General features: G+C 41.3%; 6 protein-coding genes across 9 annotated transcripts; 2 read left to right on the top strand and 4 right to left on the bottom strand.

The window, feature by feature from the left end:
• Nucleotides 1–24635: 24635 nt before the first annotated feature.
• LOC308086173 (uncharacterized protein) lies at nt 24636–122795 on the top strand. Of its 4 annotated transcripts, none has more exons than XR_013933227.1 (10): nt 24636–24849; nt 26206–26239; nt 26595–26998; nt 27336–27462; nt 28004–28051; nt 28197–28293; nt 28424–28552; nt 28857–28952; nt 29158–29565; nt 122689–122795. XR_013933227.1 is itself a non-coding variant. In XM_080429603.1 (10 exons), exons 6-10 carry the CDS (start codon nt 28215–28217, stop codon nt 32783–32785), a joined length of 531 nt encoding a protein of 176 aa, XP_080285729.1. In that variant the 5' UTR covers nt 24637–24849; nt 26206–26239; nt 26595–26998; nt 27336–27462; nt 28004–28051; nt 28197–28214; the 3' UTR covers nt 32786–33511. The 4 variants fall into 4 exon arrangements, 1 of the variants encoding a protein (XP_080285729.1); XM_080429603.1 differs by lacking the exon at nt 122689–122795 and adding an exon at nt 32756–33511 and having other exon boundaries at nt 24637–24849; nt 29158–29354; XR_013933226.1 differs by lacking the exon at nt 26206–26239.
• On the bottom strand, nt 52376–53446 carry LOC308085814 (tRNA N(3)-cytidine methyltransferase METTL2-like; the record flags this gene model as incomplete). The annotated part of the gene is made up of 1 exon (XM_080429124.1): nt 52376–53446. One exon carries the CDS (start codon nt 53444–53446, stop codon nt 52376–52378), a length of 1071 nt encoding a protein of 356 aa, XP_080285250.1.
• On the bottom strand, nt 102445–143276 carry LOC308085813 (high affinity choline transporter 1-like; the record flags this gene model as incomplete). The annotated part of the gene is made up of 8 exons (XM_080429123.1): nt 102445–103005; nt 124788–125005; nt 130536–130689; nt 136308–136442; nt 139247–139395; nt 140080–140235; nt 142177–142290; nt 143189–143276. 8 exons carry the CDS (start codon nt 143274–143276, stop codon nt 102445–102447), a joined length of 1575 nt encoding a protein of 524 aa, XP_080285249.1.
• Nucleotides 143277–190231: 46955 nt separating this feature from the next.
• On the bottom strand, nt 190232–192238 carry LOC308085812 (carnitine O-palmitoyltransferase 2, mitochondrial-like; the record flags this gene model as incomplete). The annotated part of the gene is made up of 1 exon (XM_080429122.1): nt 190232–192238. The coding sequence occupies one exon, from the start codon at nt 192236–192238 to the stop codon at nt 190232–190234; it is 2007 nt and encodes a 668-aa protein (XP_080285248.1).
• Nucleotides 192239–207119: 14881 nt separating this feature from the next.
• Nucleotides 207120–207888, bottom strand: LOC308085811 (arrestin domain-containing protein 3-like; the record flags this gene model as incomplete). The annotated part of the gene is made up of 2 exons (XM_080429121.1): nt 207120–207708; nt 207740–207888. The coding sequence occupies 2 exons, from the start codon at nt 207886–207888 to the stop codon at nt 207120–207122; spliced, it is 738 nt and encodes a 245-aa protein (XP_080285247.1).
• Nucleotides 207889–213796: 5908 nt separating this feature from the next.
• LOC308084837 (uncharacterized protein) lies at nt 213797–234792 on the top strand. Its single transcript, XM_080427764.1, has 3 exons — nt 213797–213883; nt 223304–223402; nt 232705–234792. The coding sequence occupies exons 2-3, from the start codon at nt 223336–223338 to the stop codon at nt 233547–233549; spliced, it is 912 nt and encodes a 303-aa protein (XP_080283890.1). The 5' UTR covers nt 213797–213883; nt 223304–223335; the 3' UTR covers nt 233550–234792.
• The last annotated feature ends 17883 nt before the right edge of the window (nt 234793–252675 follow it).

Below are 252675 nucleotides of genomic sequence, written 5' to 3'. Positions count from 1 at the left end.
TCAATACCATCAGGTAAACATGGGCATAAACATTGATATTACCCAACATAGGTTTTTAAATTGAGTTTACTCAGTAAATCACAACCCAATATGGACACCGGAAGGTTGGATTGCACAGCAAATGAATGGTAATATGTCATTCCATTTAAATCAATTGTCATTTCAGCAGATGTTGCCGTTTCTGCACAAGAACATGTTAAATCTTGCTGCCTGCAACTGCAAACTCTTCTTATACCAGAGAGCCTGAGGGGAACCATTAACTGCTTTGAATGATTGGCCAAAGAGAAGAACAATAGTACCATCCCTCCACCAATCACAACCTTATACGTGTCCCTATGTGCTCTACCCCTCCCTTCTCCCCCCATATTTGTTATTGCCACCAAAAGGGCATTTCATGTGATTGACTGAAATAACCATGAATTCAAAAGCAAATAAAATGAAAGGAAAAAAATTGTATTGAAGTGAACATCCCATCAAATACATACACAAGCATGCTTTTTTCATAGCATTTTGTGTCCCATAATGCTGTAACCAATTTACTCTCATTGGCGGAAATAACAAGTTGAAGATATTAAACAAGAAATATGTAAATGTATACCAACAAAAAACATTAAGCCAAATAAAGTCCTATATATTTTGAAATGTAAACCTGGTATCTCTCCGTCTTTAGGCCTACTAGATTGGGAAAATGTTCAAAATAAAAATTCACATTGGAGAGAAAACCAAATCAGTGTGGATGTTACTTAACTTACACAGCCACTCTTAAAACACAGTTAATAGTCTGTATATGTATTCATGAATATATCATTTTTGATAGTCTATATTCATTGTTGATAGATTGTTAGTTTTATACTCGTTGATAGACTTTCACAGTGTTTTCATTTAAGTAGCTGTGTTTATAATGCCATACTTTTCAGACTTCCTATTGTATTCACCTTTGACAACTAATTACTTTATATGATATACTTTTATTTTAATTACTTTGTGTACTTTTGTTTGAATTACTTTGTATACTTTTGTTTGAATTACTTTGTATACTTTTGTTTGAAATAAGCATGGAATGCAATTCAAGACCACACACTTTATGGATAAATGAAGATGCTGTGATGTACATTTTCAACACTGTATAGAGAGCAGTTGTTTCTTCACCATGTCTGGTTTTATCTGGGTCTATCGTTCTGAAGGAATGTGCAGCAATCATTGGCAGATTAGGATTCTATACAGACTTGATTGGCCCATCAATGACTCAATGACTTTACTTGAATAACAAGCAGGGGGGTAGATAGACTGATTCACACACTGAGACATGAATAGAGCAGTAGAGAGTTGTTTGTTTTACATGTAAAACAGAATGCATAGAATTGATATGTACAGAGAATGGATAGAATGTAGTTTACATTATACTTATAAAAGCTGAATGTAATTTGCATTATACTTTAAAAGCCACATTCTCAAGTAGCCCCCCACCACCAGGGTTTAGAACACAAACGGAAAACAGAAAGTGTTTGAGTATGATTTGAGTTGTGCTTATTATTATTATTTTTAATTATCAGCCTTTTACTTCAAATAAAGTCCTATGTGTCTTGAAGTGTTAAAGTGGAAGCTTACATCTCCGTCTCTACTAGTGTGTTAAAACAATAACATGTTCAAGGTCGAACAGTTTAAAGAAAGTGTCTTCCACACTGAACACATCCATAGGGTTTCTCTCCAGTGTGAAATTTCTGTTTAACCTTGAAAAACAACAGAATATTCACCCTGGAGTGACACCCAAGTCAGTGTGGGTGCTACTTAACTTGCATGTCCAGCCCTAAAACTCAGTTGATAGCCTGTACATATGACTTGATTAATACACGTATTGTTGATATATATAGTCATATTATATGGTCATTGTTAATAAACAGTGTTGATCAACAGATAGCTGTGTGCCAACCTTTTAGACTTTCATTATATTAACTTTTTATATAACAGTTTTTGTGTATATTTCTTTGTAATAAACGTTAAATGCTAATAGGTGGATTACGATGTGTGGTTTAAAGGAGTATATTGTTATAGTGGTCCAACGGATATTAATCACCATGAGCACAAACATTTAACGTTAGACCACACATATCTTTACTGATAAACTAAGATGCTGTGATGTAAAATCACATATTTTCAACACAGCAGTTGTTTCTTCACTATATCTGGTTCTATCTAGTTCTATTGTTGCCGGGGGAAATTGCAGCATTCTTGATTTTGCAAGGCTGTCCCATGAGCATTGCACCCATGGACCAAACAGTCCGACCTCTCCCTCACTATTTTGGGGGTCACTTTGGTTTTGACCCTGAAACTAGTGCTCACTATATTGTGTTGAAAATATGTGATTGTGCATCACAGCATCTTTCAAGGAATGTTGCAGTGCAGGTGGGAAGGGGGTGAGATTTTGAAAGACATTGTAATTCTAGAGAACATAAGATGTTTGCCAAATAAATTGAGATGCTCTTGTGTACAATACAGACTAGGAACAGAATATAGCACACAGTTGTTCCTTCACCACACCTGGTTGTACTGTTATGAAGGAATTTGGAGCAATCGTGTACAATAGGAACTTGAATGGCCTATCTATCTTAACGGCTCTGCTTAAATAACAAGATGGAGATGAGAGAGACTCATTCACACAAGGACATGACTAGAGTTTCTTTTTGTTGTTATTGTAAATGAAAGCAGGACATGCTAAACTGATAGCTGTAATGACCTTTTCAGAAATTGTGTATATTTTACTTTTCAAATCAGAGATAAGTTGAGGTGAACTATTTATGTAATGTGTTTATAACTTAAATCATCACAATACATTCACAAGGCAGCCCACCACAACCACCAAGGTTTAGAACATAGAAAAAACTTAAAAATACTTTAATGAAAACAACTTCACACAAATGTGAACCTTAACAATTACTTAACACGTCTTATTTGCACCTTATTTGTTGCACCTTGACCTAGTCTCTTCACCGTGACACAAGGGTTGATAAGCAGAACATTGTACATCCCATCTTAAGAACTGACTCTGATGTAAGACTTATTTCATATTCACTTGTATTCATTAATGAGTGAATACAACATTGTTGAAGTCTGAAGATACTAATTGTCTGTTTACTGTACACGCATTCATTATATATGTTCATACAGGGTGTCCATGTTCATTGTGTAAAGACATATTCATATATATAAGTCTGACAGACTACTACTACTTTAATGAAAACAATGTGAAACTGCAGTCCATCAACAATGAGTAGGCCTACATGCATGATCTATCAACACTGCATATTAATGAATACATGTTTCATTTGATTGAATTTGAGGTAAACATGGGCATAAACATTGAAATTACCCATAGGTTTTTAAATTGAGTTTACTCAGTAAATCACGACCCAATATGGACACCGGAAGGTTGGATTGAACAGCAAATGAATGGTAATATGTCATTCCATTTAAATCAATTGTCATTTCAGCAGATGTTGCCGTTTCTGCACAAGAACATGTTAAATCTTGCTGCCTTAAAAAAAACGGTTGTTCCCGTGTCTATCAAAAATAAAAATAAAACCATTTTTGCTGACACACATAAGCTCAATAGAGGAATTTGTGGGGTACCTTTATCAGTAGCATCATCTCCCTGGTGTTTTTCGTTTGATTTTGTCCTACAGTTATTGCCACACTGGTCACGGTTGCAGGGTGTTTCTCCATTATACATTCTCTGGTGTCTAGTAAGTCTCAACATGTTAGGGAATTGTTTTCCACACTGGCCACAGAGGTATGGTCTTTCTCCAATGTGACTTCTCTGGTGTCTTCTAAGTCTGTACATTTTAGAGAAGTGTTGTCCACACTGGTCACAGCAATGGTGTTTTGGCTTAACCAAGCCATTTTCTGCTGGTAGCACAGAGAAGCCAGACTGATGATTCAACACTGGATTGAAAACAAATGGAATATAGTTGAGATGTAGAAAGACACTAGACATTTAAAATTACATTATGCATCCTTAAAAAACTAGCTAAATGAGCATGAAAAAAAAAATCAATCAGAACCAACGTGTCATACTACAATATATTAATGATATAACACAAACTAATTAAATTTGAATTGATTAATACCAATATCACTTGGATTCTAGTTAAGTTAAGTTAAAGAAAGCATCAGTTTTGTAAACATTAAATGAGACAAAAAATAATCTAAAAGCTCAAAACAATCTAAAAGCTCAAATTAAAACCAAACTGAAAGTGTAGGACTGAGAATAGAAGGAATATTGAACCTTGCTTATTTTCACAAACTGGAACAGGGGAAAAAGAGAAAGGAGGGAGATAAAGTAACTTACTGAGGTCTTGATGGTCTTTGGGATCCTCGTGTTCAGCAATATAGTCCCTGGTGGGGTTAAGAGAGTTCATCTTCACCTGAAGTCTGGAGTCCACAGTCAGATCTGATCAGAAATGATTGATATCCTGAAGGAGTTCTGGAAAACTTGCAACTGCAAACTCTTCTTATACCAGAGAGCCTGAGGGGAACCATTAACTGCTTTGAATGATTGGCCAAAGAGAAGAACAATAGTACCATCCCTCCACCAATCACAACCTTATACGTGTCCCTATGTGCTCTACCCCTCCCTTCTCCCCCCATATTTGTTATTGCCACCAAAAGGGCATTTCATGTGATTGACTGAAATAACCATGAATTCAAAAGCAAATAAAATGAAAGGAAAACAATTGTATTGAAGTGAACATCCCATCAAATACATACACAAGCATGCTTTTTTCATAGCATTTTGTGTCCCATAATGCTGTAACCAATTTACTCTCAATTGGCGGAAATAACAAGTTGAAGATATTAAACAAGAAATATGTAAATGTATACCAACAAAAAACATTAAGCCAAATAAAGTCCTATATATTTTGAAATGTAAACCTGGTATCTCTCCGTCTTTAGGCCTACTAGATTGGGAAAATGTTCAAAATAAAAATTCACATTGGAGAGAAAACCAAATCAGTGTGGATGTTACTTAACTTACACAGCCACTCTTAAAACACAGTTAATAGTCTGTATATGTATTCATGAATATATCATTTTTGATAGTCTATATTCATTGTTGATAGATTGTTAGTTTTATACTCGTTGATAGACTTTCACAGTGTTTTCATTTAAGTAGCTGTGTTTATAATGCCATACTTTTCAGACTTCCTATTGTATTCACCTTTGACAACTAATTACTTTATATGATATACTTTTATTTTAATTACTTTGTGTACTTTTGTTTGAATTACTTTGTATACTTTTGTTTGAATTACTTTGTATACTTTTGTTTGAAATAAGCATGGAATGCAATTCAAGACCACACACTTTATGGATAAATGAAGATGCTGTGATGTACATTTTCAACACTGTATAGAGAGCAGTTGTTTCTTCACCATGTCTGGTTTTATCTGGGTCTATCGTTCTGAAGGAATGTGCAGCAAGCATTGGCAGATTAGGATTCTATACAGACTTGATTGGCCCATCAATGACTCAATGACTTTACTTGAATAACAAGCAGGGGGGTAGATAGACTGATTCACACACTGAGACATGAATAGAGCAGTAGAGAGTTGTTTGTTTTACATGTAAAACAGAATGCATAGAATTGATATGTACAGAGAATGGATAGAATGTAGTTTACATTATACTTATAAAAGCTGAATGTAATTTGCATTATACTTTAAAAGCCACATTCTCAAGTAGCCCCCCACCACCAGGGTTTAGAACACAAACGGAAAACAGAAAGTGTTTGAGTATGATTTGAGTTGTGCTTATTATTATTATTTTTAATTATCAGCCTTTTACTTCAAATAAAGTCCTATGTGTCTTGAAGTGTTAAAGTGGAAGCTTACATCTCCGTCTCTACTAGTGTGTTAAAACAATAACATGTTCAAGGTCGAACAGTTTAAAGAAAGTGTCTTCCACACTGAACACATCCATAGGGTTTCTCTCCAGTGTGAAATTTCTGTTTAACCTTGAAAAACAACAGAATATTCACCCTGGAGTGACACCCAAGTCAGTGTGGGTGCTACTTAACTTGCATGTCCAGCCCTAAAACTCAGTTGATAGCCTGTACATATGACTTGATTAATACACGTATTGTTGATATATATAGTCATATTATATGGTCATTGTTAATAAACAGTGTTGATCAACAGATAGCTGTGTGCCAACCTTTTAGACTTTCATTATATTAACTTTTTATATAACAGTTTTTGTGTATATTTCTTTGTAATAAACGTTAAATGCTAATAGGTGGATTACGATGTGTGGTTTAAAGGAGTATATTGTTATAGTGGTCCAACGGATATTAATCACCATGAGCACAAACATTTAACGTTAGACCACACATATCTTTACTGATAAACTAAGATGCTGTGATGTAAAATCACATATTTTCAACACAGCAGTTGTTTCTTCACTATATCTGGTTCTATCTAGTTCTATTGTTGCCGGGGGAAATTGCAGCATTCTTGATTTTGCAAGGCTGTCCCATGAGCATTGCACCCATGGACCAAACAGTCCGACCTCTCCCTCACTATTTTGGGGGTCACTTTGGTTTTGACCCTGAAACTAGTGCTCACTATATTGTGTTGAAAATATGTGATTGTGCATCACAGCATCTTTCAAGGAATGTTGCAGTGCAGGTGGGAAGGGGGTGAGATTTTGAAAGACATTGTAATTCTAGAGAACATAAGATGTTTGCCAAATAAATTGAGATGCTCTTGTGTACAATACAGACTAGGAACAGAATATAGCACACAGTTGTTCCTTCACCACACCTGGTTGTACTGTTATGAAGGAATTTGGAGCAATCGTGTACAATAGGAACTTGAATGGCCTATCTATCTTAACGGCTCTGCTTAAATAACAAGATGGAGATGAGAGAGACTCATTCACACAAGGACATGACTAGAGTTTCTTTTTGTTGTTATTGTAAATGAAAGCAGGACATGCTAAACTGATAGCTGTAATGACCTTTTCAGAAATTGTGTATATTTTACTTTTCAAATCAGAGATAAGTTGAGGTGAACTATTTATGTAATGTGTTTATAACTTAAATCATCACAATACATTCACAAGGCAGCCCACCACAACCACCAAGGTTTAGAACATAGAAAAAACTTAAAAATACTTTAATGAAAACAACTTCACACAAATGTGAACCTTAACAATTACTTAACACGTCTTATTTGCACCTTATTTGTTGCACCTTGACCTAGTCTCTTCACCGTGACACAAGGGTTGATAAGCAGAACATTGTACATCCCATCTTAAGAACTGACTCTGATGTAAGACTTATTTCATATTCACTTGTATTCATTAATGAGTGAATACAACATTGTTGAAGTCTGAAGATACTAATTGTCTGTTTACTGTACACGCATTCATTATATATGTTCATACAGGGTGTCCATGTTCATTGTGTAAAGACATATTCATATATATAAGTCTGACAGACTACTACTACTTTAATGAAAACAATGTGAAACTGCAGTCCATCAACAATGAGTAGGCCTACATGCATGATCTATCAACACTGCATATTAATGAATACATGTTTCATTTGATTGAATTTGAGGTAAACATGGGCATAAACATTGAAATTACCCATAGGTTTTTAAATTGAGTTTACTCAGTAAATCACGACCCAATATGGACACCGGAAGGTTGGATTGAACAGCAAATGAATGGTAATATGTCATTCCATTTAAATCAATTGTCATTTCAGCAGATGTTGCCGTTTCTGCACAAGAACATGTTAAATCTTGCTGCCTTAAAAAAAACGGTTGTTCCCGTGTCTATCAAAAATAAAAATAAAACCATTTTTGCTGACACACATAAGCTCAATAGAGGAATTTGTGGGGTACCTTTATCAGTAGCATCATCTCCCTGGTGTTTTTCGTTTGATTTTGTCCTACAGTTATTGCCACACTGGTCACGGTTGCAGGGTGTTTCTCCATTATACATTCTCTGGTGTCTAGTAAGTCTCAACATGTTAGGGAATTGTTTTCCACACTGGCCACAGAGGTATGGTCTTTCTCCAATGTGACTTCTCTGGTGTCTTCTAAGTCTGTACATTTTAGAGAAGTGTTGTCCACACTGGTCACAGCAATGGTGTTTTGGCTTAACCAAGCCATTTTCTGCTGGTAGCACAGAGAAGCCAGACTGATGATTCAACACTGGATTGAAAACAAATGGAATATAGTTGAGATGTAGAAAGACACTAGACATTTAAAATTACATTATGCATCCTTAAAAAACTAGCTAAATGAGCATGAAAAAAAAAATCAATCAGAACCAACGTGTCATACTACAATATATTAATGATATAACACAAACTAATTAAATTTGAATTGATTAATACCAATATCACTTGGATTCTAGTTAAGTTAAGTTAAAGAAAGCATCAGTTTTGTAAACATTAAATGAGACAAAAAATAATCTAAAAGCTCAAAACAATCTAAAAGCTCAAATTAAAACCAAACTGAAAGTGTAGGACTGAGAATAGAAGGAATATTGAACCTTGCTTATTTTCACAAACTGGAACAGGGGAAAAAGAGAAAGGAGGGAGATAAAGTAACTTACTGAGGTCTTGATGGTCTTTGGGATCCTCGTGTTCAGCAATATAGTCCCTGGTGGGGTTAAGAGAGTTCATCTTCACCTGAAGTCTGGAGTCCACAGTCAGATCTGATCAGAAATGATTGATATCCTGAAGGAGTTCTGGAAAACTTGCAACTGCAAACTCTTCTTATACCAGAGAGCCTGAGGGGAACCATTAACTGCTTTGAATGATTGGCCAAAGAGAAGAACAATAGTACCATCCCTCCACCAATCACAACCTTCTACGTGTCCCTATGTGCTCTACCCCTCCCTTCTCCCCCCAGATTTGTTATTTGCCACCAAAAGGGCATTTCATGTGATTGACTGAAATAACCATGAATTCAAAAGCAAATAAAATGAAAGGAAAACAATTGTATTGAAGTGAACATCCCATCAAATACATACACAAGCATGCTTTTTTCATAGCATTTTGTGTCCCATAATGCTGTAACTAATTTACTCTCAATTGGCGGAAATAACAAGTTGAAGATATTAAACAAGAAATATGTAAATGTATACCAACAAAAAACATTAAGCCAAATAAAGTCCTATATATTTTGAAATGTAAACCTGGTATCTCTCCGTCTTTAGGCCTACTAGATTGGGAAAATGTTCAAAATAAAAATTCACATTGGAGAGAAAACCAAATCAGTGTGGATGTTACTTAACTTACACAGCCACTCTTAAAACACAGTTAATAGTCTGTATATGTATTCATGAATATATCATTTTTGATAGTCTATATTAATTGTTGATAGATTGTTAGTTTTATACTCGTTGATAGACTTTCACAGTGTTTTCATTTAAGTAGTTGTGTTTATAATGCCATACTTTTCAGACTTCCTATTGTATTCACTTTTGACAACTAATTACTTTATATGATATACTTTTATTTGAATTACTTTGTGTACTTTTGTTTGAATTACTTTGTATACTTTTGTTTGGATTACTTTGTATTCTTTTGTTTTAATTACTTTGTATACTTTTGTTTGAAATAAACATTAAAAGTCAAGAGGTGCCTTGTGTGGCAACACAATTTTCAGTAATTACATGATATATCCTTTGGAATGCAATTCAAGACCACACACTTTATGGATAAATGAAGATGCACATATAGTGCACTATATATCAGGTGTTTCTTCACCATATCTGGTTCTATCTGGGTCTATTGTTCTGGAATTTGCAGCAATCATTTGCAAATTAGGATTCTATACAGACTGGCCCATCCATCTCAATGGCCTTGCTTGAATAACAAGATGGAAGATAGATACTGATTCACACATTTGAACATGAATAGTTGTTTGTTTTACATGCAAATGTGGGCAGGTCATACAGAATGCATAGAATTGACATTTACAGAGAATAGAGAGAATGTAGTTTACATTATACTTTTACAATTCATAATATATGTAGTTTAACAATGTATGTACAGTGTTTTCTCAAGTATCCCCCCACCACCAGGGTTTAGCACACAAACAGAAAGTGTTGGAGTATGAATTGCGTTGTTATCGTTAGATTATCAGTCATTTACTTCAAATAAAGCCCTGTGTCTCGAAATGTTAAAGTAGAAGCTTAAATCTCAGTCTGTTCTAGTGTGTTGAAACATTTCTCTAAAATGTTCAACCTTGAGTGAGAGAGACTTGTCCTCAATTAGCATTTGCTATCAGGAGTAAAATAAAGTTTGAGTTTATGAAAAATAAATGACTTTTTACCTTCTATGGTATACAGGTCAAAAATGACCCTAACACCACTAGTGTCACTATTTTTAATAATATTAACATTTTTGCTGACACACATAAGCTCAATAGAGGAATTTGTGGGGTACCTTTATCAGTAGCATCATCTCCCTGGTGTTTTTCGTTTGATTTTGTCCTACAGTTATTGCCACACTGGTCACGGTTGCAGGGTGTTTCTCCATTATACATTCTCTGGTGTCTAGTAAGTCTCAACATGTTAGGGAATTGTTTTCCACACTGGCCACAGAGGTATGGTCTTTCTCCAATGTGACTTCTCTGGTGTCTTCTAAGTCTGTACATTTTAGAGAAGTGTTGTCCACACTGGTCACAGCAATGGTGTTTTGGCTTAACCAAGCCATTTTCTGCTGGTAGCACAGAGAAGCCAGACTGATGATTCAACACTGGATTGAAAACAAATGGAATATAGTTGAGATGTAGAAAGACACTAGACATTTAAAATTACATTATGCATCCTTAAAAAACTAGCTAAATGAGCATGAAAAAAAAAATCAATCAGAACCAACGTGTCATACTACAATATATTAATGATATAACACAAACTAATTAAATTTGAATTGATTAATACCAATATCACTTGGATTCTAGTTAAGTTAAGTTAAAGAAAGCATCAGTTTTGTAAACATTAAATGAGACAAAAAATAATCTAAAAGCTCAAAACAATCTAAAAGCTCAAATTAAAACCAAACTGAAAGTGTAGGACTGAGAATAGAAGGAATATTGAACCTTGCTTATTTTCACAAACTGGAACAGGGGAAAAAGAGAAAGGAGGGAGATAAAGTAACTTACTGAGGTCTTGATGGTCTTTGGGATCCTCGTGTTCAGCAATATAGTCCCTGGTGGGGTTAAGAGAGTTCATCTTCACCTGAAGTCTGGAGTCCACAGTCAGATCTGATCAGAAATGATTGATATCCTGAAGGAGTTCTGGAAAACTTGCAACTGCAAACTCTTCTTATACCAGAGAGCCTGAGGGGAACCATTAACTGCTTTGAATGATTGGCCAAAGAGAAGAACAATAGTACCATCCCTCCACCAATCACAACCTTCTACGTGTCCCTATGTGCTCTACCCCTCCCTTCTCCCCCCAGATTTGTTATTTGCCACCAAAAGGGCATTTCATGTGATTGACTGAAATAACCATGAATTCAAAAGCAAATAAAATGAAAGGAAAACAATTGTATTGAAGTGAACATCCCATCAAATACATACACAAGCATGCTTTTTTCATAGCATTTTGTGTCCCATAATGCTGTAACTAATTTACTCTCAATTGGCGGAAATAACAAGTTGAAGATATTAAACAAGAAATATGTAAATGTATACCAACAAAAAACATTAAGCCAAATAAAGTCCTATATATTTTGAAATGTAAACCTGGTATCTCTCCGTCTTTAGGCCTACTAGATTGGGAAAATGTTCAAAATAAAAATTCACATTGGAGAGAAAACCAAATCAGTGTGGATGTTACTTAACTTACACAGCCACTCTTAAAACACAGTTAATAGTCTGTATATGTATTCATGAATATATCATTTTTGATAGTCTATATTAATTGTTGATAGATTGTTAGTTTTATACTCGTTGATAGACTTTCACAGTGTTTTCATTTAAGTAGTTGTGTTTATAATGCCATACTTTTCAGACTTCCTATTGTATTCACTTTTGACAACTAATTACTTTATATGATATACTTTTATTTGAATTACTTTGTGTACTTTTGTTTGAATTACTTTGTATACTTTTGTTTGGATTACTTTGTATTCTTTTGTTTTAATTACTTTGTATACTTTTGTTTGAAATAAACATTAAAAGTCAAGAGGTGCCTTGTGTGGCAACACAATTTTCAGTAATTACATGATATATCCTTTGGAATGCAATTCAAGACCACACACTTTATGGATAAATGAAGATGCACATATAGTGCACTATATATCAGGTGTTTCTTCACCATATCTGGTTCTATCTGGGTCTATTGTTCTGGAATTTGCAGCAATCATTTGCAAATTAGGATTCTATACAGACTGGCCCATCCATCTCAATGGCCTTGCTTGAATAACAAGATGGAAGATAGATACTGATTCACACATTTGAACATGAATAGTTGTTTGTTTTACATGCAAATGTGGGCAGGTCATACAGAATGCATAGAATTGACATTTACAGAGAATAGAGAGAATGTAGTTTACATTATACTTTTACAATTCATAATATATGTAGTTTAACAATGTATGTACAGTGTTTTCTCAAGTATCCCCCCACCACCAGGGTTTAGCACACAAACAGAAAGTGTTGGAGTATGAATTGCGTTGTTATCGTTAGATTATCAGTCATTTACTTCAAATAAAGCCCTGTGTCTCGAAATGTTAAAGTAGAAGCTTAAATCTCAGTCTGTTCTAGTGTGTTGAAACATTTCTCTAAAATGTTCAACCTTGAGTGAGAGAGACTTGTCCTCAATTAGCATTTGCTATCAGGAGTAAAATAAAGTTTGAGTTTATGAAAAATAAATGACTTTTTACCTTCTATGGTATACAGGTCAAAAATGACCCTAACACCACTAGTGTCACTATTTTTAATAATATTAACATTTTTTAAAGTTAAAAAACGAAAACAAGTATTTTTTAAATTATTTTCTTTGGAAGTGTGTTCTAATTATTCTATCATAGCTAGATAACATAATTATCCATTGCCTTCATTAAAGGAAATTTAATGAGTGAATTTTAACATTTGTATAATAGAAAACGAGATATATTGAAAGATGAAACCCTAGCCCTAACCCAACATAATATTTTAAAAAGTGTTTACATGGATATGAATGCATTACAAGTCAGCTATGAGGTGGGAGAAAAAAATTAATGAAAACAAATATTTTTTGAGTATTTGGGCTGATTTAAATCACGGGTCAAATTTGACCCGCTAACACCACAAGTGGATGCAGTTTTCTAACACAATGCAAGGGTTAAAGTTCCAAACTCATTAATATATGTTGTATATTGCATACAGAATGCATAGAATTTATATTTACTTTATTAGCAGGAAATTCACACTGGAACCAAATCAGTGTGGATGCTACTTAACGTGCATGTCCAGCCCTAAAACTCAGTTGATAGCCTGTACATATGCCTTGATTAATACATATTGTTGATATATATAGTCATATTATATGGTCATTGTTAATAGACAGTGTTGATCAACAGATAGATGTGTGCCAACCTTTTAGACTTTCATTATATTTACTTTTTATATAACAGTTGTTGTGTATATTTCTTTGTAATAAACGTTAAACGCTAATAGGTGGATTTGGATTACGATGTGTGGTTTAAAGGAGTACATCGTTATTGTGGTCCAACGGATATTAATCACCATGAGCACAAACATTTTAACGTTGACCACACATATCTTTACAGATAAACTAAGATGATGTGATGTAAAATCACATATTTTCAACACAACAGTTGTTTCTTCATTATATCTGGTTCTATTGCTGCCGGGGGAAATTGCAGCATTCTTGATTGGCCCATCAGTCTCAATGACTCTGAATGACATGAATAGAGTTGAATTGAATAGAGCAGGTCCCACAGAACGGATGGCAGTGACATTTACAGAGACAAGACAGACTGTGGTTTACATTTTACTTTAAATATTGTGTTCATGGTAACTTCAGTCAACTTACATTCTCAAGTACACAGATGAGAAAATCTGAAAGTCTGTTTTAATGAAAAAATCACACCCTGTGTGAAGTGGGCGGTGTCTTCCTAGCTAACCACAATACTGAATGGAGTCAACCAATGATATATGATATATGCTTTGATCTTAAAGAGCCACTTCTAGGAAGACTTTCTATTTTCTTCTCAATATCGGTTTTCCCTTTTCTCATTTCAGCCATAGTGATCTTTGACTTCTACTTTACTGTTCTCACGAAATGGACAGTATCATACTAGTGTTACATCACAGTGGTTTTAGATTAGTTTCGTCATATGTATCACTAGCCAATCACAGCATGTGTCTTGCTAGCTAATCACAATACTGAATGGAGTCGATCAATCATGTACAAAAGATAAATACATTTATTGAAACACTCTTTATGATGGACAAAACCATAACTTGAAAAAAACCAATATTTGGTTTTTTTCAAGTTATGGTTGCTTATATAGGGCTATGCACATGTGTCATGTGACACTGGCCAATCACAGTCCTGAATAGATTGTGATTGGCCAATCACAGCGCAGGATAATTGTACAAATTTCCTGGGCCCAGATCACAGCGCAGGAAAATGTACATTTTTCCAAATCTCACTTATAGGGGCGGTTTCACCGCCCAAAAAACAGCACACTCAACTAAGATGGTAGCTCATGGACTGAGGGGCGGGCACATTGTGGGACATACAGAAGTATGTTAGGTTGTGATTGGCCGAGGAGGAGAACAATACAACCATCTCTCCACAAATCATTCAACGCAGTTAGTGGTTCCACCTCAGGCTCTCTAGTATAAGAAGAGTTTGTATTTGTCCTGTTTCCACACCTCCTCCATTTCTGATCAGATCTGACTGTGGACTCCAGACTTCAGGTGAAGATGAACTCTTCTGCTGGAACATATGAACCCACAGTCATACACCATCGAGACCAAAGTAAGTTACTTGCTCTCCTTCCTTTGACTTTTTTTCCCGGTTCTATCCATAGCCTACTTGTATTTCCTCATGTTTTACTGCTGTAGTTTTCAAGGTGAAAGAAATAAGTCCCATTATTCCTTCTATTCTCAATTCACTTTCTGTTTGGTTATAATTTGACCTGTAACTCTGCTGTGTGTTTGAGTTGTGTCTTGTTTAATGTTGAACTGTTTGAATGCTTTATTTCCATGTAGAATCCCTCCAAGTATCTTAACCATTACTTAAGTCAACTTTTACTAATATAATTATATAATAAATACATTGCTATACTGTATGTCAAATGGATTGTTGTGGATTATGTTTTTCACATTCATTCAGCTAGCTCAAAAAGGCCAATGAAGAAGTTAAATTACCCTTTGGATTAACTCACAGACAAACTGTTAATGTAATCATAAGTAGCAAATTAAGGATGCATAACATGCTTGTAAATGTCTAAAGTAATGTATTTCTACCTATTATATTTCAATCCAGCGTTGAATCTTGAACTAAGAAGCTTGGATAAGCCGAACTACCATCGCAACGGTACAACAAAATGTAACTTGGAAGAGCAACAGGGAATTCGTACAATTACATCAATTGCTAAAGAATACCCACAGGGGATTCATACTATTACATCAATTTCTAGAGAATACCCACATTTACCACTGTTTAGTTTATATCTGTCAGGAAAAATGGTTACCTTTATGGCAGACATCGGAAAAACCACTTCTAGTATAAGGCCGCAAGATTTATCATGTTCTTGTAAAGCATGCACAGAAACGGTAGAGTCTGTTGGCATCCCAATTGATTTGAATGGAATGATAGTTCAGCAGTCATTCACTGTGAGTTCTGAATGGCCTCTGTCCATATTGGGTCAAGATTTGTTGAGTAAACTCAATTTGAAAATCTTTGTTGGGTAATGTCAATGTTGATGTCCATTTTGATGTTTTACTGATGGAAGTTGATATCCCATCAAATGCATACACATGAATGCCTTTGTCATAGCATTTTGTGTCGCCATAATGCCAATTTTGTAACCAATTTACTCTCAATTGGCGGAAATAACAAGTTGAAGATATTAAACAAGAGATAGGTAAATGTATACAAAAACATCTTTAGTCAAATAGGGAAAATGTTCAAAATTAAAACCAAAAGAAAGAAGGAAAGAAAACCAAATCATTGTGGATGTTGCTTAACTTGCATGCCCCTTGCATGCCTAGGTTGTGATTGGCCGAGGAGGAGAACAATACAACCATCTCTCCACAAATCATTCAACGCAGTTAGTGGTTCCACCTCAGGCTCTCTAGTATAAGAAGAGTTTGTATTTGTCCTGTTTCCACACCTCCTCCATTTCTGATCAGATCTGACTGTGGACTCCAGACTTCAGGTGAAGATGAACTCTTCTGCTGGAACATATGAACCCACAGTCATACACCATCGAGACCAAAGTAAGTTACTTGCTCTCCTTCCTTTGACTTTTTTTCCCGGTTCTATCCATAGCCTACTTGTATTTCCTCATGTTTTACTGCTGTAGTTTTCAAGGTGAAAGAAATAAGTCCCATTATTCCTTCTATTCTCAATTCACTTTCTGTTTGATTATAATTTGACCTGTAACTCTGCTGTGTGTTTGAGTTGTGTCTTGTTTAATGTTGAACTGTTTGAATGCTTTATTTCCATGTAGAATCCCTCCAAGTATCTTAACCATTACTTAAGTCAACTTTTACTAATATAATTATATAATAAATACATTGCTATACTGTATGTCAAATGGATTGTTGTGGATTATGTTTTTCACATTCATTCAGCTAGCTCAAAAAGGCCAATGAAGAAGTTAAATTACCCTTTGGATTAACTCACAGACAAACTGTTAATGTAATCATAAGTAGCAAATTAAGGATGCATAACATGCTTGTAAATGTCTAAAGTAATGTATTTCTACCTATTATATTTCAATCCAGCGTTGAATCTTGAACTAAGAAGCTTGGATAAGCCGAACTACCATCGCAACGGTACAACAAAATGTAACTTGGAAGAGCAACAGGGAATTCGTACAATTACATCAATTGCTAAAGAATACCCACAGGGGATTCATACTATTACATCAATTTCTAGAGAATACCCACATTTACCACTGTTTAGTTTATATCTGTCAGGAAAAATGGTTACCTTTATGGCAGACATCGGAAAAACCACTTCTAGTATAAGGCCGCAAGATTTATCATGTTCTTGTAAAGCATGCACAGAAACGGTAGAGTCTGTTGGCATCCCAATTGATTTGAATGGAATGATAGTTCAGCAGTCATTCACTGTGAGTTCTGAATGGCCTCTGTCCATATTGGGTCAAGATTTGTTGAGTAAACTCAATTTGAAAATCTTTGTTGGGTAATGTCAATGTTGATGTCCATTTTGATGTTTTACTGATGGAAGTTGATATCCCATCAAATGCATACACATGAATGCCTTTGTCATAGCATTTTGTGTCGCCATAATGCCAATTTTGTAACCAATTTACTCTCAATTGGCGGAAATAACAAGTTGAAGATATTAAACAAGAGATAGGTAAATGTATACAAAAACATCTTTAGTCAAATAGGGAAAATGTTCAAAATTAAAACCAAAAGAAAGAAGGAAAGAAAACCAAATCATTGTGGATGTTGCTTAACTTGCATGCCCAGCCTTAAAACAGTTGATAGTCTGTATATGTATTCATGAATATATACATTTTTGATAGTCTATATTCATTGTTAATTTTATACTCGTTGATAGACTTTCACTGTGTTTTCATTTAAGTATATTTGAATTACTTTGTATACTTTTGTTTGAATTACTTTGTATACTTTTGTTTGAATTACTATGTATACCTTTGTTTGAATTACTATGTATACCTTTGTTTGAATTACTTTTGTTTGGCTTACTTTGTACACTTTTGTTTTAATTACTTTGTATACTTTTGTTTTAATTACTTTTATACTTTTGTTTTAATTACTTTTATACTTTTGTTTTAATTACTTTGTATACTTTTGTTTGAAATAAACATTAAAAGTCAAGAGGTGTCTTGTGTGGCAACACAATTTTCAGTAATTACATGGCATATTCTTTGGAATGCAATTCAAGACCACAAACTTTATGGATAAATGAAGATGCACATAGTGCACTATATAGCAGGTGTTTCTTCACCATGTCTGGTTCTATCTGGGCCTATTGTTCTGGAATTTGCAGCAATCATTTGCAAATTAGGATTCTATACAGACTGGCCCATCTATCTCAATGGCTGTGCTTGAATAACAAGACGAATAGTTGTTTGTTTTACATGCAAATGTAGGCAGGTCATACAGAATGCATAGAATTGACATTTACAGAGAATAGAGAGAATGTAGTTTACATTATACTTTTAAAATAATATATATATATATATCATAATATATGTAGTTTAACAATGTATGTACAGTGTTCTCAAGTAGCCCCCCACCACCAGGGTTTAGCAGTCTAGTGCGTTGAAACATTTCTCTAAAATGTTCAACCTTGAACACTTTAGAGAAGGTGTCTTCCACACTGAAAACCTCCATAGGGTTTTCTCTCCGGTATGAAATCTCTTTATTCACCCTGAGTGGCATCCAAATCAGTGTGGATGCTACTTAACTTGCACGTACAACCCTACAACTTAGTTGATAGTCAGTCATCATATTACATTTTCAAGTAGCACAACACCAGATTAGGTTAGATTTTACACATGTCTACTTGTTGCAATTTTAAGTTTGTGACTGAGTGATGTAGTATCTGTGTTAGCTTTTATGCATGTGTATCAGGGTATACATAATGTAACGCCTCACAGAGTTTGTATTTCGTTTAAAATATAAAAGCAGAAACGTGGATTAGGTAGCCTACCAAAAATACATAGAAAATACAATTTATGGAGCACATACGTTGCCTAATAACCAGCTCAGTGGCCTGTTGGTTAGAATGTCCGCCATGAGACTGGGAGGTCGATCGCGTTTCGATCCCTGGCCGGGTCATACCAATGACTCTAATAATGGGACCCAGTGCCTCCTGCTTGGCATTCAGCATTCATTCGGGTCGGATTGGGGTAAGTCCCTGTGACGCTATATATGGTAGTGCACGGTGGGTGTAGAGGGCGTCCCCTTTTGGGCGGGCGCCCGTGCGGGGACTTCTTTCTTCTACATTAGAAGAGTTAGGACGTCATATTCTAACACAGCCCGAATACCCAATCTCATCACCGGTCACAGTGGCGTACCTCGCTAATCATTAGACTCCCAGTCCACTACCAGCCCCGTCCGAGTTATGTACCGATAGGCACAGAATAGTAAATGATGTTGTGGGGACTGCGTTTGCCCCAACTGACACTCAAAGTGACCAATCACAGCGTGTCTTTCCCGGGACTTATACAGCTCTCAACTTCCGCTACAAATCCGCAGTGCATTCCCAAAGCTTGCCCCTGTGACATACTAGCGCCATTTCCAGGGGGACTTGCCTCACGGTAAGGAAACAGGAGTGAAGATAGGCTCCTGCCCTATGGGCCTCGGCATGGCTTACTTATACGTTGAAGGCATATATACTGTAGGGCAGTGTTTATCAACCTTTTTGGTGCCAAGGCACACCTGGCATAGCCAAAAAATCCCAGGGCACACCTAGATATACGGTGTGTGTGTGTGTGTGTGTGTGTGTATATATATATATATATATATAGCTGGAGCTCTCATCATCTTGTAGTAATAATATTGAGTGCCAAATCATGTACCCTGTGCCCCCTATACAGTACCAGGTAGGACAACATATTTGCATTCCTATGGGTGATGGTCGCTACACTGAATGGATTCGGGCGTGGCTGTGTGTGAAACGGATGATGGCCGTATCGATTGACGGACGATCGCCGCTATTGTTCTCGAGGGCTGGGTTCACACTTTCTTCAAACGGCGCGGCACACCTCAGCAGTACTCGCGGACCAAAATTGGGCCGTTTGCCAGGGTTGATAAACACTGCTGTAGGGGACTGGGGGTTTCACACAACATAGCAGGCTAAATAAATAAATTTTGCCTGCTATCTAAACAACAGCGTGAAGCACTACTGGAAGCACTACTGGAACTTAAAGATGACTCATCTATTGTGGTACAATCTGCACAAAGGGGGCGCCATTGTACTTTTAGACAGGGACGCTTATGTTGGTGAAATACTCGCTCAGCTTACCAATGAGGTTTTTTATAAGAAACTGAGTGTCAATCCGACTCCAGGGTTTAAAAACCACATTCATGGCACTCTCAAACAGTTTTTTGATACAGGGGATATCAGCAAGAGTGAATATGAATATATGAGAGTTGACTGTCCAGTTACACCTGTCATTTATACTTTGCCCAAAATTCACAAAAAATTCACTACTGTTCCTCCTGGTAGACCCATTGTTTCAGGAATTGGCTTTCTCACAGAAAATATATCATCTTTTGTAGACTATTTTTTAAAGCCACATGTTCTCTCACTTCCCTCTTATGTGAGAGACTCGAGTGATTTTATTCAGGTTCTACAAACTATAGAAACTGTAGAAAACGACTCACTATTAGTTACACTCGATGTAGAGAGCCTATATACAAACATTCCTCACCAAGGTGGCTTAGAGGCTATTGAATTATTTCTTAACCAGAGGACGGAGTGCATACCGAGTACCACATGCATCAAAGAGCTCACTGAAGTAGTACTCACAAAAAACTTTTTCTTGCTTGAGAATGAGTTTTATTTACAAAAATGTGGCACAGCCATGGGAGATGGCCCCAAATTATGCCAACCTCTATGTTAGGCTACTTGAAGCCAATCTCATTTTGAATCCGAATTGCAATCCGTTCCTGTCACATACACAGTTATGGAAGCGCTACATTGATGATGTTTTTCTGATTTGGACTGGGTCCCCTGCTGAGCTGACAGCTTTTCATGTTTTCCTTAATCACAGCAGTCAGTTTTTGAAATTTACCATAGCCTCTGATCAGAACAGTATGAATGTCCTTGATATCCTGGTCATCAAAGAAAACAATACTTTAAATATGAATTTGTACACAAAGCCCACTGATCGTAATGCCCTACTACATGGTGACAGTTACCATCCCACACCCCTAAAAAAAGGCATCCCCATGGGCCAATTCAAAAGAATCCGCAGGATTTGTAGTCAAGATGACTCTTTCCAGGTACATGCTAAAGACCTAGAGTGTCGTTTTAAACAGCATGGCTATCCAGTACAATGGATTCAACCTGCTGCAACTGGAATGTTTAAAACCCAAAGAGAGAACAGACAGAATTGAAAAACGCATCAAGTGTTTTGTTCAATATTCTCCTCTGGGTCACCATTTTGAAAAATTGATAGGAGGCATTGGTACATTTTAAACTCTGACCCTATTCTTGGCAAGTCTTTTGCAGTCCCTCCCCGCATTGTGTATAAAAGACCACCAAATTTGAGGAACCTACTGGTTAGGTCACACATACGTCAGGCAACTCCCACACATTTTCTTAGTAACATTCCAGATGGCAATTACAAATGCGCTCAATGCAGTTTTACTTATAAATGTCACACTTTTAATCACCCTGTTACAGGTAAATGTTTTAAGATCAGAGGCGTCATCAGTTGCACTACACCCAATATCATCTACATGATCAAATGTGTATGTGGGCTTCCTTATATTGGCAAAACATTAAGACCCCTGAAAACGAGGATCTCAGAACACAGGAGTGACATTAGAACTAAGGATTTTAGAAATCCTGTGGCAGTACATTTTCATAAAGCCCAACACTGCATCTCTTCATTGAAATATATAGGCATTGAGCGTGTCACATTGCCACCCAGAGGGGGAGACATTGATTGTTTACTCCTCAAAAGGGAAGCTTTTTGGATTTCTACTTTGGACACAGTGAAAAGAGGTCTAAATGAATCTTTTCATATCAGGCCATTTCTGTAAACCCCCCTATTAGGCCTATTTATATATTTTAGGTTCCCCTCTTCTGATTTTACCTGGGTATTTACCTCTTATTACTTTTTAATATTCTTAATGTTGAATTATCTGCCATTGCCTAGAAGGCCTTATAATATTTGTATGTGTTTGTGGTGCAGTGACTTCCCAGATAGCAAAATATGGTTATTCAACGTTGAATTATAGTCGTTAGGGTTGATTTTTGGTTACGATTGAAGACTGATGGTTTTTCAACATTGAATCACTGTTGTATTGCAGTGCAAAATTCAATGATTGAAATGCCAACATTGAATCAGCGTTGAATCTATGGTGCAAATTCAATGATTGAAATGCCAACATTGAATCAGCATTGAATCTATGCTGTTTGCCTTTTTCTTTTCTTTTTTCTTGATGGGGGGAGGGGGGGAGGCACACCCCTCCTCACACCCCCCTTCCCCCCATTTAATGATTGAAATGACAACATTGATTCAACGTTTTATCCATGCAGTTTGCCGTTTTCTTTTCTTTTTTTCTTGTTGGGGGGAGGGGGGGCAACCCCCTCCTCCCCCTCCCCCCTCCTCCCATTTAATTATTGAAATACCAACATTGATTCAATGTTGAATCTATGACATTTGCCTTATTCTTTTTTTGACGGGTGAGGGAGGGGGGATGCCTTCGCCTCCCCTCCCCTCCTCCCCCTACCTTCGCTAACCCTAACCTTAGCTGCCCTTGGGTTAGGGTTAGCCTTCTGGAGCCCATGGAGTGAATCCGAAATCAGATTCTCGATCAGTGCGTGTCCGATTCGCCCAATATAAGTTTCCTTCCACACAGACCTACGGTTTACAACCTAGGCTCTTAATTGCCTAGTGCAGCGATTCTCAAACTATGGGTCGCAACCCAAAGTGGAAGGAAAAAAAGACGATGTCCTTCACTCGGATTTTACACCAGGCAGTCGTTTGTGTATTTGTCCTGTCTCGCGCATCAACTGAGGCCGATAGGCTGTGCTTCAATACACATCATGCATGTATAATTTGGGGGGGCTGCGTCCACGACCAACGTGAAACCTCTCTCTCTCTCTCTCTCTCACACACCCCGACACCACACACACACACCCCGACACGACACTGACACTGCACACAATGCACACAGCGTAGCAACAACACAGGAGGACACAGATGATTTAGCTGAGCTCTTCAAAACGATTTACTTAGTCCGTAAGCGAGAGGGTACAAAATACAAGAACCGCGGATCCATGTGGTTTCATCTGTAGCCCTCGCACGGAGTTTAACTTAGACTGCGTCGTAACGTTACCGTCAGACAACAATTACAGACAACCAGAGACCACCAGTAGCCTACTACCAACAGCTGCACCGCTATGTCGGATAAAGAAATGATGTGGTTCTAGCGAGATATTTTGGGGGCGGTTTGCTGGGGTCGCCAAAAGATTTCCCTTATTATATGGGGTCGTGGTATGAAAAAGTTTGAGAACCCCTGGCCTAGTGTTACCGCTTCACTTCAACGTGCTTTAACTTGATAATGTATTACGGGCCCATCTTTTGATATGTTGTAGAGCTTGTCCATGCGAACACGTGGATATGTGTCTAATTTCTTTGACACTTTTATGGCGAAGATCTCCACTTTCACTATGGTCCTAAGAATCTAAAACCCTAAGACCATTTTGAGTGGTCTTAGGGTTGAATGGTCTTGTAGTGTCTTACATGGACGTGTTTCCCAGAGGAAAGCATAAGAATGCGATTCAACTTCCCTAGGCTCTAGGCCTACTAGGCCTAGGGAACCATCTTAAAGTTGGGGTGCCTGCGACCTTATACAGGGATTTTAATTCAGACCTCAATAGCTTCGACTACATACCTGGACAAGGAAAGTGGTGCTGTGAGGATATTATTTTTTGATTTTCGAAGCGCCTTTAACACCATACAGCCCCCCCCCCCCCCCTCCTTCCCCTTCTGAAAGACAAACTGAACAGCATGCATGTTGGCCCACACCTTGTGTCCTGGATCATGGACTACCTCACTGACAGACCACCATACGTCAGGTTGAGGGACTTTACATCTGACACTGTGACCTGCAGCACAAGAGTCCCCCAGGGGACTGTGCTGGCCTCCCTTCTCTTCACCCTTTACACGGCAGAGCTCAGACACTGCACAGAGATGTGCCACCTGCAGACATTCTCAGTAATGTAAAGTATACATAATAATAGTAATAATAATATTAATAATAATAATAAAAAAAAAATAATAATACATTTTATTTATAGCACACTTTACATTTTTGGAAATCAGGTTAAAAAACAACAGGTTAAAAAACAAAAGGCACAAAAATGTTAAATGTTTTTACATGATGTGAACATCATCATTAATATCAGTTAGGCTATTATTATCATTATTAATTTTATCCTTCAACTTCAGCCGATCTACAAGCTCACAACTTGCAGATCGGCTGTTTGCCTCTTTCTTATATTATTTGAGAATTTGGCCAATGTTTGACAAATTTTTTTTTGTATAGTTTGTTGATTACTCTTGATGCAGCAATGGTCTTTTTATTTGCTATATTTTTACTTTTTCATTTATTAAAAAGGTTACTTAAATTGTCCCTTCACTGTCATCTGGGGACCCCCCCCCCCCCCCAGAAAAAAAAATCATGTGGGGACCCCTGGCTGGTCCCGATCCACAGGTTGAGTACCACTGACCCAAAATTGCGTCAACATTACAAAGGGGTTAGGCGGAGGCGGAGCTTATCCGTTTTGAACACACACTCAGACGGACCGGGGAGCTGCAGGAAGTCGAACTAACGGCTCAGGAGGAGCGAACCTTACAGACATGGATGTTTCCATGCTTCTAATCTACTATAACAGGTAAATTGAATTAGTTTATGGAATTAAAATGTTGTCCAACTTGTTAGTTCATGACCGTGGCGTGTATTTGCCCGAGTATAGCCCTGAAACATGACTGTCATATATGATATGATAGTCATGACGAAACTTCAACCTGGTGTTTGCACTTTCAACTTTACGGTCCTTACATCTAAATAAACGTTCATATTTCAAATATAAAGTGCTTAACCCATGGCCACGGATGTTACAATTATATATGGTATCTCAGAAGTACCCGTATTTTCCGTATTGTTTAATAAAAAGCATTTTCATCCGATCGATGGCCATTTCCTCATAGAGTTATAACGTATGTAGAGTGCAATACACTTCCCAACCGATAGGGTCACAGTTAGCATATGGCGAAAAACCTAAGAAAATGGCCACCGATCGGATTAAAATGCTTTTTATTGAACAATACGGAAGATACGTGTACATCTGAGGGTCCGTACATACTTGTAACATTCGTGGCCATGAGGTCAGCACTTTATATTTGGAATCTGAACGTTTATGTGGATGTACGGGCTATAAATGGAGAAAGTGCAAACACTAGTTTGCAGTTTATCCATGACGCTCGTGATCCATGGCTAGGCCTGACTCGCAAATTTTGAAACTAGTCGTTGGTAGAAACATATTTAAACACGATTAAAATATAATTGTATCCAAGTGATGTTTATAATTAGTAAATCAATAAGTCTGATTAAGTACTTTAGCCCTATTTTATACTTTTGTCGTACAACAGCGTTGCTTAAAAAAATCGCCAATCTACAAGCTCACAACCTGTTGATTTTACTATTTTTATTAAGAAGAAAACCCCGACTGGATCTGTGGATCCGGATCTTCAAATAGTAAAATCAGCAGGAAGTTGACATTTTTATTCAAAAAATAAACAGTACTGGGTTTGGTGATGTTCTATATAGTCTGAATTAGCTTTGATTGTGTTTGTTTATGTGCTAAAATAGTGACTTTGAGAGCTGTTTCAGCGTACAATGTAAGTCAATGAGGAGCATATTTTGAATGATCAATTTCTAATCAATGGAGCAATTATTTTTGATTTCTTGTCCTCCTTTGGAGTTACATCATGGCAAGGTAAATACACAACACAAACCTCTACCAAAGTGGTCTTGCCCTTTTAAGCACTATCGCTTTAAACATGGAAGCCATGCCAGAACCACGCAATTTAAAAAACATAATTTACCATTATAAATCCTAACCAAACAGTAAAGAAATACCACATCACACTGGGCAGAAAAAAGTGTTACACTGGCATTCACCTCATTAGAGCTATTTGGATGCAGTAACCTATGTTAAACCTATGTTAAATCTGTGCTCCTTCTCCAGGTGTTTTTGGGTCTTCCTCTGCTCCGTTTGCCTGGTGCGTTCCATGTTAATGTTTAATTATTGCTGTTTTGTTTCTCCTGAATGTGTGACTAATCCTGCTCCACTTTCTCCTTATCAGCTGTACCTCCACTGTTAAGTTTCTAAGATACAAAGTCATCCCTCCATAGACTGCCCTATTCATGATAATTAAAACTTGTATCTGATTGCATTTAATGGCATTCTCCCACTATGCTTTCAAAAACTAAATGATAAAACAAATGTCATTTATCTATAGACACAGGTATCTGTACACCTTCACTTGTCTTTATGAGGGGATCTACTAATATTTCCTATAACTAATTAATTAAAGTCTAACACATCAATCTTCTTCTTCTTGCGTATGTCATCAGATCCTCAGCTCCGTTGCAGCAAGCCAGTCCAGCGTCTCGTCATCCAGGTTCATCAGGCCTAGGTCGCCATGTGGTGGGCGGTGTTTCGGGCAGCTGGTCATGATGTGTTCCACAGTCTTTAGGGGGTCTCCAGGTTCACAGTGGGCACTGTCCGAGAGGCCCCACTGTTGCATTGCTTCACCGAAGCGTCCCACGCTTGTCCTCAGGCGGTTGAGGGTTGTCCACTGCTTACGGGGCAGGTGCTGGCCAGGGACATCTGTGGGATCCTCGATGTAGTTGTGAAGCCTAGATGGTTCTGCTGCTTTCCACTGTTCCCTCCACCTTGCCTTGCTAGTCTGCAGTCTAACACATCAATGTTAGACTGTTTCTCTTCAAACAACATCAACACTTCACTGATACTCTTGGTAAATAAGTTTGCTATACTATTTGAAAATGGTGCCAACATGACAACTGTTTAGTTCAGGACATGGCTATGTTTAACAACGTGATACACTATCTGGTCATAATAGATCTTGGGATAACAACTCTACTTTCAAGCAGACAGAATGTTTACAGCTGTCTAGATGTACTTAAATCATTAATTGATCTGTTAATTATTTATGCGTGTACAGTATTTACAGTCTGTTCTTTCTATTGAATATAGTCATTCCAGAATTTTACTTCCCCTTAGTGGGTGTGTATTGTGTTTTCTACCATATAAAAAGGCGACATTTGACATGTAATTGTGGTTGTGGTTGTTAGGACACCGATGACCTTCCAGACATGTCCCACCTCTCCATTGGGATCCTGACCGTGGTTCCTGAAGACAGCCCGGCTTCTCCTCACTCACTGCACTTGGACTCTTCACTATCATGCATCGTCTTGGAAGGTACAACAGTGATGACCTTCAAAGTCTCCCACATGCCATCTGCCTACTGTTTGGACTGATTTACGCACTGAATTTGGAGTACCCCAAATCAATGAAGAACACCTTTGATTTTATTCAAAGAGTTCTTCTCTCACTTGGACATAAATCCCTAAAACCCAAAATACAATCTCTCAAAAACTGATGGAGTTAGTGATTGTTAAGATTAGAATAACCACTGGATTAATGCAGGCACTTTGATTGTTTAGCTTTGAATAACCATCAATTTAATGCAGACACTTTAATTTTGATTGTTACGGTTATAATAACCATTGATTTATTGCACTCATTTTGATTTTTGTATTGCTAAGGTTATAATTGAATATAAATTGAATTTATTTGTGACTTGTATTACATTCCACATTACTTTTGATTGGTCTATCTAAAATCCACAATGCATTGCATAAAGGCATAGCTATTTTTTAAAGATCTTTGACAGACTACAAACTAAGGTTACTTTTCTATGTCTCTGCAACCTTGTGATACCTTCTACCCCGATTTACAGCCATACCCTCCAGCCTCTTCTACACAGGCCTGCCGACCTGTTGATGAGGTATGTTTTCTTTAGATTTAACCCATGTAGACATACAAGCTCTTAGCACAGCACTCGGTGCTGCGCTATGAGCTTGTATAGTAGCCTATAGTTTTGATGATTTTTGACCAAGTACAATTAAGGGCCTTTTGTCTTTTCTGCACAGCCGTATGCAGCTACATATATGGACTTGGATCAGTGGAACCAAGAAACACCCAGTGTACTGCAACCTCCATCTCCGTCCAGTGATGCTCCAGTAGAAGGTGTGGTTCCTCAGCTAAGTGTCAGCAGACTTGGCACTGTTGTCCTTCAAATTCAGGATTCATAGATGAGTTTTGCTTTTTTTTTAAAAACTTTTCTTTACAGTTTTTGACGTGCTTTCAATCTTTCTAGGTCAACCAAATCCATCTGACCAGAGCATACCAGAGGGTCAAGGGTGGCAGCCTTGCGACTCTTGTCGGTCTGAGGTGGAGAAGCTCCAGCTCCAGTTGAGGAGGATAACCACTGTGCTCTCCAGTATCAGTACGTTTTATTGCCTGTAATGTTGCAGTTTTCAGTTGTCTGCTAATTTCTTTGTCTCACTTGAAACTTTACTTTATCCTGTACCTCTTTTGTGAGTTCTCTGACATGACTGGAAAACATTGGTATCCCAAAATAAAACTGTTTTCTGTTTACTGAAGAGCTGGGGAGATCGACCCCTGCTACTGAACAAATACTCATCAATGACTGCTATCAGAATATACTGTAGAGCTTTGTAGAACAGTACTCAATCTTATTGTTTTACAAATACACTCAGTAGACTCAGATTTTTTTGTCTTTGTTCTAGGCTCTGAGAAACTAGACGCACTGAAGGGCTTTATCACCCTGGTCGGTGACCTAGAGTCTGGAGTGTCCAGTCTCGGGCAGCAGGAGCTATATCCAGGTATGGATGTATACGTTTGCCATACATTTCACACTGAACCTGACGTTCTTGGTAGCGAGTGATCCGTGTTGTGAGCTGCAACTAGATAGTGAAGTTTTCAGAAGGTCACAGTTGTCTGTTTTCATGGTGCACTGAGCGCAGAAAGGGGTCAATGTAGCTGATGTCTTAAAATGCAGTTTGTTAATTGCTCGCTCTCTATTCACAGGCTGTGGACAGATGATTTCATCTGTGCAGCTGGCAGCCATACACCAGCGTGCCAGGAAGGACTGCAAGAGGCTATTCCACGCCTTGTTCGAGGTGTTCTTCACCCATGAGGAGTGCCGCAATGCCGTCGTATACGGAAAGCATGGTGTCATCCCAGAGGGGAAGAACAAACTGGATGAGGCGAAGAGGCACTGTTCAGTAAGTATTTGTCACACCACTAGTTCCTCAGAGTAGTGTTATAGATGGCCAGTCAGTGGAGTTGGTAACCACTTATAGACAGACATGCAAAAGTGTCACTTTTCAGCTACAGTCACCTTTTTGAACTCAAATAGGGCAATTGTGTGACACCTGACCCGAAAGAAAACAACATGTTGTCACCTTTTTCACCTCGGGCTGTTTGCATGCCTGTGTATACCACCTGTATACCACCCATAGACCACCTATAGACCACCTGTATACCACCTGTATACCACCTATAGTCCACCTGTATACCACCTATAGACCACCCGTATACCACCCATAGACCACCTAGAGACCACCTATAGTCCACCCGTATACCACCTAGAGACCACCTGTATACCACCCGTATACCACCTGTATACCACCTATAGACCACCCGTATACCACCCATAGACCACCTAGAGACCACCTATAGTCCACCCGTATACCACCTAGAGACCACCTAGAGACCACCTAGAGACCACCTGTATACCACCTGTATACCACCCATAGACTCACCTCTTCAGACTCCACCTCAGCCCGTAGCACTTGCCCTCCTAGCCTTGATGACCTTGCAGGATTATGCAAAGGACAGATACCAGGTCATTGTTGACCTGGCATCCTATAAATGCTGAGTCCACCTAGAGTCCACCTAGAGTCCACCTAGAGTCCACCTAGAGACCACCTGTATACCACCCGTATACCACCTGTATACCACCTAGAGACCACCTAGAGACCACCTGTATACCACCCATAGACCACCCGTATACCACCTAGAGACCACCTAGAGACCACCTGTATACCACCTGTATACCACCTGTATACCACCTGTAGACCACCTGTATACCACCCATAGACCACCTATAGACCACCTGTATACCACCCGTATACCACCCGTATACCACCCGTAGACCACCTATAGACCACCTGTATACCACCCGTAGACCACCCATAGACCACCTATAGACCACCTATAGTCCACCTGTATACCACCTCTAGACCACCTGTATACCACCACCTGTATACCACCCGTATACCACCTGTATACCACCCGTATACCACCTAGAGACCACCTAGAGACCACCTGTAGACCACCTGTATACCACCTGTATACCACCTAGAGACCACCTATAGTCCACCTGTATACCACCTGTATACCACCTGTAGACCACCCATAGACCACCTATAGACCACCTGTATACCACCTAGAGACCACCTATAGTCCACCTGTATACCACCTGTATACCACCCGTATACCACCCATAGACCACCTATAGACCACCTGTATACCACCTGTATACCACCCGTATACCACCTATAGTCCACCTGTATACCACCTATAGACCACCTGTATACCACCCGTATACCACCCATAGACCACCTAGAGACCACCTATAGTCCACCCGTATACCACCTAGAGACCACCTATAGTCCACCCGTATACCACCTAGAGACCACCTGTATACCACCTAGAGACCACCTATAGTCCACCCGTATACCACCTAGAGACCACCTATAGTCCACCCGTATACCACCTAGAGACCACCTGTATACCACCTAGAGACCACCTATAGTCCACCCGTATACCACCTAGAGACCACCTGTATACCACCTAGAGACCACCTAGAGACCACCTATAGTCCACCTGTATACCACCCGTATACCACCCATAGACCACCTATAGACCACCTATAGACCACCTGTATACCACCTGTATACCACCTATAGACCACCCGTATACCACCTATAGTCCACCTGTGTACCACCTATAGACCACCTGTATACCACCCGTATACCACCCATAGACCACCTAGAGACCACCTATAGTCCACCCGTATACCACCTAGAGACCACCTATAGTCCACCCGTATACCACCTAGAGACCACCTGTATACCACCTAGAGACCACCTATAGACCACCTATAGACCACCTGTATACCACCTGTATACCACCTATAGACCACCCGTATACCACCCATAGACCACCTATAGACCACCTGTATACCACCTGTATACCACCTATAGACCACCTGTATACCACCCATAGACCACCTAGAGACCACCTAGAGACCACCTAGAGACCACCTATAGACCACCTGTATACCACCCGTAGACCACCTGTAGACCACCTGTAGACCACCTAGAGACCACCTAGAGACCACCTAGAGTCCACCTATAGACCACCTGTATACCACCCGTATACCACCTGTATACCACCCATAGACCACCCGTATACCACCCATAGACCACCTAGAGACCACCTGTATACCACCTAGAGACCACCTGTATACCACCTGTATACCACCTGTATACCACCTATAGACCACCTGTAGACCACCTATAGACCACCTGTATACCACCTATAGACCACCCGTATACCACCTAGAGACCACCTAGAGACCACCTGTAGACCACCTATAGACCACCTGTATACCACCTAGAGACCACCTAGAGACCACCTATAGTCCACCTGTATGCCACCCGTATACCACCCATAGACCACCTATAGACCACCTGTATACCACCTAGAGACCACCTATAGACCACCTGTATACCACCTGTATACCACCTGTATACCACCCGTATACCACCCATAGACCACCTATAGTCCACCTGTATACAGACATGCAAAAGTGTCACTTTTCAGCTACAGTCACCTTTTTGAACTCAAATAGGGCAATTGTGTGACACCTGACCCGAAAGAAAACAACATGTTGTCACCTTTTTCACCTCGGGCTGTTTGCATGCCTGTATAGATATATATCTTGGGGTATCTTGTGACAATGTATACACATGTCTGTCTTACTGTGTTGTGTTTTTAGGGCTTTTATTTCGGGGGACGGGCGTGCTATAACAATTAAACTTAAAAATATGATACATTCGGAATAAATAGCCTCCAAGTAAAATTTGCAGAGAGCAAGGAGGCTGCCAAGGGCCCCTCCCCTCCCCTCATAACCAGTTGATCAGCTGTAAACTCTGTCTACACAGACTGTGGCAGGCACAGGGCTCCAGAGTGCGACCTGCCTATTGTGCTGTATGTGCGAGTTAAATCTGATTTCGAACCACCTCTGGAGGTGGTTTCAAATCAGATTTCAACTCAGATTTCAACTCGGATGTGTGCATTTAGACTGATTTTTTTAACCAGAATCTCCTGTTGACTAGTTGAGCACAATTTCCTAAATTAATATTTAAAAAAAGTTTAGGTTGGAGTCAGGTGCTGGTGAAAGTGTATGCAATGCTTTAGATGCTCATTTCAAATTCCAGTCCAGTCTTTTAGCCAACCCGCACTGGCTGCTGCAGATTAAGTGTCTTTGTGTTTTATATGTATACAAAATTGAGTGTTTAAATCCCATGTGCTTTCTTGTTATCTTATCTTTCAGCTGCTGCTCAACGATCGGACCGAAAATTAACCCAGTTGAACTATGAAAAGACGGTCAAGTCTTGGCTGCAGTTTGCGCCTGGCCGTCAGGGAGGCATCCCGAGGAATGCTCTGGAGCAGCAGGGACCGGATCTGGATGCAGGTGGCACCTCTGCAGGTTCCCTCCCTCCCTGAAGGGATTAACCCATTACAACCGGGACAGCGTTTTGCGTTTGAACTTCAACCATTTTTTCTTTTCTTTAACCCATCTAGACCGGGACAGCGTTTTGCGTTTGAACTTGGACCTTTTTTTCTTTTCTTTTTATAAAAAACAACTCAAAAAAAATCGTGAAAATGAATATTTTGTCCCCGATTCTGTCTTCTAAATACTTCTTCCAAATCTGTGGTTCTCAAATTTTTCCATGTCAAGGACCCCCAAAATCACATGTATTTGGACGCAGACCCCCACCTAGAAAAATATCTTTCCAGGGACCCCCAGAAACAGATTTCAGTTACAAAAGTTTCCTTTGAAAAATATATATTCAAAGATTTGAACAAATGTTTACGATTTTTCAAAAATAGCAGATCTATCATTTAGAAGACATTCACAGAATCGGGTCAAAATATCCAAATGCTTGCAGACATTTTCACGATTTCTTTCATAAATAGCAGATCTACAATCTTGTATATGTTCTATATTTCATCTGTTAAAGCATAAAAACAATGGTTAAAGCAGTTCAACGCAGGTCTAAATGCCTTGGTTCAATAAATGTGAAGATTCAAATCATATTGTCTGTCTTTATTTTTATATTTTCACATTTTGGGAAATGTAAGGTAATTTTGAACAAGATGTAGCCTTACAGTATATCAGCATACATAATTTAAAATGTACATGCAGATTACCATTAGGTTGTTGGATGATCAGGATCAATATTGATTCCTAATATGATTCAGTATAATCCAATTAATAAATTAAATCAGTGTTCGATTCCTGATGTTGATTCAACATAAAATCAACTAAAATGTGCATGCAGATTACCATTTAGATGATGGTTGAATCAATGTTGATTCCTAATGTTGATTCAACATTAAATCAACTAAAATGTGCATGCAGATTACCATTTAGATGATGGTTGAATCAATATTGAGTCATAACGTTGATTCAACATAAAATCAACTAAAATCAGCATGCAGAATACCATTTAGATGATGGTTGAATCAACGTTGATATAGTGTTAGTTAGTGGTTGAAACCCAACGTTGAATCAAATAATAATGGCGTTGTGATTTCAGTACAGTTTCAACGTTGAGATTGAACGTTGAGTCAACCGTTATGGCCGACTATTTTTCAACGTTGATTCACCCATATTTTGCTATCTGGGTTACTTTCTCCTTTCTCTTTTTGTGATCTTCAGGGTGCCGGTGACAGGATTTCCTTCCTCCTGGTGCAGCAGTATAGGACATGTTTTTTATGGATAATTTCAGGGATCTTGAGCCTTGGCCTGCATTAGTTGTTCTCTTTGTTCCGTTATACAATCGTTTAGCCTTTTACTTGTCTTCTGTCTATTAGTGTTTTCACACACCTTCAGAACACCTGTAATAGAGTACGCTCTTAGAGCTGAAGTTGTTTTGTTATCTGCCTGAGATTATTATGATACTTATGTTGAGGGATTTAGTGGCGATCCCCCCTATTATTTAGACCTTGTTTAAACCATTACTATCTCATGTCCTATGCTGCAGCATGTCACTGTGTCCCCCTTTGTTCTTTGTTTTTTGAGTACCTATTCTATATATTTATAACTAAATGTATTAATCTTGGGAAACTTTAAATGTATTTTTGTTTATTGCTATTCTTGGATCTTGGGATGGGTACACACTGTTTATCTCCAGATATTCTTGACTTTATGTATTAGCCAACCTCCTGATTGAGTTGGCTGCATGTGACCTCACTTGCCCTATTGGGGTGAGCCTATCATTGCATAGTAGTACCTATATAAACCTCTGTGTATGCCCTTTTCCACTATATATGTCCTGATGAAGGCCTGAACAGGCCGAAACGTTGACGAGCAATACATTCTGGAGCTTTTTGCAACTACCAGTGTGCAGACTTTATTGTCTCCGCCAGAGGTGGAGAGTATGTTTTCGTTCTGTCCCGCTGTGTGTCCACCCCCCCTAGCCAAGCTAACATTGGTCAAGCTTCACACGTGACAAATAGGTGTGTCACTTCTTTGAAGTGAGGTAAGACAGGATCAATCAGTCTTGATTGGAACAGTACCTTCCAGTACAAATCACCCGTCCGTGCGTGTGTGTGTCCCTCTGAGAACACCTAACATTATATCACAATATGTAATATAAATAAATAGCTTAGACAGGAACAGTACTATCCAGTACAAACAGAGATCACAGCTGAGATCACACAATGAAACTAACTCCCATTACGCAAACTGAAGAAGCAGCAAATCAGCAAATTCCGAAAAGAAGAACATTCCCAGAAAACTATGGTTAAAGATAGGGTAAGTGATTTCATTTGATTAAAATAGCACGGGTCTGCTGGCGGAGACTTGTGCTCCGAGGAGCACATTTTCTAGTTCTTTTTCATTATACTCTGTTTGTCTAAGCACCTGGACTAACGGATGTGCGTGCACTATCTTCTTCATAAATAAATAAATAACTCTAAATAATATAGACAAACTTGGGAAATCGAGTAAACGGATGGCCCACATGAGAACAAAACCAGCAACGGGGGAGGAGTTAGTAGGATCCACTACCAGCTATTCCCACCGTGGCACAAACTAAATCCCAGCGAGGGAGTGTGGTCGCTTTCATATACAGCAAAGCAGCAGTGTGGTGTCACCAAGCCCTGAATATACAGGCCGTGTTAGCCTACTATTTAATAACACTGAAATCAAGGAGACAAGAACAGAGAGACAGGCTAGAACTACATGACACAAACGGTCAAGTTCATGACCACAGCATAATATGCAGGCAATTGCTAAAGCAGCAAGATGGAGAGACTGCACTGATGCATACAGGAACCAACTGAAGCACAACGGGCCAGCTTTGTTTGGAGGACATGAGTTCAAAGAGGACACGCACACACGCTGAGACCAAGCGTGGCAATATGCACACACACAAACGAGAGGAGGCGCGTAACGCGGGCAAAAATGTGCACTGCCTTAATTCTGCAGGTAAGAATCAGCCCACCTTTGAGTGGGAGGAGGATGGGCAGTGGGCAGAGTGGGAGACAACTCATATCCAGCTACACATACTAATTTGAGTATGTCTGCCTTATGGCAATTAGGCTGTGGTTTTATATTGTATTTTAATTGCATGATTGAAAAGGGTTGAAGTAAAGGTCCTTGAACTGTAAATAAAAACAACAACACAAAACACTGCTGAATAGACTGTGTAACGTGGGGGATTTCCAGAGCCTGTCTGGGCGGAAGCTGCTATGGTGATCAATTTGCCTTCCTTGATTGGCCAACACAACACATCGTCTTCACAGATTGGACCGATCTTCCATGACGTTTGAGCCGCTGAACCAATATGAAATTAGTGCACAATAACGCTGCATTCTTTTACATGGAAAGGAGTTCAAGTCTGCTTTCACACATAGTGTTGCTGGTGTAAGAAATGTTCTCCTGGGTAGGGAAATTGAACGGAACACAACAACGAAACAGTGATGCTGCTGTTGCGGTGGAGCACAATGTGTACTCCTTTGGAGGGTTCTACATCAACGACATCAACAATAATAATAATAATAATATTATGATTGTTTCCGACGTCTTCAACACAGTGTCTTTACGCTGGAAAAACTTGCCCCCAGTCACAACTGAAAGAGGATACTGTCACCTTCATGTTCCCACCAAGCGCTTTGACCACACAGCTGTGCTGACAGAAGATGTCATCTACATCTTTGGGGGGTTCAAGTACACAAATCAGTACCGTGCAGAAGTCTGCAACGAGCTATATGCATTTGATGTCGACACCCACAGGTGGCTAAAGCCCATGGTTTATGGAACTGTTCCAGAGGCGAGCAGGGGCCACTCAGCCTGTGTCTTGGGGAAGGCCATGTATGTCTACGGAGGATCCGTCAGGACTAATGACATGTACAAGTTGGACACCACCATAATGTTCTGGTTATTCATTAACAGCAGAAACACTCCAGAACCTGCTTCATTGTATAACTCTGCCACCATTATCAGGACAAAGATGTTTGTATTTGGGGGCCGAGGGGTCCAGGACAACAACATCAGAGTGTTTGACACAGAGACCAACTGCTGGCTGACCACGCCTTCTGCACAGCTTCTTCCAGAAGGACGCTGGGGTCATTCAGCTTTTGCCTACAATGAAGAGCTGTACATATTTGGTGGAAGAAACTGGACTCTGGACAGGAACTTCAATGATCTGTGGAAATTCAATCCAGAGACCTTCTCCTGCAAGAAGGTTGAGCCCAAGGGGAAAGGCCCATGTCCGATGTTTGGGATATGCTGTTGCGTGGTGGGAGATCGTATCATTATCTTTGGGGGGAGGAGCACGCCCGCTGACCTTTACATCTTAGACTTAAGTCCTAGTCTGAAGATATTATGCAGGCTAGCAGTTATTCACTACAATCTGGAGCAGTCAGTACTGCCACACAACATCAGATGGGAACTGGCAGCAATGAACAACAGCAACAAACAAACAAGTAGCAGCCCATGAATAATAAGTTGGAAGGTAACAAACTCTGTGTTCTCTCCATCAGTGGCAATAAATTGGGTCAAAGCATCGAAGATTATTGAGATTTTATTTATTTATTTATATATACGTTTTTTTGAATTATATTGTATAATCTTTTTTTTCAGCTTCACCCAGCTGATGACTGACACATAGGCCGGTGACGGGAGGTGAACTGCTGTTCACTGGATGGCCTCTCCACGCACTAAGCTACGGCCGCCCAACAATGATTAAGAGGAGGATTATGATGAATCTGTCTGGAGATAATCTCATGAACCGCTGAGACCATCTCATGAACCACGGCGCCAAATGTCTTGTGCACTTGTCCAAACTTTGGCACTTGTCCAAACTTGCTCTGTCCGCAGACTATTCCACTCTGATCCATAATTTTGACTGGCCACAACTAGCAGAAAGTGCTATAGAGATGGCAGATCTTTTTTTGGTCAAGTGTCTAAAAAACAGACTTGGAGCCATTTGATGACCTACATTTCGACGCATTTGCTTGCAGTGCCCTCAAGATGGACTTTGAGAGAACCTCTCGCACCTTAGAGTGGAGCGGCTAAATGCTTTTTTCTGGCAGAATCTTTCAGTTGATGATACAAGCGTGAAAATTGGCATGAGCAGTCTCCATGGGTCACTTGACAAGAAAATTGTCTGAGCCATTTGTAATTTCAAGATGGCGGCCATTTTTTAAGATGGCCGATACCTTAGTGGGCAGTTAAGTGATATGATGGTTTATTTGGTGATACAAGCATGAAAATTGGCATGAGCAGTCTCTGTGGGTCACTTGACAATAGGCCACCCACAGCTACTTGAAATTTCAAGATGGTGGCCATTTTTCAAGATGGCCGACACTTTAGTGGAGCATTTAAGTTATATAATGGTTCATTTGGTATGAAAATTGGCATGAGCAGTCTCTGTGGGTCACTTAACAATAAGCCACCCACAGCTACTTGAAATTTCAAGATGGCAGACATTTTTCAAGATGGCCATCACCTTAGTGGAGTAGTTAAGCTTAAGAAATCATTTAGTTGGTGATACAAGCATGAAAATTGCCATGAGCCGTCTCAAAAGGTCATTTGACAAGAAACCGCCCACAGCCACTTGAAATTTCAAGATGACTGCCGTACGTCATGTCAATCTTTAAATGATACCTTTTCTCATAGAAATGTATTGGGTTCCTCAAAAAGCTCTGTCAAGAGAGGTTGTTTGACTGTGTTTTGTCTGACTCCTCGCCCACGACCTGTCCAGTTTGGTAAGACCTGTCAGGAGTTGCCTCCCACCGGCATAGCTCTCAGGGTTCACTGAGGTAGGCCTACACAAGCTCCCTTACCACGACAAGGTAACAGTCACAAGGGAGGATATATATATATATATATATATATATATATATATATATATATATATATATATATATATATTTTTTTTTTTAACAAACAGCTATTACATGTGTCAAATAAATACTAAGGGGTGGGGAAACAAAAAATAAGATGAATAAATTAGCACAGTTGTGGTGCTGATAAGCACAGTTGTGGTGCTGAACGGACAGTGCTCCAAAATTATGAGTAATGGCTAATACTGAATGGCAATAGCCACGGAACCATGACAAACGATACTAAGGAACTAAACTGAAAATGTGCTTCACTGTTAGATATGGCAGTGGAAGGCAGTGGAAGCAATGTTACAAAGTAACAACTGAAAATTACACAGTAATAGACTAGATAAAAAGTAAAACATGATGCGTCGATGTGGCGAGGGGAAGCCGAGCCATAGGCCTCCACTTGAAAACACAGAGGAAAACAGGGAATAACTCTGGCAAAATAAACATGCAAATAGGTTCTAGCAGGGGCAACTACATAGGCATGTGAAACTGAGTCCATATCTGAAGCAGTTACACCTTCCAGTACATGCCTAGGTGCACCCACATTTGGTCAACTCCCAACAACTCTCCGCAATAGGTGGAAGTGGAGTCCAGAAGACTTTCCACTTCTCGTCCTGTTCCACCCATCCCCAGTCAGATGGGCTCTGCATTTGTGGATGTCGCTTCAATGCCTGTCCCCACACGTATCCAGCCTCATAAGAAGCACGTTTGGCATGCTCTTTGAGTGCTGCTTGAGTTGGTGGGATCAAGTCATATTGTCTTTGCTTTCTGGCAAAGAGATCAAGCCTGGCCTCGTTCACAGTTATGACATCGCTGGACCGGTCATACATTAGATCTTCTTGGCCTCTTGACATGGATATCTTTGGTATCTTCAGTGTCTTCAGCAGATGTAGATGCTCTCTTTTGGGCCCTTTCCAGCTCTGTGTTGTTGAACCTAAGTTTACAGCTTGAATTATATTTTGCTCTGTTTCTTGTCAATGTGCTTTCTATGCCATCACCTTCATCTAGTCGGGTTGGACTAAGTAAGATAGGCAGAGCATTGATCTTATGAAATAATGGAACATTTCTTGCAATGGTATCATAACCAGTACGATCGTGCTCTCTGTTGAATAAACTCGGCTGAATGAGTTTTTCCTTGGTGACCTGCTGACAAATGAAACATCTGTCCCAGTTAGTTTTCACAACTGTTATGATGGCTTCTGCCATGTCTGCAGCATAGGCAGAGGCCAAGGGTTTATCCTTTTACCACCTTTTACCAAGCACTTTGATGTATGGGATACAACTAAGTTCGTGCCTTAACCCTACACTTAGTTCGATCGTTCATCCAATGCCATTTAAATCCTGTGCGATCTGTACACCATCCGGTTAACTAAAACCCCATTAACCTTGGCTCGGCTCTCCCGTGCTGGCACAACCTGTCAATTCAGGTGCGGCTATCTAACTGTTTTGGGGTAAATTAGACAGCATTTGGGATACCAACTTTCAATTAGCTGACATTGAACCCCACTCTGAGTTTAACAGCAGTGATATATCACCAGTGTGCCCTGGTAGTGCAGATATTCACTCTTATCTAATCTATCTATGATCAACAAATCAACACAACACAGCATAATAATAATAATCGTATAATCGTCCTTAATGAAAAACAAATCTTTTGAGGATCCAGGGGGCGGCCATCTTGAAAATAGAAATTTAAAGTGGCTGGGAGTGTTTTCTTGTCAAGCAACCCTTAGAGACTGCTCATGCTAAATTTAATGCTTGTATCACCAAATAAACCATTATATAACTTAATTGCTCAACTAAAGTGTTGGCCATCTTGAAAAATGGCCGCCATCTTGAAATTTCAAGTAGCTGTGGGTGGCCTATTGTCAAGTGACCCACAGAGACTGCTCATGCCAATGTTCATGCTTGTATCACCAAATAAACCATTATATAACTTAATTGCTCCACTAAAGTGTTGGCCATCTTGAAAAATGGCCACCATCTTGAAATTTCAAGTAGCTGTGGGTGGCCTATTGTCAAGTGACCCACAGTGACTGCTCATGCCAATTTTCATGCTTGTATCACCAAATAAACCATCATATCACTTAACTGCCCACTAAGGTGTCGGCCATCTTGAAAAATGGCCGCCACAATTTCTTGTCAAGTGACCCATGGAGACTGCTCATGCCAATTTTCACGCTTGTATCATAAATTGAAAGATCGTAGCACTTATCTGCTCCGCTTTACCTCAACTAATGCAAGGAAACATATCCAACGAGCATATTACCAGCAACAGCTGTGGGTCCAAGTCCCATTTAGAGATGCCACCATTATTCCGAATGCACAGTCTTATGGTTTTGTAAGAAGGGACAGTGTCCACACTGAGATAGGGACCTCAAACCTTAAGGCCTGCCAGATCCCTGCACATCTGGCAAGTGTGCAGAATGGGTGTCCGTGTCGGGTAGCTGGGATGCCTTGTTGTATTGTAAGTGCAAAGGAGGTGATTGTTGTAAAAACCCTATCAATCATTAAACACTTATAAATGTTTTTATGTTTTATTACTTTGTTCTCAGTCTGGAAAGTTTAAATAAATACATTTATGGCAGTTGCTTTATAGTAGATAGTTTTATGAAATAAGTGGAGTGGTTTTTAGCAATTATATAGCAATTTTCTCACAATATAAAATTAGAAATTTTACACCTTTCTATGTCCCTCTAGGCATGAGTATTCTGAACATTGTGAGCACGTCAGGTAATATGTAGCTCAAACGATTTAGAAGATACTGCTATGTTGGAAGTAGCACACAGGGTGTGGTCATTTTTAAAAGGACTTGGTCATTTTCAGGTATTTCATCCCGTGTACAGAATTACTCACAGTTCCTAAGTTGTTCCTTAGGGTCATATTAACCAATAGTAGGGGGCACTAAGTGAAAAATCGTTACGAGGCGGAAAAAAGCATGACATTTGATACAGTTGTCCCTTGGGTCATCCTAAAACATCCTAGAAGGGGTGCCCAAAAAAATCTTAAACAGGAAGTGAGTTATGGACAAAATCCAAAATGGCCACCTAAACTGTTGACCGTTGACTCAAAAGACACCAAAATAATCTCCGAAAAGCATAAAATGTGGCACACATGTCCCTTGGGTCATCCTAAGACATCCTAGAAGGGGTGCCCAAAAAAATATGAAACAGGAAGTGAGTTATTGACCAAATTGAAAATGGCCGCCTAGTGTTGTCGATTGACTCAAAAGACAACTAAAGAATCTCCAAAAAGTATAAAATGTGTCGCACATGTCCCTTGGGTCATCCTAAGACATCCTAGAAGGGGTGCCCAAAAAGGTCTTCAACAAGAAGTGAGTTATTGACTAAATTGAAAATGGCCGCCTACAGTGTTGGCGATTGACTCAAAAAGCCTATAGAATCTCCAAAAAGCATACAATTTGGCACGTCCCTTGGGTCATCCTAACACATCCTAGAAGGGGTGCCCAAAATAATCTGAAACAGGAAGTGAGTTATTGACTAAATTGAAAATGGCCGCCTACAGTGTTGAAAGATGATGCAAGATACCTAAAGAATCTCATAAAAGCATGAAATGTGGTACAAATGTCCCTTGGGTGATCTGAACGCATCCTACAAGGGGTGCCCAAAAAGGTTTTAAACAGGAAGTGACCGCCTAAAGCAGTTGACACAAAAGAAAACATTAAGGGACGTCATAAAAGTGTATAATTTGGTACGTACATTGAGTGCTTCTTAATATATCCTAGAAGGGGTTATTTATTTGTTTGTTTGCTTGTTTATTAAACTTTTTAGGAAGGGACCATGTTGAAGAAATTCTAAATGGCTGTTTAAACAGTTGACCATGGCAGTCTGCATATTATGCAGACTCAATACCATATTTTGTAGTCTACCTTCTGTTTTCATTTCTACATCACTTATTTATTTTACTTTCTGCATAATTTTGTTATTGTACTCTTTGAATCCTCTTTATTTATCTAACTCTCTGCATATTCTTATTTATTTTACTCTGCATCTTATCTTACTCTGCATATTCTTATTTTACTCTCTGCATCATATTTATTTTGCACTCTACATCTTCTTGCTTGTTTTACACTCTATCTTCTCATGTATTTTCTTCTTGATTATTACTGTTTTTTTGTGATTAGTGTTTAGTAACTACATGTATTCATGTGTGCAGAGAGTAAAATAAGAAGACACATGTACATACCTCGACGTGCCTTTTGCAGTCATTGAGCAATTTAGAAGTCACTGTTACATACAGTGCAACGGGCCAAAGTGTCATTCTTTTTCACAGGGATTAGACAAGGGTAACTCTTTGAATACTCTGATGTAAAATGGGTTTTATATTTTTTCTTCTGCGATGCCAGATCATCAGACTTAAACACAAAGCAACGCACCTCTCTGTATTCAGGATGAGCGAAGCACCAAATCACCAGTTCTGTACCACTCATCAGAAGTAGCAGCTGCTTGAGTTGTGTTCTGAACTGGAGTTCCACATCAAGTCTCACAGAGAGTGCGAAGTGCTGCCGAGCAGTGATGCACTTGCAGCACCCAGGACCACTGTCATACCTGTGCAACCTTGCGTTCGGGAGGTAGGGGCACTTGTGGGTTGTACCATTGAACACCCCTCAGAGAGTGTGTGGGCGAAGTTTCAAGGCAATCCTACAAACCAAAAGTTTCCCTCCTAGCCAAGCTAACATTGGTCAAGCTCCACGTGACACGTGTCAATATGTTGACACCAATGCCTTTGATTGGCTAGAGGGACGCATGACGAAATACAATCCTATAAATAGGTGTGTCACTTCAAAAACCCATTTATGTTTTTTAAAGTGAGGTAAGACAGGATCAATCAGTCTTGATTGGAACAGTACCTTCCAGTACAAATCACCCGTCCGTGCGTGTGTGTGTCCCTCTGAGAACACCTAACATTGGTAAAGCAAAGGCGCAGAAGGCCAAAGCTAAGAAAGCATACTCATCTACAACAGTAACACAGAAGAGGACTATAGAGTTGAATTGATCCCACAACAAGGCCGAAGTCTTAATACTGTAACAATTGGCCACCTTGATCAAATACATTATGTAGCACTAGAGAAAACTGACATAGATCAAACACACCAATCAACTGCTGAAACTGTTCAAGACAATGAAGATGAAGAAGACAGACAAGCATTTGAACAAACCAGTCAATTACGACGACTCCCATATGACACATTGCTTCAGGAAGAACATTTTTTAGATGCAGACACTACATATTCAGTCGCCCCTGCAGAACACCAAAAAACACGCGCATTCTACCAAGACGACCCGTTCTACCAAGACGACCTGTGCTATTAAAATAGCACGGGTCTGCTGGCGGAGACTTGTGCTCCGAGGAGCACATTTTCTAGTTTTTTTATAAAATTGGAAGTCTGTGGGACCACCCACCAAGTTTGGAACCTGTAGCATTCCAAACTTGGTGTAGCGTTTTAGAAGAGATGCTATTCTATACAAACATTATGCAATTGTCATTATGAACCCATCAGAACAAAGATGCATACCAGATGAGTGGATCAACCAATTTTAGAAAATTTTCCCAGGCATCTGCAGAAGACACAGATGTGTGAAAGCAAGGTTTGTGGCAGTGGTGGGGTTTGAACCCACGCAAGACTGGAGCCTTAATACAGTGCCATAATCCACTCGGCCACACTACCTATGAACCTTGTATTTCGCTTATGCCTACTCGTTGCTCTTAACTTAAAGCAGGCATACAGATTGAAGTGGGTAAGGAGGAAATGTGATTTCCCCCAGAGTCAAAAAAACACTAAAGATCGATGATGTGGTCTGAAGGAAACAGCTGTTGCAGGAGGAGTGGAATCTGCAACCGACCGGCGACCCGTCGGCGGAAGGTCAGCAGCCGGTCGGCGGCAGATCGGTGGTTGGCGGCCAGTAGGTGGCCGGTTGGCGGCAGGTCAGCCGCCAGGTCAGTTTGGCGTCAGGAGGTCGGCGGCAAAAAAATAAATAAAAAGACTGATCATGAGGGCATTCAATCATTGGAGAAATGGTTGCGCTTTACTTGCAGGGGGAAAAAAAGAGAACTCAAGAGTCAAGATAAAGCTGATTTCCCGAAAACGCTAAACAGGAAGTGGATGGGGGGGGGGGGTATTTAGATCACGTGATCTCCTGAATCTGTTTGACTTGAGGATGAAAATGTCACAGATGATAGAGAATAGCGCCATCTGGTGGAAAACCACTGAAAATGTAAAAGACGTAAAACACGTCCTTGGCAGTCTGAGGCCTTTGAAAAAAAACACGTCAAACACGTCCTTGGCAGTGAATGAGTTTTAATACTGAAGAATACATTTGAAAAAGAATAAGAAAAGACTGATTTATAGGGGATTCAATCACAGGAGGACAGGCTTATGAGGCTTGCGCTTTCCTCGACACTCCACCAAGCTGGTTAGAGATCAAATCGTTTTGAGTATTATATAAAGATCTTAAACAGAAATAACTACATCACAGCATATGTTTTTTTCAGGTAGAAACTAATTGTTATTATTCTTCTTATTAATGTTGGTTCCTTCCTTTCCTTATGTAAAGCGACTTTGGGTACTTAGAAAAGCGCTATTTAAATCTGAGCTATTATATAGCTTATTATCTAGATTTATATAGCGCTTTTCTAAGTACCCAAAGTGACTTTACATAAGGAAAGGGAGGAACCATGCACCAAGCACACTGCAGATGTGCTTCTTTGCATCACAAATGGGATTTGAACCCACAATGCTTGGCTTAGGAGGCCAGTGCCCCCTCCATTAGGCCACAGAGGCTATGTATGTAGTAATAAAAGCCACAGGCACAGAATATGCGCCTAGTTTAAATTTATAGAAGTGAAGTGAAGGCAGTGGTGGGATTTGAACCAACACCACAGTCACGGAATACGCACCTAGGTTGAATATTTAGAAAAAAAATTACATGCACTATTGGTAGTGATGGGACTTGAGGCCACAACTCCATAAATACTCTCTAGCGCCTTAGACTACTCAGCCACACTAACCCACAAACCCACGTTTTGTGTTATTTGATCTGCATGTCTGTTTGACAAAGAAGTGTTTTTTTTTAATGACTACAGAAATCACATATAAACTACATTGTGTGAGATTTGACATCAATGGGGCCGCATCATGAAATTGGTACAATGCCAAGACAGCAGGTTGGCTCCCGCTGTGCCGCCCTGCTCTTTGTTGTGCAAGATGGGAACCAACTCGGTTATGACTTTATCACAATGCATACAATTCATGTACAGAAAGAATGCACGGTATAGTCAAGTAGAACCTTAGCTAGACCTCCCTAACATTCTGATATTACAGTGATTGAATATCCAGTGATTGGTGGGATTTGAACCGACTTCTCCTCAGAGACTGGCGCCTTGATCCAGCACCTTAGACCACCCAGCCTTTACATTTGCTGATGCCTACTTGTTACTCTTAACTTAAAGCAGAAATAAGGCTCAATGTGAACATGGCCACAAGTGAAGAAATGTGATTTCCCGCAGATTCAATGTGGTGTCTTGGAGTGTACAGCAGCAGTTTTTTCTCAAAAACACTAAAGATGGATGATGTGATCAGAATGAAAATGCTGTTGGACAACATGCTTAGGAGGGGAGGATTTTGATTGCAGAGTTCAACTCTATTCAGAAGGAATGGTAGGAGGACTACAAGCTTAGCAGATGATGGATTTGCTACATCTATATGTGGACTATGGGACTAGCACTTTTCAGTGGTGCTTCTCTGCTGAAAACGGTATTTGATCCCTCAATCCCTGGTTTAGGAGGCCAGTGACTTTTCCAATAGGCCACTGGAACCATGTAATATAGAAAGCTACAGGCACAGAATATTCGACTAGTTTTAATGTATAGAGGTGAATTAACAGTAGGATTTGAACCCATGCCTCCATAGAGACTGGAACCTCAATCAGTGCTTTAGACCACACTACCCCCCATTGAAGTGTTGTTGTTGTTGTTTTCTGAATACTTACAGCAGGAAACGCATGGACATAAAGTGGACAATAGTGGACAAAATTACAGATAAGTACTTGTAAGCACGGTTCTCTTCAGAAACGTCATTGTGTGGAATTTGCCAGCAATTGGGCCACATGGTGAAATTGGCACGAAGCAAGGACAGCAAGTTGATGTTGTGATGACGAAGTGTTAAAATGAGGAGCAGTTATTGGACAACATGCGTAGCAGAGGAGGGTTTTGATCCATCGACCTCTGGGCTATGGGCCCAGCACACTTCCACCGTGCCACTCTGCTTCACAGCTCCATGGAAGGGATTTGAACATCTATCCATTAGGCCACTGGGACTATTCAACATATATACCACAATATATACCAATATGCACCTAGGTTGAATATTTAGAAATAATTTAACATGCATTGTTGGCAGTGATGGGACTTGAGGCCACAACTCCATAAATACTCTCTACTTTAGCGCCTTAGACTACTCAGCCACATTAACCCACAAACCCACTTTTTGTGTCATTTGATCGGAATGTCTGTTTGACAAAGAAGTGTTTTCTTTCAAACTGACTTCTAACAACAGACATCAGATAGAAACTACATTGTGTGAGATTTGCCATCAATCGGGCTGCATCATGAAATTGGTACGATGGTTTTGTGATGAAATAAGAAAACAATTTATGGACAACATGCTTAACAGAGGATGGTTTCAACCCATCAACTTCTGGGTTATGGGCCCAGCAGGCTTCCGCTGTGCCACTCTGCTCTTAAGTGTGCAAGCTGGGAATTGAACCAACTAGTCTACACTTTATGCACAATGTATACAATTAATGAACAGAAAAAATAGATAGGGCAGAGTTGTAGTCGTGGCCGAGTGGTTAAGGCGATGGACTAGTTATCCATTGGGGTCTCCCTGTGCAGTTTCGAGTCCTGACGATTACGGAAGCCTGATTGTGCTGAAGGTTGGGTTGAAGCTTTATAGATTGTGTAGCAGCTACAGATGTGGGGCGTCTCTTTGTCGCCATGTCACTGGCTTCCATTGAAAAGGAATAGTAGACTGTAGCTTTGCATCTGTCAGTGTGAACACAGTCTGTCTGTGGTGCATAATTGACAATGACTGCTAGTCGTTGCTGAGGTTGTGCATGTTCTTCTTCCACTCCACATTTAAAGGCAAAAGTTATGGATGTAGCAACTGGAATAGTTAATTAGCTATGTGGAGGTTTTTACAAAGATTGCTGAGAGATGAACCCTTAGCGAGAATCATACCCCTAGACCAACTAGCCCTGTCTTCGCTGTCATCTTTAGTCTGCAAAGCTGTTTGATACACTCATGGCTTTCGTGAAGATGTCAGAGATGCTGCAGGCAATGGAGATAGGAGGGTCAATTTAACCCATCAGTCACATTCTGAAGATTGCAATGTTGCTTGGGTTGTGGGTTCAAGTCCCTCTTTGCCCTCACCAAAGACTGCTGATCCGGTGTGCCTATAGGCAAAGCGGTAGTTGTGGCTGAGTGGTTGGTGATGGACTAGAAATCCATTGGGGTCTCCCCGCGCAGGTTCGAGTCCTGCCGACTACGGAAGCCTGCTTGTGCTGAAGGTTGGGTTGAAGTTTTACAGATTGTGTAGCAGCTACAGATGTGGGTTGTCACTTTGTATCGCCATGTCACCGGCTTCCATTGAAAAGGAATGGTAGACTGCAGCTTTGTATCTTTGTATCTGTCTGTGGTGCTTAATTGACAATGACTGCTAGTCGTTGCTGAGGTTGTAGGCAAAAGTTTGCTGAGAGATGAACATGGCATTTTCATGTACTTCTTTCAATGTCGACATGAAAGCGAATGTTCTGCCCTCCAGGCAGTTATTTTGATGCTTAGCACCGCCTACTGTTTTTAATGTGGTATTGCAGCAGCAGTAGGACTGGGGGATGGGTAATTGAGGTGGTCACACCTGACATGAGTGTATTTAATTTAAAGACTAGCACCTGTTGTGTATTCAAGTAATCAAGGCACAGGCAAAAGCCCAGTCATTTCAGAAGCACACTTTGTAGAGAGCACATGAGTGTTTGTTGCAGCATATGTTGCTATTCCTTGTTTCACCAATGCAAGCATTATCTGTAAGTAAATGTGTTTACTTATTTGCATTATACGAAATGTTATTTTCTCGTCTGATGAATGTTTGTTGATGGAATATTTTGCGTTTCTTGTTTATGTATTTCAGTTTACTTCCTTGTTCGTGCACAAATCAAGTGTCATTAAAACTGGAGCTAGAACGCTACATCCTGACTCTCCTCGTGTTGTTTTAAGGGAGTTTGGCTGGCTGTCAATTAATGGTTAAACACACCATTAGGAGGACAGCACAGCGAAAATCTTTTCCTAGACCAACGAGCCCTGTCTTAGATTACGTTCAGGACTGTGTGAACGGAGCATTTTCCAACAGTCTTTAAACTGCTCACAAGTTTGACCATCACCAAGTGAGAATCATACACCTAAACCAACGAGCCCTGTCTTCACTGTCATCCTTACTCTGATAAAGCTGTTTGATGCACTCGTGGCTTTCTTGAAGATGTCAGAGATGCTGCAGGCAATGGAGATAGGAGGGTCAATTTAACCTTTAAGACTGCAGAATGTGTGAGCAGAGAATTTTCCAACCGTCTTTAATCCAAACTGATGACAAGCTTGACCATTCAGAAGCCCGGGTGTAAAGTTGGGTGACTCGGGAGGTCTCATCCAGGATATGAACCCGGGACCTCCCGCACCATAAGCGAGAATGATACCCCTAGACCAACGAGCCCTTAAAGCTGTTTGATACACTCATGCATGACTTTCTTGAAGATGTCAGAGATGCTGCAAGCAATGGAGATAGGAGGGTCAATTTAACCTGCAAGACTGCAGAATGTGCGAGCAGAGCATTTTCCAACCGTATTTAAAGGGCAAGACCACTTTGGTAGAGGTTTGGGTTGTGTAGTTACCTTGCCATGATGTAACTCCAAAGGTGGGCAAGAAATAAAAAATGATTGCTCCATTGATTAGAAATTGATAATTCAAAATATGCTCCTCATTGACTTACATTGTACGGTAAAACAGCTCTCAAAGTCACTCTTTTAGCACATAAACGAACGCAAACAAAGTTGATTCAGACAATATAGAACATCACCAAACCCAGTACTGTTTTTTTTTTTTATAAAAATGTCAACTTCCTACTGATTTTGCCATTTTTAATAAGTAGAAAACCTGGACTGGATCCGCGGATCCGGATCCAGATCTTCAAATAGTAAAATCAACAGGAAGTTGACATTTGTATTAAAAAAACAAACAGTACTGGGTTTGGTGATGCTCTATATTGTCTGAATCAGCTTTGTTTGGGTTCATTTATGGGCTAAAAGAGTGACTTTGAGAGCTGTTTTACCGTACAATGTAAGTCAATGAGGAGCATATTTTCAATTATCAATTTCTAGTCGATGGAGCAATTTTTTTTTTCTTGCCCACCTTTGGAGTTACATCATGGCAAGGTAAATACACAACCCAAACCTCTACCAAAGTGGTCTTACCCTTTAAGTCAAACTAATGACAAGTTTGACCATTCAGAAGACCAGGTGTAAAGTTGGGTGACCCGGGAGGGCTCGTCCGGGATCTCTCGCACCCTAAGCGAGAATCATACCCCTAGACCAACGAGCCCTGTCCTTGCAATCATCTTTAGTCTGACAAAGCTGTTTGATACACTCATGGCTTTCTTGAATATGTCAGAGATGCCAAGCTTGACCATTCAGAAACCTGTGTGTAGAGGTGGGGTGACCTTGGAGGGCTGGTCCGGGATTTGAACCCGGGACCTCTCGCACCCGAAGGGAGAATCATACCCCTAGACCAACAAGCCCTGTTTTCACTGGCATCTTTACTCTGATAAAGCTGTTTGATGCACTCATGGCTTTCTTGAAAACGTCAGAGATGCTGCAGGCAATGGAGATAGGATGGTCAATTTAACCTTCAAGACTGCAGAATGTGTGAGCAGAGCATTTTCCAACCGTCTTTAATCCAAACTGCTCACAAGCTTGACCAATTAGTTGTACGTGCTTATTGGTTCTTGTTTATTCGATACTTATTTGTTTTAGCTCTTGCTCATTTGATTTTCCTACTTGTCTCATCTGTTTAAGAAAGTAGGTAGCTGATATATTGCACTTTTACCTTAGAGCTATTTGAACCCGGGACCTCTCGCACCCTAAGTGAGAATCATAGCCTTAGACCAACAAGCCCTGTCTTCACTGTCATCTTTACTCTGATAAAGCTGTTTGATGCACTCATGGCTTTCTTGAAGATGTCAGAGATGCTGAAGGCAATGGAGATAGGAGGGTCAATTTAACCTTCAAGACTACAGAATGTGCGAGCAGAGCATTTTCCAACCGTATTTAATCCAAACTGATGACAAGCTTGACCATTCAGAAGACCGGGTGTAAAGGTGGGTGACCCGGGAGAGCTCGTCCGGGATTTGAACCCGGAACCTCACATACCCAAAGCGTCAATCATTCCCTAGACCAACGAGCCGTGTCTTAGATTAAGTTCAGGACTGTATGAGCAGAGCAATTTCCAACAGTCTTTAATGCAAACTGCTCACAAGTTTGACCATTTAGAAACCTGTGCGTAGAGATGGGTAGACCTGGGAGGGCTCATCCAGGATTTGAAGCCGGGACCTCTCGCACCCAAAGCGAGAATTATACCCCTAGACCAACGAGCCTTGTCTTTACTGTCATCTTTACTCTGATAAAGCTGTTTGATGCAGTCATGGCTTTCTTGAAGATGTCAGAGATGCTGCAGGTAATGGAGATAGGAGGGTCAATTTAACCCATCAGTCACATTCTGAAGATTGCAATGTTGCTTTGGTTGTGGGTTCAAGTCCCTCTTTGCCCTCACCAAAAACTGCTGATCCGGTGTGCATAACAGTCAAGTAAGACCTTAGCATAGACCTCCCTAACATTCTGATATTAAGAGTGATTGGGCCTGATTCACTACACTGTTCGTAAATAGTGCCTAAATAAAGTGACTAAAGGGTTGCATATTTTCGATAAGCACAGTCTCACGTGCAATTCACCAAACGCTGTGTACAACCTTTATTTGTATGTAGCGCGAGTGAAACAAATGTTTGCCCGACAGTCACGAGCGCGCTCCCGTATAGATCATTCACACCCCATTTAACACCATAAAAGGCAACCGGGAACTCTAATGTCAGACCATAAACGTCGTCATGCCTCAAAATGGACAGATCTACAAGCTAACAACGCGTCGGTATGCACCCACTTGACAACTTGTAGATTAGCGCAAGAAAGTCCCTCGCGCTGAGCGTTAAGAAATTAAATACTAAATAGCCTACTCACATTTGAAGAGGTAAAAAGCCCAGGTGTTTATGCATAGAAGCAATAGATCGTTGACATATTGTTTCTTTCTTTTTTATGTGTTGACAAATATTGGGCACATAAATATTTTATTTGAGGTTTGGCACTATTGTAATTGATTTTGTATGAAGAATAAGGCATACTAATGACGTACCTCTTCAGGTGGCTTGGCTCCGTGTTTAAAGTTGCTCAGTGTGAGCCTTGTGGTACTTGCATTGGATCCAAATCCTGTACATGGTCAGCTGTTTGCCTCGGTTCACCTGTAGCCTCCTGTCTACAACATTCTGCACTTTCTCAAGCTCTGCCTCAGTGAACATGTCATGGAGCTCATCTTGAGTAAAGAAATAGACTTGTGTTCCATCACCCCGAACATAAAAATTGTCTGACAAACATCTCCCTTTCTTGAAGCGCAGCTGTGCCATGTCATAGCGTCCATAGTCCCTGAGCATCAACACTCCCCCTGGCTTCAGCAGCCGAGCTAATCTGATAATTGATGCCTGCATTTTGTCAGGATGCAAGGCTGACAGAACAAAGATTAGAAGCACAACATCCAGGCTTCCATCAGGGACAGGGTAATAGGCTTCCACATCACTCAAGTCATGAACAAAGACAATGCAGCGCCCAGGGTCATACTCAGTATTACTCTTGACTAGCTCCACAGCAGCGCTGGAAAAATCACAGCAGTAAACAAAGAGTCCAGGATCATTGTTGGTCTTCAAAATAGGAAAAACAGTGTTGCCCACGCCACAGCCAACCTCCAGAATGCGGTATGTCGCAGAAGAGCCTGGGTAGTCACCAGCATTCGGAGACAGAGAAGTGACCTCCTCGCCTTTTCTTTGGTTCTGGTGATTGTCATAAGAGACTTCAGGATGGGCTTCATAGTTGAGACAACACTGTGGGGCCAGCTCTGGGAACTCAGTGAAGAGCCAGTTACGATCTTTGAAAAAGCGATTTTCATGGACTGTATAAAAGTCATTCCAGTACTCATTTGCCCGGGAGTCATATTCTTCTTGTTTCTCTGCAGGAAGTGGCTGGCTGTTCTCTAGAACCTTCTTCACAGCAGCTGCCTCTTGTTCCTCTGTCCATTCCACATTATCCCATGTGTTGTGTTGGAAGACTTGACTTGGGTCTGTCAAGAAACGTGTGCCGAACTGAGGGCGTTTCACATCTGCACTCGAAGATTCTAGTACAATTGGCCCAGCTTCCATGCTTTCCTTCTCCACTGCTCTCACAGCATCGGGCGCTGCCATGTTGGCGGTAATAGCTGAATAATGGTAATGTTGACAAGTAAAATAACATGCATTTCTTACTTACTTACTTACTTATTTCATACAGCACACACAATTTTGTCAGATACTGTAAATCAATTGATCTTTTTAGCAGATCTAATGGTGGTGATGATGATATTACAAAGTTATTACATTCATGTCCACATAAGGCTTTAGGGACTTACAAGGACAAACAAGCCAAAGGAAGTCTTAACTTAAATTTGCCTGAATAAAAGACACTAGACATGACTGTTAACTGATGTCATTTTCAGAGGACGCAATACTAAAGAGTCGAACTGTCTCCAGATTGTCAGTCATATACATATTTGGAGCCCCGATGTAGGTCATGCCCAAAGATAGGGTGTGTGATGTCAGGCTTGGATATCTTGGTTAGCTCCATATATGGGGCTCCAGGAGGGGGTCTCTGATGTCAGAGCTGGATGTCAGTTATCTCCATATTCTTTGAGACACATATACGGGTATTTCGGGGCATGGCCGAATCCGCCATTCTTTCATCGGGTGAAACAACACAGCTTTCACCATTGGAATTACGGAACGCACACATTGTTACATTTATATGGTGAAGTTGTTCTTTGCAAAAATCAAAGAAAAATGAAAACGGGACCGCAACATATTCTAAACTTTCCACGATTCTGCTAATAATCACATGCTTTGAGACACACATCCAGGTTTTTGCCGGGCCAAACAAAGAATCACGTGACGTTGATCCCCTTCCCCTATTTGCTCATACTAGGACATGACGTATGTGTACGCATAAGAATATAGACTAGGTCAGTTTTCCAAAAATCTTAACCCCGAAGCCAAATCGTGTTAATTTATGACATCACATGATAAAATGGCCGCTAAGCCCTCAAAATGGACCATTTAAAGCTGGCGCCCACCACTATGCTGAAACATAATAAAACACATCTATGTTTGACTAAACCAGATAGAAAACAGACTGAAATGTCCTTTTTTATGTTTTCATGTATGGGGAATAAAATGAAATATTCTGATTTAAGATCAATTGTGAAAGAACCACTTTTATATCTACTTGCACATTTGGGAAAGAGATCTCCCAGCTTTGTCTGTTGGGAGGCAGACAAGCAAACAGCTCAGTGTTGCCAGAGTTTGCGCCAGAAACAAGCAACCAGGTTCATGAGAAAACAAAAGCCAGCCGAAGGGGTCTGCGATGTTTCGCGAGGGTCCAAAGGCGTACGCGATGTTTCGCGGGGGTCCCAAGACTCCCAGGGGATCCGTGGACCCCCAGGGGTTTTATTTTTTATTTATTCCACAATTTTGTAACCCCAAAATAAGCCAGCCCTCACTAGAGCACCTCTAATAGGGGTGGCCATAGCTGATAGCTGGCCATAGCTGAGTGGTTAGTGAGCCCGCCTAGGGAGCCAGAGGCCCTGGTTGCCCCAGGTACGATTCCAGGCCAGGCCAGCAAATGTGTCGATGAAATGAAATTTGTCCCTGAGCAAGACTCTCAACCCCTAATTGCTCACAGGCCCTCATTGGAATCAAGACCGCAAGGACTTTCATGAACGGACCTGTTAAAGGAATTATCCTTAATAATTTATATTGTGAAAATTTGGTAATGAATAATATTAGTTTTTTTTGTTGGTTGGTAATGAATAATTGCTAAGATGTATAATTGCCTTAATTTGTGTTTCTGACTTGTATTTGCATGCAGCAGACAGACTTAGTCCCAGTCATCCTCAGCGTTCTGGCAGGTGTTGCCAAGTTTCTTGCAATTGCACGCTTCAATGCACTCCATGCATACTTTCCTGCAGTTGGCTGAGACACCCCTTTGTGCAACTGCATGACGTGATCTCCCTGCATGCTTTTGGCATAGATTGCAGGGAAAGCAGCCATGGCACCAACTGAACATTCAGGTGCATCAATCCCATTTCAATCACTGGAGAAAGATCAGGATTTGGCAAGTGAGCTTGGTTCCAGACAGATGCAGCCAAGTTTCACATCCTGCGTTCACATCGACAAACTGAATAGCAACAGATTTCAGCAGCCCTTGAAAGAGTTTGTTGCAGCTCTTGTTGTTGATGATCCAAATGCTGAGTTCTGGTGGAACTGTATGACTATGGTCAGCATCCTATAGATTATGGGATCTCCACCTATGTGCATTCAAATGTCTGCTGCCATTCTTCTTCAGGTACAGTATGATCATGTTAACTACGCCAGATGGGGTACTGTATACCTGGCTGGGATGTCAGTACTTCCACTAGAGGTCCTCCTTGAGTTCCAGGAAGGCAACTTTGTGATAAAACGCACTGATCGACACTTCAATCAGGTTTCAGCGGACCAAAGTACAGAATGGCTAAATGCTACAGGAAAGAAGAGTGGAGGCTTAGTTTGTATTACCAGAATAGGGTCTGTACTGAGTAGATGGGCATTGTCATGTAATCAGGACAGGTATAGTTTCTCAGACAACAACAGCTAGGAATGACATCAGGCAATGAAGATGAGGAGTACACACACAATGAGTGCACAAAAAGAAGAATGGAGAAAGACGACTTTGATGAAGGCAGAATAGTTGTGCCATTGAAACAGCATGGGGTGTTTCAAGATGGTGGCGACACATCGAAAAACATGATCAACGGATGTAGTCACATCTAAGATTCAGGAATCTCTGCTTAATGCAGAAGAACTTGGACAAGCACAAATGAAAGTCTTTGTCGACAAAGAACCTCCAGATAGTGACCAGCACCTGGCTCTTAAATCGCCTATTCGAAAGAATAAGGCCAAGACATTTACCTCTTTATATGAAGTTGTGCAACTTTCCAAGGCCAAGCTAAACACTATCAAAGTGGATAGGAACATTCTACAAAGGCTCATTACAGCTTACAGAGCAGGGCGCAGGTGAAAACATCCTTACGCTGTTAATAGATTATGTATTATATATGATTTATCTGAATAATATACAAACTGAAGCCAATATGGGTCTGCCTTTAGATGCCTATTAGATGCAGGCTGGTAGAAGGGCAGAGGTCAGACAAGGCAATGGGCATGAAGGCTGTGTGGACACAGTAACTATGTGAAGACTAAAATAGCATCAGGCCTGCATATCAGACCTGCAGCACAGAGAGAGGCCCTGGAAAATCACGCTGCTTAATCAGACATTGCAATCATCTTGTGCTGATTAAGCAAGGGACTAAGAATAACCATGTAAAGGGCAAACACCGTATCTAATGTCTGAAGAACATTAATGAATGATACTTTGACCTTCTAGGTCGTATATAAAACAATGTCAAGAAGCCCAGTTGGGCAGCTAATCACGCAGTGACTGGACGTCCTCTCAATCACTAACATCTCTGCTTGGATATGCGCTCTGTGTGACTACCATCAATAAAGTGTCTTCTGTTACTCCATGGTCCGGGTCTTGTCGAATACTTCAAAGCAAATGATTCACAACGCATTAACTCATGACCATCCCACTATCTTTGGCCACAACTAATGGTTGTCTACATTCCACCAACAAATCTGTGTTAGTAAGCATACTGAAAAGACACTTTCGTATGTCACGTGGGAAATTGTATGAACTGCTTGCCCACACAATAATGTGATGAAATGTCTGTCACCTCTGAAAGCTTGTTTTAAAAAAGATAAAATAAAAAAGTTGGTCACAAAAAAAGTAAGCATACTGACAGAACAAGTCCAAACCCCTGCAAAATTACACTTGATGATGCCAGCTGCCTGCTCATTGATGGCCAAGCACTCGTGATGGCACTAGGAAAGCCACCTGGCATTAGAACATTTGGTGAATATGCCAACATCTTAGCTGGAGCTGTGTTTAAAATGTGTTTGAAAACTGCCAGAGGATTGATGTAGTCTTTGACAGGTATCAAGAGGAAACGATCAAAGCAGGCACACGGATTAAATGCAAGCAGCGCCACTGACCAATATGTCGTAAAATAGAGAACGACTTACGAGTCAGTTCCCCTTCCAACAGACTGGTCTAGCTTCATGGCACTTGAGGAAAATAAAGCAGACCTTGCTCTATTACTTTCAAACCATCTGATTAAACACAACCTGAATAATCTAACGGTCATTGATCAGGGGGGTTTGCCGAAGTGACCACTGTCAAGTCATCTGATCCAGATCTTGAAGTCACTCTAAGTGCTGACCATGAGGAAACTGACACGTGACTGATTTTGCACTGCATCCATGCTTAAATGGAAATGGAAACACTAGTTGTGTCAGCACGTGATACAGATGTGCTTCTACTTCTGGCACACTATGACTTAATGCAATGTAAGCATCTCTACATGAAAGCTGGGACATCAAAGGCTCCAAAGTATCTTCCAGTACATGTATGCTTTCGCATGTTGCTTTCTGCGGATCAAGTTGACACACTACTTGCCTTCCATGTTGTCACTAGCTGTGACAGTGTGTCTCAGTTCAGTGGCCACAGTAAGAAAACAGCCTGGCAGGTGTTCCAACAACATCACACAGATCTCATTGGGCTTGGAAAAGGCCTTCTCACAGAAGACATAGCGAGGTCAACAGAGAAATTCATCTGTAAGATATACGGTGTACCTGAAGTTGATACATGCAATGAGTCAAGTAGTTTTGTATAGTTTGTGCATAAGAGACTCTGCAACCAACCTCAGATGCAGCAAAGTTTCACATCATGCGTTCCCACTATCAAGCTCTTCTCTGGAACCAAGCTCACTTACCACATCCTGATCTTTCTCTAGTGACCAAAATGGGATGGATGCACCTGAATGTTCAGTTGGTGCCATGGCTGCTTTCCCTTAACCTGACACCGTCAAATGGAAGAAGCTTGCGACACACATTTGTTTCACAGCCTACTTCCCATCTGAGACTCCGGTCGCAGAATCGATGACAGACGTTTTTTCTTTTTTTCAAGCTACTAGGCAGGTGATTGGATGATCCCGCCCCTAGCAGCCGCTGATTGGTTCGAACACGCAGTGTTCGGGCAGCTTTACTCCCTGCGCAATCCCAGACCTCCTTCCTGAAATCAAATGCAAATGAGATTTCCGGAGGGAGGGGGGTTTACCAGGCTAGCTTTCCCTGCCACCTATGCCAAAAGCATGCAGGGAGATCACGTCATACAGTTGCACAAATGTGATTTCCCGCAGATTGAATGTGTTGTCTTGGAGTGTACAGCAGCTGTGTCTTTTCTCAAAAACACTAAAGATGGATGATGTGATCAGAAGGAAACAGCTGTTGGACAACATGCGGAGGGGAGGATTTTGATCCCAGAGTTCAACTCTATTCAGAAGGAACGGTAGGAGGAATACAGGCTAAGCAGATGATGGATTTGCTACATCGACATGTCGGTTATTGGCCTGGCCTAGCACTCTTCTCACGCCCTCTCTGCTAAAGAGCACCTCAGATGGGATTTGAACCGACAATCTCTGGCTTACTTTCTGTTCAAACTGAACATGATCAGTGTCCATGTTCTTCATGTCTATTTCACAAAGAAGTGTTGTTTTCTGACTACTTACAGTAATTAGATTCAAAGTTTCTACTTCGTGTTTTCCTCAGTGGGTGTACTGTAAGCCCTGCTTTTACCAACATCAGGGTCATTTGTTATTTAGACCTAAACTCTCCAAAGGCTTGATTTACAAACCTGAAAAGTACAAAGTAGCTCCAAGGAGATGTGGGTATTTCACTGTTCATAACAGTGCCAGAGCCTCTCTCCTCCAGAGAGTTCAGAGTCAAACAACTGAAATTGCACTTTGTCTTCTGAATTAGTGGCGTTTGTGCTTTGAGTCAAGGTTAAGAAAGAGATTAATGTTAAAGACAATGTTAAAAAATAATGTGTTTTCCTGTAAAAAATGTACTTGTTACAGCCAGTACCTAAAGCACTATCTTGCTACAGTGTAATTATAATGAATCAGCCAGTCCCTAAAGCACTACTAAGGGAATTATTTGACTGCTGTGTTGGAGAAAAGTAGGACATGGACGAACGGACACACACACACACACACACACACACACACACACACACACACACACACACACACATTGCCTAATAACACAAGTAAGACGCGCGAACGCTGGAAGCGAACGCAGCTCGAAAATATTGTGTATTTACAGACTTGTAATCCGTGTTATTTCACTGTGATGGGGAGAGAACATTGACAGTGTGAGTGTGTGTGTGTGTGTGTGTGTGTGTGTGGGGGGCAGGCTGGTGTGCATTGTCTAAATTCCTGCACTCTGGCGCACTCGGGTGGCTGCTTACAGGCAGTGCACGCATGTGAGTCACATGGGTGCATGCAGCCAATGAGAGGTGAACACAGACGGACAGACACACACACAACCTGAGCAGGGTTACATAGTAAGCTCCACTTGGTCGGAGGCGCGGCTTCGCCGCGCCTCCTTCCGCGTTCGCAAAAAATAATGTGTATGTGTATGTGCAGCCTGATCTCCAAGAATTTAGTATACATTGCACGGATCCAGTGCACGTCATTCCGTGCATAGTCGCCTAGAAACCCTGAAAATCTGTGCATATGTACGGCGAGTCCCACGGTGGGCGTAACCAGTTGCAACCCGGAAAAACCCGGAAGCAGAGGAGTCCCCACAACAAAATTTTCGATTCTGTGCCTCTCGGTACGTAACTCAAACGGCGCTGAGTAGGCTCAAGGGAACGTCGCAACGTTCGGGACGGCAACTCGCTCGCTTTAGCTCGCTCGGTGGTCCCTTACGTGGTGACAGTTCCCTTGAGACTGCGTGCCTCCGAAATGGTTTAGTCACAATGGGGGAGATGCGAGGGTTTTCGCGTTTTCCAGTTGTCTGCACGGAATTTGAAAAACGTTCAATGACAACGTTTCCTCTGGCGATCGGGTTGGTATGTGTGTATATTGTGGAGTATCGCTAGGAAAGCGCCTGATAGGTAAGCACCACACCATGGAGAGACAGTGGGACAGAGACAGAGGGAGGCTCCACAGACAGCGCAGCAGCCTGGGCTACGTCATAGAGGCGCGTTACCTACCAATCGCCCTCATGAATCAACCCCAACTGAGCGCACCTGCGAGGACTGGCTAGGTGTGGCACCAAACCTCAAAAGCAGCCACTCTGTCTCAGTCTAGCACTGGCTCTCCTGGTGAACAGACGGGTGCTCAGGCGGTAAGCGATCACTCCACTATTTCCCTCACAATGTAAATTGTTGGTGAAATGTATAACTAAAGGACTGTTTCTTTTACCTCATAGGCAACCTGTGGAGAGATGTAAAGAATGCTGATATTATGATGCATGGACGCCCCGAACCCGGGAAGACTGTGTGTTGAACGTTATTATTTACCCTTTATGAAAAACGTATAAACAATGCTCTCTGAGCCTGGCTGCCAATAAATGCCCTTTATTGGGTTTGTACCCTGCCTTCTGTGTCTTGGCCTTGATCAGTATCCCACAATATGTATATGTATGTATATGTGTATGTATATGTATATGTGTATGTATATGTGTATGTATATGTAGCGGTCCCCTCGATCGTCACGTGGTTGAGGGGAGGGCTTTTGAGTTCTTTTAAATAAATTAACTTAACTCTGATTAACTCAGTATTATTTATCTTGGATCTCTTCTATAATAATAAATGCAAAAGCAGTTTTTAAAGTCACAATGTTATCAATTTACCTTTTCATGCAGTTTTTAACCCAGAGTATATAAAATAAGCGTTGCTTAGCTTCAAATATAACTACTTAGGTCTGTAACCAAATGGACCCTCTATCTAAAAGGTACAATGAAAGGAATTCACACAACCAAGTAGTTAGAAAAATATAAATCTCAATTATTTAGTTATTTGTGCAATGATTGTGCAAAATAGAAAATAGAATGGACATATAGGATAAATGTAAACAACAAATGTTCAAGTGCTCTTGTAAACACTGTTCAGGTTCAAAACCTTACAGATAATACCCCTCTTCTTTCAGGAATACAAAGACAATACTGTTTATGCAAAATACCAACAAATAATAAATACCTTCTCAAAGATATTATTCAAAAATGTAAACACCCCTTTCTTTTACTCCAAGTCACTTAGGAACCTATTAAAAGTTGTGGGCCCACACACACACACACTCACACAAAAGACACAGTCCCTTAAAGCCGGCAAAACTATTCTAAGTTAACCTAAAAACCTTAAGTTGCAGGCCTGGTCGTTGCTTGGGTGCGTTGTGGCCTCAAATCACATTGGCCCCTTCACTCCTTGGTGAGCAGAAATAAAAGAGTGATACCTTAAATGTTCCTTGTTACTCCAACAGTCACTCACTGGTGCAGGTTAGTAGCAGACTAGCATGTAGTGCAGTCCAGACACAGTCTTCTCATCCCACGTTGCCAGAGAACTATTTGTGAAGCCCTGGTTGCTGAAACTCTAATTGGATTGTCCTCTTTGTGTCCTCCAGTAGAGAACAACAGACTCTCACATCAACAGCCCAACTGTGGAAGTTAAGCTGGGCCTAGAAACGACTGTTCACGTGCTATGAACTGACTCTAGACTCACTCTGAGCTTGTTAGCATTGGCGTTAGCATTTAGCACAACCTAAAACAACAGTCTCTGAATTTCGTGTAGAAAGTCCTCTTGTTGTCCCAAACGTGCAGCTTGTCCTCTTATACTGACTGTTGTGCAAACACTCATGTAAGACACAAAATACACGCAGGTCTGTGCACTGCAAACTTATAATATCATACAGAATGTCTCTGAATGAAACCACTCGGTTACGTTAGGTTCCCTCTCTTTCTTCATGTCTCCCACTCTCTCTCGTCCGGGCAGCAACACACTCTCCTAGCTACGTTCCCCACAGGAATGTTAACCCCATAAATGCTGGTCGGAATAAACAGGAAAACATTACTTTTAACAAAACAAAACGAAACTCCTAATGAATTAGTCATGAGTTATACATTATGTTTTAAACAAAACACATACCTTTTTAAAGGCTTTTAACACTTTTTAAACAAACCATTCATTAAATGATTCTAATACTATTTAAAGTATAGCTTATTTAATAGCTGGGTTACACCCTCCCCCTTCTAAAAGCTTTGATGCCCTCATCAAACCAAATAAACATAACCTTTCAAAAGTTACGAGTAGTGAGGGTGCATGTACTAACTGAACTTAGCTTTGGCCTATTGTAATGATCACACCTCTATGAACTATTGTGATAGGCTCATCTCTTGCTTTACCAGGCTCATCATAAGTTAACCTAATGACTGGCTTCACGCTTCTCTTTGGGCGGTTTTCAGGTTTGTTTGTCAAATTAGACATGTCTGTCTGATTGTCGTGGTGAGGGTTATTAGACTCAGGATCACTCTCTTCTTCAGGATCACATTCTTCCTCAGGAACGGCATCTTGAGCTATATCCACTTCGCCCACGCTGTGGTTCTCCTCTTCTGAACTCTCATCCTCTGATAAGCCATCTTCAACAGGATTTCCATCTGACTGTTGAGAATCACTGTCATCTTGGACGAGGGTTGACGGTCTGGCAGTATCTTTCTCCCTTTGCAGGATTTCCTTCAGGTAAGTACCGTACGGTTTCTGAGGTAGGTAGTGTTCCTCTTCGGAAGATGAATCTGTCAGCTCCTGTAACTCTTGCAGAGCTTCCCGTGCTTCAGGTAATACTTTCTTTGTTCTCTTTTGCGTTTCAGCTCGTGTTCTTGGTTTGACAGGTGAGTTTTCCTCCTTACTCACAGTCGGCATTCTCACTAGTTCTCCAATCGGCAGGAGATGATCGCGATGAAGGGTTTTTACTCCTCCTCTTCCATCTTCAGGTTCGACTCTGTACACCGGAAGATTGGGCATCTTTCCCAGCACAACGTAAGGGATAGGGCTCCACCGGCTCTCCAGCTTGTGTTTCCCCTTCAGTCCTAAGTTCCTCAGCAACACTCTGTCGCCGATATCCAAGGTCTGGAATCCGACTCTCTTATCGTAGGACCTCTTGTTTCTTTGGTGTGTCTTGTCAGCAGATTCAGAGGCAAGCTTGTAAGCTCTCTGCAAGTCCTCTTTCAACTTGGCTACGTAGCGTGAATGGCAAGCTTCATCTTTCCCGTCCGGAGAAGTTCCAAAACACAAGTCTATTGGAAGTCTTGCTTCTCTTCCGAATATTAAGAAATAGGGTGAGTACCCTGTAGCATCGCATTTGGTACTGTTGTATGCGTGAACTAGGTAGCCGACGTGTTTGCTCCACTGCCGTTTCTTCTCACAGCCAAGAGTTCCCAGCATGGAAAGTAGAGTTCGGTTGAACCTTTCGGGCTGTGGGTCCCCTTGAGGGTGATACGGAGTGGTCCGTGACTTCCTTATTCCCATCATCTTCAAGAGCTCCTTGATTAACTGACTCTCGAAATCTCTTCCTTGATCCGAATGGATCCGAGCTGGTAGGCCATAATGGAGGAAGTACTTGTCCACCAGGATCTTCGCCACTGTCTGCGCTTTCTGGTTTCTGGTGGGGAAAGCCTGAGCATAGCGTGTAAAGTGATCAGTCACCACTAACACGTTGCTGATGCCTTTGGAATCCGGCTCCATGGACAGGAAGTCGATGCATACCAGATCCATTGGTCCACTGCTCACAATTTGGTGTAACGGAGCTGCTCTGGTACAAGGGGTCTTTCGAGTGACACACTGTCCGCAGTTCTTAATGTACTGTTCGACATCACATGCCAGTTTAGGCCAGAAGAATCGGCTCCTCAACAGGTCTGTAGTTCTCTCTACACCAAGGTGTCCCAAGTCATCGTGTGAGGCCTTCAACACAACTTCTCTGAACTCTTTTGGTAGGACGAGTTGAATGACTTCTTCTCCAGAAGGTCTCTTACTTAAGCGATGCAGCAGCTCATCCTTCATCATCAGTCTTCCCATCTCTTTCTTCAGACGAGACAGTTCTGGGCTGGACCCATTTCCTTCAGGCCATTTGCCTTGCTTTACAGCTTGAACAGCAGATCTGATGACTGCATCCTCTTCTTGGGCTTTAATCAGGTCTTGCTTTGACATTTGGCCCAACGACTTCAGCTCCAAGTGCATAGGGAACGCATAGATGTCAGGCACACAATCAGGAGAGGCTCCTAACTGATCCACATATCTTGGTGAATTGATCAAGGATCCAGGGATGCAGACTTTCTTGCAGATGGATCTCACACCAGTCTGTGGTATGATCTCCCATTCCTCTTCACTCTCATCCTTCATCATCCTGGACAACAGGTCAGCATCTATGTTGTGTCTGCCCGGTCTGTACTTGACATCAAAGTCGTAGGTGGACAATGCAGACAGCCATCTGTGCCCAACAGCACTAAGCTTGGCGGTTGAGAGCACGTACGTAAGCGGGTTGTTATCTGTACGCACTGTGAATCTGGCACCGTACAAATAATCATGGAATTTATCCACTATAGCCCACTTCAGAGATAGAAACTCCAACTGGTGAATTGCGTAGTTTCTCTCTGGTGGTTTCAGCTTCCTGCTGGCGAATGCAACTGGTCTCAGACCCTGACTGTGCTCTTGATAGAGGACTGCGCCGAGCCCTTTCAAGCTGGCGTCCACGTGCAGGACGTATGACTTGTTTGGATCTGCGAAAGCCAGGACAGGTGCGTGAGTGAGACAGTGAATAATCTTGTGGAACGCTTCGGTGCAGGACTTGTCCCATCTCTCACCGAAGGGCTCAGACTCCTTAATGTAAGTCTTTATGCTGTCTTTCTCTTGCTTCTTTCCCCACTGCTTTGGGGCATAGCCTTTAGTGAGCTCTGACAGCGGCCTGACGATGGCTGAATAGTTGGCTATGAAACGTCTGTAGTACCCACAGAAGCCTAAGAATGATTGAAGACCCTTTAGTTGCGTAGGCTGTGGCCAATCTGTAACTGCTTCAATCTTGGTTGGGTCAGGCGAGACTCCATCGGCCGACACAATATGTCCTAGGTATTTCACCTTGGGCAGGCAGAACTGACATTTGTCCACTGAGATCTTCAGCCCAACCTCTGCAAGACGATCAAGGACTTTCATAAGTCGCTCTTCATGCTCTTCCAGTGTTCGGCCAAACACTATCAGGTCGTCGAGGTATACTAGGACCTCCAGCAGGTTCATGTCACCCACAGCCTTCTCCATTAATCTTTGGAACGTGGCTGGGGCTCCAGTTATTCCCTGTGGCATCCTTTCGAACTGGAAGAACCCCAGTGGGCAGATGAATGCCGTCTTTTCCTTATCTTCCTCGGCCATGGCCATTTGATAATAGCCACTCCGCAGGTCGAGTACGGAAAACCATTTGCTTCCAGTCATTGAGTCAAGCACATCGTCAATACAGGGCGTTGTATACTGATCTGGGATTGTCCGGCTGTTGAGCAATCTGTAGTCAATACACATCCTTATGGTCCCATTCTTCTTTCGAACAATCACGATTGGGGATGCATAGGGACTCCGAGACTCCTTGATGATCCCTGCACGCAACAGTTCTTGAAGGTGCTTTCTCACGTCTTCAACATCTGCTGGCGGCAGACGCCGAGAGCGCTCCCTGAACGGCCGTGGATCTGACAACCGGATCGTGTGCTCTACGTCCTTTGCCAATCCGACATCCCATTCATGGAGGGAGAACACCTGAGACCTTGTGGATAGCTTTTGACGGAGTCTTCCTTTCCACTCCTCTGAGACAGGTGAGTCTCCAAAGTTGATCAGATTAGCATCAAACTCTGGTGCTGTTGTCTTGGAAGTAGTGAGTGGAGTGACTGCGTCAGTCAGGTACATGTGTCCGATGACAGTTCCCACTGGTATGATGGTCTCTGTCAGAGACTCATTCTGGACCAGGATTCTGAAGTGGTTGACGTTCACTTCTTCGCTGGGCACCACCATAGGCTGCAGTAGCACCCCAGCTGGGAGTGGAGCGGTAGGAGATGAGTCAACCATCAGGATCTCTTTGTTGACTTGGTGTTTGTAGTCAACTTTGCAGATTGCACTGCAGTCACCACCAGGAGGTAGAGTCAGTGGGCCTGGGCCTTGCCATGTCACACAGCCAATATCATCCTCCTCTTCAATGGCTGTTGCAGTGCCACATGGTGCTAGCTCTGTCTCTCTGCGACAAGCTTGTATTCCCAGTGTCTGGGTGATGTCAATGCCCTTCTCCTTACATTGTTGTACTAGGCGTCGGACATGACTGGCATTAGTCCCCACAATGACAGAAGTTTGGTCTGCAGTTCGGGGGCCGGGGCAGATAAGAGCGAGGACTGTCACAATCTTGTCAGCACCGGCTACTTTCGCCGGATATTCAAGGTCTACCACCACATAACCACGGTAGGGGTAGCTGAGGTCAGACTCACTTAGGCCCCAGAGGGCTAGACCAGAAACTGGACGTATTTGGACATCAGACAGGTAGGTTTGATACCAGGATTCGAATATAATGGTCACCTGAGAGCCACTATCAAACAAGGCATCACAAGAATATCCATTCACTTTCAGCGGTACAATGCTGGGTGGGCCAATCAAACCTTCAGGGATGCCAGCAGGCTCTGGTGTGGTAACAGCACCTTGCTTGGCATGACAGTTAACTTCACTGGCTGTAGCATCACCAGACTGCTGTTCGGTCACCTTCAACGTCTGTATTAGCTTCTTTATCACTTTGGCTTGATTCTCAGGGCTCTGACAATTTGTAGCATAATGCCCGTTCTCGCCACACCGGTAGCAGAAATTCCTTTCTGACCTTTTCGGTGTTATTTTGGGGGAGTTGGAGACCTGGTTTGAAACCTCCATAGTCGAAACTGCAACTGTAGCATCTGGCTCAGTTACTTTGTTCTTGACTTTCTGTTTCATTCGTTTCAGTTCTTTCTTCAAGGCAACCAGTTCAGAGTCTTGGTGGCTCTCTGGGACAAGTGGCGTACTCATGTGTGTAGCCTCTGTATAGTCTTCCTTGAAGTGGGCTTGTTTGGTCACTACTGATGCAACCATGGTCTTTAGCTCTTTTAGGTCAGCCTTTAAGCACTGGATCTCAGCTTGCTTCATATCCTCTTCTGGGTTGGCATGTATTCGGCATACTGAGGCACTGAGCTTCTTCCTAGATGCTTCGTATTCCTCTTCAGTGCGAATCTCACTCAAGAGCTGTAGAAAAGTTGGCGGGGCTGTCTTCCTTTCCCGCAAGCGCAGCTGAATCAGCATCAAATCTGAGGCAGTAGCACCCCTCAGCAGTTGCTCCAGTCTGGCTTTATCCATGCAGCTAGAAGGAAGGCCACCTCTCTGTATTACTTTGGTCAGAGACCGTTCTAGGCGCCTGAGGAAATCAGATAGCTTCTCTCCTGATGGCTGTTGCATCAGTCGGAATGCGAAGTAGAGATCATCGCCGGACTCAGCACTTCCAAAAGCGCTTTCGAGAGCTTCCAAGCACTCTTTTGAGTTGGCGTCAGCGTTGACGTGTCGCACTGCCTTTACAATTTCTAGGGCTGGCCCTTTCAAGCTTCCCATGAGTCTTCTTCTTTTCTCTCTGTCAGAGCAGTCCGTCTCCTCCACCATAAGCCATGCTTGCTCTAGCCAATGGTCAAATGGTTCTTCACCTGGTGGGGTTGGTAAGGCTCCAGAGAACATGCGTAGTCGAACATAGTTCCCACCATCAGATGGTTTTGTTGTCTTGTCCAACAAATCACCGACAGCACGTAGTATGGATTCAGTGGAGCTTGTGGGCGGTTGTATACTGGGGAATAGTAATTTAAGGTCCTCCATAGTCTTTCCTTCAGCCTGTAGCAGCCCTTTTAGTTTATCATTAAACTCTTCAGCAGCTGCCTGTGCTTCTCCTATGATGATAATAGGCCACGCCTCTCCACCATCAATAGGCATAACTTCAGGAGGAACACTCGGATCCTTAACTGTCTCTTTGGTCTCACACAAGACCATCCGACGGTTCAGTCTGACACTGAAATTCTTTCCTTTGACACGCACCCGTCCCAAACACTTCACGGTTCCAAGGGTTTCTTCCACTTTGTCTTCAGGGACATCTTCAGGGACGATGGTCATCAAGGCATGAGTCACATCCAAACCCTCACCACGACACCAGCTCTTTAGCTCTGACACTAGCGCAGCGTGGTCCATTTTTACACTGCTAGTAAATTAACTTTGTACTGTAACTTTGTTTTTTCTTTTCTTATTATTAATTACTTAGAAATCCAAAACTATCTCAGTAGTGCCTCCATTTTATGTAGCGGTCCCCTCGATCGTCACGTGGTTGAGGGGAGGGCTTTTGAGTTCTTTTAAATAAATTAACTTAACTCTGATTAACTCAGTATTATTTATCTTGGATCTCTTCTATAATAATAAATGCAAAAGCAGTTTTTAAAGTCACAATGTTATCAATTTACCTTTTCATGCAGTTTTTAACCCAGAGTATATAAAATAAGCGTTGCTTAGCTTCAAATATAACTACTTAGGTCTGTAACCAAATGGACCCTCTATCTAAAAGGTACAATGAAAGGAATTCACACAACCAAGTAGTTAGAAAAATATAAATCTCAATTATTTAGTTATTTGTGCAATGATTGTGCAAAATAGAAAATAGAATGGACATATAGGATAAATGTAAACAACAAATGTTCAAGTGCTCTTGTAAACACTGTTCAGGTTCAAAACCTTACAGATAATACCCCTCTTCTTTCAGGAATACAAAGACAATACTGTTTATGCAAAATACCAACAAATAATAAATACCTTCTCAAAGATATTATTCAAAAATGTAAACACCCCTTTCTTTTACTCCAAGTCACTTAGGAACCTATTAAAAGTTGTGGGCCCACACACACACACACTCACACAAAAGACACAGTCCCTTAAAGCCGGCAAAACTATTCTAAGTTAACCTAAAAACCTTAAGTTGCAGGCCTGGTCGTTGCTTGGGTGCGTTGTGGCCTCAAATCACATTGGCCCCTTCACTCCTTGGTGAGCAGAAATAAAAGAGTGATACCTTAAATGTTCCTTGTTACTCCAACAGTCACTAACTGGTGCAGGTTAGTAGCAGACTAGCATGTAGTGCAGTCCAGACACAGTCTTCTCATCCCACGTTGCCAGAGAACTATTTGTGAAGCCCTGGTTGCTGAAACTCTAATTGGATTGTCCTCTTTGTGTCCTCCAGTAGAGAACAACAGACTCTCACATCAACAGCCCAACTGTGGAAGTTAAGCTGGGCCTAGAAACGACTGTTCACGTGCTATGAACTGACTCTAGACTCACTCTGAGCTTGTTAGCATTGGCGTTAGCATTTAGCACAACCTAAAACAACAGTCTCTGAATTTCGTGTAGAAAGTCCTCTTGTTGTCCCAAACGTGCAGCTTGTCCTCTTATACTGACTGTTGTGCAAACACTCATGTAAGACACAAAATACACGCAGGTCTGTGCACTGCAAACTTATAATATCATACAGAATGTCTCTGAATGAAACCACTCGGTTACGTTAGGTTCCCTCTCTTTCTTCATGTCTCCCACTCTCTCTCGTCCGGGCAGCAACACACTCTCCTAGCTACGTTCCCCACAGGAATGTTAACCCCATAAATGCTGGTCGGAATAAACAGGAAAACATTACTTTTAACAAAACAAAACGAAACTCCTAATGAATTAGTCATGAGTTATACATTATGTTTTAAACAAAACACATACCTTTTTAAAGGCTTTTAACACTTTTTAAACAAACCATTCATTAAATGATTCTAATACTATTTAAAGTATAGCTTATTTAATAGCTGGGTTACATATATATATATATATGTATATATGTATATATATATGTATTTATTATTATTGTATTTATATGTATTTGTTCTTATCTTTCCGTTTTATTTTGCCTCTTGTCCTATTAGCCCTCTCCTGGGCAACATTTGATGAGTGTGATTCTCTCTCTCTCTCTCTCTCTCTCTCTCTCTCTCTCTCTCTCTCTCTCTCTCTCTCTCTCTCTCTCTATCTTTTTTTCATCCTTTGCTAGGGAAATGTGGTCAACATATTATGTGCTCAACATTATATTCATTCATTTCTTTATTTTTTTCCTCGGTCTCTCGGTCTCAACACTCTCTTAGACGACATTTGATGATTGTGGGTTCTCTCTCTCTCTCCCCCTCTCTCTCTCTCATATCTATTTTTTATTATTTTCTTCTCTCATCTTTTGGCTAGGGAAACGTGGTTAACGTTAGGCTACTCTCCCAAATCCTTGGGCCTATGGGTTTAAGCTTAAATGGGGTGGCCTTGGGTTATTTTTGTTCTTAGTTTTTTCTGTCACCTTTTCTTTTTGTCTATGTGTTTGTTTATGTTCTTTGTCTGTTCGTCTTGTCTATACATGTGTGCTCCGTATATGTGAGTAGCACAGTATCATGTGTGATCCATGCTCTACATTGGTTTAGTGACAGTATTCTTTTCATAAACATCAAGTGTCAATCTAGTGTAACAGGACTTAAAATAATACATTTAAATATCAGGAGCCTTAAACACAAAATGGATCTACTTAGGCCATGGGTTGAACAACATAAACCTAATATAATTACATTGTCTGAAACCTGGCTCAAAAACAAGATATCTAATAACGAAATCAAATTAACAAACTATATCCTATTATATAGCGCTGATAGAGGTACGAGGTGTGGTGGTGTAGTCACATATGTTTCATCTAATCTTGCTTCTGAGCTAATTGTGCCTACAGTTGAGCCTGTACATTTTGAAAGTATTCTTGTCAAGGTCATTCTATATGAGAGCAAATACATAACTATTGGAAACATATATAGACCGCAGCTCCTGCTGAATCTTTCAATTGTATCATATCCACCATAAACTCTATTAAGGATAAAAATGAACTTGCATTATTAGGTGACTTTAACAAGGACTGGGCGGAGAAATCTTCTAATAGTGCAAAAAAAATATTAGAAATTTGAACCTAACACAGCTAATCAGTGAGCCCACCCGGGTCACGCCCACATGTCAGTCACTGCTTGATTGAATTCTGGTCTCACGTCCTAACAGATTCATTAAATCAGGGATTATGTCCGATTGCCTCAGCGATCACTGCACTGTATTTTCCATTTGGAAAATTAAGTTACCCAAACTTCCCCCTAAATTAATCCAAATTAGGCAATATAAGAAAATCAATGTTGATTCATTCATTAATGATATAATTTCAGTCAATTGGGACCGGTACCAAATCATTTCAAATGTTCATGATGCATGGACATTTTTACACTCTGAACTCATGACAATTATTGATAAATATGCCCTTTTCAAAACCATTAAAGCTTTCATGACATTCAGTTTTACAACACATTAAAAGTGTTTGTCATGGTCGTTCAAATCTCTAAATCTCTACCTTCCATCTCCCACATCAAGAAGACAGCAGCACTGGCTGCAGTTCATTTTTAAATGTATTCATTTTGATTATCCACAGTATTTGAAACAGCTTATGGAACCGTTCACTTTCTAGACATCAACTAAGACATTGTTCACAGATTTACTTTAAAACTGCATCTACGTCAGTTGCCAAAAATCATTTATGTTTAAAGCTCCTTCTGACTGGAACAACTTACCTGTTCATATTCGTTCAATAACATCTTTTCAATTGTTCAAAACTGCGCTGTCCTCTCACCTTGAGATTACCTGTTCATGTTTCGACTAATCATCATTATAACTGATCTATGACAAAATGATTAATATACGTGCTATGTGTACTGTTGTAGTTGTTGTTGTGTTATCGTTGTATGTTTTTTTGTCTTGTTTCTTGTTTTCTTTGTTGTAAAAAAAATAATATAATATATGAAGTGTATTTTGTAATTTGAGGACCCCCTTGAAAACGAGATGATTCATCTCAAGGGGTTACTCCTAATAAAGAAATTTCAGACACAATTGTGATTGGACTCTCTACCATATTAAATAATGAGACAGAAAATACATGCACTCTTTGATCAATGTTATTGTGTCTTCGTAGCGCTGCTTGAAATATACTTATGACAGGATCCTCTACCACTAGTTTTTAGTCATACATACATGCAGGTTGTACGAAAAAAAACGGGGAAAAAAAACTTTGAACTCATGTAGCATCTTATTTATATTATTTGGTTCATTGTGTGTTTGACTGGTGGGGTGTCAGTAAAGGAATGCCTGCAGTCACAAAACATGTTTAAATACTTTCCATCCAATAAAATAAAAATGGAAATAAGCCGTGAAAAAAAGTAAGAGGAGGTTCGTCTGCGACCACTGCTTACACGGTTTGGTGCTGGTCGGTCCATCAGTTTGGCGAGATTAGCTGTGGACACACAAACACACACAGAGACCCTCTTATAGATGGCTAGCCTCTTGCGGAAAAACACAAAAAAAGTTACTTTATTGTTAACAGATTGGGTGCCAGCATTTTATAATAACAGATTACGTTCGGTGCCAGAAATCTCACTGTTGAGCTGCGCAGCTCTGTTTAAGCTGTAGACTCCACGACGTGCATTCCATGTGAAAAAAAGCATGCCTCCATTTTGCCCGATGGTCCGAACGATAACATCTCTCATGCAGAGATGTCCACGAGTCTCTGAGCTCGAGTCCGAGTCAAGTCTCAAGTCTTTGAGGCACGAGTCGAGTCAAGTCTCAAGTCTTTGAGGGTTGAGTCGAGTCGAGTCCGAGTCAAGTCTCGGGTCTTTGAGGCTCGAGTCGAGTCGAGTCTCAAGTCTTTGAGGCACGAGTCGAGTCGAGTCTCAAGTCTTTGAGGGTTGAGTCGAGTCGAGTCCGAGTCAAGTCTTTGAGGGTCGAGTCCGAGTCAAGTCTCGAGTCTTTTTAAAGTCTTTTTAAAAAAAAAAAAATGGGGGGGGGGGGGGCATAGATGTAAAAGTATAGACAGGTCATAATAAATCACATTAGATTCACAGATTAGAGATTTTATGTATTTTCCCCACAATTTATTTTCATTCAAATGAAATGTGATTGAACTTGCACTAATAATGACTTTAGTTGATTTTTCACTCTTTAAAATATAGTATTTCTTAATTATTAATAATTACAGCTTGTAGATTGGCTATTTTCATGATTTTTAATTGTTTTTAAATAATAATAAAAAAGGAACATACAAGATTTCCACCCGACAGCGATAATATATAGCCAATATGGTTCTGTATCAGTATATGAGTCAGTTTTTGCAGATTTCATTCTAATTGGCTACTATGCCTGCATATGAATTTCATGGGCCTGGGTAGGTCACCCTGGCTTGGCGGAGATATGCCCTGTTGCGCACACTCGACTCCGCACAGCAGTTCAACAGCAGAGCAGGTGAAAGCAATTCACTTAAACGAGGGCTGTGTTGCGCACCAAAAAACTGTCTAAATGTGGATCCCCAGTTCAAATATGATTCTTTTGGGGGGTCACGGCCTGAAAAGGTTTGAGAACCACAGCTTTTATGCAGTGAACATTACATGAGCGTAGCGTTTACCGTGGTGAAGTGTTGAATATTCACCCAGCTGGGTTTAACGAAATGAAAATCCGATGTTTCCTAAACGTGCTGTCACAGATGATCCGACCATCTTATAAAAAATGTAAGCATAATGCCAAGATAACTGAGGTTATATAGCTGATTCTGAGCTAAACATATTTGTTTAATTTCGAAGTTTTTATATTTAAACTTTATGATGAAAGGCCGCGGCGGCCACACACATAGCAGCTGTTGCGCTCGCCTCTCCATGTTTACGTTAATGAGCAGCATGAAACAGCTTGACTGAAGCCGGCTCCGCGCAGCGCGCACTGGAGCGGAGGTTTCTTTGCGGGGGGGGGACAGGGGAGTGGAAGTTTTTTGGGCATTTCATTCATTTATTTGTCCAAAAAATAAACATAAAATAAAGATTGTCCACGAGTCTTTGAGGCTCGAGTCGAGTCAAGTCTCAAGTCTTTGAGGCTCGAGTCGAGTCAAGTCTCAAGTCTTTGAGGGGCGAGTCAGAGTCGAGTCGAGAGTCTCGTTTTTGGCCACTCGAGTGCGACTCGAGTCCGAGTCCCTAACTCGAGTCCCCATCTCTGCTCTCATGCGAGTAACAATGGCGGAGCGATCGTGCATACAAAATGAGTCGTTTCCCCAGCGTAAAAAGTTTCAGAGTTATAGGGGTTTTAGAGAAGGAGATAGAACGGAAGCGGATGGGGGCCATGTTTTTTGACACGGTGATCCATCTGGCCTATCCTTCTCAGAATCACCACGGGTGATTCCAGAGCTGCTCCAGCCCCTCCCGTGTGGAAACAAACAAAAAAAACAAAAAGACACCAAACACGGTTCAGACCGTGTTCGGCACCAAAGCGCTACTCTGTGAAAACACGGTTCAGACCGTGTTTGGCACCCGATGTGTTAATAATAAATATTGTACATCTATGGACGAACTATTTTAAAAGCTGAGTGATCAAGAGCTTGAATTTTCTTTTCATTCTTGAACTCTGACTTCATGATTTTGGATTTGGGACTCCCAGTGGATCTCAGCCATTGTTTCATCCGTTTCACCTCGTTGCTTGGGCCTTGGATCTGTCCTTCAACAGTTCCTGCCTCTGTATTCTGGACCCAGCCAACCAAGCCTAGCTTCTTCGCCTCTGCTCGAGTGTATTTTCGAAAGAATACCCCTTGCACTCTGCCAGAAATCTCATAGTCCACTGAAACGAGGTCTTTACCAAAGGACATTATGAACCATACAGTACTGTAGCGTTTGAAATATTCTGGATTCAAGTCCCTGATGCAGGTATTTAGATCAACAGGTGTCCAGGGACTTTAAAACGGTTATAGGTGTCCGTGTGTGTGACGTTGGGGTGGCCTATCACTGTTTATCTGATATCTACTCAAAGCCCTGGTTCTGAGTGCTCGATCTCTCATCAGATGTTTCACGGTTCCTTTTATACACTCTTGCTGTGACGTATACGTCCATATTTGGACCATAGGAAAACCTATCCCTGGTCCAGAGTGTTAGTGAGTTCTCTCTAACGCCCAGCCAGGCGCTCGGCTCTGCTCATAGACAAGGAATTCCACTGCCCTGCGAGGGCTCCCAACTGTAGTAAAAAGAAACAAAACCACTTCACTACTCACAGAAACAAAGGCTGTTTTATGTTGTTTAAGTCTATTCTCGGAGGTGGGAAGCCTCTCAGCACCCCACCTTCTCTGTAAAATACACTTTTTGGGTTGAAAATAAATGTCAGCGAGACAGAAATTATTAGTTTATAGTTATTCCACTGCGCCCTTTACAGATCTGGTCAATATACATTACCCATATCCATATCCAGGATATATATATATATATATATATATATATATATATATATATATATATATATATATATATATATATATATATATATATATATATATATATATGATGTCATAGACTGGCCCAGACTGGCCCAGACACTGACCCGGAACTGGGAACAGACAGGTACAATGGGTACTCTGATAATGGGTACAACAGGTGTTGCATAACCAGGTGGGGCATGCATTTCCAACTTGCATCGTTCCCGAGTAGTAGGCTACTCCAGTTCTACATAATCTAATACGCCATGAGACATCGTCACGCAATGACGTCACCACATCGTCATCATAACATGCAATTGCCCTTTAAAATGATTATGACATTATTTAGCATATTTTGTAAACACAAATCAATCTGCCTTCTAACACCTTTCTCTGTAAATTTGTTGCACTGATTCACAGTGGTGCTGGTGTGTGTGAAATGTTTCACTGGACAGTGCATCTGAAAGGTGGACAACCAAATTACTTCCATGCTGCGGTGGTAGTCGGACACAAGCTGTACTCCTTTGGAGGAGACGGTAACCTGAACAACAGTGATCAGTTTGAAGTGCACATATTCAACACAGTGTCTTTACGCTGGATGAAGTTGCCCCCAGTGACAACCAGAAGAGGAGAAGGTCCCTCTGATGTTCCCTCCCGGCGCTACGGCCACACGGCTGTGCTCATAGAAGATATCATCTACATCTGGGGAGGTTCTCCTTACTGCAATATTCTTTATGCATTCGATGTCGCCACCCACATATGGTTCAAGCCCAATGTTTCTGGTACCGTTCCAGAGGAGAAATTCTACCACTCAGCCTGTGTCTTGGGGAAGGTCATGTTTATCTATGGAGGATACAACATAATGACTGGATACTATAATGATGTCTACAAGTTGGACACCACCACAATGGTCTGGTTTTTAATTAACACCAGAGGAACTCAACCACCTGTTTCATCGGGTCACTCTGCCACCATCATTGGGGCAGAGATGTTTGTATTTGGGGGCTATGGGGGCGAGGGGGACTACTACAACAACATCACAGTTTTTGACACAGAGATCAACTGCTGGATGAGCACACCTTCTGCACAGCTTCTTCCAGAAGGACGAGCAGGCCACTCAGCCTTCGCCTACAATGAAGAGCTGTACATATTCGGCGGCTGCAACTCGAACCAGTACTTAAATGATCTGTGGATATTGAATCCAGAGACCTTCTCCTGGAGGAAGGCTGTGCCCAAGGGGAAAGGACCAGGTATGATGACTAAGATTTGCTGTTTCATGGGAGATCGTATTATCATCTTTGGAGCATACAACACATCCGATGACCTGTACTTCCTAGATTTAAGTCCTAGTCTGAAGATGTTATGCAAGCTAGCAGTTATTCAGTGCGGACTGGAGAAGTTGGGACTCCCACACGACATCCGGTGGGAACTGGAAGTCATGGCTACCAACAGCAACCGGCATCCCTCCGACGACAAGGTCCAACCTTAGAAGAATGCGATGATTATGAGACGATCATGAAGAGGAAGGTGATCAAAATGAACATGATGGCTTTCATCAGAAGATGCAGATGAAGTGTCTTCATAAAGATAATTTATACACGATAATCAGTCACAGTGAGATTTGAACTCATGAGCCGATCACTGCTGTTGCATTCATCACTAAACTAGTGCGGGATCCGGCATTCACATACGATGATGTCATCAACATGACATCACTCATCTCCATATTTGGGCACAGCCAGACACAACACACTTATGTGAGGACGTTGCAGATTGTGTATGTTGCACTGTGAGGATGTTAACCCACATTGCTGCAAATGTAATGTTATTTAAAACGTTTTTTTTTTTCTTTTAAGTTATTTTGTGCCACAAAGCTGCTGGGATGATCAGTGCCAAATTGCTTGCGGTCACGGCCAGTAGGCCAAATAAGCCCCCCCCCCCCCTTTATACATTTAATTTGATAATGGAAGTTCTTCATGAGGCTTGATATTGTTATACTTTGCTCTATTGTTATTATGTTGACCTGAATGCCCAGTGACACATATATCTGCTATGTTAGAAAAATAGATGATTTTTGTGTGTGTGTGTGTGTGTGTGTGTGTGTGTGTGTGTGTGTGTGTGTGTGTGTGTATGTGTGTGTGTGTGTGTGTGTGTGTGTGTGTGTGTGTGTGTGTGTGTGTGTGTGTGTGTGAGTGCGTGCGTGCGTACGTGCGTGCGTGCGTGAGTGCGTGCGTGTGTGTGCGTGCATGTGTGAGATCTGAAGCTACATCTTCAAAAAACATTGCTTTCCTGAGCATGCTTTTCTCACATTACATCAAGTTTTTACACACTGGATGACAGGTCATATTTGAAGATACATACATCTTATCATATTATATCTTATATTGTAACTTCAAACTCCTTTTTAACCATGTTGGATACATTGGAAACACCCATCCTTGGTTCTGGTGACTGATTTTGTCCTTCTAATGTGTGAGAGGGTGTTTTTTCAATTATTTTTTTCCTTTATTTTTTATAATTTTCTAAAAATAAAATAACATAAATGAAAAGGATAATGAAAAAATAAAAAAACAAAAAAACATCCCCCTTGTGTATTAGAAGGACAATATCAGTTACCACAACCAAGGGCATGTGTTTTCAATGAATCTAACATGGTTAAAATGTAGTTTAATGGAATGTATAGGAAGGGGGGCGTGTCTGATAAAATGTATTTAAAAAATCTAAATACTGAGTCAAGTAACTTAAAAACTGTCTGGGGTGCTCACAAAAGCCAGAGGAAAGGTTAAAATGACCCCAAACATGAAATATCCCACAAAATTAAATGTAAGGTTTGTTAATTTGCATGACAAGTTCTGTTGTAGTGTAACTGTATTTGTCTAGTACTTTTCCAAATATATATATTTTTTACTATTTTTAAAAACATTTTCAAATAGTTCAACTAGCCGATCTACATCGACACGTTGTGAGCTTGTCGATTGAAAATGTTATAAAAAATAGTAAAAAATGGCAAATAAGTTTAGGGATAATAGGTATGGTAGGCGAAAATAGGGCCCTCCATCTTAAAACATAAGTGGTCCAAGGGCCACTTATGTTATAGGGGGTGTGGGGTGTGAATCCTTATCCTTCCCTGGGGGGAAATTGTTGCCCCCCCCCCTCCCTTTTTCTTTTAATTGTTTACTTAAGCTGTGTTCCTCAACATATTCTCTGGCATGCTTCACATTGAGTTTGAAATCCTGAGATCAGTTATGCAATACCTCAATAATTTAACGCAGTTACACATTTTTGTGTACAGTACATAACAAAGATGAACACACAAGATGCACTAGAGTCAGAAAGATTTACCACCAGAGTTGGCAGAGAGGAGCATGTCGAGTCAAGGCCTTCTGGCCTTGCTCCGCAACCTTTGGACTTTGATAAAGTTTGTCAACTTAGACATACATGTACAGTATGTCCCGGTTTGGATTACAATTTACTTATTCCAGAGCGATTTACAGTAAGCAAGGAAAACACAAGGTGATACATCAAATGCATAGAAATAGTAATCTAGGATCATAGATAAACCAAGAACCTATCATCAGTCTAAACAGTAGAATATATATTTTTTTTAAATCAATAATCCATACATTGAAACTACACACTATAGGATACCAGGTCTACAAATGACCTGGCATCTGTCTACATAACATGCTATCTAAATTACATTTAAGCCTTTGCATAAGCCTGCAGGGTCTACTTCTGCAACTCTGTGTTTAGTATGTTCTAGTATGTGTCTAGCTCTGAGTTCTGTTGGTCTGTTAATTCCCCAGGTGTTTCTTGTGCATCTTATTTTGTAGTAATGTTTGTGCCTTCCTGTCTGTGCTTGTATATTGTTACCTGTGTTGTCTCATACCACTCTGATTAATGGTTATCTTGTTCACCTGTGTTCTGTTGGTCTCGTCCAATCCTGTGTTGATTGTGCTTTGAGTTTCACCTGTGTCCTGTTAGGCTGTGGCTTCTTAAACCCCTCTGTGTGGATTAGAAATTGCCAGATTGTCTTTTAGTGTCAATGTGTCTGCCAGGCTCTATGTGCAGCAGCCATAGTATTAAGAAATTGGGCCATTCCCCAGTGTTGATTTTGTCGACTAAAACTATGACGAAAAATGTGTGTCAACCACCTTTTATCACTGACGAAAACTAAATAAAACTATATATACATATATATATAAACATATTGACAGCTTCGTCAACAAATAAAAACTAGACTAAAATCTTAGTGAGGGACTAGTGGAGAAGAGAGCCAGTAGAACTAAACGACAAGTCATTTTATGTTTGGTTGTGCACGGGTGTTGCGCTTTGAAAATAGCAGATTTTCAAGCTCACAAAGCCTTGCGCTGCGACGCGTTGTGAGCTTGTAGATTGGCTATTTTCAGCACGCAACCAAGTGTAAAATCAGCCATTACAACGCCGTCAAGGCACCGCCCTATATACATTTTAGTCGACTAAATCAACTGTAGATTTAGTTGACTATAATTGTATGATATTTAGTCAACTAAAACCAGACCAACAGTAAAACATTTCAGATGACTAAAATATGACTAAAACTAAATGGAATTGTATTCAAAAGACTGACTAAAATGTAATACAAATTTGCTGTCAAAATCAACACTACCACTCCCTTGCATCCTTCACAGGTTCCTTTTACTAATGAAGGCTCTGTTCCTGTAGCCTGGTATCCAGCCTGCTTCGCTACGTTCGGCTGACTTTTTTTTCTCTCTTCGCTTCTCAGTCTGGAAAGCCTCCTATCTCCAAGGGAGGCGGGACATGCCAAAAGCTTCGAAACCTAACGTGGCTTCTGATTGGTCTGTGGTGCGGGGCGGGACCAAAAAAACAGTGTGATCGTTGTGATTCGTCATTCGTTTGAACAACATCCAATCAGCAACGACGTTGCCCAACGTAACATACGACGTTGCCCAACGTAACATATGTAGTTCCAGTGTAGTTCTGCAAAACCTTCCAATGGGAGGCTTTCCAGACTGAGAAGCGAAGAGAGAAAAAAAAGTCAGCCGAACGTAGCGAAGCAGGCTGGATACCAGGCTACTGTTCCTGACTAGCCTGGTAAACCCTCCCTCCGGAAATCTCATTTGTAATTTATTTCAGGATAGTAAGGCGGGAATATGCCGTTTTCAATACACGATAGTGCACTTGGTGATACAAGCGTGCAATTTGGCACAGATGTCCTTCATATGACCCTAATTGATAATCAACCTCTGGCCACGCAAAAATCCTAAGATTTCAAGATGGCCACCACCAGTTTTCAAAATGGCTGCAACTGGGCCAATGTTTTGGACTATATCACTTTGCTGGGGCTTATTTTAATATATGAGAATATGTGAGCAGGCCTGGTGTTTCGGGCATCAACTCGCGAGATGAGAAACGGTAGAAACTAAGCAAAATAACTTTTTTTTTTTTTTGGCTGATTTTCGTTTTTTTCCATATTAACACAGTTCGAATGTCGAGCAAGCTTTCAATCCCAACAGATATCCGTTTTAACGTCATTAAATGGTTAAATTTGTATAGTAAAGTAGGCTCCTATTCTGCTAGTCTGTGTGCCTGTTTGTGTGTCCTGTGGGCGGAGAGTTTGGTAGAGAGTTGCTAACCCGAGAGGTTTCGATTGGTCATATTGCACTCCTGATACGTTATAACTCTATGAGAAAATGGCCGCCGATCGGATTAAAATGCTTTTTATTGAACAATATGGAAGATACGGGTACTTAGACCCACCCGAAGTGAATGGTAACATCCGTTGTCATGAGGTAAGGACTTTATATTTGAAATCTGAACGTTTCTGTAGATGTACGGGTTGTAAATGGAGAGTGCAAACACCAGGTTGGAGTTAATCCAGGACCTAGCTTGTGCGTGTCTTTATCATTAGTAGGTAAACCTCGACTATAGTCGACTACCAGTGGGTCAAATTTAGTGGTGGAAGAAGCACTTGGTGGTAGCAACACCACAATATAGAAAGTAAAAGGCCTGTGCTCAAAATGTTACGTTCAAGCAAAGTAAAAGTACAAAAGTATTGGCATCAAAATATACTTAAAGTACCTAAAGTAAAAGTACTCAAATGTTTGAAAATAGCTGATCTACAAGCTCACAACAGGTTGCAATGCGCATTGTGAGCTTGTAGAGCGGCTATTTTCAAATAGCCTATGTATAAAATACCTAATTTTTTTTACTTAAGTACAGTACTTGAGTAAATGTACTTAGTTGCTTTCCACAGTAAAAATCCGAAAATGGGGGAGTGGTTAGAGGAGTGGCTAGGTTGAATAAATTACCCATTGTTCACGCCCATTACCTGGAGCTGAGAGGTGCTAGAAAGTGGAAATTCTTTACAAGGGATTATCTCAGTTTAGACTATTAAAGATGACAAGATTCAAATGATCACATCTTCTTCAAATGTGTTCCAATTTCAATGAATGATACATCATATGAAAGCTTATATTCTGTACTTCAACAATCTGTAATAAAATGAAAAATGAAAAATGCCCCCTTGCTGCCTAAAGCACTGTACCCGCTCACATATGTTCTGGAGGTATTTCTACCAAGTACGATAAAAAATAACATTAGGTTCCAATATGGCGGCATGTTTTCCAATATGGCTGCCGATAAATTGCAGAAATGTGCATCTGCTTATGGTTTATCCACATGAGCATGTAGTACATGTATTTGTATTAATTACCATACACAGAATCCATTTATGGAACATTTGAAAGTGATTTATTAGCTTGGTAAAGCTTAGTGCTTACTTTTTGTTTTGTTATAAGTCATTATAAACACATTCTCATTTACAATGGTGGCTGGGCAAGTGACAGGGCAGTGTACTAGCAACTGCAACCACAGAGGGGTGTGCAGATAAGTCCAAACTTAAAGCATTTGCAGTGTCCAGAACATGCTTTTTTACGGGAGCGTACTCAAGTTCCCTCAACCCTATGTTCCCTCAGCCCTATGTTCCCTCATCCCAAAACAGACCCTATGTTCCCTCAGACCTATGTTCCCTCATCCCAAAATAGACCCTATGTTCCCTCAGCCCTATGTTCCCTCAGCCCTATGTTCCTTCAGCCTTATGTTCCATCAGCCCTATGTAATATTCTAATGTTTTGTCTTGTCTGTCTGTCTGTCTGTCTGTCTGTTTGTTATACGATATTTCTAGCAAGATATATTTAAAAATCCATGTATTTTTGCCAAGAGGGGGCATGGCAATGGGCATGGCATGTCACAAAAATTACATTTATGATAAGGATGGATTTATGCATAACTTTGTGTGAGTTTGTCATAGGCTAAGGAAGAACTGATTCCTTAGCCTATGACAAACTCACACAAAGTTATGCATAAATCCATCCTCCTCTTTTTGAGATGTCATAAATGTACTTTTTGTGACATGCCATGCCCATTGCCTATATACACGTCAGCATCACGATCAGTATCACGGTCAGCATCACGGTCAGTATCACGGTCATGGTCAGTATCATGTCAGTATCATGTCAGCATCATGGTCAGCATTATGGTCAGAATTATGGTCAGAATCATGGTCAGTATCATGTCAATATCATGACAGTATCATGGTCAGTATCATGTCAGTATCATGTCAGCATCATGGTCAGTATCATGTCAGTATCATGTCAGCATCATGGTCAGAATCAAGGTCAGTATCATGGTCAGTATCATGGTCAGCATGATGGTCAGCATCATGGTCAGCATCATGGTCAGCATGATGGTCAGCATCATGGTCAGAATCATGGTCAGTATCATGGTCAGCATCATGGTCAGTATCATGGTCAGTATCATGGTCAGTATCATGTCAGCATCATGGTCAGTATCATGTCAGCATCATGGTCAGCATCATGGTCAGTATCATGGTCAGTATCATGGTCAGTATTATGTCAGTATCATGGTCAGTATCATGTTCAGCATCATGGTCAGTATCATGGTCAGTATCATGTCAGCATCATGGTCAGTATCATGGTCAGTATCATGTCAGCATCATGGTCAGTATCATGGTCAGTATCATGGTCAGTATCATGGTCAGTATTATGTCAGCATCATGGTCAGTATCATGGTCAGCATCATGGTCAGTATCATGTCAGCATCATGGTCAGCATCATGTCAGCATCATGGTCAGTATCATGGTCAGTATCATGGTCAGCATCATGGTCAGTATCATGTCAGCATCATGGTCAGCATCATGGTCAGTATCATGGTCAGTATCATGGTCAGCATCATGGTCAGTATCATGTCAGCATCATGGTCAGCATCATGGTCAGTATCATGTCAGCATCATGGTCAGCATCATGGTCAGTATCATGTCAGCATCATGGTCAGCATCATGGTCAGTATCATGGTCAGCATCATGGTCAGTATCATGTCAGCATCATGGTCAGTATCATGGTCAGTATCATGTCAGCGTCATGGTCAGTATCATGGTCAGTATCATGGTCAGTATCATGTCAGCATCATGGTCAGCATCATGGTCAGTATCATGTCAGTATTATGTCAATATCAGGAGTGGTTATTTGCTTCAGTCATCAAAAAGATTTCTATAAGTTTAAGTTTGTCTTATAACACATCTACTGTGTTAAAAAGTTTCTGGGGGAGGACCTCCCGCCATATATATCCAATCCGTATTCATTTGACTGTATAATGTTCATGTCTGTATATCAGAACTTTGTTTGTACTCATTTAAATCCCCCTTTAATTGTTTGTTTTACTTAGCTTATTATACCTTTAAAAATGTTTTTTTGCAATATAGTTGTTTTGGATATTTACAAAAGCTCTATATTAGTATAGACATGTATTATTATTATTAATATTTTACTTTATTAGCTGTGATAAAAGTTCAATAGTTCACTGCAATGATCAGTAATTCTTTGCAGCTGTTGTTATAGTAGCTATAGGTTTCACAGCTGTTTGAATTTGAATTGATGAGAAACTAGAAAAAGTGCTCCTCGGAGCGCAAGTCTCCGCCAGGTCAGGTAGGTTATTATGGCCTCCTGGTGGCGCTATAATAGGCCAATGGCCAACTGCATTCATGATTTGAGGCATTTTGTTCCAAAAATGTGGTTTGCTAAATTAGACCTGCTGGTGGCACTATAACAGGCCAATGTGAAAAAGGTGGCATTTCTTCCTCGGCCTAGTGGGAATGTGCGTGCAAAATTTCACAGAAATCGCACACTGCGTTCATGATTTGAGGAATTTTGTTGAAAACTGACCTATCCTGCAAACTTTGGAAGCCAATGTAGCCAAGTAGGATGGAATATGAAATATTGGACACATCCATCTTGATCACATGACTATAGAGATACTGTGTGTACCGATTTGCATGATTTTTGGACAGAATCTGAAGGAGTAAGAGCAAAACATTTGTTTTACAAAACTCAACCTCCTGGTGGCGCTCTAAAAGGCATATGTGAAAAATGCAGGGCAAAGGTTTTTCCTTGGCCTCTAGGGAGTGTGCGTGCAAAGTTTCATGCAGATCGGTGCAGTTATAGCTAAAAACGTGAATCGGTCTGTTATAGCGCCACCATGAGGCTGATTTGAAAGTTTTCAAGTGGCATTTCTTCCTGGGCCAAGTGGTAATCTACGTGAAAAAAAAACACGGAAAGCGCATGCTGCGTTCATGATTCGGGGCATTTTGTTGAAAATGAACCAATCCTGCAAACTTTGGAAGCCAATCTTAGCCAATCAGGATGGAATATGAAAAATCGGACAGATCTGTGTTGATCACATGACTATAGACATATTGTGTACCGATTTGCATGTTGTTTGGACAAAATCTGTAGGAGTAATATAAAAAAAAAATGTTTTGCAAAAGTCGGCCTCATGGTGGCGCTATGACAGGCTGATCTGAAAAATGTGGGGCAGAGGTTCTGCGGTGGCATCCAGGGAGTGTGTGTGCGCAGTTTCACAGCGACCGGGCCAACGGTGGCGTAGATTAGCTGCTCGCAGACAGAAGGACAGAAAAACATACTCTCTCGCCATGCCTATCGGCCTGGCGGAGACAATTATCAATATAATTTAACATCAGTCAGTTTCACAGCTGTTTGAATTTGAATTGATGAGAGAAACTATACATATAGTTTAATGTGTCTTAGCTGACCAGGTCAAAGCAATTAAGTTTGGCCAATCATGTTACTGATGGGTTGAGAGGGACTACAAGCCAATCAAGGCCTGTGTGGTTTATACAGCCATGTGACATTAGCAAGGGAATATGCTGGCTGACTTCGAAGAGTGAAGATGTTATCTGTTGGTATTTTTTTTTACCAATTTTCTGGACTGTGCTTTATTGTTCATATTGTTCACAAATGTTTTCTTCTTACTCCTTCAGATTCTGTCCAAAAAACACGCAAATCGGTACACAGTATCTCTATAGTCATGTGATCAAGATGGATGTGTCCGATATTTCATATTCCATCCTACTTGCCTAACATTGCCTTACAAAGTTTGCAGGATAGGTCTGTTTTGAACAAAATTCCTCAAATCATGAACGCAGTGTGCGATTTCCGTGAAGTTTTGTACGCACATTCCCACTAGGCCGAGGAAGAAATGCCCCCCTTTTCACATTGGCCTGTTGTAGCGCCACCAGCAGGTCTAATTTAGCAAACCACATTTTTGGAACAAAATCATGAATGCAGTGTCCGATTGCTGTGAAAAGCCTAAGAAGAAATGGAACCCTTTTCACATTGGCCTATTATAGCGCCACCAGGAGGCCACAATAACCTACCTGACCTGGCAGAGACTTGTGCTCTGAGCACTTTTTCTAGTTTTGAATCAGTTCTAACCAAAACTTATATTCCCTCAAGTTTTCCTCGTGACATAATGTACACGTATACGTACCCCCAGAACATATGCTTTCAACACGTACAATTTAATGTTGTGGTCACCATCATCATCGGTGTAAAGAAAAATGTGTGTGTGTGCGTGTGCGTGTGCGTGTGCATGCGTGTGTGTGTGTGCGCGTGTGTGTGTGTGTGTGTGTGTGTGTGTGTGTGTGTGTGTGTGTGTGGTGGGGGGAGACAGGTCTCACTGCCCAGAATGCCATACCAGGAAAAAAGGAGGGTAAGACTATATATTAAGGTCGAGTCTATAATGCATTATAATCACATTTATATTGCATACTAATGCACTTATAAGGCCTTATACCACTTTTCATAATCATGCATAACAACTTATAACAAAGTTTATGAAGTCTTATAACTTATAATAACATATCTATATATAGTCTTATACCTTTATACCTTTGGGGATACCTTAGGGAGCCCGAGGGAACATAGGGTCTAATTTGGGATGAGGGAACATAGGGTTCAGGGAACATAGGGCTGAGGGAACATAGGGACTAATTTGGATAAAATAAAATTGTTAGGGATTGAGGGAACATAGGGCTGAGGGAACATAGGGCTGAGGGAACATAGGCATGACCCCACTTGACATACATTATTAGTAGGCTATGATGTAAATAGAAACGAAAATGCCCAAGACTAAATATGCCTATAATGCCTTACATCATGCCTTCTTACTACGCAAAATAAATTACAGAGTGGTTGAGGGAGGGCGAGAGGGAGATCTATAGGGTTGAGGGAGGGGAGGGGGAAGAAACACAAAAAACTGAACATTTTTCTTTTCAATGAGTACCTCTTACAGACCTATGTGTAAATATTCTCAATTTAAATCAGTTTGTTAGGCTCCTGTAAAAAACGGGGAAAAAAGAGAAAAAAGTAGAATATGAAATAGGAAAAACACTCCTGTCAAAGTTCTAAAGCCCAGTATATCTAAATTAATTATAATAAAAAGGTTTGAAAAACAAAACAAAAAAACTCTTTATAATGACTAATTATAGTTAATTAAAAAAAAATTACACTAGGCCTATGTAGTATTTTCAGTTCACAGATCCCATAACAAAATCCTCCGCTAAAAGTCAATCAAGGGGGGTTGCAACCAGGTGTTTACCATCAAAGTCATTATTAATCAAAAAGGTTTGTCCTTTTGATACAGGGTCACGTTAACTGGTCGCAATAATACACAGTCTGATGCGTTGATTTGCAACGGCCTGGTGTTGGTGGTAAAACAAATTCCAAACATTGTTCTTTTTCTGGCCTCTCTTTTTTTTCTCCCCTTCCCACCCACCCACCCACCCACCCCACTGTCCTCCGCTCTTCTCCTCCCTCCCTTTATTCGAACTAAGTAGAAAAGATAATGTCCAGATAGTTTGATGAGTTGATTTGCAGCGGCCTGGTGTTGGTGGTGAAAAGAGTTCCAAACATTGCGTTCTTTTCCTGTCCTTTTTTTTCCTCTCCCTTCTCCACCCACCCCACCGTCCTCCGCTCTTCTCCTCCCTCCCTAAAATCGAACTAAATAAAGAAAATAATGTCCAAATCTGTTTTTTTTTATTATTTCACCTTGGATTTTCACCGTGTCCCTCGTCGTCACGTTGGCGTCCTTTTCATTACGCACTCTTTGTTCAATCTCGGTCATTCTCTTTCCAAGTGCAGTCATTTCGTTCTGAACTTTTTTGACATCTGACCTTTTATTTCTGCAGAAATGTTTTTATTTCCTTGGCGCATTTCAGCCAGCAGCAATGGTAAATCGATATTTTTTACATGATTTTAACTCTAACATTACTTTAACTCTGACATTACTGTAACTCTACCATTACTGAACTCTAACAACACTCTAGCATTACTTTGACTCTAACATAACTTTAACTCTAACATAACTGTAACTGCCGATATTTTAACTCTAACATTACTGACCTCTAATATAACTTGGCCATTATTTTAACTCTAACATAACTTTAACTCTAGCATTACATTAACTCTAACATTACTGAACTCTTAAGAAAAACTATAACATTATTCTAACTCTTACATGACTTAAACTCTAACATTACTGTAACTCTACCATTACTGAACTCTAACAAAAACTCTAACATATCTCTAACATTACTGTAACTCTGACATTACTGTAACTTGGCCATTATTTTAACTATAGCATAACTTCAACTCTAACATTACTTCAACTCTTAAATCACTGACCTCTAACAAAACTCTAACATTACTTCAACTCCAACATAACTTTAACTCTGCCAATATTGTAACTCTAACACTACTGTAACTCTAACATTACTCTAACTCTTACATTACTGTAACTCTGACATTACTATAACTCTACCATTACTGAACTGTAACAAAAACTTTAACATTACTGACCTCTAACATAACTTCAACTTAAGACTTTAACTCTACCATTACTGTAACTCTGACATTACTGTAACTCTACCATTACTGAACTCTGACAACAATTCTAACAATACTGTAACTCTAACATACTGTGTCTCTAACATCACTTTAACTCTAATATTACTGTAACTCTACCATAACTTTAACTCTAACATTACTGTAACTATGCCATAACTTTAACTCTAACATTACTGTAACTCTAACATTACTCTAACTCTTACATGACTTTAACTCTACCATTACTGTAACTCTGACATTACTGTAACTCTGCTATTACTGTAACTTGACCATTATTGTAACTCTAACATTACTGAACTCTGACAAAACTCTAACAAACACTGTAACTCTAACATACTGTGACTCTAACATAACTTTAACTCTAACATTACTGTAACTCTAACATGCTTTATCTAACTACTTTTGTATACATACCTACACATGATCAGGGAGTAACGATACACTCAATGAAAAAGCAATTCAAAAACACAATCTGGGATGCTCTGTAAAACACATGACATATTATAAGACACAAATTATAACAATATAAAACACATCAATATAGGTGTGAAAACCACTTGAGGGGATGAGAACAATGATGGGGAGTACAGTAGGTATGATTTATTGTATCCTATGAGGAGGGATGGGGCTAGCGGGAACCCCCCTCTCATAGTTTTATTACAATCCCTTGTCTCATCTGAGCTTGTAGATCTGCTATTTTCGGATAATTTTTGCAAAAAGTGTGTCTGTACCACATTTTCATTAGAACCCTTATAACTAGGTTTCAAAGGCTATCAGAGCTTGTTAAAGGAATAAATGTGTTACATACATACAGATAATGATCAAACAAATACACTGTGTCCCCCCGAGGAAACACATGCTCTAACACCCACGTGCGAAAAAGCCCTTGTGTAAGGAGCACCAGACACTGTATCCCTATGAAAAACATGAAAAATAGTGTACCCATGTAAAAAAAATAAAAATTAAGACTATAAGACAAATGAAACATTCAAGGTATTTTGTATTTACACCCTTAGTGATTTAAATTCTGATAGGCCTATGTATGTCCGCAATACCACTGATGACCACTAGTCCCCCTCTCCCTTTCACCAATTTGCCCATACTCTGTTGTTACACCACACCCATAAACGAACAAACCGATGGTCGCAGCATACCTGCAGTACCACCGATGACCACTTGAGATGCATCTGACATTTGGTTACTTGGAAGAGACAGGCTATTTTTAGGGTTCCAGGTATGGGTAGCCCCCTCGAGAACCAGTATAACATATAGGTGTGAAGACAGCTGTTCCAGACGAGAACAAAGCACCCCTCCACATTTACAACCCTCACTGTTACGGCCCTATGTGGCCTCATATTTTGTTTTTAACCCTCTGAGTGATTGCAGTGCCTTATTTGGTAATGGAGGGTGGAGTGGAGATTGGAGGAGTGGCTTGGTGTCTGGAAACACACCTGGGCCTCATTCTTCAGCCCAGCCCAGCCAGCATAAAAGCCTGGGAGAAGCTCTTCAACAGCCCTTTTGCCATCCGCCACCATGTGCTGCTGAACCCTTTTCTGTTAGTTAGCTGTGTTTACTTTACTACTGTAGGTCTGTTGGCTGTGTGCCTAACCTTCTCATGCTTAGTGTGTAAAGGTTACTTTATTTACTGAGTGTTTAAAGTAGAGACCATTGTAATATCAGCAAATCTTAGACAGGAAATTATATTCCAAACCTTTCCCCTAAGTGCTTTTGAACTGGGAAGCTGGTAGGGGTGTGCCGCCATTTATTTTGCTCCCCCTTTTGTCCCTGTTTTTCTTAGGTAGGGAGTTTAGATTGTACTTTTTATTTTGGTGTAGATTAGGGTGTTTTATTTTCAGGTAGGGTGTGTTTTGGCTTTGGCCACCCTGAAGCTGTGTGCTTTCCCTGTTTATTCATCCCTTGTACATTTAAGTTTAATCCTAATAATAAATTGTACACTTTCTTGTTGACCCTGGTTTGGTTTGAAATGTGTTACTCCTTTATAACCTCTAGACCCTTATAAGGTCGTAACACTCACTCTCAACCATTGGATCATAAAGTAATAAAGTACAGCACCAGATCACCACTTGAGCTGAAGAGACACATTGGCACACAGAGAGACAGGGCATTAGAATGATAAATGGGTCTTATTGTGACATCACCGATTTTAATTAAATTGACTGACTAATTGATTGATTGATTGAAATTTTTATTAGGCAAAAGAATGTAAAACAACACAGTTACATTTATAATGCTTTTGTCTAAAAGGTCCGGCCAAAAAAGTCCTTGCGGACTTGTTTCCGTTGGGGTCCTTGAATTAATTTCAGAGACATATATAGTAGCAACCAAACAGTTCAAAAATCAACATGAAAATACAGATAATACAGAAAAAATACAACTATGTACCAAAAAAAGGAGCATGAAAAAAAAAAAAAAAAAAAAAGTACAAAAAAAGGGGGGTGGGTGAAGCATGGAAAAATAACGATTATATACAAAAAATGCATGAGGAAATACAAAATATGTACAAAAAAGAGGAGGGGGGGGGGGTCGTCTGTCTACAGGGAAACTGGTACTATCTCCTCTTTCGGCCTCCAGAAAGATGAGTTTTTAGGGCTGTTTTGAATGAGCCCAGCGAACTGCATTTTTTGAGGGATGGGGTTAGACTATTCCATTCCTTGGTGGCTGTGCTATAGAAGGAGAATTTGCCCATGTTTGTTTTATGGGTGGGTGGTACCAGATTGTTGTTTACGCTCCCTCTAGTTTCGTGGCTGTGGGTGTCACTAACTTTTTCGAGGTATTTATACAGATATGCGGGTATAGGGGGCATTTCGGGCAAATCTGCATTTACAATTTTGAAGACCAGACCCATTTTTAGTTGTTTAACCCTGTCTTCCACCCTGAGCCAGCCTAGGCTGGCAAAGTGAGTGGGAGAGAGGTGGGTCATGGGCCCCAGTCCGAGAAGTAGTCGGATCAGTTTGATTAATTGAATTAATGAAATCATTAATCTGAAATTATTAATAATGGCTGAATAAATGCTTTAATCATTTATGCAGGGGATGTCAAACATGTCAAGAATGTCAGGAATTTCAGAAATTTCAGGAATGTCAATAGGGGCAGGTTTTGGTACTGCACTGTGCCATGTGACGTCATGCTAACACTATTAGCATATTAGCATATTAGCATATTAGCATTTTAGCCCCATGGCCAGGTTTTGGTAATGTACTGTGCCCTGTGACGTCATGCTGGCTCAGGGTGGAAGACAGGGTTAAACAACAAAAAATGGGACTGGCCTTCAAAATTGTAAATGCAAATTTGCCCGGTATGCCCCCTATTCCCGCATATCTGAGTAAATACCTCCAAAAGGTTAGCGACACCCACAGTCACAATACCAGAGGGAGCGTTAACAACAATTTGGTACCACCCACCCATAAAACAAACATGGGCAAATTCTCCTTCTACAGCACTGCATAGTCTAACTCCATCCCTCAAAAAATGCAGTTCGCTGGGCTCATTTAACACTTGCATGACTAAGCTATCAATATGACCGATTTTGAGAATTTAAAGTGGATTATCTTCTCTCATGAAGCTCTGAGAAAGTTCCCCTTTCATGACTTTTCCTAAATATTTGTTTCAAATCATATCCGTTTTTTTTTTTTTTCTGAAACGTATTATAAATATGAAATATATACCATACCATCCCAACCGTTATATTTCGGCTAAATTGACCGCTCTCCCCCTCTCTCCCCCAGGCAAGAGCAGTTGACACCTCTAGACCCCCCGCAGAGCGGCCCGTAGACGAGCAGACTCAGAGTCTATGTTGCCATGTCTGCTTATTATAAGCGACTTTGGGCTTGTTTTTCGCGTATTTCTATTATTATTAATATTATAATTATATATATAATTACATTATAATGGTAATACTTTCTACTCCACTACAGCTCAGAGGCAAATCTTGTACTTTTACTTCACTACAATTATTTGAAAACTTTAGTTACTTTGCAGATATAAATATCTTTTCATACTTGTTTAGATTAGAGCTTCATGCATTTTTATTAGGTATATATTTATATAGAAAGGTCTAACCAGGGACTGGTGTTGCAAATTAGCCTCGGCTATTACCCCATTCATGCCTCACTGTTTTCTCAGGGCAAAACGACGCATGCAGTAACATTTTCATACACCTGACTGCTTATTTCTCTCGCAAAATTTGGCGACCCATTTTCCACTTTCCCTTTCACTGCAAAGCTGTGGAAAAAGATAGGATCTACAAGCATACAGCTTGTCACGCAGCAACTGTTTTATGCTTGAAGATCAGATATTTTGCGCAGGATTGAGCACATTTGTGGAACATAGCATTGTGTTCACTTGTTGTTGCACTGAGGGAGGAGGAGAGGAGACGCGTTTGTCAGCGACGTGGACAGCTGATAGAATGAGAGCTTTACGCTCAGACAATAATGTGAATATTATTATTATGAATAATAATAATTTAGGTTTGTCACTGGGTTGTTTACAAGTTACTATAGTTCGCTTGCTGCTACTAAAGCAGCATTACATGACGGTCATATTATGACAGTCATGACGAAACTTCAACCTGTTTTTTGCACTTTCTCCATTTACAGCCCGTACATCTACATAAACGTTCGGATTTCAAATATAAAGTTTTTATTCCGTGGCCACGGATGTTACAATTTACTTCGGGTGGGTATAAGTACCCGTAACTTCTGTATTGTTCAATAAAAAGCATTTTAATCCGATTGGCGGTAATTTTCTCATAGAGTTATAGTGTATCAGAGTGCAATTACACCTCCCAACTGATAGGGTCACGTAGTTGAAAGCATGGAGAAAATACGGAGAAAATGGCCACCGATCGGATTAAAATGTTTTTTATTGGACAATACGGAAAATATGGGTACTTATGGGTTACCCGAATAGAATTGTAACATCCCTGGCCATGAGGTAAGCACTTTATATTTGAAATCTGAACGTTTGTGTAGATGTACGGGCTGTAAATGGAGAAAGTGCAAACACCAAGTTTATCGCTACATGCTAAGAAGCTAACGTGAGTTCGTCAGCATTAGTTTGGGCACTTTGGGGTCGGATTAGTGTTTTTGTTGGAACATTAAGCCGACACGCAACACCACGTTTAATGTTATGTTGTAAACAACCACCACCAAACCTTTTGTTAACTTATAACTCGATCTCTTTGTGGTGAACGCTTGTGTCTCTTCAAGTTGTTGTGTTTTTCCCACATTGCTTGCCTTCGGATAAAATCAAGCATTGTGTTTTGTTATCCACATCGATGTAGCGAAAATGTGTCCATATCACCTCTTCTCTTTCTCCCGAGCCCCGTGCAAAGCATTTTACCGTTTTATTTTGTAAAGTTTTGCTCTGAAATCTGAATCCTCCTGGACACAACGCATGCAGTAACACTTTCATAGACCTACCTGCTTATTTCTCTCTAAAAATTTGGCAACCCATTTTCAACTCTCAGCTTTTTAGAAGACAATGGAACCCCCCACTGTTTGGGGGAGAAAGTGTGAACTAGTCTGGGCACAGAGGGGAGACAGTGGCCAATAGGATAGCCTGATTTGGGGATCAAAATGATCGTTTTTCAGGCTTGGTGGAGGAGAATGAAACCTCAGTCATGCGAGTGTTAAAAGAGCCTTAAAAAAATCACCTTTCAGGAGGCCAAAGGAGGAGGTAGTACCATTTTCCCGTTAGACAGCAGACCCTCCCCCCCCCTGTTCTTGTACATTTTTTTTCCCCCCTCTTTTTTTATTTTTTTGTTGTACATAGTGTTATTTTTTTTGCTGTTTATTTTGTAATGATATTTGAACTGTGGTGCCACTATATATGCCTATGAATTAAATACCAAGGCCCTCATTGGAAACAAGTCCGCAAGGACTTTTATGAACGGACCTGTTAGACAAAGTATTTTAAATGTAACTGTGCTGTTTTACATTTTTTTGCCTAATAAAATATTCAATCAATCAATCAATCAATGCTAACGCTATTAGCATATTAGCATAGCATGTTAGCCCCCTAGGGGTAGGTTTTGGTATTGTACTGTGCATTGTGACATCATGCTAATGCTGTTAGCATATTAGCATATTAGCTTAGCATGTTAGCCCCTATGGGTAGGTTTTGGTATTGCACTGTGCATTGTGACATCATGCTAACGCTATTAGCCTATTAGCATAGCATGTTAGCCCCTAGGGGTATGTTTTGGTATTGCACTATGCATTGTGACATCATGCTAACGCTATTAGCATATTAGCATATTAGCATATTAGCATATTAGCTTAGCATATTAGCCCCTATGGGTAGGTTTTGGTATTGCACTCTGCATTGTGACATCATGCTAACGCTATTAGCATATTAGCATATTAGCTTAGCATGTTAGCCCCTATGGGTAGGTTTTGGTATTGCACTGTAGATTGTGACATCATGCTAACGCTATTAGCCTATTAGCATAGCATGTTAGCCCCTAGGGGTATGTTTTGGTATTGCACTATGCATTGTGACATCATGCTAACGCTATTAGCATATTAGCATATTAGCATATTAGCTTAGCATATTAGCCCCTATGGGTAGGTTTTGGTATTGCACTCTGCATTGTGACATCATGCTAACACTATTAGCATATTAGCATATTAGCTTAGCATGTTAGCCCCTAGGGGTAGGTTTTGGTGCCGCACGGTGCCCTCTGGGGATCGGGGACCATGAAATCTATTTCTGTCTTCAGTCACCGCACCTGGGGACCATAAAAATCTATTTCTGCCTTCACAGCCCCCTAGCCCCCTAGGGGTAGGTTTTGGTGCCGCACGGTGCCCTCTGGGGAGTGGGGACCATGAAATCTATTTCTGTCTTCAGTCACCGCAGCTGGTGACCATAAAAATCTATTTCTGCCTTCACACCCCCCCATCACCACTCACAGAGTGTCACACACACACACACACACACACACACACACACACAGCACATCACAGAGAGAAAGAGGAAATTAGAATGATAAATAGGTCTTATTGTGACATCACCGATTTTAATTAAATTGACTGAGTAATGAAATAATCAATCTGAAATTATTAATTATGGATTAATAAAATGCTTTAATCAAGTATGCAGGGAATGTCAAACATGTCAGGAATGTGAGGAATTTCAGGAATCTGCTCAACAGCGCCACTATTTCCCCTAGCGGTAGGGTCTGGTATAGTGGTGTCCTATAGTACTACTTTTGTGCCCTAAATACCACTTATATTGGTTTATACCTACACCCTTGTTATATGCTTATTTCCACTAATTTGCTCACATGTGCAGATTATTTAATTATTATGCACACTCCAAAAATGTGCCAAGCAGAAATGGATTCTACAGGACAAATTACCTTGGGATCAACTGTGAAAAGTTTGGTATGAGAAATATGGTCTAGAAGTCATAATAATTGATATATAAAACCTATTTGTATGGCCATAATTAGCTTATTACATGAACAAAGAGCAGTTTATTGGGACATTTACTTCTTCAGTAGTGGTCAGATGTACAGGAATAATATTTGTAAAAAAATAAGTACTTAACATTGAACAAAAAATGACCATGCGTTTGCTTTGAGTCGTTACATATGCATAATTATGCTAATTAGCTACCATAAACATACCCAATGGTTACACTGTAAAGGTCCTTACACCTGAATGAGATAAAATGTTCATTATTTTACCAGAAAACCACCAAAACACAAGTTGACCTCTACTCGTTATTTCTGGTAGTTTAATCAAAAATGCGAATTTTCTCATTAACTATGCGCAATACAAAAATGTCCCAAGCAGGAATGGATTCTACGTCAAAAAATGACATAAGGATCAACTGAGAAAAGTTTGATACACCCTTTAATCAGGTTGTTATAGCTTTTGCCCTGTCTATTACAATACATTTGCAAACATACAGTAGGTAACAGTATACAGTAAGTAACAGTATGTTACATTGTAATCATTGCTATAGAGTGTTTGTTCAGTAACAGGAGTCTCAATGTCTCTCTAGTAAACAAAATCTGGTCAATGGACAAGTCATGTTAATAACAACAGTATGTTCCACGAGACACAACAACACACTGGCAATTAATTTGCAATGAATGAGCAACTGAACACCTGCATATTGACCTATTATAAATCAATACCAAAAAAATGCCCCAAAAAACCCTCATAATATGGGATTGTGGTATAAAAAAGTTTGAGAACCACTGCTATAGAGTGTACAGTAGCTTAATGTTTAAACTGTGAACTTTATCCTCCAAGACAACAGCTTATGCAGGAATGTAGGTTCTCCAGCGTAATTGTGATGGAGATAAAATAATTAATCTGCACCTGATCTCCTGCAAATTGGCCTATTTTAAATCAATGCCGGAGTTCTATTCTTTTATCTCCATCACAATTAAACTGGAGTATTATTGCATTCCTGCATAACCAGTAGTTAAGAATACAGTTCACAGTTTAAACATTGGGCTACTAATTCACATTTTAGAAAGTGTTTATGAAAGTGAATCTATACAAGCTAGTACCTAAATATTATTAGAAAGTTGACACTAAAGTTCTTATTCATATTAAAAAAGGAAATGATAAAAATGCTGCTATTAATTCACATTTAGCCTTTATAAAAGTGAAGCTCACAACTTGTCTTATATTTTCACTATTTGAAACAAGGCTTAAGTTGTTAATTCATAAATGTCTAACCGTTTTCCTTTTTCAATACTGGCTTATACCTGTACCAAACATGAAAAGAATACCCAAATGGGTCCATTTGGTTCCATTAATGTTGCTACAGTAACCTTAGTTGTTTTAGTGTTTATTCATTCATTTTTAAACAGGACAGTAATGCTACACTCTGCAGAAATCCCAAATAGACAATCTACAAGCTCACAACGCGTCGCAGTGCGACGTGTTGTGAGCTTGCAGATCTGCTATTTTCCTGAAACATGTTTTGTGTTTGTGTATGTCGGACTTTGGCATTGATTGTAGTGTCAGTTTTAATACTATCTTGGAATAGTTTGCATTATATTAATCACCATACCTTTAAAATGCTATATAGCTTGTCTAGGTAGGTGACACACACTTGTGTACACGTGTTTCTTTGTCTGAAAAAATGCAAAAACTGCTGGTGTGTCGCCGCTGGTGTGTTGCCATGCCACCTTGTTTTCTGTAAAGTTGCTTGTAAATATTGGTAGTTGCGGGTGCATTTTATTTGTTGTGAGCTTGTAGATTGGCTATTTTCAAATCGGGTATTTTCAAATAGCCGATGCATATAGGTTTAAAGTGCTCATGTGGCCTATAATAGTCACTTAATTATGTTGGGCTTGTTTTCATAGACCTGGCTGCTTATTTCTCTCTCTCTCTTGCAAAATCTGGCAACACGCTCATTGTTCACATCAACAAAGAAGAACTTTGTGAAAACAATTCCCCTTTTCCCAAACCAGTGAAGAAGATGTTGTTGTACATGTTGTACAAATGTATGTTGTTATAAAGTTAAGTCATTATAGCAACATAACGTGGTTAATAATTGTTTCTTTGGGATGTACAATAGACAAAAATTAAGGGAATAATAACGCGACTCGCGTCGATAACTAATGGAGCACGTACATTTCCGCGTTTGGCTGCAAACAGTGGGTAAGTGGTTAAGTAATGAAATTAGCTTAACTATTAGCCATATTTGGCTAACTCCAGGCTATCTCCTGGCGGACCGCAACACTATTTTCAATTCCACTTCACATTAATGTGTTTATGTCATATTTACATGCACAGTTAAGCTCTGACATTTAAGTGAAATGTAGCAGAAGACGAAATTGCTATAGTGGCTTTAGCACATTTTAGATGTTTAATGTTTTTCAAGTACAATGTTTTTTTCAGCCATGTTTACAAGTTTATAGCATACTGTAACAGAATGTTTATTGTTTATTTTCATGAAGTACAAGAATGTTTATTTAATTTATCAGCCATGTTTACACATGGCTGTGTGCTTTCAACATCTGGAGAGAACTGAGCTCCTGACCTCTGGGTAGTGAGTATAGCATTTTTCTTATTTAGCAAGTTGCTAGCAGTTGTACCTTAAGTGCTTTCCTACTAGTGCTGTATTATTAGCTTGTGTTAGTCTGTAGTTTATATTTGTATTATATTTGTGCTTTAAGCAGTAGGCCATTGATACTCTGTGTCTGTCTCACAGAGCACTTGAAGTAGTTTCAGGCAGACTAGGCCAATTGATTGCCCTGTTAAAGTGGCTGGGAGGGCCAGCACTCCCCGGCAGACAATTAGCAATCAGTTGAAGTGGTTTTAAAAACCAGCTCTGAAAGCGTCAGCTTTCAAAGCGGCTAGTAAACGAAGGCTAGGCGAACAAAGGTCAACGAACGATAAGCAGTATCATTGATTAGTGACATAGATAGTAGTGTGATAGATATAGTAGTGTATAGTGTGTATATGTTTAGTGATCTACAATGTGTTTTCTTCCTATTCCTGTCCTCTCCTCTTCCTGGTGGTCGCACAAACACTGGGTTACACCCAGATGTCGCGATACCACTAATCTAATCTATCCTACTCTTTCAACTCACGTTGAGCAAGTGGTAACGGGAGGGCTTTGGAATTGCCACTTGGCTGTGGTGGAAGGCAAAGCTGCTTTCATCTCAGCCTACGCATCCTTGCTCTCCCTCAACTTCCTTGCTCTGACTGAGACTTGGATCAGACCAGAAAACACTGCTACGCCCGCGGCTCTGTCAGGTGTGTACTCTTTTTCTCACACTCCCAGAGCCGTGCGGACAGGTGGTGGTGCTGGTCTGCTAATTTCCAGAAAATGGAAATACTCTCCTGTTTCACTGTCACAATTCTCTCCTACCTCCTTTGAATTTCATGTGGTCACTGTTTCTCATCCAGTCAAGCTCACCATTGCAGTTGTTTATCGCCCACCGGGCCCTGCTGGTGGCTTCCTGGAGGAGCTGGACCATCTAGTCTCTCACATCTCCTCCTACCCACGAGGCTGGCAACCAACTGGACCTGATCTTCACCAGAGGCTGCTCTACTGCTAACCTGTCCGTCACTCCTCTTTCCAGTGAAAAGGGTAAGCAACTCTCTGATCACTACTTCATGTCCTACTCTCTCTCTCTCTCCTCTCCCCCTCACAGCCCTTCCCTACCCACATGGTTTACTCACGTCGCAATCTTCGCTCACTTTCCCCCACTGATCTTTCCTCTTCTGCTCTCTCTGCTCTCCCTGCCCCTGAATCCTTCGCTCTTCTATCCCCTGATACCGCCACTGATCTTCTTTTCTCTACTCTATCCTCTTCCCTGGACCATCTCTGTCCCCTCACCACCAGGCCTGCACGCCAAACTCCACCTGCCCCCTGGTTGTCGGACTCAGTGCGTACTGAGAGACGGAGCCTGAGAGCGGCTGAGCGCAAATGGAGAAATGGCAACCTCCCGGAGGACCTTCTTACCTTCCAATCTCTCATTTCTACTTTTTCCTCCTCTCTATCTGCTGCTAAAGCTGCTTTCTTCTGCACTAAAATTCAGGCTTCTGCTTCCAACCCTAAAAAACTCTTTGAAACTTTCTCCTCTCTCCTGCAACCACCACCCCCTCCTCCCTCCTCGTCCCTCCTCCCTGACGACTTCGCCAACTTCTTCAAAGTGGGTCACTCGACCGAGACTGCCCTCCTGGCAGTGACGGAGTCGCTCCATGCCGCTCCATCCTCTCTGCCTGGCCTACTTGTTGTTAACTAGTTGTACGAACGCTTGTGTTATTGTTGTACTGTTTTATTGGATCTTGGTTAGTCGATACACTCATTTGTTTTAGCTCCTGCTCATTTGATTTTGCTATTGTTGTCTCATCTGTTTAAGGAAAATAGGTAGCTGATATATTGCACTTTTACCTTAGCGCTAGGTATACTCTTGGTTGCTTGTTTTTGCAGAAAATTCACTTAATACTTCTGGTGATTAGTAGTTTTCGTTCCCTACCTAAGTTGAATGCACTTATTGTAAGTCGCTTTGGATAAAAGCGTCTGCTAAATGACTGTAATGTAATGTAATGTAATGTACACATGTATAGCATTGCATATTGTTTATTGTTTATTTTAATACAGCGTAATCATGTTTATTTTATTTTTACACTGCAAGGGCCATGTTCTGTCTCAGGTGTCATTGTTTGTTGCAATCAGTGTTACTAACGTAACGCGTAACGCGTTACGTAACACAACTACTTTTTGCGGTAGTACAGTCTCAGTCTACAGTCTCAGCTGAGCGACAGCGCAGCGTTAGTTTGCACCTTGGAAATATAACCATTATTTAGAATTTGTGGGGATAAAGGGCGCTAAAAACATTGCAGTGACAGAAAACATTGTCCACATCGAGTAACAGCAATGCTAATCTCCTGAAGCACCTAACTAAAGTACATGGGGTTATAAAACTAGTCGCCAAAGAAGACTCCACCGGCAGTGATCTAAATGGAGCTACAGCTACTCCAACTCCATCCATCTAAACAGACAAAAAACGATTTTTTTAAAATCGCCACAGCATGTCACCCACACTCAACTAAACAGATTGATTGGCAGGTATGTTGTTGAGGAGGACATGCTTCCCATCGCAACGGTTGAGTTTGTTGCCTTCAGAGAACTAGTCAGCAAAATAGCAGTGAAAGCAGCAGGGCCACTACAGTGCAGAAAGACGTTTAATTGTTCCACTACATTTCATAATGACTACAATGGTCTTTTCTCTCACTGTGCCACAGAGCAACACTAAAACTGTGTGTGTGTGTGTGTGTGTGTGTGTGTGTGTGTGTGTGTGTGTGTGTGTGTGTGTGTGTGTGTGTATATGTATGTGTATGTGTGTGTGTGTGTGTGTAATACAGTACACTGGCATAAGTGTGAGAGTTTTTTTATTTTAAAATGAACACACTCACTAACCATGTACAAATGTACGCATAAATATACATACAAATGGTTTGTATATAATTTACTTAAGACTTTCTGAATGATCTGATGAACCATTAACAACTCCTAAATAACTGGTTTGTAAATTGATACTTATTTAGGCTATAAATGGTGAATCTAACATTTACAAAGTAAGAGAATAATCAAGTACATTAAAGATTAGGTTATCAATCGGCAATAAAACGCTTACAACTGTGTTTACTAATGCTTACTAGTATATGATTAATGCTACACAAATGATGAATTCATGATTACTTAAGTATTTAATAATGCTTAACTAATACCCAACTAATTATAAATAGTGTATAGTTGAAACCTTTATAACCGTATTTACTAATGCTTAGTCAGGTATGAATAACGCTATACTAATGTTGAATTCATGATTAATTAAGTATTTACTAATGCTTAACTAATGCTTAAAAGTGTATAGTTATTATAAAGTGTTACCCATTGGGGTCATCGAAAATCGGTGGTCTAGTATTCTCCAAAACTTGGATAATTGGCATATAACGGGATAAATAGCATAAAACCTATGCATCATCATAGGTTGGGCTCTACCATCCTCCTAGCAGATGGAGGTGGAGGAGGTAGCCAGCAAATTCTTAGTAGTCTCAGTAGCAGCAGGTAAGATTACTTCTGCTCTTCCCACTCCATTTACACCCTTTACAGCCTTCCCAGCCTCTCTCGAGACACCGAGGACATCCCAGGAAGGAGGCAGCATCTGGCGGGTGAACACCAGACGTGCCAGCAAGGAGGCTGAGGGAATGATGAGCAAGGTTAGCAACGTTATCAAAGACCTGAAGGGAAAATACTGGTGGATGTCCCCTGTTAACTCATCCTCCCTCCAACCCGGAAACATCAGGACAGGGGGGATGTGGAGTAGAGGCTCCCCGCTCAGAAATCTCAGAAAAGTCCCCAGGAAGTAGCCGGCGGCCGCACCGTATCCGTTAGCGAAGGGACAATGCACGACACAGATGATCTGCGGGAAGGTTATGCAGTACAGCATGTCTGAACTCATCAGCCAGAAAGCCAGGGCGCCTTTCCCAGTTAAGGCCAGACAGGTGCCAGCCAAGCCCACTAGCAGCACACTTAGGCGGATCACCCATGCATACTCCCTCTCTGATGCCTTGAGAGAGAGTGGAAAAGACTTGTTATTACAAAATGACAACATACTAGATGCAATATTAAATCTAAGTATTTGCTTTGACTGTGTCTTAACCCATTTAGACCTGAGGCCGATTCTAAAAACGGCTTCTAAATCCTGACCTAATAGTCCATGAGCCAGAGCCCCAAAATTGAGCAATGATTATCGAAAGTGTGGGCAAAACCAAACCTATATTAAATTGTTCATAGGGTCAATACGAGTAAATAAATATATGATAACCTCTCCACAGGAGCAGCTTTTTCATGGTTATCACACATTTTGTTATTTTCCCTATACGTACATGACAGGTGAAAAAATGACAAAATTTAAAAAAGAGTTATCATAATGAAACTTCCTGAGTTGATTACTTACATGAAGACAATGATTTATCGTATTACAAGTTTTCTGACATTGTATATTTAAATATGCAAATTAGGAAAATATGCCAACATTTGCATAACTTTCCAGAATCAACATTGGAACATTGGACAAAGCCAGAGTCAACATACTTATTTAATTTTGTTAAGATGTTGGAGTCAAAGGTTTTTAACGAGGGAATATTCAATATCTGGCTCAATTTTGGGGCTCTGGCTCATGGACTAAATGCCTAATTTGCATATTCAAATATACAATTTAAGAAAACTTGTAATACGATAAATCATTGTCTTCATGTAAGTAATCAACTCAGGAAGTTTCATTATGATAACTCTTTTTTAAATTTTGTAATTTTTTCACCTGTCATGTACGTATGGGGAAAATAACAAAAGGTGTGATAACCATGAAAAAGCTGCTCCTGTGGAGAGGTTATCATATATTTATTTACTCGTATTGACCCTATGAACAATTTATTATAGGTATGGTTTTGCCCACTCTTTCGATAATGAAATCTTGTCTGGCTCATGGACTATAAGTTTTCTGAAAAACTTCAAATATTTATTCAAAAATTACAAAAAAAATGATGTTGCTATATACTGTACATAGCAACAGGAACCCCAAAATGGGTTCCCGTCCTGGAACAGTATAGTTACAAAAAGGGGTTCCCGCCCTAAATGGGTTAATGACGATGCAGATCAGTGTTGGCCGTCTGATCTCCTTCTTGTGCCTAATACCGAATTTATGCCCCGTCGTATGGCGGTGTGGCATGCAGAAAATAGCAAATCTACAAGCTCATAATGCGTTGTGGATGAGCTTGTAGATCTGCTATTTTCAGTGTGTGATACCATCATATGACAAAGTATACATCACACTTATAACTCTGCCCTCAGAAAAACCATGAAGGCAGGTGATGGACTCAAAATGAACAAGGATCAAAAGCTCTGCACACTGTTGCTCCCTTAAAGGACGACTTCACCTATTTTCAACCTATTTTCATATGATTGGTCCTCACTAATTGTACAATTTGTGTCTACTCTGTGTCTCAGAGGAGGGCTGTGGACAGTTCAGAAGGCTTTCTAATCCTGAAAAGTTGCTATAATAGAAGCCATTGTTCTTGCGTAAAAACAAAACAATAACAAAGATGTCACTAGTAAGCAGGTTTGTGATGTGTCCTCAGCCCTCCTATGAGACACAGGCCGAGTAGATTATTCTTTTTACCATATTATCATTATTGTCTCCACCAGGCCGAAAGGCATGGCGAGAGTATGTTTTGCACCGTGTCCGTCCGTGTGTCAAAAATAAACACACCACCCTGGCGTTTTTACTAATATGGATATGAAGCATCGACTGTGGAAGGTGTAAATGTACACATTTACCCAAAGAGTAACACAATATGAACACTAGAAACGAGTCAAACAACCCAAAGACTACATTTCCCGTGAACGCGGCTGCTGTGGGGGCAGTGATTTCAGACCCGGAAGTAGTAGTTCTTAAGACTTTTAAGGCATAATTAATTCCATTTTTGCCAGAAACAGGCTGTATCAAATATGAATGAATATCATAAACGATGCAGAGCCACCCCCCTGACAAAAACGCCAGGGTGGTGTGTTTATGTTTGGAACACAGTTCTTATATGACGTGATCTAAGATTCCCAAATGGGGATTTCAACACAAGAAATAAAGCCACAAACCCGGGAAAAATCGCCCTCTAGTGGCAGTTACGTCAGACTTCGGTGCTCTATAGTCTTGTGAACAACACAGATCTGTCCGATTTTCCATATTCTATCCTGATTGGCTAAGATTGGCTTCTACAGTTTGCAGGATTGGTTCATTTTGAACAAAATGCCTCAAATCATCAACGCAGCATGCAATTTCCGTGAAATTTTGCGCACACCTTCCCACTGGCCGAGGAAGAAATGGCACCCTTTTCACATTGGCCTGTTGTAGTGCCACCAGCAGGTCTAATTTAGCAAAACACTTTTTTGGAACATAATCATGAATGTAGTGTCCGATTGAAAGGCCTAAGAAGAAATGGCACCCTTTTCACCCTGTCCGTCCGTCCGTGTGTGTGTGTGTGTGTGTGTCCGTGTGTGAACAGCTAATCTCCCGCACCGTTGGCTTGATCACAGTGACACTGTGCACACACACTCCCTAGATGCCAATTCAGAACCTCTGCCCCGGATTTTTCAAACGGGCCTGTTATAGCGCCACCAGCAGGCCGCTTTTTGCAAAACACATTTTTGACAGTACTCCTACAGATTTTCTCCAAACATCACATAAATCGGTACACAGTATCTCCATAAAAACTCATCTCCAAAAAATCAGATTTTTCATATTCCATCCTGATTTTTCTAAAAATGGCTTCCAAGGTGTGCAGGAGTGCTCCGTTTTCAACAAAATGCCTCAAATCATGAACACAGCATGCAATTTCAGTGAATCTTTTAACGTACATTCCCACTGGGCAGAGGAAAAAATGCTACTTCAAACTTCAAATTTAGTTAGTTAGTTAGTTATTTAGTTAGTTATTTTTATTTCAGTCATGATTTTTTTTTTTTCAACAAAAACAGTTGAACATACAGTACAACTTTTTAAACAAAACAGTTGAACATACAGTACAACTTAGTCAACAAGACTAATTGACCGAAAAGGTATGGGCTGAAGCCGAAGCTTATTTTGCCCACCTTTTTACCATTTAAAATAAATTATCAAAGTAGCATAAGAGCAAACAAAAGAAAATGAACAAACACAGAGCTTCAAATATTAAATTTCAGGCATTTATACCGTCACTATTTAGAATTTATTATTATTATTTTATTTATTTTTTCTATTTATTTATAAACTTTATCCTTCCTATTGTTAAATTACTTGACGCTACACTTTCCATATATATGAAGTGATTGCTTCATACATATAATAATATATGCACTCAAATACACACTCACAAACATATTTCTCCACATATGTATGCGTGCATATGAAAGTATGCCCACACACATATGGATACTCACTTTCATATTTATATCTATTCATTGCATGTATATATAACTATCAATTATCTTCGCTTTATATAATTTCTTGAACGTTTTTATTGAGTTGGACATTTTGATTTCGTTTCCCAATGAGTTCCACAGATCTACCCCTATGACCGATATGCATCTTTCTTTGGTGTTGGTCCTTGCTTTTGTTTTTTTGAATATGGCAGTACCCCTGAGTTCGTATCTGCTTTCTCTAGGCCTGAACAGCTCCTGCATGCAGCTTGGAAGTAGTTGGTTGTGTGCCTTGTACATTATTGCAGTGGAGTTTAGGTTGACTAGATCTTTCAATTTCAGTGTGTGGCTTTCTATGAATAGTGGGTTAGTTGGTGCATAGTAATCAGACATATTAACTATTCTTATTGCTTTTTTTTGTAATATAAAGATAGGTTGGATTATTGTTTTATAAGTATTTCCCCACACTTCCACACAGTATGTTAAGTATGGCAATAGTAAGGAGCAGTATAGTGTCTGGAGTGATTTTTTGTTTATGATTCCTTTCATTTTGTATAAAATTGCTATTGTTTTGGATAATTTTCTTTTTAAGATGTCTATATGTGGCTTCCAAGTAAGTTTGTTATCAATAATTATTCCTAGGAATTTTGTATGGTTTACTTGCTCTAATTCAATATCATTTATGGTTAAATGGATTGGAATATTATTTTTTTTATTGCCGAAGATAATGAAATTTGTTTTACTAATGTTTAATGATAATTTATTTATGTCAAACCACTTTTTTAAGATTTTTAAGTCATTTTCCACTGCATGCAAGAGCTGCCCAAGGTCTGCACCTGAAGAGTACAGACTGGTATCATCTGCAAACAGAACGCAGTGCATAACCTGCAGGGCTTCACATATATCGTTTATGTAGAGAATGAATAGTTTAGGGCCCAGGACCGAGCCCTGAGGTACTCCGAATGTTGTTTGTAGGGTTTCCGAGTCAACTCCATTTAAATTGACAAATTGTTTCCTATCTTTAAGGTAACTTTCGAGCCAAGACAGGGCAATACCCCTAATTCCATATCTATGCATTTTTTTTAGCAGTATCCCATGGTCAAGAGTGTCAAAAGCCTTCTTTAAATCTATAAAAACTCCTACCGTGTATTCTTTGTTATCTATTGCATTTTAAATGTTTTCAACCAGTTCTATTACTGCCATTGAAGTAGACCTGTTGGCTCTGAAACCATATTGGTGAGTGCTCAGTAAGTGATGTTTGTCAAGGAAACTATCAAGCCTTTCCACAAAAAGTTTTTCCAGAATTTTCGAAAATTGGGATAGGAGAGAGATCGGTCTGTAATTTGTAAGTTGGTGCTTGTCTCCACTTTTGAATATTGGTATTACTTTGGCTGTTTTCATTTTGTCAGGGAAAATGCCGGTTTGGAATGAGAGGTTGCAGATATGGGTAAACGGTGTTACAATGGTGTTGATTATATTTTTAACTATCATCATGTCAATGTTTGTGTAGTCAGTCGACTTTTTATTTTTGAAATTGTTGACAATTTTTAATATTTCATGTTCATCTACACTATTTATGAAGATGGAATGTGAATTCATCTTTATGAGACTTTCATCCAAACCTTTCTTTTCTCTCGGCTCCTCAATCTCTTTTGCCAGATTAGGTCCGACATTTACAAAAAAATCATTGAAATTATCTGCAATTTCCTTTGCGTTTTCCGTTATGTTATTATCCTTTTTAAAAAACTTAGGGTACTCCGCCTTTCCATTTCCTTTCTTAATTATGCTATTTAATATTTTCCAGGTTCCTTGAATGTTATTTTTCTGTTGTTCCAGTAGCTTATGGAAGTAATCCTTTTTACTTGTTCTTATAATATTAGTTAGTTTATTTTTATATTTCTTATATCTGATTTCTGCATCCTTGTTTCTATCTTTTAAGAATTTCTTGTAGAGTAGATTTTTCTTTTTACATGCATTATCTATACCTTTGGTTAGCCATGGCTTTTCCTGTTTATGCTTATTTTTGTGAATAGTCCTTTTCAAGGGACAATGTTTGTCATACAGCTCCATTATTATACACAGAAAGGCTTCATAGGACTCATTAGGCTCTGTTGCAGCATAGACCTCACTCCAAGTCTGCTTGTGGAGGTCAGCATTGAGGGCATTTATTGCTTCAGGTGTTCTTTGTCGTGTCATTGCATAGGAGTGACTTGTATGTTTGTTTTCCTTCCTGAGAAGTTGTGGAATAATGGCGAAGATAGGGAGATGGTCACTTATGTCATTTATTAGCAGTCCTGCTGTTATTTGACTTTCTAGTGTATTTGTATAAATGTTATCAATCAATGTCAGCCTCATGGTGGTGCTATAGCAGGCCGATTTGTGTTTTCACCTATAATTGCACCGATCTGTGTAAAACTTTGTATGTGCACTCCCTAGAGACTAAGGAAAAACCTTTGCCCTGCATTTTTCACATCTGCCGTTTATAGCGCCACCAGGAGGCAGACTTATATAAAACACATTTTTGGATATTACTCCTTCAGATTTTATCCAAATTTCACACAAATCGGTACACATTATCTCTATAGTCATGTGATTAAGACGGATGTGTTACATTTTTCATATTCCATCCTGATTGGCTAAGATTGATATCTAAAGTTTGCAGGAGTGGCCCCACGCAGCGTTGAATTGCGCTGAAACTTTGCACGCACATTTGCACTACATTTAGAAAGAAATGCCACCCTTTCCAGATTGCCCTGTTATAGTGCCACCAGCAGTTCTAATTTACCAAAACAATGTTTTGGAACAAAATGCCTCAAATCATGAATGCAGTGTCCGATTGCCATAAAAGGTCTAAGAAGAAATGGCACCCTTTTCACATTGGGCTACTATAGCGCCACCTGGAGGCCACGATAACCTACCAGACCTGCCGGAGACCTGTGCTCCGAGGAGCACTTTTTCTAGTTCACTATGAATCTTTGATTTGATGATTATTCTCCTTTTTGAGTGTGTGTGTTCAAACACTCACTACACGGCAAAAAGGGGGAGGAGTTAGGGCCTTATAAGGCATTAAAGGGGAGGAGTAAGGGGCGTGCACTTGCGTTTATTAATATACCCCACTCAGGAAAGGGGGCATGGCTGTGGAAAGGGGGGCGTGCACTCCCGTTTATTAATGTCCCAGCCAGGAAAGGGGGCGCGGCGGTGGAAATGGACTCAGGGAGCCAACCCAGCCCCTCTCAGCTCTGCTAATTTCTGCAGGGTAGCTATTGTTGTCAGTTGCTTCTCCACCAGAGGATCTCGGTTCTGAGACACCAAATCAGGTGAAATGGGATAAATATCTCTCTCTAGGTCGTCCTCAGACGAGCCCTCCATCGTTGCTTCCAGTCATCCCGACTCTCCATACATCTGGCCAGCTCATTGGTGCTATGGGCTCCTGCATCCTTCTTGAGCGTGTCCACATATGTTGGTGTGGGGCGTCCTCTTGACCGGTGCCCATGTGTTGGTTCCCACAGCACCAGTTTGCTGGCTGGCAGCTCTCGGTGCCTTTGGCAGTGTCCTGCTAGTCTCATTCTCCTTACAGCAATCTTCTCGCTCACCCTTGGTATTCCCTCATACAGGATTATGTTGGTAACATGCGCACTCTTGCTGATGTTAAGCACTGCACGCAGCATCCTGGTGTAGCACCCGTCCAGGGACTTCTCAAGGGCTGGTTTCAGGGTCCAGCATTCACTGCCATAGAGAAGAACGGACTCTACTGTCGCGTAGAAGAAGCTGAGTTTGATTTGGTGGGGGAGATTGGAGTTCCATACACTGGTCATGCCATTCAGGGCCCTCCATGCAATTGCCTTCCTCACTTTAAGATCTTGCTCAGTTGAGTTGACCCATGAGCCCAGGTATTTGAAGTCCTCGACTTCTTTCAGCACAGTGCCTCCTGCTGTAGTCAGAGGTTGATGTTCTGGTGGAACGTTGTAGGTGAGGACCTCAGTTTTCTTGGCGTTTAGCCTGAGGCCGACCTTGGCGCACTCTAGCTCTACCCTGTTCAGTAGTTCTTGTGCTTGTTCCACGTTGTCAGAGAGCAAACTGATGTCATCCGCATAGTCAAGGTCTGTGAGGACCACTGCGGGGTGTCGCCTTGACTTCCTTGGCGTTAGTGTGAAGCCAAGTTCCTGCTCTCGCCCACTGATTGCTTTCCTGAGCGCATAATCGAGGACTATAATGAAGAGAAAGGGGGCTAGTGTATCCCCTTGCATAACCCCAGCCAGGATGTCAAACTCCTCGCTGTTGCCGTCTGGGGTCACCACCTTGGCCCTTGTTCCTGCGTACATGGACTCTATTGCTCGGAGTAGGTTGGGAGGAATCCGGTATGCCTTCAGGATCTTCACCATCATGCCTCGGTGGATCGTGTCAAATGCCTTTTTGAAGTCTATAAAGCATAGGACTGCAGTCAGGTTGTCCCTCTTTACCTCCTCAATCATTAATATAAATAAATAAATAAATATCCGAGCAGCATTTATAGTGGGAAGAAACGCTCGTTTGTGACTTCAGGTTTCATGGTAGCCCTGAAATCATATCATGACAGTCATGACAAAACTTCAACCTGTTTTTTGCACTTTCTCCATTTACGGCGCACATACGGCGTACATCTATATAAACGTTTAGATTTCAAATCTGAATGGCTTACCCTATGGCCACGGACGTATTCCGTGCTGTTCAATAATAAGCATTGTTAAAAAGCACAATTAAGCCACTAGTTTATCTTGATAGGCCCTGTCAGTCATTCATTTGTGAAAGACAGACATAATTAATGGCATGAGCAAAATGTATTACACCTTTTTGTATATTTTTGGCTAATAATAATATACTGCTATATTATATGATTCATATCCATCAGTGGTGTAAAGTAGCGTAAAGTGGTGTAAGTACATGCACTCAAGTGGGCCTACTGTAGGCCTACTTGATTATAATTTTGAGGTATTTTGACTTTACTAGAGCATTTTAAATTTTCAGTACTTTTACTTTTACTCCACTACATCTCAGAGGCAAATACCAGTATTATACTTTTACTCCACTACAATTATTGGAAAACTTTAGTTACTAGTTACTTTGTAGATTGTGATTATTATTACATAACATACATAACCACTTCAGCCCTATATACTATCTGCTATCTGAAAATAGCCGATCTACAAGCTCACAATGTGTTGCGATGCGACACATTGTGAGCTTGTAGATCTGCCATTTTCAAAGGAGTTTTATAAATTGTATATATTTGAAAACTTGTGAAATGGGACATTCTGTACATTGAGTACTTTTACTTTTGGTACATTAAGTACAGTTTGATACCAATACTTTTGTACTTTGATTTGATTGACAAGCTACACAACCAATAGCATTCATTCCCCGCCCCCGCTTTTGATTGACAACCTACCACCAATAATGATCTGGTTTCATTCTGCAGGATATGACGTGATATGACACAATATTGAAACACTTATTATTATATAGGCCTACAATAATAAACAGGACTTTAAATATTACAATAATGTCTGCAAAAGGGGGTTCACAGAGTTGGAGTTCCTGTTTCTAAAACGTTGTTGATATTTAGTATGAGTTATTGGTTGTTATACTGATTCTTGTACCACACCTCCTCAAGTCCATCTGTGATTATTACCAAGATGTTTTACTGTACCAATTCCTAATAATTAAATATTGAAATATTACAGAATCACAGGGACTGACCTGTTTCACACATCGCCAGTCTATACTTGACATCTATGTCATACCTTCTTGTTTTTCCTCTTTTCTCCCGCCGTGGAGGTGGTGACATTACATTAAGACATTATAATGCTATAATTGTATTTGTTGTTGGTGCATAATTGTAGCCTATACTTGTAGCCTTTTTCAAAGCACTTTAACTGTGTTGTTGTTTATTGTATAGGTGAGCATTTGCTTGCTATATATCTAGGGGTGTTGAAAATGTTATTATTTACTAGTTACTTTGTAGATTTAGATTTTTATTACAAAACTTACATTAACCACTTCACCCTATACACATATATACACTTCGGCCATTCGAAAATAGCCGATCTACAAGCTCACATATCTTGTAGATCTGCTACTTTCAAAAGATTGTTATACATTGGAAAACTTGTGAAATGGGACATTCTACATAATGAGTAGCCTACTTTCTAGTTTTGGTACATTTAGATAACAATATTTTTGTAACTTTACTCAAATACGTTTTTAATTCCGGACTTTTACTTGCATATTTCTACATTGCAGTATTGATACTTTTACTTAAGTCAAAAACTGTGAATGCTTTTTCCAGTGAATGCTTTTTCCACTGACTGTATGTCCATGTCCAACAACAAGGTTAGTGCCAGGGTCCACTAGATCACCCAAGCTCCGTTCCAAGGCCAATGCTAATGCTAGCCCCCTGTCCATCTCCATGGCTAGTGCTAGCCGGGATAGCATATCAGCTGGGCCTCCTCCAAAGCTGTGCTGTTTTAACAGCAAGGAAAACAGCAACCCCGAGATTTTAATTCTTGGTGATTCTATAGTTAGGCAGCTGATTATCCCAGGGGCGGTCACATACTGTCTCCCTGGTGGAAAAATAGCTGATATAATACAGCTTCTTCCCTCTCTTGTTGACTTGCACCCGACTATCAGCATAGTCGTGTCGCGCGTGGGTGTGAATGACGTCACGGACAGAACATCAACAAAGATGCGTGCTGAGATGGAATCGCTATGCACCACAGTGGAAAGTCTTGGAAAACGCTGCGTTGTGTCTGGCCCAATTCCAACTCTTTCTAAGAAATCTGAATGCTTCAGTAGACTTTTTAATTTCCATGTGGGGCTCAAGAATTTCTGCGATGCCTTAGGTTATGATTTAATTTCCAACTTTGATGAATTCTGGCGTTTCCCCCTTCTGTATAAAAAAAGATGGTCTTCACCTTAATAACAGTGGAACTAAGAAAATGACGCTCAATTTCATTAGGTTCATATCCTTTAGTCTTTGATATGAACTGCGGCATGCCCCGATCCAGACTTTTGAGCTCCCCACTACAGTTTACAACTGTGTGGGCCCTGCCGCCGTGTGTCATGTTTTTAACGGCTCAGTGGACCTTCTTCCACTCTACCTGATACCTCCACCGGGTGTTCAAAGCATGCACCCCCGCCCACATCTATCATTGTGTGCTCGTGGCACACTATTGATGTTCTACAATATTTCTTTCTCTCCCAAAAGTATGGCACCTAACTACTCCAACATACTTTCACTTAGAAACTCCATTCAAACTGTAAAAAAATCAGCTTACTGTGTACATCTATGCTTGTACTTTTCTTTTTGAAATAATTTGTAGTTTTTGAAATGATTAACTTTAAGCACCCAATGCATTTCCAATGGGTTTTGAGTTGATGGCTTATCATGTGTGTGGCTAACTGGCTATTGTTCTTGAGGTGATAATTAATGGCTACTGGCGAAGGAATTCACTCATTTCAACGACCTGCCATTCACTTCATTGAACGTAGGTCACTGAATTGAGTACTTCATTAGTATTCAAATTGCACGTCATAGCACAGCAAAATCTTGAATCTTCAATACAGTTTGTGTCTTCAATGCCAAGTTAATACTATTCTGTAATAGATACATGAATGCTCGCTGTTAACACTGCTATAATTATATCTGATAAGCCTAACCGGCATTTGTTTATAAGTAACAATTCTTGCACTTCTATGGTAATAAAAAAAAAATGAAAATGCATATAAGGCTAAAAGCAGCTCCGAAGTGGTTGAGTTACAGGGTGATTAACATTAGAAACAGTAGAAAATCAGTACAAAGTATATTGTAAGTGTACTCAGTATTGCTGTGAAACTGGGCCTGAGTGGGCCTGGCTGAGTTTGTGCGGGGCAGAAATGCGTGCGGAGTGTGCGCAATTTTTTTACATTAATTAATTATATGTGTTTGTGGGAGGAACTAGGGGGGGATAGTTATAGTATACCCTCCAAAAAAATCTAGAACACTCCACTGCAAAAAAACTAGTCTACTTTGGATCTGATGGATAGGGTTCTGTGCAGACTGCAGTCCATTTGGAAACACTTGGACCCCCTACCTGGTCGTAGTGTTGTCTGTTTACTCCTGACATTATCAAAATGGCAGCAACTAAATCCTTTGATCTCTGATGTCCGAAACATTCTCTGTGTCCTCCTCTTCAATACCTTCGGTTTTGGTCAAACTCCCCCCCCCAACTTGGAAGCAACAAGAGGTTGTCTGTTTATAATTATTCACAACGAATCTTTGGATTTGATGATAACTCCCGTGATCGCACTAGTTTGAGTCGTCTAAACACTTTCTGTTTCTGTTTCCTCTGTTGCTTTCACTGTTTTAAAATACTTGCTTAAATCTGCACACTTTGCAGCTTTTGCACAGATAGCTTTTGTATCCTCTCATTATGTTTTTGAGCTCCTGATTATTGTGGTCTCCAGTCTAGGATGCGTTCGAAAATACAGCACTGAGTGCACTGGCCAATACAAACTAATAGGCGAGTGTGCTCCGGTGCGTGATTTTCGAACGCACCCAAAAGCAGTGCACGCAGCACGCAGCTGATTTTACGCTCTCAGCGTGAGGAACAGGGAGGGCGGGCCCTTCCTTCCATTCAGCCAATCAGACGCTGGTAGAGCGGTTGCTAGGCAGAATTCCTAGATTTTTTTTGGTAATGCGTGAGAAATTGGAGGTGTGGCGTGAGTGCGTGTGAGATACGTCAGATGCGTGACTCTCACGCTCATTGCGTGAGAGTTGGCAGCTCTGCCATTAATACAAACCCATGCACCTACACACTCTAGCAATCAGTCAGTCCTAATCTGTCAGTCATTGGCTGTCAGGCAGTGGTGCTGCAAATTAACTAAGTATATTTACTCAAGTACTATGCAATATTATCTTTTTTAAATGGTTGCCCGTGGAATTTAAGGTCTATTACACATAAGGCCTTTATAGTTAGCACTCTTATTGTTTCCCATGACTTAGATTTTATGTTTCTGGTTGAAACTTGGCAGGACAATTTCATCTCATTTGAGATTTTTTAATTTACCACCTCCCATACTTCTTTTTTTTTGCCTGCTCTATCGCCCTCCGAAATCAAAGGGTGACATCCTGTCAGAATTTGGTCAACTATTGTCCATCATCACTACCAATCATGATAAAGCAATATTTTTAGGGGACATAAATATTCACGCTGACATTCAGGACAACAGCTAGCTTCCGATTTTCTAGAGCTTATTCACATTTTTGACTGTACTCAACATGTATCCGACCCTACTCATGATCACGGTCACACCCTGGATTTAGTCATTTCCTACGGTTTTAATCCAGTAAATCTCCAGACCATGTTGACCACACCAATTCAAAATACAGCAGCTAGAGTCCTTACAAGAACCAGGAGATATGATCACATTACCCCTGTCCTTGCCTCATTGCACTGGCTACCAGTGGCGTTCAGAATTGATTTTAAAATGACATTGTTTGTTTTTAAAGCACTGACCGGTCTTGCACCTATTTATATTTCTGACCTCCTGTCTCCTCACATACTCACCCGTAATCATCTGACAAACTTTTACTTAACCCTAACCCTAACCCTAACCCTAAACCTAAAATCTAAAATGTTTGCAAAATCATTCCAAGTTTTTCACATTTTGTCAAAAGTTTTAGAAAATATAAGATTTTCAAATAGCTGATGTAGGCTATATAGGGTTAAAGTGTTTAAACTGCTGGGGACCCCCTGGAACACTCCCAAGGACCCCTGACAGTGATGCACGGGACAGATGCACGAATGTCCCTTATGTTGTAGTTTTTTATAAAGGACAGGAAAAATATGAATTGTCTATAGCAGCGAATGGTGCTGATTCTGCTGAATATATGGTTCTCTCTCTCTCAGTCCGAAAAAATAAGAGCCGCATTTTTGCGACGCAACATTTTTTTTTTTCGCATGAAAAAAAAATCGCCCCTGCTGTGAACCTGTATACCATTCGTCAGTAGAGTTGCAGCTTAATTCCATACATTGCATTTATTAGATACATACACAGCCACAGAAAACACAATGCGTGTTCATATGGCTGTGTATGGAAGACATGCAATAATTAAGTGTGCCATGTAATGGCAAAACACTTATCGAGATCCGCCATATTTAAGTGTGCCTGCCATGTAATGGCAAAACACTTATTGAGATCCGGCATACTTATTCATTAAGTGTGCCTGCCATGTAATGGCAAAACACTTATTGAGATCTTCCATACTTATTAATAATAATAATATTTAACGCCACAAAACTTCGTCGCTCCATAACTGCCGCACGGTTTACACTACCGCCGCAATATATACATCAAAACGTGCTGCCTGGCCGGGAATGGTGTGCTCGGAATTTTTTTGCCGTTACGCGTTACCATTGCGACGTTATTCGCAAAAAAACACGAAACTCCGACCCTTTTGGCCGCACGTGGCGCGCCAAATGCTACTCCTCCCACACGGTTTATACGTCAGTGTCAATGTATACATCAAAACGTGCGGAACGACCGAATTACTTATCTCGCCGTTTCGTGTTACCACGGCGACGTAATCGGCAAAACCATGTAGGTGGACTTTTTTTTTCCCTCAACTTTTCTTTTTCTTTTTTTTTTCACCCACACACTTTGAGGGGTGTGGAGCTCAATGGTGCAACCCGGAGTGGATCTGTTCACACCGGTTTTCAAAAGTGCCCAAAATGCTCCGAAACTTTGCGCACCCCCCCTAAGTGGGGGTCTGCGAACAAATTCATCAGACCCAAAAGTGGATTTATCACTTCCGGTCTTCTTACCGGAAAAAGAATATCCGAACTTTTCTTTTTCCGATTTCCTTTTTTTTCCTCATTTTTTTTCATTGTTTTTGTTTTCAAACTTTTTTTTCTCCGATTTTATTTTCCCCCAATTTTTTTTGTCTCCCCCCACACACTCTCTGAGGGGTGTGGAGCTCAATGGTGGAACCCGGAAGTGGATCTGTTCACACCGGTTTTCAAAAGTGCCCAAAATGCTCCGAAACTTTGCGCACCCCCCCTAAGTGGGGGTCTGCGAACAAATGCATCAGACCCAAAAGTGGATTTATCACTTCTGGTTTTGAAAAGTGCCCAAAATGCTCTGAAACGTTGCCTACCCCCCTAAATGGGGGTCTGCGAACAAATATAAAATGCTCAGTTTTTGCCTCAGACCACTAGAAGTGGGTGAAACAAGCACGTGAAACCATTTGAGTAATTGTTTATATATTTAAAAAATATATAGATTTTTTTTCAAACATTGTTAATTTAGATGCTCATTTTTCCCTTACATTTTTAGTTTTTTTATTTTCCTTTTTCAGGTTTCGGTTTATTTTTTATTCATTTTTTAATTCATTTTTTGCTGCTTTTTTTTAACTCCACCAAAATTGACCACCCAAAAACCAGTACGTTTTAGGCCATTTGGAGTCGATTGGTGGTACTTTGTAGTGACACTATTTTGAGTCTCCAGCCAGCTGCAGGCACACTTAAATTTTCTTAGGAAATGTGTTTCTAGTATCCTGCTGTATTGTAACCATATCAATCACTAGAAAAACGATCCGACGTTCATCTTGAGTACTGCTGGTGATTGTAGAGTGGGAAATTAGACTGGAGCAAGCGTCAGATAAATTATATAAGTTGTAGTTGTAACTACTAGAAACTATTCACTTCTAACATCCAAAGGTTTTTGCTAGGAAAAAATACACCTATTGCCATGCACTTATTGCCATGCATATAGGCTCACATGTACACTTTTTGTCATTCATATTTATTGATGTTATTTTAATGCTATTCATAACAAATGCAATGTAATGTTTTCATATTGGTCAAGGTGCGCTGTCACAATGTTTCCGCATTACATATGCATGTTTTTATAGTGTGTGTGTGTGTGTCCGCGGGTGTTGCGCACGAAAATGCGCGTGCATGTGAATGCGAGTGCATGTGCGCTCCCCCACTTCTAAAAGTAGCACTACAACACTGCACACAGTCCACACACACACTCACTGTTCTGTTCCGTTTCACTTTGCGTTCTCGTTTTGGGACAAGAACGCTCGTCCCAAAACACCCTCGCCCCGGGTCTAATCCGGTGGCCTCGGTCCGTGGAAAAAATGGCACAAGTGTGTTTTAGGGGCGTGCGTTCCGGTTATGGTGGGTTTCTCGTCAATGAGTCTTGCAGAAATAATATGAATACTATTATGGGGATATAATCCTATAGGCTACATAATATATTGGAAATTACCAAAAATAAATATAATAGCAGATGCCTTTACTGTGTAATATGGGCGGCTATTTTTATGTATTAAAAACATAAATGAAAAAACTTAAATCAATTATTGAATCCCCTCCTGGAGGGCCCCCTTGCGTGGAAGTCCCATGTATGGGTTCTCATAACCCAGCAACCCTAGGCAAATTATGCCACTGCTTGGAGATCAGATATTTTGGGCAGCAGTAGCAGGATTGAGCAAATGTGTGAAACATACCGATGCGTCCACTTGTTGAGATATAAGGGGGAGATGCTTAGGCAACTGAGAATGTAAATATTATTATTATTAATATAATAATATTGGTTTGTCAAGATACTATATCAATGTGTTTTGGACATTGGAAACTAATGTAACAAAACATAATTAGACAGAGGCTACAGTGGTTATGACTGTCATGTCTGCAGTTGGAGGTCAATGTGAGGTTTATTTCTCTTTTGCTCTCACCGCTTAACGCACGGATAATAGCACTGCGTCTTGGCTGATCTTAGAGGGAATGGCAGCGGGTACTCAAATTGGATTGATTAAAGTAACGCCCAAACACACCCATGACTAATTCAGGGCAGTTTTACCGCATAACACCTTAATAGCACTGTGCAATGCGCAGATTACCGCACCCATAATAGCAAAATGGCACTGGTCATGCCTCCATGTCTTAAATTAAGTAATACGACCAGGTCTTAACTAAGATGTCCTTAATAGTGCTCTTAGGATGGTAAGTTGTACCATGTACTACCCGGGATTCGGTTCGTTCCCCCTGCTAGTGCTGAAATTTCTACTGTTGAGATGATAACGGACAGCCAATTTTGGGAGGGCGAGACATTTCCCTTAGAATTTCACGTAATAGCTCTTGTCAACCAGTAGTGGTCCTACCCAACCACAATGTCTCAATAAAAGCGCAGATCCAACCACTGCAATTGCGTTAGTTATATTGTATTAACATACTCTACCATACGGAATTGTCAAAATAACGTTTCATACACAAAAAAGTTATGGATTGCAGCTTTAATAGAAAACCCATCTGTTATCACACCAAAACCTCTTTTGCGTAGCTGAAAGCCCTACAGGTCCTCTGTGCTTATCACAACAACGGTTTAGTATTTATTTGCAGGATGCAAAGTGATACAGTATAGTCACTGCTGAAGATACATAGACACAAGGAGGCACACACATGCAGAGACACATAGTTACATAACGATGGCCAAAACGCAAAACCTCGAAAATTTCATGATTTTCGGATTTCACTGTGGATGAGGACTTTAGGCTATGCTGCACATGCTCAATCTGTCTGCTAGATAGTAGGTACCGCCCCTCATTTTGTCAGAAAAGTCATTTGACTAAAACCTCCTATCTTGTTCAGTGCCAATTAGTGCTAAAATGTTGAAGCGCAAAACCTCTTATCTACACCAGAATTAGTTGAGCAGCAGACCGAGCTGAAACTCGGGAATTCTATGTTATGTAGACCGTCTAAATGTCTTTCAGTTTGTAGTAATCAATTATTTTCAAAATAAAAAAGTGTCTTCCACCCTTACTATTTAAGTATTTGTTAGTAACTGTCAAGTTAATTGCATTGCCTTGTTGATTGCTAATGATTAGTGTCAGGTGGTGAAACTTTTATCACACCAAGAGTGTGAGTTGATCAAAAATGTGAATGGTAATACTTGTTACAGTACTGTAGAATGTCTTGATCTCAAAATGAGCATAAAAAAAGCATTATTTAACAAAATAATGTTTGTTTGTAAGCCTAACTGTTTCTAGGTAAAAACCTCCTATGTGCATCTATGTAGATAGGAGGTCATTTTTAGGTATAGATAGGAGGTTTTGGCGTTGAACACTTTGAACTTGTGGTTAGAGGTTGTCATTGCTGCTTAGATGTGAACGTCCATGTCGTGATTTTTTATTAAATGCAGATCAAAATCACACGTGAACACCGTGGCAGCCAACAGCCCTGTGAGAATATTGTGTTGTGTCGGTTGGGGGGTATGAGGGTATGGGGGTGGGATGCGGTTTGGAGTTTGGAGTTATGGGGTGTGGGGTGGCGGTTGGGGGGTTATGGGGTGGGGGGTGCATGAGGGCTTGGGTGGGTGGAGTTTGGGGGTTGTGGTGTGCTGGTTGGGGGCATGGGACCGGGGGTTCTGGGAGTGGGGGTAATGGGTTGGGTGGGATTTGGGGGTATGAGGGTATGGGGTGGGATGGGGTTTTGAATTATCGGGGTTGAGAGGTGTGGGCTGGCAGTTGGGGGGTATGGGGTTTGTGGGAGTGGGGGAGTTTTGCATGTGGTGGAGTTGGGGGGTAGAGGGTATGGGGGGGATTATGTTGAGCGGGGCATAGGCCAGTTAGGCCGGATCATATAGGATAGGGTATTTGCGATGCGATGCGAGAGTGTGGTCTCGCCAACACAAACTCGGGACTCCTGAAGTGGGATGGGGGTTTGAGTTTTGGAGGTGGAGATGTGTGGGCTGGCAGTTGGGGGGGATGGGGTTTGTGGGAGTGAGAGAGTATTGCAGGTGGTGGAGTTGGGGGTAGAGGGTATGGGGGGGATTATGTTGAGGGGGGCATGGGCCAGTTAGGCCGGATCATATAGGATAGGGTCTTTGTGATGCGAGTGTGGTCTAGCCAACACCAACTCGGGACTCCTGAATCGCTGCCCTCCACACTCTCCAATCTAGCATCAGGGTCTTGAGCTCTACTGTGTTGTTAGCTAAGCTGTTACGCCGAAGTGCCTCTACGTAGATGGTGCACTTCTTGTCTTTCCTGGCTTTGCCCTGGGTTGGCTCCCACAGTGTCAGTTTGCTTGCCACTAGTTCTGGGTGCCTGACGCAGTGCCCTGCCTCATGTGCCCTGCCTCATTCTTCTCTCTCTGACTTTGTCTGTGACCCATGGTAGGTTCCCGTAGAGGACCACATTTCTGATGTGGTCCGTCCATGTGACTCCTAGTGCCATTCGTAGCATTCTTGTGTAGACTCCATCCAGGGCCCTTTCCTGTTGTGCTGTGATGGTCCATGTCTCAGCCCCATACAGCAGTACTGACTCCACTGTAGCTATATGAACAGCCGCCTCTTGAGGTTTTCTCCCATGTCTGATTTCCACACTCTCCTCATCCCATGCAAGGCATTCCAGTCAAGTGCCCCCCCGACCTTCAAGGTTCTATGAAATTCATTTTCACATTTTTTATTTTTTATGTTTTTTTGGGGGTTTTTATGACCTCAATAACACCCAAAAAATCTGAACTTTGAACATTCAGTGGATTTTCTGTGGTCTGGGGTTTTCTGAATAATTAGGCTGAAAAGTAATCTGAGCTTGGCCCTTCGACAGTGAGGTCACAGCCGAATCCCGCCCACTCTCCTCCTCGCCCCTCCCCTCCCCTATCCTTTCCTTTGGGGGGGGGGGGGGGGGCGGAGCAGAGGCGATGATTGACAGGCAAAATCCCTCACCAGCGACACCCGCAGGCAAAGATTTCTTGTTTCATTGCAGTTGAAAAGGCTTTAGAAATGTGAGAGAAAAACACCTGCCATGGATCAATCTGGGAACCCAAAGCCAAATGAGAATGAAAAACAGCGCCCTCTGCTGTTTGTACTATCTCATGTTGGCTCTGGGACAATGACGACGCAGCACACGTGCGCAAAGGAAACCGGGGTTTTAGTCTGCCTTCACGCTCCACTTCCGGGTGGTGCGACTATGTTTTCATTCCCACTAACAATATTTCTACACGGAACACTCACACCACTTCTCCCAGAGAACATGGATTATTTCTATGATGAAAGAGCAAGTCAAAATGTGAATATCTTTCCGTGGTTTTGTCTGCTCCGCGGACGCCATTGTTAAATTAGTTTCGGCTTGTTTTGAGTAGGGAAGGATCAGCGGACACGTAAATCCCGGCCACTACATTTGATTGGGTAAAGCGCGGCCTGCTTCCTGATCTGAAGGCACGCCCACGCCCACACAGTGCGTACACGTTATGACGAACCTTCACGACAGATTTCAACGCAGAGCAGAATCTGTTCTTGAGAGATTAGCCATGGATCAATGGAGTGGATTTTTTTGTTAAAACTTTTTATACACGTTTGAAGGACCATGACAAAGACTTTTAATGTGTTGTAAAACTGAACGTCATGAAACCTTTCAGGTCCTGTTCCATTGAAGCAGTCCAGGCACAGGTTATTTGAAGTCCTGGACTGCCTCGAGTAGCTTGTCTCCATCATCTGAACCATCTTCTCAGGAACTCCGTAGGCCCGGAGACTGTTCATCAGTTTCCCCCAGTGGATGGTGCCAAAAGCCTTTTGGAAGTCATGAAGGTGATCACCACTGAAAGATTCCACTCCCTTACTCCTTCCAGTATCCTCCTCAGCACCAGCATCTGCCCGCCTGCTGTTCGCTCCGGGCGTAAGCCGTTCTGCGAGTTTCTCAGTACAGGGTCTAAGATGGGTCTAAGACGGTTGAGGATCATCCTGTTAGCCGTCTTGGCGACTTGTGAGCTCAGGCTAATGCCTTGGAGGTGTCCGTCTTGGTGAGGTCGCCTGACTTTGGTACTGGATCGATCATCATTTTGCTCCACAGCTTCGGCAGCTCGCTAAACATGTGTGCTTGATAAAATCCAACACCACCTCGTCTATGGGCACATACATCAGAACCTCTGGTGTCACTCCATCCTCCTCCTCTTGCCTCACTTGATAGTAGCCTTGGCCCTCTGGTACTCATCCATGGTGAATGATCCGTCTGGTATGGTAAGGTCATGGAAGACAGGAGCATCGGATCATCCTCTTCTTCGGTTGAAGGAGGATTTCCTAGGAGTGTTTTGAAGTGCTGGTACCATGTTTCAACTCGTTCCTCTGCGCTTTCTCCCCAGAAGTCTGAGAAGAGCTTCTGCCATAAATGTCATTGATGAGCTTCCAGCTCATGCCATGCTTCTGGTTAACATGCACCTCTTTAATGTCCCTGATCTTTTGGGTCAGCTCCTGTTGTTCCAGCTGCATACACGTGGTATAGCTCCTCCTTCCTCTGCTTATATTCCTCCCTCAGACCCTCTCCTTTTTGGTCAGCAAAAAAGTCCCTGTGTGCTGCTCTCATCTCCTCCCTGGCTTTGGTGATTCTAGGGTCATGGCATCCGTCCTTCCTCCTTGCTTATAGGCTCTTTAATACATTCAATGATCTTACATACTAATCCACTATCCACACTGGACACAAGGTTGGTGATCCAGTTGTATGAGTTAGGGGAGTTGGAGGGCATGAGGGTTTGGGTGGGTGAGTTTTGGGGGTGTGGTGTGCTGGTTGGGGGGAATGGGGGCTGTGGGAGTGGGGGTGGTGGGGATTTCAGGTGGTGGAGTTGGGACCCCCAACTCCACCTGAAATACCCTCCTCAGGGGGTAGGGGGGATTATGTCGAGGGGTTCCTGGGCCTGTTGTTTTGTAGTCTTGTTGTTTTTTAGATTCTTGCTGTGGACTGTTCTTAGCAAAAAAAAATGTGAGCATTGCCCTGCAAACTTTGTTTTTGAATAAAATAAAAAAGCATTCAATGCAACTCAGTGGTGTGTTCTACTGTGTTACGCTGTATACGCCGTATACAGTGCAGGTTTTTGGGGGGGAAAAGCGTATACACTCTACTAACCATTTCATCCATTGAAAACGCGCTAGCGTATACCCACGACCACGCGCATCTCGTGCAGGGAATGATTATTGTATACCTCAGGAAAAAAAACCTAGACCACACCACTGATGCAACTGTTTGCAGCTGTACATGTATGTATTTACAGCCAGTATTATTTGTCATGATTTAGTTATGCAATCACTTAACATTGAAATGCAAAAGCTCCTATCTGCAGAATTATCCAGGAAAAGTGGGGAAAAACCTCCTATCTGCATTTGCAATATGAGATCAGTGTAATTAACATATAGTATTGTAATATAGTGCAGAAATCCAGAAACGGTGTATTATGTGATGGGTATCATAAAAAAATAGCATTGTGCTAAAACAAATACAACATTTTGTAGTTTTCTTTTTCATTTCCCCAACAATGTTAATTCTTTAGATAGGAGGTTTTGCGTTTTGGCCATCGATAATGGTTATAGTACACATAAATAAAGGTTTCCAACCTGTTTCCTGAGGTAGCTTTTGTAGATATTCTGAGTGAACATGGATGCAGAAGAAAGCATGGCAGAGTCTACGGAGGACATGACGGCTGCAGTCAATGCCCCAATGCCCAACACAGACACCCAGGACGGGGCAAGGTTGAGCAGGACCAGTGGAAGCACATTCCCTGCCTCCCCTCGCTCAAACGGAGTTGGGAGACCATACTCTGTCTGGTTCCAGTCTGAAAGGGGGAAACGGACATCCAAAGTGAAGAGAAAAATAACTTGAACATGTTTTTTGTCTTAAAGTCTTATAAATATTTCATAATTGATCAGCAAGATGGCAACAATAAGGAACAGAATCATTCAATCTTTAAAGTCATTGGGCCTCATTCAGCAACCGTTCTTAACAGGAAATTTCTTCTTAGACCCACTTAGGAAATTTTGAAGAAGATTTTGGTATACTTCAATGTTTTCTTAGCTGTGATCTGTTCTTAGGTAAGAACATAATCTACGCACACTGAAAAGCACTCTTAGGGTGGCCTTTCGCCTCGTGTTTTTCGAGGAGTGGACGGGAGTGTAATTTTTTGAGATGACATCACATCTGTCCATTCCTTCTTTCAGGGTCCTAGGATCATTCCTAAGTTGTGTTAGAGCGCCCTCTTGTGGAATTTTCAAAAAAAGAAATCTCTGTCAATGGCAGGGAATGTGTTAAAGGAGAATTTTGGACTAAGTTTTTCTTACCTTTTCTATGATGTTATGATATCTTAGGATGAATGGTACAGTAGAACATTTTCATAACTCCAACCCGGGTCCGCCACAGCTTAAAACTTACGTAAGCCTTGCGCTAGATCGCATATTTTAATAGCTTTTTTTTTTTTTTTTTTTTTTTTAGATCTGACGTTCATAGTGACAGAACACTATGCAACCAAAAAAAAATCTAAGTTTCACTAGACGAGATTTCAATCTCGAGATTTCAATCTCGAGATTTCAATCTCGAGATTTCAATCTCTTCTAGCGAGACTTTTTTTTTTTTTGGACAGTGTTCTGTCACTATGAACGTCAGATCTAAAAAAATAAAAATAAAAAGCTATTCCTAGAACGACTAAAACGACTTTTGTCCTTTAAGCCTCCACTGCCAAGAACGACTAAAACGACTTTTAATTTTTTTTTTTTTTTATTATTTATTTATTTAATTTTTAACCTAAAGACCAAGGAGATATGATTTGTTGAAGATCTAGACTCCAATCCACTTCCTTGTTAACTTAAAACTTAAACATTTTGTATCTTGGCTCCTGAGTACTTTTTTTTTCTATGAAAAATCTCTGGCAGTTTGTCAAACGCAAAAATAAAAATGTTCTGGCAGTGAATGAGTTAAAATATGTGATCTAACGCAAGGCCTGTCCGCGCACGTTTTAAGCTGTGGCGGACCCAGGATAGAGTTATGAAAATGTTCTACTACACCATTCATCCTAAGATATCATAACATCATAGAAAAGGTAAGAAAAACTTAGTCCAGAATTCTCCTTTAAGTGTGACATGTTTGTGCAAAACATACTTATTCTTGAAGTTTCTTCAATTCTGTTGTATAATATATGATTTAAATTGCAATAATATTTTTATCATATCTTCAGAGCAGTGGTTCTCAAAGTTTGGTCTGGGGACCCCCAGGGGTCCTTGAGGGAGTTCCAGGGGGTCCACAGCCAAACACAGTTTAACCACTTCAACTCTTTGTTTGGGATAGCTGATCTACAATATCACAACACATCAAATTACTGCCTGTTTTGAGCTTGTAAATCGGCTACTTTTGACACATTTAGATAAATCTTGAAACATTTTGAAAAATGCACAAATCTTCTCTTATGCGAGTCCCTGGCAAAACATATTTTCAGATGGGGTCTGCAGCCAAATGCATGCAATTTGGGGGTCCTTGACATGAAAATATTTGAGAACCACTGCTGGTTCTGAAAATTACAATCCAACGCAAACAGACCCGGTTGAGTTGAAGCCCAAGCCCCATACCCAAACCCCTTAACACTTGCGTGACTAGCCGGTCAATCTGACCGATTTTGAGAATTTAAAGTGGATTATCTTCTCTCATGAAGCTCTGTGGAAGTTCCCCTTCCATGACTTTTCCTAAATATTCGATTCAAATCATCTCAGTTTTTTTAATATCTGAAACTTTTCTAAATATGAAATTAGCAATAATTATACCATCTCTGACGTTATTTTTCAGCTATTTTGACCGGACTCACACCTCTCTTCCCCAGGCAAGAGCCGTTCACACATCTAGACCACCCGCAGACCGTCATTGTTCTAGTTAATGGGTGATTTGCATTGGCCAAGCGACTTCTCTCCTTTAGGCCAATACTAATAATGAAATAAAAAGTACAACTGTGTTGTTCCCATACATCTAACCTCTAAATGCTGTATTTCATTTAAGCATCGTGCGCAGCTGCTCCGTATTTGTTTGCGTATACGTTCTCTCTCTATGTTGCCATGTCTGCTTATTATAAGCGACTGTGGGCTTGTTTTTCACGTCTTTCTATGAAGACACGTTTTGAGCTATCTATCTGTAAGGAAAGACATCGGCTTTATTTCTCCAATTTCAAAAGTTTACAAATGTATAAAGATATTTTGAGAATAGCAGATCCTAGTTATACATAGTTAAATTAAGAGCCTATTATTATCACAGGCTATAATAATAAAATAAAATAAAACTAGAAAAAGTGCTCCTCGGAGCACAGGTCTCCGCCAGGTCAGGTAGGTTATTTTGGCCTCCTGGTGGCGCTATAATAGGCCAATGTGAAAAGGGTGCCATTTCTTCCTAGGCCGTGCACGGCAATCGGACACTGCATTCATGATTTCAGGCATTTTGTTCTAAAAATGTTTTTTTTTCTTAGACCTGGCTGCTTATTTCTCTCGCAAAATTTGGCAACCACAAGTACTTTCACTTTTTTAAATGCTGCACAAAGAGATGTGATCTACACACATTTTGTCCTACTGTATTGCTGCATAATTTCTTTTTTCTGTTTTTGCTTTTAATGTTTTCATGTTTTTCTGCTCTCCTACTGTATGATGTATTTTATATATGTGAAGCACTTTGTAACTTTGTTTCGAAAGGTGCTATATAAATAAAGCTTTATTATTATTATTATTATTATTATTATTATTATTATTATCACGCAGCGACTGTTTTATGCTTGTAGATCAGATAGTTTGCGCAGCAAAGCCTAGAGCAGGATAGAGTATGAAACATACCGATGTGTTCACTTGTTGCGCTGTGAGAAGGAGGAGAGGAGACTTACTTATATAATATAATATATAAGTTGTCAAGAGATGTGTTTTGGACAATGGAGAGTTGGAGACAGATTAGACAGGAGAGTTGGAGACAGATTAGACAGAAGTGATCTTTTAGTGATCAAATATGGTTTTGTTGAAAGGCAATCAGAGGTTAGCGCTCATGATTCAAGCCTTGGGTAGCTATAGTGTTTTTATTGGTTTTGAGCCAAATACGCGATGCAGGCTGGGGAGCAGCACACATTGCTCAGATGAAATACAACATTATAGAGGTTAGATATATGGGGACAACACAGTTGTCATTTTTTAGCGGTGTAGCCGCTCCTATTAGTGGGTTTGGGACCTATCCGTGGCGAAAGTTTTTCTTTCCGTCGCGAAAATGTGTCTTTCGCTGTACTGTGATTGGCTGATTGGCTGTGACGTACTGTGATTGGCTAGCGAGACGCATGATGAAATTAATAACTCATAAATAGCACCACTCACTTAAAAAAAAATACTTTTTTTTTTTTAAGTGAGCTTCCATCACTGTGATGACCACTGTTGTTTTTGAGCACCGAGCGGTGCAAATATACAAGTGTCACAGCAAAGGGTCTGAATACTTATCTTTGCAGGACGTGCTGTGATTGGCTAGCGAGACACATGATGAAATTAACTTAAAACTTCGCTCATAAATAGCACCGCTCACTTCACACTGGGTGTGATTTTTATTTCATTATTAGTATTAGGCCTAGAGGAGAGAAATCGCTTTGCCAGGTTCCTAGCTGACAGTGAAATGCAAATGATCCATTAACTAGAACAATGACAGTCTCCAGGTGGTCTGGAGGTGTGAAGAGCTATCTGGCTGCGGGAGAGAGGGGTGAGTGCGGTCAAAATAGCCGAAAGATCACGTCAGAGATGGTATAAGTATGGCTAATTGAAGATGAAAAAAAAAAAAAGATGATTTGAATCGAATATTTAGGAAAAGTCATGGAAGGGGAACTTTCTCAGAGCTTCATGAGCAAAGATAATCCACTTCAAAGTCTCAAACTGGGCCAGATTGGCCGCTTAGACATGCAAGTATTAATGTTTGGAGTCTGGTGTTCCACCATCTTTAGACTTAAGTTTAGGCATTCTTGACTTCATTCTCTCAACTTTGTTTCTGTGTGTTATTTCCTGTGATTTTTGTGAGCAGAAATCACACACAGGTGTGACTGCAGGCAGGGCCATGCAGTCATGCCTTATATGGGGATTGGTGGGGCGGCTCCCTATGGTAATTGGGATGCTACTGGGATATGTGGGGCGTCCACCTATGATAATTAGGATTAACTGGCACACCCCTTCAAGTTACGAGGATTGGGATTCATCATCATGAGAACATAGTTACGAACAATTCTGTCTTTTAAGAACGTTTCGTGAATCTGACTTGACTTCTCTTAGGGAATTCACTTAGGAAGAAATGTAAGAGGAAACATTAGGAACTTATTGTTGAATGAGGCCCATTGTGTGGGATTTTCTCTTTGGTATTTTGGCGACACCTTATGGTGACTAGTGGCCACATGAAATGTGATTTAATTTAATATAAATCCCAGTGTTGCATTCCAGTTAGCCACAGCTAGCATGCTTAGCAGTATACTTTTGATCTCATCTTCTTTCTCGCTAATGCAGGATTATGTTTGGAATAAAATTATCTGTTTAATTTATATAGATAGATAGCTCCTAAAGATATAATTCAAACCATATGGGTTTGTTTAGGCATGTTGCTGCATTTGCCTTCATTTGCCTTACTGCCTTCATGCACGTGCATGCATTTCCTGTGCAGGCATTACATTAAGAATAGGCTATTTGGTGGGAAGTTCCCTATCTGTATTGTAGAGTATGTTAATAAATATAACTAGTACATCTACAGTGGTTGGAGGAGGTCTGCCTATACTCTTCCATTGACAAATTTAGACCCAGGTGTCAGGTTGGACCCCTACTGGTTGACAATAGCCTGGGATCCAGACTGATTTGCTCTGTTCGGCAGGTTTTTTCTTCTCACTTTGCATCTGAGTCTGGTACTGATCCTATTTCCAAGGGGCAGGACGGGCACCGGTGGGCACCCATAGTTGCAGCGGCTTCTGGTTGGTCTGTGGGGGGGATCCGTGGCTTCCAATGTAAAATTCAGGTCACTTCCTGACTTGCCTACATAATTGGTGATGTTTGGAAATATGAGTCAAATAGGACCATGGACTGGGAAGCAAAGTGAGAAAAAAATAATCAGCCGAACGGAGCAAATCAGTCTGGATTCCAGGCTAGGTTGACAAGTGGAAGGCCTATTGCCTGAAGGTCATGAAGGGCAATATTCTCGCCTGGCCAAGCAGGCAATATGTCTTTGGTTAGCGGTAAAACATTTGGTCTCATGCAGGACATCAGGGTTCGAATCCTGGGTAGGACAAAAGTTACGGATTGCAGCCAGCTTTAACAGTGTGTGCAAGTTGTGTGTTTGTAAAGTACCTGCGGAAACAGCCACTGCTCCTATGATGACTGAGGGAATCCCCATGATGAAGCAGATGATCATTGATGCAAAACACGTGTTTCGGGCCTGAGCAGGTGATGCAGCAGAAAGGACCCTCTGATAGAATGCCTGCAAGGACAGTCCCCCCAGAGACTGTCCTTGCAGGCATTCACACACACACACACACACACACACACACACACACACACACACACACACACACACACACACACACACACACACACACACACACACACACACACTTGTATTACTATATTTGTGAGGAGATCAACATATTAGCCAATAGAGTAGTACTACCTGAATAACAGCCCCCCCACGCATCAAATACAGTAGTACTGCCTGAATACCAGAGCCCACACATCAAAGAGAGTAGGCTTACTTTTTTTTTTTTATCGCACGATTTTTGTAGCAATTTTTTTCCACCCAGTGCCAATTGCATATAAGCTGTAATCCTGGGCGCTACTCTCCCTCTGCCAGCCTGGGGAGAGCCCCGAACTGAGCTCATGCTTCCTTCAATGCATGAGGAGTGAGCAGGTTGCTGCTTTTCACCTGACAGGGGGGGGGGGTCTCGGTAGGACGTAGCACGTGGAAGGAACACGTTATTCCAACCAGTTCCTTTCCCCTCCATCAGGGGCCCCGGCAGTATAGAGACCAGGATTACTGCATGTTTTTTGTGAGGGTACCTAAACATGCAAACTCCACACAGAAAGGCCCTTTCGCCAACCCCACCTAGGGTATGGCCATTGGGCACTGATGACTCGGAGGAGAGAATAGCCCCCAGCGTCCCCGGCGGGAATCGAACCCAGGACCTTCTAGCTGTGAGGCGACAGCGCTTCCGACCACCGTGCCAACCCCTGAACTTGCACTAACGAGGAATGTGCCAGGGTGTGCGCATGAGGTTCCACACAGCTGAGTTAATACACCAGAGACTAGGGTCAAGCCAAATAAAATAAAATCCAAAATGGAAAAAATGTGTGAAGTGAGTGGTGCCTTTGATGAGTTAATTTCATCAAGCTATATGAACTAGAGGAAGAATGTTAAATCCCTGTCCATTCATTTCAAGGCTGTTCAACAGGAACACAGAGGGGGCGGGGCTTAAGCAATTATAATCTGTCCCTACTGGCCGTCTAAGAGTACCTACCAAGTTTGGGAAGTTTAGCATTCTGAGAACTGGAGTTATGGCTGTTTAAATCCCAGCCAATAGGAACACAGAGGGGGCGTGGCGTTTAGCATGCTGAGAACTGGATTTATGGCTGTTTAAAGCCCAGCCAATAGGAACACAGAGGGGGCAGGGCTTAAGCAATTACAGCATGTCCCCATTGGCCGTCTAAGAGCACCTAGTAAATTTGGGAAGTTTAGCATGCTGGAAGCTGGAGTTATGGCTGTTTAAAGCCCAGCAAATAGGAATACAGATGGGGGGGGGGGCCTAAGCAATTACAGCCTGGCCCTATTGGCCGTCTATGAGCACCTACTAAGTTTGGGAAGTTTAGCATGCTGGGAACTGGAGTTATGGCTGTTTAAAGCCCAGCCAATAGGAACGACAGAGGGGGCAGGGCTTAAGCAATTACAGCCTGTCCCTATTGGCCGCCTAAGAGCACCTACTAAGTTTGTGAAGTTTAGCATGCTGGGAACTAGAGTTAGGGCTGTTTAAAGCCCAGCCAATAGGAACACAGAGGGGGCGGAGCAATGGTGCACCTTAGTGTGTGTGTGTGTGTGTGTGTGTGTGTGTGTGTGTGTGTGCGTGCGTGTGCGTGTGCGTGTGCGTGTGCGTGTGCGTGTGCTGAGCCATCCTGTGTGTGTGGGTGCATGTGGTTCACTGTCTCCTGTTAGTGTTTAATTAGTATAACTAGTATTTTACTCATGTTAAGTACTTTTAAGTATTTTTACTCTATTTGTTTATTTTTAAAGTATTTTTACTGACTTTGATTACTTTTTACCCAATGTAGATAACTTTTTAGTCACTTTAGTTACTTTTAACACTTGCGTGACTAAGCAGTCAATCTGTAACCTGACACCGTCAAATGGAAGAAGCTTGCGACACACATTTGTTTCACAGCCTACTTCCCATCTGAGACTCCGGTCGCAGAATCGATGACAGACGGTTTTTCTTTTTTTCAAGCTACTAGGCAGGTGATTGGATGATCCCGCCCCTAGCAGCCGCTGATTGGTTCGAACACGCAGTGTTCGGGCAGCTTTACTCCCTGCGCAATCCCAGACCTCCTTCCTGAAATCAAATGCAAATGAGATTTCCGGAGGGAGGGGGGTTTACCAGGCTAGTCAATCTGACCAATTTTGAGAATTTGAAGTGGATTATCTTTTCTCATGAAGCTCTGAGAAAGTTCCCCTTCCATGACTTTTCCAAAATATTCGATTCAAATCATCTCTGTTTTTTTTTTTTTTTACTGAAATGTTTTTTAAAATGAAATTAACTATACTTATACCGTCTCTGACGTTATTTTGCGGCTATAAGACCACTCTTACCCTTTCTCCCCCAGGCTTAGAGCGCTTCACACCTCCTGACCACCCGGAGACTGCCATTGTTCTAGTTAATCAGACACGCCTTATCAGACACGCCCACTTCCTATACAAACCCATTGTAACTTCAAACTCCATTTTAACCATGTCATCGAAAACACCCGTCCTTGGTTCTGGTGACTCACCCTGCCCTCCTAATGCGTGAAGGGGCTGTGTTATTTTTTTTATTTTATTTTTTTATCTTATTTTATTTTTTTAATTTCCCCAAAAAATATTAAAAATAAATGAAGAAAGTAATTGAAAAACCACGGCCCCCTCGCACATTAGGGGGGCGGTATGAGTCACCAGAACCAAGGACGGGTGTTTTTGATGAATCTAACATGTTAAAAATGGAGTTAGAAGTTATAATGGGTTTGCATAGGAAGGGGGCGTGTCTGATAAAATTAATATCTAAATACTGAATCGAGCAACTTAAAAACTGTCTGGGGGCTCACAAAGGCCTGAGTAGAAGTTTTTTTGAAAGGAGCGCTGCTGCGTGCGTATTTGGTTCTCTCTCGCTCTCTCTCGGTTGCCATGTCTGCTTATTATAAGCGACTTTGGGGACAAAAAAGGATACGCCACAACATTGGGATCCCCCTGTATTTGTCAAAATACTTCCAAAACGTAAATGAAGTCCACGATCATAACACCAGAGGCAGCTCCACAGATCATGTTCAACCCAGATTTGGCTCAACAAAGGGAATTAACTCGTTCTGATGCTATTCAACAAAAATGTGGAATGCCCTACCAAAAGGAGTAAAGGAGTGTAAAACCCTACTCACTTTCAAAACTGCCCTAAAGAAACACCTTCAGGAGGCTGCAATTCAAAAATGGCCCCTGTCAACTTTTTCCTTTTTTTTCTTTCTCTTGTACATATTTTTTACTTTTCATACCAGTAACCTGGAAGCTGATTGTATGACGTTCTGTATAGTAGTGTACGGTATATCCGTCTCTTATATGTCATCATGATTTGGGTGCGTGGGGATTGTAACTGCAGCTACAGATTATTATTTTTGTGTTCTCAAAGTTATTTTATTTTGACAAGCTGTCCGGAAGCTCTGTTGTGACAGCTTCCGGCCGCTGCCCTTATATGGTCTTCCTGGTTGGAAGCGTCTCACAGCTCAGAGTGTCGGTGACACTCACCGTGAGAGCACAAAATGTTTGTTGGCAGTGTGGTCGCTGAACCAATGAGTTGTACTGTTTTATTATGAGTTTAATTGATTGTTTGTTTTATTTCAGTTTGTTTACTGTTTGGGTTTCCTGAAGGCTCATTCCCTTCTTTGTTTTCATGCAGCCAATGAGGTAATTTAATTTCTTAGAGCATTTTTCTTTCCTTATGTTTTATGCGCGTTACGTGTTTTATGTCATGCTTATCGTTGTTTATTTTTTTGTGTTTTGAACAGTTTGACGGTTGGTACATTAAGCTGACAAGTTGCTTAATAAAAACCCATCAGTAGCAAACCATATCTGCCTCGTTCATGAAGGGAGTGACAGGGATCTCATTTTAAACAAGCTTAGTGCTTTATGAGCCTTCCAGTTTAGTAGACCTTGTATTGTGAATTTGTACTTCCATGTACTGTTGTTCTCATGTCTTCCTAAATAAAGTACATCAATCAATCAATCAATCAATCACAAAGGTTTACAAATGTATAAACATCTTTTGAAAATAGCAGATCCTAGTTATATATAGTTATATTAAGACGCAGCAACTGTTTTATGCTTGTAGATCAGATATTTTGCACAGCAGCAGAGCTGGATTGAGCACATGTGTGAAACATACTGATGTGTGTTCACTTGTTGCGCTGAGAGATAGAAGGAGGAGAGGAGACGCTGGCCTTAGGCAACTAGTGTGAATATTATTATTATGAATATAATAATATTGGTTTGTCAAGAGATATCCAGAGGCAACAGTGTGTATAGGCTATCCAAGTTTCACTCAAGAGTTTAATGTACCGCTACAGATCACGCTGTTTTATACGTTTTTTTAGCCGATATTATAATATTTCTGCCTGCATGTAGTCTGACAACATATATGAGCTCACTGAGTTGAGTGGGATTGAAATGTTAATAGGTATTTAAAAGACAATGGTACCCCCCGCAGCGCAGGGGAAAAGGTGTGAAATCCTCTGGAGCGCAGAGGGGAGACACTGGCCAATTGAATAGCTGAAACGAACGGTCATTTTGATCTTAGCTTAGACTGCATAGGGGATGGGCTGGCTGCAGTCATGCGAGTGTTAAGTACTGAATGTACTTTCACTCAAATTGTAGATCGGTCTTTTTAGTAGAGTGTGTGTGTGTGTGTGTGTGTCTCCTCCATAGACTGTAAAAATGAATGGACAAAGTGGCGATGAATGGGACCATCATTTACCAAAACGCATATCATGGTGATTGAAAGAAGACTTTAAACTAGCAACTGGAGACATATAGTATTTATGACAATGTTTATTAAGGTAAGAAAATCTAGTCTAAAGTTGGTCAAAAACCCACCCACTTGAATGGAGAAAGATTCTTTCTGACACCAGCAGGGGTAAAACAGCAAACCTACAGGCCATTCATATGAATTTTTACTTCCTATATAGACTCAATTTCAAAGCAGGAAGCTGGGCCCTTGGTGTGCGCACACATACGCGCTTCGCACGCACGCATGCTGAGCCAGCCTATGTGTGTGTGTGTGTGTGTGTGTGTGTGTGTGTGTGTGTGTGTGTGTGTGTGTGTGTGTGTGTGTGTGTGTGTGTGTGTGTGTGTGTGTGCGCGCATGTCTTTAAGTGGCGCATGTGTTGCACTGCCTCCTGTTTGTGTTTAATTTGTGTAACTGGTTGCATCTTTGTGTTGCAATCAGCTGCAGCTGTTGTTGCCGTGCTCATACATACATAGGGACATACATACAAACAAGCACACTCTGTCAATTGATGGAGTGGTTGGCACCACTCAAAAAGAACTTGTGTTCCAATGGATCCAATGCAGTTAATACTTAGTGAGTATTAGTCACAAACTCGTGTTACCACATGAACCCTATAGCTATTCTGAGGCGAACATTCTGTGAAAATTGTTGATTTTTCAGCTTGTAGGCTGTCATACACTGTCATACACACTGTAATACCACAAAGTATAATTTATGGCGTTAATTTAAGAGAAAACATAAAAAGACATTGGACATCTCTGCCTGACAGTGTGGATATGTAAACACAGATGCACATTGCACATGAATAGGATTTGGAGGGGAAACAACAACTAACCAATAAAAGGAATTCATCGATCCATTTTCCAACATCCTCCGTCTTGAGCTCCCCCGTCCAGGGCGGTGAGTGTAAAGGTGTGAGTGTCATATTAGCTGATGATGGGTGGAGAATTACAAAGGGAACACACAGCCACTGGGAAAGGCAAGATAAAACAGAACAAGGAAATAGTTCAACAAAAACATAATTATGTTCACTGCCAGTGAAGAAGTGCACCTCCAATGCTATCGGGCATGGGGGATGGAGGTTGCCTTAACCACTTTACAAAATGTATCAAAATGTACCAAAACTTTACAAAAAAATAACTGGAGAAAATATCAGAGTGCAGTTATGAGTAAACTCAAGGATCTTGCTCATGCAGGGACACATCGACATATTGCCAGGGCCGGGAATTGAACCTGAGTCCTTCAACTTCTCAGCCAGGCTCTCTACCCATTCAGCTATGCCGCCCCTGACATTCATGTACTGTACCTGGGGAGATAGAACTTTTGCTTTTGATGCCCCAACCCTGTGGAATGCACTTCCCAATACTCTCAGAGAAGCCCCCACCCTCCAAACCTTCAAAACCGTTGTCAAAACTGGGTGCACCCCCCACATTCCTAAACCCCTCCCCTTCAAAACACCCCTATTCCGAAAGGTGTCACTCATAATAATTTTATATTTTGCGCATTGACACAGAGCGGTTGAGATTTCATTAAGCCAGATCTTTGTCAATGTTACTTGAATTCTTATCATTTTAATGTTTATATGATCTGTAAAGTTTATATTTTCATTTGGTATCAGTCATGAATTTATTGTAATTTATTATAATTTATTTTCTTATTTTCTGTAATTTATTAATTTATTTCCACGCGCGTAACATAATCTATCTATCTATCTATCTATCTATCTATCTATCTATCTATCTATCTATCTATCTATCTATCTATATGTCAATTAATCTATCATCTGTCACAAGGGTTTTCAGCCCAAGGACCCCCTAGCTGAGAGAGATATGAAGCAGGGACCCCCTCTATATTGTATATAAGCTCACAACGTCTCGCGCTGCGAGACGATGGAGCTAGTAGATCGGCTTGTAGATCGATCTGTCTGTCTGTCTGTCTGTCTGTCTGTCTGTCTGTCTGTCTGTCTGTCTGTCTGTCTGTCTGTCTGTCTGTCTGTCTGTCTGTCTGTCTGTCTGTCTATTTGTCAGAAGTCCGCGGCCGTAACACACACACACACAAACGCACACGCCCACAAACGCACGCAGGTGAGGGGGGGGGTGAACAGCTGCGCCAGAAGACTTTAATATTAATTTATATCTATTTTTCGGAATGGCAGGGTTTACTCCAAGTTTTCAAAACCACCCCACTCCTACACCCCCTCACTCCGAAAAAAAAATCGGAGTGGAGGGGGGGGGTTTCGGAATAGGGGTGTTTCGAAGGGGAGGGGTTTAGAAATGGGGGGGTGCACCCGTCAAAACCCACCTCTTCAATATGGCTTTCCCCAGCTAACTCTACCCCCCCCCTTCTTTTCATTCCACTGCTTTTATTGATTGTATCCTTAGTCTTAGCCTTTTCTTAGTGTTTTTCCCCCCTAAAAAAGTTTTCTCAAGCCCCCCATGTAAAGTGTCTTTGGGTACTCAGAAAAGTGTTATATCCATTTAAGATATTATTATTGTTACATTTATTACATTTATTATTATTATTCTCTCCGCCAGGCCGTAAGGCATGGCGAGAGAGTATGTTTTGCACCCTGTCCGTCCGTCCGTCCGTCCGTCCGTCTGTGGACAGCTTATCTCTGGCTCTGTTGGCTTGATCGCAGCGAAACTGTGCACACACACTCCCTGGATGCCAATTCAGAACCTCTGCCCCAATTTTTTCACATGGGCCTTTTATAGCGCCACCAGGAGGCCGCTTTTTGCAAAAGACATTTTTTGACAGTACACCTATAGATTTTGTCCAAACGTCACATGAATCAGTACATAGTATCTCTATTGTCATTAAACAAAACAATTTTTCTGATTTTTTATCTTCCGTCCTGATTGGCTAAAAATGGCTTCCAAAGTTTGCAGGAGGGCTCTGTTTTGAACAAAATGCCTTAAATTATGAACACAGCATACAATTTCTGTGACATTTTGCATGCACATTCTCACTAGGCAGACAAAGAAATGCCACTTGAAAATTTTCAAATCAGCCTCATGGTGGCGCTATAACAGGCCGATTCGTGTTTTTACCTATAACTGCATTGATCTGTGTAAAAATGTGTATGCGCACTCCCTAGAGGCCAAGCAAGAACATTTGCCCTGCATTTTTCACATCTGCCTTGTATAGCGCCACCAGGAGGCCGACTTATATAAAACACATTTTTGAATATTACTCCAGATTTTACGCAAATCGGTACACATGATCTTTATAGTCATGTGATCAAGACGGATCTGTTAGATTTTTCATATTCCATCTTCATTGGCTAAGATTGATCTAAAGTTTGCAGTAGTGGCCCGTTTTGAACAAAATGTTGCAAATCATGAACGCAGCGTCCGATTGCGGTGAAACTTTGCACAAACATTCGCACTAAAAAATGCCACCCTTTCAACATTGCCCTATTATAGCGCCACCAAGAGGCCGATTTTTATTATTGTTTTAATATTACTCCTACAAATGTTGTCCAAACATCACGCAAATCAGTACAAATGATCTCTTTAGTTAAGTGATCAAGATGGATTTGTCCGATTCGCCTGATTTTTCACATTCCAGCCTGATTGGCGAATTCCGAACATTGCTGACCCATACTAACCTATCTGACCTGGCGGAGACCTGTGCTCCGAGGAGCACAGGTTTTCTAATTATTATTATTATTATTATTATTATTATTACTATTATTATTATTATTATTATTATTATTATTATTATTATTATTATTATTACCCTTATTATTATTGTTATTATGTCTGCTCTCACCAGACTGATGAAGATGATCAACAGCTGCATGACATCGGTGTAGGCCACTGAGTAAAGGCCTCCCAGCATTGTGTAGGTGATAGCAACACCTGCAGACAGGATGATGGCGTAGGACGAATGAAGATCAAGAATCACACTGACTGTTCCACCTGTAAAAACACACAATACACAAGTGTCTATAAGCAAATTGAACCCTAGTGTCCAAACTCTGCACATGTCATAATACTGTAGGTGAACCAACCACGAAAATAGGCAAACTTTCAGTCAAGATAGCAGATTTACAACCTCACATGCCTTCCATGGATTGCACTTTTGTAGTTGTTAAATATTGTAGGAAAGAAAACATAACGTTATTTAACCAGTAATGGAGATTAATTTCTAACAATTAAAGATGATGACGTTTCTTTTTTGTTTCTGCTCCTGAAACCTGTTTGGAGCCCTAGGTAGTAAGTACTGACTGATAAGCAATAGTGAACAGAGAACAGCTAAACAGAGTTAAATAACATTGACATTTGCAATGAAATTACAAAGTAAGGTCTACATCCTGTTTGCCATGTGTACACACACTCTCAGAGTTACAGACCTGCAAGGGTCCATTTGGACCCCAGGTGGTCCCTAGCCGGTTGAGTGTCTAAACGGAAGTACCAGCATTTGGCGGAAGTACCACCCAAGGAAATTATGTTACGGCTTACAAGTCTGTTTACATTCTCCGTGAAGGAAACGAGTGTTGTGATTGGTCCCTATAGACACCTATAGACACTCTCTGCATTAGGTTGTGACTAGTTTTTTCTCCTCGGAAATGAGAAAAGGCTGGGAATGAGGCTATTACTGACCCAAGGCACCGAGGATGCCGGCCACCCACAGAATGTCACTGAGCAGACTGGGAAGCAGAAGGGCTGTGGTGATTGCGTTGCCATAGCGATGCTGAAATGGATCCATCATCGTCACGTAGCACTTAGACCTCATTTGTTTAGCAAAGAACAAGCCTCCTGTTGGGACACAACATGAAGGTGATGGATTAGACCAGTGGTTCTCGACCTGTGGGTCTGGACCCCAGATGATTGGGGGACAATGAAGTGACAATTTAATTTAAAAGAAAACAAGATATGACATATTGTCACATTATACCAGGTTGCTTATTCTCTCACTAAATATGGCAACGTTTTTAGATCCCATATTCTGAGAGGACATTGAGCAACAGCGCCACTTACCATAGAGTTACATACATTGGCCGAACACAGTATTGTGGGTCATCTTTAGATCCCATATTCTGAGAGGAGATTGAGCCCTCATTGGCTAAAGGACCAGCCAATGAGGAAAAAGTGACGCAAAAGTCAGGCCTAGCGAGTGTAGATATAGACCAGGTTTTGCAAGATGATTAAAAAAAAACATTTCTGCATCAAAAGTAACCAACAAACTATACTATAAAAACTGGTCAAACATTGGCCAAATGGTCAAATAATATAAGCGTGAAAATAGACAATTTACAAGCTGTGAGCTTGTAGAGCTGCTATTTTCACAATATTTATCTGTGGAACCGAGTCAAACTAAATTGAATGCCTCAACTCCTTCAATTCCAAGTGCTTGTCAGGGTGGGGTGTCTCCAGTTCCAATATGATTATTTTGGGGGTTTCCCAGTTCAAATATAATTATGTTGGGGGTCCCCAGTTCAAATATGATTATTTTGGGGGTCCCCAGTTCAAATATGATTATTTTGGGGGTCCCCAGTTCAAATCCTTCATATAATTAACCAAACCTCTGTGGACAGGAAACCTCTGTGGACAGGATCTGTCTATTCAGAATCTCTCTGTCCAGCCCGGTTCTCCTCAATGGCTGGAGCAATATTGATCTGAAGTTGCACACGGCCATTGACCATTAGCATATGCACCAAATAACGTCGCCCGTTTTTAACTTTCCCAAAATGTACGCTGTTCATTAGTGTTTTTGGGCGGTGAAACCGCCCCTATATGTGAGGTTTGGATATTTGCACACCAAATCCTGCGCTGTGATTGGCCACAAATGTACCCCCCTAACCCTGCACCGTGATTGGCCAATCACAGTCTATTCAGGACTGTGATTGGCTAGGGAAACATGACACATGTGCATAGCCCTATATAAGAAACCATAACATTAAAAAAAACATAAATGTGTTTTTTTTAAGTTATGGTTTCTTCCATCACTTCTTCCATCACTGTGATGACCACTGTGACCACACCGCCCACTTCACACTGGGTGTGATTTTTTTGTCAACACCGGAGATTCCGTCGCCATGGTTACAGCCCCACAAGTTATGGGATGACTCCTGCCCAACACTACCGTATTGCGCATGTGCTCAGTTTACTACTACTGTTTATGAGCGGCTGTTTGTGTGTGTTCTCTGTGGCTCCGCACCGCAGCGACGGGACGCGTGCACGTGCGTGTGTGAAGTGTTGCAGGTACCATTAGTACAAAGTCACTTTCCATCCCTGATATACTGTCTGTGCACAACGCTTAACCCAAACTGCACATACTTTGGGTGCTCATATCCCCGGACGGGTAAGGTCTAGTAGGCTATGATTAATTTGGGGGGTCGCAGCTTGAAAAGGTTGAGAACCAGTGGTTCTCAAACAGTGGTCCACGAGACACGTCCACATGTGCCTTGGGATTTTGTGACAACCATCACGTCATTATGAATTATTTATGTACTATATCAGTACTTTGTGCACACTCATATCCTAATACAGCAAATTGTATACCCTAAAAATATTTGAATGACTCCCAACCTGGTGCCTCTATATTAGAAGCAAAAAAAAACATTTATTTATTTTCACAAATGTTTTATTTTTAACGTGATTTCCAAGTCTGTTACATCACAGGCTTAAATCTCAGCTCTTCCCGGACTACAATGGACTACAGTTGAAAATGGAAAGAATATACATGCTGCTTCTTACCAATGAGGAAGGTCATCACAAATGAAGGGGGCCCTAGGGCCCAGATGAGACCACGAGAGGGAGTGTAGACAGCCTCAGCTGTACCCATGATGTAGCTTCCTCCAACCCAGGTGGCTGATGATGAAGAAAAAGCAGTTAACACAGTCACACATGCACATACACATGAGCACACACACACTAAGATTGACACTTGCACACAACACAAATTGTTGCTGTCGGGAAGAAACCTTGCACTGTATGTCCAAAACCGTTACTTTTTAGTAAAATAATAAAAATAAAAATGATCCAATGTAGTATTGGATGTAGAGCCACAAGCTCTTAATACTTTTCATTGGTTAAATATTTACTGCAGAAAGCCAACATGGAAGATTTAACCACGTTCAACCTGGTGTCCCTATTTTGGGCATGTCACTATAGGCAAAATGTTTCACACATTTTCAAAAGTAGCAAATCTACAAGCTCACAGTCACAATGCATTGCATCTTTTCAGTACTTTTGCACAACGCTGTCATACGACGATGTAGAAAGTAGGGAATTAATGTAATTTTAACCAAAAGGTGAAATGGAGATACAAGGGCCCTCATTTATCAATGGAACGTAAAAAATAAATTCAATAAATTCAAGCCCAGGAATGAGTTTACGCTCACGTCCATGTGGGATTTATCAAGCAATCCTATACAGCCAATCCTAGCGTACATTTGGTCTGAGCTTTGATATATTTGACTGCAGAAACTGACCGTCATTTAAATAACACGCCCTTAAATATTCTCGAAACGCCCCCGATTTTACGTCATGAACAACCGAAATACGTCCAAACAACGTATGGAAAGCCAATAACAAAGAGTTTCCCCTGCCCGCCTCGCTGCCTGTCATGTCCACGTCCGAGTACACACACACGTAAATTATTTCAAAAATCTGAAACGGTAGCCGATATGTCCTAAGTAGGCCGAACGTTGTAGAGTTGCAACGGAGTTTCTAGCTAAGAGAGGTCGTAGACGGGCCCCCCTTCCACTTTTTGATCCAGGCGTCTCGGCCGATGTCCTGCCTCTCACCAACTCCTTCGGGTCACTCACCGAGCTAGCTGAATTAGCGGATAGCATGCCATCAGCGCAACGCGTCGGGAAGCGTCCAAATCCTGACTCGGATACTTCAAGCAACTCCTTTTTAGCCTCGACGACCTCTATCCCCGCTTCACCCGAAAGCAAACGCCCCAGGTTCCATCCACCGGGTTACACCCTCCAAGTCAGCAACCAGCGAAACTGGAGTTTCACCTGTCCAGCATAGCGCGAGTCCTTCGCCTGCCTCTGCTCCAACTTTGTCTGTTATGACGGATGGTGCCACAGTCAACTCGGTCCGTCTCAGCGGTGCCCCGGCTAAACTGGCCGTGTACAACGGAGGCTGTAAGGAACCTCAGTTCCTACTGATAGGAGACTCATTGGTAAGGTTTTTAGAGCTTCCGAATGGAATAACATATTGTTTATCCGGTGCAAAAGTTCTGGACTTGCTTGAACTTATACCATCTCTCATCAACCACCACCCAACTGCTCACACCATCATCATTCACGCCGGAACCAACGATATTAGGCTCAGACAATCTACCAAGCTTCACCATGATATTGAATTATTATTAGCAACAATTGAGAGCTTGGGAAAAAACAGAATATTTTCTGGCCCAATTCCCACACTTAGAAAAAATAGTGAAAATTTCAGCCGCCTCTATGCTCTGCACTGTTGGCTCACTAGTTTTTGTCCAGCAACGGGTCATGGTTTCATAAGTAACTTCGACTCCTTCTGGACCAGAAGAGACCTGTACAAGCCAGACAACCTCCATCTTAATAACAAGGGGACCAGTTTACTTGCATTTAACATCAAAACCCAGCTACAAAGCTCTTGATGGGCCAGGAGGACAGGACCCAATAGTGACCCCTCCACCCCTACTTTTGTATTACATCCCCTGTCCCTCCTAGTCTCAGCCCCTGTCTGTCCCCCTGCCCCAGTGTCTCCTGTTCCCCTACCCCACGACACCTTAGCTTGTCCCTCCTTCATACCAGTGCTCATTAGAAATAGGCCTTGCCTGTTTACTCCACCAGCACGCTCAGTCAACAATAATACTTTAATCAGACCCCCTATTCATAATCACTCGGTGACCTGCTCCCCTGCCACTTCCCCTGTCTTAATGTGTCTCTTAAATGTTAGATCTCTGCATCTGAAATCTGCTATCTGTCAAGATTTTATCATGTCTAACAAAACAGTTTTTTTCATGATCACAGAGTCCTGGCTGGGTCCTCATGACATGGTTTCTCTCAAGGCAGCCACCCCCCCCTGACTTTTCCTGTCTTGATCTCCCTAGACTGACAAGCCGGGGCGGTGGTCTTGTGGTTATTTATAGAGATAATTTTAAGTGCTCCTTAGTTGAACTTGGTAGTTTTTTATCATTTGAGGTCCTGGCCTTTCTAATTAAAGGCAAGATTCCACTTTTATGCATATTAATTTATAGGCCTCCCAAACTTCCTGGTTTTATAGATGCATTTTCAGAGCTTTTATCAGTCATCATGGCCCAGCACGACAAGGTCCTCATCGTCGGTGATTTTAACATTCATATCTGTTGCCCGTCTTCCTCTGCTTTAGCCACTGATTTTATGAATCTTTTAACTTTGCACAATCAGTTAATGGTCCAACCCACATGGGGACATACACTGGATCTTGTGCTATCCACTGGTGTCTCTTTAAATAACCTAGAGCTAGAAATATTTCCGCCCCCAGACCATAAAGCAATACGTTTTCAGACCCTTATCCCTCTCCCGGACCCTAAGCCTCGCGCTTCATCCCGCTCCCGTGTTTTTAACTCTAGCTCTGGTCAGCGTTTTCGCCAGGCTTTTCTAGCCTCCCCCTCTAACACTTCAGTCCATCCCCAACACTCTGTGAACAGTCTAGTCTGCGACTTTAACAAGACTTGTATGAACATCCTAGATGCCATCGCACCCTATAAAATTAAATACCACAAACCGAATGTCCTTCATTGGCTTAATGATCACACTAGGGCAATCAAAAGACAGTGCAGAAGAGCCAAACGGAAGTGGAAAACAGACCAGCTCACTTCATCTTTAACCTACCTGAAAGACCTTATGTCCAGTTATGAATTAGCTGTGAGAGATGCCAGGAACCAGTATTTCTCAAAGCTCATTGGTACACAACCCCAGAGCGCTGTTCCAGGCAATTGAGTCAGCTAATGGGCCCCCCACCAAGTCAGCCTCTAGAGGCCACTATTGATATGTGCAACAAGTTTGTTTCCCATTTTGTGAACAAAATAGAGGGCATCAGGCAGAGGATCTCTCCTGCTCCCACTGACTGCCCCAACTGTCCCGTATTAACAGTCAAATTCCCCCAGTTCGAACAAATTTCCATGGCAACTCTAGAAGACACAGTCTCTCGTTTGAACTCCTGCATGCTTGACACCATCCCCACCAGATTTTTTAAAGAGATCCTCCTTACCGTAGGTCCAGATACATTAGCCATTATTAACTGTTCTCTGTCCACTGGTTATTTTCCATCAAGTTTTAAGACTGCCTTGGTCCGAGGCACGGTGGCGCAGTCGGTAGCGCTGTCGCCTCACAGCTAGAAGGTCCTGGGTTCGATTCCCGCCGGGGACGCTGTGGGCGCTGGGGGCGTGTCTTCTCCTCCGCGTCATCAGCGCCCATACCCTAGGTGGGGTTGGCGAAAGGGCCTACTCTGTGTGGAGTTTGCATGTTCTCCCCGTGTCTCCTAGGGTAGTTAATACCCTCACAAAAACATGTAGTAATCCTGGTCGCTATACTGCCTCCCCCATGACAGCCGGGGCGCCTGATGGAGGGGAAGGGAACTGGTTGGAATAACGTGTTCCTTCCACGCGCTACGTCCAACCAGGGAAACTCCCCCCTGTCAGGTGACAAGAAGGTCAGTTGGCTCTCATGCCTGAAGGAAGCATGAGCTCGGCCCTGGCCTCCCTACTGTGGGGGACTGGTGTAGTGCTGGTGTAGGGCTGGTGTAGCGCCCAGGATCACTTAGGAAATTGGCACCGGGTGAAAAAAATGGGTTACAAAAATCACGGGATAAAAATTTAAAAGGAAAAAAAAAAAGGGACAAAAAAAGACTGCCTTGGTCCAACCGCTGCTGAAAAAACCTTCACTGGACCCCATGATTTTAAACAATTTTAGACCAATTTCTAAACTCCAATTTTTATCAAAAAATTTTGAAAAGATTGTGTCCACTCAACTGCTTGATTTTATGAATTTTAACAGTATCTTTGAGGTTTTTCAGTCTGGTTTTCGCTCATTCCACAGCACAGAGACCGCTCTTTTAAAAGTTACAAATGATTTATTGCTTGCGGCGGACACTGGCAACTGTTCAATTTTAATCCTCCTTGACCTTAGCTCGGCTTTCGATACAGTCGACCATTCCATTTTAATCAACCGCCTAGAAACCTGGGTTGGCATTGAAGGAGCAACCTTAAACTGGTTTTGCTTCTACCTAAAAGATAGATCATTTTCAGTGGTGATCGGGGAAGCCTCTTCCCCTCCAGTCCCCCTCACCTGTGGGGTACCGCAAGGATCGATACTAGGCCCCCTCCTGTTCTCTATTTACATGCTACCCCTTGGTAATATTATCCGCAAACATAACATTCAGTTTCACTGCTATGCAGACGACACACAATTATATATCCCATTACAACCCGGCGTTACAGGAAATCTGTCCAGTCTCTTGCTTTGTCTCTCCGATATTAAGGACTGGATGGCAAATAATTTCCTAGAACTTAATGAGGCAAAATCAGAAATTTTTATCTTTGGTCCCCCAAATGCTACACAACATTTTGTTTCAGAGCTCGGTTTGGCTCTGGCCTCACTTTTAATCCCCAAGTGACACGAACTGTTCAAACCTGCTACTTCCAGCTAAGGAACATAGCTAGAGTAAAAAGCTTCCTGTCACCTGCAGACCTAGAAAAGGTGATTCATTCTTTTATTTTTTCTCGATTAGATTACTGTAATTCCATCTATTCAGGCCTCTCCAAAAAAGCAATATCGCGTCTCCAATTAGTGCAAAACTCAGCTGCTAGACTTTTAACCAACACCAAGAAACGTGACCATATCACCCCTATTTTAGCTGCTCTTCACTGGTTACCTGTTAATTTTAGAATTGATTTTAAGATTTTACTTGACCTTTAAAGCTGTGAATGGACAGGCCCCCCTTTATATTTCTGCCATGCTGGAACCTTATAGGCCTGTACACAGCCTCAGATCCTCGGATAAGGCCCTCCTGGAGACCCCCACACCCCAGCTCATCACAAAGGGTGGAAGAGCTTTTGCAGTCCGGGCCCCTAAGCTTTGGAACGCCCTACCTGTCACCCTAAGACGTGCAAAATCAGTATCATCTTTTAAAACTCTTCTGAAAACGTATCTCTATACTAAGGCCTTTTCTTAAATTTTACTGTCACTTTTGTTTTATTTGAGTATATATATGTATATACATATTATATACGGCTGCTGTCAGAATGCTGAATGGGGAATAAGCCTGAATGAGGCATAGGCCTTGTTCAGCAGCCTGACAACAGGCAGCGCAGACTTTTTTTTCTGGCTCTTCCTGAACACACCTGTGGATTATACCAGGGACAATGACTTGGACTTTAGCCCCCCCTCGGACACACCTGTGGACTACACCAGGTACAAATGACCTTTTGTTGCACTCTCTCAAGGAGCTACTTGCGGATTATACTAGGGTCAGTCCACTCTAGGTGGACACGCACTGACCTTTTGCACCTTAATCCCTTGTATAACGCACTGACTTTTTTTTTTTTTTTGGTCTTTTTTATTGTGCTCCTTTTCCTCTAAGCACCTTAACGTCCATTGTCTATCATGCACAGTATAAGTATAACATGCACAGTATACAATACATTGCTGCTATGCTCAGGCACCTTAGTTTAGTTTTGTTTAGTTTTTTTTTGTTTTTATCAGGTAATTTGTAAATATGTAGATAACTTGTCTGGCCTTCTGTTGCTCTCTTGTTTTGATCTCCTTCCCACTTGCCCCCCACCCTCTTCCTCTTCTTCTTCTCCCCCCCCCTCTTCTTTCTATGGAAACTAACGTTGCGATGGGAACGATGTACAAAAAAGAATTTCACCCACTTTTTTACCTTGTAAACCTGTGATGTGACAATAAAACTGATTCTGATTCTGTATGTATTTTGTGCCACTTGTTTTATTCTCTGATTCTGTCTGTAATAGCTTCTATCCAAAGTTTTATCATGATTGTTCTTTTTATTCTGCTCTGTAAAGCACTTTGTGACTGGAAATGTGCTATATAAATAAATTCATTATCATTATCATTATAGCTAAAAGTATGAATTTCCCCATTGAAATGAATAGGATTTTAGCAATTAAAAGTGAAATATCTCTAAAAGTACAAATTATTTCAAAAAATCAAATGGTAGCCGATACGTCCTAAGTAGGCCGAATGTTGTAGAGTTGGAACAGAGTTTGTAGCTAAAAGTATGAAGGACTAGTTAGGGTCCAAAAAACAGGCGGAATATTGTATATAACCAGAAAGTACTGTTCCTGAAGAAACAGTGTGGGGTCGCTAAGAATATTGCTGGTATTGAGTATTGATAGTGTTAGTAGTGTTAAATGTTTGAAAGGGTTGAAAGGGTTGAAATGGTTGAAATGGTTGAAAGGTTCGAAAGGTTCGAAAGGTTTGAAAGGTTTGAAAGGTTTGAAAGGTTCTAAAGGTTTGAAAGGTTCTAAAGGTTTGAAAGATGTGAAAGATGTAAAATTACTGTTCCTGAAGAAACAGTGTGGGGTCGCTAAGAATATTGCTGGTATTGAGTATTGATAGTGTTAGTAGTGTTAAAGGTTTGAAAGGGTTGAAATGGTTGAAAGGGTTAAAATGGTTGAAAGGTTTGAAAGATTTGAAAGATTTGAAAGGTTTTAAAGGTTCTAAAGGTTCTAAAGGTTTTAAAGGTTTTAAAGGTCTATGGTTCTAAAGGTTTTAAAAGTGTTAAAGGTTTGAAAGGTTTGTAGTGTTTTAGGGTAAAACAGTTATTGCTAGGGTCTAATAGGCGGTTGATAAGGTCTAATAGGCGGTTGTTAGGGTCTAATAGGCGATTGTTAGGGTATAATAGGCGGTTGCTAAGGTAAAACTGTGGTTGCTAGGGTCTGATAGCCGGTTGCAAGGGGTCTAATAGGCAGCTGCTAGGGTCTAATTGGTGGTTGCTAGGGTAAAACAGGTGGTTGTTAGGGTAGAAGAGGTGGTTGCTAGGGTAAAACAGGTGGTTGCTAGGGTAAAACAGGTGGTTGCTAGGGTCTACCAGTTTATATGGTCTAATATGCGGTTGCTAGGGTACAAAAGGTGGTTGCTAGGGTAAAATGGTGGTTGCTAGGGTCTAATAGGCTGTTTCTAGGGTATAATAGGTGGTTGCTAGGCTTTAATATGGTGTTGCTATGGTCTAATAAGCAGCTGCTAGGCTCCACTGTAGCTAAATGACATTTCCCCATTGAAATTAATGGGATTTTTTAAGCAATTAAAAGTGAAATATCTCTAAAAGTACAATTGTTTTAAAAAATTCAAATGGTAGCCGATATGTTCTAAGTAGGCCGAACGTTGTAGAGTTGGAACAGAGTTTGTAGCTAAAATAATGAAGGACTAGTTTGCCGTAAAAAAAACGGGTGGAATGGGTGAAAAATCCCATTCATTTCAATGGGGAAATTCAAAGTGAAATATCTCTAAAAATTGAATTCAGATCAAAAATTCAAATGGTAGCCGAAAATAATGGATTTTTAGGCAATTAAAAGTGAAATATCTCTAAAAGTACAAATTATTTCAAAAATTCAAAAGGTAGCCAACATTTCCTAAGTAGGCCGGACGTTGTAGAGTTGGAACGGAGTTTCTAGCCAAAAGTATAACATTTCCTCTTAAACCTTTCAAACCTTTAGAACCTTTCAAACCTTTAGAACCTCTTAAACCTTTAGAACATTTAGAACCTTTAGAACCTTTCAAACCTTTCAAACCTTTCAAACTTTTAGAACCTTTCAAACCTTTAGAACCTTTCAAACCTTTAGAACCTTTCAAACCTTTCAAACCCTTCAAACCTTTCAAACCCAAGGGTATTGAGTATTGATAGTGTTAGTAGTGTTGAAGGTTTGAAAGGTTCTAAAGGTTTGAAAGGTTTGAAAGGTTTGAAAGGTTTGAAAGGTTTGAAAGGTTGTAAAGGTTTGAAAGGTTCTAAAGGGTTGAAAGGTTCTAAAGGTTTGAAGGGTTTGAAGGGTTTGAAAGGTTTGAAAGGTTCTAAAGGTTTGAAAGGTTCTAAAGGTTTGAAAGGTTCTAAAGGTTTGAAAGGTTCTAAAGGTTTGAAAGGTTCTAAAAGTTTGAAAGGTTTGAAAGGTTTGAAAGGTTCTAAAGGTTCTAAATGTTCTAAAGGTTTAAGAGGTTCTAAAGGTTTGAAAGGTTCTAAAGGTTTGAAAGGTTTAAGAGGTTCTAAAGGTTTAAGAGGTTCTAAAGGTTGAAAGGTTCTAAAGGGTATTTACTTTAAATTATTTTTAGTCACTTTATTTACTTTAAAGTATTTTTTTCAATTTTTTACAACTTTTAAGTATTTTTACTCTTTTTATCAACTTTTAAGTATTTTTACTATTTTTTTCAACTTTTAAGTATTTTTTACTAATTTTGAGTACTTTTAAGTGTTTTTACTCAATATAAGTACTCTTAAGTATTTTTACTCAAGGTATTTACTTTAAAGTATTTTTAGTCACTTTATTTACTTTAAAGTAGCTTTTACTAATTTTTACAACTTATAAGTATTTTTACTCTTTTTATCAACTTTTAAGTATTTTTACTATTTTTTTCAACTTTTAAGTATTTAGGATTTGTGATCGCTTTAACGATCCCACAAATAGTGGCAATAACATTAGTGTGATCGCTTTAGCGATCCCACAATAACTAGAAAGTACTGTTCCTGAAGAAACAGTGTGGGATCACTAAGAATGTTGATGGTATTGAGTATTGATATTGTTAGTAGTGTTAAAGGTTTGAAAGGTTTAAAGTTCTAAAGGTTTGAAAGGTTTCAAAGGTTCTAAAGGTTCTAAAGGTTCTAAAGGTTCTAAAGGTTTGAAAGGTTTGAAAGGTTTGAAAGGTTTGAAAGGTTCTAAAGGTTCTAAATGTTCTAAAGGTTTGAAAGGTTCTAAAGGTTTGAAAGGTTTGAAAGGTTCTAAAGGTTTGAAAGGTTTGAAAGGTCTGAAAGGTCTGAAAGGTTCGAAAGGTTCAAAAGGTTCAAAAGGTTTGAAAGGTTCTAAAGGTTTTAAAGGTATACGGTTCTAAAGGTTTGTCGGTGTTGAATAGTGTAAAATGTAGTTTTCTAGGGTAAAACTGTGGTTGCTAGGGTCTGATAGCCGGTTGCTAGGTTCTAATAGGTGGTTGCTAGGGTCTAATTGGTGGTTGCTAGGGTAAAACAGGTGGTTGCTAGGGTCTAATAAGCGGTTGCTAGGGTCCAATAGGGGGTTGCTAAGGTCTAATATGCAGTCTATATGGTCTAATATGCGGTTACTATGGTAAAACAGGCGGTTGCTAGGGTAGAACGGTGGTTGCTAGGGTCTAATCGTGGTTGCTAGGGTATGATAGGTGGTTGCTATGATCTAATATGGTGTTGCTAGGGTCTAATAAGCAGTTGCTAGGCTCCACTGTAGCTAAATAGGATTTCCCCATTGAAATGAATGGGATTTTTTAGCAGTAAAAAGTGAAATATCTCTAAAAGTACAAATTATTTCAAAAAATCAAATGGTAGCCAATATGTCCTAAGTAGGCTGAACGTTATAGAGTTGGAACGGAGTTTCTAGCTAAAAGTATGAATTTCCCCATTGAAATGAATGGGATTTTTTTTAGCAGTAAAAAGTGAAATATCTCTAAAAGTACAAATGATTTCAAAAATTCAAATGGTAGCTTATATGTCCTAAGTAGTCGAATGTTGTAGAGTTGGAACAGAGTTTCTAGCTAAAAGTATGAATTTCCCCATTGAAATGAATGGGATTTTTTTTAGCAATTAAAAATGAAATATCTCTAAAAGTACAAATTATTTCAAAAATTCAAATGGTAGCCGACATGTCCTAAGTAGGCCAAACGTTGTAGAGTTGGAACGGAGTTTGTAGCTAAAATAATGAAGGACTAGTTTGCCGTCAAAAAACGGGTGGAACGGGTGGAAAATCCCATTCATTTCAATGGGGAAATTCAAAGTGAAATATAGCTGCACGCAGCGATAATACGGGGCCAGTGAATGCAGAAAGAAAAAAGAAAGAAGCAATGATAAGTAATATGCACAATAAGCCATAGAAACATAGAAGACTGAACTTGAGAGAAAGAAGACCATGCAATTAACAAATGAGCATTTTAAACCCTCACTAACCCTAACCTTAGTAAAACTATGCCTACCCTAACCTCAAGAAATACTATGCGTTAGCCTACGAATGCCAAAGCATGATCACCTCAACACATTGCCAGGGACAGGAATCGAACCAGTGACCTCCGGACTCGTAGGCTGCCTTTCTTCTCATTGAGCTAGAGATATGATAGCCCTGTTAGTGTCGGTTGATATATATAAGTCTTTCCGTCCCTGATGGACCAAGCCTCTGTTTTGCTAACTACTCTAGATCACTGGTTCCCTAACCATCTACCGATAGAGAAATTGTACGTCTCCCTGGAACCCAAACTAGTGAAAGTAGCCGATCTACAAGCTCAGAAACACGTTGCTATCTGAAAAGTTGTGAGATTGTAGATCGGCTATTTTCAGAATGAAGTATGTCATACATTGAAAAAACATACTCTCAAATAAGCGTTTCAGGTTATCTTTAATAATTGCACATGTATTAATTGACACAATCATGTTGCGTGCAATGCAACTTAAATGAAGTCTGCATCAAGTGAGGCTTAAACTGGCGATTTTGAGGTTGTAAGACACACGCTTAAGCGAGAAGCCATTGGACCAACAGACAAGATCCTGTGAAAAAGGAGATCACACAGATGATACAGTTTCACGCAAATAGCTGAAAAATCCTGGGATTAAGTGTTTTTCAAACTGCTCAAGATTGCGGACAATCTAAGCAGTGGTGTGTTCTACCATGGTACGCTGTATACGCCGTATGGCCTGCAGATTTTTTTCGTTGCCACCGTATACATTCAAAAACAGTTCGAAACGGCGTATCTGATATGTTGCTACGCATCTGATAAGCTGCACCCAGGAGTGGCTGGGCTGGGGGCGCAACAATACAAACAGCAAGAATGTGGTCTGACCGTCTGACTAGTCTAACTCTGAGGTGAAGGCTTATCATGTGCGTGGCTTTGTTCTTGGGGTGATAATTAATGGCTACTGGCGAAGGAATTCACACATTTCAACGACCTGCCAATCACTTCATTGAACGTAGGTCACTGAATTGAGTACTTCATTAGTATTCAAATTGCGCGTCATAGCACAGCAAAATCTTGAATCTTCAATACAGTTTGTGTCTTCAATGCCAAGTTAATACTATTCTGTAATAGATACAGGAAGGCTCGCTGTTTACACTGCTATTATATCTGATAAGCCTAACCAAAATGTTATGGCTGTAGGTCAAATAGGGCATGAGTTGTACCTGTTCAAAGTTGGCATTTTCAATTGAGTGCTATAGCGCCACCTTTTGACGAAAGATTGTGAGATTTATTTCTTGATAGTTTTTCATGACCATCTATCATATGGCCGAGTTTCGTAAAAAGCGTATGCACGGTTCAGCCAGAACTGCGAAAAGTGGCAGAAACAGAAGAAACGAAATAAAGGCAATATTAAAACAGGGCCAGGAGCCATGCTGGCAGCCTGGCCCCGTAAATATCTCTAAAAATGTAATTCAGATAAAAAATTCAAGTGGTAGCCGACATGTCCTAAGTAGGCCGAACTTTGTAGAGTTGGAACGGAGTTTGTAGCTAAACGTATGAAGGACTAGTTAGGGGCCAACAGATGGCCCCTAACTGGCAGATTTCGCCCCAGAGGTAAAATAAAAGTGCGGTGGGAGCGCGCCCTAAAGCTGACAATGGGATATTGGTTACAAAAATCCAGAAAATGGTTTCACAAACTGACAAAGTCTGGTGGAGAGTCATGAATAACTGTATATATAGACCCAGCCGTACTGATGTAAAGATGACGCCACCAGTCTTCGTGAAACCATTTTTTCAGAAGGCTTTATCAATGTGTGGCCCCCTCAAGAGAGTGTGACCCCATTTATATGTATTTTAAAGTCTGATAATTATGTTCTACAATTTCGTTTGTACTACTGTTTACATTTCATGTTAAACATCCGTGAAGCAGTGAGGACGGAACGTTTGTTCTTAGACGGAACGTTTGTTTTTAGCCCAGTTTCTCTGGGGACCCAATATAAGGGAGCACCCCTTCCGGTTTTCTTCAGTTACATTCTGGAAAGAGAAACATCAAGTCAAGTCTTTTCATTGTTCCGTGTCTTTTCCTGTTTAATTCAGGTCAGTACAATGCAAACAAACCAACGTTTTATCTCATAAGAGCAGACTTTAGTAGTTAGGTATTTTCGCTAAATGTTATTGGGTAAATCAGTGTTTAAAGTGACGTCTTTTACCGGAGGAAAAGTTTGAATGAAACTGAAACTGTCTATGGGTGACGCCATTTTGTGCCTACGTGCCGTTGTTCAGAGCGGGGTGTTTGTAAGTGCTCCTGTACACAGTGAATATTTTGATTTGGGGTTTGATTGTTTTGTTTATACTTTGATTCATGAAAACCTGCACTGTCATGATGATTTTGAGTAACACCTCGAGTTAATTTCTATATATTATAGTTTGTCAATGTTGTGGAACACAAGCATTCCAAACCTGCATTTCAGTGTCCTGTGAGCAGCACAGAAGTATCGTCGCTTTTGGTAGCCAGTAGTTAAAGGGACAGTGTGCCTTAAAAATACACTTTTGATAATGCACTTTTAAACAGTGTACAAGCCAGTCATATGCTGTGGAAATTATACTTTAGTGTTAAAGAGTATTATTGAACATTAAGGGTCAATTAAAATATTGAAAGAGTGAATATATGATAAAGTGAATTAATGTGATCTGAACATGTATTTTGGTGAACTGGAATGGTGATTAATGTGAAAATGAAGAACACTACTGAACCAAAGACTGAAACACAGATGAATGAAAGTGAAATGTATTGTGATGCCATGATTTTGATAGTTGGGTCAATAAAACCAACAGATTGTGAGTTACATTCTGGAAAGAGAAACATCAAGTCAAGTCTTTTCATTGTTCCGTGTCTTTTCCTGTTTAATTCAGGAGCAGTTTTGTCACTGTGGTACCCAGCAGCCCTGGGACCCGTAACAAATCTTGGGGGCTCGTCCGGGATCGGCGCCACCTACTGGTCTGTCGCTGATCTCCCAAATGACACCTGGAACCGACTGATGCCAGCAGAGAGTCGTCAGCTAGAGCAGAGAGCTGTCGACTGAAGCAGAGCGCTGTCAGCTAAAGGCACAGAGCTGTCGGTTAAAGCAGAGCGTTGTCGGTAAAGGCAGAACGTCGTCAGCTAGAGCAGAGAGCTGGCGACTGAAGCAAAGTCACCGTCAGCTGGAGCAGAGCCGTCAGCTAGAGCAGAGCTGTCAGCGGAAGCGGAGCCGTTAGCTGGAATCGTCGTCGCCAGCTGGAGTCGTCACTGTCAGCTGAAGTTGTCATCGCCAGCTGGAGTCGTTGTCGTCAGCTGGAGTTATTGTCCTCAGCTGGGGCAGAGCATCGGCTGCTGGAGCAGAGCCGTTGTCAGAGAGTCAGGCAATAAGACGCTGTTGAACTGTATAACACCCAGTGTGAAGAACAGGAACTGAGTTGTTAAACTGTGTCACACCCAGGGTGAAGGACATATCAAGACGCTGTTGAACTGTATAACTAGGCGTGAAGCATAAAGAGGAGCTACTGCCATGGCTGACAGTGAGAGAAAGCGTCTTGTGTGGGACATTCGAAAAAAACTACTCTCCTTGTCAGCAGAAGACCTCTTCCAACTCGCCCAGAACTTAGGTCCAGGGCTTGACCCGAAACTATCTGAGCAGATCGAAGGAGACCACGAGGCCTGTTTCGACTATGTAAGTGCATTTCTGAATAGTAAGCACTTGCTTGAATTAGAAGATAATGGTATGACTGAACTGTTGATTTTGAATGATGCTATTGCTAAAATTATTCATAACCGTGATGACTGTTCATCAGATGACACAGGTGGTTTAAAATCACACAACACAGAGACCGGTACTCACACAGTAAATATTGCTCACAGTTCAGATGGCAGTGTCACTACACCACACCAAACTGTCCCTGCCGCCACCACAGGCGATGCCATGAACCAAATGTCCCAAGCCGAAGGCACTGGTAACCCTACTGGTGCCACAAATATGGATTTAATGGATATGCTCACTAGCTATGAAGAGCTTGGCAAGAGGCTTAGACAAAGCATTATGCTACCTACAGTGCAGCCTCCATACTCCCCGCCCTTACCCCCACAGACTAGTCCGTTTCATAGTCCAAGTCCGTATGTTGTCCAGCCTGTCCGTGAGGGGATGATCTCCTTAAGAGAACTGGCTTACCTCCAGAGGAGGGAGTTCAAAGTACAAGGGGGTCAGATTGGAGACCAATCATCCGACATCAGTTACAATAATGTCTGTAAGCAGATAGAGGAAGGGGACAGAGAAGGCTTCTCTGACACAGAAATTGTCCGTGGTGTGCTCCGAATGATAAAACCTGGAACGTTTAAAGATATGCTAATTAATAAAGATGACCTCACTGTAATTGAACTCAAGGGGTTCCTCCAGGCCCACCTAAGAGAGAAAAACAGCACAGAGTTATTCCAAGAACTAATGTGTGCCAAACAAGATGAGAACGAGACACCACAACAGTTCCTCTACCGTGTGATAGGGTTGAAACAGCGCATCCTATTCACATCCAAACTGTCAGATGCAGGCATACAGTACAGTGCAGCTACTGTTCAAGATGTCTTCCTACACACAGTCTACCAGGGGATAGGTTACAAACACGGTGACATACGCAGAGAACTAAAACCTCTCCTGTCAAAGAGTGATGTAGGTGATGACACAATACTCCGTCATGTAATGAAGATCACTAGTGAGGAAAGTGAGAGACAGAAGAGGATAGGCTCTTCTTCCCGTCGGCCGACCACAAATGCGCATAGTGCACAGCTTGAGCTCAATACCGCCCAAGAACCTAGCACCAAGCAAGAGAGCACATCAGTCAAAACAAAGCCAGACCAAATTAAGGAGCTTGCAGCCAAAGTAGATGAGCTCACAAACATGATTGAGTCAATGCAACGGCAAAGACAGCCACAAGCCTCAGACCAGGGGAATCAGTATTCTCAAAATAAGGAGAGAAGCAAGAGAGAGAGGCCTTACGGTTGTTCAAAATGTGTAGAGAAAAACCGGTCAGACTGTAATCATTGTTTCTCTTGTGGGGAGGAAGGCCACAGGGCTGTGGGCTGTTTAAAGAAACAAAAGAACCAGGGAAACTTGAACCGGTCACTGCAGCGGGGCAGCGAGTGATCGGATCTGAGAAAGAGCCCCAAACTGGGCACTCTGGAAGGGTGAGAGTGAAGGCCAAACATGAGGGCAGAAAACCCGACCCTCCCTCCCACACTGTCCTCGGAGTGGCTAGTCTTGAGCCGCCATGCACTAGGCGTGGAGCTGTTGCCAACTTGATAGGAAGGAAAGCCCTAATACAATGCAAACTAAATGGCTTGGCAGTGACCGCGTTACTCGACACAGGGGCACAGGTCAGTTTGATGAGCCGTGCCTGGAAAGACAGCCATTTGCCCGATGTTCACATGCGACCCATCTCTGAGATTGTTGAGGAGATGGAAGAGCTAAAGGTGTATGCAGTTACTGGAGATCTTATCCCTTTCGAGGGCTGGGTAGCCATCAAGATCAATCTACCAGGGAATGAGGACCCCAATCTGTCCATCAGTGTCCCATTCCTTATCAGTAGGCTGGCCATGGAGAAACCACTGATTGGCTTTAATGTCTTAGAGCAGCTCATTGAAGAACAACCAGAAAGATTGATGCCTACTCTGACGAAATTGCTTCATAATGCCATCTCTGTTCCTAGTGAGGAAGCAGAAGCGATTGTGAACTTTATTCAGACAGCAAGGAAGAGTGTGCAACAAGGTCGCCTAAGAACAGGTGTAAATGACATGGTCGTTCCCGCTGGTCAAGTAGCCTGGGTGAGGTGCCGGGTTCCGCAAACCATAGACTCTTCTGACCGTTGGGTGTTGTTTGAGGCAGAGGAGGGCAGCCAGCCACTAGAGCAGCTGGATGTAGGGGCAGGCCTGTTGGAGATACGCAACCCTGAAAAACCGTATGTCGTGATTGCTGTCGGCAACAACACTAAGCATAATGTCACCCTACCACGAAAGACAGCCTTGGGCACCTTGCAGCAGATTGAAAGAGTGTTGGATGCTAATCCTCCCAGCGAATTGACAGCCACAGTAACCGTCAATGAGGTCACCGCTGCACCTGTGGAACCAGCTCCATCCCTGTGGCATCCACCCGTGAGCCTCAGTCATCTAAAGGAAGAACACCAAGAGATGGCTGAGAGAATGTTGTATGAGGAGTCAAAGGCTTTTGCAAGGAATGTGGATGACATCGGATGTAACCCTAGTCTGCAAATGGTGATTAACTTAAAAGATGACATTCCAGTGCAGAGGACGTACACGTCCATTCCAAAACCGCTGTTTAAAGAGGTTAAAGAGTATATCCAGGACCTCCTGGTGAAGGGATGGATAGTTAGATCTAAGTCCTCCTACTCTGCCCCTGTTGTGTGTGTGCGGAAGAAGGACGGCACGCTACGTCTCTGCATAGACTACCGTCTCCTAAATCAGAAAACAATCCCAGACAGACACCCGCTGCCTCGCATACGGGACCTGCTAGACACCTTGGGGGGGTACTCTTGGTTTAGCATCCTTGACCAGGGTAAAGCGTACCACCAGGGTTTTGTGGCTGAAGGTTCACGCCATCTTACTGCCTTCATCACACCCTGGGGGCTCTATGAGTGGATAAGGATTCCGTTTGGTCTGTCTAATGCACCGGCAGCCTTTCAGAGAAGCATGGAGGAGATGCTGTGTTCTCTGAGGGATGAGTGTTGCATACCATATCTCGATGACATACTGTGCTACTCAGGATCTTTTGAAGACCATCTGGAGGTGGTTCGCAAGGTCCTCCAAGCTTTACAGTGTCGGGGAGTGAAACTCCGGCCGGAGAAGTGCGAACTGTTCAAGGGAGAAGTTCGTTATGTAGGGCGTCTGGTGTCTGCTGAGGGTGTTCGAGTCGACCCCAAAGACCTAGAGGCCGTAATGGCCTTGAAAACCAAGACCCCACACACTGTAGGTGACCTGAGAAGGATTCTTGGTTTCTTAAGTTACTACCGTTCGTACATACAAAACTTCTCAAAGATAGCGAAGCCACTGTATGAGTTACTCCAGAGTAGATTCCTAACAACGCAAGCCCAACCCCGTCAGAGTAAAACAAAGGGACCACAGCTGTCATCGAGAGCGCCTATAGAGTGGACTGCTATGCACCAAAGTGTACTTGAGGAACTTGTGGACATGTTAACTCACCCCCCCATCCTGGCGTATCCAGATTTCGAACTGCCTTTCGTCCTTCATACTGATGCCTCAGAACAAGGTCTCGGAGCCGTTCTCTACCAGCAGCAGAACGGAAAGCTGCGTGTAATTGGATACGGGTCACGAACCCTAACGGCTGCAGAGAGGAACTATCATTTACACAGCGGCAAGTTAGAGTTTCTTGCGCTAAAGTGGGCAGTGTGTGAGAAGTTTAGGGACTATCTCTTTTACGCTCCACACTTCACCATATTCACTGACAACAACCCACTCACGTATGTCATGAACACATGCAAACTTAATGCAGTTGGTCACCGCTGGGTGGGAGAATTGTCAGACTTCTGCTTTAACATCAGATACAGGCCTGGGAAAGCTAACATTGATGCGGATACCCTGTCCCGAATCCCTCTTGATATTGATGGCTACATGTCAGGGTGTACAGAGGAGTTGTCACAGGAGGTGGTGAACGCATCTTGGGAGGGAAGTCAAGTAGCTCAGAGAAAAGATGTTGCCTGGGTGGCTGCTCTCCTTGTCTCCTCCGGTGATGTGATCCCACAGCCTCGTACACCCCTAAATGAAATCAGCCATGATGAGTTGAGTCAAGCCCAGAGAGAAGACCCCACAATTGGAGAGATCTTAAGGCTCAAAGAGTTGAATGATAGAGTCTCAGAGGAGGCTAGAAGGGCAGTGAAGGGATCTGCTCGCAAGCTTCTCCACGAGTGGAACCGGCTGCACCTAGATAACGGAGTCCTGTACCGACGGACACCAGGGAGAAAACAGTTAGTCCTTCCTTCCAAATACCAGTCCCTGGTATTGAGTCACCTTCACGATAACATGGGGCATGTGGGTACGGAGAGAGTACTACACCTAGCCAGAGAAAGGTTCTACTGGCCCTATATGAAAAGATGTATAGAGGATTATGTGACCAAGAAATGTTGTTGTATTGCACAGAAAAAGCCCACAATCCATGTGCGCGCCCCCATGAGCAGCCTGAAATCCAACTCACCTCTAGAACTGGTCTGCATCGATTACCTGCATCTCGAAAAGAGCAAAGGGGGCTATGAGTACATTTTGGTCGTGATCGACCATTTCACAAGGTTCGCACAGGCCTACCCAACCAAAAATAAATCAGGCCGGACGGCCGCAGAACGGATTTACAGTGACTTTGTGCCAAGGTTCGGTTTTCCGAACAAACTGCACCATGACCAAGGACGAGAGTTCGAGAATGAACTATTCAGAACACTTGGACAACTCTCAGGGGTAGGTCATTCCCGAACATCCCCTTACCACCCCCAGGGAAATCCAGCTGAGCGGTTCAACCGCACCTTGTTACAGATGCTACGCACATTGACAGACAAAGAAAAAGAAAGATGGAAAGAACATCTCCCACAGGTTGTCCATGCCTAGAATTGCACCCGACATGAATCTACCGGTTATTCCCCTCACTTCCTGCTCTATGGTCGACACCCTCGTCTCCCTGTTGACCTTGTGTTCGGTCTGTCAGAAGAGATGGATCCGGTGAGACACAAAGAGTATGCTGAGAAATGGCGTAAAAGAATGACTGAAGCATACCGTATTGCTAATAGTAACAGCCTGTCTTCTAGTGCAAAGGGCAAGTCTTATTATGACCGGAAGGCTAGAGGAGTGGTCTTACAACCAGGGGACAGAGTGTTGGTAAGGAATTTGGGTGAGCGCGGTGGGCCTGGCAAATTGCGTAACTACTGGGAGAACAGAATCTATGTGGTGAAAGAACAGATTTCAGATAATCCAGTATATGTCCTCCACCCAGAAAGCGGTAACAAAGAGAAAACCAGAACCCTGCACAGAAACCTGCTCTTGCTTGTCAATGACCTACCAGTAGAATTCCCACCACAGCCAACCAAGCAAACCTCTAGGCCACCACAAAGCCAAAGACCCCATCAGACAAAAATAAATGATGTGAGAGACCAAGCTATAAGTGCTGAAACATCTGACTCGGAAGATGAGTCAGAAGAAAGTTACTGGTTGAGGATACCAGAAAGATGGTCTGAGCCAAACGTGTCCCAGAGAGAACAAACGCCAGCACTGGAAACACGGTCCTCATCCAAAAGAAAGACTATTCAGACCTCTAGGAAAGAGGTCAGAGTCCAACATGAACCAGTGTTGCCCAAACCAGTCCGAGAAAATGATAACGGTCAGAGACAAGTGGAGATCAGAACCTTGCCTGAAACAGTCTCAGAGTCAATGGAGACGGAAATACAGTTTGAAGAGGAACAGGTCAGGCCTCATCAAACTGAATCAGAGGAGGATGATGTTCAGACAGTCTGCAATGTACCTCAGTCTGACGAGGAGCAGGAGCTGCTTCAAGATGCCCAAGACTCTGATACAAACTCCCCTACCCCACTGAGACGGTCTGAAAGGGAAAGACGTCCAGGCCGTATGCTCACCTATTCATCCCTTGGCCACCCCACATACCAGTCCCACCCCTCAGTCAATGTTGTTGATACTTACCTCATGCCGTACACCCACCTGTTCTACCCGCAACCATACTTACCCTCAGTCCAATACGCCCCTCTTCTCCAGCCCCCTCTCATCCAACCCTCTCTCCCCCAATTCCCATATACCTACCCAGTACATGATACTTACCCAATACGTGATTATTGAAAGATCACGACATACACAGTCAGTTCTCAGGAACATACACTCTATGGTGTGAAGGTTTTGTACTTTGTATTTTGATTTCCTTAAAAGGATGTTGAAAGTTTTCTTTGAAAGAAATTGTTTATTTTAAGAAAGTGTCAGGAGCCACTTTTGTTGTTGGGAAGAGTGTGGCCCCCTCAAGAGAGTGTGACCCCATTTATATGTATTTTAAAGTCTGATAATTATGTTCTACAATTTCGTTTGTACTACTGTTTACATTTCATGTTAAACATCCGTGAAGCAGTGAGGACGGAACGTTTGTTCTTAGACGGAACGTTTGTTTTTAGCCCAGTTTCTCTGGGGACCCAATATAAGGGAGCACCCCTTCCGGTTTTCTTCAGTTACATTCTGGAAAGAGAAACATCAAGTCAAGTCTTTTCATTGTTCCGTGTCTTTTCCTGTTTAATTCAGGTCAGTACAATGCAAACAAACCAACGTTTTATCTCATAAGAGCAGACTTTAGTAGTTAGGTATTTTCGCTAAATGTTATTGGGTAAATCAGTGTTTAAAGTGACGTCTTTTACCGGAGGAAAAGTTTGAATGAAACTGAAACTGTCTATGGGTGACGCCATTTTGTGCCTACGTGCCGTTGTTCAGAGCGGGGTGTTTGTAAGGGCTCCTGTACACAGTGAATATTTTGATTTGGGGTTTGATTGTTTTGTTTATACTTTGATTCATGAAAACCTGCACTGTCATGATGATTTTGAGTAACACCTCGAGTTAATTTCTATATATTATAGTTTGTCAATGTTGTGGAACACAAGCATTCCAAACCTGCATTTCAGTGTCCTGTGAGCAGCACAGAAGTATCGTCGCTTTTGGTAGCCAGTAGTTAAAGGGACAGTGTGCCTTAAAAATACACTTTTGATAATGCACTTTTAAACAGTGTACAAGCCAGTCATATGCTGTGGAAATTATACTTTAGTGTTAAAGAGTATTATTGAACATTAAGGGTCAATTAAAATATTGAAAGAGTGAATATATGATAAAGTGAATTAATGTGATCTGAACATGTATTTTGGTGAACTGGAATGGTGATTAATGTGAAAATGAAGAACACTACTGAACCAAAGACTGAAACACAGATGAATGAAAGTGAAATGTATTGTGATGCCATGATTTTGATAGTTGGGTCAATAAAACCAACAGATTGTGAGTTACATTCTGGAAAGAGAAACATCAAGTCAAGTCTTTTCATTGTTCCGTGTCTTTTCCTGTTTAATTCAGGAGCAGTTTTGTCACTGTGGTACCCAGCAGCCCTGGGACCCGTAACAAATGCATGTTTTTCAGATAATTATGTTTCTTCAGATATTTTTGGCCTTGTAGATCTGTTGTTTTTGAAACATTTGGAAATCTTGAACAATTGTGAAAAGTTTCAATAATTGTGTCTATGACATATGCATCGTCGTACAAATCGTATTTTCTCACCTGTCATTGTGAAGATGCCAATATAAATGTTGATTTTGCGTCCCCCTATCATGGTGATTTCACTTCTGGATCCCACACATTTCTTCTCCTCCCTCATGGATTTCCTAGAAGCCCAGACCCCCATTGCCAGGATCAAGGCATAGAAGACCAACACTGCTACCAACCCAGCTATGTTTAGAGCCATCGTGAAACTGTAACAACAAATGCAAGCAGACAGGATGTGTTAGGCTACAGTTAACATATTGAAATGTCCTTGAGCAATATATTGAATCCCTAACTGCTCCTGTTGCTGCCATGCATGGCTGCCGCTGCCATCGGGTGAGTGTAATGATAAAATGTAAGGAAAAGGATTATTCTTTTTAACAGGTCGTTCATGAAAGTCCTTGCGGTCTTGTTTCCAATGAGAACCTGTGAGCAATTAGGGGTGAAGAGTCTTGCTCAGGGACAAATTTCATTTCATCGACACATATTATGCTGGCCTGGCCTGGAATTGAACCTGGGGCAACCAGGGCCTCTGGCTCCCTAGGCGGGCTGACTAACCACTCAGCTATGGCCGCCCCATGATAAAATGTATTATTTATCACAGAAATGTTTTATTCAATGCTGAAAAATGCAGTTAATTCCATGCCGATTCACTGTTTCTTTTCCCCTCAGGGGCAAAAGGACCATACTGTATCTGAAGAAAACTGCAATAAAAAGTAAATAACTGTTATTTTTACATAAACTTCTCATATCTGTTACACCCCCTTTTTGTGTCCAACATGGGTACAACTTTTATTTTTAATTCCTTACATAATGTAAGCTATTAGTAGCATAATCTGAGTCGTAGCCTACAGTAGCTGACGTTTTTCTATTATTATGGTTAATTATTATTGTGGTGAAAAAACTAAGTGGACGTGACTATACAGACCCGTTTTGAAGCCTGTAGTTCAGTGATTTCAAATCCACCATCAGGCCTGAGCTACTCTTCACTGACACCATGCCTGGGTATTGTTAAACTTATAAAACTAATTGTGTGTGCTTATTTTCGCTCTGCAGTGAAACTAACCTACTAAATGAGTTAATGCTCTCTTTTGGTGAGGTGTGTTACTTTTATTTATTTATTTTTTATTATGTTTAGCTACACAGTTACTTCATTCTCTAATGTTTAACTTTTACTATTATATCTTATTTGTGTGATAATTTGGTTGACTATTTTGAGGTTCTTTTTTGTCTTGCTTTGTCTCAGTTTGTGTTTAATTTGTTTTAGTTTAAAAATATTTTTAATAACCAATGCAATGTAACTATTGTTCATGTATGTGATGCTATAATATAATACTGCAACACAACTGACGATAAGAAAGAGTACAAACTAGAAAAAGTGCTCCTCGGAGCACAGGTCTCCGCCAGGTCAGGTAGGTTATTGTGGCCTCCTGGTGGCGCTATAATAAGCCAATGTGAAAAGGGGCGGCATTTCTTCTTAGGCCTTGCACGGTAATCGGACACTGCATTCATGATTTGAGGCATTTTGTTCCAAAAATGTGTTTTGCTAAATTAGACCTGCTGGTGGCGCTCTAACAGGCCAATGTGAAAAGAGTGGCATTTTTTCCTCTGCCTAGCGGGAATATGTGTGCAAGATTTCACAGAAATCGCACGTTGCGTTCATGATTTGAGGCGTTTTGTTCAAACAGACCTATCCAGCAAACTTTGGAAGCCAATGTTAACCAATTAGGATGGAATATGAAATATCGCACACTTCCATCTTGATCACATGACTATAGAGATACTGTGTACCGATTTGCGTGATTTTTGGACAGATTCTGAAGGAGTAATAGCAAAACATTTGTTTTACAAAAGTCAGCCTCCTGGTGGCGCTCTAAAAGGCAGATGTGAAAAATGCATGGCAAAGGTTTTTCCTTGGCCTCTAGGGAGACTGCGTGCAAAGTTTCACGAAGATCGGTGCAGTTATAGGTAAAAACGCAAATCGGCCTGTTATAGCGCCACCATGAGGCTGATTTGAACATTTTCAAGTGGCATATCTTCCTCAGCCTAGTGGAAATGTGCGTGCACAATTTCACGGAAATCGCATGCTGCGTAGATGATTTGAGGCATTTTGTTCAAAACAAACCAATCCTGCAAACTTTGGAAGCCAATCTTAGCCAATCAGGATGGAATATGGAAAATCGGACATATCTATGTTGATCACATGACTATAGAGATACTGTGTACCGATTTGCGTGATGTTTGGATACAATCTGTAGGAGTAATATTAAAAAAATGTTTTGCACAAATCGGCCTCCTGGTGGCGCTATAACAGGCCCATGTGAAAAATACATGGCAGAGGTTCTGAATTGGCATCCAGGGAGTGTGTGTGCCTTTCGGCCTGGCGGAGACAATTAAAATAATGCACTGGTGCTACCAGCTCTCTGTGGAACACTTTTTTAAATGCTGCCATTTTGGGCAAGGTCTTGTTCGATAAAGATATCTTTGATCTCAAGTGACTAATTGGTAAAATGAATAAAGAGAAGTCATTATGCTGACGAAAGAAGATTACAAAGCAATACACTTCCCACAAGTTCAAGAGCACTTATCACCATACAACCAAGCAGCTGGAACTTTTGTCTTCCATGCCAGTGGTTCTCAAACATTTTCATGCCAAGGACCCCCAAATTATGGTATTTGGCCGCGGACCCCCATCTGAAAAGATGTTGTGCTAAGGACCCCGATAACAGAAGGATACAATTGTGTTAAAGTGGTTAAACTGATAGTGATGCTATATTAACTCATTTTGCTGTAGGAACCCCCTCACGGACCCCTGAGGGTCCCCGGACCTTCAAAACATTGGCATACAAAACATAACTATCATTGTGAGCACTTTAGCTTTTTTCTCTCTCTTTAGCTTCCTGTCCTTATGCCTACAAACATATAATGTATACTTGTCTATAAACAAGCAAATTATGTATAATATCAGTATCATAAAAATAGATGAAGATCAGATAACCTTATTTAGTCTGAAATCCAGAAGATTTGTTGATCAAGCTGGGAGATGGAGCCTCGTTGTCAAAAAGTCCAGGTGTGATCAAAGACACACTTGCCTCTGTAGTTATAGTCCCAGTCTACTTAATGTTTCACAGGCAGATGAAATGACAAACTGTTTGATGAGCTTCATTAAACAGGTTTGTTTAAACCACCCGTGTGTAATGACATCAATCAATAATGGTGTGTGCTACTGACAGACAGGGAACGTTCCACACCAGAAAGTTTTAATCACATCATGTTCTTTTTTTTTTAACCTTACAGGGAACCTTCCGCGCCATCAAGTTTAATACATAATACAAAACAATGTTTTTACACGTTTTAACCTTACATGAAATCAATGATTTATTCATATTATGAAATTATTAATTAGCCATTTTAATATGTTTATAGTTAGCACGTACACTCATAAAATCACTCATTATTTGAAATGTGGGGTTTTCTATCAACCAAATTAAGAAAAGAACAAATTAAATGTTTGAATGTGACTTTCTTATGTACATGTACGTGACTTAGTTGGCCTTGTGTGTGGTGTGCCTAAAGGCAGGTACACACTGCAGGACCTTAAAGTGGTCGGGGGGGTCATCTGATCGTTAAGCATTACACACTGCAGGAGTTTATTTCTTGAAATCGGCTGTCATATATCGTTGTGGTTTTCACACTATAGATTGATCCCCGACCAGGGATTACACACTGTAGGATAGTTCACTAGGATGCTATCTCCAGAGTCAGACCCAATACATACATTTGTGTTTATTCCAATTCATTTTAATCGACGTATTCCGTGATATGCCTCTCCCCCCCCCTCTCTCTCTCTCTCTCTCTCTCTCTCTCTCTCTCTCTCTCTCTCTCTCTCTCTCTCTCTCTCGCACGTCAAGTGCGCTGAAGCAGTCAGTGACAGAGTTGCCATGTCCGCTTATTATAAGCGACTTTGGGATTGTTTTTCTGTAAAGTTGCTTGAAAGTGTAGTTGCTTTTTTGGCCTTGTTTCCTAATGTTGTTTGAACCAGTTGTTCTCAAACATTTTCATGGCAAGGACCCCCAAATGAATATGTGTCCGCAGAGGCGCAGACCTCCCCCTTCTGAAAATATGTTGTGCCATAGACCCCCATACAAGATCTGTGTGGATTTGGAAAATATCCCACAATCCCCCCCCCCCCCGCCCCCCCCAAATGTCTTCTTTAAAAATAGCCTATCTACAACGTGAGCTTGTAGATCGTCTATTTTGAAGTATCCAATGTATTTGTATATAGGCTTAAAGTGCTCATAGTCGCTTTTGTTGGGCTTGTTTTCACAAACCTGGTTGCTTATTTCTCTCGCAAAATCTGGCAAACCTCACAGACAACGACACACACACACACACACACACACACACACACACACACACACACACACACACACAAACAGATCGCTCACTCTCTGTGTGTGTCTCTCTCTCTCTCTCTCTCTCTCTCTCTCTCTCTCTCTCTCTCTCTCTCTCTCTCTCTCTCTCTGCAATAGTCTCAAATAAACAGCCCCCCTTCAAGCACGCTTGCCAGTGGCGCCGGCGCCTGTTTAATTAAAGGACACTGTGTCCCCCCACTGAATTATCCCCCCCAAAAATCAACAAACCCACCCGAAATAACACGAATATTTTCACGCGGTTTCGCGCGGACACATGTGTCCCCGATGTGTCCCCCCAGGTCATATTCCATTCCGGCGCCCCTGACGCTCGCTCACTCTTATTCTGTTTTATAATAATGTTTAACTTAATACAGGACTGGACGGTAACTATGCGGGGGATCTGTTTGTTGTGGTCAGGTCCACCGACCTTCCATAGCCGCGGTGGCTGTAATGTGCTCTCATTGGCTTTAGCGTTCATCTCCTCGCAAGGTGGTCGCAGCTCCTTTCATACTGTATGATATTGTCTGCTGTCCTGTCTGGGACAGAGCTGAATATCTAACAGGGTAGTTATCTGAAAACGGTCGGAAAGCCATCGCAGAGCGGATGATCGTGGCCAGATTGTCTCGCGGAGCCTTTCACACACAGCGAGCATTAGCTCGCCGATCAAAGGCCGATCTGCGTCAGATCGGGAGGTTTTGTCGGCGAGCGCCAAAAAAAGTCGGTGACAGCAAAATCGGACCTAATGTCCTGCAGTGTGTACCTGCCCTTATTCTACGTGTAGTGACACTGACTGAGATGGAGATCCTTCAATTAACATGGTTACAAAACAGTGTACTGGAAGATGCCATCAAGACTAGTTTATTTTGTTTGTATATTTATACTTGGTCATCATTTCTTTGTGCACATTTTATGTGCACTATGCAGTTTATTGCTATTACATTTATGTAATCTTGGTAGTCATTTTGTATATTCATTATTTTATATGATAATCTTTTTTTTTCATAATGTATGCAAATAATACCAATAAGGAAAGGTTGCATGATTTAGTTATTGGAAGAGATTAATTTATGAACATCCAAACAGACTCTCAGATCACCTATCTCAATTATTAGCTAAAATAGATCTACTGTATGTCCTGGTTTCCGCCAAATTATTACATTGTTTATGAAAATCATACTAATTACAAATGGATGCATGATTTAGATGGCAAGATGACACATTTCTGGATATGAAAATAATAAACAGACTTTATGTCTATACTGTAGCTATTTCCTGATTTCAGCTTATTTATTACATCATTTATGCCAATTATGCTGATGACAAAGGGCTGTATGATTTAGTTATTGTAAGGTAATAATATAACATGTAAACATTGACTTAAGTCTATGCCTACTGCCTCTGTAGTTACAGTTACAGTCTGCTTAATGTTTCACAGACAGATGAAATGACAAACTGTTTGATGAGCTTCATAAAACAGGTTTGTTTGCACCACCCGTGTGTAATGACATGCAATCATGCATCAGTCAATACGGGTCCGGTGTGTGCTACTGGCAGACAGGGAACGTTCCGCGCCATAAAGTTTAATACATATACAATACAATGTTTTTACATTTTTTAACCTTACATGAAATAAATTATTTATTTATATTATGAAATTATGAATTAGCAATTTTAATATTGTTATAGTTAGCACTTACACTCCCACCAAAATCCCACCCAATTAAAATCATTTCAAATTTCATTATTTGAAATGTGGGGCTTTCTTGCAACCAAATTATGAAAAGAACACATTCAATGTTTGAATGTGACTTTCTTATGTACATGTGCGCGACTTAGTTGGCCTTGTGTTTTGGTGTGCCTTATTCGAAGTGTAGTGTCACTGAGTGGCTTCATTTTTTGCACAATGCCATCTGCACTAGGGTATTCACCTTTCCATCTAGGCCAGAATTCACTGGCTAGGAAGTGCACTCTTCTCCACCTCTTGTTCAGATGGAAGTCTTCTTTGTGGAACTGCCTAGGTGAGGGTAGAATTGTCATCTTGTAGTATACGGTTGATCCGGACCGCCGTCCTCCCACCCTGAGGCTATTGTTCTTGTCCAGGGTGCTTCCTTTCTGAAGCTTGATTTTCTGAGTGTCTTCAGTGAAGGCTTCTTGCATCTGTTTCCTTTCTTTAAGGCTAGATGTTTCGTATGTTTTTTACTTAAAGGGATATTTCACTTTCAAAAAAACTTTGGGTCATTTTATCATCTACTCAGGCCTTTGTGAGCCCCCCAGACCGTTTTTAAGTTGCTTGATTCAGTATTTATATATTTGATATTCATTTTATCAGACACGCCCCCTTCCTATACAAACCCATTGTAACTTCAAACTCCATTTTTAACATGTTAGATTCATCAAAAACACCCGTCCTTGGTTTTGGTGACTCACCCTGCCCTCCTAATACGCGAGGGGGCCGTGTTTTTTCGATAACCTTTTTCATTTATTTTTAATATTATTTTTGGAAAATGAAAAAAATTAAATACAATAAAAAAATAAAATAAAATAAGTGAAAAAAGTTATCGAAAAAACACGGCCCCCTCGCGTATTAGGAGGGCAGGGTGAGTCACCAGAACCAAGGACGGGTGTTTTTGATAAATCTAACATGGTTAAAATGGAGTTTGAAGTTATAATGGGTTTGTATAGGAAGGGGGCGTGTCTGATAAAATGAATATCATATATCTAAATACTGAATCAAGCAACTTAAAAATGGTCTGGGGGGCTCACAAAAGCCTGAGTAGATGTTAAAATGACCCAAAGTTTTTTTTAAAGTGAAATATCACTTGAAGTCCCTTGAAGTCTCTGACAAATCTCTTCAGCCTGGCGACAGGCCTCACTGCTCTGGACCAGTTAGAAGACATTGTGAAGTGGTTCTTCACTGAATTCACTTCCTTTGTCTTGACTTCGTTGACAAAGCTCAGTGTTCGTTTCTAGTTCTCCCACCATTTTCTTTCCATGTGGAAGATTGTGCTGCACAGGACAGTCAGGTCCCTCCAGCTGGTTAGACTCTTTTGACTGAACTGTGTACTGTTTATTGTCTGAAGGGTTGATCCTTGTAACTTAAACTTTGCACACGTTGTGCACTTCTCTCTGTAACTCACCCGATGGCAGCACAGCAGATGTCACTTGTTGCACTATGATTCTGTGGCTGGTTCCCACTACATCACTGCAGTCGTCCACTGGATGTGAGCAGCCAACGATGCTCCAGCCGAGATCGGTCCGCTGTGCATTTGGATGACCATCTTCACCTGACAGGATCTCTCTTGGTAGGAGGGCTTGTTGACAGTTGTAGCCGATCAGTAGGCCTATTTTGTTCCAGATGAGGCCACCTTAAAGCCGTTTCCGAAGTTGGAATGTGCAACCTGTCTGCTGGAATTAACTCTTGTGTGAAAACTGTAGTCATTGTAATCCTTTTCTCCAAGTTGTATCCTCTCACTGTTGTCAACTTCTGACAGGGTATGACCGTTGACCTTGTAGATATTGTGGATAGTCGCCCTTGAGCATTATTTTTGTTTGCGTTTAAATCTTGGGCCACTTCGGATGAACGTCGTATCGCTCTGTGTGTCTAAGAGAGCATAGACAAGAACTTATGGTAGCACTTTACTATACACTATAAAGCATTACTTAAGCATTAGTAAATGCTTAATTCCTCATGAACTCATAATTAGTAAAGCATTATTCATACATTACTAAGCATTAGTAAACACAGTTATAAATGTTTTAACTATACACTATTAAGTATTAGTTAAGCACTAGTAAAACACTTAATTCATCATTTGTATAGCATTATTCATACATTACTAAGCATTAGTAAACACAGTTATAAACCTTTCAACTAAACATGATTTACAATTAGTTAAGCATTAGTAAGTACTTAATTCATCATGAATCCATCATTTATATAGCATTAATAATACATTAATAATCGTTTGTAAACACAGTTATAAGCGTTTTATTGCCCATTGATAACCTAATCTTTAATGTGCTTAATGATTGTATTCTCATACTTTGTAAATGATAGATTCAACATTTATAAATAGGTATTATATCAATTTACTAACCAGTTATTTATGAGTTGTTAATGGTTCATACGGTCATTTAGAAAGTCTAAGTAAACACCATAAACAAACCACTTGGTTGTATATTTATGCAGACATTTGTACATGGTTAGTGAGTGTGTTAATAAATGTCTTATAAACGCTTATTCATACTCAATGAATGATTTATTAAGGTAGTTACTACTTGTTAGTTAAGTATTCTGCGTGAGCCCATCTAAAGTGAGGACTATCTATGCCTTATAAAGCATTTATAAATGAGATAGCGTGAGCCCATCTAAAGTGAGGACTATCTATGCCTTATAAAGCATTTATAAATGAGATACAAGCTCTCTCTAGGTCGTCCTCAGACGAGCCCTCCATCGTTGCTTCCAGTCATCCCGACTCTCCATACATCTGGCCAGCTCATTGGTGCTATGGGCTCCTGCATCCTTCTTGAACGTGTCCACATATGTTGGTGTGGGGCGTCCTCTTGACCGGTGCCCATGTGTTGGTTCCCACAGCACCAGTTTGCTGGCTGGCAGCTCTCGGTGCCTTTGGCAGTGTCCTGCTAGTCTCATTCTCCTTACAGCAATCTTCTCGCTCACCCTTGGTATTCCCTCATACAGGATTATGTTGGTAACATGCGCACTCTTGCTGATGTTAAGCACTGCACGCAGCATCCTGGTGTAGCACCCGTCCAGGGACTTCTCAAGGGCTGGTTTCAGGGTCCAGCATTCACTGCCATAGAGAAGAACGGACTCTACTGTCGCGTAGAAGAAGCTGAGTTTGATTTGGCGGGGGAGATTGGAGTTCCATACACTGGTCATGCCATTCAGGGCCCTCCATGCAAGTGCCTTCCTCACTTTAAGATCTTGCTCAGTTGAGTTGACCCATGAGCCCAGGTATTTGAAGTCCTCGACTTCTTTCAGCACAGTGCCTCCTGCTGTAGTCAGAGGTTGATGTTCTGGTGGAACGTTGTAGGTGAGTACCTCAGTTTTCTTGTCGTTTAGCCTGAGGCCGACCTTGGCGCACTCTAGCTCTACCCTGTTCAGTAGTTCTTGTGCTTGTTCCACGTTGTCAGAGAGCAAACTGATGTCATCCGCATAGTCAAGGTCTGTGAGGACCACTGCAGGGTGTCGCCTCGACTTCCTTGGCGTTAGTGTGAAGCCAAGTTCCTGCTCTCGCCCACTGATTGCTTTCCTGAGCGCATAATCGAGGACTATAATGAATAGAAAGGGGGCTAGTGTATCCCCTTGCATAACCCCAGCCAGGATGTCAAACTCCTCGCTGTTGCCGTCTGGGGTCACCACCTTGGCCCTTGTTCCTGCGTACATGGACTCTATTGCTCGGAGTAGGTTGGGAGGAATCCGGTATGCCTTCAGGATCTTCACCATCATGCCTCGGTGGATCGTGTCAAATGCCTTTTTGAAGTCTATAAAGCATAGGACTGCAGTCAGGTTGTCCCTCTTTACCTCCTCAATCATTCTCCTAAGTGCCAAGATCTGAGCTGTTGTAGTTCGTCCCTCTCGGAAGCCGTTCTGATTCTCCCTCAGGTGAGGGTCAATTGCTTGCCGGCCCCTGTTTAGGATCATGCGGTTGTAAGCTTTAGCAATGATGCATGTCAGACTGATGCCTCGGTAGTTGTCCGGATTTGAGAGGTCCCCGGATTTGGGCACTGGGATGATGTTTGACAGAGACCACATGTCAGGCAGCCGATGCAACAGGGCAAGGTTACAGAACTCTAGAATGATGTCATCGAGATCACAGTTCTTCAGGACCTCTGGGGGAATGCCATCTGGACCGGGACTTTTTCCCACTTTCACTGTGGTTTTCGCCCTGGCGAGCTCCCCAGGCGTGAAGGGACCATCATCGATTTCCAGGTCCGGGAGGACTGGCGGCACATCTTCCGCAACTGCTTCTGCCGACTCTCCCAGCAGCCTCTGGAAGTGGCTGAACCAGGTCTTTACCCTCTCCTCAGGGCTGTGTCCCTTGACCTGTCCCTCCTTGGTCCTCTTCCTCCCAGTCATCTCGTTGATGACCCTCCAGGCCTCTCCATATTTCTGGTCACCCTGCGCTTCCTGCACTCTCTGCACTTTCTCCATCAGCTCCTCCCCTTTGATGGTGTCGTATGTGTTGAACAGAAGATGCTTGGCTTCATTCAGCTCCATACGTCTCTCCACAGTTGGCTCCTTCTCAAATATGAGACAGGCTTCCTCCATCTTCCGCCGTGCCGCTACCACCCCTGGGTGCTTGGATCGCAGGGAGGTACGGACTCTCTCCATCATGGGTACACACAGTTTGGTCGCCTCCTCGTTGGCAGCAACGAAACGCATGTATTCGCTGCTGGGATCCGCTCCCATATCCAGCTGCTGGAATCGCTTCCTCACCTCCTCTGTGTACCTGGTTTGGAGGCCAGGGTCGCTGGAGAGCGCTTTCCAGTTATACCGGATCCTGGGGCTTGGTTTGGGGGCCCTGAGGCTCAGACGCACCTTCATTGAGACCACTCGGTGGTCTGAGCCCACAGTACTGAATGTGGAGTATGGTTCTGCATTCATAATGGAGTTCCTCCACTTCTTCCTCACAAGGATGTAATCCAACTGTCTCAGCGTACCAGTGGCTCTATCTCGGAAGGTCCACCTCTTTCCTATCCTCTTCCGGAAGATGGTATTTGCCGCCAGTAGCTCGTGTTCTGTGAGGAAGGCAGTGAGGTAGGCGCCATTGCGGTTAGTAGAGTCGTGGTAAGGGAAGGGTGTGTCCTCTGGTCCAAGCCTTGCGTTGAAGTCCCCAAGGATTGCCAGGAAGTTGTGGGCTGGGACGTCTCTGACCGCTGTTACCAGGTCCTCAAATAACTCCTCCACGTCCTTAGGTGGTGCCACGTTGGTGGGCGAGTACACGACTATCACTGTTGTTACTGGATTGCCCGAAAACTCTGCGATCAGGATCCTGTTGGTGTGGTAGTGAACCCAACGGAGAGCCTTACGCGCCCGAGAACCCAGCATTAACCCTACACCGCCTGTTGCGGCCTGGGCCTCGTTTCGCCACGCTGATGCAGAGATGAACATGCTTCTCTCCACTCTGCGGTACACGATCCGGTCGTCAGTGTGCACTCTCCTGTGTTCCTGGATCCCCAGGATCTCCACTCCCCATTCCTCAGCACAGTGTGCTAGTTCTATCAACCTCGCTTCTTCTCTTGCTGTGCATGCATTGAAGGTTCCCATTACGAATGGTCTCCGACAACGCATGAGTGCATTGGACGGGGTGCTGTGATCGGACAGGACCCTCCCTGGGGCAATCCCAGGGTTTGAGGTCCTGTCGTCATGGTGTCCTCCAGAAGGAGGACCAGCACCACCGACCGCCGCGATGCTCCTGCGGACTCCCGCCGCTGGAAGTATAGGATTTGGGATGACTTTGTACTCCATGGTTGGCTTTACTATGCTGATAGCGGACTGTGGGGCGCAACTCCTCGCAATCCCGGTTTTAATTCAGAGTTACCTTCTCCTAGACAGGTTGCCATCCAAGGCTATGAGCCCCATCTGCCCATGCATTTTGACCCTTAGCTGGGACAGTGGTTGGCAGACGCCAGGGCGTGTCCACACACCGGTGGGCCTGCACGTCGTGCCTCTGGGGTCCACTGCTACTCCGAGATCCCCTACAGATTAGCCTGGGACCTCGCGGAACCCAGTATCCGTGTGTGGCCACGTGGAGGCACTGCAGGAGTCTTGGTACAAGCAGTGATATAGAAAATGCCAATATCTATTGCAACAATTGAGACAGAACATGGCCCTTGCAGTGTAAAAATAAATGTAACATTATTGTGCTGTATGAAAATAAACAAACAATATGCAATGCTATAACATCAACATCGTTGTTTCGCCACTCATTGCGCTGATGGAGGACCAGATAAAAGAGGCATCAAAGCTAGGAATCACTGCTATGCAGCTTGGTGTTAACAGTGTCAGCGATACGGACATAGAAGAGGGACGCTACCAGCTAGTTTTCGGCAGTCCAGAGTCCTGGTTGCTGAATGAGAAGTGGCTAAATATGCTGGAAAATCCTGTGTATCGTGAAAACCTCAAGGGGATAGTCGTCGACGAGGTACATGTCGCGTACAAATGGTAAATATAAACAAATTGTATTTGTAGATCTCCTGTTACTGTGTAAAGTTATGATTATTTGTGTTGTAGTAGACTGCCAGGGAGTGGTTGCGAACGCAGCGGAAGGAAGGCGCGCCTCCGCGCAAGTGGAGCTTACTATGAAACCGTGCTCGGCTTGTGTGTGTGCGTCTCCGTGTGTCTGTGTGCGTGCACTTATGTATGGTACGTCTATATTGGACATTTACTTGGCTGCACACAGGGCTGAGGCAGTGCACGCACACAGACACACGGAGACGCACACACACAAGCCGAGCACGGTTTCATAGTAAGCTCCACTTGCGCCTTCGGCGCGCCTTCGGCGCGCCTTCCCGCTGCGTTCGCAATCAAATGAAAGGCCTTTGAAAACTGAACACACCTGTCAAGGTTGCGTTTAAGCCCGCCCCTTCCCCCGGAAGCCACGCCCCGGAGAAGGTTCCTAAAAACTCCCCATTGAAACCCCATGTTAAATGAAAAGTGCCCGAATCGCTCCGAAACTTTTTCTACCCCCCCTAAGTGGGGGTCTACGAACAAATACTTCGGATTTTGGCTCCGCCCCCCGGAAGTGGGTGAAACAGCCACTTCAAACACTTTGTTGAATTGTTCAAAAACATTCAAAGTTTTTTTTTTGTGAATTTGTATTTTTCTAAGATGCTCCTTTTAACGCAGATCTTTTATTTATTTTTTATATATTTCTTTATTGGTTACTTTTTTTTAGATGATTTCTTTTCATTATCATTTCTTTTTGTTGGCGTTCGCTTCCCGCGTTCGCGCGTCTTACTTGTTGAAAGTAACCAAGTACATTTACTTTAGTACAAGTTTGAGTTACATTTACATTTGAGTTACATTTACTAGTATTCCCAATTGTCTGTACTTCTACTTCTACTCCACTAAATCTCAAGGCAAATATGATACTTTTTACTCCACTTCAATTATTTAAAAACGGGTCTTCTACTTAAAGAGGTGGTGCCATGTTTTTGCACTTTTTCTGTTTTTCATGTGTCTATGAGGATGATAGAACTTCATTAAGCCCCCCGGTGGTGTTTTTATGGTGTTTTATGTCTTCTCTGACTATTTGGAGTTTTTTCCTGGAGGCTGAAACCTTGAGGGTCAAATGTGCCAATAGAGAAACAGCGCTTTAGTGACATCACAAAGCCCACACCCTCCCCCTCATTATCATAACACCAGGTGTGGGCATGAGGAGGAGGAGGGACTAGGACAGGTGGGTGGTGCTAAGGTGGTGGAGGAGGTGCTAAGGTGAGAACCAGGTATACTTAATGCACTGGTGGGTGTGTCTACATAAAAACAACATTTTAACACTTACTGTACACTTTTTTTTGTTGAAAAAAATCCTTACATAATAATAATACCTTATGATCAGGTTTTAGGGTTGAAAAATATCATGGCACTCCATCTTTAACAAAGTATATCAACATTGCAGTATTGATACTTTTACTTATGTAGAACATGTGAGTACTTTTACCACCACTGCTACCAGGGCTAGTCATAATGTAGGCCTAATGTTATCTGTGAACACAAGTGGAACGTTAGGCTATCAGCTTCAATGTGCACATGCTAATTAAAACACTGTCTGCCTTATTATTATCATCAGGGGACAGGGTGCAAAAGGAAAGCCTGCCTTCAGAAAGTGCTTTGCAAAGCTTGGAGAACTTCGATCCATTGCAAAACCAGGTGAGTAAAATTGGCCCTGTAACTGTAGTGAGGTAAATAATGCAAGTACAGGAGCTAGGTCAGTGGTTCTCAACCTTGTCAGGCCACCCCCCCCCCCCCCCCCCCCAAATAATCATATTTGAACTGAGGACCCCTCACAATCACTTGAGTTGAGGCATTATATTTTGTATGCGAGGCGTTGTGAGCTTGTAGATATTTGACAATTTGGCATTTTTTTTATTACAGCTTTATATTACAGTTGATTATTTTGGATGCAGTAATGTATTTTTATTTTATTAAAAAGGTCTTAAAAGCCCCCCCCCCCAAAAAAAAAATGTGGAGACCCCCAGGGTTGAGAACCACTGGACTAGAGTAGATATTATCTCATAGCCCGGAGGAACTAGTTTTTGCCATGAATACATTTTATTTTACACTTAAAAATGTTCAGTGCTAATTACCCTATATATGTAAACCTAGAGTTTAATTTCAGTAGAGTGACTAGAGTCAACTTTGATTTGTAAGTCGGGGCATGATCTTTCACAAAACAGTCTTTGCTTCGGTGAGTAGCGAAATGGTTTTGTTTATTTTCACTACTCTTGAGCCCTCGCAGGGCAGTGGAATTCCTTGTACAAGCGCAGAGCCCTGGGTCTTCCAGGGCGTTAGAGGGAACTCACTAACGCTCTGAACCAGGGCTAGGCTGCAGGCTGCTGTGTGTCATGTTAGCTTATAGGCTATTCTGCTCTGAGCTAATGCTAATGCCATTATAGGCAGCAATGTTGTGTTTTTATTTTCACTCAAGTGATTTATTTGTGCATATTGGGAGAGATTTGCATATTATTATTTCCAGCACAATCAGGATCTTAGTATAATCTCAAATTCAATTCCAATTCACTTTTGAAACAATGATTTTACTGATTTTCCTTTCAGAACCCAAATTAAACATTGCTCCATTTTTCAAATAGTCACTTCCAAATTGAAGCTCAGATTATACTAAGATCCCCCGGCCTTTTGGAGTCAGGGCATCTTATGTATTATTTGTTTTTCAATTGGAATAGGCGTCTGAAAAGTATATTTTACTGATTTTCGTTTCAGAACCTAAATAAAACATTGCTTCATTTTTAAACTTTTCTTGTCTCCCCTAAAATGGCCCATTTTTCTGATATTCTCATTAGTATTTTGGCTTTTTTTTATTTGGGACTGACACTGAAAAAAAGCTCTTAAAAAAGCATTTTTTCATCCCAGACTAAAAATCAAATAATGGCTTTATTTTTCCAATTTTCTAGCCCACCAAAAAATCATGAAAATGCTCCAATTTTTTATATTTTGATTAGTATTTTGGCATGTTTTGATTTGGGACTGACACTGAAAAAAAGCTCTTAAAAACGTTTTTTGACATTTTTTTCATCCCAGACCAAAAATCTAATAATGGCTTCATTTTTCCAATTTTCTAGCCTACCAAAAAATCAGGAAAATGCTCAATTTTTCTGATATTGTGCTTAGTATTTTGGCGTCTTTTGATTTGGGACTGACACTGAGAAAAGCTCAAAATGGTTTTTCTTTTCCATATTTTCATCCCAGAATAAAAATCAAATAATGGCTTCATTTTTCCAATTTTCTAGCCCACCAAAAAAATCAGGAAAAAGTCTTAATTTTTCTGATATTCTGATTAGTATTTTGGCATTTTTTGATTTGGGACTGACAAAAGAAAAAGCTCTTTATTTGTCTTTGTTTTTCGATATTCAAAACGAATAAGGAGATAACAATTTCCATTCACTTCAATGTTAAAATTCTAACGGACAAACAATTCACATTGTTTTTTGGTTTAAAACTACTGGTTTTGAGCTATTTTCAAACATCAGACAACACATGCCAACGAGGTCACAATGACCTCGTTGACATTTGTGAAACCACACCTGAATCTCCTCAGTGATTAGCAACCATCAGGGAATCAGTCATACTGGAGGAAAAAAAATTGTGGCTACTTGAAAAGGTAACAAAATCGTTCAAAACCCTGGAAGAGGCTACAGACTGCTCTAAAAAAAACTCTGGCAGGGTAAGAGTTAACACCACATGTAATGACTGTATGATGTGTTTTTTAATGCATTTTCTGTCATTTTTTTAGATCAAAGCTACGTCTCACAAAAGTATGTTGCAAGACTACTAAAACCTTCCTGGGACATAAAACCGTAAACTCCTTACAACTATATACTTGTGGTGTGGAAGCTCCACCAGCAGGGGTCATTCACTTTCTAGGACCTGGCTAAGATATGTATGCACTTCATTTAGGAGAGAATATCTCAACTGTTCTTGGCTAATATGACCCCAGGGAACAACTTAGGAACTGTGACTAATTCTCTATCCGGGACGAAATACCCGAAAATGACCAAGGAGAAAAAATGAGTCTTTAGTAAAGATTTAAAAATAGCTAATGACTGGGCTGCTTTGATGTGTAAAGGTAAGTCATTCCAGAGGGGGCAGCCACGGCAAAGGCCCGGTCACCCCTGGTAACTTTAGTGGGTGCAGCAGCTGGTCAGCCAACCATAACCATAACCGGTGCACTACTTCCATTATGGCTCTATCCGCTAAACCGTTGGAGCTACAGATTTACTGAGGCGCTCAAAATGTTCAGAATACTTATGTTTAGGAAAACATAGTAAAGTGTAATATTTCTAATTTGATATTTTATGACAGAACAGCTAAAGAACGCAAAAGAAACTGCCAACATATTACAGTCCAGGGCTATAGGAATAATTTTGTGTGAATCAGTCTATAAGCACCTAAATTGATGTAACCCAGGGCATGCTCCAAGGATTGAGCAAGGGTACCTGAGCCAGCAATGTTCTGGGTCATCATTGTTGTCAAATCGAAAATGGCCACCATCTGAAAAAGGTTTTGGCTAAAGCTTTGGAACCAGATAAGCTATACATGAGAAAACTTGGTGTCTAAATCATGTTTTTTGACAATTAGAAACATGTTGGAATGCTTATCTTTATGACTGGGTGTGGCTGGACCTCTATTTTGCATATTTCAAAGAAATATTAGTTTTGCTAATGTGTTTCACTTACCTTGGTGTCTACTTTATGCTTTTTGAGCATTAGAAACACATCGGAAAGCTCATATTTATGATTGAATCCATCTAGAGCACTCTGACTTGCTTATTACAAATATGGCCACTATACCAAACATGTTATGTAACATAAAGTTTCATCCAGATTGAGTGTATACAGTAGTTGTAGGAATGAGTTAAGATCAAACCGGAGAAAACAATGTAATTTTTATCAAAACAACATAATATGACTATAGAATCCAAAGGATACAGCAACAACCAGTACAGTATGCACATCAATGCTCAGCATAAAGTGAATACTATCATAATTGTCAAAGGTGTATGGAATTTGAACAATATGTTCAAATTAGAATCTGAAAAGTGAATTGCTAAACAACAAATCGTTGCTAGGAATGTGTCTTGGTGTTACTACAACAACAGAACAGCTCTGCGATAACTGATACATACTGCACCACACACACACACACACACACACACACACACACACACACACACACACACACACACACACACACACAGTTGCATGTGCTCAGTCCTTTTGATTCCTCGGGTGATGATTGTTTTTAATGTCCTAATCACACAACATCTATATATCGAGATGCAGCAGACTCCAGTTTTGCAGCATTTGCTGTGTCCACTACATGACTTTTGCAGCCACAGTGGAGGAGGATGGCGCAAGCTTTACTGGCATCTGCAAGATGGGTCCAGTAAGGTTCCCAGATTCGGACATGCTGAATCAGTGCAGCTTGGGTGGGAAGAAGTTCTCAAGGGACCTGGTACCATTTGACCAACATCAGCCTTCCCTGACTATGGGAAAAGGAGTGCAGGTATCTCAAAGAAACTCTGGTCACCCTTACTTTGGAGCCTGAAAAGATCAACTTTCCATGTCCAAAGATTGGAGTAAATGGTCATCATCATATACTGTACGCCGGCAAGAGCCGTGGTGGCCACAGCAGAGTAGATGAATCCTGACAGTGGCTAGTGACTAGTACCGTATGATATCATACTAGTCAATGGTGTATAGAATAGTAATACTATATAGTATTACACTTTATGCTGAGCATTGTTGAACATACTGTATTAGCTGTAGCTGTAGGCCTATCATCATAGGAATTAGTTCTACTGTTAAATCATTCTTGTTTCAATAAAATTACATTGTAAGATACATTGGTTGTTTCATGACATAGTAGCCATATTTGTGATAATCAAATTAGTGTCCTCTAGATAGATTAAATCATAAAGATAAGCAGTCAAACATGTTTCTAATTGTCAAAAAACATGATTTAGACACCAAGTTTGCATTCATAGCTCAAAATGTTGTTCAAACGTTATAGCCAAAAACTTTGTCAGGTGGCGGCCATATTGGATTTGGCCACTATGATGACCCTGAAGGTCGCTGGCTCGGGCGCCCTTGCTAAATCATTAGAGCATGCCCTGGGTTACATCTGGGACAAATGTGGTGCTCTTAGATTGATTCGCGCAAAAATATCCCTATGGCCCTGGACTGTAATATGTTTCTTTTAGCTGTTATGTCAAATATCAAATTAGAAATTTTACACTCTACTATGTTTCCCTAATCATGTTTTATCCTAATCAATACTAATCAAGTATTCTGAACATTTTGAGCACCTCAGTAAATCTGTAGCTCCAACGGTTTAGCAGATAGAGCCATGTTGGAAGTCGTGCACCGGTTATGGTCATTTAAAAAAAGGGCGTGGTCATTTTCGGGTATTTCATCCCGGATAGAGAATTAGTCACAGTTCCTAAGTTGTTCCCTGGGGTCATATTAGCCAAGAACAGTTGATATATTCTCTCCTAAATTAAGTGCATACAATAAAGAATACATCACATGGATGCACCTGGGATGTATCATCAGTGTTGTAGCCTGGGGTCATAGGGTGTTTCGGGTCTCGCAACATACACCCTCGCCCAGGTGACCCAGCCGGGGTTGATCAAGCCCCAACTTACATCCCAGGTAGCTACCCACGGCCACTCCTATAGGGAAAGACAGGGCCACTCAGTCCGCTTCTCCGGAACTACTCTGCCTGAACACGGGGAGGCTCTGGCACGTGGAGGGACTAGGCTCTGTGGGTGGCCTCCTGGCCGGGCTCCTCCTTCGTCTCACCAGGTCCATGACATGACATCCTGCACATAATTCTACATTCAATAAAACTATGAACTCTGACTGGGGAGGGAGTTTGGGATATAGGTGGGTTACTTATTGCTAATGGGTAATGGGTTATTAGTCTAATGATCATTAAAGAACGACTTCACCCATTTTTAACCTATCTTCATAGATCCTCACTAATGCTCCTGCTAAAATGGTGTGATTGTTTTCTTCTCAGTCTGTGTCTCATAGGATGGCTATGGACACTTCAGAAACGCATCTACCTGTGAAAGTATAAAGAACGTTCAGGGCATACTTGCCAGCATTAGCCATAGATGGATAACACCGCAAGGTGGATCATGGCAAGGTGCCTCTCATCACTCCAACGGCCGGGCCATCTGACACAACTGTCAGATGGCCCGGCCGTTGGAGTGATGAGAGGTCATCTGTCTGTACATGTGTATGCATTTGTGGTTTCTGTTCCTTTCTGTCCTTCCCTAATCTTAGAAAGATGCAGGTTGGAGAGAAATGCCCCCCCCCCCCCCCCCATTGTTTGAAGAGAAATGCTGAGTCAGGTGGCGAACCAACCTGAAGACCATCCCACATTTCAGTATATAGGGGCTCTAGGGACAGATAGGAGGGCTCAGACTTAGTGAGGTGACCTCGATGCAATTTGTTGCTGATAAGGAAAGCTAGTGTGAACCCAGAGATCTCTGTTAAGTACATTTCTCTAACTTTTAACTTACTGCTTGATTAATAAATACACTTAATTTTAACAGTCTTGTCTGCTCTTAATTTCACCAATACAATGGACGGACGCACGACAAATTATGTCATTGCACAATTTGTCTGTTGTTTAAATAGCTGAAATCTCCAACACATCATAGAATCTCTCCTAGACGATTATCATGGAGATACCTAACATACCTAGCTCTGACATCAGAGAACCCCTACTGGAACTCCATATATGGAGATAACCAAAACGTCCAGGACAAACATCAAAGTCCTAAGGGAGTTCATCAGGACTGACATCATGGCTAAGGGAGTTCATCAGTGAGCCCGAGCGACATTAACTCTTAGATAAGCATCAGACAACTCATCAGCCTAGTTGGTTTTCACAGCCTAAGCCTTACATATCGATTTTACTTACTTCTCATAGCGGCTCTCGGATCTGGTCAAAGAATCAGCCGATTATCAGTTCAACAGAAATGATTTTTTTCCCTTCAATATTTAAAATTGTATATATTTGTTTTTATTAACGCGAGAACAATGTTTTCCATTATAGCGTGCTAACAGGAATAGAAAGCCTGTAGTTTCTATTATCTTGGATTCCCCATCGATGATGTCACTGGTAGACAGGTTTCTGAACTGTCCACAGCCCTCCTCTGAGACACAGATTGAGTAGACAAAAATTGTGCCATATTATCATGAGCATTATTGAGGAACAATTATATGAAAACAGGTTGAAAATGGGTGAACTCGTCCTTTAAATCCTGATGTGAAAGAAAATATTTGTATAGAAGAACAAAAAGGTTGTTAGGTTGACAGCACATCAGTAAAACTACTAATAGTCCATGAGCCAGAGCCCCAAAATTGAGCAATGATTATCGAAAGAGTGGGCAAAACCAAACCTATATTAAATTGTTCATAGGGTCAATACGAGTAAATAAATATATGATAACCTTTCCACAGGAGCAGCTTTTTCATGGTTATCACACATTTTGTTATTTTCCCCATACGTACATGACAGGTGAAAAAATGACAAAATTTAAAAAAGAGTTATCATAATGAAACTTCCTGAGTTGATTACTTACATGAAGACAATGATTTATCGTATTACGTTAGTAAGTTAAGTTTTCTGAAATTGTATATTTAAATATGCAAATTAGGCATTTAGTCCATGAGCCGGAGCCCCAAAATTGAGCCAGATATCGAATATTCCCTTGTTAAAAACCTTTGACTCCAACATCTTAACAAAATGAAATAAGTATGTTGACTCTGGCTTTGTCCAATGTTCCAATGTTGATTCTGGAAAGTTATGCAAATGTGGGCATATTTTCCTAATGCCTAATTTGCATATTTAAATATACAATTTCAGAAAACTTGTAATACGATAAATCATTGTCTTCATGTAAGTAATCAACTCAGGAAGTTTCATTATGATAACTCTTTTTTAAATTTTGTCATTTTTTCACCTGTCATGTACGTATGGGGAAAATAACAAAATGTGTGATAACCATGAAAAAGCTGCTCCTGTGGAAAGGTTATCATATATTTATTTACTCGTATTGACCCTATGAACAATTTAATATAGGTATGGTTTTGCCCACTCTTTCGATAATGAAATCTTGTCTGGCTCATGGACTATAAGGTGCTGTGAAGTTGGGAGGCACAAGGGGAAAGTGAATGACCCCTGCTGGTGGAGCTTCCACACCACAAGTATATAGTTGTAAGGGATTTACGGTTTTATGTCCCAGAAAGGTTTGGTAGTCTTGCAATATACTTTTGTGAGCCGTAGCTTTGATCTAAAAAAAAAAAAGACAGAAAAGGCATTAAAAACAACATCATACAGTCATTAGATGTGGTGTTAATGACTGTCTGTAGATCCTATTGCTTACATGTTAGACTACAACTTTTACTTTGAAGGACAAAGACCATGTGATGTAACACGTGACATCTTTGTTTTGATGAAAAATGTAGATTAAAAGATGACTGATATTTGGAAAAACAAAGATAAATAAAGATGTTTTCCTTTGTCAGTCCCAAATCAAAAGATGCCAAAATACTAATCAGAATATCAGAAAAATTGAGCCTTTTCCTGATTTTTGGGTAGGCTAGAAATTTTGAAAAATGAAGCCATTCTTTGATTTTCGTTCTGGGATAAAAAAAATGGCAAAAGCCGTTTTTAAGAGTTTTTTTTCAGTGTCAGTCCCAAATCAAAAGATGCCAAAATACTAAGCACAATATCAGAAAAATTGAGCATTTTCCTGATTTTTGGGTAGGCTAGAAATGTGGAAAATTGAAGCCATTCTTTGATTTTTGTTCTGGGATGAAAAAATGGCAAAAGCCGTTTTTAAGAGCTTTTTTCTGTGTCAGTCCCAAATCAAAAGATGCCAAAATACTAAGCACAATATCAGAAAAATTGAGCATTTTCCTGATTTTTGGGTGGGCTAGAAAATTGGAAAAATGAAGACATTCTTAGATTTTTATTCTGGGATGAAAAAATTTAAAAAACCCTATTTTGAGCTTTTCTCAGTGTCAGTCCCAAATCAAAAGACGCCAAAATACTAAGCACAATATCAGAAAAATGGAGCATTTTCCTGATTTTTTGGTGGGCTAGAAAATTGGAAAAATGAAGCAATGTTTTATTTAGGTTCTGAAACGAAAATCAGTAAAATAGACTTTTCAGATGTGAATTTGAATTGAATCTCAGATTATACTAAAATACCCCCACACCCCAAAGTGCCTATGGGATCTTAGTATAATCTCAGCTTCAATTTGGAAGTGACTATTTGAAAAATGGAGCAATGTTTAATTTGGGTTCTGAAAGGAAAATCAGTAAAATAATTGTTTCAAAAGTGAATTGGAATTGAATGTGAGATTATACTAAGATCCCCCGACCAGGGAGTTGGTGAATATTTGATTTAACTTTGCCCAAATCAGGTCACAACACCTGCTAAATGTGATGCATGGCGAAAACTTAAATTTTATATTTTGTTCCAAACTGTTTTAAACTTTGTTTCATACTGCAGTCAACTGTAGGCCTACTACCTTGCCGAACAGTAAATTTGATTTCCATTATTTTACGGATTTCTACTTATGTCCTGGCTACTGTAAGAGTCCCCGTGACTATCTACAATAAGGAAGTATTTCTTGATTTTAGGACTCATATCACGTAAGTTTTCCCAGTATAAAGTGTAAATTTATGTATATTATGTTCAGACGTGTATCGTTCCATTTAAAAAAACCTTGGACCTTTGTAGGTCTGCTTGATAAAGTTCACAGGATCGCAGCTTCACATGAGGTCATGAGAGCATCCACACCCAACGGGCACGTGACCCGGGCTTCGGCCGAACTGAAATGCACAGAATCCTCATTGACCCGAAATGAAGGGTAATGTATTCTGGTCAATTATCGCTCTGTAAAACTGGTACACTGTTCAGTTTTCTTTCCTGAGACTCCGGTCCTCGGTGTGATGTCACACGGCTCACACCGCTGCCAGGTCACTGTGAGGTAATTTGGACCCAGACAAGATTTTGAAAGTAAGGTTGTAAGATGGAACGAAACAACTCTGATATTTTTGATAATTATAATTAAGTTATTGCAAGATGCAGGGTACCCATTCTGTTTCTTTTCAATACATTTTGGGAACTTGGTGAGGTGTGTCCATACTGTCATTAAATATAATAACCATTTTATTCTTTCAATAAAAACAGCACTGTCTCAGTGCAGAAGTGAACTTTTATATCTTATCTGAATAACTACACATTTATTTACTTAATATTATTGTTTTTTCTCCTCTTAATAATACATTCCTTTACAAATCCAGAGAAATTCAGTCTACATATCTGGACATGTCTGCCTTCTTATATAAACATTATTACATTTTAATTTTAATTTTAATTTTAATTTTAATTTTTTATTTTGGTGTCATACCGTTCAAAAATCATATAACCAACACCACCTCTGCAGGCACACTTTGCCCCACCCACACGCCCCGCACTGGCTACGTGCCAGACAATTCTTATACAGGTCACACGTACAGACCCTAAAGGTTATATAATGTAATGGACACCTATAGAATGTCCATTCCAAGGAGGGAATATAAATACATACATATATAATAAATACTCTAAATGCCAATTTCTTTCGCCAATTATTAATTGTTACAAAATAATTATTTTCTCCTCCCTCAGACACCATGCATTACCACACTACTATAGTCCTTCACCTTACCCTGCAAGCAAATCCACCCTCATCCTCCACTTACTGTTTGCCACACACCACCCACACACCACGCACACCCCACCCCTTGACACGATCCTTGCTGAAAACAAACGCACCACTCTAGTAATGAATATGAGCATCCTTACAACCCTACTACTCGCATATCTGGCCTGGCACACATACCTACTGATCCAAAAGCTAACCCTTATCACCAACTGCCGCCAAGACCCCCACAAGAGATGAAACAATACTCCCAGTGTAGCATCTCGAGGCAGGGTTACGAGAAAGGAGGGACGGCTTTGAACTGGGCACCATGGGAAAGGGCCTCTGTGGCAATCAGGTACGGATCTATCCCACCAGAGAGATACCTCCTCCCTATCCAAACCCCTGACCAAAGAGGCTCCCACACGCCTGTCCTGGAACTCCATGATGCATCTTTAGACTAGGCACACTCCTTTAGACTGTACGAGTCCCCTCCTCTGGAACCGCCCCAGGGAGGCCTCAGGTTTTAGTATAATGCATCTTTCTATTAGGCCCTAGGCCAAGGAGGGTGCATATGTTTAGTATGATCAATTTTTCTGTTAGGCCATAGGCCGGGAAGAGTGCATAGATATTTGTTTAGAATGTGCACTTTCTGTTTGGCCTCATGCCAGGAAAAGTGCATTAAAACAATCTCTATCCTACTGCTTAAAGGTGTTTTCTTTAAAAGTATTAAAGGTACTCTTCTACTGTGAACTTACACCTCTTCGAACATATATATTTATATATATATATTTGCTTCGCACCCAATCCCACTTGTTTGAAATCATTGAATGTGTTAATGATTTAGGAGGGGTTGATGGGAAAATATGGTACATATTTTATCAGCATCCATTTTAAAGACTGAACATCACTTTACATTTTCTGGGCCTCCACATTTTTAAGTGTCACGACAAGTGGAAATTTCCATTTCACCTTATGAACATAACATTGACTAAAACTACCTAAAATTGGTTAAAAACAGGATACGAGGCGTAGGCTGAAAAGTAAATGTCAAACTGTCTGAACTTTAACTGAACTTTCCCACCTGTCCACATCCTGTCTGCACCGTATGCATAGTGGTGGTTTTTGCTAGAAAGTGACATGCACCTCTTAACCCTTGTTGTCTTGGCTGTGTGTGCCCTAACAGACTTGAGAACACCACGGCAACCACTTAGCACACCTTATGACACTGACGTGCATTTCTAAACTATCCAATCCAAACTCCCTTTTGGGGATGGCCCCTCACTGGTTTCCTGTAGTATATAGTAGCATTACACATCCTGTTACATTAGAATTCTCCGCGATCTTACAGACTTTGGTTTTACTGACTCTGTTGTTCGTGCATGCGAGGCGCCTCCCGATCCTTTCCCTGTGTGGACTAATCGCTCTAGAGCCTTTACGAAGCAAAACTCACTGATACGTTAAGTATTTGATTTCTACCTGTCTTGCATTATTGGTTCACATATCACGCAGTGTTGTTCCTGTGTATTGCTGTAATGAAGATAATAAATATGCTGAGTTTGAGCTGATTTGATCCCTGTTTAATGTCGTGCATGTACCCTCTGGACAATAGGATAATTGAACAAAGGGCACACTCCCCTCTTGGAGTGTGGCCCCTGGCGCATCAAAGCAATGCAGATGTTTAACAATAATTATACTCTTGAGAGCGTAAAATGAAACCAAATGGACCCTTAATTTTACACTCTCAAGAGTTAAACATCTATAAGGGTCCATTTGGTTACCAACTCTTCCATAATTTAGCTGGGGACCACCTGGAACCTCCTCAGGGACCACTGGTGGTCCCTGGACCACTGGTTGAAGACCTCTGCCATAGGAGACGAAGAGGAGGAAGGAAGGACAGAAGGAACAAACCGCCTTCCTTAGCTGATATGCTTTCCTTCCAGGACAGCGAAGATGTCCTCTAAGGATTTGTGGACACACTGCAGGAACTCGTGCACATTGCGAGCTGGGTAGCTGGAGACATTGCAGCCGATCCATTCATCGTGGACAACGTAACCCACACCAAAGCCATCAGGGACCACCGGGGCAAAGCCTCCTATGCTGAGGGCGGGGCTTGTGAGGGTGCTAGTGGAGAGGATGTTGTGGTTGATAGCAGCATAGGCTGGGTCTTTGTATAGGCTGTGTAGAGGCTGGCCCTGGGAGTTCGCCAGGTAACGCAGGGCAAACAAATGCCGGTCAAAGCCCTGGCCCATAGCTGCTTCTTTGGTAAGTTGCCCGTGATATTTAGAGCATGCAGTGAGCATTGCCAGCAGCTTTTCAGCGCTATGTTGTCCTGGCTGGCAAACAAAGGCATGTGCACAGGATGTTGTGTGTATGGTGGCTGGACGGATGGTCTCTGTGCGGCCGTGTTTAAATGCTGCTGTGCTGCATGACTCGTACGTAGCCACCGTCTTTCCATACTGCCTCAGGAAGCCCATCTGAAAGGCCAGCTGGGCTACAGCATCTGGGCTTAAGTTCTTCTCCTTAAGGTGTTTCTTGCCACCCTTCTGAAACTCCACGGTGTCGATGGTGAGCCTTGACACGGCCGCATCAAAGTTCTCTTTGGCTTTCTTGATTGCATTCTCCAGCTCGACGCCCAGGTTGAACTGGAGTCTGCGCACGGCAGCATCCGAGTCCACAGCAGCAGGGGCAGAGTTAGGGTTTACCAGCGGCTTCTCTGTGGTGTCTTTGAAGATCTCGTTCAGGAATCGGAGCACGGCCACGCCGTCGCCCCAGGAATGTTCAAAATTGATCGCTGCCTGTCCGTCTTTGGCTAGAATAAGGCTGAAGGATTTGTCGTACCAACGGTTGCAGCCGTCCCCGTGCAGCATTTTGTGGGACATGTGGATTTTGTCCTGCATCCTCTCATCATCCAGACAGAGACAGAAGATGGCACTGTCGACAATCTGAAGCAGCTCGCCATTTCCAGCAGCAAGCAGCTTGTCCCTCACTCCGGCCCACACATCCCTGTTCTCACTGGTCAGGATCCCAAGAGGAAAGGCGGGTGCAGGGGTTGGGTCAGCCAAAATATACTTTAAGTGGGACTGGATCTCTGCAGGTTTCACCAAGTTCCCATCCAAGTCTACTACATCAAAGACATACATATTGCCCATCCTCATCACCAAGAGATGGCGTGCTTTCTCATCAGTGAAGAACTCATCTCTTCCACGCTTGGGAATGCGAGTGGAATTGAAGAGGCGAAAGTGCTGAGACATGTCCAGCGGGTATGCATTTACCATGTAGGCTCCAAACCAGGACAGAGACGGGGGTACCCAGCGGATGAACTTCTTGAAGGTGTCTGTGTCACTCTTAGCTGGGTTGAGGTGGAAAACCTCTGGCTCCAGCAATCCAGCACGTAGGGTCTTCATAAAGCGCACGGCAGAACACACCATATTTGTGCCTCGTACTAGCTGGTCATTGTATTCTGTCTTTGAGTCAGGATGGAAGGCCATGAAGGGGTTGTAGTTCAATACGACAGATTCCCGTGCAGACAGATACATGTCAAACCACGGAGCTGAAATATAGCTGGTATGCTTATTATTATTGTCCTGAGCTACCAGTTCTTCATGCAACTGTTTCCCCACGTGGCTCATGAAATCCTTTGCCAGTTTTGCTGTTTCTCTGAATTGGTCATCATCCAACAGTGGCCTCTGTGCAGACAAATATCTCTTAATTGTATCTTTCAGTATAGGGATAGGTAGTCTCGGCAAACTCTTCTGATAGTGCATAGAGGGTACAATACTTTGATGCAAGTACTCCAATGAAGGCCCATTTTGGCCCAGTATTTCTGGAGCTGTAATTGTACTTACTGATGACCAGTGCTTGACCAGTGCTTTAGTCCTTAAGGATTTTAGACTGTGGAAAAAGAGCGGTAATGTCTTTACCATTCTCTCTCCTCTCGTGTCTTTCTTGACCTCAAAGACGACTTCCCCAGCCTTCTATTAAGTAATCTCTATCTGTATTGCTGTCCCTGTCTTTATGCCTAAATATGGAGATCACTGACATCCTAATACTGACGTCAAAGATGACTGACATCATAGACTTCCCTCCAAGTAATAAACAAGGGTACTGCACCAGTATCTCTCTTATCCATATTGACGACTGCACTATCCTCTTATCCCTCTTATCCTCATTGACGACTGCACTATCCTCTTATCCTTAAACTAGAGGTTCGGGCCGCTGTGCTGCACTCTCACCTACGTCACACCACTGATCTGACTGATATGCCCATATATGAAGATCTCTGTATATGTCAGTCCTTTGATTGATTGATTGATTGAAATTTTTATTAGGCAAAAGAATGTAAAACAACACAGTTACATTTATAATGCTTTTGTCTAAAAGGTCCGGCCAAAAAAGTCCTTGCGGACTTGTTTCCGTTGGGGTCCTTGAGTTAATTTCATAGACATATATAGTAGCAACCAAACAGTTCAAAAATCAACATGAAAATACAGATAATACAGAAAAAATACCACTATGTACAAAAAAAGCATTTAAAAAATATATGTACAAAAAAAAGGGGGGGGGGGAAGCATGGAAAAATAAAAATTATATACAAAAAAAGCATGAGGAAATATATATATATATGTACAAAAAGAGGAGGGGGGGGGTCGTCTGTCTACAGGGAAACTGGTACTAGCTCCTCTTTCGGCCTCCAGAAAGATGGGTTTTTAGGGCTGTTTTGAATGAGCCCAGCGAACTGCATTTTTTGAGGGATGGGGTTAGACTATTCCATTCCTTGGTGGCTGTGCTATAGAAGGAGAATTTGCCCATGTTTGTTTTATGGGTGGGTGGTACCAGATTGTTACCAGATTGTTATCTGTCCTTGTCCCTTTTATGCCCATATATGGAAATCCCTGATGTCATCGCTCATCTGTATGTGCACATATATGGAACTGACTGATTTGCCTCCAAGATTCCACCCAGCAACCACAATCCCCTTCAATTTATGAATTATATCCATGAAAATATACATTTCTCAGAGGATGAAAAGTTATTCTCCAGGTTATGACAATATTAACTGTAAACTAGAAAGTACTGTTCCTGAAGAAACAGTGTGGGATCGCTAGTGTTAGTAGTGTTATAGTAGGGTCATAATACAATGACATCAGTATTATGACGTCACTAGAATGGCATTACCATTCACTAGAATGGCATTATGCATTATGACGTCACTAAATGGCATTTCTCCATTGAAATGACCCAAAAAACTGAGGGAGCGATCCCACAATCGATCCCACAATTACTGAAAGCCATTCACAAGTACATTGCACTTTCATTGGGGTAGTGAATCGTTCCTTCTGAACTATGTTTTGCCAAGATTACCCCTATTCATAAAGATGTTGACCCAGCGATTTTCAACCATTAGAGAGACCCATTTCCATTATGCCTGCTATATCCAAAATAATTGAAAAACTTGTGAAAGAGTACTTGTGTAGTTCATGGAGACTTTTGATATACTTGTGTGGGTTAAGGATATTTATGTACGTATTGTATGTTTAGCACCAGGTCCGTCCTATTGTTGTGGATATGACAGAAGAAATGTTCTATCTTCTAGTACTGTATATATGTTCTTATGTTCTATATTTTCTCAAGTCATCTAGTTGACTTAGGCAATCATGAGGGGAAGTCATGTCTTAAGAAATCAATAAAGGCAGATGCCTTTATTGATTTCTGCCCAAGTTTAAAAGAACCAAGAACTAACAGGCCGCCGTGCCAATGTTAATTATAGCTTAAGATATTGATAGAGATATTGCTCTTTATCTTTATTGCGTGCAGAAGCGCTGCGCTACGGTGGTGTTGTGGCTGACATTTGTCATACAGCCTGTAGTGTTGTCGTTTTAACTAATCAATAACATTGTAGCACTGCCACTTATGTTTAAAAAGATTTTTTTTATTATGGCATTTCCCTCCGACAGCGGCCTGGCTTTCATCCTCCTCGTTCAAGTCTGATTCCAGCAGAAGGGGGATGCCTTTTTTAGGTGATCCAACCCGACGTCATCGGCGCGGGAGGGGTCGAGGACGCGGTCGCGGCGGCAGGACCACCCACCGCGGTTCAGACAAGTCCTAAGAGGGCTACGCAAGAGACCGTGTTCATTACACCCGGTCCAGCAGGAAGAAGACACGGTAATGAACTTCTCCTCCAAGCCCCTAACTGAGGTGGCCGCATTTGCCCTTAACAATGGACTTTCCTTTGCCCCCACTACTACTACCAATGACTTTGAGACATTTATAGATTTCCAGAAATATTTTCGCACATTGAGGCTTAGAGAATTGTTTCACCCCATGGCAATCACTCTACTGTGTCTCCTGGAAGCACACACTCCAATATGAACTCATACGCACCAGACTGAATCGGTCGTTCATTCCGACACTGTGACTGAATTGGCTCTTTCCGACACTGTTACTGCATCACCTGTTCATGGTAACACTCCACTTTTCGTAAAAAAATTTACTTTTTTGCCTCCTAGAAACAGAAATGCTTCTTTGGAAACTTATTGTCGGCTGGTTGAACATGATGTACAAGTTGCTCTGAAAAAGAAACGGGAAAACAAAGTGTTTAATACTTTGTCCAAAGCTGAAAGATAGTGTCTCACTCAATTAGGTAAGGACACCACCATTATTATCCGCCCTGCGGACAAGGGTGGGAGTGTGATTATTCAAAACACTGTCGATTACAACTGTGAAATTCTGAGACAGCTCAATGACATCACTTTCTATAGAAAACTTCCTTCTGATCCCACTAATCAATTCAGAGCAACTGTACATGAAAAACAAGGAACTTGGTGAAGATGAACATCTTTTCATGAAAATCGATCATCCTGTCATTCCAGTTATTTACACTCTTCCTAAAGTGCATAAGTCACAAACTGTTCCTCTTGTTGGTAGACCAATAGTCAGTGGCATTGGGTCCCTGACTAGCAATGTTTCTACTTTTATTGACCTTTTACTTAAAACCGTGGGTTAATTCTCTTTCTTCTTACGCTCGAGACTCTATCCATTTTATCAATACGTTGAAATCTGTCAGTATACCCCCTGCTTGTTTATTGGTCACACTTGACGTGGCCAGCCTCTATACCAATATTCCACACAGTGGTGGTATAGAGGCAGTTAATAATGTTTAGGGTCAAAGGGATCCCTCAGACAAACCCAGTACCACTTGTGTGAGTGAACACACTGAATTAGTGCTCACTTCTAACTACTTCAAATTCATGAATGACTATTACCTTCAAACTAAAGGCACAGCTATGGGCAGCACCATGGCTCCCAACTATGCCAATCTTTATATGGGTTTGTTTGAAATGTCCTTTGTGCTCAATGCTGAGACCAACCCTTTCTATTCTAACATTCTTTCTTATCAACGTTATATTGATGACATTTTTATTATTTGGAATGATACGGTTGAAAACCTTAATTTGTTTCACAACTATCTAAACTCCTGTAATGATCATCTTAACATCACACTTGAATTCAGTGATTTCTCGTATTTTTATACGGGGGTATACACCAGAGTGGATTGACACAGCTTCTCATCGTTTTAAGTCTGTTACACAGGAGTGTCTGATTCCCACTACACGCACTCAACAAAAAAAACAATTCTCCCTTTTGTATCACCAGCTATTCCCCCATGGGATTTGATTTCCGTAAGATTTTGCACAAACATTGGCATATCATTAACACGGATCCCAGATTAAAACATGTTTTCAAAGAGCCCCCCAGGCTGGTGTTCAGACATCCTCCAAATCTAAGGGACCAACTTGTTCACTCTTATACACCGCCCAATAATTCTTCTTTCCTATCACACATTCCTCCTGGTAACTACAAGTGTTCCCATTGTACACACTGGCTGCGGGTACATGGACAGTTTCATTCGGAATGAATCCACTTCTATTCGGAATGAATGAATGGATGAATTCATTCAGAATAGAAATGCTCACGTAAACACCTCAATTGGAATAGAATATTCCATTCCAGTCTGACCCGAATACATTTTCATTCGGGTTAGGAGGGGTGGTCTAGACCGTTTGAATCGGTATATATCAATCGGAATTGACCATATAAACACTTTATTCCAAACGCTCCTGTCTGTTTGGAATACATGCATTCCTTTGCGCATGTCCGTGCTTAGCGTGGTGACGTTACAAGTAAACAGGAACCGGCATACCAAAACACACGCTGCCTGGAGCAGAGAGCAGACTGAATGCAAAAAAAATGACGGCCCCAAAACCCACGAAACATAACTGGTCTGGGGTTGAAACAAACTTTTTGATAGATGTTTTAAAAGAGTTAAAGATTTATGAACACATGGATGGTCGTAAGGCAAGAAACGCGGAGTTGTTCGAAAAAGCTTGGGAGAAGTTTGTAGAGGCTGGCTTCAGACGAACCATGGACCAAATGAAAAATAGATGGAAAGTGTTGAAGACCTATTACAAGGCTAAAAGTCACAATGGCCAAAGCGGTTCTGACCCATCTAGTTTCTCATTTTTTGACCCGATGGATGACATGTTGGGACATCGTCCAATGGCGAACGTGGGTGTCCACGGCGTGGATATTGGTTTCGAGGATGCTCCTACACCAGAACATGATCTCATTGCTGGTAGGTTCAAACATAACATGACGTTACTATTCCCCTATTGTGTGTGTGTGTGTGTGTGTGTGTGTGTGTGTGTGTGTGTGTGTGTGTGTGTGTGTGTGTGTGTGTGTGTGTGTGTGTGTGTGTGTGTGTGAGTGAGAGAGAGAGAGATGCGCTTATTTTCACACATTTCAGAACTGTCCTAGTTGACTATTTTGTTGCATTAGAGCATTGGTTCTTAAAGTGTGGTCCGGGGACCCCCAGGGGTCCTTGAGGGAGTTCCAGGGGGTCCCCACAGGGACTTCAGTGCTGCTGTGCTGCGCTGAAGAGCAGTGCGCTCTCGGCATCCAACAGTTCGATGCCGCACAGTTGGATGCCGTACCGACATTCCATAGGCTAAATCAATGCATTTTCTGATCGCATCGCACAACTACCTAATACTAAAACTAACGGGGAATACCAGAAAATAATAATATTTTGACATACGGGAAAAACGGTTGGTGCGGTATGCGGATATTAAAATTGGATGATATAATTATTGCGGTTGGATAACGGATGGATAATTAATTTGTACCGCGGATTCGGATGACCATGAGAGGCCATCCGCGCATCTCTACTCCCCAGCTAAATGATGGATAGGAACCAAATGGACCCATATGGGTCTGTAACTCTGACAGTGTAACAAATGAAACCAAATGGACCCTGACGGGTCCATTTGGTTCCATTTGTACACTCAGTTACATTAACATTGATTTTACAATATAAATTGGGGTCCCAGAGATATAAATGCCATTAAATGGGGGTCCGTAGCCTAATAATGCATGTCAAACTGGGAGTACCTGTAATGAAAATGGTTGAGAATCACTGCTAGAGCCGGGAAAATCTTCTCTTATGGGGGTCCTTTGGCATATCTTTTCAAATGGGGGTCCGTGGGCTAATAACTGACATTTTGGGGGTCCTTGACATGAAAAAGTTTGAGAAGCACTGCATTAGAGAGACGGTTACTACAACTTGTTATAACCGTTTTCCCCCCATCTCTCAGATGAGGATTCCAGCTTTGAAGAGACCACGGCAGATACGGAAGGCAGTGGTCCCAGTACCTCTGCACAGCCACGGACCACCAACCAAAGTAGGTTATGTGTGTTTGTTAGTTAGTTAAAGAAAACGGGTGCTGTAAAATTCAATTACATTTTAGATTCGTTTCTTTTGGGGGAAAAAACGTTAACATGTTCTATGAATTTAATGAAGATTTGTTTTTCTCAAGATGCACAATAAACACACAGTATGTACTCTGTAATCAATTTCAGTTGGTTCTTAGCTTAGTTTAATTGCATCATGATTATATTTGGTATTTTATTACCTGCTAAATGAAGACATTATACATGTGTGTGTGTGTGTGTGTGTGTGTGTGTGTGTGTGTGTGTGTGTGTGTGTGTGAGAGTGTGTGTGTGTGTGTGTGTGTGTGTGTGTGTGTGTGTGTGTGTGTGTGTGTGTGTGTGTGTGTGTGTGTGAGAGACGCGCTCGCGTGTTTTCACACATTTCAGAACTGTCCTAGCTGACTATTTTGTTGCATTAGAGAGACGGTTACTACAACTTGTTATAACCGTTTTCCCCCCATCTCTCAGATGAGGATTCCAGCTTTGAAGAGACCACGGCAGATACGGAAGGCAGTGGTCCCAGTACCTCTGCACAGCCACGGACCACCAACAAAAGTAGGTTATGTGTGTTTGTTAGTTAAAGAAAACGGGTGCTGTAAAATTCAATTACATTTTACACTAGTTTCTTTTCTTTTCTGCATACCGTCGCTGGTACTGATGTGTCACTTCTACTTCCTGTAAGTAAACAAAAAAATAAAACTACTGTCGAGTAATCTTTACAAGCGGCTCTTATTTTGAAATCCTCTGCTTTTAGTGTAAGTTTGTTTCTGTTAACCAGTTTTACTCTGCTATCATGGTCTGTGACAGCAACACAAATAAACAAGAACCATGTGGATTAAACGCAAGATTTGGGCCAACGTTCATATTTACGATATGAAAACCAGCTCCTGTGACTTAAACATTGTACAAACTTTGGAAGTGCCGTGCGTTAAACTCTTTGAACCTCGGCGCAGCATGGTGAGTTAATCTTACAATGAAGATGTGTGTGTGTGTTGGTTTGTTTGAAGTTAGCTCCATAAAGAACCTCTCACTCCGCTATACAATAGCGGAGTGAGAGGTTCTTTATGGAGCTAGTTTGAAGTAGGCTTAGCTTAGACTGTATCTCACGTGCTGTGTTTGAATAATGTAGCTCACAGTTGTTAATGTCATCTCTGTCTGTCTGTCTGTCTTAGTGCTACCATAATGTACACTGTGAAAATCTAAATGAAATATTCTTAATACATTTGTACTGTGCAAATAGCTGAATAGGATGGGGTAGTAGGTCTACCTACTGTATTTTAACATCAGTCAGTCATAATGGTGAGCCATAATATTATTTTCTGAGGTGGTAAAAAGGTTGAGAACCACTGCGGTAGACTTCAATAGGTCTTTTTGCTTTAACTTTTCAAGTATATTTCAGAGCCTGTACTTTTGTACTTTTACTTGAGTAATTAGTTGAATGCGTACTTTTACTAAAGTCGCTTTTTACATAAGTAAATGTATCTGAGGCTACTTCTACTTTAAGTAAAGAAAGTGAGTAGTACTTTTCCCATCTCTGCTGAGTATTGTTTTCTCAATTCTAAACTTGAATTGTTGAATTTCTTATGAAGAATAAGAAAATAAATATGAAACATTTGTTACCCATCTCATCACCATATGTCTAGTAGCCTACGACTGTAATGACCATAAAGTAACCTCCTTAATAATAAACGTAATTTGTAATGATAGACACTGTAGTTATAGCATAGACTGAAGTTGGAAAGGCTGTGCCCAGTGCCTGTGTCAGCACCGATCGTGCTGGCGGTGGCACGTGCACCAAACGCACGTGCGCGTGAACGCACCCAATATTGTCCGATTAATGTTGAGGGGGGGCCTTTGATTTGGTGTAGTTCCACGGCCCTGAGGGGCCTTAATGCGGCCCTGTGTGCAGCAGTCCAGGCCTACAGACATATTCCAGCCTGTGCAGCAGTCCAGGCCTACAGACATATTCCAGCCTGTGCAGCAGTCCAGGCCTACAGACATATTCCAGCCTGTGCAGCAGTCCAGGCCTACAGACATATTCCAGCCTGTGCAGCAGTCCAGGCCTACAGACATATTCCAGCCTGCGCAGCAGTCCAGGCCTACAGACATATTCCAGCCTGTGCAGCAGTCCAGGCCTACAGACATATTCCAGCCTGCGCAGCATTCCCAGCCTGCACCCCAGCCCCAGCCTACACACCAGTCCCAGAACAACCCGAACTGCAGTGAAAGCTACGACTCTGACTCCAGCTATACCCTCCTTGACCTAGGTTAAATATCAAAAGAAAAATGCATCAGTTCCAAATAGTTATTGCAGTCTTTTGTTGTAAATTGTTACTAGTTTTTCAGCAAAAGTGAGAACACTTTTTTTTTGTTTAACAGAACTGTACTGTAACAGTACTATATATTTTTTTCATTGTTTGCACTCTCTGAAGAAGAGATTATTCAGCTCTTTGAAGCATTGTTCTCTTTGCTCTGTTTGAAAAGAAATAATTTTGATACTGCCTATATGACTCTGAGGTTTTTGTATGTTTTATGTCAGGGGTCTTCAAGGGGTCCGGGACCCCTAGGGGGTCCTCAGAGTTACTGCAGGGGGGACGCCAAATCTTTGTGATAGGATTTTTGTATATTACAACAACCACTACAACCCTATAGCATCCCTATTCTGAGGAGAACTTTAGCCAAAAATAGCAGATCTACAGTTGTGAGCTTGTTGAGCTATTCAGCTATTTTCGGCAAAGAGGTTGGTGTGGAAGGAAAAAAAGAGCAGACCAAGTTCAGAGCCAACAGTCAAGTTTACTAAGTATTGACAGTATGTGGTTAAATGTCTGAATTAATTACCATGAATCCAACATACAGATAGTCAAACAAGTCTATGAATCTATTAAATCTATGAAAACGTTTTGTTTACAGTTTAGGTATTTAACAGACTCTTAATCCAGAACGATTTACAGTAAGCAAGGAAAAACATGAGGTAATACATGAATCATCAAATGCATAGAAATGGTAATCTAGGATCATAGGTGAACCAAGAACATATCAGTCTAAACAGTACAATATTTAAAGAAGAAAAACTATCTGTACATTGAAACTATATACTGTAGGATGCCAAGTCTACAAATGACCTGGCATCTGTCAACATAACATGCCATCTAAATTTCATTTTAGCCTTTGCATAAAACTGCAAGGTCGTTAAGGCTAATAATTTGATTTTATATAGCGCCTTTTCAAAGGACGCTTACTATACAAAACAAAAAAAGGGCAAGTGCTATGAGCTAAGGTGGAGTAAAAGTAAATGTGCAACAAAATTGTTGCAAATTCTTTTGGAGTAAAACAAAAATCTCCCAGCTACGGGGGTCCTTGCCCTGAAAAACGTTGAAGACCTGTTTTATGTTGTGATGTGTTAATGGACATGCCCTGTGCGGAGTGGGAAGTGAGTGGCCATATATGTGGTCAGAGCTGCCCTTGCACTGCTTCCTCTGTCACTGCACTGGGCATTCACTGGCTGGTTAGGCTGAATGAAAGTAGGCGTATGGTCAGCAGCCTCCTCCAACCAGCTGCTACTGGCGAAATCTTTCTCCCTCTCACAGAAATTGTGCAGTGCACAACAGGTGGAAATCATGGTAGGTGTAAAAGTGAAGTGAAAGTCACTTCTTTTTAGGAGTACCCGCCACCTCGACTTGAGCAGCCCGAAGGCCTGTTCTACCCCAACCCTGAGTGAGCTGAGGTAGACATTGAACGACTCCTGCTCTGGAGTCAGGCGAGGGGTCTTCATGTATCCCTTCAGCATCCAGTCCAGAAGGGGGTATGCTGGGTCTCCCACAATCATGAGGTTGATGTCCTCTCCCCCCGCACACCCGCGGTAGTGCACCGCGGGTGTGCATGCAACAGCTCTAAAGTATCATAGCGTTAAGGAGAACTCCTTCTAACGCTCTGGACCAGATATACATGGTAGACATCGTTTCACTCCAATTGATTTTAAGCTGTTTGGTGCGTAGCTGATAAATACAGATACTGGTTAGCCCTTATGATGATCATGAGATGAGAGAGATTACCTACCAGCATTTGTCGTCAACTACAGCCTGCAGCACGTAGGAGGGCCACCCTTTACGGTTGACAAAGTCACTGTACCCATCAGAGGGAGGAAGGATGGGAATATGAGTGCCATCTATAATTCCCAGTATTTGGGGGATATGATGAGCTGCCTCAAATCTTCGCGCCATCTCCATTGCCTCCTCATCATTTGGGACACGGATGAGTTGCCTAATCGGCCCACTGATCATGCCCTTGCAAAACATGTACACAAACTTCTTTACAGTGCTTTTCTGTATGCCAAATTGATTTGCTATCAGCCTATATTCTGCACAGCTCCCTAATTTGTACACGACAATGGCGATGCGCATCATCAAGGGAATTGGTGCCCTGACAGTCACCTCTTCTGGGGCCATGTACCTCTCCATTAAGGTGCACAAGCGAACAAATGACTGTCGGGTCATCCTGAAATCTTCCCTCCATTCAGTGTCGGTGTACTCTAGGAGGACAACCCGCTCCCACCAATCCTTGCTGCGGACTTTCATTCACTGGCCCCGTTTTTTTTTGGGCGGTGGAGGAGGTGGAGGAAGAGGCGTAAGGAGTGAAACGTTTGCCGCTTGTAAACTGTGATATTGCTGCCGAGTCTTATTCAAATACAGTATGAAAAAAACTAGCTGTTCGTATTGCTGTTTCATTAAACATAAGAACAGCAGGCCAAATGTTGTGGCCAGGATACGCTGTGCGTCATCCATTGTCAGGCAGATGTGGATACACAAAACAACCAAACAGGCAAGGGGCAGGCAAACTCTTAACTGTGGTGAGCAAGGGGTCGAAATCCAAGAGGGCAGTCAGCGAAGGCAGAGGTACCGGCAAGGGCTGGGCAAAAACGTAGTCTAGAACAAAACAGATCAGTAGGCCTATAGCAAAACACTTTAACTTGACTTTGGACAACGCTGGAGAGCTTGGGAAACACAAGACAATCTGGCAAGGGACAGGTTGGAGACTGAGGCTTAAGTACTATAGGCATGATTGCAGGGGAGTGAATGCAGGTGGTCACACTGGCAGGCACCAGATCCAGACACATCTACACCCACTGTCAGAAAAACTCAAACTCAAACTCATAACCAAAACTTTGTGCTCAAACAACCAATTCTTCTTCTTTTGTTATTATTTACCTCTGGCAAATCCTCCGAACCACTTTGCGCATGTCCAAAGTTATATTCTGAATGAATGCTTTGGGTCATGTAAACGAGGAATACTTTTATTCAGATCCCATGTAAACAGGTGAGTGGATCAGATTCCTCTATTCGGAATGAGTTCATTCGGAATGAATTCATTCTGAATGAATACATGATGGTCCATGTACCCGCACCCAATGTGGATTTACCACTAAATGTAAATGTTTTACACATAAAGAAGTAACTATACGGGGGAGTGATCACATGCTCCACCAGGTATGTGGTTTATCTAATCAAATGCCCGTGTGGGCTTGCTTACATAGGCAAGACTAGCAGAGCCCTTCGCACTCGTATTAGTGAACAGTGTATCTTCTTTCTATTTTTATTATTTCTTTGTATATCTGACATTTTGCACTGACATTTTGCACTGGTCATGTATCAAGACCTGATGAAGACCATTTATGGTCGAACGTTGCCTAACAACAAATACAACTTTTAGATTGGGAGCTTAAACGGTGTGCGGACGTCCCCTCTTTTCCTGATGTACGTATTGTTGTCCAGCACCCGATTAATTATTTTAGGATGTGCGTGCTTACCCCTCGTTCGTATTTAAAAGAATATACCCATGGTTAAAAGTAGTCCATATATAATGCCATCCTTTAAAGGGCAAGACCTCTTTGGTAGAGGTTTGGTATGTGTAGTGCCATGATGTAACTCCAAAGGTGGACAGGAAATCAAAAATAATTGCTCCATTGATTAGAAATTGATAATTCAAAATATACTACTCATTGACTTACATTGTACGCTGAAACTCTCAAAGTCACTCTTTTAGCACGTAAACGAACACAAAAAAAGCTGATTTAGAAAATATAGAACATCACCAAAACCAGTACTGTGTATGTTTTAAATAAGAATGTCAACTTCTTGTTGATTTTTACTATTTGAAGATCCGGATCCAGATCCGCGGATCCAGTCCAGGTTTTCTTCCTAATAAAAATAGCTAAATCAACAGTACTGGGTTTGGTGATGTTCTATATTGTTTGAATCAACATTGTTTACGTTTGTTTACGTGCTAAAAGAGTGACTTTGAGAGCCGTTTCACTGTACAATGTAAGTCAATGAGGAGCATCCTCCGACCATAATTGGCGGCCAAACTCATGGAGGGTACACAAGTGTATGGAGGCAGTCTCCAAGCACACACATGACCCGGCCCAACTAACTCCACATTTTCCCCCAAAATTCCTCAATATTCTGCCTGTAACAACAGCTGCTTCCCATAGGCTACCGTTACTCTACTTGCACGATGTACAATTAATATGAAACACATTATGCCCCAATACTTATGCAAATCACTTCGCCAGCTCGCAATTTACTTCCGGATGGTTCTTTTAACAGCCAATCATCATCATCTGCGACCAAAACTGAGCACCTTCGTTGCCACATCCGTGAAACGGGCAAGAAACAAGAGCTGCCGTGGTCTATGCAAACAAGCCCCAAAAGCGCGCCCAAATAAGCCCAAAATCGCTTATACAAAAGGGAGACCTGGCAACGCAGGCTACGCCAATCATGTGCGAGAGATCTACAGGCTATGGGGCAGAGACACTATGTGCCATACACCGTATCTTAGCAACAACGAAAGCGCTAACTCTCATTGGTCGTGTCATGCTGAGGGCAGTTTCCAGACAGCAGCCAGACGCACTGACGCAGCAACGGCTGGCCTCCGTGATTGTTCTGCGAGCCCAGCTGGACAGCACAAGCACCGTCATTTCTCTAATAAATCGCCCTGTCATTTATTTTGTTAAGACTTTGAGGTCACTGCAGCCTCCTACTAATGTAACGCATGTTTATGTCCACTACTGTGATAGCGTTCGTTGTATTTCAATGATTAGTGCCAAGGGGTGCTTAACATGAGCCGTTAGCATGCGGCTAACGCTAAAGCACTTTCAACGTTAGCATGTAGCTAACACTAACGTGGTTGTCATGTCAACAATGAACCTTAGTGTGGTGAATGTTACTATTCCTGTCCGTTAGTCCATTGTAGATGGTGCGCCCACATAAGGCCAAAATCGCTTATACGACAAACAGACCTGCCAACCCTCATCGTACACAGCATTAGCTGCTAACGTGGCCTGCAACTTGGAATCTGTTGCTGCTGGTTGTTAATGCAGCCTGCTAATAGTGTCTAAAGCATGTATGTGAATGTTTATGTCCATTACTGTGTTGCCGTTAGTTGGGTTAAAAGACTATTAGCCAAGCGCTGCCTATAATGAGCCGTTAGCGTGTAGCTAAGCTAACGAACGAGTAGCGTTAGCATGCGGCTAATGCTAACGCTGTTGTCGTGACTGAAACGGCTATGTTACACATCTTACCAACAACCTGTATGAACTTTAGTCTGGTAAATGCCATCAATGCTACCTAATTAGCCCGTTGAAGAGTTTCATTTCAGTGTATTTTATGGGTTTTTGTGAAACAATGTAACATAATGGCAGCGACGCGTTGCTGCACAAGCACAGGGCATCATGGGAAATGTAGTAATTTCTGCTAATTTAGGTTCTACTGTGTTACATTACTGCTGCTTAAGGCCCCTGCATGCTACCAAATGAGGTGGTCACCCTAGCACCGTTTGTGACCACCGAAACGGGCCTTAGGTGGACCCCACCTAAGGCAATTCTATGTGGGGCCGAGGTGGGTCTTAACTGGGATGCCCATGTGGGCTATAAGTGAGTTCTACCTGGGCCATGGCTACGCCACTGATATGCGCTGCCAAGTGGGCGCGGGCGCTACGTGGGCACGGGCGCTAGAGCTGAGGCCCCGCGAAGCGGGGCCGAAGTTCTAGTATTTTGAATTATCAATTTGTAATCAATGGAGCAATTATTTTCTATTTATTGGCCACCTTTGGAGTTACAACATGGCAAGGTAACTACACAACCCAAACCTCTGAAGTGGTCTTGCCCTTTAAGGGTAGGGTGCTACTGTATGTTTTGATTTTGTTTATGTTTGGGGGGTTTAAATGTTTACGTTTATGATTTGATGTTATGATTGAGTGATTGACGGTTCCTTTGAATGACTGACGCACCATAACATTTGCAGAAGCTAACAGCACACGGGGGAACCAAACGAGAGACAACAGACTGACAGGGAGTCCGCGGGAGACCTGGTCCAGTTTGATTAATTATTCATCTCTCGAATGCTATCGGTGTAATGCGTGTATATTATTTTGATTCATTGATTCAGTTAGATAAAGGGTTTAAAACTTAACTGCAACATCTGAGCTTTATTCCTGTGTTTATATCTGCTGTTTATTATTTGAAGTATATTCATTGCATTCAGCATTTAAATTGTATCTGTAAGTCAATCATTCACAAATTAAATAGCAGTAGTCAATATCTAATATAAAAGACGAATATTGTCTTTGGAAAATGTAATAAAGAAAAGAAAAGGCTGATCTACAAGCTCATATTTGACTCCGAGGTGTAGGGTAGTGAAATACAGTAAAGTAAAATTACCCAAAAATTGTACTTAACCCATTAAGACCTGAGGCCGATTCCACAAATTCCTTCCAAATCAGCAGCTCTCAGACTCTCGCGCCAAGGACCCCCAAATCCACATATATCGGGCCACGAAAATATATGTTATAAGAAGTTAAAAATCCAGTAAAATCCAGTACAAAAAGGTTAAAAAAGGACACAGCCACACAATATAATTTAGATTAGCGGACCCCCTCCCACCTCCTCTCCTAATAGGGAACGTGAGCTGAGACAGGTTAGTTTTACCCTACTGATGATGTGTTGTTGCAATAGTAATCCCGCTCAGTACGAGAGGAACCGCAGGTTCAGACATTTATGTATGCTTCCTGGACCTTTGAAGAAGACCAGTCATCCATGTTTGGGAGGACAACGATGGGTAGTTTAATTTCGGGGTCCTTGGTGAACCCCACGTCCAGGACAACCTTCAGTCTGTACTCGAGCTTGATAATCTCACAGTTCAAGATGGAGGGAGGCAGTTCCGGCGGGAGACAGATAGTTTTGGACACGGTTCGCCTGCCGGACTTCTCCACGGACTCGTCTTTGTACTTCAGGATGGTCGAGGTTCGGCACTTCCTCTTACGGCCGCCTAAACCTTTGGCGAAGTAGCTCCTCTTCTCGTACAGCTCGAACCTGGGCTTGACTCTGCGGGTGGAGCTGTTCACCACCTCCACGGTCACGTTCAACGCCTCCCCTTGCAGGTATCCCATCTTCTCTGTGAACACGTTCATAGATACGTTTCCAGATGCAAAGAAAACAACGTATTTTTCCTTACTGCCGTACTGCTGCTCCATGAGTCCAGGCAGGGTCATGTCTGCTTTGGAGACAAAGGTCAACTTGGCTTTGGCTTTATTCGGCATCTTCATGGATCTGCGTAGCTCGGCCTTCAGTGTTGTTCTGTCCATAAGGCTCAGACCAACACACCGACGCTTTGCCCTTGGCGGTGAAGGTCAGTGACTGGACCTTGGTTTGACCCGACGTCACCACGATGATTCTGCCTGTTATTAAATCTCCGTTGGTGAAGATGTTTCGATCGTTGAGAGCAACATATTCAATGGTGAATTTACTGATGGTCATGTCTGCTTCAAAGTAAACTTAGATCAGCTGTGCCTTCATCAGGGTGACTAGAAAAGACCAAATACTCAACTGGTTGTTTAAACCTGATTCAAGACCCGCTGTGATTGTATCCAAGCAGGAAGGAAACCGAGATGCCCCTTGGCAGTCTAGGGATAGGGAGAATCAGTAGGAACTAATCTGTGGAAGGTGGGTTGTAAAGCCAGCCACCTGTGATCTGTATTGGTGCTTCATGTCTTGGAGGAAGTTGCTGTCGCTGGGTATTGTCGATGGATCTGATCTAACCTGGGGGTTCCTTTGCCTTTTATGTCGTTGGCTGCGGTGCTGGTGTCATTGCGGTGATGTCAGTCATATCCATATATGGAGCTCCCGATGTCAGTCATGCCCTGGAGGTTTTGGTTAGCCCCATATATGGAGCTTCCAGGAGGGGTCTATGATGTCCTGAGTATGTAAGTTACCTCCATATCTCCGTATATGGGGTTCCGGGTCTCCTGAACACGGTCTAGCTCGTGGTGGTATCCATTTATCGTGCCTGTACATCTCTCTCAGAGAGACAGAGAGAGAAGGAGATGAAACCTAAAGTGCTCTTTATGCAGCGCTTAGTTGTTAAGGGATTTACTAAGCTACGTTGTTGTAGTGAAAAATAAATAGAAAGACTGGTATGAAATGAAAGGTCAAAGAACAAAAACAGTGCTCTTTTTAAGGAATTGTTTTGTTATTCTCAATTTGTATGTGTTTCTTTGTTTGTGCTAAATCTTATCTTTGGGGTTTCAGGGTTTGAATGGGGTCTTGCAGTATGTAATGTCCAAGTAGCTCAGTCGGTAGAGCTCCTGCCTTTATACCGCAAGGTCATGGGTTCGATCCCAGTCACGGCTAACATAGCCTAAGAGTAGCACGGCTTGGTAGGTGGTGTTGTAAGTAATGGGAGTTGATGGCGGGTGTGGCCAGTGGTGGAAGAAGTACTCAGTTATTTTACTTAAGTAAAAGTAGCAATATCACAATTTAAAGGCCTGTGTTGAAAATGTTACTTCAGTCAAAGTACAAAATTATTAGCATCAAAATATACTTAAAGTACCAAAAGTAAAAGTACTAAGATGTTGCGATGCAACACGTTGTGAGCTTGTAGATCGGCTATTTTCAAAAAGCCTATGTATAAAATATATCTGCAAAGTAACTAGTGACTAAAGTTTTCAAATAATTGTAGTGGAGTAAAAGTACAATATTTGCCTCTGTAGTGGAGTAGAAGTAAAAGTATTGAAAAATTGGAAATACTCCAATAAAGTAAAAAATAAACTAAAAAATTTACTGAACTAGCAGAAGTACAGTACTTGAGTAAATGTACTTAAGTTACCTTACACCATTGGGTGTGGAGAATCCATCTCCCAGGGAGGTCTAGCGCATTGTGAAACGGGGATAGACTCTCGCGTTCTTGGCTGATACCGACAATAATCCTCTACGACTTACTTACTTACTTACCATATCTTAATGTCTTAAGACAGGAGAAACTTTCAAACGATCATTTGTATCTTGAACAGCTGAAGACAATTTCCAACATTTCCGGGATCGGGGCGCACTTGAAAATCTCTAAAAGCACCCCCACTCATCCCACTAATCGTGGCCCACCCATCGCACACAAGTGGCTAGATGGGTGGGCCGCATTAATTTTCAGAGCATGTTTATTTAAGTGATCAATCAATGGATTGTGTTCTGGCATGGAGCAATGGAACTTACATACTGTACTGTATCGTTGCTGTCAGGCAGACTTCTCTTATCTCCATATTTAAACGTTGTGTTTTTTCGTAAATTAATGCCTTACTTGAACATACTACAGTGTCACACAAAAGCATCAAAAGTAGCAGATCCACAAGCTGGAAATGTTGCAAGAAGCGACAGGTTTTGAGCTTGTAGATCTCCTGCTTTTGCTACCTTTGAAATTGAATCCTGTAAATTTACAGTTTTGGACATGAGGTTTCCACCCGACAGAGACAATATTATACTTTAAGTTCATATTCATCACAATAAAACACATTTAAGGTTTTAAAGAAAAGGAAATACAATTGACTTTATTTACATTCATTTGTTTTATGTTAATGTTATATCATTACAATACTTGTGTTTTGCCAGTTATTTGTGGGCCAGCCTGCAATACCATAACTGTCCACCAGTGGGCCCCAGACCACAGGTTGAGAATAGCTGCATTAGGAAGTTTATCTCTTATACAGCCCCAGTCAAATCACCATCAAACTGTTATGCATAGATTTAACCAATACATTACTGAGCAAACAAGCAAAGCATCTGACAAATATCAATAGAATGTATGGATCTGAAGCTAACCAGTGTTGGGCAAGCTACTCAGGAAGAGTAATAAGTTACTAATGACTTATTACTCCTTTAAAACAAACAAATAAACAAATACATTAATAAATCTTAATTTTGCAGGAGGTTGCATGCTTGAAAAAAAAACTAGAAAAAGTGCTCCTCGGAGCATAGGTCTCCGCCAGGTGAGGTAGGTTATAGGTAAAAAAATCGGCCTCCTGGTGGCGCTATAATAGGGCAATAGGTCAAAAGGGTGGCATTTGTTCCTCAACGTAGTGCGAATGACGCTGCGTTCATGATTTGAATTGATTTTGTTGAAAACAGGCCACTCCTGGAAACTTTAGATGTCAATCTTAGCCAATCAGGATGGAATATGAAAAATCGAACAGATCCGTCTTGATCACATGACTATAGAGATCATGTGTACCGATTTGCGTGAAATTTGGATAAAATCTGAGGGAGTAATTAAAAAAAAAGGATTTACATAAGTCAGCCTCCTGGTGGCGATATGAAAGGCAGAGGTGAAAAAGGCAAATGTTTTTCCTTGGCCTCTAAGCCCTAGGGAGTGCGCATACAAAGTTTCACACAGATCCGTGCAGTTAAAGGTAAAACACAACAGGCTGATTTGAAAATTTTCAAGTGGCATTTCTTCCTCAGCCTAGTGTTGGCTATTGATATGCTTTAAAAGCTTTAGTTATTACCAGTTGGTATTATAATAAGAGTATGCGGTCGTTTTAAATACTATTGTTTCATTGCTGTCCTTATAAAGACCAAAAAGAAGACATTACTAACCAATGTAATCATTAAGACAAATACAATAAGTGTGCTCATGATTGTCATGCACTTGAATCCACGTAATAAAAAGGTTATCTCAGAACAATGGCAGTGGAAAGCCCCATGTGTGATGTAAATAGTAGAGTGGCTTAGCTTACAGAAATATAGAACTAATAACAGAATATGATTAAGTAACTTTAAATGTTAAACTGTCAGATGGCCCGGCCGTTGGAGTGATGAGAGGTCATCTGTCTGTACATGTGTCTGCATTTGTGGTTTCTGTTCCTTTCTGTCCTTCCCTAATCTTTGAAAACTGCAGGTTGGAGAGAAATGCCCCCCCCCCCCTATTGTTTGAAGAGAAATGCTGAGTCAGATGGCGAAGGGCAGACGAAGGAGGTGTCTCTCTCAACCTGAAGACCACCCCACATTTCAGTATATAGGGCCCGAGGGACAGATAGGAGCGCGCAGACTTCGTGAACTGACCTCAGTGCAACTTGTTGCTGATAAGGAAAGCAAACGTGTGAGCCCAGAGACTCTGTATCACATTTCTATATTCAATCTGTATTACTTTTAAACTTACAGCTTGATTAATAAATACACTTAATTTTAACAATCTTGTCCGCTCTTATCTTCACCATACAATGGACCCGCAGAGATAGCATGATCCTAGAGGGTAACAAATTATATCACTGCACTATTTGTCTGTAAGTGGTTAATGTATGTTTTATGATATAATAATTTATATCTGCAAAGTAACTAGTAACTCAAGTTTTCAAATAATTGTAGTGGAGTAAAAGTACAATATTTGCCTCTTGAGATGTAGTGGAGTAGAAGTAAAAGTACAGACATTTGGAAATATAAAAGTAAAAATACTTCAGTACTAAGTAAATGTACTTAGTTACTTTCCACCACTGTATGTTTTTTTCAGAGAACAGTTAGGATTTAGAAGGCATTTATAGAATTCATTACTTACACACTTACATTAGGCTATATTTAAGTTTATTGAATTTCAGAATTTCTTTGGAATCTATGTAGGCCTATGTTATCATGGTATTGCATCTTTAGGTTATTTACAGAGGAAACCTTTGTGTAACATCTTGAAAACAGAAGTACATATTATTGTGTAATGTATGGTCACTAAGTTGTCACTGCCAGTAATAGAGAACATATAGTCTGAGCTATGCCCACCGTTTTTCAAAAAGAGAGGGTCAATAAGAGAGAATCATCAGTTTGAAGTAGAATGCTTCGGTTCTATGTACAGGTATAGGCAGTGGTGTAAAGTAACTTAAAAGTGCATTTACTCAAGTACTGTACAATTTTGAGGTACTTTTACTGTAAAGGAGTATTTCCAATTGTCTATACTTTTACTTCTACTCCACTACATCTCAGAGGCAAATATTGTACTTTTACTTAGCACTCTTCTATCCTGAGTACAATTTTGACTGAGCTACTTTCACTTGTAGTGTATATATATAATATATATATTTAAATATAAATAATAATAAATATTTGACCAGAAGTATCTAATACTTTTGTCTCAAGTAGTACTGGTTTTGAGTAAATCTGACCAAATCTCTGCGTCAAAAATAGCAGATCTACAAGCTCACAACGCGTTGCCGTTGTGACATGTTCCGAGCTTGCAGATCAGCTTTTCTAGAATCCAATAAGATGATGTTCTAATGTCTTACTTAATAAAGTACATCAATCAATCAATCAATCAATCAATCAATCAATCAATCAATCAATCAATCAATCAATCAATCAATCAATCAATGCACAACTATTCCATGAATCTCTCCCCATAATCTATCTATCTGTCTATCTGTCTGTCAATCTGTCTGTCTGTCTGTCTATCTGTCTGTCTATCATTCAGTGACAGTTACACAGCTCCTCCACCAGGGGGCGTAAGGAACTAAGCCAAGTGCTGGATCTCTTATCGCGCATGCGTGAAAGTAAACACAGTGACCCGGAAGTAATGTGTTGTAGTTTTTCATGGTGGAACACAACAAAGCGTCCGGACTGCAGTGTTGCCATGTCCGCTTATTATAAGCCACTTTGGGCTTCCTTTTCTGTAAAGTTGCTTATTTTGGGCTTCCTAAATGTTGTTTGAACCAGTGGTTTTTAAACATTTTCATGTCAAGGACCCACAAATAAATAAGTATCTGTCCACAGAACCCGCCCATCTGAAAATATGTTGTGCCAGGGGGGCCCCATACAAGATTTGTCTCGTTATGTTTAAAAAAATATTCAAAATGTTGAACTCTTTTCAATACGTTTTTTGAGTGGTGCCAACCACTCCTACATTTGACCGTGTGTGTTTGCGTGTCCACCCGAGCACGGCCTCAACAGCTGCAGCTGATTGCAGCACAAACATACAACCAGTTACACTAATTCAAAACAAGAGACAGTGGAACTCATCAAAGGCACCACTCACTTCACACTGGGTGTGATTTTTTTTTAAATAGCCGATCTATGAGCTCACATCGTGTCGCATAGCGACGCGTTGTGAGCTTGTAGATCTGCTATTTCCAAATATCTGATGCATATGCATATATTTTATTTGTCTGTCATATATGTTTCAATGAATTGAGTAGTACAAAGGACCCCGATGGAAACAAGCCATAGCGCTTTCTTGGGTTTTAAATCCTCTTAACAGGCCTTGTATTGAACTGTACTTTCCTGTGCTTTTTTTTTGTTGCAAACTGCTAATAAAGTATTCAATAAAAAAAACATAGGTTTAAAAGTGCTCAATATGGCTTCTCTTTGGCTTGCTTTCATAGACCTGGTTGCTTGTTTCTCTCACATAGCCTGGCAACGCTGCCAGACGGGATTCAAATAAACACCTCTTCATTGAACAACAACGGAGAACAATCACAACACAAACTGTTGCCACATCCGTGGCTTGAAGGTAAAACACTTTATAATTTGGCATTATGTGTAAATGTGTGGAGAAAAAGTAGCCCTGGTTCAAAGCGTCAGAAGGAGTTCTTCTTAACGCTATGGGACTTTCGTAGACATGGTTCACATGACGCTCGTCTGTCACAAGCGTCATGGCGCAACTTGTTCCTGGTTTGAGAATTTTCTTCATTTACAACCCGTACATCTACAAAAACGTTCATATTTCAAATCTAAAGTGTTTACCCCATGGCCACGGATGTATCAAGTAGAAACGCTTGGGTTTAAGTACCCGTACCTTCCGTATTGTTCAATAAAAAACATTTGTATCCGATCGGTGGCCGTTTTCTCATAGAGTTATAACGTATCAGATTGCAGTACACCTCCCAACCAATAGGGTCGCGTAGTTGAAAGCATATGGACATTTTGAAAAAATGGCCACTGATCGGATTAGAATGCTTTTTATTGAACAATACGGAAAATACGGGTACTTAGACCCGGGCGTTTTAACTTTTTACATCCGTGGCCGTGTTGTAAGCACTTTATATTTGAAATCTGAACGTTTATGTAGATGTACTGGTTATAAATGTAAAACATTCTCAAACCAGGAACAAGTGGTTCCATGACTGTCATGATACATATGACAGTCATGTTTCAGGGCTATGGGACATTCCATCCTTTCCTCTCACACCCGCGGTACCGCAGGCTGCGCAGGCAGCGCAGCCTCTCGTCTTTAGTAAAAAAATTAAACATACACTTTCGCTATTTACCAAAACAAAGAGGGGTTTATGGAGTTGAAAGCCTACTCGACTTAGTGGGTTACACTCTGAGCCCCCCACCCCACGTCTAAAACACACTTTTTGGCCAGGAAAGAAAATATTTCACCGGAATGAATGACAATCTTTTGGTTGCTCCACTGCGCCCCCTACAGATCTGGTCAATGGAATTTTTCTATTGACCAGATTTTTTCCTTCCGGTGAAATATTTTCCTTTCTGGCCAAAAAGTGTATTTTAGACGTGAGGTGGGGGGCTCAGAGTGTACCCACTAAGTAGTGTAGGCTTTCAACTCCATAAAACCCGATTTGTTTTAGTGAATAGCATTTTTATGAACTTTATTTTTTACTAAAGACGAGAGGCTCTGCAGCCTGCGGTGCGTGCTCAAAGGAGAACTCCTTCTAACAATAATGGACCAGAGCTAAACTACCATGAGCCACGGTGGAGCTTCACTACGTGCTAGCATAGCTGCTAATGCTAGACCTAGCCAGAACAACATACTAGTGTAATGCAGTGGTGGGAAAAGTACTCACATTCTTTACTCAAGTAAAAGTAGCAATACTAGCAATGTAGACACACTCTGTTACAAGTTAAAGTCTGGAATTCTAAATTGACTTGAGTAAAAAGTACACGAGTATTGGTATCAAAATGTACTTAAAGTACCAAAAAGTGGAGAGTAGCTACCTATTATGCAGAATGTCCCATTTCACAAGTTTTCAAATATCTAAAATGGCTAAAAATCCACAAGCTCATAAGATCCACAAGCTCATAATGTGTTGTATTGCGACAACAAATTATGGTAACCAGAAGCAGTGATGGAAGAAGCACTCGCATGTATTACTTTAGCAAAAGTATCAATACCCATATTGTAGAAATACTCAAGCCCTTCCTTGGGCTTTTTGTCTAATCCTTGTAGCATCATCGTATAATCGTACCACTGTACTATTTGCAAACTGTTATTAAATTATTCAATCAATAAAAAGTACAAGTCCAGTATTAAAAATGTACACAAGTCCATAAGTAAAAGTACTCATTATGCAGAAATGTCCCATTTCACAAGTTTTCAAATGGATACATTTAAATAAATCTTTTGATAACAGACGATCTACAAGCCGTGTCGCAAAGTGACACGTTCGGGAGCTTGTAGATCGGCTATTTTAAAATTGCCAAAGTATTTATATAGGTCTGAAGTGTTTTTTTTATTTTATAATATAATAATCAAAATGTACATAGTAACTAAAGTTTTCAAATGCCAGGGACCACCAGAAGCAAAGCTTTGTGTTAAAAATGTTCACTAATGTTCAAGATTATTGAGAAAATAGCAGATGTGATGCGCTATGAGCTTTTAGATCTGATGTTTTTTAATGGCTGCCACGTATAAAAGGTTAAAGTGGTTAAAATGATTGTGATGCTATATTAACCACTTTTCCTGGGGACCCCCTGGAACCCCCTCAAGGACCCCTGGGGGTCCCCGGACCCCACTTTGAGAACCAATGACTTAACCGACCAAAACACATGAACAATGCATAGCTGAATTCAGCTGGAAACATGGAACGTGTACATTCGTTTAAGGGTCCCGGTTTGAAAATATGGTCATCTTAGGACTAAGATAACTATTTAGCATAGCAGTGTTGTTTTTGGCAGGCATTTAGATTTAGTCATAGTCTTAGTCTTTTGGACGAAATGCATCTTAGTTTTAGTCACATTTTAGTCATTTATATCCTTGATAGTTTTAGTCTGGTTTTAGTCAACGAAAACTCAAAAGGTTTTAGTCGCCGAAAACTCAAAAGGTTTTAGTCCAGTTTTAGTCATTAGTTTTAGTCAAAGAGAAAAAGATGTATTTAAATAAATACATTAGGCCAATACAGGTATTAGACATTGGAATCAAGGTTGACAGAGTTGACAGGTTGTATAAAGTGTTGCAATTGCATTCATAAAGCAACAGTTAACTCTCTACCCTTTTGTATATTAACTAGATTCCTTACTAGATTAATAGCTCTAGCCTAGACTTCCCCATTGATGAAGATGCAATGCTGCTGTGCTGTCCTTGCTGATCTACTAAGGATTGTGCATTTGATACACACATATAACAGTGAGTGAAATGAAAGTTCATTATACTCCAGTTGACTCAAGACACAAAATATTCTTTCTTTGGCGATTGTGGCTTTATTTCTGAGAACCTATCAAAGTGCAATGAACACACTCAACACAGACATGCCCTAAATATGAGCAATAGATGAGGGACACACAATTATGCTCAGCTTGACCTCGTCTTGCACCGCCAGTGCAATTGAGAAGATGCATATTATTTGACCATTATGATGTAAACAGACATCAACTTAATACAGCCCCAGTCAATATTGACCTTGTGCCAGGCTGCCAGCTGCAAAGTGCAAACACAAAATAATAAAATAAATAACATCCTGAGGTACAGTGAGGTTATAAGTAAGGTTATACATACTTTAATGGTGTTAAACAACAAACATGACACTTGGAAGTCTTGAAACATAAAATGACAAACTTGAGTTGAAATTGATAGTTGAGGTTTAAAGAATTGGCAAGCTAACTATCCCTTACCTCAACTTTCTCCTTTACTAAAACAAAAGTTCAATAGAATACGACAACTCCCTGAATACTATAAAACACTGTATTGGGTACTTAAGGCAAAAAAAACTAAAACAATCAGAGAGGGCCTCCTAGTGCAATCTCACAGCATCATAAAACAATCAGAGAGAGAGGGGGGGGGGGGTTAGTGCAGTCTTACAAATACAGCCAGACAGACAGACAGTCAAACACAGTGGCCCTCATTTATCAACGCAGCGTATAAACCGGCGTATATTTTTCCATATATTCGGCCGTACACCAACGTCGAAGTCACATTTATCAACGAATCCTACACAGCTGATCCGAGCCTACATTTGGTCCCAGGCTTGATAAATGTCACGGCTGGAACCTAGCGTCATTTAAATAACACGCCCTTAAATATTCTCAAAACGCCCCGATTTTACGACATGAAGAAGGACCAGAATACGACCAAAGACATCAAAAGCCAATGAGAAAGAGTTTCCCCCGCCTGCCTCGCCACACACGCACACGCCCCCCCCCCCTCTCTCTCTCTCTCTCTCTCTCACACACACACACACACACACGCCCGCCCAGCTGTGTTTTTCATGTATTGTAATCCGTACCGTAGCGGTACAATCTTTGTCACGTAGGCTTGTAGCCTACATGAATGACATATTATGATACCAATCACATCGCCATGAATGGAATACGTTTGTATATTAATTTATTTAACCCATACCGAGCAGTGCACAAGCAGTCATGTAGGATATTCCCCGTGAGACTCGGACGGGCGGCAGTGGTTTCGGTCCGCCACGTTAATAAGAGATTGGAGCGTCGGGTTTATATCCTTAACCCAGCCAGGTTGTAGTCTTCAAAACTCTCTATGACATAACTCCATAACATAGGACAAGCTACTGTAAGTTTGTACACCTCACTGTCCATGAAAAGATCGTCGGCAGTCCCGACCGCGGGACTCCCAAGTCCCGACGCAAAAGCGCTCGTATATTTTGAAAATAGCAGATCTACAAGCTCACAACGCGTCGCGATGCGACCCGTTTTTGAGCTTGCAGATCTGCTATTTTAAAATAGCCAATGCAACTGAATGACTGTTAAAGCAGTTTGTTTAAATTACTTTATAAAATGTTATATTTTCACAGGGATTAATTATTAGTGTGTAGATATACATTTAGGAGTGGATTATGTGTCCAGATGCCTGTCAGACAATGCTGCTCCGCAGGTCTAGAATGGAATAAACGGGCGCAGCCAACGTCAACAACTGGTCTCGACCAGACGTGAGATCTCAGCGTATGGTAGGATGAAGCCCACGTCAGGATATATTGATAAATGCCGAAAGGTGCGGTGATCTCGCCCTACGCCCATTATTTGGGCTGCACCGCGTTGATAAATGAGGGCCAGTATGATTATGATATTTGTACTAATGATAGTCGTAACAACTTGCTGTTAGCAGAATTAGCCTACCGGTTCAGTTAGAGGAAAGCGCTTCTCTACAAAATGACTCTGGCTCTATTACAATGGCTACGACTGAGGTCACCTGTAACGCTAAAGACTCGCTCAGCAAATGCTTGAGATGCTGGCATGGCGAGAAGATCTAAGGTGATAGGTTTTAGGCTTGGATAAACAAAATCTCCCTGTGCAACCCAAAAGTCAAGAGCAGTCTCTTCGTTTTTGAGCTCGAGCTGTGACAGCTGCTCCTTGAATTTCTGCATTTCCTGCCTGATACACGGCTTTGAGAGGCTAGGCCTGGATGGCCTGCTTGTTTTTGACAAGAACTTGAATTTGGAGCGCTTTCTCTGTGGTCCTGGTCCCTCTTTTGTTTCTTCTTCTCCTTCCTCTGGCTCCTCATCATCCTCCTCCCGTATTACTGGTGGCGCCAAATGAGCGATGTCATTTTCCGCTTTGCTTAGAAGCTCCTGAATTTGTTCGTCATCGTTTGCAAGGAGTGCTTCAGGGGCGACTGTCGGGTCAAGGAAGCATGCAGCAGCAGTGAGGGGTGAGAACTTGGCTTTGGTGTGATCAAGAAAGCAGCTGAACCGCTGGTCCATGTTTGCCTTCATCATCTTTGCCAGGGAGTCTAGGTCTTTGTAGCTAGAACCCTGGGCATGGGGGAGGTCAGACAGGTGAGCATGCAGTCAGGAGGGCAGGCACCACAAGCGATAAAGACTGTGTGTCGCCCTGGAGCATCTGAGTATGCTCAGCGAAGGGGAGGAGCAATTCTCTAACAGCAGTCAGCTTCTGCCACTCACTTGGCAGTAGATAGTCCCACTTCATCCCCTCAGCGACCTTAACAACTGAGTCCTTGACTTGGAGTAGCCCACTAGATGGTCCATGCTGGACCATCTAGTGGGGCAGTCTTTGACCAGAGTTAGTTGACACGCCTTCAGCAGCCGCTCAGTTGCCACCGATGACTTGCGGAAGAGCTTGACAGGCACTCTGACTTTGTCCAGTAGTCGTTTGACACTTGCTTCTTTCTGGCTCATGTTCACCACGAGTTGCAGTGTGCGTGTGTGTGTGTGCAACACAGGGGGTCCTATCTATGGCTCCATACCTAGATAGAAAAGACAAGAACACAGAGAAACTAGAAAAAAGTGCTCCTCGGAGCACAGGTCTCCGCCAGGTCAGGTAGGTTATTGTGGGCCAGCAATGTTCGGAATTCGCCAATCATGATGGAATAGGAAAAATCGGACGGAACCATGTTGATCACTTGACTACAGAAATAATGTGTACCGATTTGCATGATGTTTGGACACAATTTGTAGGAGTAATATAAAAAAGAAAAGAAAAATCGGCCTCCTGTTGGCGCTATAATAGGACAATGTTTAAAAGGGTGGCATTTGTTCCTCAACGTAGTGCGAATATGCGCACAAAGTTTCACCGCAATTGGACGCTGTGTTCATGATTTGCTGCATTTTGCCACTCCTGCAAACTTTAGATGTCAATCTTAGCCAATCAGGATGGAATATGTAAAAATCTAACAGATCGGTCTTGATTGCGAACGCAGCGGAAGGAGGCGCGCCAAAGGCGCGCCTCCGCGCAAGTGGAGCTTACTATGAAACCGTGCTTGGCTTGTGTGTCTGTGTGTCTGTGTGTCTGTCTGTGTGTCTGTGTGTCTGTGTGCACTGCCTATGTGCAGCTGTGTGCAGCCAAGTAAATGTCCAATATAGACGTACCATACATCAAATGAAAGGTCTTTGAAAACTGAACACACCTGTCAAGGTTGCGTTTAAGCCCGCCCCTTCCCCCGGAAGCCACGCCCCGGAGAAGGCTTCTAAAAACTCCCCATTGAAACCCCATGTTAAATGAAAAGTGCCCGAATCGCTCCGAAACTTTTTCTACCCCCCCTAAGTCGGGGTCTACGAACAAATACTTCGGCCTCGGATTTTGGCTCCGCCCCCCGGAAGTGGGTGAAACAGGCACTTCAAACACTTTGTTGAATTGTTCAAAAACATTAAAAGTTTTTTTTGGGTGAATTTTTATTTTTCTAAGATGCTCCTTTTAACGCAGAATTTTTTGGTATTTTTTTTAAAAAACGCCTTAGTTTTCGAGCTGCGTTCGCTTACCGCGTTCGCGCGTCTTACTTGTTACATGACTATAGAGATCATGTGTACCGATTTGCGTGAAATTTTGATCAAATCTGAAGGCTTAATATCCAAAAATGTGTTTTACATAAGTCGGCCTCCTGGTGGCGCTATAAAAGGCAGATGTGAAAAATGTAGGGCAAAGGTTTTTCCTTGGCCTCTAGGGAGTGCGCATACAAAGTTTTACACAGATCGGTGCAGTTATAGGTAAAAACACGAATCGGCCTGTTATGGCGCCACCATGAGGCTGATTTGAAAATTTTCAAGTGACATTTCTTCCTCTGCCTAGTGGGAATGTGTGTGCAAAATTTCAATGGAATATGAAAAATCTGAAAGACCCGTTTTGTTTAATGACTATAGAGATACTGTGTACTGATTTGCAGGATTTTTGGACAATCTGTAGCAGTACTGTCCAAAAATGTGTTTTGCACAAATCGGCCCAAATCGGTGGCGCTATGAAAGACCCATGCGAAAAATTTGGGGCAGAGGTTCTGCATCTAGGGAGTGTGTGTGTGTGCACAGTTTCACTGCGATCAAGCCAACAGTGGCAGAGATTAGCTGTTCACTGACACACACGGACGGACGGACGGACAGGGGGTAAAACATACTCTCGCCATGCCTTTCGGCCTGGCGGAGACAATAAAGAATGTATTACTCTTCTATAGTAAATTCAGTAAAATTACTATGAGAAATACCATGTAATACAATAAACAATGTATGCACACACGAGCGCATTTATTGCTAAAAGTGAATATAACCAATCATTGCTGAATGTGACAGACAGACAATCTAATCTGCTAAACTGAAATAATTTACCTCTGCTCTTCTCAGAGTCTTCAGTGTCACTCTCCATGGATTCATCCTCTGAGTCTGTGCTGCTGGGCTCATCCTGTTCAGTAGTTTTGAACACTGCAACCATGTTGCTTCCGTTGTCAGTTATGACTGTCAGAATTTTGAGTTGCGGTATTTCCCAGTCCTCTGTACATCGGTCAACACACGTTTTTATACACTGCAGTGTGTGGGTGGGTGATCTGGTCAAGTCTCAACAATATGTGATGTGCTTTGTTCTCCTCAGTGCAATAATAGCATGCACTAATTGCCAGAAATGACGCTGTGAGTACTTTTGTGGACCATATGTCCAGCCCGATCGTTATTTTGTGTGCTGTGGCGAGTCTCTCATTGAATTTTTGTTTTTCGTCCTTGTACAGCTTGTCAATTAAGTTGTTTACTTTTGTTCTTTTGGGTATGGTCAGCCTCTTATCAAAGGTCTCCATCATGAGGATGAAATCTTCATCCTCAACTGTGCAAGCAGGTAGACCTGTGCGTCCAATCCAAAGAGCGATTGCCTTTTCTTTTACACATTGTTCCTGAGAGTCCGACCTATATTGGGATGCTGCGGCGAAGGCTGCTTGGATGGATGACTGAGCTCCGTCAGTCCTTGAACCACCAGGTTTCAATTTTGGAGTTCTGGTCTCTGGGATCTGTATATGGAAAAACACAAAGAAGGGCCAATTACTCTTGAGTAGACCTCCTGTAAATGCCTACAGATGAAGACAGATTATGACTGTGCTAACAGTATTATAATAATTATATATATTATTTAAGATATGATTGTGCTAACAGTATTATCATAAAATATATTGCAGTTTGAAGATTTAAATGATGGGATATTAACAATACAACTAGCGACTCTGGGAGGCGCTCGGGGAGCAATTAGGGGTTTGTGCTCACGGACACACATGGCCTGGCCTGGAATCGTTACTGGGACAACCAGGGCTTCTGGCTCATAGACATATAAAGGTAGACGCCTCCTCCGGCTCTGAGGCGTCTGTATCTCGGGCGGCGCACCAGCTTCCGCCCTCCCTCGGGAAGTTTCCGCGTGCGTCACAGAAGGGGACGTTTGGTAGGCCAATCAGAGGCAGGTGGGGGCGGGTCTTTTCGTAACCCAGCCCTTAACCCTTTAAGAGGCAGCCGCGCAGCAACTAGTCAATTAGACATGCTGTGATTGGCCAGTAGTCACTTTGAGTGGCAGCTTGCCTTCTATTGTGGCCGCCAGAGCCTTGTATTGCGATACAGGTTGCTGCAATGAACTGCAGAGGCCAATGAAGTATCTAGGTTTCTATCTATGCTCTGGCTCCCCAGGCGGGCTCACTAACCACTCAGCTATGGCTGCCCCATAACTTGAGCTACATGGTACACATCACAGCCGAATATAGACAATTTGACACGTCCAATGTGAATACTTGACATGCATCAGGGACAGTTGTGTCAATGACACTTTCAGTGTGTCAGGGCCTTTAAACTAACTTCTAATAGTGCTATTTTTAAATACTTACAGATCTAGTGGTTGAAACTGCTTCACACCAGCAATGTCGGTGTAACTAAGACATTTAATGCAAACATATCTTTGCAGATTGCTTGAAGCATGGGAATGTGTTTTTGATCACTGCCACACTTCTTTACACCCTCTGTTCCCTTGTTCTGTTCCTTCATTCCAGACCAGTGTGTGGAGTCCAGTCTGCAGGTGAAGATGAGTTCTCCAGAACCATACAGCACTGTTTCTATTAAACAGGAACCTGAAGACCACCTGGACTACAGTAAGTTTCATGCTCTCTCTCTCTTTCTTACTTTTATTATGTTTTGTTGTAGAAACATCACTGTATCAATTTTTTACTAATACAACATACTAGTCATCATCAAAACAATATCACTCCAAATGAATCTTTAAAGGGAAACAATGTAAGAAATCTGGTCTCAGTGTGTACAAACACACTCCCCCTCCCCCCTCTGACATCATAGTGATGGCTGTCTTTGATGCATTAATTGATTAGAGAGAGCACATAACAAGTTTGCCACTTTTCTGGCCCAATCAATCAACTCAGTGCACAACCCCTTTGAAGTTCAAAGGGATCAAGTGAGAGCTCCGGCCAAGCTCCCCCGCTCCCCCCACAGACAGAGGCCTCCCTGCACAGGGATGAATGTCAATATAAACAGTGGAATAAAAACAAAATACATGTCTTTCCAAAATAAAACACACCAGCACAATTATATAGTGGCTGACAGAGGGAAACGAGGGCAAAAATATTTATATACATATATCAAAATAAAACACACCAGCACAATTATATAGTGGCTGACAGAGGGAAACGAGGGCAAAAATATTTATATACATATATATATATATATAAAACGTAGGCTAAAAGTTACATAGTTTCCCTTTAACATTGTTTATTGTGCTTTTTGCTTCATGCTGTCACAGCACACAGACAGGCTGGAGAAATGCAGGCACAAGAGTCTCACCTCCGCTGATTTGTTTGTGAAGAATTTATACATTTCAGGCATTAAATGTCATGTAGTTGTCCAATCTTCTTTACTTTGTGCATGTACAACTGCTACGTAATTTTTTTCGACTTCTATACAACCAGAAAGCCTGATGTCGTAATGACACAAGTGATCTTCATAATCTAAATAAATAAGCATAAACAAACTGCTTCATAAGAACAATGTTGGTGTAACTAAGATATTCACTAGGGAACAGATATTGGGTACACAAAATGACAAAAACAACAAAATCATGAGCAGTATAATTTGTAATGCAGTGCTAAGCCGTTCTCTGATAGAGAGGGAGAATCATTTGCTGGTAGGGGTGAAGAAATGGGGGAAGAGGGAGCAAAAGATTGGTTGGACGCTAGTGGCCAGGCAGCACTGGTTTTATCAGCTTCCGACGCCTGTTGAAAAGCGTTGATGTGGAGACGCTCATCTGCATAGACTTAACATTGAAACTCGCTACCGGTGTGTCTGGCGTCATTAACTCACTGAGCAAAGCCCATCTCTTGATACTATGACCAAAACAAGTTGTATAGCGCCTCTACAGTGTCATAGAACTCTTTCACTCCAGGGACGTTTTTAACAGAGTCGTTGAGTGCTAGGCTGAGATTATGAGCCGCGCAATGAACATAATGGGCAAGGGTTCTTTCTCTGCTATTCTTGCTTGTACTAGCAGCCCGTCATACCCTGTCCACGGCATTTAGACAGATCTAATCTATTTTTCTCTATAGAGCTCTCAAGCTCTGCAGCTGATGAGCCCACAGTTGCTTCAAACCCCTGAAAACACTTCATTGACCTGAGTATATCTGTAGCAATATCCATGGCGTCATTTCTAACAACGGTCACGTACGGTAAACTTGGCTCAACTGGTCTATCTTGGACACATCTTGCGTTTTGTCCATGATGACGGAATAAAACTGGGCTTCATTTATTTCATCAGCTTTCAATTTCAATTCAATTCAAAGGAGCTTTATTGGCATGAGAAAACATACATTTACATTGCCAAAGCAAGTGTTAAAATATAATAAAAACAGTTTAAGAAAATGGGGAAAGTATATACAGTTGGAGGGGCTACAGCATTGTATTAAACAGAGTTACATTGCGTCATTATATACATGCTATATATACAGGATATGAAGCTTTTTTTGAAACAAATAGCATCAATCTTTTGCAGTCACTTTGGGACAATTAGAATTTTTTTCCCCTCAAAACTATTTCAATGCTATACAAAAAAACCTTAGATTTAAAATGTGTTTAAAGGTAGCAGCTCTGTTTATATGGGCAATAGGTCTAGAGGTCTACTCGGTACAGATAGTGCGGGACACTCAATGTTTAGTAGTTCTTAGGGTGGTTGTATTCCATTGGCTAACCTTCTTTTATCGCAACAGTTCACAAATCTACAGTTCACAAAAACTACTATGACTGTCCGTACCAATGGGAAATGGAGCTTTTGGGTTTGCATGGGCCCAGGGCAGGAATTTAACGGCGGCCACGGTCGTTACCCCTCTCTTTGGCCGTGTGTCCCTTGAAAAATGACATGGCATGCCCTACGGCCACAGTGGCCGTGGTGCTACCTGCACGGCCCACACTGATTGAGAGAGAGAGAGAGAGAGAGAGAGAGAGAGAGAGAGAGAGAGAGAGAGAGAGAGAGAGGAGAGAGAGAGAGAGAGAGAGAGAGAGAGAGAGAGAGAGAGAGAGAGAGAGAGAGAGAGAGAGAGAGAGAGAGAGAGAGAGAGAAGGAGAGAGAGAGAGAGAGAGAGAGAGAGGAAGAGAGAGAGATGAAGAGAGAGAGAGAGAGAGAGAGAGAGAGAGACAAAATATAGATGAATACATTTGACAACATACAGCCAAAATCCCAGAGTCTTAATATCCAGCAGCAATACAAACTAATAACTGCAAACAAATTCAAAGTTTAGGCTATCAATATCATACTAAAGTAGAGCGCAGCTGTGATCTCACCGCTCTGATGGACAATAAATATAATCCTTTTGCAAACAATAACCATGTTCTCTTCCTGTGTCAACAATGATCCAAATGGGAAAGTTTATTTCAGCAGATGTGACAGTTTGACATTGTTTGAGCCTTTTTGGTGCGCAGCTCCTGTTTAAGTTAATTGCCTTCACCTGTTGCGCTGCTGCGCACAACAGGGCAGATCTCCGCCAGGGCCAGGATGACCTACCCAGACCCATTTAATTCATAGGCAGTCATTAGTAGCCACTAGCCAATTAGAATGACATCTGCTCAAAACTGATTCAAATACTGATACAGAACATTATAGGCTAAATATTGTCACTGTCGGTTGGAAAAAAACATTCTTTAAATTATTATTTTAAAACAATTTAAAATTGTGAAAAAAGCCAATCTACAAGCTATAATAATTAAGAAATACTATATTTTTAAATGGTGAAAAATCAACTAAAGTCATTAATTGTGCAAGTTCAATCACATTTCATTTGAATGAAAATAACTTGTGGGGAAAATACATACAATCTCTAATATGTGATTAATGTGACCTCTACAGTCAGTGAAGTCCAGGGCTGAATGTGACAAATATTGAGACCACTAGGCTATGACTTTGTTACGAATATTGGTAATTTCCCAATACATAATTTTTATGAAATAAATGTGTTGTATTTCACAGATAGTTACACTATTCTTTTACTATATTCAAATTAAATCATCCTTAACCTTCAAGTTAAATTCATTATTTCCGTGGACTTAAAAATCATCGTTTTATTTGATGGCCTTCTTGCCCTGGCATTTGGCCTTTGTGCCCTCAAAAAAATTACAACACCAAAGGCCAAGTGGCCTTGCCCCTAAAATGACGAAATTCCAGGCTTGCATGGGCCCATTTTAAAGGAGTAGTTCTTCCATCGATTACGCCCCCCCATGAAGCCTTGAATTCAAGGAGATTTATTTGTCGCATTCCTGAGCCAATCATTTGATGACCGGCGGAGTCTCCTACTGACCGATGACCATCAAATTATTGGGCTCTGAAATGCGACAAAAGCGAAAAACCCCACCCCATTACTCACCCCACAAAGTTAGCCTTCATGAGTAATTGATAGAAAATAGGTAATGTTTGGGGTGAACTACTCCTTTAGCGTCTTTGGTACTTAGGCTACGGAATCACTGGAGAAACAGTCTTTATGTGTGATTTGTATGTGTAGAAAATCCTCTCACTCTCTTGCTGGGAGTGGGCGGAGTTGGATCCTGTGGTTCTAATCATTTCACTTAGTGGTGGGTGGAGCCTGGTTTTAGCCTAATTTGGCACACCTGAGGTAGGTCTATATAGGCCCAAGTAATGTCAGACCAAACATTTGTCTGAAGGGGGAAGAGGTGCTGCTGGCTAGTACTCCATGTTGTATGTCCACTTGATGCATTATAAGTAAGTTCTGTTTGTTTCCTGTTTATTAGTACATATGTTCCTTTTGATTATTAGTATGCTTGTTTCCTGTTTATTAGTACATATGTTCCTTTTGATTATTAGTATGCTCGTTTCCTGTTTATTAGTACACATGTTCCTTTTGATTATTAGTATGTTTGTTTCCTGTTTATTAGTACATATGTTCCTTTTGATTATTAGTATGTTTCCTGTTTATTAGTAAATGTTCCCTTTGATTATTAGTATGCTTGTTTCCTGTTTATTAGTACATATGCTCCTTTTGATTATTTGTTTATTTGACATTTATGCCTTTGTTTGTTTGTACTGATTGTTACTATTTTTCCTTTCATACCCAGTTCAATCATCACCACCACCATATCATCATCGCCACATTTGTTCATCCTCATATGTACATGGATTCCGAATAAATCATTTTACGAAACTTCATACCTTGGCCTGGTCCTTATGCTCTGATAGGCATACTGGTGTAGGAGTATGTATGTAGCCAGTGAACTTTCCACCCAAACTCTAAGAGATTTTACATGGTCCTTCGAACCGGATACTCTGCCACCAGATATGGGCCAGATTCGACAGCCACCACCAGCGTTGGAAGTCCAAGTACACCTTGCCATGCAGCCATGGCCCCAGCACCACCCCGGATGCAGCCATGGCCCCCAGCACCACCTCAGATGCAGCCATTGACCCCAGCACCACCTCAGATGCAACCATGGCCCCCAGCTCTTCTCCAGGCGCCCCCTGCGCCTTCCCTCCAAGCGGTGCCGCCAGAGTCCTCTCCTGAACCAGCTCCTCCCCCTCCAAGTGGTGCCGCCAGAGTCTTCTCCGGCACCAGGTCGTCTCCAAGTGCCCCCCCTCCAAGTGGTGCCGCCAGAGTCCTTTCCGGCACCAGCTCCTCTCCAAGCGCCCCCCCCTCTATGTGGTGCCACCAGAGTCCTCTCCGGCACCAGCTCCTCTCCAAGCCCCCCTCCACGTGGTGCCGCCAGAGTCTTCTCCGGCACCAGCTCCTCTCCAAGCCCCCCCCTCCAAGTGGTGCCACCAGAGTCCTCTCCAGCACCAGCTCCTTCCAAGCTCCCCCCCCCCCCTCCAAGTGGTGCAGCCAGAGTCCTCTCCGGCACCAGCTCCTCTCCAAGTGCACCCCGCTCTTCCTCCATTGGCGTCTCCAGGCCGAGCACACCTTGCACCACCTTCATAGCTGCAGCATGTCCAGGCACACCCAGCATCACCTTCATTGCTGAAGCACGCCCAGGCGCACCCTGCACCCCCTCTGCTGCAGCCGTGGTCCCCAGCTCCCACCCAGGTGACGACCGGGCCACCTCCTCCGGTCCAGTCCTCTCCGGCACCAGCTCCTCCCTCTGCTCCAGTCCAGGAGTGTCCAGCTCCTCCCCAGTACAGTCTCCAGCGCCTTCCCCTGAACCTCATCCAGAGGGGTCCTGCCCCCGTTCCAGACCCTCTTCCAGGGTGGCTCCACCCCCTTGGTCGGCCCCAGACTTTCACCCCAAGTGGCGTTGCCATTCTCCCGATTGGCTGGCCCACCAGACCCCTCCCACCCTTCCGCCCTGCCTGGGGTTGTCTGCCCTTATGGGGCGGCTGAAGACGTGGTGCCCTTCCTGTTTATAGCCAGCCCCGAACTGACACTAAGGACAATGGCATTTTCTTTTTATAATCAAATAGACGATATTTGATGGGGCGGCTGTAGAAAATCCTCTCACTCTCTTGCTGGGAGTGGGCGGAGTTGGATCCTGTGGTTCTAATCATTTCACTTAGTGGTGGGTGGAGCCTGGTTTTAGCCTAATTTGGCACACCTGAGGTAGGTCTATATAGGCCCAAGTAATGTCAGACCAAACATTTGTCTGAAGGGGGAAGAGGTGCTGCTGGCTAGTACTCCATGTTGTATGTCCACTTGATGCATTATAAGTAAGTTCTGTTTGTTTCCTGTTTATTAGTACATATGTTCCTTTTGATTATTAGTATGCTTGTTTCCTGTTTATTAGTACATATGTTCCTTTTGATTATTAGTATGCTCGTTTCCTGTTTATTAGTACACATGTTCCTTTTGATTATTAGTATGTTTGTTTCCTGTTTATTAGTACATATGTTCCTTTTGATTATTAGTATGTTTCCTGTTTATTAGTAAATGTTCCCTTTGATTATTAGTATGCTTGTTTCCTGTTTATTAGTACATATGCTCTTTTTGATTATTTGTTTATTTGACATTTATGCCTTTGTTTGTTTGTACTGATTGTTACTATTTTTCCTTTCATACCCAGTTCAATCATCACCACCACCATATCATCATCGCCACATTTGTTCATCCTCATATGTACATGGATTCCGAATAAATCATTTTACGAAACTTCAAACCTTGGCCTGGTCCTTATGCTCTGATAGGCATACTGGTGTAGGAGTATGTATGTAGCCAGTGAACTTTCCACCCAAACTCCAAGAGATTTTACAGTATGTAATAGTATGTTCTTGTTTGTATGATGTGTTTTTATCTATTTTTAATTTTTTAACTTTCTTATATTTGTATGTCTTATCTGTATGCAATATGGACCCCCTGAGTGTCTGGAATAAAGTTTGAATTGAATTGATATATCTTTTGGTATTGGTGTCCTCGAAGTTTTCACAGAAATTGGCCCGATCGGTTGGAAAGCACTCTAGGGGCCCTATTTTTGCCGGTGCCTTACCCATTATCCCTAAACTTCTTTGCCATTTTTTACTGTTTTAAAAAACTTTTTTTAATAGTTCAAATAGCCAATCTACAAGCTCACACCAATGTAGTTTTGAAAATGATTTTTTTTTACCCAAGACACTACTGAAAGAGTGCCAAAACACACGTGAACAACACAAAATCCTTCTGGGAAAATGTCCTGTGGACAGATGAGACCAAAAGGACAGATGAGACCAAATGTGAGCTTTTTGGTCTCTGTCCACAGGACATTTTCAGTAGTGGGGTCGTCCTGGATCTCCTACCATAGAGTCCCCTTCCATTGAGTTGGTGACGGATGGTGCGAGTTGAAAAAGTTGTACCTCGTGTTTGAAGGTCAGCTTGAATCTGTTTTGCAGTTGTCCAGTTGTCCAAGGTCCTTCCTCCACCATTTGAACAATCCTTCGCTGCAACCTTTGGCCAATACTTCTCTTGCGGCCTCTTCCAGGGAGGTTGGCTACGGTACCATGGGCCTTAAACTTCTTGATAACTTTGCGCACAGTGGACACAGGGACATCAAGGTCTCTGGAGATGGACTTGTAGCCTTGAGATTGTCCATGCTTGGCTACAATATTCTCACTGACCTTCTCAGACAATTCTCTGCTTTTCTTTATTTTGTCCATGCTTAATCTCAGATTCAGAGCTGCGCTTGAATCTGTCGGGAGCCGTGTTGATAACCTATGCACATTGGCTACAAGTGGGCGGGCCTTCAGATCAGGAAGCAGGCCGCGCTTTACCCAATCAAATGTAGTGGGCGGGATTTACTGTCTGTGCGCTCGCTTCCCACTGAAAACAAACAGAAACTCATTTAACAATAGCGTCCTCTAAGCCGACAAATCCACGGAAATGTATTCACATTTGAACTTGTTCTTTTATCATAGAAACAAGTGGGCTTATAACCAAAACGATCCATGTTCTTTGGGAGAAATGGTGTTAGTTTTCCGTGGAGAAATATTGTTAGTGGGAATGAAAACATAGGCGCACCACCGAAAGTAGAGGGCTGAAGGCATGTCCAAACCCCGGTTTCCAGTGAGCATGGGGCCAGTTAATGGCCCCCCCAGAGTCAAATGCAAAAGTGAAAAACAGCAGAGGGCGCTGTTTTTCCTTTTTGTTTGACGATGGGTTCCCAGATTGGTCCATGCTTGATGTGGGTCATGCAGTGACACAAAACAGCAGAATGAGGGCTTTACTCCATTTAAACTGGTCTCCATGCTCTCTTCTGGTCTCCATGCCCAAGCTTGGGGTCCCCAGATGATTAGCTTAATGTGCAACATTGTTTTCTCACTCAACAGTAAACCAATGTACAGTATAAGTGTATACAGGGTATCTGCACATTTCTAAAGATACAATTTAATTAATGTTAAGACCTTTTTTTAATACCAAATTGGTCAAATATTACATAAGAAAGAGGCAAACATGGTGAACATTGCCGAACTACAAGCTATGTTCACAATATTTATCTGTGGAACCGAGTCAAACGTTTAAAGTTAAAAGTTGTAAAATAAAGTGTGGATCATGTATTATGATAGACAGTTAGATAGAAACACACAAATAATTAAATATTACAGTACAAAACTGAGACTGTTCAATTTCCACCACAGTTAAAGGTAGGGTAAGTGATTTGCGTTGGTTAAAATAATTGTTAAATAGCTCTATATTCTGATAGTACTCATTGCTATAGAGTGTTTGTTCAGTATTAGGAGTCTCCTTGTCTCTACAGATTAAACAAGTGAAATTGGAAGTGATGACACTAAGAAATGAGCATGCAAAATTGGAACTGGAACACTATACAAATTAAGCTTAAAAATGGGTACTTTCTCCTGATTGGCTGAGATTTTGACTCCTACCGAAAAATGTATTTTCTGTTTATTAAAGAGCTGGAGAGACAGGGAGACATCTGTTACTGAAAAAACACTCTATAGCAATGATTACTATCAGAATATAGTATTTTAACCTTTTAACAAAATACTTTTTGTTTTAACCAAAAAATATCACTTACCCTACCTTTAAAGTGTGTTGGTGAATTAGAGTGGTTGGAGTCCATAACAAATGTCTTTGATGAATGAGTATAGGGCATAGCAGTGGCGGACATTTTGTGGCTCCACTCAGAGAGATTTCAAAAAATATTTGTATCAATTATTTTAAGCCTAGAATCAAGCCATTCAGGCTCCTGGTGAATCATGATCATTAAATATTTGATTCTGTGGGGGGGGGGGGAAATTGGCCTAAAATAATTGATATCAATATTTTTGGAAATCTCTATGGGAAAAGTGAATGGCCTTTTATTGAGTGGAACCACAAAATGGCCTTCACTGCTATGCCCTATAGACTTATCGCTTAGACATAAAGCATGTATTTACAGTGGACGTTTCTCCAAGTACCACAGCCATAAAACAGAGGAAACACTTATGAATGTAAAATTCAAACTAATGGTTTTCTCTCACTTTTATCTTTTTGCCTAGACTTCCTGCATCTCCCTGTGTGTAAAGAGGTTTCCCCTGAACAGCAGGAGATGAGCCCCAGTCTGGTCCAGGAGGAACCAGAGCCTCCACAGATCAAAGAGGAACAGGAGGAGCTTCTTCAAAAACCAGAGGAGGACGATACGATAACATTACTAGCAGTGAAAAGTGAAGATGATGACGATGAACACAGAGAGAAAGAGCCTGTAGCCAGCACCTCGACTGAACACATGAAAACACAAGCTTATATAGAGTACTGGGTGCAATCACAACTAACTAGTGATGACCAGCCCCCTTCTTCACACCGTCCTGAATCCGACGCTGAAGATAGTGACGAGTGGGGGACCGGGGAAGATCAGTCGGCTGACCAGCTCCCCTCTTCACAATGTTCTGAATCTGACACCGAAGACGCAGGGGGTAAAAGCTTTAGTTGTACAGAGTGCGGCAAAATGTTTAGCCGAAAGGGAAATCTGAAGAGGCACACGATGATTCATAAGGGGGAGAAGCCCTTTACTTGTAAGGTTTGTGGCAAAGCGTTTGGTCACCTGGATCATTTGAAGAGACACATGAGGTCGCATACAGGGGAAAAGCCCTTTACCTGCACAGTTTGTGGCAAAGCCTGTAGTCAAAAGAGTGATCTGAAAACACACATGAGGACTCATACAGGCGAAAAGCACTTTACGTGTGCAATTTGTGGTAAAGGTTGTAGTCACTTGGGCCATCTTAAAACGCACATGAGGACTCATACGGGGGAGAAGCCGTTTACCTGTACAGTTTGTGGCAAAGGCTGTGTTCAAAGGAGTGATCTAAAAAGACACATGAGGACTCATAACAGGGCTACAGACTAACATCGTCCCCGGTACATACAAATAAGTATTTGGGACGAAAATGTATCTCCCCTGCGATGCAGACGGGTCAAAAATATTATTTTATGAGCCAACTGTGCATACTACTGTCACTGTGCAATCTCACGAGACCAATGTACGAGCGACACTAAAAATATGCTTACATCCGTTGCAAACATGCTGTACTATTTGGAGTGGATGGACACAGCGGATGTGGAGAACGAATATACGGTCAAACTGGTAATTGTAGGGATCTACAAGAGATACCTTTCCATGGATCAACACCTTGCATCTCCGTTCACCAAAACATTGCTGTGCCCCATAAAGAGTAGTTAACGCTATCATATGATTATCTAATAATGTTAAATGGAACATGATATTGCCACACCAGACACGGCTTTAAAAAGGGAGATGTTGTTTGAACAGAGGACATACTACTTATTAAATTGATTGTTTTAATGTTTACCTTTGACAACTGTTTAAAACGCTATGCCCAAATACATTTTTTTTTTAACACTGCAGCCAGTCGTCTATGCTGGCATTCATTTCACGGAGCTCCGTGCTGTGGCGGCTTATTTACTCCCAACAATGGTCTTTTATTGAACTCTCTCAATAACACTAGCTCAGCTCGTCTCAAATAAATATCTCCGTCTCATAGGGATGGGACGATTACATTTAAAATGGGATGGGAACATTTCATGTCATGATTATTGTGGCAAAAAATAATTGTGATCAACGAGATTATCGCAATAATCAAAATGTGCTTAAAACTCAAAATGCCACTTTTGTTAACCTCATTAACCCCCAGTATCCCCATTTTGGGGGGAACGTTTGCCAAAAATAGCCTATCTATAAGCTCACAACGTGTTTCAGCTTGTAGATCTCCTATTTTTGGCAGATCAATTTGTTCAGAGTGAAATAATGCAAATGCACGCTTTACAGGTCCGCTTTATCAAGTATAAAGGGTCTAAGTGGTACTGAATTTGCAGCTCAACAAAAGGGCGGTGGACAACTTCCCGATAAATTAAACTCTCTGCGATACGATTCTTGTGAGCGTTCTTTTGTTCACGATAATAACGATTATCGTACCATCCCTACCGTCTCAGCCACAGTTCCGTCTGAATCAAAATGACAATGCTATAGAAGCCATCTGAGTTGAGACATGATATCACACACAAATGTATGATCATTCATTGTAATCCAGGGTGACAATGACAAGTCAAAGATACTAAAGCAGAGGAATCACCTTATCGGACAATATCAACATGACTGAATAAAATGAGCTCAACTCAACGCTGTTTATTCTCTTATTATCTTATATGCATGTTTTTAACAGTCGATGGATTTTAATGCTTACATTCATCATGATTGAAAACCAAATGCTTATGTTGCTTTCTTTAATTGCTGATTCAACTTCAATTTCCACATTAACCAAGTTAAGTTGCTTCTGGAGACAGATATTGTCTTATTGAAAGAGAAGAGTTCATTATTTATTTTTTTCGTTTGATTTTAAATGTCTTACATTGGAAAATTAATAATAAAATTAATAGAAAAATGAAGCCTCATTCAATAGAAGGACAGTATCAGAGATCAGTTAATTTGATGAATGTCAAGTATGAAGCCATACATAATGTACGAATGTTTTCATATAATTTGTATATTTAATCTTATGTGGATTCTTTGGGCTGAGAAGCTATTGAATGTACGATACTACAATGGTATGAGAATATATCAATAGTCAGGTAAAGGTAAAAAAGTATGTGCAGAGAAGTCTAGTCACAGCTACAGCCATAAAGGCAGTGGAATGAGGAGATGCGATGTAGCTATGATTGTAAATCGGTTATATAATGAAAATATTAATATCCAGTCAGGGTGAAGTGTTGGCTATTTATTAGGAAGAGTCAGCAGAGCAACAGAGTTACAGATATTAAGGAACAGGCCTCGAATGCTATCAATGCACTGTATGGGACATTATCACGTTTTATCAGACCATTGAATGGGCGAAGTAGGCGACATACTGACCTACCCGCGGTTCATCTGACCATTCATTGGGTGTAATCAAGAAATACTGACCTACCCAGAGGCAGAGCAGTCCCCACAACATGATTTACAATGATGTGCATATCGGTACATAGCCCTGGTCCAAAGCGTTGGTGAGTTCTCTCTAACGCCCTGCCGGGCGCTCGGCTCTGCTCATAGACAAGGAATTCCACTGCCCTGCGAGGGCGCCAACTGTAGTAAACATAAACAAAACCACTTCGCTACTCACCGAAACAAAGGCTGTTTTGTGTTGTTGAACGTCTGTTTATGGAGGTGGGAAGCCTCTCAGCACCCCACCTCTGTAAAATACATTTGGCCAGAAAAGAAAATATTTCACTGGAAGGAAAAATCGTTTTTGGTTGCTCCACTACGCCCTCTACAGATCTGGTCAATGGAATTTTTCTATTGACCAGATTTTTCCTTCCGGTGAAATATTTTCTTTTCTGGCCAAGAAGTGTATTTTACAGAGAAGGTGGGGTGCTGAGAGATTTCCCACCTCTTCAACAACACAAAACAGCCTTTGTGCCGAAGTGGTTTATTTTTACTACAGTTGGAGCCCTCGCAGGGCAGTGGAATTATTTGTCTATGAGCAGAGCCGAGCGCCTGGCAGGGCGTTAGAGAGGACTCGCTAACGCTCTGGACCAGGGCTAATCGGTACATAACTTGGACAGTGTTTTTTTTTTTTCTACACAAATGTTTGGGTCAGTTGTTATGGTGACAGGTTGAGTAATAATAATTTATAATAATAATAATAATAATGAAAAAAATACCTTTATTTCATCAGCTTGTGGAGTCCTGGATTGCTCCAAAGCCATACAGGAGTAGGCGTAGGCCTTAGCATGGCAGTGAAAAACGCTGAAACAACCTCCTGGAGGTTTGCTGCTCCTAGACCAAATTAAAAATATATGTTTTTAAGCACTGATGCAAGTCAAAAATGGAAACAAATAATGTTTATGATGATAATACATTACCTTCACATTTGTCATTGAGATGTTCATCTTTACTGTGTAGCAACAACTCAGCAACATCTCAAGTATCTCAGGTTTAGTTTTTTGGGACGTTTACTCTTTCCATGCCAGTTTTGAACCTTTGTCCTGTGCAGGTTGTGGAAAGGTGAAGGATTGGCTTTAAGTGTTCATGTTATTTACATTGTGTCAACAATAGGCTCTATGCATAACTGTATTTTATTGTATTTATTTGCAATATTTACTGTTCCGGGTCGTTTGTTTGGCCCAAGACAAATGCCATACTGGCATCTGGCCGCCTCTTTAGGAGACCGGACGTAGGTTGGAGTCTATGCATTCCGATGGGAGAAGTGAACGTGAACACAGCTCCTGAAGAATTCTTTAGCCTCATGGTCACTGAACTAAATACTGGAGCCTTGGCTTTAAGCAGTTACCAGTACAGGTATGTTTGTTTCTTGGTGTTATTTGAGCTATCATGAGCTGTATCATGGGTATTGTGAACTTGGTTTAGTTTCAGCCTCCAGGTGTACAAGGGGGTTGCATTGATCAATGGCCGACTTGGACTGATCTGGGGTCTGAGTGTGGGTTAGATAGCCATGTATGGCAGGTAGGTTTATAATCCTCCCCCATATGATAAATCATTGCCTTGTAGCATCAGTTTGAAGTAAATTGCATGGTTGTGTTCTTGTAGTGACCTACCACACTGTGTACCAGTGACTGACGACGCTGCTGCTTTGTTTGGGCTGAACCCATGTGCTGTACCTAGCCAGAATCATCATTGTGGCCTATTCACCTTAATCTTGCCATTGCCCTTTTCTGCTGCCTCATTCAATATATGTCCACTTCCCCCCTAGTAGGCTACAGGTGTAATGCAGGTAATCAGTGTGTTGCCAGATTTTGCAAGAGAAACAAGCGGCCAGGTCTATGAAAACAAGCCCCCAAAAAGGCGATAGGCTAAGTTTTACCACTATCAGCTATTTGAAAATAGCAGATCTAACAAGCTCACAACGTGTCAAATCGCATGTTGTGAGTTTGTAGATCTGCTATTTTCCAAAAATATTGGGGGAAAAAGTGATATTTTTGTAATATTTAAAAAACATTTTAACAACACAAATCTTGTATGGGGGTTCCTGGTACAAAATATTTTCAGATGGGGGTCTGCGGACAAAAACATATTAGCAAGCCAAAATCAGCAAGTACACTTAAGAATCAAGCCCAAAGTCGCTTATTATAAGCAGACATGGCAACATTAGTAAACAGGAAACCCCTTGATATGGGGCTTCCCACCCATAGATATAGAAACCTAGATACCTCATTGGCCTCTGCAGTTCGTTGGAGCGACCCGTTTCGTATGGTGGCCGCCATATTTCCGGGGGGTACAGGCACTGGCCAATCACAGCGTGTTGACTACTGGCCAATCACAGCACGTCTTTTCCAGGACTTGTCAGAATCTAGTTGTCCCGCCCCCACCTGCCTCTGATTGGCCTACTGAACGCCCCCTTCTGTGACGCACGCGGAAATTTCCAGCTGCCCCCCCAGAAGCGGAAGCGCGTCCGCCATACAGACGCTTCAGAGCCAGAGGAGGCGTCTACCTTTATATGTCTATGTCCCCACCTCCCCTAGCTTCCTACTTACTTCCTGGGCGTGGCCAGGAATAAGGTGAATACTACAGACAGTACTTTGTCTTGATGCTTTGCATCTGCAACCTGGTAAAATTTGACTGGGAGACAGTCATCTCATTTTCATTTTTCAGTCATATAAAAGCAGGCAGCAGCAGCAAAAATAATGATATATAGGTTAATAAGATTGAGTGAATAGTTTTGATACTACAACTTATAGAACTGAAGTCAAGATAAAACTCCTAAGTAGAGAAAACACCACTTTAATTAGCGGTTGCTAGCTCCTCTAACCTTATATCTTAGCTACATGGTTATGCATTTATTTCATATTTGTCGATTTAAGCTCTGACATTTATGTCAGACATATTCTAGTATGTGAAGAGTCTAATTGGGCTATTAACTCATTTTGGATTTAAAAAAAAAAGTTGTTTCTGCTTTCCTGAAGAATGCGCACCAGCGAGATGCGAGTCTCCCAGACAAAACAGTCACATTTGTTTGTTTTTGTTCTCCCTTGGATTATGATTTGAAGTCTTTATGTTTTATTAATCTTTTTGTGTCTTGTTTAGGACTGGAGTTGGGGAGCCAGGCTGGGTACGGTGCTGCCTGGTGGTGGTGGCCCTCGTCGCTGTGTGCTGTGGAAATCCACCTTAAAAGCTTAAGTGCTTAAAGGACAACTTACAACCTTTACAACAAGGGTTATTTTATTAGTTTGTATTGATAATAATTAAAAGATGAGTGTTAAAAAAAAATCATGTATTGATTTTTATCCTTTTTTAATGATTTCGTTATTTTTAACTGGGGGGGCGGGGGCATTTGATCCATTAAATAGTCATGAATGCATGAATTTCCGTTAAACTTTGTACGCACATCCCCACTAGGCCAAGGAAGAAATGCCACCCTGCATTTTTTAAATCAGCCTCATGGTGATGCTGTAACAAACCTAAACCTAAACCTAACCCTAACCCTAACCTTAGTGGGGGAACATAGAACCCGGGGAACATGGGGATGACCCTGTCTGCGTCAGCGCTGTAATCAAATAATATTTTAAGCACCTGTTGCTACCTAAGTTGCGAGGTGCTGTGGATCTACAAGCTTGTACATCTGCTACTTTTACATCCCATAGCCATTACCCATAGCCTGGATGTATGCAAGGCTATGATAGAAGAAGGTACAATCAGTTCACAGGCCAGGCAGGAGCCATTGATGCGCTAAATGGGAGAAAAAAATGGAACCGGAAGTTTGGTGAAATACATTGGAGTCAATGAGAGCCGGCTGGTTACTTATTTGAGTAAATGCACTCAAAAAAAATCTAAGTATGATTTGTTCCACGCTGGCAACCATGGTTTTACCAAACATTATGGTCTTTAAAAGTTATTCCACTGAAATGCTGATTATATTTAATCTTTTTGTACATGTAAAAGTATTCTATTAAATATAATTACTGTTCAGCATATTAATGCTTTTAAATGTATAATCCGTAATTAAACTTTTAGTACCTTTAAATGCACATTCTGCTGAAATACATTTTCTACTGTACATATACTTTGTGGGTGTTTTCAGCGAGCTCATGCAGTTTCTGCAGGAAGAGTTGACAAAAATCTGGGACACAGCTGTAGCCTAAAGGGCCAACATTTTTACAAAAAAATATATGTGTAAACAAAGATATAATAATGGTACTTCTTACACATATGTTACATTAAAACAGTTTATTGAACATTTTTAACAAAAATTAAAAAAAATGGTTTGTTGTGAATCTGTCTATATACTTGGAGAGAGAGAGGGAGAGAGAGGTAGAGGGAGATAGAGAGAGAGAGAGAAGATCTCTGCCTTTACAAAAACACAAACACAGTAATCACCTGTGACAATATCAACCGTAGCTCTGACTTGTCCAAACAATACATGTATGCACAGTGAACAGCTACAAACATCCAGCTTGTCAGCACCTTATTACAACATTATTCCATGATTGTTCTATTGTTCTACTAGTAACCCATGCACTGAAGGCAATAATAAAACATGACAATTTATCATCGCGAATAGGAGAATTCAAATCCATTGACAAAATCCATTGACACAATAAGCTTAACAGTTGCATTGAGCTTGAGATTTATGTAATGACACTGATATTGTCAGATTAGGTGATTCATCTGCTTTAGTACATATGGCTTGTTATCTTGGATTAGAATGAAGCATACACTATATATCATGTGTCAACTCAGATAGCTTCTTTAAATATAGCATTTGATCAAGTTCAACTAACAGCTGTATCAATCCTCATATCCACATGTGCATTTTGACCGAAGCATTTGCCACAAACTGCAACTAAGGGGTTTTCTCTCCTGTATGAATCCTCATGTGTGACGTATGCTGTTTCTTTTGACCAAAGCCTTTTTCACAAACTACACAGCTAAAGGGCTTTTCCCCTGTATGGACCCTCATGTGTCTCTTTAGCTCCACCTTAGTACCAAAACATTTACCACAAACTGAACAAGCAAAGGGTTTCTCCCCTGTATGAGTCCTCATGTGTGCTTTACGGCTACTTGAGGAAACGCAGCCTTTGCCACAAACTGTACAAGGATAAGGCTTTTCCCCTGTATGAGTCCTCATGTGTTCATTTAGATAACTCAAGTGAACACATCCTTTGCCACAAACTGTACAAGTAAATTTCTTTTCAAGCTTTTCCCCAGTATGAGTTCTCATGTGACTTTTAAGAGAACCTATTTGAGAAAAGCCTTTGCCACAAACAGTACATGTATAGGGCTTCTCCCCTGTATGAGTCCTCATGTGTGATTTGAGATTACACGTGTTACTCCACCCTTTACCACAAACCATACAAGTAAAGGGCTTTTCCCCAGTATGAGTCCTCACATGGTTTTGTAGAACACTCATTTGGCTACAGCCTTTGCCACAGACTGTACACGTAAATGGCTTCTCCCCTGTGTGAGTCCTCATGTGTGTTTTTAGATTTGTGTCATTAACGTAACCTTTGCCACAAACTGTACAAGTACTGGGCTTTTCACCTGTATGAGTCCTCATGTGCATTTTTAGTATACTCTTTGTCCTAAAGCATTTGCCACAAACTGTACAAATAAAGGGCATTGCCCCTGTATGAATACTGGTGTGACTCTTCAGACTTGCCTTTTGAGTAAACATTTTGCCACACTCTGTACAACTAAAGCTATTATTCCCTGTGCGACTGCTCATGGAGGGACTTTGCTTTGATGGTTTCAGTTCCTGGGAAAGTGTGTTGCTCAAAGACAATCGTTGTCCTTCCACATGTTGTGTCTTGTCTGATTTCAGTGTGCTTAAAGCTGACTGATCTGCCCTGGTCTCCTCACACTCAACACTGCTTTCATTGTCAGATTCAGAACAGTGTGAAGAGGGGAGCTGGTCATCACTAGTTAGTTGTGATGGCACCACGATACAAGCTTGTGTTTTCATGTGTTCAGTCGATGTGCTGGCTACAGGCTGCGTCTCTAGGTTTTCATCATCATCTTCACGTTTTGCTGAAAGTAATGTCCTGTTAGCCTCCTCTAGTCTTTGAAGTAGCTCCTCCTGTTCCTCTTTAATCTGTGGAGGCTCTGGTTCCTCCTGGAGCAGACTGGGGCTCCTCTCCTGCTGTTCAGGGGAAACCTCTTCTTTACACACAGTGATGTGCAGGAAGTCTAGACAAAAGATAATGTAATGAGAGAAAACCATTAGCATTAATTTAATAATGTTCTATTAAGTGTTTCCACTGTTTTGTAGCTGTGGTATTTGGAGGAACTTTCACTGTAAATAAATGCTTAATATATCTAAACCATAAGTCTATGCTCATTCATCAAAGACATGTGTTATTGGCTCCAACCATTCTAATTTACCAACACACTTTGACTGTGGCGGAAATGGAGTAGTTTTGTACTTCTGTACAATTGTCTATCATAATGCATGATCATCACTTTCTTTACTCAACTTCCTTGCACTTAAAGGACGACTTCACCCATTTTGAACCCATCTTCATATAATTGGTCCTCACTAATGTTCATTATAAGATAGTACCATTTTTGTCTACTCACTCTGTGTCTTAGAGGAGGGCTGTGGACAGCTCAGAAACCTGCCTACCAGTGACATCATCAATTGGGAATCCAAGCTAATAGAAACTGCAGGATTCCTATTCCTGGAAAGTTAGCATGCTATAATGGAAGCCATTGTTCTCTGTAATAAAAAAATATATATATATATATTGTAAAAAATAAAATAAAAAAATGCTTCACCCTTTGACTGCCAATGACGAGATTTCTCGTCATATTTTGTAATGGCTCACACCGCCAATGACGAGATTTGTGTTTTCAGTGGTTTTACGATAGAGGGCACTCTTCCGCAGCCTGTGAATGATCCCAGGATCACCCAAGGAGAGTACACCCAGAAATCACAACAAAACGAAGCTGGTTTCGTTCATTTATAAAAGTAAAATGTTCTCAGCTTTCTGTTGTTTTTGGTGAAAACAAGTCACATTCAACATGAGGCGATCACCGAGTGGATCACTGTGAAAAAATAATATTCTATGATTTTTCAAAGGTTAGTAAAAACGCTCGGAATCGCTGGCAGTGGCATGACACTTTTCTGAACATCTCTGGCAGTCTAGAGTTTAGAGTTAATGATGATGTCACTGGTGAGTACAGTGAGTAGGAAAAAAAGGTACCATTGTATCATGAGCATTAGTGAGGACCAATTATATGAAAATAGGTTGAAAATGGGTTACGTCGTCCTTTAATGGTCATCCCACTTCACAACTTCAATGTTAATTTATGCACTTAATACTTGGTCTGGACTACTTCTGAACAAATGATTTCATCCATGGGGCATGGCAAGGAGCTGATCAGCCTGTGGCACTGCTGAGGTGTTATAGAAGCCCAGGTTTGATTTGATAGCAGTTGTAAGCTCATGTGTATTTCTGAGTCTAGTGTCTCACACCTTCCTCTTGAGAACACAACATAGATTGTACGTGGGGTTCAGGTCAGGCCAGTTGGCTGGTCAGTGAAGCACAGTAATGGTCAGTACACCAATTACTAGTAGTTTTGGACCTGGCAAATTAATTCCACCCTTCTTTTACTGTAAAGTATCGTTTAAGGTGTGACAATAAAATCTTTCTGATTCTGCTAAGTGCAGCCGGAAAAAGAAATCAGCATCTCCAAAAAGCTTGTCAACATATACGGAAGCACATAAGTGAAATATCCTAATAGTTGGCTGTGTTGACTCTGGACTCTGGATAAAACACAGTGGAACAACACCAGCAGATGACATGGCACCCCAAATCATCACTGACAGTGAAAACCTCACACTGGCTCCTCCTGTCCACATGTCGAAGTGTCCTTGGGCAAGACACTGAACCGTACATTGCCTCCGATGTGTCGGTCGGCGCTAGCTTGTCACCATTGGTGTGTGAATGTGGGAAGTGAGGACGCTGGCGTTGACTGTTCACCGCTTCACCTCCCAATGGATAAATGTTTATTATTTATATTCGGATATGTGTAACTCAAATCTTTGCTTTTGGGGGTCCCTGGAACTAAATATTTTACAAATATATATATTCCAAGATTTTCACGAATTTTCTAAAATATCTATTTTTGGATAGCCAAAGAAATCTAAAAATGACACAAAGATGCATTCCCGGTCTTAATGGGTTCATTTATGTTTTTCTGCTAAGGTGCAGTCTGCCAATGACGAGAATGATTTTGTGTTTTCAGTGGTTACACCACAAAAAACACCCGTTCATTTCCTTGTTATTCGATTTGGGAGAATGGCCTTTTTCTTCTCCTGTTGCTTTTTGGCAAAAACAGCCTACATTCAACTGGCCACAACTATGGAACGGATGATCGCGGCGGCTCACTTTCTCCCTTTTTTTTACAATGAATTTTGGCTGTGGCACTCAGAGCCAAAATTCCATAAATAAGCTGGGCACTGAATGAGTTAATTTAGACACGTGCAATTTTTTAAAAATAACATGAAATGCTTTTTTGAGAGTAGTTGTTTTTTATGTATGACATACTTTCTTGTGAAAATAGCCGATCTACAATCTCACAACTTTTCAGATAACAACGTGTTGTGAGCTTGTAGATCGACTATTTTCACTAGATTCCATTCCGAGGTGACACAAAAAATCTTTATTGGTAAATGTTTTGTGAACCAGTGATCTAGAGGGGGTCATACCTATGTTCCCCGGACCTATGTTCCCCCACAAAGGTTATGGTTAGGGTTAGGTTTAGGTTAGGTCCTATATTCCCCGCTCTCCTAGGAAAGCGGGGAACACGGTCCCATCTAGAGTAGTCAGCGAAACAGAGGCTTGGTTCATAACGGACGGAAAAACGTATAGATATCAACAGACACCATCAGGGAGGCCATATCTCTAGCGCAATGAGAAGAGAGGCAGCCTGTGAATCCATAGGGTGCTGGTTCGATCCCTGTCCCCAACAATGCAAATTTTACAAATAGTGTTTATTGAGGTTAGGTCGTTGTTTTACTGAGGTTAAGGTTAGTGAGGGTGGGTGTAGAAAAGAGTCATCTAGTCAGCAACCTTCCCCCTATTCCCATGGATTGGAACCACCCCTCTCACCTGCCTTCACTCACAACTCATTAGTGGCCTGGTGGCTTTTTCTTTGAAATAATGTGTAGTTTTTCAAATATTTAACTTTAAGCGCCCAATGCCACGTTATTGGCTCCTCAATGGTGCTGAAAAGTAACTATGTGCATTTACTCAAGTACCAATACAAATGCTTACAATGCACAGTACAATGTTGAGGTACTTTTACTTTACTTTCCATTTTTGTCACTTCTACTCTACTACAATTACAGCATATGACAGCTTTAGTTATTGTTACTTTGCAGATGTAATTATTAATACAACACCTACAGTAACCACATACAGCCGATCTACAATGTGACGCGTTATGAGCTTGTATATATATAATAAGCAATCCATCCATGCTGTATGATAACTTACCACACATGAAATCCAATTCTGTCTATCCAATGGCTCAGTCAGTACACTGTCTACCTGCCAGTCTGTAGGTCCCTGGTTCAAACCCCAATGTAACCAGTCCAAATATAATTTACTGAACAAAAATCATGACTTTGTTAATTGTCTGTCTCTCTCTCTCTTCGAACCCGCTTATTGCTGCTTGCAGCTATATATTTTTTAAATGTTTATTTCGCACACAGAACCAGGAGATAACGTGATCCAAAAAAATGCAGCTCCATTCACTTCCTGGTTAAAGTATTTGGGAAATATTCTGTATCTCGGCTCCTGTGTTTTGCTATGTATTTTTGGCGAGACATGCAATTTTCGACGGCGTATAACAAGCGAATGGGAGGTCGTGATGACATTTCTTTTTTTTCAAGGAAGCACAGTGAAACCCTCCGTGATTAGCAGCCATCAATCGATCATACTGGAGATACATTTTCTGTGACTACTTGAAAAATGTAAGAAAATCGAAAAATCACTGGCAGTGGATTATTGATAGATTTTTTTATTCTGGCAGTGAATGAGTTAATCAGTTCAAATAATTGTATTAATTCATCTTCCTCTACTGCGCTCAGGGGAATCAAAAGTAAAACTGTGCTCGTTTTTGGTCACTTTCCATATGTGACGCACAAAGGAAATAACTTGAAGACTAATGTTAGAACCACATTTCATACTTTCATGATGACTAGATATATTATATTAGTGAAAAGCTTATAAAGTGATGGTCCTACAAATAGAACAGAATAAGAGAACGAGCATGAAACTTACTGTGGTCTAGGTGGTCTTCAGGTTCCTGTTTAATAGAAACAGTCCTGGTGTCCAGGTGGTCTTCAGGTTCCTGTTTAATAGAAACAGTCCTGGTGTCCAGGTGGTCTTCAGGTTCCTGTTTAATACAAACACAACTGGATGGTTCTGGAGAACTCATCTTCACCTGCAGACTGGACTCCATACACTGGTCTGTAGACTGGACTCCACAGACTGGTCTGTAATGAAGGAACGGAATAATTTGATGTGACATGGGTTGTAGATTAAGGTTAAATGTGAACCAGAGGGTGTAAAGAGGTATTTTTCAAAGACAAGGCACTGAAAATATATCCCCAAACTTAAAGCAATCTGCAAGATATGTTTTGCAGCTGTTTTCAGAAAAATTGTGGACGCTGGACAGGAGAAGACTCTTTGGGTCAGGACTTGTGATAGACGCTGAGAGACAACACACTCTCAGCTAAGCCGGAGAGGTGTAAACAAAAGCGTGGCGGGCTGTCTAGTGTGGCCAGAGGTCAGAAAAGTGCCTCTGGGCGCACTGGACGGCCTGCCACTCTTTTCTTTTTACACCTGTCCGGCTTAGCTGAGAGTGTGTTGTCTCTGCGTCTCTCAACGTCTGTCCAGCGTCCACTATTGTCTGAAAACTGCACCTTTTTTTTTTTACCTCTTGGCGCATTGGACGGCCTGACACCGATCTACAGCGACACATTGTGAGCTTGTAGATCGGCTATTTTCACTATTTTAAAATGTAGTTTAGCCAACAATTACTCTCATTATTTGCAAACCTGCATATATTATTGCATATTTCCTTTTTCTGTGCCTCTGTTTAGTCTGGCACACTTGCTGAGCTGTCATTTTGTGAGAACATCTTTGAATGTACTGGTGGCCATTGTCGATAAGAGCCTCCAAGTTGTTTCGGCAATTATTTGTTTTGTTTTGTTTCTACAGGTGGTGGGTGGACACGCTGTGCCTGTGGTGTCCTGTAGGCTACTTTGTCACAGAAACCTATGGCTGACTGGTTGTATAATGAGCGTATGGTGCTGTATACATTCGTCAAGTCTGTGTTTCTCATTTCGTAAAAGCAACACTTCACTATTGTGTATGCCTCACTAATAGCTGTGATTTTCTCACTCTGGTTTATTTGTGCAGCATAGTCTCCAGAGAATCTCTGCAAATCACCTGAGAGGAGATCTGACCCCACCACGTGCGTATAATGTCACACCTGTCCAGCGTCCACTATTGTCTGAAAACGGCACTTTTCTGACCTCTGACCTCACTGGACGGCCCGCCACCCTTTTTTTGCGCATGTCACAAGTACTGACCAGTCCAGCGTCCAATTTGTAAAGGCTATGCACTCCATTGAACAGTGTTTATCCATTTTGAAGATACATTCAAGTTATTAGAAGTTTTTGTTTCACAGAAACATCATTTGTGTTGTATAGTTTCGTTTACACGCTTAATTTATAGTTTTAATGTGCAAATGAATCGTTTTTCAATGGATTCTGTTTACTCTAGAGGGTACTCTTATTCTGAAGATATCGTCCACCGGAAGTCTTACATTTGCTGGCTTATATGTGCCAGCGGAACACAGCTGTAGGCAACAGTCTGGCCACGGGAGACTACTGAGTTGGGTAATAGTGAGCATGTAGGCTTACTACATAATGAACGTCCATGCAACCACTGAAGACCACTATTATTGTGGGCTCGCTGCGAGCACACTATAGATATTGTCACTATTTATTTATTCTCCTCCAAAATGTTGGCACACTACTAGTCCTACATACTTACAACTACAAACCCCATTCAAACTTTAAAAAAAATCAGCTTACTGTGGACACGTATGCTTGTACTTCTCTTTTTGAAATAATTTGTAGTTTTTGAAATGTTTAACTTTAATCACCTAATGCATTTCCAAAGGGTTTTGCTAGTGGGGAGAGAGAAATGCCCTGTGTTTTCTTAAAAGTCACTGCGGCCAAATTTTTTACACTAAAGATATATTTTTTACATCACCAAGATCACACGGGTCTGCTCTCCGATGTAATCCAAAGATCTAAGCTGTGTGGTGTATACATTTTTAGTTAAAGGCATACTAGGTAACGTTTTCAACAAAACTAAAGTTAAATTGTATATCTTTTGTGAGTGGCAAAAGTTTCACAACACCCACTCCATGAATTTCACCCCCGGAAGCCTTTTATTTATATATTTTATATTGAACGTGGACTGGGGGGACTTTCCCGGGGAAATGACGTCATCTGGCCGGAAAACGGAGGTGGAAATGCACTGGTTTCCTGTTTGGCCAGGAACTACCGCAACGGTTTCCTGTTTGGCCAGGAACTATTGCGCAAATAACAAAAAGGAACCTCACGCTGATTTTAAGAGAATGTAGGATTAGAAAATCGAAAAAGAACAGAAAAAGAAAGCACAGCTCATGGTAACTAATGCTCCACTGGCTAAGAGAAACGATCCGTAGATAGTATAAAACAATTAAAAGATCGCTTTTTGAAACGCTTCCGGCTTCCGGTGAAAACGAATGGAATTCTGGGTAATCGAGGACACGGAAATTGTATGCAGTGACGGTAGTGACCAGCAGAGGTTGCTAAAAATCGTTAGTTGTGAATTTGCATTGTACAACTTTAAGACCATTAATATCAACCCATGTCCCTCTGCACTCTAGCAATCAGTGCACCTGGTTTTAGCTAGCCTGTCAGCCATTGGCTGATCAGTGGTGCTGCAAAGTGACTATGTACATTTACTCAAGTACTATACAAGTGCTTACAATACACAGTAAAGTTTTGAGGTACTTTTACTTTAATTTCCATTTTTGTTACTTCTACTCCACTATAATAACAGAATATGACAGCTTTAGTTACTTGTTACTTTGCAGATTTAATTATTAATACAAATGAAAATGAATGCTCATACTCTGCTCATAGACAAGGAATTCCACTGCCCTGCGAGGGCTCCAACTGTAGTAAAAATAAACAAAACCACTTCGCTACTCACCTAAACAAAGACTATTTTGTGTTGTTGAAAGTCTGTTCTCGGAGGTGGGAAGCCTCTCAGCACCCCACCTTCTCTATATGATACACTTTTTTGGGCAGAAAATATAATATGCGAGATGCACATTATTGTATTGTATTGTATTGTATTGTAAATTATTGTTATTATTGCGCCCCCTACAGATCTAGTCAATGGTAATTTATATGGACCAGATCTGTAGGGGGCGCAGTGGAGTTATACAATAATTTACATCTCGCGGACATATTTTATTTTCTACCCAAAAAGTGTATTATACAGAGAAGGTGGGGTGCTGAGAGGCATCCCACCTCCGAGAACAGACTTTCAACAACACAAAACAGCCTTTGTTTAGGTGAGTAGCGAAGTGGTTTTGTTTATTTTTACTACAGTTGGAGCCCTCACAGGGCAGTGGAATTCCTTGTCTATGAGCAGAGCCAAACAGGGCTACTTTTACTCCATAAATGAACAAAATGACAGATATAAAGTGTTTTACCTTCAAGCCACGGATGTTTATCCGTGGAAGCGACCGTTTGTGTTGTGAATATTATTACTGTTGTTGTTCAATGCAGAGCTGTTTGAATCCCCTCTGGATGCTTTGTTGTTCCACCATGAAAAACTACAACACATTCTTTCCGGGTCAGTGTGTTTCGCGCATGCGCAATAAAGGATCCAGGCACTGTTTGCCTTAATGCTTTTCGCCCCCTGGTGGAGGAGCTGTGTAACTGTGTCACTGAAGGATGGATGGCAGTGGTGGAAAAAGTACTCAAATATTTTACTTAAGTAAAAGTACCAATACTGCCATGTAGAAATACTCTGTTACATGTGAATGTTCGGAATTTAAAATGTACTTGAGTACAAGTACATAAGTATTGGTATCAAAATGTACCTAAAGTATCAAAAGTAAAAGTACTCGTTACGCAGGATTTCCTGTTTCACAAGTTTTAAAATGTATAAAATCCTTTGAACATAGCAGATCTACTAGATTGTGAGCTTCTAGATCTGCTATTTTCTATTTTCAAATAGCCGGAATGTATACAGGGCTGAAGTGGTTAATGTATGTCTTGTAAAAATTATAAAAATCTACAAAGTAACTATTAACTAAAATACGATGCAATGCGTTGTGAGCTTGTAGATCTGCTATTTTCAAACATTTCAGTACTTTTACTTTTGGTACTTTTAAGTACATTTTGATATAAATAATTTTGTACTTTTACTCAAGTAAATTTTGAACACCAGACGTTTACTTGTAATAGAGTACTTCTTCATTGCAGTATTGATACACTTAAAGGTAGGGTAAGTGATATTTTTTGGTTAAAACTAAAAGTATTTTGTTAAAAGGTTAAAGTACTATATTCTGATAGTAATCATTGCTATAGAGTGTTTTTTCAGTAACAGATGTCTCCCTGTCTCTCCAGCTCTTTAATAAACAGAAAATACATTTTTCGGTAGGTGTCAAAATCTCAGCCAATCAGGAGAAAGTAAAAATGTTTAAGCTTAATTTGTATAGTGTTCCATGCAGTTCCAATTTTGCCTGCTCATTTCTTAGTGCCATCACTTCCAATTTCACTTGTTTAATCTGTATCCTGATTGAGTTCTCTATCCTGGTTAGATAAAATTGGAAATGAAACTGAAACTGAAACGAAAATGCATTTTCTGTTTAATAAAGAGGTGGAGAGACAAGGAGACTCCTAATACTGAACAAACACTCTATAGCAATGAGTACTATCAGAATATAGAGCTATTTAACAATTATTTTAACCAACGCAAATCACTTACCCTACCTTTAAGTAAAACATTTGAGTACTTTTTCCACTGTATGTGGTCTGTCTGTCTGTCTGTCTGTCTGTCTGTCTGTCTTTCAGTCTGTCTGTCTGTCTGCAGCGACAATTACACATCTCCTCCACCAGGGGGCGAAAGGCATTAAGGCAAACAGTGCCTGGATCCTTTATGGCGCATGCGTAAAACACAGTGACCCGGAAGCAATGCGGTTTAGTTTTTCATGGTGGAACAACAAAGCATGCAGATTATATTCTAACACTATGACCCAGACTGGATTCAAACAGCTCTTCATTGAACAACAACAGTAATAATATTCACAACACAAACGGTCTGCTTCCACGGATAAACATCTTGAAGGTAAAACTCTTTATATTTGATGTGTAAATGTGTGGAGAAAAACTAACATGAGCCACGGAGCCTCACTTGGAACAGGGAGGTTTACAAAGACACACATGGAAGATACGTATAGCCTTAGATCAAGACTATCGTAGATGTATTTGATCGAGTCTGACTTTTACTTTCATAGGCCTATCTACGAGAGTCTTAACGACCACCCCGGCAGTTTTCCCTGGAATTTCACCAGTAAAGCCTGTATTTCTCCAAACATGTATAAATGCAAAATATAAGGTGCTTCCCCGCTTGCCCCAATGTTGCTGTCGTTGTGTTTTGGATGTCGGTTGTTGTTGTTGTTGTTGATGACGAGAAACAGGAAGACAACCACTTTTTACTGTGACAGACAGTGTTGCCATGTCCGCTTCTTATAAGCGACTTTGGGCTTGTTTTTCTGTAAAGTTGCTTGTAAATATTGGTGGTTGCGGTATTTTGGCTTGTTTTTAAAGTGTAGTTGCTTATTTGGGCTTGCTTCCAAATGTTTTAATTATTATTTAAACCAGTGGTTGTCAAATATTCATGGACCCCCAAATTAATATGTATTTGTACCTAACCCCCATCTGACAATGTTTTGTGCCAGGGACCCCTGTACCAGATTTGTGTTTTTAGAATCTTATTTTTTTCCCCAAATATTCCACATTTTATTTCAAGACTTTGTTTTTTTGACACTTTTCTGGCCCAATCGATCAACCCATTTGAAGTTCAGAGGGATCAATTAAGAGCTCCGACCGAGCACCCCCCCCCACCCTCCCCCCGCACAGACAGTGGCTTCCCTGCCAGGGATGAATGTCAACGTAAACAGTGGAACAGATGCGCTCGGGTGGAGCAGTGGTAAGAGTCCCTGCCCACTGCCACAGAGGTCGTGGATATGAATCCACCGTGGTGCATTCGGCTTTGTCGAGAGTCTACGCGAACGAACACAATTGGCCGGTGTTCGGGGAATGGAAGCCGGGCGGGGAGGGTGATATTGGTCATTGCACATACTCCTACGGGCTGGGGCGGAACCTGTCAGCGGGGAGTGTTGGGCGGGAGGAGTAGGACGAAGGCTCTACGTCCTCTTGGTGGGGGCTCCTCACTGGTAGGTGAGCCAGTAGGATACGACAGCAGTGACAACACAGAAATGTGAGTGGGGAGGATTTTATTATTGTTATTGGCATAACTACTAAATTGGGGAGAAAAAGGGGTAAAACAAATAAGTGGCTACTCTAAATTTAGAAAAGAGAGAAGAAAAAACGTTGGAACAAAACCAAAATACAGCCAGAGGGATGTGTCTTTCTGCAGGAAAACACCCCAGCATAATTATATAGTGGCTGAATCGGTACCCGGAAACGCTCGCCCCAAAACACATTCGCCCCCATTTAATTTTGCAGACCGCTCGCCCCCAGCAGTTCTTGCATTATTGCACTCGTTTCACTGAGGTTAAGGTTAGGAATACGTTTAGATATAGGCATAGTTTTCTTATTGAGGTTACGCTTAGGATTGAGGTTAGATTTAGGCATAGTTTTACTGAGGTTAAGGTTAGGAATACCTGGTGGCGACCGTTCTGGGATCGCCGG

Source organism: Gymnoscopelus braueri, assembly GCF_963280865.1.
Source record: "Gymnoscopelus braueri genome assembly, chromosome: 5".
Classification (NCBI taxonomy): domain Eukaryota; kingdom Metazoa; phylum Chordata; class Actinopteri; order Myctophiformes; family Myctophidae; genus Gymnoscopelus; species Gymnoscopelus braueri.
This window is presented reverse-complemented; position numbering and strand designations above follow the sequence as displayed.

What these genes read in the sequence shown, in the direction of transcription:
- LOC308086173 (XM_080429603.1), top strand. Translation starts at nt 28,215, where the DNA reads ATGGACTTGGATCAGTGGAACCAAGAAACACCCAGTGTACTGCAACCT. An exon ending in GCAGCAGGAGCTATATCCAG is followed by an intron (nt 28,953 to 29,157) that starts GTATGGATGTAT and finishes CTCTATTCACAG; the next exon opens with GCTGTGGACAGATGATTTCA. An exon ending in AGGCGAAGAGGCACTGTTCA is followed by an intron (nt 29,355 to 32,755) that starts GTAAGTATTTGT and finishes CTTATCTTTCAG; the next exon opens with CTGCTGCTCAACGATCGGAC.
- LOC308084837 (XM_080427764.1), top strand. Translation starts at nt 223,336, where the DNA reads ATGAGTTCTCCAGAACCATACAGCACTGTTTCTATTAAACAGGAACCT. An exon ending in TGAAGACCACCTGGACTACA is followed by an intron (nt 223,403 to 232,704) that starts GTAAGTTTCATG and finishes CTTTTTGCCTAG; the next exon opens with ACTTCCTGCATCTCCCTGTG.